This window comes from Chiloscyllium plagiosum, unplaced genomic scaffold (assembly GCF_037043375.1).
Source record: "Chiloscyllium plagiosum isolate Xiang-an unplaced genomic scaffold, Cpla_swu_hap1 HiC_scaffold_32, whole genome shotgun sequence".
NCBI lineage: Eukaryota > Metazoa > Chordata > Chondrichthyes > Orectolobiformes > Hemiscylliidae > Chiloscyllium > Chiloscyllium plagiosum.
In genome coordinates, this window is record NW_028270170.1 from 46,601,919 (window position 1) to 46,890,276 (window position 288,358).

Below are 288,358 nucleotides of genomic sequence, written 5' to 3' on the forward strand. Positions count from 1 at the left end.
ACACTGTCCGACACTCTGTATCCAGGATAGTACATTACACTGTCCTGCGCTCTGTATCCAGGATAGTACATTACACTGTCCTGCACTCTGTATCCAGGATAGTACATTACACTGTCCTGCACTCTGTATCCAGGATAGTACATTACACTGTCCTGCACTCTGTATCCAGGATAGTACATTACACTGTCCTGCACTCTGTATCCAGGATAGTACATTACACTGTCCGACACTCTGTATCTAGTGTAGCACGTTACACTGTCCAACACTCTGTATCCAGGATAGTACGTTACACTGTCCGACACTCTATATCCAGGATAGTACGTTACACTGTCCGACACACTGTATCCAGGATAGTACGTTACACTGTCCGACACACTGTATCCAGGATAGTACATTACACTGTCCTACATTCTGTATCCAGGATAGTACGTTACACTGTCCGACACTCTGTATCCAGGATAGTACGTTACACTGTCCGACACTCTGTATCTAGTGTAGCACGTTACACTGTCCGACACTCTGTATCCAGGATAGTACATTACACTGTCCTCCACTCTGTATCTAGTGTAGCACGTTACACTGTCCGACACTCTGTATCCAGGATAGTACATTACACTGTCCTACACTCTGTATCCAGGATAGTACATTACACTGTCCTACACTCTGTATCCAGGATAGTACATTACACTGTCCTACACTCTGTATCCAGGATAGTACATTACACTGTCCTACACTCTGTATCCAGGATAGTACTTTACACTGTCCTGCACTCTGTATCCAGGATAGTACATTACACTGTCCTGCACTCTGTATCCAGGATAGTACATTACACTGTCCTGCACTCTGTATCCAGGATAGTACGTTACACTGTCCGACACTCTGTATCTAGTGTAGCACATTACACTGTCCGACACTCTGTATCCAGGATAGTACGTTACACTGTCCGACACTCTGTATCCAGGATAGTACGTTACACTGTCCGACACTCTGTATCCAGGATAGTACGTTACACTGTCCGACACTCTGTATCTAATGTGCCACGTTACACTGTCCGACACTCTGTACCTAGTGTAGCACATTACACTGTCCGACACTCTGTATCTACTGTAGCACATTACACTGTCCGACACTCTGTATCCAGGATAGTACATTACACTGTCCTACATTCTGTATCCAGGATAGTACGTTACACTGTCCGACACTCTGTATCTAGTGTAGCACATTACACTGTCCGACACTCTGTATCCAGGATAGTACGTTACACTGTCCGACACTCTGTATCCAGGATAGTACGTTACACTGTCCGACACTCTGTATCTAATGTGCCACGTTACACTGTCCGACACTCTGTACCTAGTGTAGCACATTACACTGTCCGACACTCTGTATCCAGGATAGTACATTACACTGTCCTGCGCTCTGTATCCAGGATAGTACATTACACTGTCCTGCACTCTGTATCCAGGATAGTACATTACACTGTCCTGCACTCTGTATCCAGGATAGTACATTACACTGTCCTGCACTCTGTATCCAGGATAGTACATTACACTGTCCTGCACTCTGTATCCAGGATAGTACATTACACTGTCCGCCACTCTGTATCTAGTGTAGCACGTTACACTGTCCAACACTCTGTATCCAGGATAGTACGTTACACTGTCCGACACTCTATATCCAGGATAGTACGTTACACTGTCCGACACACTGTATCCAGGATAGTACGTTACACTGTCCGACACACTGTATCCAGGATAGTACATTACACTGTCCTACATTCTGTATCCAGGATAGTACGTTACACTGTCCGACACTCTGTATCCAGGATAGTACGTTACACTGTCCGACACTCTGTATCTAGTGTAGCACGTTACACTGTCCGACACTCTGTATCCAGGATAGTACATTACACTGTCCTCCACTCTGTATCTAGTGTAGCACGTTACACTGTCCGACACTCTGTATCCAGGATAGTACATTACACTGTCCTACACTCTGTATCCAGGATAGTACATTACACTGTCCTACACTCTGTATCCAGGATAGTACATTACACTGTCCGACACTCTGTATCCAGGATAGTACATTACACTGTCCGACACTCTGTATCTAATGTGCCACGTTACACTGTCCGACACTCTGTACCTAGTGTAGCACATTACACTGTCCGACACTCTGTATCCAGGATAGTACATTACACTGTCCTGCGCTCTGTATCCAGGATAGTACATTACACTGTCCTGCACTCTGTATCCAGGATAGTACATTACACTGTCCTGCACTCTGTATCCAGGATAGTACATTACACTGTCCTGCACTCTGTATCCAGGATAGTACATTACACTGTCCTGCACTCTGTATCCAGGATAGTACATTACACTGTCCTGCACTCTGTATCCAGGATAGTACATTACACTGTCCGACACTCTGTATCTAGTGTAGCACGTTACACTGTCCAACACTCTGTATCCAGGATAGTACGTTACACTGTCCGACACTCTATATCCAGGATAGTACGTTACACTGTCCGACACACTGTATCCAGGATAGTACGTTACACTGTCCGACACACTGTATCCAGGATAGTACATTACACTGTCCGACACACTGTATCCAGGATAGTACATTACACTGTCCTACATTCTGTATCCAGGATAGTACGTTACACTGTCCGACACTCTGTATCCAGGATAGTACGTTACACTGTCCGACACTCTGTATCTAGTGTAGCACGTTACACTGTCCGACACTCTGTATCCAGGATAGTACATTACACTGTCCTCCACTCTGTATCTAGTGTAGCACGTTACACTGTCCGACACTCTGTATCCAGGATAGTACATTACACTGTCCTACACTCTGTATCCAGGATAGTACATTTCACTGTCCTACACTCTGTATCCAGGATAGTACATTACACTGTCCTACACTCTGTATCCAGGATAGTACATTACACTGTCCTACACTCTGTATCCAGGATAGTACATTACACTGTCCTACACTCTGTATCCAGGATAGTACTTTACACTGTCCTGCACTCTGTATCCAGGATAGTACATTACACTGTCCTGCACTCTGTATCCAGGATAGTACATTACACTGTCCTGCACTCTGTATCCAGGATAGTACATTACACTGTCCTGCACTCTGTATCCAGGATAGTACATTACACTGTCCTGCACTCTGTATCCAGGATAGTACGTTACACTGTCCGACACTCTGTATCCAGGATAGTACGTTACACTGTCCGACACTCTGTATCTAGTGTAGCACGTTACACTGTCCGACACTCTGTATCCAGGATAGTACATTACACTGTCCTACACTCTGTATCCAGGATAGTACATTACACTGTCCTACACTCTGTATCCAGGATAGTACATTACACTGTCCTACACTCTGTATCCAGGATAGTACATTACACTGTCCTACACTCTGTATCCAGGATAGTACTTTACACTGTCCTACACTCTGTATCCAGGATAGTACTTTACACTGTCCTGCACTCTGTATCCAGGATAGTACATTACACTGTCCTGCACTCTGTATCCAGGATAGTACATTACACTGTCCTGCACTCTGTATCCAGGATAGTACATTACACTGTCCTGCACTCTGTATCCAGGATAGTACATTACACTGTCCTGCACTCTGTATCCAGGATAGTACATTACACTGTCCGACACTCTGTATCTACTGTAGCACATTACACTGTCCGACACTCTGTATCCAGGATAGCACATTACACTGTCCTGCACTCTGTATCAAGGATAGTACATTACACTGTCCTACACTCTGTATCCAGGATAGTACGTTACACTGTCCGACACTCTGTATCCAGGATAGTACGTTACACTGTCCGACACTCTGTATCTACTGTAGCACATTACACTGTCCGACACTCTGTATCCAGGATAGTACATTACACTGTCCGACACACACTATCAAGGATAGTACGTTACACTGTCCGACACTCTGTATCCAGGATAGTACGTTACACTGTCCGACACTCTGTATCTACTGTAGCACATTACACTGTCCAACACTCTGTATCCAGGATAGTACATTACACTGTCCTACATTCTGTATCCAGGATAGTACGTTACACTGTCCGACACTCTGTATCTAGTGTAGCACGTTACACTGTCCGACACTCTGTATCCAGGATAGTACATTACACTGTCCTCCACTCTGTATCTAGTGTAGCACGTTACACTGTCCGACACTCTGTATCCAGGATTGTACATTACACTGTCCTACACTCTGTATCTAGTGTGCCACGTTACACTGTCCGACACTCTGTACCTAGTGTAGCACATTACACTGTCCGACACTCTGTATCCAGGATAGTACATTACACTGTCCTGCACTCTGTATCCAGGATAGTACATTACACTGTCCTGCACTCTGTATCCAGGATAGTACATTACACTGTCCTGCACTCTGTATCCAGGATAGTACATTACACTGTCCTGCACTCTGTATCCAGGATTGTACGTTACACTGTCCAACACACACTATCAAGGATAGTACGTTACACTGTCCGACACTCTGTATCCAGGATAGTACGTTACACTGTCCGACACTCTGTATCTAGTGTAGCACGTTACACTGTCCGACACTCTGTATCCAGGATAGTACATTACACTGTCCTCCACTCTGTATCTAGTGTAGCACGTTACACTGTCCGACACTCTGTATCCAGGATAGTACATTACACTGTCCTACACTCTGTATCCAGGATAGTACATTACACTGTCCTACACTCTGTATCCAGGATAGTACATTACACTGTCCGACACTCTGTATCTAGTGTAGCACGTTACACTGTCCGACACTCTGTATCCAGGATAGTACATTACACTGTCCGACACTCTGTATCCAGGATAGTACATTACACTGTCCTACATTCTGTATCCAGGATTGTACGTTACACTGTCCGACACTCTGTATCCAGGATAGTACGTTACACTGTCCGACACATTGTATCCAGGATAGTACGTTACACTGTCCGACACATTGTATCCAGGATAGTACGTTACACTGTCCGACACTCTGTATCCAGGATAGTACGTTACACTGCCCGACACTCTGTATCCAGGATAGTACATTACACTGTCCTGCACTCTGTATCAAGGATAGTACATTACACTGTCCTGCACTCTGTATCAAGGATAGTACATTACACTGTCCGGCACTCTGTATCCAGGATAGTACATTACACTGTCCGACACTCTGTATCTAGTGTAGCACATTACACTGTCCGACACTCTGTATCTAGTGTAGCACATTACACTGTCCTACACTCTGTATCCAGGATAGTACGTTACACTGTCCGACACTCTGTATCCAGGATAGTACATTACACTGTCCTGCACTCTGTATCAAGGATAGTACATTACACTGTCCTGCACTCTGTATCAAGGATAGTACATTACACTGTCCGGCACTCTGTATCCAGGATAGTACATTACACTGTCCGACACTCTGTATCTACTGTAGCACATTACACTGTCCGACACTCTGTATCCAGGATAGTACATTACACTGTCCTGCACTCTGTATCCAGGATAGTACATTACACTGTCCTGCACTCTGTATCAAGGATAGTACATTACACTGTCCTACATTCTGTATCCAGGATTGTACGTTACACTGTCCGACACACACTATCAAGGATAGTACGTTACACTGTCCTACACTCTGTATCCAGGATAGTACATTACACTGTCCGCCACTCTGTATCTAGTGTAGCACGTTACACTGTCCGACACTCTGTATCCAGGATAGTACATTACACTGTCCTACATTCTGTATCCAGGATTGTACGTTACACTGTCCGACACTCTGTATCCAGGATAGTACGTTACACTGTCCGACACATTGTATCCAGGATAGTACGTTACACTGTCCGACACTCTGTATCCAGGATAGTACGTTACACTGTCCGACACTCTGTATCCAGGATAGTACATTACACTGTCCTGCACTCTGTATCCAGGATAGTACATTACACTGTCCTGCACTCTGTATCAAGGATAGTACATTACACTGTCCGGCACTGTATCCAGGATAGTACATTACACTGTCCGACACTCTGTATCTACTGTAGCACATTACACTGTCCGACACTCTGTATCCAGGATAGTACATTACACTGTCCTGCACTCTGTATCAAGGATAGTACATTACACTGTCCTACATTCTGTATCCAGGATTGTACGTTACACTGTCCGACACACACTATCAAGGATAGTACGTTACACTGTCCTACACTCTGTATCCAGGATAGTACATTACACTGTCCGCCACTCTGTATCTAGTGTAGCACGTTACACTGACCGACACTCTGTATCCAGGATAGTACATTACACTGTCCTCCACTCTGTATCTAGTGTAGCACGTTACACTGTCCGACACTCTGTATCCAGGATAGTACATTACACTGTCCTGCACTCTGTATCAAGGATAGTACATTACACTGTCCTACATTCTGTATCCAGGATAGTACATTACACTGTCCTCCACTCTGTATCTAGTGTAGCACGTTACACTGTCCGACACTCGGTATCCAGGATTGTACATTACACTGTCCTACGCTCTGTATGTAGTGTGCCACGTTACACTGTCCGACACTCTGTACCTAATGTAACACATTACACTGTCCGACACTCTGTATCCAGGATAGTACATTACACTGTCCTGCACTCTGTATCCAGGATAGTACATTACACTGTCCTGCACTCTGTATCCAGGATAGTACATTACACTGTCCTGCACTCTGTATCCAGGATAGTACATTACACTGTCCTGCACTCTGTATCCAGGATAGTACATTACACTGTCCTGCACTCTGTATCCAGGATAGTACATTACACTGTCCTGCACTCTGTATCCAGGATAGTACATTACACTGTCCTGCACTCTGTATCCAGGATAGTACATTACACTGTCCTGCACTCTGTATCCAGGATAGTACATTACACTGTCCTGCACTCTGTATCCAGGATAGTACATTACACTGTCCTGCACTCTGTATCCAGGATAGTACATTACACTGTCCTGCACTCTGTATCCAGGATAGTACATTACACTGTCCTGCACTCTGTATCCAGGATAGTACATTACACTGTCCGACACTCTGTATCTAGTGTCGCACATTACACTGTCCGACACTCTGTATCTAGTGTAGCACATTACACTGTCCGACACTCGGTATCCAGGATTGTACATTACACTGTCCTACGCTCTGTATGTAGTGTGCCACGTTACACTGTCCGACACTCTGTATCCGGGATAGTACATTACACTGTCCTGCACTCTGTATCCAGGATAGTACATTACACTGTCCTACATTCTGTATCCAGGATAGTACATTACACTGTCCTCCACTCTGTATCTAGTGTAGCACGTTACACTGTCCGACACTCGGTATCCAGGATTGTACATTACACTGTCCTACGCTCTGTATGTAGTGTGCCACGTTACACTGTCCGACACTCTGTACCTAATGTAACACATTACACTGTCCGACACTCTGTATCCGGGATAGTACATTACACTGTCCGACACTCTGTATCCAGGATAGTACATTACACTGTCCTACATTCTGTATCCAGGATAGTACATTACACTGTCCTCCACTCTGTATCTAGTGTAGCACGTTACACTGTCCGACACTCGGTATCCAGGATTGTACATTACACTGTCCTACGCTCTGTATGTAGTGTGCCACGTTACACTGTCCGACACTCTGTACCTAATGTAACACATTACACTGTCCGACACTCTGTATCCAGGATAGTACATTACACTGTCCGACACTCTGTATCCAGGATAGTACATTACACTGTCCTGCACTCTGTATCCAGGATAGTACATTACACTGTCCTGCACTCTGTATCCAGGATAGTACATTACACTGTCCTGCACTCTGTATCCAGGATAGTACATTACACTGTCCTGCACTCTGTATCCAGGATAGTACATTACACTGTCCTGCACTCTGTATCCAGGATAGTACATTACACTGTCCTGCACTCTGTATCCAGGATAGTACATTACACTGTCCTGCACTCTGTATCCAGGATAGTACATTACACTGTCCTGCACTCTGTATCCAGGATAGTACATTACACTGTCCTGCACTCTGTATCCAGGATAGTACATTACACTGTCCTGCACTCTGTATCCAGGATAGTACATTACACTGTCCTCCACTCTGTATCTAGTGTAGCACGTTACACTGTCCGACACTCGGTATCCAGGATTGTACATTACACTGTCCTACGCTCTGTATGTAGTGTGCCACGTTACACTGTCCGACACTCTGTACCTAATGTAACACATTACACTGTCCGACACTCTGTATCCAGGATAGTACATTACACTGTCCTGCACTCTGTATCCAGGATAGTACATTACACTGTCCTGCACTCTGTATCCAGGATAGTACATTACACTGTCCTGCACTCTGTATCCAGGATAGTACATTACACTGTCCTGCACTCTGTATCCAGGATAGTACATTACACTGTCCTGCACTCTGTATCCAGGATAGTACATTACACTGTCCTGCACTCTGTATCCAGGATAGTACATTACACTGTCCTGCACTCTGTATCCAGGATAGTACATTACACTGTCCTGCACTCTGTATCCAGGATAGTACATTACACTGTCCTGCACTCTGTATCCAGGATAGTACATTACACTGTCCTGCACTCTGTATCCAGGATAGTACGTTACACTGCCCGACACTCTGTATCCAGGATAGTACGTTACACTGCCCGACACTCTGTATCCAGGATAGTACGTTACACTGCCCGACACTCTGTATCCAGGATAGTACGTTACACTGTCCGACACTCTGTATCCAGGATAGTACGTTACACTGCCCGACACTCTGTATCCAGGATAGTACATTACACTGTCCTGCACTCTGTATCCAGGATAGTACATTACACTGTCCGACACTCTGTATCTAGTGTCGCACATTACACTGTCCGACACTCTGTATCCAGGATAGTACATTACACTGTCCGACACTCTGTATCTAGTGTAGCACATTACACTGTCCGACACTCTGTACCTAGTGTAGTACATTACACTGTCCGACACTCTGTATCCGGGATAGTACATTACACTGTCCTGCACTCTGTATCCAGGATAGTACGTTACACTGTCCGACACTCTGTATCCAGGATAGTACGTTACACTGTCCTACATTCTGTATCTAGGATTGTACGTTACACTGTCCTACATTCTGTATCCAGGATTGTACGTTACACTGTCCGACACTCTATATCCAGGATAGTACGTTACACTGTCCGACACTCTGTATCCAGGATAGTACGTTACACTGTCCGACACTCTGTATCCAGGATAGTACATTACACTGTCCTGCACTCTGTATCAAGGATAGTACATTACACTGTCCTGCACTCTGTATCAAGGATAGTACGTTACACTGTCCGACACTCTGTATCCAGGATAGTACGTTACACTGTCCGACACTATGTATCTACTGTAGCACATTACACTGTCCGACACTCTGTATCCAGGATAGTACATTACACTGTCCTCCACTCTGTATCTAGTGTAGCACGTTACACTGTCCGACACTCTGTATCCAGGATAGTACATTACACTGTCCTACACTCTGTATCCAGGATAGTACATTACACTGTCCTGCACTCTGTATCCAGGATAGTACATTACACTGTCCGACACTCTGTATCTAGTGTAGCACGTTACACTGTCCGACACTCTGTATCCAGGATAGTACATTACACTGTCCGACACTCTGTATCCAGGATAGTACATTACACTGTCCTACATTCTGTATCCAGGATTGTACGTTACACTGTCCGACACTCTGTATCCAGGATAGTACATTACACTGTCCTGCACTCTGTATCCAGGATAGTACATTACACTGTCCTGCACTCTGTATCCAGGATAGTACATTACACTGTCCTGCACTCTGTATCCAGGATAGTACATTACACTGTCCTGCACTCTGTATCCAGGATAGTACGTTACACTGTCCTGCACTCTGTATCCAGGATTGTACGTTACACTGTCCAACACACACTATCAAGGATAGTACGTTACACTGTCCGACACTCTGTATCCAGGATAGTACGTTACACTGTCCGACACTCTGTATCTAGTGTAGCACGTTACACTGTCCGACACTCTGTATCCAGGATAGTACATTACACTGTCCTCCACTCTGTATCTAGTGTAGCACGTTACACTGTCCGACACTCTGTATCCAGGATAGTACATTACACTGTCCTACACTCTGTATCCAGGATAGTACATTACACTGTCCTACACTCTGTATCCAGGATAGTACATTACACTGTCCGACACTCTGTATCTAGTGTAGCACGTTACACTGTCCGACACTCTGTATCCAGGATAGTACATTACACTGTCCGACACTCTGTATCCAGGATAGTACATTACACTGTCCTACATTCTGTATCCAGGATTGTACGTTACACTGTCCGACACTCTGTATCCAGGATAGTACGTTACACTGTCCGACACATTGTATCCAGGATAGTACGTTACACTGTCCGACACTCTGTATCCAGGATAGTACATTACACTGTCCTCCACTCTGTATCTAGTGTAGCACGTTACACTGTCCGACACTCTGTATCCAGGATAGTACATTACACTGTCCTACACTCTGTATCCAGGATAGTACATTACACTGTCCTACACTCTGTATCCAGGATAGTACATTACACTGTCCGACACTCTGTATCTAGTGTAGCACGTTACACTGTCCGACACTCTGTATCCAGGATAGTACATTACACTGTCCGACACTCTGTATCCAGGATAGTACATTACACTGTCCTACATTCTGTATCCAGGATTGTACGTTACACTGTCCGACACTCTGTATCCAGGATAGTACGTTACACTGTCCGACACATTGTATCCAGGATAGTACGTTACACTGTCCGACACATTGTATCCAGGATAGTACGTTACACTGTCCGACACTCTGTATCCAGGATAGTACGTTACACTGCCCGACACTCTGTATCCAGGATAGTACATTACACTGTCCTGCACTCTGTATCCAGGATAGTACATTACACTGTCCTACATTCTGTATCCAGGATTGTACGTTACACTGTCCGACACTCTATATCCAGGATAGTACGTTACACTGTCCGACACACTGTATCCAGGATAGTACGTTACACTGTCCGACACTCTGTATCCAGGATAGTACGTTACACTGTCCGACACTCTGTATCCAGGATAGTACATTACACTGTCCTGCACTCTGTATCAAGGATAGTACATTACACTGTCCTGCACTCTGTATCAAGGATAGTACATTACACTGTCCGGCACTCTGTATCCAGGATAGTACATTACACTGTCCGACACTCTGTATCTACTGTAGCACATTACACTGTCCGACACTCTGTATCCAGGATAGTACATTACACTGTCCTCCACTCTGTATCTAGTGTAGCACGTTACACTGTCCGACACTCTGTATCCAGGATTGTACATTACACTGTCCTACACTCTGTATCTAGTGTGCCACGTTACACTGTCCGACACTCTGTACCTAGTGTAGCACATTACACTGTCCTGCACTCTGTATCCAGGATAGTACATTACACTGTCCTGCACTCTGTATCCAGGATAGTACATTACACTGTCCTGCACTCTGTATCCAGGATAGTACATTACACTGTCCTGCACTCTGTATCCAGGATAGTACATTACACTGTCCTGCACTCTGTATCCAGGATAGTACATTACACTGTCCTGCACTCTGTATCCAGGATAGTACATTACACTGTCCTGCACTCTGTATCCAGGATAGTACATTACACTGTCCTGCACTCTGTATCCAGGATTGTACGTTACACTGTCCAACACACACTATCAAGGATAGTACGTTACACTGTCCGACACTCTGTATCCAGGATAGTACGTTACACAGTCCGACACTCTGTATCTAGTGTAGCACGTTACACTGTCCGACACTCTGTATCCAGGATAGTACATTACACTGTCCTCCACTCTGTATCTAGTGTAGCACGTTACACTGTCCGACACTCTGTATCCAGGATAGTACATTACACTGTCCTACACTCTGTATCCAGGATAGTACATTACACTGTCCTACACTCTGTATCCAGGATAGTACATTACACTGTCCGACACTCTGTATCTAGTGTAGCACGTTACACTGTCCGACACTCTGTATCCAGGATAGTACATTACACTGTCCGACACTCTGTATCCAGGATAGTACATTACACTGTCCTACATTCTGTATCCAGGATTGTACGTTACACTGTCCTACATTCTGTATCCAGGATTGTACGTTACACTGTCCGACACTCTGTATCCAGGATAGTACGTTACACTGTCCGACACTCTGTATCCAGGATAGTACGTTACACTGTCCGACACTCTGTATCCAGGATAGTACATTACACTGTCCTCCACTCTGTATCTAGTGTAGCACGTTACACTGTCCGACACTCTGTATCCAGGATAGTACATTACACTGTCCTACACTCTGTATCCAGGATAGTACATTACACTGTCCTACACTCTGTATCCAGGATAGTACATTACACTGTCCTACACTCTGTATCCAGGATAGTACATTACACTGTCCGACACTCTGTATCTAGTGTAGCACGTTACACTGTCCGACACTCTGTATCCAGGATAGTACATTACACTGTCCGACACTCTGTATCCAGGATAGTACATTACACTGTCCTACATTCTGTATCCAGGATTGTACGTTACACTGTCCGACACTCTGTATCCAGGATAGTACGTTACACTGTCCGACACATTGTATCCAGGATAGTACGTTACACTGTCCGACACATTGTATCCAGGATAGTACGTTACACTGCCCGACACTCTGTATCCAGGATAGTACGTTACACTGCCCGACACTCTGTATCCAGGATAGTACATTACACTGTCCTGCACTCTGTATCCAGGATAGTACATTACACTGTCCTACATTCTGTATCCAGGATTGTACGTTACACTGTCCGACACTCTATATCCAGGATAGTACGTTACACTGTCCGACACTCTGTATCCAGGATAGTACGTTACACTGTCCGACACTCTGTATCCAGGATAGTACATTACACTGTCCTGCACTCTGTATCAAGGATAGTACATTACACTGTCCTGCACTCTGTATCAAGGATAGTACATTACACTGTCCGGCACTCTGTATCCAGGATAGTACATTACACTGTCCGACACTCTGTATCTACTGTAGCACATTACACTGTCCGACACTCTGTATCCAGGATAGTACATTACACTGTCCTGCACTCTGTATCAAGGATAGTACATTACACTGTCCTACATTCTGTATCCAGGATTGTACGTTACACTGTCCGACACACACTATCAAGGATAGTACGTTACACTGTCCTACACTCTGTATCCAGGATAGTACATTACACTGTCCGCCACTCTGTATCTAGTGTAGCACGTTACACTGTCCGACACTCTGTATCCAGGATAGTACATTACACTGTCCTACATTCTGTATCCAGGATTGTACGTTACACTGTCCGACACTCTGTATCCAGGATAGTACGTTACACTGTCCGACACATTGTATCCAGGATAGTACGTTACACTGTCCGACACTCTGTATCCAGGATAGTACGTTACACTGTCCGACACTCTGTATCCAGGATAGTACGTTACACTGTCCGACACTCTGTATCCAGGATAGTACATTACACTGTCCTGCACTCTGTATCAAGGATAGTACATTACACTGTCCTGCACTCTGTATCAAGGATAGTACATTACACTGTCCGGCACTGTATCCAGGATAGTACATTACACTGTCCGACACTCTGTATCTACTGTAGCACATTACACTGTCCGACACTCTGTATCCAGGATAGTACATTACACTGTCCTGCACTCTGTATCAAGGATAGTACATTACACTGTCCTACATTCTGTATCCAGGATTGTACGTTACACTGTCCGACACACACTATCAAGGATAGTACGTTACACTGTCCTACACTCTGTATCCAGGATAGTACATTACACTGTCCGCCACTCTGTATCTAGTGTAGCACGTTACACTGACCGACACTCTGTATCCAGGATAGTACATTACACTGTCCTCCACTCTGTATCTAGTGTAGCACGTTACACTGTCCGACACTCTGTATCCAGGATAGTACATTACACTGTCCTGCACTCTTTATCAAGGATAGTACATTACACTGTCCTACATTCTGTATCCAGGATAGTACATTACACTGTCCTCCACTCTGTATCTAGTGTAGCACGTTACACTGTCCGACACTCGGTATCCAGGATTGTACATTACACTGTCCTACGCTCTGTATGTAGTGTGCCACGTTACACTGTCCGACACTCTGTACCTAGTGTAACACATTACACTGTCCGACACTCTGTATCCAGGATAGTACATTACACTGTCCTGCACTCTGTATCCAGGATAGTACATTACACTGTCCTGCACTCTGTATCCAGGATAGTACATTACACTGTCCTGCACTCTGTATCCAGGATAGTACATTACACTGTCCTGCACTCTGTATCCAGGATAGTACATTACACTGTCCTGCACTCTGTATCCAGGATAGTACATTACACTGTCCTGCACTCTGTATCCAGGATAGTACATTACACTGTCCTGCACTCTGTATCCAGGATAGTACATTACACTGTCCTGCACTCTGTATCCAGGATAGTACATTACACTGTCCTGCACTCTGTATCCAGGATAGTACATTACACTGTCCTGCACTCTGTATCCAGGATAGTACATTACACTGTCCGACACTCTGTATCTAGTGTCGCACATTACACTGTCCGACACTCTGTATCTAGTGTCGCACATTACACTGTCCGACACTCTGTACCTAGTGTAGCACATTACACTGTCCTGCACTCTGTATCCAGGATAGTACGTTACACTGTCCGACACTCTGTATCCAGGATAGTACGTTACACTGTCCTGCACTCTGTATCAAGGATAGTACATTACACTGTCCGGCACTCTGTATCCAGGATAGTACATTACACTGTCCGACACTCTGTATCAAGTGTAGCACATTACACTGTCCTGCACTCTGTATCCAGGATAGTACATTACACTGTCCTACATTCTGTATCCAGGATAGTACGTTACACTGTCCGACACACTGTATCCAGGATAGTACGTTACACTGTCCGACACTCTGTATCCAGGATAGTACGTTACACTGCCCGACACTCTGTATCCAGGATAGTACGTTACACTGCCCGACACTCTGTATCCAGGATAGTACGTTACACTGCCCGACACTCTGTATCCAGGATAGTACGTTACACTGTCCGACACTCTGTATCCAGGATAGTACGTTACACTGCCCGACACTCTGTATCCAGGATAGTACATTACACTGTCCTGCACTCTGTATCCAGGATAGTACATTACACTGTCCGACACTCTGTATCTAGTGTCGCACATTACACTGTCCGACACTCTGTATCCAGGATAGCACATTACACTGTCCGACACTCTGTACCTAGTGTAGTACATTACACTGTCCGACACTCTGTATCCGGGATAGTACATTACACTGTCCTGCACTCTGTATCCAGGATAGTACGTTACACTGTCCGACACTCTGTATCCAGGATAGTACGTTACACTGTCCTACATTCTGTATCCAGGATTGTACGTTACACTGTCCGACACTCTATATCCAGGATAGTACGTTACACTGTCCGACACTCTGTATCCAGGATAGTACGTTACACTGTCCGACACTCTGTATCCAGGATAGTACATTACACTGTCCTGCACTCTGTATCAAGGATAGTACATTACACTGTCCTGCACTCTGTATCAAGGATAGTACATTACACTGTCCGGCACTCTGTATCCAGGATAGTACATTACACTGTCCGACACTCTGTATCCAGGATAGTACATTACACTGTCCTGCACTCTGTATCAAGGATAGTACATTACACTGTCCTACATTCTGTATCCAGGATTGTACGTTACACTGTCCGACACACACTATCAAGGATAGTACGTTACACTGTCCTACACTCTGTATCCAGGATAGTACATTACACTGTCCGACACTCTGTATCAAGTGTAGCACGTTACACTGTCCGACACTCTGTATCCAGGATAGTACATTACACTGTCCGACACTCTGTATCAAGTGTAGCACATTACACTGTCCGACACTCTGTATCCAGGATAGTACATTACACTGTCCTACATTCTGTATCCAGGATAGTACGTTACACTGTCCGACACACTGTATCCAGGATAGTACGTTACACTGTCCGACACTCTGTATCCAGGATAGTACGTTACACTGTCCGACACTCTGTATCCAGGATAGTACGTTACACTGCCCGACACTCTGTATCCAGGATAGTACGTTACACTGTCCTACATTCTGTATCCAGGATTGTACGTTACACTGTCCTACATTCTGTATCCAGGATTGTATGTTACACTGCCCGACACTCTGTATGCAGGATAGTACATTACACTGTCCGACACTCTGTATCTAGTGTAGCACATTACACTGTCCGACACTCTGTACCTAGTGTAGTACATTACACTGTCCGACACTCTGTATCCGGGATAGTACATTACACTGTCCTGCACTCTGTATCCAGGATAGTACGTTACACTGTCCGACACTCTGTATCCAGGATAGTACGTTACACTGTCCTACATTCTGTATCCAGGATTGTACGTTACACTGTCCTACATTCTGTATCCAGGATTGTACGTTACACTGCCCGACACTCTGTATGCAGGATAGTACATTACACTGTCCGACACTCTGTATCTAGTGTAGCACGTTACACTGTCCGACACTCTGTATCCAGGATAGTACATTACACTGTCCGACACTCTGTATCAAGTGTAGCACATTACACTGTCCGACACTCTGTATCCAGGATAGTACGTTACACTGTCCGACACTCTGTATCCAGGATAGTACGTTACACTGCCCGACACTCTGTATCCAGGATAGTACGTTACACTGTCCGACACACTGTATCCAGGATAGTACTTTACACTGTCCGACACTCTGTATCCAGGATAGTACGTTACACTGTCCGACACTCTGTATCCAGGATAGTACGTTACACTGTCCGACACTCTGTATCTAGTGTAGCACGTTACACTGTCCGACACTCTGTATCCAGGATTGTACATTACACTGTCCTACACTCTGTATCCAGGATAGTACATTACACTGTCCTACACTCTGTATTCAGGATAGGTCATTACACTGTCCGACACTCTGTATCCAGGATAGTACATTACACTGTCCGACACTCTGTATCTAGTGTAGCACGTTACACTGTCCGACACTCTGTATCCAGGATAGTACATTACACTGTCCGACACTCTGTATCTAGTATAGTACATTACACTGTCCGACACTCTGTATCCAGGATAGTACATTACACTGTCCTACACTCTGTATCCAGGATAGTACGTTACACTGTCCTACACTCTGTATCTAGTGTCGCACATTACACTGTCCGACACTCTGTATCCAGGATAGTACATTACACTGTCCGACACTCTGTATCTAGTGTAGCACGTTACACTGTCTGACACTCTGTACCTAGTGTGCCACATTACACGGTCCTAAACTCTGTATCCAGGATAGTACATTACACTGTCCTACACTCTGTATCTAGTGTCGCACATTACACTGTCCGACACTCTGTATCCAGGATAGTCCATTACACTGTCTGACATTCTGTATCGAGTGTACCACATTACACTGCCCGACACTGTGTATCCAGGATCGTACATTACACTGTCCGACACTCTGTATCCAGGATCGTACATTACACTGTCCGACACTCTGTATCCAGGATAGTACGTTACACTGTCCGACACTCTGTATCCAGGATAGTACGTTACACTGTCTGACACTCTGTATCCAGGATAGTACGTTACACTGTCCGACACTCTGTATCCAGGATAGTACGTTACACTGTCCGACACTCTGTATCCAGGATAGTACGTTACACTGTCCGACACTCTGTATCCAGGATAGTACGTTACACTGTCCGACACTCTGTATCCAGGATAGTACGTTACACTGTCCGACACTCTGTATCCAGGATAGTACGTTACACTGTCCGACACTCTGTATCCAGGATAGTACGTTACACTGTCCGACACTCTGTATCCAGGATAGTACGTTACACTGTCCGGCACTCTGTATCCAGGATAGTACGTTACACTGTCCGGCACTCTGTATCCAGGATAGTACGTTACACTGTCCGACACTCTGTATCTAGTGTAGCACAATACACTGTCCGACACTCTGTATCTAGTGTAGCACAATACACTGTCCTACACTCTGTATCCAGGATAGTCCATTACACTGTCTGACATTCTGTATCGAGTGTACCACATTACACTGCCCGACACTGTGTATCCAGGATCGTACATTACACTGTCCTACACTCTGTATCCAGGATAGTACATTACACTGTCTGACACTCTGTATCTAGTGTAGCACAATACACTGTCCTACACTCTGTATCCAGGATAGTCCATTACACTGTCTGACATTCTGTATCGAGTGTACCACATTACACTGCCCGACACTGTGTATCCAGGATCGTACATTACACTGTCCTACACTCTGTATCCAGGATAGTACATTACACTGTCCGACACTCTGTATCTAGTGTAGCACAATACACTGTCCGACACTCTGTATCCAGGATAGTACATTACACTGTCCGACACTTTGTATCTAGTGTAGCACATTACACTGTCCTACACTCTGTATCCAGGATAGTACATTACACTGTCCTACACTCTGTATTTCAGTATTATTCCTGTAGGCAATTATCCAAGAAATTAGACCAACTCCCTTTTCTGTCACTGAAACTCATCCTTCTCTTTTTTAGTGTTTTCACGGGATGAGGGCATCGCTGGCTCGGCCAGCATTTATTGCCTATCCCTAATTGCCTAGAGGGCAGTTAAGAGTCGACCACATTGCTATGGGTCTGGAGTTACATGTAGACCAGACTAGGTCAGGATAGCAGATTACTTCTCTAAAAGGCATCTGTGAACGAGATAGGTCTTTCCAACAATCAACAATGGATTCATGGTCATCATTAGACTCATATGTCCACCTTTACTGAGTTCAAATTATACTGTCTTCTGTGGTGGGATTTGAACCCAGGTGCCCAGAACGTTACCTGGGTCTGTGGACTGATTGTCTAGAAATAATACCACTAGGCCATTGCCTCCCCATTGCTGTTGAGTAACATCATCTTACCCCATGCACCACCAACCCCCTTGCATTTATAATCCAGTTTTAAAGTTGTCAGACCCTATCTTTTACAAAGGGATTTGACTCCCTCTATAACCTGTTACCCTGCAATGCCAGGGTATAGAGGACAGACTGTACAGAGGACAGTAGATTTTCCTCCCTAAAGGGCATTGGTGAACCAAGTCAGTTTTTCTGATAGTCAGCAATGTCTTTGTGTTATCCTTAGACTCTTAATTCCAGATTTTTATAGCATTCAAATTATACTATTTATCTTGGTGGGATTTGAACCTGGATCCCCAGGCAATTACCTAAGTTAACGATCTAGCCATAACCCAGTCGGCCACAGCCTCCCATTTATTCCCTGCCACATGTTACATTATGGCAATCGAATCTTGTGTGAAAGAAACTGTTCCTTACAGGAACAGTACTCCTGGGGCATTGAAATCCAGATGTTTTTTAATCTATCTATTCAATGATATTGTTACACCTCTGTCCCAGGTGGGATTTGAACCTGGGCCCCCCTCAATCAAACGTTGGGACGCTACCACTGTGACACAAAGCCCAAAGTAATGCTGAACAGCTGATGAAGATACTGATTGCTGGTCATGATCCTGAATTTGGCAGGAAGCTGCTGCCTTCTCTGACCATCCACTGGTAAAACAGCGAGAGTGTATAAGATACGAGACTGTGCCCACCAAAACTCCTCCCAAAGACAGCACAAACAATGTGAGAGGTCGGGCACAAGGTTGGTGCACTGATTTTAATGAGGTCAGCTGGGGGACCTCATAGAATAGGAGTTCCCTGATTGGGGCTGTTAACCTGGCCCAATCGGGGAGCCCTGGCTGACAGAGATAAACAGGGGTGTCAGATGTTCTGATCACTCTGAGAGCTGAATCAGTGTCAAGGTCTCTCCATGTGTAAATACAGGGGGACTTGATGACGGGATAGTGGCCTCTGTGAAACCATTTCAGATGGGGTCGATTATTTTTTGCAATGTCAATTATTACCTCATTTATATTAAAAGGGAGATTACTCCTATGTTTTGCTATTATAGACTGTACTTTTTGTAACAACTTGGTATTATTGAATACATATTTTGGGAGTAGCTTATAGCTAGTTAGATCATATTCTGTGTGTTGCAGTGCTGGTGACTTACAGCATATTTACATACGCCTCAATCACACATCCTCTATACTGTTATTGCTAAAAGCCCCCTCCCTACAAAACATACCAACCCAGACCCTCGACTCTACAACCCCATTCTGATATTGCTTACCTGTGGGCTGGATTTCATCACCATCCAGGGCCTTCAGTGGCTATCTTTCCTCCAGCCAATACTGCTGTCCCTGTGGCTCTGCTCTGCAAATGAGCTGCCAACCTCTCATTAGTCCTGAGACTGGAATGATCTGCTGCTGATCTCTGATTGACTTGTAGTTTTTACGGAGAATTTCGTAAAATCCCTACAGTGTAGGAACAGGTCATTTGGCCCAACAAGTCCACACCAACCCTCCAAAGAGCAACCCACCCAGCCCCATTTCCCTATTACTCTACATTTCCCTCTGACTGATGCACCTAACCTACATATCCCTGCACATTAGGTGTCCAAACCACCTAAGCTGCACATCTTTCGATTGTGAGAGGAAACCAGAGCACCTAGAGGAAACCCACGCAGACACGGGGAGAATGTGTAAACTCCACATAGACAGTCGCCCAGGGCTGGAATCAAACCCAGGTCCCTGGCTCTGTGAGGCAACAGTGCTAAACCACTGAGTCACAGTGCTGCCCTTTAGGTTTGGTGGGTCTTCCCCAAAGTAGGTAACGCAGGTCTATCATTGGCACTCCAGCTGGTCGGTAAAAGTCCTGACATCTCCACAAGATTCCATCCTTTGACCTCCCACAACCTTGTCTACGTATTCCTCTATCCTCCTTGCATCTGTATTTTGCTGCCTGGCCTGCTGCACTTTTCCAGCACCACACTTTTCAACTCTGTATCTGACAGCCAGCCCGTTTATGTACGCTCAGCCTATTGCCTGCTTCCAGCCTTGCCCTCATAGTCACCCTGCACAAATGGTGCCCTTTGCACCACAACGTACAGAGCCCCCCCCCCTTACAGAAAATCAGAACAGGAAAAATTTGCAGCAGGATCCTAAATCAAGACCAATTTTTTGAACTTTCCCATTCAACTTACCCCAAACCCACGACCTCCATCCTGGGAAACTTCTTGCCTCTTACAGCATCTTCCCACCTCCAAGAATCATTCCATGTACAAACTCTGTCATCCCAGAAAAAGCTCCGGCTTCCAGCCTTTTCTCCTGCTTCCTTCCTTCAGGCCGCCTTCCAGCTTACTCGTAAAGTTCTTAAAAGGACCATATCCTTGATCCTAAAGGTGAAGATTATGAAAGGGCCATCCACTTACTGTGGGCTCAGATCCTCAATCACCCAATAAACAGCAGCATTCTTCGTTCTGAAAGGTTTCGGCTGGCCCTTTAACAAAGCCTTGCTTTCAATTACCACGTCCTGATGAACCTACTCTGCAAACATATCAATGCTGTCTTTCTCATTCTTTCTCCAACAGCCTTTCCTGTCTCTGATCTTTTATGTTTCTTTCTTATTCTCTCTTATTATTCTTCTTTCTTATTTTCTGTCTCACATTCTCATTCATCTCTCCAGTACCTGCAGCAAGTTTCGGTCTCGCTCTCTTGCTCCACCATACTCTCAGGTTCCTACCTCTGGTGAACGACGTAAGGTTGTCAAGCCCCATGTTCTCACACTGAGGTCTCTTTTTCAGATTATTACAGCCCAGCAGCTCCCCAAAGTCAATAAGGATAAAAAGAATTCCATCGTGGATCCCCTGGTGCGTGTGGAGGTACACGGAGTTCCTGAAGACACCAGCACCCAAAAGACCCGCCATATTGAAAATAACGGTAAGCTGTTGATGGCAGTTATGCTGTCAATGGTGTGTCTGAGTATCTCAGTACTGTTGTTACTACTGCCTGTTCCGTACTGAATTACTGCACTTGGGTATCTGATGGTGTTTTATACAGTTATACAGCACAGAAACCGACCCTTCGGTCCAACCAGTCCATGCTGACTATAATCCCTAACTAAACTAGTCTCACCTGCCTACACCTGGCCCATATCCCTCCAAACCTTCCCCCTTCATGTATCCATCCAAATGTCTTAAACGTTGTAATTGAATTCTCATTCATCATTTCCTCAGGAAGTTCATTCTAGTCTCAAACCACCTTCTGCGGAAAAAAGATTGCCTCGTATCTTTGTTAAATCTCTCTGTTCTCACCTTAGAAATTGTCTTGAAATCCCCCATCTTGGGAAAAGACAACTCCCATCAATGCTTTCTATTCCCCTCATTATCTTATAAACTTCTATCAGGTCACCTCTCAACCTCCCATGCTCCAGTGAAAAAAATCCCAGCCTATCCAGCCTTTCTTTATAACTCCATACCCGGCAATCTCTTCTGAACCCTTTCCAGCTTGATAATATCCTTCCTATAACTGGGCGACCAGAACAGGACACAGTATTCCAGAAGAGGCCTCACCAATGTCCTGTACAACCTCAACATTAAGTATTGTATTGACACAGTGGAAATAAATTGTGCACCTCAACTCAGTTAGTGATTTGGCCGTGAGCAGCCCAGTTTGATCCTTGCTGTGTTCCTCCAGCATTAAACATGGCTGAAGTGCCCACCGCTGTGTGGGAAATCCAGGGGGATACAGTCAGGATTCCCTCCTGGATTGTGATGAATAGTTAGATCCACAGGAGGGACAGTGTTGTGAGAGGGTTTTTTTTCTGTTCTGCTTTAACTTTCAGCATAAACAGGCAAGTTCCCTTGTAATTTCACTGCCCTTTTTGATTTTAAATGTGAGGGTAACTGCTGACAGGTTCACAGTGTCTCTCTGTTTTTACTGGATTGCAGGATTTAATCCGGTCTGGAATGAAGTGCTCCAATTTACCATCATTGTTCCCGAGCTCGCTCTCATCCGACTTGTTGTTGAAGATTATGACACAGCCTCCAGCAATGACTTCATTGGACAGTTTACGCTTCCATTCACCAGTATGAAAGAAGGTAAGCATTTATTTTACCCCCTCAAACTGCCCTTTGTCCCCCCACAGTGCTTTCTCCCCCTGACATTGTACCCTCCCCCTTCCCTTTGATACTGCCTCTCTCTCCTAGCATTATCCCTCTGTCCAACAATGTCCCTGTCTACCCACTGACACTGGTCCTAATGGTGCCAATACTTTGATCTCCAGGACACATATTTATTTTTGAAGAAAAGTAAAGCAGCAACCACTAAAACAGCAAAAAGGAGAGGAATAAAACTCGAGGCTTTGTCTGGCATCAAAGTGCAGCACGGTGGCTGATTCCCGCCTCGGGCGACTGTCTGTGTGAAGTTTGTGCATTCTCCCCATGTCTGCATGGGTTTCCTCCCACAATCCAAAGATGTGCAGGTCCAGTGAATTGGCCATGCTAAATTGCCCATAGTGTTAGGTGCATTAGTCAGGGGTAAAATATAGGATAGGGGAATGGGTCTGGGTGGGTTACTCGTTGGAGGGTCAGTGTGGACTTGTTGGGCTGAAGGGCCTGTTTCCACCCTGTAGAGAATCTAATCTATTCTTAAAAAAAAAGTCCTTTCTCTTATTAGCAATTTTAAAAAGACAAGAGAGCTGCATAATAAGGATAGAAAGCAGATGTTTGAACATGGATTGAGATTCCAGTAACTTTGTCAGAATTTCAGATTTTCAAAGATGAAATGAATCTTAACTTAGAGTCATGGAGATGTACAACATGGAAACAGACCCTTCGGTCCAACCCACAGTGTGTCAAGTCTCTTGTGGCTTTGGGTAATGAAGGATTAATGAGAATAAAATCATTAGATATTTCTCGTGATGACAGTAGAAATCCTGACAAAACTTTCTAAGGTTTAAAAGATCGTCTTACAATCTGTGTCAACTTCATGATACTCATGCAGCAACCAGATGATGTTACTGACCAACTTGTGGTTAGATGTTGATACAAAGGGACATCCTTTCAGTGAGGTTGAATTGACTGAAAGCTTGAGGGAACTGGTCATTGTTATTTCCACATCTATCAGGTCATTCTGAAAGGCACTTCTGGACAAGTAAGGACAAGCCAGGGAACTACAGACCGGTGAGCCTGACCTCAGTGGTGGGCAATTTGTTGGAGGGAATGCTAAATGACAGGATGTACATGTATTTGGAAAGGCAAGGACTGATTAGGGATAGTCAACATGGCTTTATGTGTGGGAAATCATGTCTCACAAATTTGATTGAGTTTTTTGAGGAAGTAACAAAGGATTGATGAGGGCAGAGCGGTAGATGTGATCTATATGGACTTCAGTAAGGCATTTGACAAGGTTCCCAATGGGAAACTAGTTAGCAAGGTTAGATCTCATGGAATACAGGGAGAACTAGCCATTTGGATACAGAACTGACTCAAAGGTAGAAGACAGAGGGTGGTGGTGGAGGGTTGTTTTTCAGACTGGAGGCCTGTGACCAGTGGAGTGCCACAAGGATCGGTGCTGGGCCCTCTACTTTTCGCCATTTACATAAATGATTTGGATGTGAGCATAAGAGGTACAATTAGTAAGTTTGCAGGTGACACCGAAATTGGAGGTGTAGCGGACAGCGAAGAGGGTTACCTCAGATTACAACAGGATCTTGATCAGATGGGCCAATGGGCTGAGAAGTGGCAGATGGAGCTTAATTTAGATAAATACAAGGTGCTCCATTTTAGGAAAGCAAATCTTAGCAGGACGTATACACTTAATGGTAAGTTCCTAGGGAGTGTTGCTGGACAAAGAGACCTTAGAGTGCAGGTTCACAGCTCCTTGAAAGTGGAGTCGCAGGTAGATAGGATAGTGAAGAAGGCGTTTGGTGTGCTTTCTTTTATTGGTCAGAGTACTGAGTACAGGAGTTGGGAGGACATGTTGCGGCTGTACAGGACATTGGTTAGACCACTGTTGGAATATTGTGTGCAATTCTGGTCTCCTTCCTATCGGAAAGATGTTGCGAAACTTGAAGGAGTTCAGAAAAGATTTACAAAGATGTTGCCAGGGTTGGAGGATTTGATTTGAGCTATAGGGAAAGGGAGAGTTGCGTCGGAGGCTGAGGGGTGACCTTATAGAGGTTTACAAAATTATGAGGGGCATGGATAGGGTAAATAGACAAAGTCTTTTCCCTGGGGTCAGGGTGTCCAGAACTAGAGGGCATAAGTTTACGGTGAGAGGGGAAAGATATATAAAAGAGACCTAAGGGGAAACTTATTCATGCAGAGGGTGGTACGTGTATGGAATGAGCTGCCAGAGGAAGTGGTGGAGGCTGGTACAATTGCAACATTTAAAAAGAATCTGGATGGGTATATGAATAGGAAGGGTTTGGAGGGATACGGGCCGCGTGCTGGCAGGTGGGACTAGATTGGGTTGGGATATCTGTTTGATGTGGACGAGTTGTACCGAAGGGTCTGTTTCTGTGCTGTACATCTCTATGACTCTAATATATTATCGATGTACATCTAGAAGATATCTAAAGATTGTAATCTACAACTTTGTTACTCCCAAACAGTCTGTGCACCCAACCACTAGTATAGCCACCGTCAGGATCAGTAAAACATCTCTGATTGTTTCATGATTGGTGGCTAGTTTTGTCCAAGAGCATGCAGCATTTTGTGACCTTTGCAAGCTATGTTCACCAAGAGGACGTTGGGTTAAGATGTGTAAGAAAATCAATTTCTCAGGGAAGCTCCAAGAAAGGGCCAATGAGGAACAGCGTCAAGATGTTTCCAAGCTTCCATCCATGCCAAATAAACCCATCGAGGAATTCCAAGTGGTGTCTGCACTGTCACAGCTTACAGACCCCAGTCAGACAGTCCATGTTTTAACGTGACACACCGAATGAATACTGTCAGGAAAGTTGCAGCTTCTACCTCCATCCATGTGGTTTACATCTGATGGAATCGACAAGGTGCCCAAGTGCCAGGATTGACACCAGTAGCAGTGCAAGTATCACTCCTTCATGCATCTTATATGAGGTATACTCAGGAAACTCGCACTGTGGCATAGTCCACACACAATAAGCTAATGGTTTTGCAATTGCCCTGACATCCCATGCCTTGGCATTATCCAGAGTAAAAGGTCAATACATCTCCTTGGGATGGACAGTTGAAATCGTTTATACTGTCAATACAGCACGACGTCCGTGCAAAGATCTGAGCATGCGATAGGCCAATGTATCATCATGATCCACAAACTAATAAATACAGGCGTTCTATTATAATGCAAATTGGTTGTAATGTGATTGATGAATAGGGGATACAGTTTCTAAAGTGTGAACTTTTAAAATATGTGTTGGCTAGAACATGATTGCATCGCCAACATTTTAAGTGCTACTTCTCTTATGCAATTTTTATATAGTTCAGCGTCACACAAGAACGTAACCATTGCATCATAGAAAAATTATCTATACATCAAATACAACACCAAAGGTTCCAGACCACCATACTGAGTGTATCCATCACCTCTACCTCTACCTCTACCTCTACCTCTACCCAAACTGGTTTGTGCATTGTTTCCATACAGAACACACCCAAACTGAAATATCAGTACCAGAAGGTTCAGCACCATACTGATTGGTGCAGCTCCAGCTCTTGTGTTTTGAAGAAAGATGTTGTCCTGTTCAGATCCAAGGTAATTGCACATCATACAAAAGGGATGGCCATACAACTTTCCTCACCTGGAAGTGCCTAATCCCAAGTTGTCAGGCTCCAAGTATTTTTCCAAACTCAATGTCAAGAATGAGTATTGGTCCATAGCGGCTCGGTAACCAACACCTTTTTGTAGGTCCTTCTCCACAGGTTCCCATTTGAATTATCTGATAGCCCCGATATATCCGGGCAAGATGTGGATTGTATCATTGAGAATCTGTTAGGTTGTCTCAGTGTCATAGGTGACATCACAGTCCTTGGAAACCTTGAACACACCCAACCCCTCCATCAGCTCATCATAGCAGCAAGCAAACGACGTATGTTTCCCAACAGTTTGAATTTAAGTTTTGGCTCATGTTGAGTTGATACTTTTTATTAATCTACTCATTAAACATTATTAGGCCTAATCGTATAAATAGAAAGGCTACAGAAGATACCCACACCACAGGACAAAGGTGATTTTATGATGGTGTCTCTGTTTCTTCAACTTTCCAATCCCAGTACATTCCTAAGACTTCGAAGATTTGCCTCTTTGAGATTTAAAGATACAGCATCCAGGTAGCGGGGAGATCACTTAGTCTCTCAAAAATGCTTTATCAGCCAGCGAATGTATCTTTTAAAGTTATGGTCCTCCAAACTGACAATGTTGGAATTGGAAGCATCCCAGAAAGGCCTCTGAGCTTGTATGTCACACAGGATGATAAGCCTTACCCTCCTGGCAGCACAGGTGTACTACTCCAACACATAAAGGGAAACTCTCACACTCCAATACAACGCTCCAGACACTCCTGTTTCAGTGAACATTTCATTGTTAATACTGACTAAAAGGTGTTGGAAACGATTTGTTGGAAACTTCTCCAGTGCACCTCCATGACTACGCATCTACCTGTGAAGATCCTGGGTTAAGATTTTAGAAATATAATTCAAACCAGGCTCACTGACTCCTTTTCCTCCTGTTCTTGACTGCCTTCCACATCCTGTTGAGATAATAATATTCAGACACTTGATATATTCTTGGAACAAAGGGAGAAAATGCTACAACAGCATAATCAATGAGTTTGCAGCCAGCTATCCCAACTCTGAACCAGGACAAAGCATCAGAATTTGAGACCTTCATATATGAATATGTTGGTTTATGGAAAGTTTCTAGTGTTTGTCCAGCACAGATCAGATAGCTTTCGGATTGTGAGAGGAAATCTGCACAGACGCTGGGAGAATGTGCAAACTCCACACAGACAGCTGCTTGAGGCTGGAATCGAACCTGGGTCCGTGTGAGGCAGCTGTGCTAACCACTGAGCCACCATGCTGCTCATAGTCTTCTCTCTCTTTTGGGCTATATCCTCACTTATCAATTACTCCTTCAACCCCCCACCCCCCCCCCCCCCCCCACCCCACCCCCACCCCCCCCCACCCCAAACCCTATCTTGTGCACATAAAGTGACATTTTCCGAGCTCGCAACAGTTCTGAGAAAGGGTCACAGGACATGACCTCTGATTAACTCTGATTTCTCTTCACAGATGCTGCCAGACCTGTGAGGTTTTCCACTAATAAATAGTAATCTAAATAAGCGTAGTCCTCAGACTATAGAAGTCTGAGATGTCATATTACTGCACACAGTTGGTTGTTAATAAACTTCCTGATAGCTGTCCAATAAGAGCCTGAGTTTGTGTGGCCTATTACATGGGCTAACATATAGAAAACCACATCATTTCATACTCTACCCTGCTTAGTCCACTACACCCTAGTGATGCCCAGCCTTGGGGGGGAAAGCACTGAGATTGTCAGAATGCTAGAACAAAACATTTTCTACAACAGTGCAGCACAAACTAGCAGGAATGCCTCCACCCCCGCTTTCTGTGTCTGTGTAGGTCTACATCAGGATCTTGGAGGCCAATTTCCCATTCTGAGAGACTCCTGCCCACAGTGGGGAGTTGGGCGATTGGTTACATCCAGCTGAGGTGCTGCTGATGCTGTGCAAAGTTACCTCTAAGATTATTAAATACAGAAAGTCAATGGGTTATGTGGATAGGGCTCAGGGGATAGCTGGGCACTGTCAGTGCTCCCCTGCAATTTGTAGCCCATTTTAACTTGTTTTTCTGTTTGTACCCACAGGTTATCGCCACATCCACCTGTTGTCCAAAGACTCTGCCTCTCTGTCACCAGCCACTCTCTTTGTCCGGATCAGGATTAAGAGTTTATAGTGTGGAGCGAGCAACCCTCTCACAGTCCGCCTGTGTGGCATGAACTCTTACTGTGACCCACTCTGCCCCTCCTTGCCCAGTGCCAACCACAGCGAGTCCAGGGGAGAACACACATGACGATTGGAGACTGGAATTAAAGTGAAATTGTTGCCTTTGTGTTAATGGGCCCTGTGTACAGAAATACTCTAGTGGTTTTTTAAAAGGTTAACATGACAGAGTTAATGTCTTAAATTAGGTGTATATTAGTAGATTAGAATAACGAGTGGTAGATTAGAATGATGGGTACTGTATTTTTATAAAATAATTTTTACATCATTGATGCAGAGCTGGAAAACTCTCTCTTGGTTCGCAACAATCATATTTTTGTCTTTATTCAGGAATTGGAAACTCAATCTTTCTACAACATCTTTTGTATAATCACTACTTGTACTGTAGCCTCCAAAGTGTCAATTATGATTCTGGTAAATTCAGCCTCTTCCCTCGTGAATCCTTTGGAACGTGTAGTGCCCTGAACTGCTTAGTGATTCCAGGTGTGGTCCAAGCAGGGCTCTGTATAACCTTCAAACCCCTTGTGTTCCCATTCTCTAGATTTAAAGGCCAGCATTCCATTAGCCTTTTTGATCAATTCTGTTCCTGTTGGTGACATTTTCCAGATCAATGCAGAAGGACCTCAAAATCGCCGTGGGCTTCCACTGTTTCTAGTCTTCTGTCATTTACAAAGTCAAATTTAGGAGTCAGCAGTGTAGCTTAAGAACATAGAACATAGAACAATACAGCACAGAACAGGCCCTTCGGCCCACGATGTTGTGGGCCGAAGGGCCTGTTTTCAAACAATGCAAGACATGGTGGATCATTTGGCATCCCCCATCAGTAGAAACAGGAGCAGGAGGAGGCCATTCAGCCCTTTGAGCCTGCTCTGCCATTCATCATGATCATGGCTGATCATCCAACTCAGTAGCCTAATCCTGCTTTCTCCCATAACCTCTGAACCCATTCGCTCCAAGTGCAGTCTCTAGCTGCCTCTTGAATACATTCAATGTTTTGGCATCAACTCCTTCCTGTGGTAATGAGTTCTACAGGCTCACCCCTCTTTGGGCAAAGAAATGCATCCTCATCTCCATCCTAAATACTCCACCCGAATCCTCAGACTGTGAGCCCTGATTCTGGACTCACCCACCATCAGGAACATCCTCAACGCATCTACCTGCACTAGTCCTGTTGGAATTTTATAAGTCTCTGAGATTCCCCCCCTCACTCGTCTGAACTCCAGTGAAAACAATGCTAACCTCATCAATCTCTCCTTGTACGTCAGTCCCACCATCCCTGGAATCAGCCTGGGAAACCTTCACTGCACTCCCTCGAGAGCAAGAGCATCCTTCCTCAGAAACGGAGACCAAAACTGCTGACAATATTCTAGATGTGGCCTCACCAAGGCCCTTATAACTGCAACAACACATCCCTGCTCCTGTACTAGAAATGTTCCAGGATTCAGTAGAATGTGAGCACAAGTTGTACAGTTCACTTGAACATAAAATGTACTTTTGATATGACAGATGTGTTTATCTATGCAGTGAAATTCTTTATTTGCTTTAGAGAGGAGCTGTTGCTTGTGTTGGGGGCTTGTGAATTAGACAGGCATAACGAAAAAATTAACTCATGACTGTTCAGGACAGGAAGTCAGTTCAGGTTGGGGGAGGAGGTGGTAGCGCAGGGTTCAGATGTGAATTTCACAGCTCCAAGATTGAGAGACTTTTTAAATTGGAAACGGAAAATGCTGTAAGTTCTCAACAGGTCAGGCAGCATGTGTGGAGAGAGAAAAGGCAGAGAGTTCCAAGTCTGGGATCTTCCAGCACAGCAGTGCTATGTTTTTTGTGAGGTTACAGAACCAAAGCTGGTAAATAGATTAAGGTAAAGATTAGTTATAGAGTTGTACAGCAGGGAAACAGATCCTTTGGTCCAATACGTCCATGCCAACCAGATATCCTAAATTAATCTAGTCCAGCATTTTGCGCACATCCCTCGAAATCTTCCTATTCATAGATGTATCCAGATGCCTTTTAAGTTGCAAAAGTGGCCAAACCAATGCCCTATACAGTTACATTACATCCTAACTCTTACTGTCCAATAAAATTATATATTCCAAACACTTTCTTCACTATCCTATCTACCTGTGACACCAATTCCAAGGAATATTGAACCTGTACTTCAAGGTCTCTTTGTTCAGCAACACTCTCCAGGACTCCACCATTAAGTGTATAAGTCGTGCCCTGATTTGCCTTTCCAAAATGCAGCACCTCGCATTTATCTAAATTAAACTCCATCTGCCACTCCTCAGCCCATTGGTCCATCTGATCAAGATCCTATTGCACTCTAAAGTAACCTTCTACACTTGTCCACTACACCTCCAATTTTGGTGTCATCTGCAAACTTACTAACCATACCTCCTATGTTCACATCTAAATCATTTATATAAATGACAAAAAGCAGTGGACCCAGCACTAATCCTGGAACACCACTGGTCACAGGCTCCAGTCTGAAAAGCAATCCTCCACCATCACCTTCTCTCCTCTACCTTCAAGCCAATTCACCATCTAAATGGCTAGCTTTCCCTGGGTTCCAAGTGATTATTGGAGGGGGCTATAGTACATCAGGAATCTTGTCAAATGCCTTACTGAAGTCCATATAGATCACATCCACCCCTATGCCCTCATCAACCTTCTTTGTTATTTCTTCACAGAACTCAAAATTAGTGAAACATGATTTCCCACACGCAAAGCCATGCTGACTATCCCGAATCAGTCCTTGCCTTTCTAAATACATGTCCCTTGGGACTGCCTCAAACAACTTGGCCACCAGTGACATCAGGCTCATTGGCCTATAGTTCCCTGGCTTTCCTTTACCCCCTTTCTTAAATAATGGACCACGTTAGCCACCTTCTGTTTTCTGGCACCTCACTGTAGTTTTGAAGTTACAAATATCTCAGTCAGGGGCCCAGGAATCATTTCCTGGGCATTTATCCACCTTTACATTTTTTAAGACATCCAGTACCATCTCCGCTGTAATGTGGACACTTTTCAAGATATCACAATTTATTTCTCTAAGTTCTCTAGTATCTATATCATTCTCCACTAAATACTGACGTGAAATACCTATTTAGTATCTCACTCATTTCCTGCAGTTCCACCCATATACTACCTTACTGATCTTAAGGAACCCATTTCTGTCCTTAGTTATTCCTTTGTTCTTAATGTATTTGTAGAATCTTTTTTCAATTCTCCTTATCCTATCTGCCAAAGCTATTTCATGTCCTGATTTTGCCCTCCTGATTTCCCTCTTGAGTGTACCATCCCATCTGTCTATATCTAATACATGCCGCCTTTTTCTTGACCTGAGTCTCAATTTCTCTTGTCACCCAGCGTTCCCTACACCCACCAGCCTTACCTTCACACCAACAGAAACATACTGTCTCTGTCCTCTCATTACCTCATTTTTGAACATCTCCCACTTCCCAACTGTCCGTTTACCTGTGAATGGCATCTTCCGATCAATCCCGTCAAAATTGGCCTTCCTCCAACTTTATCTTTTAGGTCAGGCTACCCATTTCCATCACTTTTTTAAATCTAATAGAATTATGGTTGCTGGCCCCAAAGTGCTCCGCCACTGGCACCTCAGTCACCTGCCCTGCCTTATTTCCCAAGAGAAGGTCAAGGTTTGTGCCTTTTCTAGTCGGTTCTTCCGCATACTGAATCTGAAAATATTCTTGTACACACTTAACAAATTCCTCTCCATCTAAACCCTTAACACTATGGCAGTCCATGTTTGGAAAGTTAAAATCCCTTACCAATACCATCCTGTTATTTTTACAGGTAACTGAAATCTCCTTACAAATTTGTTTCTCAATTTCCCTCTGACTATTAGGAGGTTTACAAAACAATCCCAATAAGGTGATTATCCCTTTCTTATTTCTCAGTTCCACCCAAATAACTTCCTGGACGTACTTCCAGGAAAATCCTCCCTAAGTACAGGTGTAATGTTATCCACAATCAAAAACGCCACTCCCCCTCCTCTCTTGCTCCCCTTTTTATCTTTCCTATAGCATCTGTATCCTGGAACATTAAGCTGCCACTCCTGCCCATCTCTGAGCCATGTTTCTGTAATTGCTATGATATCCCAGTTCCATGTTCCTAACCATGCCCTGAGTTCATCTGCCTTCCCTGTTAGGCCCCTTGCATTGAAATAAATGCAGTTTAATTTATCAGTTTTACCTTATTCTCTTCCTTGCTCTTGCCTGCCCTGACTATTTGACTCACTTTTCTTCCCAACGGTACCAATATCAGGTTTATCTCTTTTCTCACTGTCTTTTTGGGTCCCACTGTCCCTGCACCACCCACCCACCCCCTTCCCCCACTAGTTTAAATCCTCCTGTGTAGCAAATCTCCCAACAGTATATTAGTCCCATCCAATTCAGATGTACCCAATCCTTCTTATACCCCAGAAGAGATTCCAAATCTCCAAAAATGTGAATCCCTGTCCCTTGCACTAGCTCCTCAGCTACATATTTGTTTGTTTTATCCTCCAATTCCTACTCTCACTAGCACATGGCACCAGGAGTAATCCAGATATTACTACTCTCAAGGACCTAGTTTTTAACTTCCTTCCTAGTTTCCTATATTGTTTCCTCAGAACCTTCCTTCCTCTTCCTATGTTGTTAATATCAGTGTGAACAATGACGCCCCACTGTTTACTCTCCCCTTTGAGAATATTCTGCACCCTCTCTCAGACATCCTTGACCCTGGCATCAGGGAGGCAACACACCATTCTGATGTCTCACTGCTGACCACAGAAACATCTGTCTGTGTCCCTGAATAGAGAGTCCCCTATCAGAATCGATCACTTGGAACCTGGCATACCCCTCATTACAGTAGAACCAGTCTCATTACCAGAAACTTGGCTGTTCGTGCTATATTTCCCTCAGAGTCCATCACCCATTACATTTTCCAAACTAGCGCACCTGTTTGAGATGGGGATAGCCACAGGAGACTCCTGCATCACCTGCCTCCCTCTCCTACCTTTCCTGGAGCTAACCCATCTACCTGACTGTATCTGTGGTTTCTCTACTGTCCTAAAATTGCCACCCATCACATCCCCTAGCTCCTGTAAATTTCTCATTGCCTCTAACTACTGATCCATATGATCCAATAGGATTTGTAACCAAACACACTTCCTGCAGACACAATCATTCAAACATGGAAATTCTCCCTAATCTCCCACATCCAATAGGAAGAGCACATCACTCTACTAAAGGCCATCATTACATCTCGACAATCTACAGACTCAAAAAAATAGCACCGTCTTACTGCTCTAAAAACACTGCTCCAGGATCACTTAATACCTACATTTTATATTTATTAAAAGCTTAATCAAGAGGCAGATCAGGAAAACACATTTTTAAAAACCCTCACTCTAAGGTTTAAAAACAAACTCTGAGCTGATCAGGCTGTAAATCCTGACACTCCCAGCTGTGAGTTGTTCTGGTAATCAGATCTCTCCAAGGTTAGCTGTTTCTTTTTCTTCGTCCTTACTCCAATTTGCAGAAATGTTTAAAGTTTCAGTCAGTCTGCTGTGAAAGTTCACTGCTTGAGTTTTACTGGTGTTTTCTTTAAGTCTAGAGCCATTCTCTGACCTCCCACATGGTCTCTCCTGACACGAGGTCTCCTACTCTCTCTCTTTTCTCCCATTTTAAGTATTTTTGTTTGATTTTTATGTTTATAAGTTCCATAAACAAAGCAAAGACATTTAAAAATGGTAAATCCTGCTGCAAGAAATTGAGGAAACCAGCTCCAGCACTGAGCAAAAGAAGCAGCTCTTACAGGTACGATTCTCTCCCATCCAGGTTCAGGGAAGATTCCTGTAACCAAAGGGTAACAATGCGGTTGGAGGGCTCGGTACAATTCCTGTTCCTATGGTGCACCTGATGCGAGTCTGTGTACAACTGAAGAACACATAAAGGTGTGATGGAGAGCTGGAGATTCCTTCAGGGGACTGGGAAACCTTCCTGGCCCAGTCAGTAAGTGTGCCACTTGCTCTGTACTGAGTGAGTTAGCAGCGGTTGGTGTGGGTGTAAGACTGAGTTCACCTCTGTTGCTCAACAAGGTTGGATATTGAGGATTATTGAAGAGTTGCCAAAGTTCTCACAGGGGGGTGCCTGCCTGTAACAGTTTACCCAGTGAAGAGGCAGAGGCAAAACGAGAAGGAAAATGAGAGTGCAGATGGAGATTACAGGAATGAAGAGATATCAATGTAAAATATCACTAATTATGGACTGTGTGTTACAGTCCTGTAAACTAATGTACTTATTGAATAAATTCTGAACAAACACTCTGGATTATTAATAATGGTTGGTGTCAGTCAACAGTGTTACATTTGTGGTAACTCCACCAATGTGGTGGCACGGTGGCTCAGTGGTTAGCACTGCTGCCTCACAGCACCAGGGTCCCAGGTTCAATTCCAGCCTCGGGTGACTGTCTGTGTGGAGTTTGCATATTCTCCCCGTGTCTGCGTGGGTTTCCTCCGGGTGCTCTGGTTTCATCCCACAGTCCAAAGATGTGCAGGTTAGGTGAATTGGCCATGCTAAGTTGTCCATAGTGCTAGATGCATCAGTCAAAGGGAAATGAGTCTGGGTGGGTTACTCTTCGGAGGGTCGTTGTAGACTTGTTGGGCCGAAGGGCCTGTTTCCACACTGTAGGGAATCTAATCTAATCATACCCGAGCAGGATGATGGAGATGTGAGCTGCTCACAACCTCCGGAATAATGCTGCGCCCAACATCCTACAGGGAAACTAAAACAGAAGTTGCCAGACAAGAAGGTCAAACAGCTCTCGTGAAGAGAAATCAGAATTCACGCTCTGAGGATGGGTCACCGAACCCAAATGGTTAACTCTGATTTCATGCCACAGATGCTGTCAGACCTGCTGAGCTTTTCCGGCAACTTCTGTTTTTGTTTCTGATTTACAGTATCCGCAGTTCTTTCAGTTTTTATTCCACAGAGAAAACCAATGAATTGGAGCTTAGTGCAAGGATACCGTGTACCCTCAATATCAGATTGTGAACAATATTGCACGAATATGGCTGAAACCAACTTTTAGTTTCTGATGGTGATTTGCATGACGGGACTATGGTCATGCTTTCTTTGTAAGTGTCATTTTGTGAGAAAATGTTGCTTGTTGCATCTTGGTGAGGCCTAACTTCCCAGATCTTCAAATTCTTTACCTTTGCCTTCTGTCAGTTTTTAAAAACATTCCAAAAGCAAGAGAAAAGATGAGACTGGAGGTAACTCATTGGGTGAGGCAAGAATAAGTCTTCTTTAAATTGATATGAAAATGTAATTTAAATTTCCAGTGTGTCGTTATAGTTTTTAGATTAGATTAGATTAGATTACTTACAGTGTGGAAACAGGCCCTTCGGCCCAACAAGTCCACACCGACCCTCCGAAGCGCAATCCGCCCATACCCCTACATTTACCCCTTACCTAACACTACGGGCAATTTAGCATGGCCAATTCACCTGACCTGCACATCTTTGGACTGTGGGAGGAAACCGGAGCACCCAGAGGAAACCCACGCAGACACGGGGAGAACGTGCAAACTCCACACAGTCAGTCGCCTGAGGCGGGAATTGAACCTGGGTCTCTAGCGCTGTGAGGCAGCAGTGCTAACCACTGTGCCACCGTGCCGCCCACAAGCCTAAATCTAACACAACTTTCTGAAAGAAACATTTTGTGACACTTTGAACAATGAGGGGGTGGGATATTCCATGCCTGGAGTTTTTCCAAGGGCAGGTTGAGAATGGAATTGGATGGACAGCAAATAGCAGTTTCCTGACGGCAGATTAAAACTGTGCTGTAAAGCTTTCTCAGAATCTTCCTGAATTTCACTGGCATTCACTAGATGGTGTGAGTTCTCATGATCAGCCCAGCCAGCTGCAACACCATTCACTGGCACAATCATGTTAGATACAAACAGGAAATGCACATGTTCATAAACCTGACGATCTGGAAGGCAGGTCTGTCATCCAACTCAGATGAGCCCAAATGTCTTACATGGCTCCATCAGTTTTGAAGAGGTGACTGAGGTAGTAGACAGGCGAATGTCTATGGATGTCATTTATGTGGACTACTAGAAGCTTTTTGATAAAAACCCACATAAGAGACTGTTAGCTAACTGTTAAGGTATTGGAATTGAGCACAAATTACTAACATAACCGGGAATTTTGTTGAGTGACAGGTGACAGAAAGTGGACATAATATACTCAAGTTAGCAAAATGTGACTAGTGGTATCCCACAAGGATCTGTTCTGGTCTGGATTATTCACATCATTTATTAATGATCGGATAGTGGCATAGAAAACTTTATATCCAAATTAGCTGATGACACAAATGTAGGTGACATTGTGTAGGTGATAGCATCAAACTACAAATGGATATTGATCGACTTCAGGTGGCACGGTGGCTCAGTGGTTAGCACTGCTGCTTCACAGCACCAGGGTCCCAGGTTCGATTCCAGCCTCGGGTGACTGACTGTGTGGACTTTGCACATTCTGTCCATGTCTGTGTGAATGGACAGGCCAGGTGAATTGGCCATGCTAAATTGCCTATAGTGTTAGGTGCATCTTTCAGAGGGAAATGGGTTACTCTTCGGAGGGCTGGTTGGGTGGAAGGGCCTGATTCCACACTGTAGGGAACCTAATCTAAGGGAATGGGCAGAACTGTGGCAGATGGAGTTAAGTGTAAGCAAGGTTATCCAGTTTACAGCAAAAAAAAAGCATAGATTTGGATACATTCTAAATGGCATGATGTTAAATACAATGGATGCCCAAAGAGACTTAGGGGTTCAGGTGCATAGATCTCTAACATGGCACAAACCAGGTGCAGAAAATAATCGAGAAAGCCATGAAAATGCTGGTCTTTATATCGAGGGGACTGAAGTAGAAGTTATGCTGCAGTTATACAAAAAGCTGCTTAGATCCTACTTGGAGCACTGTGAGCAGCACTGGGCACCATACCTTAGGGAGGATACATTAACCTGGAAATACAACACTGGTGGACAAGAATGATATCTGGACTTCAGGCGTTAATTGTGAGGACTGTTTATAGAAATTAGGCCTGTCTTTTCTCTAGAATTTAGAAGATTGAGCAGTGATCTGATCAGTGTCTTCAAGATATGTACAGGAAAAGACAGAATAGGTAAAATAAACACTTCCGCTGGTTGGAAATTCTAGGACTAGGGGACCCAGTCAGAGAATTAGGGCCAGACCATTTTGGAGAGATGTTAGGAAGCACTTCCAAACCAAAAAGACAGGAGATGTTTGGAACTTTCTTTCACAAACATGCTGGATAAGTTGTTAATATTAAATCCGAGCGAGATAAAAACTTTGCTCAACAAAAGATTAAGGGATATGGCCACAGGTCAGCCACGATTTCACTTCATGGCAGAACATGCTCAAAGGGTTGAATGGCCTATTTCAATGTCCCCATCCTCTTGTGGCATTGGCAACAGCTTCTTTCTAGTTGCTGACCTCTGTAGCCTCCTCTGTCCAGGCTGCCATTGGTCAGTCACAATTGTCTCTTGTTTATTGGGCAAAACAAAAATCCTTCTGCCCTAGACACCCAGTAGGAGTACCTCAAAGGGAGTATCGCTGAAGAGTAGAGCCTCCTTCTGCCTGGTCTCCAACACCTCCAGAGGTGAGGGGGTGATGGTCAGAGGCTGACTGATGTTCACGGGTAGCAGTGAACAAAGTGCTGTTTGGGGGCCTCTCGGATATGGCGTGTAGATGGTCCCATGTGGGGGATCACTACCTCCTGCTCTCCCACCCCTATTATTTGAAATTTTACCCATGCGTGAATGTTTAAGAAGCTGAGAAAATGCATTTGTGCAACCACCCCCAATCACCCCACCCACCTCCCAACACACACAACCCCGCTCCCCCCAACACACACACACACAACCCCACCCACCCCCCAACTTTCACACACATACACTCACATGCACACACACAAATTCTCACTCAAACACACACACACACACACACATCCAGATCATGTCTTATCAACTTAATAGAATTCAGAGGTGCATTTATTTTAATGCAACAAGTGTAGTACATAAGGCAGATGAAGTTAGGGTTTGGATTAGTACCTGGGAGTATGATGTTATTGCTATTACTGAGACTTGGTTGAGGGAAGGGCATGAGTGGTAACTAAATATCCCAGAATATCGATGCTTCAGGCGGGTTAGAGAGGGAGGTAAAAGTGGTGGAGGAGTTGCATTACTGGTCAGAGAGGATATCACAGCTGTGCTGAAGGAGGGCACTACGGAGGACGCAAGCAGTGAGGCAATATAGGCAGAGCTCAGAAATAGGAAGGGTGTGGTATCAATGTTGGGCTGTTACTACAGGCCTCCCAACAGTGATAGAGGTACAAAGACGTAAAGAGATTATGGAAAGATGTAGGAGCAACAGGTTGGTGGTGATGAGAGATTTTAATTTTTCCAACATTGACTGGGATTCACTTGGTGTTAGAGGTCTAGATGGAGCAGAATTTATAAGGAGCATCCAGGAGGGGTTTCTAGAGCCAATAGTCCAATTTGGGAAAGGGCTATACTAGACCTGATGTTGGGGAATGAGCCCAGCCAAGTGATTGAAGTTTCAGTGAGGGATTGCTTTGGGAATAGTGATCACAATTCCATAAGTTTTAGAATACTCATGGACAAAGATGAGAGTGATTCTAAAGGAAGAGTGCTAAATTATAGCAAAATTCAACAGGAGCTGGGGCATGTGGATTGGGAGCAGCTATTTGAGGGTAAATCCACATTTGATATGTGGGAGGTTTTTAAAGAGAGGTTGATTAGAGTGCAGGACAGACATGTCCCTGTGAAAATGAGGGATTGAAATGGAAAGATTAGGGAACCATGGATGACAGATGAAATTGTGAGACTAGCTAAGAGGGAAAAGGAAACAGACATAGGTCTAGGTAACTGAAGACAAGACAAAGCATTGGAAGAATATCGGGAAGATAGGGCCAATCTGAAATGAGGAATTAAGAGGCCTTCATGAGGAATGGAGGCAGAGAGCCTCCAGGGTGAAGAGATAAATGGGAGGAGCTGTGTCTGGGGAGAAGGTAACAAAGAGTACAATAGGTGGATGGGGGTGGGGATGAAGGTGATAGGTCAGAGAGGCGGGTGGAACGGATGGGTGGGAAGGGAGATTGACAGGTAGGACAGGTCATGAGGATGATGCCGAGATGGAAGGTTGGAACTGGGGTAGGCTGGGGGGGAGGGGAAATGAGGAAACTGGTAAAGTCCACATTGATGCCCTGGGTTGAAGTGTTTCGAGGCAGAAGATGAAGTGTTCTTCCTCCAGGTGTCGGGTGGTGAGGGAGCAGTGGTGGAGGAGGCCCAGGACCTACATGTCCTCGGCGGAGTCTGAGGATTTGGTGATAAGGGATAGCGTTTTTACAGGAGGCAGGATGGGAGGAGATGTAATCCAGGTAGGTGTGGGAGTTGGTGGGCTTGTAGAAGATGTCCATACTTAGTCGGTCGCCAGAGATGGAGATGGAGAGGTCCAGGAAAGGGAGGGAGATGCCTGAGATAGTACAGGTGAACTTGAGGTCGAAGGTGGGGGTTGGTGCTAGTGTAGCAGCACAAGATGGACTGTTCCACATACGCAATGAAGAGACAGGCATAGCTGGGTCCCAACCGTGTGCCCATGGATACCCCTTTGGCAGGAGAGGTGGAGGATTCAAAGGAGAAATTGTTGAGGGTGAGGACTATTTCAGCCAATTGAATGAGACGGTCAGTAGAGGGGTACTGGTTGGGTCAGTGGGAGAAGAAGAAATGGAGGGCTTGGAGGCCCTGGTCGTGGCAGACGAATGTGTATAGGGACTGGATGTCTATAGTGAAGATAAGGCATGGGGGCTGGTGAAACGGAAGTCATGGAGGAGGTGAAGGGCATGGGTGTTGTCTCAAATATAGGTGGGGAGTTTCTGGACAAAGGGGGACAGGACGGTGGAAAGGTATGCAGGGATGAGTTCAGTGGGGCAAGAGCAGGCTGAGATAATGGGTCAGCCAGGGTGGTCAGGCTTGTGGATCATGGGTAAGAGGTAGAACTGGGCGGTGCAGGGTTCCTGGACTATGAGGTTGGAAGCTGTGGGTGGAAGATCCCCTGAGGTGATGAGTTTGTGGATGGTCTGGGATATGATGGTTTGGTGATGGGAAGTGAGAGTGGTCAAGGGGTCAGTAGGAGGAGGTGTCTCTGAGTTGGTGCCTGATATAGACAGGGTAGATAGCAAGAAGCTTTTTCCCAGAGTGGTCACGAGGGGACCCCAATTACCAGGGGTCACGAGTTCAAAGTGAGAGGGGAGAAGTTTAGGGGAGATATGTGTGGAAGGTTATTTACACAGAGGGTAGTGGGTGCCTGGAACGTGTTGCCAGTAGAGGTGGGCATGATAGCATTATTTAAGATGCATCGAGACAGATACATCAATAGGCAGGGAGAAGAGGAATACAGATCCTTAGAAAATAGGCGACAGGTTTAGATAGAGGATCTGGATCGGCATAGGCTTGGAGGGTCGAAGGGCCTGTTCCTGTGCTGTAATTTTCTTTGTTCACACACGCTCTCAAACTCATGTGCACTCTCCCACGCACACACACACTCACAAGCACTCTCTCACACACATTCATGCACACACTCTCACTCTCTCACACACAAATGCACACACACACGCTTTCTCTCGCACACTCATTCGCACACAAACACATACACATTCACACTCTCTCACACACCCACTTACACTCTCTCTCACACTTACACACACACTTTCTCTCTCTTTCACACACACTGGCGCATACATGCACACACACACACACTGTCTCTCAGACACACACTCATACACATATACACACACACTCACACTCTTACACTCTTGCATGCACGCACACACTCTGGTATACGCGTGCGCACACACACTTTCTCTCTCTCTCACACGCACATACACACACACACACTCTCTCACGCACACACTCCTACACATATGCATGGACAGTCTCACATACGCAGACACTCTCTCACACACACACATGCACGCACTCACACGCACACACGCACTCACACGCACTCACATGCACTCACACACTCATACACACACACTCATACACACACACTCTCATACACACACACACTCTTTCACACACTCTTATACAAACACACTTTGATACACACCATCTCTCATACACACTCTCACACACTCACTCACACCCACACACTCTTACACACGCAGGGCACTCACACTCTCTCTCACAAACATACATGCATACACTCTCATACACACTCACTTACAGACACACTCACTCACTCTCTCACACATTCTTACACTCTCTTACACACACACACCACACACTCTCACACACACATACATTCTCACACACAAACTCTCTCATATGCACTCACTTACACACTCTCTCACCTACACATTCTTACACTCTCTTACACACACACCAAACACACACACTCACTGCACACACACACTCTCCCTCTCAAACACACTCACATACACACTCTTACACTCTCTCTCTCATACACACACACACATGCTGTCACACACATACTCACACGCACACACTCTCTCACACACACACATACACTCTCATACACACACACAACTCTCACACGCTCTCACACACACTCACACAAACACATACACACTCTCATGCACACACTCGCACACACTCACTCTCACACACACTCTTACACTCTCGCACACACACGCACTCACACTCACGCACATGCACACACTCTCATACACATGCACACTTGCACACACTCTCATACACACACACATTCTCTCACACACGCATTTACACACACTTTCTCAGTCACACACACATGCTCACACACACTCACCCATACACTCTTTCATACACACTCACACGCACGCTCACTCTCTCTCACACACACATTCACTCTTTCTCACACATGCTCACGCACACACTCTCACACACACTCTCTCATACACACTCACTTACACTCACACACTCTCTCACACACACATTCACACACACTCTCTCAAACACACTCACACTCTCACATGCACACACACATGCTGCCACACACACACGCACAGACATGCTCAGACGCACTCTCTCACATACACACACTCACACACACGCGCACACACACACACATAGTCTCACACAAACACACACAGTCTCACACCCACACGCTCACAGTCTCTCTCAGTCGATCATGCAGCTACCTGCATTGTGGAAGGTGAATTAACCTTCACTAGTGATTCCTATGTTCCTATTGTCAGACTAATGATCTGTTTCTTTTCCCGCACCACTTTAAAAAATATAAATTGGAAACACACTTGCTGAACAGCAATACAGGAAAGATCAAGACCCATCTTAGAACATAATAGCTAGGAGCAGGAGTAGGCCGTCTGGCCCTGTGAGCCTGCTCCATTATTCAGTCAGATAATGGCTGATCTTCCCATGGCCTCGGCTCCACTTACCCGCCCTCTCACCATAACCCTTATTGTTCAAAACAATATCTGTCTTAGCTTTAAAAACACTCACTGAAGCAGCATCAACCACTGCATCTTCCTGCCTGAACTGTTGGCTGATGGTATTTTCTGAGAGTTTCTTTTTCAGACTTCCTGCCTCTGTGGTCACGATCCTTTTCTCTGATGGACTCCTTGCTTGAAAACGTTCTGCTGTTTTTCTTGATGTGACTTTCTCCTCCAGCCTATTGGGTTTTGTGGGAATCTCCCTCTATCTGCTACTGATGCTTTCGTATCTTGGAGCACACATCTCTGCCTGGCTGTTTCACGGGAGCAAAAATCAGAAACTGCTGGCAAAACTCTGCAGGGTCTGGCAGCATCTGTGGAGTAAAAGCAGCGTTAACGTTTCAGGTCCAGTGACCCTTGTTTGAAACTGAGGGTTGCTGTGAAGAAGGGTCATGGGCCTGAAACATTAACTCTGCTTTCTGTGCACTGAGGCTGCCAGACCTGCTGAGTTTTGCGAACAATTTATAATTTTGTTTCTCATTTCCGTAGTTCTTTATTTTCCTGTTTCACGGGTTTTTAGGAATTATCCGATCAAGGCAGGAACAGTCAGCTTAGTGTGTGTGTATGTGGAAATCAAACCAGAAATACCTCCAACAGAAGTTAATGACATGGGAAACTTGTAAACTTATCAAATAATCATTTCAGAATAGATTGAATAATGAATAAAGCTCAGTCAAAGCAACATTCAGTCACACCCTTCTGCACACATTGGACTTCTTGGACTTATGGAAAGCATTCAACAATATCTCGCATAAAAGATTAGCATTTAAAAATAAAGCACCATGGGTTTGGGGCTAGTGCCCTGACAAGGTTAGCAGAGGGGAGACAAACCCTCACAGACACGACCCCCACCACCCAGCACGTCCCCGACCCTAGTCACCCTCACAGACACGACCCCCACCACCCAGCACGTCCCTGACCCTGGTCACCCTCACAGACACGACCCCCACCACCCAGCACTTCCCTGACCCTGGTCACCCTCACAGAAACGGCCTCCGCCACCCAGCATGTCCTCGAACCTGGTTACCCTCACAGACACGACCCCACCACCCAGCACGTCCCTGACCCTGGTCACCCTCACAGACACGACCCCCACCACCAGCACTTCCCTGACCCTGGTCACCCTCATAGACACGACCCCCATCACCAGCACTTCCCTGACCCTGGTCACCCTCACAGACACGACCCCCACCACCAGCACTTCCCTGACCCTGGTCACCCTCATAGACACGACCCCCACCACCCAGCACGTCCCCGACCCTGGTCACCCTCACAGACATGGTCCCCACCACCCAGCACGTCCCCGACCCTGGTCACCCTCACAGACACGACCCCCACCACCCAGCACGTCCCAGACCCCAGTCACCCTCACAGACATGGTCCCCACCACCCAGCACGTCCCCGACCCTGGTCACCCTCACAGACACGACCCCCACCACCCAGCACGTCCCAGACCCCGGTCACCCTCACAGAAACGGCCTCCACCACCCAGCATGTCCCTGACCCTGGTCACCCTCACAGACACGACCCCCACCACCCAGCAAGTCCCAGGCCCCAGTCACCCTCACAGACACGGTCCCCACCACCCAGCACGTCCCAGACCCCAGTCACCCTCACAGACACGGTCCCCACCACCCAGCACGTCCCTGACCCTGGTCACCCTCACAGACACGACCCCTCCACCCAGCACGTCGCCGACCCTGGTCACCCTCACAGACATTGCCCCCGCCACCCAGCACGTCCCCGATCCTGGTCACCCTCACAGACACGACCCCTCCACCCAGCACGTCCCAGACCCCGGTCACCCTCACAGACATGGCCCCCACCACCCAGTACGTCCCAGACCCCGGTCACCCTCATAGACATGGCCCCCACCACCCAGCACGTCCCCGACCCTGGTCACCCTCACAGACATGGCCTCCACCACCCAGTACGTCCCAGACCCCGGTCATCCTCACAGACATGGCCCCCACCACCCAGCACATCCCCGACCCTGGTCACCCTCACAGACATGCCCCCACCACCCAGTACGTCCCCGACCCTGGTCACCCTCACAGACATGCCCCCACCACCCCGCACGTCCCCGACCCTGGTCACCCTCACAGACGTGGCCCCCACCACCCAGCACGCCCCCGACCCTGGTCACCCTCACCGCCATGGCCCTCCCCTGCAGCAGGCACTGGGACCTGTGATTACAGAGGTATGGATTCCTGAGCAATGGCTCCCTGACAACATCCGATACTCCTGCCGGAGAGTAGGCACAACGTGGGTTGACCATGTCCCTGACAGTGATCGTGTTTTACTGGGATAGATCCTGGACAGATCTCACAGCCCATTGGAAATAACTCCACTGAAGCCGGTATCCCATCACCGAGTCACCCTTTAGCTAGAAATGGAGAGTGCTTCCCCAAAGCCAGCTTCTCAGAGTCCTGATGAAGGATCTTGCCCGAGATGTTAACTCTCCTGCTCCTCTAATGCTGCCTGACCTGCCGTGCTATCTCCAGCTCCACATTTACTGACTCCGTGTGAACAGAACCACAGTTCAGGGATCTGAGTGTGCAGGTCCCCAGGTTACTGAAGGTGGCAGCACAGGAAGATGAGGTGGGAAAAACGACCTACAGTATGCTTGCCTTCATTGGAAGCAGCATTGAGTATAAGGATAGACAAGTTATGCTACAGCTTTGTAGAACTTTTGTTCAGTCTCACTTGGAATATTGCGTACAGTTCTAGTCACTGCACTAGCAGAAGGATGTGGGTGCTTTGGAGAGGGAACTGAAAAGGTTTACCAGGATATTACCTGATGTGGGGAACTTTAGTGATAAAGAAAGTTCAGATAGACTGTGTTTGTTTTCACTAGAATGCAAGCTGTTGTCGGGTGACCTTACAGAGGTTTATGAGATTGTGAATGGCATGGATGAAGTGTCAAGTATGAGGCTTTTTCCCAGGGTGGAGGGGTCAATTACTAGGGGACACAGGTTCAAGGGATGGGGAGGTTGGGGAGTGGAGTTTAAAAGAGATGTGTGAGGCATGTTTTCACACAATGGGTGATGAGTGTCTGAAACGCACTGCCAGAGGAGGTGGTGGAAGCAGACACAATAGAAGTATTGAAGAAGTTCCCGGACAAATACATGAATAGGAAGGGAATAGAGGGATATGGATCCCGTAAGGGAGGGCTGTTTTAGTATGGAAGGGCAAAATGTGTCAGCACATGCTTGGAGGGCTGAAGGGCCTGTTCCTGTCCTGCATTTTTTTTGCTCTTTGGAGGTACAAGTGAACTTGTGCAAACTGAAATGGAGGTCCAGTAAGGCTGATGTGTATATTACTGTGTTTCTTTAATGGAGTTTCTCTTTAGCCAGCAACTGAAGCCACTTCTAAAAATCTACCTTTTTGATCGGGCTCCTGTCTCCCATCTGAAAAGCTCCTTCTTTGACTGACTCTTAGCCATTATTTGTTTACACACACACACACACACACAAAATCTCTAACAATGTTTTGTAACACTACTGATTGTTAGCGAAATCCCTGTGTTAACTTGTTACAAAGGATTGTTAAGCCAATGACAATGAAACAGCTCCCACTTAGACCCACATGGATTTTATACTCACAGGGCTTTCTTTGCACTGACTAATGACAATATTGATTTTTAATTAACTATGCTGCAGTATTATACAAAATGACATGAGAACCAGCATAAACTGGTTCCTAAGCTTAGAGACATTATTTCGTCCCCCTGGGCTACCTTCCTTTCTGTGGATTTTGACAACCTTGGGAATGCTATGACAACCAAGAGCAAGATATATATACACACTATATATAATATATATATGACAGGCCTGAAGCAGCAAACTCCACTCCTATAGACCACCCACATGACTTTGTGACTCATGACCACTCCAAGGTTGCAGTGACCTGTCTTAAATTGTTCGATTACCTTCGGCTCTGCCTATGCACAAAGATGTTGATACATGCTCACTATGGTCACATGACCAGCTATTAGATCTGATTCTAATCTTTCGGCCTTCATCTCCATCCAACACATCTTGCTTCATTTTGCCTGCTTTGTACGGATGGGTCTCTGAGCAACTATTCCCCTAACACACTTCTTAGTTCTCCTGGCTCAATTCATGTTTATTAACACTGGAATAAAAATATTTTCTCCACATTTACTTTCCAACTGTACCAGACCAGGGTCTGGGTGAATCCAACAAGGGATTTGAACAAAGTGTGGGAGGGAGGGGGTTGGTGGAGGGGTCTATAAAGGTTTGAATGAGGAGATGTTTAGATTGTTAAACAGAAAGGACTAGGAAATAGAGCAAGGGCAATGGTAACCAGAGGAGGAGACAACACACAAACGTGACTGCATCAGGCCGGAGAACAATACTATTGGGAGATTATGTTGTGGGTGCATAGGACATTGGTTAGGACTTTCCACTGTTGGAATATTGTGTGCAATTCTGGTCACCCTCCTATAGGAAGGATGTTGTGAAACTTGAAAGGGTTCAGAAAAGATTTACAAGGATATTGCCAGGGTCTGAGGGTTTGAGCTATAGGGAGAGGCTGGGGCTATTTTCCCTGGAGCGTCGGAGGCTGAGGGGTGACCTTATAGAAGTTTATAAAATCATGAGGCGCGTCGATAGGGTAAATAGACAAAGTTTGTCCCTGGGATGGGACATAGGTTTAGGATGAGAGAGGAAAGATATAAAAGGGACCTAAGGGGCAACTTTTTCACACAGAGGATGATATGTGTACAGAATGAGCTGCCAGAGAGAGTAATGGAGGCTGGTACAATTACAACATTTAAAAGGCATTTGGATGGGTATATGAATAGGAAGGGTTTGGAGGGTTATAGGCCAAGTGCTGGCAGGTGGGACTAGATTAATTTACAATACCTGTTCAACATGGACAAGTTGGAAAGAAGGGTCTGCTTCCGTGCTGTACATCTCTATGACTCTATATTAAAAAAAATGAGTTAATGGCTCCGTATCTGAATGCTCACCACCGTCGTAACAAGATGCTACAGCATCGGAATAAACGAATAGGGTGTGGTGACAGAATTGGCTGGGTCCTGAATATTCAAGAGTACTTGACAGTTCTGAAGAGCAGGGAACTCTGTTCAGTGTGGGTTAGAGATGTGTTTTACTTACTTAAATTGGAAAAGGTTAGATTGTCCTTATCTGGTTCCTCTAACAACTTTACAAACATCTGGAACCACTTACTTACAAATGTTAAGGGTGTTGCCTTTTTAACGGTTCCACACTGAGGTATCCTCTGTTGTGGCGATTTTTTCTTTTGCTAATGCAGTTATCTTACTGCTGGTCTAGTCTGTTATAGTCTTGTGCTTTGTCTATGCTTATATTTATTAGGGTTGTTTGTCATTCCTTTTCTTTGCATTTTGGGGGAGGTATACGCTGTGGGGAGTGTGATCGGGGTTTTGTTGCTTGTGATTACACCTTGTTCTGCTGTCATTTTTTTTGGAGAAAGATCAATAAAAATTAAAATAAATAAATAAACAACACCAGCACCTTTGTTGACAATTCCTGCATTCGAAGAATCTTTCACGTGGGTTATAACTGATAGTGTAGGACCGTCCTGAAAACTAAAAGTGGGAATCATAATGGATGTGCCTATCAGATTTCCAGAGGCAATTCCATTATGGAGTATCCAGGCAAAAAGGGTGGTAGAAGAGTCAGTCGCTTTCTTCATACGGTATGGGCTACCCAGGGAGATTCAGTCAGACCAAGAGTCTAATTTTACCACTCGGCTTTTTTAGGAAGTCATGGACAGCTTAGGTCCACAGCACTTTAAATCCAGTGCGTACCATCCTGAACCCCAGGAAGCTTTAGAAAGTTAGCATCAGACTCTGAAGACCATGTTGAGAGCGTACCGTCAGGTTTACCCGAATGATTGGGATAAAGGTATCTCATTCATATTGTTTACCATTAGAGATGCCCCAAGTGAATCTATTTAGTTCACTCCCGTCGAGTTAATATTCAGACATGAAGTGAGAGGGCCTTTGAAATTAATTAAAGAGAACTTGACAGGACCGGAGTCAGAAATCTCACACTTGGATTATGCATTTAAGGTGAGCGAGAGATTAAATCGGGTAGGTGAGTTAGTTAAACAGCATCTGAAGAGGGCACAGCATACAATGAAGCAGGTGGCAGATGATATATTGGTATTGTCACTGGTGGTAGGAGATCCCTTCAAAGCCGGGTTTAGTGGCCTCTACCAAGTTGACAAAAAGTTGAGTCAGGTAAACTATCTGGTGAAGGTGCTGGATAAAAAAATCTGTATTCGGTATGTCATGTGAATATGTTGAAACCTTACAATGGTAGAGACTGGGAACTGGAGGAACAGGTGTTAGTTACTGCCCCGCAGAGTGGGGAATCAAATCCAGATGGTGTGGATTTTGAAGTGCTTCAACATACATTAAATGATGAGCAAGTCCTTGAGGAATGGGATAGGATAGTGAGCTATCTGTCTCAGGATCAAAGAGCAGAGTTGAAAGGTTTGTTGCAGCAGTATGAGGACGTATGCAGGAATAAGATGGGGTAGACTAATACTTTTGTGCACGAGGTGGAATTAGCAGTGCTGTCCCAATAAACAGTAGCTCTACAGACTTCATCCTCAAAGCCACACAGGTCCAGAAGGAAGTGGAAGCAAGTTGGTCGGTATTGTCGAGATTCAGAGATGTAGGATGTTACATGGAATTGTAATGGATAGATTATAGGTAGTATTGTAATTAGAGAAATTGCAATGGTGAGATTGGTGGGAATACTGTAACAAAGAGGTAGAAGACTGTGCATGCTAAATGAGTTATGTAAGTTGAGAGGCAGCATGCAATATCTAATGGTTAGATGATAGTAGACAAAACTGGAACAAATTGGAGACTATAGAGTGTGCTGTAACAGCAAGATGGAAGGCAGGACTTGTGCAAAGATAGGAAGTAATGCTGTAATTGACCACAAACAGAAAGCATACAGTGATATGACTGGGGGGCAGGATTGTGTTGGAAAAAAGCTAATGCTAACAAAATTTTGGATGTAGGTTTGCTTGTCGAGCAGAACCTCAACCTGAGCTACAAAGCTTCTCAAAACTCACTCACAAAATTATTGAAGGGTAGTCAGTCGACAGATTGAAGACAATGCACAACTCTTGAATTTGAAAAATATAAAGTGGTCTAACAACAAGAAATGAAGAAGTGTAATAGAAAGTCTGACAGCCATATTATAGAGTCATAGAGTCATAGAGAGGTACAGCATGGAAACAGACCCTTCGGTCCAACCTGTCCATGCCAATGGAACATGGGCAGTATGGGAATGGAGAGATGGAAAGTGGTTTTGATGTTGATTGAATGTATTAGGCATTAAGATAAATATTTGGCACAACATTGTGGGCTGAAGGGCCTGTACTGTGCTATACTGCTCAATGTTCTATTACTGCCTCATGACTTGCAAAGGTCATCAAAGGGGAAAGAAATCATTGAATCAAGAGCTAACTAATTCATGTGGAACAATAAGAATGTACAAGATACATAGATACATCTGTAAGATTCAAGATCACAAAAGTAGTTTCAGTTTATCATACCGCAGTGTTGTGTTTAACATCTGGACATTGTTATATGTGGGGAATGCTGGCTGTAGGTCATTCAAATACCACTTTGCGTCTCAGATCACCTCAGAGAAACACAGAACGGCAAAGAATAATCTGATGTCAGTTGGGGTTGTACAGTTTGAAAAGTGAAACAGGGTTAATTGAACTTGATCTGCTGCACATTCACCATGGTAGCACAGTGAATCAGGGCAGTTTTTAATAAACTAGCAATGCAAAATCATTTGGATTTTGTATATTTGACTAACAAGCTAGTTTACTCTGTATCATTTTCTTTATTTGAGCAGTTGATGCAAATTGATAACGTTTCTGTGGAAACCTCATTGTGAAATTCCTGTTTAAAAAACATTGAACAGATTTTGCCTGGAACATTCACGCCCAAATAATTTCTGAATATAATCCTGCGAGAAACCAGAATTCTGTTCACAGTCATTAGGTAGGATTTTTTAAACGGATGCTCGCATTGTCATCAATATCCAAGAATGACAAAATTAGCGAACTGAACTTCAACCAGACTCTGCAAAAACTGGCAGATGATATAGGCAAGAGGTTAAACAGAATGGAATATTTACAATGTGATCTGGACGATGGTATGGTGGCTCAGTGGTTAGCACTGCTGCCTCATAGCACCAGGGATCCAGGTTTGATTCCAGCCTGGGGTGACTGTCTGTGTGGAGTTTGCACATCCTCACTGTGTCTGTGTGGGTTTCCTCCGGGTGCTCCAGTTTCCTCCCATAGTCCAAAGATGTGCAGGTCAGATGAATTGGCCATGCTAAATTGCCCATAGCATTAGGTGCATTAGTCAAAGTGAAATGGGTCTGGGTGGGTTATTTTCGGAGGGTCAGTGTGGACTTGTTGGGCCAAAGGTCCTGTTTCCACACTGTAGGGAATCTAATATCTAATAATATCCTTTAAGGCCAAAGGTACCATTAGATACAAACATAGGAATGGAAGAAGACCTTGTGATCCCTTGAGTCTACATCACCAGTCAAAATCGATCATGGAGCACGGAAGATTTCTTTCCCTACAGAATATTACAGAACCAGATGGGTTTTTACTATGACAAAAATAGAAATTGCTGGAAAAGCTCAGTGAGTCTGGCAACATATGTGGAGAGAAACCAGAGTTAATGTTTCAGGTCAAGTTCTGAGGGTCAACGAAACATTAACCCTGATTTCTCTCCACAGATGCTGCAGACCTGCTGAGCTTTCCCAGAAATTTCCATTTTTGTCTCTGATTTACAGTATCCGCAGTTAGAGTCATAGATATGTACAGCATGGAAACAGACCCTTCGGTCCAACCCGTCCATGCCGACCAGATATCCCAACCCAATCTAGTCTCACCTGCCAGCACCTGGCCCATATCCCTCCAAACCCTTCCTATTCATATACCCATCCAATGCCTTTTAAATGTTGCAACTGTACCAGCCTCCACCACTTCCTCTGGCAGCTCATTCCATACACGCACCACCCTCTGCGTGAAAAGGTTGCCCCTTAGGTCTCTTTTATATCTTTCCCCTCTCACCCTAAACCTATGTCCTCTAGTTCTGGACTCCCCAACCCCATCCATGCACCTCATAATTTTGTAAACCTCTATAAGGTCACCCCTCATCCTCCGACGCTCCAGGGAAAACAGCCCCAGCCTGTTCAGCCTCTCCTTGTGGCTCAAATCCTACAACCCTGGCAACATCCTTGTAAATCTTTTCTGAACCCTGTCAAGTTTCACAACATCTTTCCGATAGGAAGGAGACCAGAATTGCATGAAATATTCCAACAGTGGCCTAACCAATGTCCTGTACAGCCGCAACATGACCTCCCAACTCCTGTACTCAATACTCTGACCAATAAAGGAAAGCATACCAAACGCCTTCTTCAATCTGCGACTCCACTTTCAAGGAGCTATGAACCTGCACTCCAAGGTCTCTTTGTTCAGCAACACCCCCTAGGATCTTACCATTAAGTGTATAAGTCCTGCTAAGATTTGCTTTCCCAAAACGCAGCACCTCACATTTATCTGAATTAAACTCCATCTGCCTCTTCTCAGCACATTGGCCCATCTGGTCCAGATCCTGTTGTATTCTGAGGTAACCTTCTTCGCTGTCCACTACACCTCCAATTTTGGTGTCATCTGCAAACTTATTAACTGTACCTCTTATACCTGCATCCAAATCATTTATGTAAATGACAAAAAGTAGAGGACCCAGCACCGATCCTTGTGGCACTCCACTGGTCACAGGCCTCCAGTCTGAAAAACAACCCTCCACCACCATCCTCTGTCTTCTACCTTTGAGCCAGTTCTGTATCCAAATGGCTAGTTCTCCCTGTATTCCATGAGATCTAACCTTGCTAACCAGTCTCCCATGGGGAACCTTGTCGAACATTTTAGTTTTTATTGGGTTTTTATTATAATTGATGATAGTTTTGTTGTCACCATCACTGAGACCAGCTCTATATTCTAGCTTTATGAATTAAATTAAAGTTCCACCAGATGCCATTACCCATGTTGCAGGAACAGTAATCTGATCCTCTGGATTACTTAATGAGTGTTCGCCGATTCTTTCTTTCAGTCTATTAACTGAGAAGTGAAAGTTGGACAATACTGTTTATGTGTACCAGGAGAGTTTGTTTTCTGCATCTTGAAGAACAAACGGAACTTTAGTGACTTGAGAGTATGGGCTGAATCAATGTATTTTTGACTGATAGCGACTTGTGTGGAGTTTTTTGAAGGGATTTTCACTGTATGGCCTAGCAAAATCTTTCTGTGTATCTCATTAAATTTAACTCATTAACTACCAACCCTGCTCTCGCATCCAATTCCAGCCCCACTTACCACACACCATTTCTCCAAATTCGCTACTCAGTGGGTATTCTGGAATTCACGGACATCCCTTGTGCCCATGCTATCTTTAGGAACCATGGTGCACCGGACAAGCACTATCCATTTGGGACTTCACTCCACAGACTCCTGACATTTGGGATATTGGTGCCCTACTTTCTGGGCGGAGACCTAGAGGGTGCTGCTGGATGAGATTTTGAACATAAGAACCAGGACCCCTTGAGCCATCTCCACCATCCAATAAGATCATGGCTGATCTTTATGTGGACTCAACTCCACTTACCTGCCCTCTCACCATAACCTTTAATTCCTTTACTGTTCAGAAACCTTCGTCTTAAAAACATTGAATGTGGTAGCCTCAACTACTTTGTTGGGCAGGAAATTCCACAGATTCACAAGACTTTAGTGAAGACGTTCCTCCTCAATTTCGTCCTAAATCTGGTCCCCCTTATTTTGAGGTAATGCCCCCTAGTTCTAGTTTCACCCACCAGTGGAAGCAACCTCCCTGCTTCTATCTTATTTATTCCCTTAATAATTTTATATGTTTCCATAAGATCCTAAATTTCAATGCGTATAATCCCAGTCTACGCAGTCTCTCCTCACAAGCCAAACTTCTACTTCTCGTGAACCACGTCTGTACCCCAATCTTGTGCCAGTACATCCTTTCACAAGTAAGGAGACCAAAACTGCACACAGTATTCCAGGTGTGGCCTCATCTGCACCCCGTACAGTTGCAACATAACCTCTGTTTTTAAACTCCATCCCTCTGGAAATGAAGGACAAAACTCCATTTGCCTTCTTAATTACTTGTTATACCTACAAACCAACCTTCTGTGATTCATGCACAAGATCACTTAAGTCCCTCTGCATAGCAGCATGCTGCAAGTTTTCACTATTTAAATAATACTCCTGTTATTCCTACCAAAGTGGATGACCTCACATTTACCAACATTATACTCCATCTGCCAGACCCTTACCCACTCACTTAATCAATTTATATCCCTCCACAGACTTCCAGTGTCCTCTGCACACCTTGCTGTCCCACTCAACTTCATGTCATTTGTGAACTTTGGCATGCTCCACTTGGTCCCTAACTCTAGATCATCGATGTAAATTGTAAACAATTGCAGTCCCACACTGATCTCTGAGGCACACCACTGGCCATTGATCATCAGCTCTCCCCTGGTTTACAAACCAAAAACAGATCATTCCCCCCTATGAAAGGCATTTTGGTGGTATTTGAATAGGGAGGGACTAAGGGTTAATGGACTAAATGCTGGCAAATGCGACTAGATTAATTTAGGCTATCTGGTCGTCATGGATGAGTTGGTCTGTTTCCGTGCTGTACAGAGTCTATGACTATGACTTTCGATAGCCAGAGACTATTTCCCAGGGCAGAAATGGCTAACACAAGGGGTCATAGTTTTAAGCTGGTTGGAGGAAAGTGTAGAGGGGATGTCAGAGGCAGGTTCTTTACACAGAGAGTTGTGAGAGCATGGAATGCGTTTCCAGCAGCAGTTGTGGAAGCAAGGTCATTGGGGACACTTAAGAGACTACTGGACATGCATATGATCACAGAAATTTGAGGGTGCATACACGAGGATCAATGGTCGGCACAACATTGTGGGCTGAAGGGCCTGTTCTGTGCTGTACTGTTCTATGTTCTAAATGTGGTCCAATCAGTGATTCTTGTGGCACTCCAATACTTATAGCCTGCCAACCCAAAATGACACTTTTATCACAATTCTATTAATTAGCCAATCTTCTATCCATGAAAATAAACCATCTCCAACATCATGGGGTTTTGCAAATGCAAAAACTTTCAGATAGCATCTTATCAAATGTCTTCTTAGAAATCCAACTACCCTATATATATAGGTTCCCTTTGATCTACTCTGATTTTTACTGTCATGACAAAGGGGTGAACCTTTTCCGTTAATTAAACCAAACACCCAGAAAAGATTGCGTAACCTGTTAAAATATGAATGTCAGAGAACTCCTAAATTCCACTATTTAAAGAAAATAATATCAATTTATTTCTTACTCTAAAAGTGAACATTAAACATAAAAAACTATTCACAAATCTAAGCCCTCCCCTTTCTCTTAACTGCTTACTCTCTGATTCCAGCTCAATAACAATATGTTCTTCCAATAAGACATTTATTAAAATTACATCAACTTAATCTCAAAATCACACAGTCTCTGTCTCCTTCTGTGTCTTCACTCTTCTAACTGCGATCTCCCTAGGTCATCTTTTTTCTTTTTACCATGAGTATGTTTCACATGAAAAGATATCTTTGATAGAGAGGATTTTCTAATTTCTTTGAGAGCAAGTTGTTTGATGGGCAGTTAACTCTTCAGCAGTTCCTCTCTCTACAGCAGTTGTTCTCTGATGAATTTTTAAAATGTCCGATTTCTTATACCTCCAAAATCAGATCGTCTCATTGGTTCCATGTTGGCAAAACTATAAATTCAAACTCGATTGGGTTTTAGTATCCTGGGGCATAATTTAAATTGATTGGTTAAATTTGAATTGTTGTCAAAACTAAAACTTAGGTTTCCATTTCACAGCCAAATGTGACATAATTTCAATGTTCCAGTGCACTCTGGGACTGCCATCCTGTCGTATGCACAGGTGTTTGTAATCCCTCAGTTCAGAACAGCATTCTCTCTGTTAAGGAGAATAAGACAGCACGATGGCTCAGTGGTTAGCACCGCTCCTCACAGCACCAGGGTCCCAGGTTCGATTCCAGCCTTGGGCAACTGTCTGTGTGGAATTTGCACATTCTGTGTCTGCATGGGTTTCCTCCGGGTGCTCCGGTTTCCTCCCACAGTCTAAAGATGTGTAGGCCAGGTGAATTGGCCATGCTAAATTGCCCATAGTGTTAGGTGCATCAGTCAGAGGGAAATGGGTCTGGATGGGTTATTCTTCGGAGGATCGGTGTGGACTGGTTGGGCTGAAGGGCCTGTTTTCACACTGTAGGGAACCTAATTTTATAAAGTACACACCTTCAACTTTATAACACATCCCCACGTAAGAAAATATGAACCATCATAATGAAAAGATGGCTTCTTTTTTTTCTAATCCTTAATCTCATTAATGTTAAGTACATAGGTCATTAATCTAAGTTATATTTCTGCACATATATAACATTGGAATCAGTCAAATCTTATCTACACTTTTTCCCTTAAATCCACAGTAACACATCTGCTATCACATTTTTACAACCCGCAACATGTATCATTTGTAAATTAAAAGTCTGTAACATAAGACTCCGATGAAATCGTTTGATATTTTTGTCTTTTAAATCTTTTCAAGAATGTAAGTGGATTGTGGTCTGAATACACGACCATCTCCAACACATTGTTCATCACATACACATTGAAATGTCGTAAGGCCAGTACCAAACTCAATAATTCTTTTTTGATGGTAGAGTATTTTCTCTGGTGGGCGTTGAGATTCTTTGAAAAGTCGCCAATTTGTACAATTCCATCAACATCTTCCTGTAGCAGTACAGCTCCAACTCCTATATCGCTAGAATCAATTGCAACTTTGAAGGGATTCAAAACATTCTGTGTATCTAAAACTGGTGCTGTGGTTAGTATGGTTTTTAAATTCTAAATTGCCTCCTGCATTGTTCTGTCCACCGAAACCTTGTGTTCTTTTTTAGTAAATCTGTTGGCAGTGCCACCACGCTGCTGAAGTTTGGAACAAACTTTTGGTGGAATCAGTTTAATCCAGGGATCCTCGATTATCCGAATGAGATGGGCAGGCACTATTTTGTTCGGATAATTGATTATTCGGTTTTTAATCAATTCAATGCCTTTCCTCTGGGGCTCGGAGTTTTCTATTAAGTCTGCTCCCTGTTCAGACTAGGCAACAGAACACCATGAGTGAATCTCTGCCTGTCCTCAAACACACCCACCCCGTGCCCTACCCCCGCCCCCAATATCATCCAATACCATCAGCCGCCCGCCCCCCAACACCATCCAATACCCCCCCACCCGCCCCCAACACAATCCAATATCCCCCACCCACCCCCCAACACCATCCGATACCTCCCCCCACCCACCCCCAACACCGTCCGATAACGCCCCCCCACCTGTCCCCCACCCCATCCAAACCCCACCTGCCCCCCAATGCCGTCCAATACTATCCCCACCCATCCGCCAACACTATCCAATATCTCTCCCCGCCCTCCAACACTATCCAATACCTCTCCCCGCCCCGAACACCATCCAATACCTTTCCCCGCCCCCAACACCATCCAATACCTCTCCCCGCCCAACCCCCCAACACTATCCAATACCTCTCCCCGCCCCCAACACCATCCAATACCTCTCCCCGCCCAACCCTCCAACACTATCCAATACCTCTCCCCGCCCCGAACACCATCCAATATCTCTCCCCGCCCTCCAACACCATCCAATACCTTTCCCCTCCCCCAACACCATCCAATACCTCTCCCCGCCCAACCCCCAACACCAAACAATGCCTCTCCCCGCCCAACCCCCAACACCAAACAATACCTCTCCCCGCCCAACCCCCAACACCATCCAATACCTCTCACCCCGCCCCAACACCATCCAATACCTCTCCCCGCCCGCCCCGAACACCATTCAATACTCCTCCCTGCCCAGCCCCCAATACCATCCAATACCTCTCCCTGCCCACCCCAACACCATCCAATACCTCTCCCCGCTCAACCCCCAACACCATCCAATACCTCTCCCTGCCCACCCGAACACCATCTAATACCTCTTCCCGCCCAACCCCCCAACACCATCCAATACCTCTCCACACCCAACCCCCCAACACCATCCAATACCTCCCCCGCCCAACCACCTAACTCCATCCAATACCTCCCCCAGCCTGTCCCCCAACACCATCCAATACCTCTCCCCGCTCAACCCCCAACACCATCCAATACCTCTCCCTGCCCACCCGAACACCATCTAATACCTCTCCCCGCCCAACCCAACACCATCCAATACCTCTCCATACCCAACCCCCCAACACCATCCAATACCTCCCCCGCCCAACCACCCAACTCCATCCAATACCTCCCCCAGCCTGTCCCCCAACACCATCCAATACCCCCGCTCCCGCCCCCAACATCATCCAATACCGCCCCCTGCCTGCTCCCAACACCCATTCAATACCACCCTGCCTGCCCCAACACCATCTAATACCACCCCCGCCTGCCCCCCAAAACCGTCTAATACCACCCTCACCCACCCCAACACCATCCAATACCACCCCCGCCCGTTCCCAACCCCAACCAATATTGCCCCCCACTCACCCCCTACCCCATCCAACTACTGCCCGCCTCCCCAACACCATCCAATACCATCCCCGCCTGTCCCCAACCCCAACCAATACCGCCCCCACCCCCTACCCCATCCAAACCCTGCCCGCCTCCCCAACACCGTCCAATACCTCCCCTCCACCCACCCTCCAACACCGTCCAATACCTCCCCCCGCCTGCCCCCAACACTGTCCAATACCTCCCCCCTTCCGCCCTCCAACACCTCCTCCCGCCCACCCTCCAACGCCGTGCAATACCTCCCCCCATCCACCCTCCAACACCGTCCAATACCTCCCCCGCCCGCCCTCCAACACCGTCCAATACCTCCCCCCGCCTGCCCTCCAACACCATCCCATACCATCCCCACCCGGCCCCCAACTTGTCCAATTCCTCCCCCCACCCGCCCTCCAACACTGTCCAAAACCTCCCCCTGCCCGCCCTCCAACACCGTCCAATACCTCCCCTCACCCGCCCTCCAATACCGTTCAATACCTTCCCCCGCTCCCCCCTCCAACACCATCCAATATCATCCCCGCCCAGCCCCCAACTCCGTCCAATACCTCCCCCCGCCCGACCCCACACAGTCCAATATCTCCCCCCGCCTGCCTCCTCAACACCATCCAATACCAATCCCTGCCTGTCCTCCAACATCATCCAATACAAATCCCCGCCCTCCCCCCAACACCATCTAGTACCTCCCCATGGCCACCACCCAACACAGTCCAATACCACCCCACGCCCGCCACCCAACACAATCCAATACCACCCCGCCCACACCCAACACCATCCAATACTTCCCCCCACCTGCCCTCAGGCCCACCCCCACCCCAATACCATCCAAAACTGCCCCCACCCATCCCCCAACATCCATTCAATACTGCCCCTGCCTGCACCCCAAAACCATCCAATACCACCCCCCGCCCATCCCCCAACACCAACCAATACCACCCCCACCTGCCCCTACCCCATTCCAACCCCCGCCCACCTCCCCAACACCATCCTCCCCCCGCTCACCCTCCAACACCATGCAATACCACCCCTCGCTTGTCCCCCGACACCAACCAATACCTCCCCCATCCGCCCCCCCAACACCACCCCCTGCCCGTCCCCCAACACCATCTATTACCACCCAAGCCCACCCCCCCAACACCGTCCAATACCTCCCCCCACCTGCGCCCCCAACACCATCTAATACCACCCCCGCCCGCCCCCCAACACCATCCAATACCACCCACGCCTGCCCCCAACACCATCCATTACCACCCCCGCGCGCCCCCGCCTGCCTCCAACACCATCCAAAAGAACCCTCACACGCCCCCAACACCATCCAATACCATCCCCCACCCACCCCCAACACAGTCCAATACCAACCCCCACCCACCCCCAACACAGTCCAATACCATCCCCACCCACCCCGCCCACACCACACACCTCACCCACCCACAACACCATCCAATACCGCCCACCACCTGCCCCCAACACAGTCCAATACCCCCCGCCTGCTCCCCGCCCACCCACAACACCATCTAATACCACCCCCTACCCACCTCAACATCATCCAATACCAATCCCCGCCCGCCCCCCAACACCATCCAATACCACCCCCCACCCACCCTCAACATAGTCCAATACCACCCCCCACCCACCCCCAACACAGTCCAATACCATCCCCGCCTACCCCGCCCACACCCCACACCTCACCCACCCACACCATCCAATACCACCTCCCACCCACCCCAACACCATCCAATACCTCCCACCACCTGCCCCCAACACAGTCCAATACCCCCCGCCTGCTCCCTGCCCACCCACAACACCATCCAATACCACCTCCCACCCACCCCCCAACACCATCCAATACCTCCCACCACCTGCCCCCAACACAGTCCAATACCCCCCGCCTGCTCCCCGCCCACCCACAACACCATCCAATACCACCCCCTACCTGCCTCAACATCGTCCAATACCAATCCCCGCCTGCCCCCCAACACCATCCAATAGCACCCCCTTCCCGCCCCTAACACCCATCCAATACCGACCCACCCCGGCCCCCAGGGCAGCTGGACTGGACACCAACAAAACGCTGCTACTGCCTTTTGAGGGGGGGGGGGTTGAGTCTCCGAATAGCACGTACACACACACAACCAACTTTTTACTGCAACGTTTTGACAGGTTCCACCTTTGCCCTGTTCAGGACAATGTTGGAGAGATTATCTGGGGAAGGGGAGGTAAGGGTACACCCCTGTGTAGAACTCCAAGGAAGGTGTGGGGAGGGACAGAGAGGGGGTGGGAGGTGAATCATTTTGAGATGGTGCCTGCACTCCCATCATTCAAAGACTGCTCTCGGCAGCACTTTTAATCACTGCGACCCAAAGATGCGATCAGTGTTGGACACACGTCTTTGATGTAATGTTTCTTTTGGGACCTCAAGATCTCCTTCGGATAATCCAATTTTCAGATAATTGGTATTCAGATAATCGAGGTTCCCATGTCGTCCAAAAATTGTGGAAATTTCATACTATGTTACAACCTATCGTTTCCAATCTATTAAAATGGTGCACTCCGTCTTGTTTCATACTGTTACTCACTCCCGCTCGTTCCAAATTGCCTTCACGTTTCCATTATAATCAACAACAATTTGTATAGCACCTTCCATGTCAAAAACCATTCGAAGCTGTGTCATTAATCAAAAGTTGACACCAGACCTGGAAGATTTTTAACTTAGGCTACAGACTCAGTCGGAAAGATAGATTTAAGGAGTGTTTTAAAGGGGGAGAAAGAGGATAACAAGCAGGTGAGAATTCCAGAATTCTGTGCCAAGATGGCTGACAGCACAATGGCCTCCAATAGCAGACTGATTAGAATTGAAAATGCTTGAGAGGTTCAGCATTGGAAGACGGCAGAGTTCGTGGGAATGATGTAGGACTAGAAGAGATTTCAAAAATAAGGAGAAGGGAAGGTCCAGGGAAAGATTTAAAATCAAGATTGAAAAATGTTAACATTAAGGCATTGCTTGAGCCAGTGTAGGTTAATAAACATTGGAGTCATGAGTGAATGGGTCTTGGTTTGACCTGGGAGGAGGGCAACAGAGTTTTGAATAATCTCAAGTGTGCAGAGGGTTTGTCAGCTTTCTGTTGATTTGAGGATGACATCCGCCAAATGTCTGCTATGGATCTTCATATGAATTAAAAAGCAAATTCGAGGCCCACAGATCGTGGGAGCAGTGGGGCAACATGTCAGAGGGCAGGGTTGGATTCTGCCTCAAAATATGATCCAGTTCAGTGGACAACTCGCCTCCATTTTGAAAGATTGGTAGCAAGCTTCTTCCAGTTAATAATGCCAACGCTGCCATGCTTCAAGAGGAGCTACAAAGAGATTTCTTTGTCTTCTTCTGGAACACAGGCCATTGGAGTTCTCAGAAAACAGGATGTGGCAGGAGAGATGCTTTTTTGGCCACTCAGACAAAGTGCCCAGTCCATCATAAGCTGCTTATTCAGGTGCTTTGCCCAATATGCCCTTCAGAAGGTGTTTGGTGCTCTTCCCATTGAATCCAGAGGATGTGGTGGAGTCATTCCTGGTGGAATTTCTCTCACACCTTCATGTTCTGCTGACGCCAGTCCATGTTCCAACTCGGTACAGGAGCACGGTGAGTGTGACTGCACTGTGCGGTCAGACTCTCATTGGCTTGCACAATTCCTGGTTGCCAAGTACTCCATCATGGCCAGCTTTCAGATGGTTCCTCAAAGCTGCCTGAGATCAGATATATTTGAATGTGGTGACATGTGTACCACTGCAGGGTATAGAATGGGATTTGGTAGATTGTCTGCAAAACTGCTGAAATTTCATTTGGAAACTCCCCACTCTCTACTGGCGCTTAAGTTATTGGACACAAATAATGTAGCAAGTACAGGCAGAATTCTGGTTTTGATGAGAATTGAAGTTGTAGGTAAACAGCGCCGGAACAAATGCAGAAGCACTAAACAAATTTCCAGGAAAGATTCCTTTTGAGCAGCGTTTGTTGTGTAAAAGGGCAAACATTAACATGACAGGAATTAGAAGACATGTTGTTAAAAATTGGCAAGACTGTCGAGATACAAGTCTCAGTCAACAATATGGATGGAGAGCTGTTAGAAACGAGGAGAGAAATACTCTCAATAATTTGTGGAGAGAATTCGGGAATTACAGTAAAAGAATGAACCCCTAAAATGCTGATAGTGAACACAATTAATGATTCAGCTGCAATTCAAGGCATTGAACTGAACTGTCCAAAATGGTACAACGGCTGGTTCAATACTAAACATGAATTGAAGGAAAATGATAGAGATATAGATCAAAGACAACGCATTGTATTGGGCTCAACAATGGTGAATGTATCAAGTCTTTCAACTGCAGACAATCGATGCATATCTACAGTGTGTGGAACAGGCTGGCTAAACCACTGTCGAGACTCTGAGTAATAAGGGGCAGGTCAAAGATAAGGCATTTGACAATTCTACCAGTTTCAGATTTGGGGATGAGAACACACTAAAATCTTTGAAACACCTGGCTTCTGATATTTTACAAGGAATAATCAATCATTTTACTGGCACCAACTTAGTGTCAATGAAGTACCCTTGTTTGTAAGCAGGCCATCTATGATGGATGAAACAGAGTATTATGTGCAGTTTGGTCTCCTAGTCCAAGGAAGGACATTCTTGCTATTGAGGGAGTCCAGCGAAGGTTCACCAGACTGATTCCCTGGATGGCAGAACTGACATTTGAAGAAAGATTGGATCAACCTGGTTTGTACTCACTGGAATTTAGGAAAATGGGGGGGGGGGGGGGATTCTCATAGAAACACACAAAATCCTGATGGGACTGGATAGGCTAAATGCGGGAAGAATGTTCCTGATATTGGGGAAGTCCCGAACTAGGGGTTACAGTCTAAGAATAAAGGGTAAGCCATTCATGACTGAGATGAGGAAGAATAACTTCACTCAGAGAGTTGTGAACCTATGGAATTCTCTCCCACAGGAAGCTGTTGAGGCCAGTTCATGAGATATATTCAAAAGGGAGTTGGGCATGATCCTTGTAGATAAAGGGATCAGGGAGAATGGGAGAGGGTGGGAATGGGATACTGAGATTGCATGATTAGCCATGATCATATTGAATGGTGGTACAGGATCGAAGGGCCGAATGGCCTACTCCTGCTCCTATTTACTTTGTTTCTAAACTGGATCTGGACAAGTTCAAAAATATTACGTTTGGAAAATCTGTGAGTTTTGGATTTTACACATTGTATTCCTGTAATTCCTTTTAACTTCTCCTGTAAATAAATTAAAGAAATGTTGTTGATATTTGAGAGTAGAAATTTAGAGAATAATTAGGGATCTTCCATCCATCCTCCAAAAGATAAAAGAAATATAAAAGATGCAGGAATACGAGATGAGGAAGATGATAAGTTCATTGAAGAGCTAAGTGATCAATGTGAAATTTGTAAGAAATTCATTGGGTGCAGTAAATCTGCCCTTAGCAAGAGATTGAGGTAGGAGCCATGGATTAAAAGATGTGAGATAAAGGTTTAAACATTTTCATCTTGTAGGTTTGGCAGTCTGAATTTAGCAGTCAGTTCTATTGCATAGTAAATATAAGAAGTTAATAGAGACCACCCTTGGATCTCAGCAAAGTTTCTCATTGCTGATGATGAAATTTTACACTTCATTGGAATCGCACACTGGAAATCAAACACTTCGATTCCTGACGTCGTCACAAAAATTAAAGATTTTTTAAAAAGTACACTAATATTTCCCAGTGTACCTGTCTTAGTTGACAGAAAGCAAGGGATAGATGCCTGTACTGAACAAAAATTATTATTTATCACAAGAAAGTAGGCTCTAGCCATAGGCAAACAGTTATGACCATAGCGTATAGCTTTATAAGGAGACTGGAGTTTAGCTTTATAAACTTCCACACACACATACACACACACAAACAAACTGGGAAAGCAGTTCACTGTTTCCTGTTCACAAGAGTTCCCGAGTTGAGTCTTATGATTATTGTATGACTTAGAACACTCCATTATCCTTCTCCAGATGCTTCCGATTGTGTGGAAGAAGTAGTGGTTGACTGCTTCCCTTATAAAAGATTTGTGTCTTATCAAAAGTCACAGCTCATAGCAACTTCCGAAGGAAAGATTTTTTTTTCCGGCTTAAAGTGGCTTTTTCTGCAGAAAACAGGGTAAGTTCTGAAGCTGATGGTAATCAGAAGGCTTCATTGTATTTTGTTCACTGCCCCACGCTGTTCAATTACCTGAGACCCAATCAAATCACTGTTGGCAGGCAGAATCCATTGTCATCAGTAACTAGTCACTTGTCCATAGACCAATCAGCTTCGTGTTATCGATCAAAACTCCAACTGTGCACAATTCCCAGTTCATCTGCAAACTCCAGTTCATTTGCAAACTACACTTCAATTACTGGTTCACAAGCAGCTGTGGAAATGATGCTTGCAATGAGTGTCAGTTTATTTGCTTTAAAATGTGGAACGATATCCCAGCCATCATTGATCCTTAAAACGGTTATTTTCTCATTTTAGTCTGCAACTAAAACTACCAAAAAACAGAAATACTCTGCCTTTCCTGAGTTCAGAGATGTATGTGTGAATATGAACATACCGATCACGAATACTGTAGCAAAAAGCCCTTTGACAATGGGTATGTGAGAGGATACAGTATCAGACAAAATGATTGATACAATTTTAGTACGTCAGCCAAACTGTAAAATAGTGTCTGTACTACAATGAGCTGCACAAGCTAAAAAGTCATTGCGAATGATTGGGGAATGTAGTCCATATCAGTCAGTTTTTGCTATAAATTCTAAAGTTCCATAGTGACAAGAGATCAGTCCCCAGCTTGGGAAAGGACAGCAATTAGTTCGACTTTTTCAAAGAATTTGAGTGCACTGCATGTGGACATCAATACTTTCAATAAAAGCTGATGTCTCAGAAAGAATTCCTGAGCTTTCAGGTGTAAGGTAAGGCCACCATAAACATAATGTAGAGGAGCTGGACAAAGTTAAAAATCACACAACACCAGGTTATAGTCCAACTGATTTATCTATTGGTTCACAACATGTAAGTCTGTTGGACAATAAGCTGGTTTTGTGTGATTTTTAGCTTAATCATAAACATAATAACTGGAGTAGGCCCCTTGAGCTTATTTTACTGTTCAATGAGATCATGGCTGATCTGTAACCCAACTTCATATAGCTATGGTTTGACCCATATTCCTTAACACATTTGCTTAACAAGCATTTATCTATCTCAAATTTAAAATATCTTGAAGTCTTTGATCAGATCACTGCATAACCTTATATGTTTGAGAGAAAAAGGCCTGATTTGTATAATCTGTCCTCATAATGTAACCCCTGAAGTCCAAGAATCATTCTTATAAATCTATGTTGTACTCCCTCCAAGACCAATCTATCCTTCCTAAGGTGTGGTGCCCAGAACTGCTCACAGTACTCCAAGTGGACAGGGCTTTGCATAATGCAGCATAACTTCTGCATCCTTGTACTCCTGCCTTTAGACTCAAAACCAGTTTTGATTTGGGAGATATGATTTGGGAGATATGATTTGTTACAAGAGAGACGGGTTTAAAGAATGGAAATACCCCAGGAAGTTAGTTGGTAAGGACAAAAGATGCTTGTACAACATGGGAATGAGACTATCATAAAATAAAGTTCTGAAGATTCTGGATTCAAAATGTTAACTCTGCTTTCTCTCCACAATTGCAGCCAGACCTGTTGAGTTCCTCCAGCAATTTCTGCCTTTGTTTGTGATGAGAATCGGACTTTGAGAATAAACTATTCAAGATTGCTTCATGGCCACAGCCACCTAATAGAGGCAGTCAAACATTCAAAGGGAATTTTCTGATAATTAATGACGTTGTTTTGAAAAGCAGCAGCTGAGGTATGATGCACTATTCAAATGGGCAAAGACAGGAGATGTACCGTCTGTGACGGATGAGAACATTATCCTGATCCCGAAGCCGTTCTGTAGAATGGAGGAGCTGTAATAACAATTTGGATTCTGGAATGCCGGGCCTTGACGTTTTGCAGTTTGTGTTTTTCAGAAATCTCTGTGGTTTCAAAGACCAGTCTAACCCCTCTCGGCCAATGCTCATTATGCCAGGACGATCATTGTCCCCTTGCCCACCTCCATTGGAAGGTTAGTTTTCATTCCTTCCAGGAATTAAAGACCTCTTGTTTTCCCAAATGCTGCATTAATAACAGGATAGTGGGGTACCAGATGAGTTTCTGTTTGTACAAGGATAGACACTGCTATAACATGGTTGGATGAGGTCTCACACTAATCAGGAAAGATTAAAGTAACTTAGTTTTAAAAAGGACTCAATTGGCAATCCATTTGGATGCCAAGTCTTCCCTTTGAGAAGGAAGTACCCTTATTGATTTCCCACAACAAATTCTTAACTAACCTTTCTGTTCTAAATTACAAGTGTGGTTCCCTGCTTTCTTGATTATACATTGCTGATAATATTCTAAAGTTACGAGAACTAATTCTACTAAACAAGTTGTAACGGACACACTATTTCTTTCTTCTGCTGCAACACTTTAACTAGATGTTTTTCTTGAAATCAGAAATCAAACATTACTGATGGTTCCTAGCATTACCAAATTCTGCCTGTTTGTTCTTTCTTGAACAAGTTTTCTCAGAAGTAATCTTGCTAGATTTTGATGTTGATGTTTCTTTCTTTTAAAAACTATCCCACATTCAAACTTGGCATCAACAAACTTGAGGCATTGTTTTTGTGGACAGCCTTGACAGTGTTATTGGGCTGACAGCTTTCATCAGGTGGTCAACTTATTTCTTCCAAAGCAATCTTTCTCATGTTTATGACACAAATTAAAACTACCTCGACTGTTTTCATTGGGTCTTGATTTAAATTAAAGTTGTAGATTTTAAATTTGCTTGTCCCCTCAGCCCTCATGTAAATTTTCAGTTGAGTGTTTCGAAATGGCAACATGTATCAAGTTACTTCATCAGTTCCAACTTCAGAAAAGGTTTGGCGGTTTTAAACGCTGTTTTTTTTCCCTTGGTACACGTGTTTACAGTACGTTCGAGGTTCTCTGGTTCTCAGACTCTGTTTCTGAACATTACAAATGGCCTGAGTGTTCAAGGCTGGGCGTTGGGAGCGTTCAGCCTTTATCCAGAATCTGATGTCTGTAGGTAGGTTCATGAATCTGCAAAACTCCTCGGCTCCTGGCTGTGTTACCAGTTTTAAATAACAAAATAAAACAAAATCCACAGTGCCTCAGGTTAGAATCCCAATGGGTTAATAATATCTAATCATTTATATAAATTTTAAAACGCGCAAAAGTTGAAAACCACATCCAGTAAGCATGTACTGGAAAACTTTTCAAAAGCTGTTAGTGGAGAGAGTTAACTCCCTTTGCAGGTCTAAGGAGAGGTTGGAGGAGGACGGGGGGGGGGGGGGAAGGGTCCCAGTCAACAGTTGGTGTCATGTGGTAATTTAATGCTCTTTGTTTTAACCTCACATTATCTGTATGTTTTGGGAACAAATTGAACTTCTCACAGCACGTGAATTTTTTTAAAAATTAAAATTGAAAAGTAAAATTGACACCATTTACAAACTCTAATCCAACCTCCTACCTGAAATCAATTTTGAATTTTTGATATTTCAGCCAAGACTTGATCTGAATATGAAGTATGCTCTCTTTGTAATAAATATGGGCTCTGTTGCAAACATCCTTCAATTTCCACTGGGGGCTCTCTGTCTGCAGAGTTGTGACCTCTAACTGTGCCGATGGGTTACGTCCATAACCTCTTCTGCCTCAGTCCTAGCTTTGCCACCAGTGACACTGTATTCCAGCTTTGTCTCGCTACATTGTAAAGGTGGAGGAGAGGTGAGCATTTTGTTTTGACAATGCTTCTGTGCCAGCTGTAATCTCCCACACTGTCCCAGGAATGCTGAACTCTGCCTGGCCTCCTCTTCAGTAGTAGTTATTACAATATGGACATAGATTACCAAATCAAATCAGCCTCCCTATACCTGTATTTGCAAAACAGTAAAATTAAAACACTCAATAACCCACAAAGTTGACCCCAATGGTTCCTAGGAGAAAGTGAGGACTGCAGTTGCTGAAGATCAGAGTCGAGAGTGTGGTGCTGGAAAAGCACAGCAAGTCAGGCAGCATCCAAGGAAAAGGAGAATTGACATTTCGGGCATAATTCCTTCATCAGGGATGAGGTTTGTGGTCCAAGGGGGTAGAGAGATAAATGGGAGGACGTGGGGCTGGGGAGAAGGTAACTGAGAGTGCGATAGGTCGATGAAGATGGGGGAGAAGATGATAGTTCGGAGAGGAGGGTGGAGCTGATAGATGGGAAAGGAAGATGGACAGGTCAAGCGGGTGGTGCCGAGTTGGAAGGTTGGGATAATGTGAGGGAGAGGAAATGAGGAAACTGGTGAGATCCACATTGATCCCATGTGGTTGCAGGATCCCAAGGTGGAAGATGAGACGTTCTTCCTCCAGGCGTTGGGTGGTTAGGGTTTGGCGATGGAGGGGCCCAGGACCTGCATGTCCTCGGCAGAGTGGGAGGGGGAATTAAAGTGTTCAGTCACAGGGCAGTGGGTTGGTTGGTGCAGGTGTCCCAGAGATGTTCTCTGAAATGATCAGCAAGTTGGCGTCCTGTCTCACTGATGTAGAGGAGACGACATTGGGAGCAATGGACACAGCAGATGACATTCTGTGGACCTTCATCTACTGAGCAGGAGCGGACACGGGACTGCTGGGTAAGTGAGGTTTTATACTTGGGTAGTTGCTTTACCCAAAACACCACTTGGGTAGTGTCTCCCACCTGTCCTCCTCCATTAACCAAGCAAATTCTATGCAACCGGATTGGTAAGTGGACTAGTTTTGATTTTGTTTTTAGTTTTCAGTAGTCTTGCTGGGAATTGAGAATAGTGGGAATGGTGGTTAGGGCAGTTGGATGTTCCTCCTGCAGAATGTGGGAGGTAAGGGTCACCACTAGTGTCCCTGCTGACTACATCTGCGGGAAGTGCACCAACTCCAGCTCCTCGAAATTTGCATTAGAGAACTGGAGCTGGAGCTGGATGAACTTTGGATCATTTGGGAGGCAGAGTTGGAGGAGTTACAGGGAGGTAGTCACACCTCAGGTACAAGAAGGAGGTAGATGGGTTACCATCAGGGGACAGAAAGGGAATGGCAGGCAGCGCAGGGATCCCCTGTGGCTGTTCCCCTCAACAGCAAGTATACCGTTTTGTGGGGGGGGGAAGGAAGTTGTTGAGTGAGGGAGCCATGGCTTTCTAAAGAAGTTGAATCTCTTGTCAAGAGGAAGAAGGCGGCTTATGTTAGGATGAGATGTGAAGGCTCAGTTTGGGCACTTGAGAGGTACAAGTTAGCCAGGAAAGACCTAAACAGGGAGCTAAGAAGAGCCAGGAGGGGACATGAGAAATCTTTGGCAGGTAGGATCAAGGAAAACCCCAAAGCTTTCTATAGGTATATCAGGAATAAGAAAAGACTGGAGTAAGATTAGGGCCAATCAAGGATAATAGTGGAAAGTTGTGCGTGGAGTCAGAGGAGATAGGGGAAGAGCTAAATGAATATTTTTCATTAGTATTCACACTAGAAAAAGACAATGTTGTCAAGGAGAATACTGAGATACAGGCCACTAGACTAGATAGGATTGAGGTTCACAAGGAGGAGGTGTTAGCAATTGTGGGAAGTGTAAAAATAGGTAAGCCCCCTGACCCAGATGGGAGTCTCTGGGAGGATTCTATGCCAGGATTCTCTGGGAGTCCAGGGAGGCGATTGCAGAGCCTTTGACTTTGATCTTTATGTCATCATTGTCTATAGGAATAGTGCCAGAAGAGAGGAGGATAGCAAATGTGGTTCCCCTGTTTAAGAAGGGGAGTAGAGACAATCCTGGTAATTATAGACCAGTGAGCCTTACTTCAGTTGTGGCTAAACTGTCGGAAAAGGTTATAAGAGATAGTATTTATAATCATCTAGAGAGGAATAAGTTGATTAGGGATAGTCACCACAGTTTTGTGAAGAGTAGGTCATGCCTCTCAAACCTTATTGAGTTCTTTGAGCAGGTGACCAAACAGGTGGATGAGGGTAAAGCGGTTGATGTGGTGTATATGGATTTCAGGAAGGTGTTTGATAAGGTTCCCCATGGTAGGCTATTGCACAAAATATGGAAGCATGGGATTGAAGGCAGTTTGGATCAGAAATTTGCGAGCTGAAAGAGGATATGTGGGTGGTTGATAGGAAATGTTCATTCTGGAGTTCAGTTACTAGTGGTGTACCGTAAGGATCTGTTTTGAATGCACTGCTGTTTGTAATTTTTATAAATGACCTGGATGAGGGTGTAGAAGAGTGGGTTAGTAAATTTGCTGATGACACAAAGGTCGGTGGAGTTGTGGATAGTGCTGAAGGATGTTGTAGGCTGCAGAGGGACATAGATAAGTTGCAGAGCTGGGCTGAGAGGTGGCAAATGGAGTTTAATGTGGAAAAGTGTGAGATGATTCACTTTGGAAGGAGCAACAGGAATAAAGAGTACTGGGCTAATAGTAAGATTCTTGGTAGTGTAATGAGTAGAGAGATCTCGGTACATAGATGTCTGAAAATTGCTACCCTGGTTGATAGGTTATTAAGAAGGCATTCGGTGTGTTAGGTTTTATTGGAAGAGGGATTGATGTTTGGAGACACGAGGTCATGCTGTAGCTGTACAAAATTCTGGTGTGGCCATACTTGAAGTATTGAGTACGGTTCTGGTCACTGCATTATAGGAAGGATGTGGAAGCTTTGGAAAGGGTTCCGACATTTACAAGATGTTGCCTGGTATGGAGGGAAGGTCTTATGTAGAAAGGTTGAGGGACTTGAGGCTGTTTTTGCTAGAGAGAAGAAGGTTGAGAGGTGACTTAATGGAGACAGAGAAGATAATCAGAGGGTTATCCTTTTTCCTTGGATGGTAATGGCTAGAATGAGGAACATAGCTTTAAATTGAGGGGTGATAGATCTGGGCAGATGTCAGAGATAGTTTCTTTACTCAGAATAGTAGGGGCATGGAACGCCCTGCCTGCAACAGTAATAGAGTCACCAACTTTAAGGGCATTTAAATGGTCATTGCATAGGCATATAGATGAGAATGGAATAGTGTAGGTTAGATAGGCTTCAGATTGGTTTCAACAGGTTAGTGCAACATCGAGGGTCGAAAGGTCTGTACTGCGCTGTAATGTTCTCTGTTCTATGCTCTATCTATTGCACTCTTAGCCACCTTCCCCTCCATCCCCCTCCCATTTATCTCTCAGCCACTCTGGCCCCCAAGCTTCTTTCCTGATGAAGGGCTTTTGCCCAAAACGTTGATTCTCCTGCTCCTCGGATGCTTCCTGATCTGCTGTGCTTTTTCAGCACCACTCTAATCTTGACATAAGTCTCTGGCTATCCACTCTATCTATGCCTCTCATTACCTTATACATCTCTATTAAGTCACCTCTCTTCCTCCTTCTCTCCAGTGTGAAATGCCCTAGCTCACGAAACCTCTCTTCATAAGACAAGCCCTCCAGTCCAGGCAGCATCCTGGTAAATCTCCTCTGCACCTTCTCTAAAGCATTTACATCCTTCCTAGAATGAGGCAACCAGAAATCGACCCAATATTCTCAGTGTGTTCTTACCAGGGTTTTATAGAGCTGCAGCAAAACCTCACCGCTCTTAAACTCAATCCCCCGTGACTGAGGATTGATACCATACACCTTCTTAATAACCTTAACAACTTGGGTGGCAACTTTGAGGGATCTATGTACATGGACCCTAAGATCCCGCTGTTCCCCCACACTGCCGAGAATCCTGTCTTTAACCCTGTATTCAGCATTCAAATTTGACCTTCCAAAATGAATCACTTTGCATTTATCCAGGTTGAACTCCATCTGCCACTTCTCAGCCCAGCTCTGCATCCTGTCAATGTCTTGTTGTAGCCTGCAACAGCCCTCGACACTACCTACAACACCACCGATCCTTGTGTCATCGGCAAACTTACTAACCCACCCTTCCACCTCTTCATCCAAGTCAATTATAAAAACTACAAAGAGCAGAGGCCCAAGAACAGATCCCTGTGGGTCACCGCTGGTCACCCGCCTCCAGGCGGAATACTTTCCAACCACTACCACTCGCTGCCTTCTTTCGGCCAGCCAATTCTGCATCCAGACAGCCACATTTCCCTGTATCCCATACCTCCTAATGTTCTGGATGAGCCTATCATAATATCTATATTTAAACCATAAAATTCTTTAATTCCAACCCTCATCAACTGACAACAGGTACAGTTACAGATAAACAGATACAGTTAAGGGGTAAATTTAAAAAAAATAGATGGGTCTGGCCAGTTCACTTCAGATACACCCACAATCTGGAACATCACAAGACACGGAATTGTATCTTGCTTGCTTTCTGAAGACAACAGTCAATGCTAATAGTCCCCAGTAAGTTCTGAGGAATAGTCACTTATTACTTATAACTGAGATTCTATTCTCTGAACTTTCAATAAGTTAATAATGAGGTGGCAACCAGGGTGCAATCAAACCTCCATCCTGAAGCTTTCACAGGTACAATCTTTCTGATTGAAACAGTGGGATTTGATTGGATTTATTATTGTCACATTCAGAGTCATAAAGATATACAACATGGACACAGACCCTTCAGTCCAACTAATCCATGCTAACCAGATATCCTAAATTAATGCAGTCCCGTTAGCCATCCCTCCAAACCCTTCCTATTCACATACCCATCCAGATGCCTTTTAAATGTTGTAATTGTACCAGCCTCCACCACTTTCTCTGGCAGCTCATTCCATACACGTACCACCCTCTGCGTGAAAAAGTTGCCCCTTAGGTCTCTTTTATATCTTTCCCCTCTCACCCTAAACCTATGCCCCCTAGTTCTGGACTCCCCGACCCCAAGGAAAATACTTTGTCTATTTATCCTATCCATGCCCTTCATGATTTTATAAACCGCTATAAGGTCATCCCTCAGCCTCCAATGCTCCAGGGAAAACAGCCCCAGCCTATTTAACTTCTCCCTATAGCTCAAATCCTCCAACCCTGGCAACATCCTTGTAAATCTTTTCTGAACCCTTTCAAGTTTCACAATATCTTTCCGATAGCAGGAAGACCAGAATTGCACGCAATATTCCAACAGTGGCCTAACCAATGTCCTGTACCGCCGCAACATGACCTCCCAACTCCTGTACTCAATATTCTGACCAGTAAAGGAAAGCATACCAAACGCCTTCTTCACTATCCTATCTACCTGCAACTCCACTTTCAAGGAACTATGAACATGCACTCCAAGGTCTCTTTGTTCAGCAACACTCCCCAGGATCTTACTGTTAAGTGTATAGGTCCTGCCCTGATTTGCCTTTCCAAAATGCAGCACCTTACATTTATCTAGATTAAACTCCATCTGCCACTTCTCAGCCCGTTGGCCCATCTGATCAAGATCCTGTTGTAATCTGAAGTAACCTTTGTCGTTGTCCGCTACACCTCCAATTCTGGTGTCATCTGCTCTGTTCACATCCAGAGCATTTATATAAATGACAAAAAGTAGAGGACCCAGCACCGATCCTTGTGGCACTCCACTGGTCACAGACCTCCAGTCTGAAAAACAACCCTCCACCACCACCCTCTGTCTTCTACCTTTGAGCCAGTTCTGTATCCAAATGGCTAGTTCTCCCTGTATTCCGTGAGATCTAACCTTGCTAATCAGTCTCCCATGGGGAACCTTGTCGAACCCCTCACTGAAGTCCATATAGATCACATCTACCGCTCTGCCCTCATCAATCGTCTTTGTTATTTCTTCAAAAAGCTCAATCAAGTTTGTGAGACATGATTTCCCACGTGGAGAAAGTGAAGATTGCAGATGCTCGAGATCAGAGTCGATGAAGAGCTTATGCTCGAAATGTCATCTCTCCTGCTCTCGGATGCTGCCTGACTGGCTGTGCTCTTCCAGCACCACACATGATTTCCCACACACAAAGCCATGTTGACTATCCCTAATCAGTCCTTGCCTTTCCAAATATATGTAAATCCTGTCCCTCAGGATTCTCTCCAACAACTTGCCCATTACTGATGTCAGGCTCACTGGTCTATAGTTCTCAGGCTTTTCCTTACTACCCTTTTTAAACAGTGGCACCACGTTAGCCAACCTCCAGTCTTCCAGCACCTCACCTGTGACTATTGATGATCCAAATATCTCAGCAAGAGGCCCAGCAATCACTTCCCTAGCTTCCTACAGAGATCTAGGGTACACCTGATCAGGTCCTGGGGATTTTTTTTTAGATTAGATTCCCTACAATGTGGAAACAGGCCCTTCAGCCCAACCAGTCCACACCAACCCTCCGAAGAGTAACCCACCCAGACTCCTGACTAATGCACCTAACACTATGGGAAATTTAGCATGGCTAATTCACTTGGCCTGTGCATCTTTTGGATTGTGAGAGGAAACCAGAGCACCCGGAGGAAACCCACGCAAATACGGAGAGAATATGCAAACTCCACACAGACAGATGCCTGAGGATGGAAGTGATCCTGGGTCCCTGGCGCTGTGCCGCCCTTGAATGCATTTTCAGACATCCAGCACCTCCTCCTCTGTAATATGGAGATTTTTCAAGATGTTACTATTTATTTCCCATTGTTCTCTTTCTTCCATGTCCTTCTCCACCATAAACACTGATGCAAAATACTCGTTTAGTATCTCCCCCATCTCCTGTGGTTCCACACAGAGGCTGCTTTGCTGATATTTGAGGGGTCCTATTCTCTCCCTAGTTACCCTTTTGTCCTTAATGCAGTTGTAGAATTCCTCCCTTAATTCTATTTGCCGAAACCTCACATGTCCCCTTTTTACCCTCCTGCTTTCCCTCTTAAGTATACTCCTCCTGTCTTTATACTCTTCCAGGGATTCACTTGATCCTTGCTGTCTATACCTGACATATGCTTCCTTCTTTTTCTTAACCAAAACTTTAATTTCTCTTGTCATCTAGCATCCCCTCACCAACCTGACTCTTTACTCCAACAGGAACACACTTTCTTTCTCTCAATTTTGAAAGCTTCCCATTTTCCAGCCATTCCTTTATCTGCAAACATCTATTTCAATCAACTTTTGAAAGTTCTCGCTTCATACTCTGAAAATTGGCCTTCCTCCAATTTAGAACTTTAACTTTTAGGACCTGTCTAGGTTTTTCCATTACTATTTTAAATCTAATAGAATTATGGTCACTGGCCCCAAAGTGCTTCCCCCACTGACACCTCAGTCACCTGCCCTGCCTTATTTCCCAAGAGTAGGGCATGTTTTGTATCTTCTCTAGTAGGTACATCCATATACTGAATCAGAAATTTTTTTTGTACACACTTAATAAATTCCCCTCCATCCAAGTCCTTAACATAATGGCATTCCCAGTGTATATTTGGAATGTTAAAATCCCCTACCATAACCACCCTATTATTCTTACAGATAACTGAGATCTCCTTACAAAATTGTTTCTCAAATTTTCGCTGACTACTGGGGTGTCTATAGTATAATCCTATGATACAGTGAAAAGTATTGTTTTGCATGCTATCCAGACAAACCATACCTTACACAAGTACATCAGAGTAATAGAATACAACAGAATGTAGAATATGTTACAGTTACAGAGAAGGTGCAGAGAAATATCAAGTCTAGTATATGAGAGATCCATTCATAAGTCTGATAACATGGTACCAGTGGTTAGCATTGCTGCCTCACAGCACTGGGACATGGGTTTGATTCCATCCTTGAGTGACTGTCTGTTTGCACATTCTCCCTGTGTCTGCATGGGTTTCCTCCGGGTGATCCGGTTTCCCCCCCACAATCCAAAGATATGCAGGTTAGGGTGGATTGGCCGTGCTAAATTCCCATTATGTTCAGAGGTGTGTAGGTTAGTTGCATTAGTCAGGGGTAAATGCAGAATAATAGGGTAGGGGAATGGGTCTGGGTGGGTTACTCTTCAGAGAGTCAGTGTGGACTTGTTGGGCCAAATGGCCTGTTTCCACTCTGTAGGGATACTATGAACAGTGGGGAAGAAGCTGTTCTTGACACTACTGTTACATGTTTTCAAACGTTTTTACTTTCTGCCCAATAGAAGAGGGTGGAAGAGTGTATAACTGGGGTGGGGGGCAGGGGTGGTCTTTGATTATGTTAGCTGCCTTCCTGCAGCAGTGGGAAGTATGGGGAGAGTCAATGGACGGAAAGCTGAGCTGTGTTCACAATTCTGTGTAATTTCTTGTGGTTCAAACTTTGGCTTCTTTTTCTGTCTTATTTTTCATTCTCTCTGTTAGACTGATGGGCACCATAATTCCTTATGAAGCCCCTGCTAACTTTTAAACATCCGCCACACGTTTGAGCAGAATGCCTCTCCAGAGTTGGAAAGTCTTATAAAGTACTTTGAATAAGAATCAACCTGCAATTAACACCCAGACTAGACCTCAAAAACAAACACCAGTTTGTCCATTCTCTCTTCTAAAAAATAAGCTGCTGCTCACCTTTAGCCCTCAGCCCCCAGTTCCCAGCTCCAAACTAAAAATGATTTTTAAAAAATACTGAGACTTCAGTAAGGGTTATAACAGTCACAAATGCCTTCTATTTGCACATTGTTATCTGACTCTTCATTTTCTTGTTGGTGGTTCCATCAAGATTCAACTTGATGGCATGGGACCTCTGCATTGAACCCTGTCAAGGTAGTGATGAACCTTTGGTGGAGTCTGGGCAGGGCTCCTGGATAATGGCTGTGAGAAGTCATCCAGCATTAATTACTGAAGGCTTCCGCGAACCACAGTACTGATCTCCCACAAGGAAATGTATTGGACCAATAGCACCATCTGGTGGTGGAGGCAGATACGATAGGGGCACTGAAGAGATTTTTAGATCAGTACATTAATATGCAAGGAATGGTGGGATATAGACCATGGGCAGACAGAAGTTTAATTTGGCATCACGTTCGGTACAACATTGTGGGCTGAAGGGCCTGTTCCTGTGTTGTACTGTTCTATGTTCGATCTCCCTGGGAAGCCTGGAGGAGTCATAATAAACCCGAATTGTTGGAATAGGGTTTTGAGTGAGCATTGTTTCAATCTGCTGAGCTTCCATGTAGCCCTCCTAATCTGTATTGCTACCTCTCATCTCTCTGCATGCTGTTTGACTGGCTCAGGACCCATATGAATGGGAAAGGGGAGGAGGCCGGAAGCAGAATTTGCTGTCCTTGTCAGGCTCTTACTTATCCTGTTTATGGTAGCAATTGGGGGTGGGGTTAGCTCAGTTGGCTGGACGGTTGGTTTGTGAAGCACAGAGATACCCACAGCACAGGTTTGATTCCCATCACTGGCTGAGGTTACTATGAAGGAATTTCCTTCCCATCCTCTCCCCTCGTCTGAGGTACGGTGACTCTCAGGCTAAACCACCTTCTGTCATCCTTCTCCAATGAGAGAACAGCCCTATGGGCTGGTGAGACTATGGTGACACAATATAACACTATGGCAATCTCTGGTGTAGTATCCCAGCTGATTGCTGTGGAAGCAGTGAACGTGGGGATCTCCCTCCTCTGCACAGGGTTCTCATGTGTCCTAGGCCTCTGGATGAAGGACCCGAGACAGCTATTGCTTTAGTATTTCCTGAATTCCTGCAAAGACCATTACAGACCTGCCTCACAGTCTGTGTTAACATGACAGGTCACTGTTGCTTTTGAGACTTGGGAAATTCAACCCTATGTGGATCCTCTCTCTCCTCTGACTGGGACTTTCACTATCAGCCAACAAACCTTTTTGCAAACACTCTGGGACTTTCAGTGGGTGACTATTTGATGTAACTAAAACATGGTGGAAGTAGGGGATTCTAAACATTTCCCATTTTTGCCCTCAGGAGAAGAACATCAGAACCCTTATCTGCCGTAATACCCAGATTTTCCCTCAAGACCTGAACCTCAGCTAGAGACAGAGGTCCGTGTGCAGTTGTGGATCCCTTGTTAACTACAGTGGGGAGGGGGTCCCTCTTCACCTCCCCCTTGCTCAGTTAACATTTGGTTCTTGTGATCACACATAGTAAAGCATTGCTTCAACAGACAACAGAGGCAGGGACTGCTTTCAACTATCTGTCCCACCAATACCTGAAAGCATCACACATACCACTCTTACACTTGTTTTCCCAGCAGCTCTGAAGGAGAGAATGCAGCAATCATTGATCATTGTTGCCTAATTTCCATCTGGAGTTGTTTAATTTTGGTCATACAAGGAATGTAATCTGCTTCAAAGGAGACAATGCTTTATGTTAAATTAATTCCCTCACAGCACCCTGAATCCTCTCATTCTCCTATCAATCATGCATTCTCTGTTTATAACTCAGTGCATTGCTCCAATATTTTCTCTATCTGTTTCTTTTTATAGCGTGTCTCTGCATGTTTCTATCTCCTGTCTTAATTGAATGTGTAAGCTGTCACTTTTGCTCTATATCTTGCTCTCTTGTGCTTTTTTATTCAGCTGCAAAGCACAAACAGGGTTGGTGTAGCCCAGTTTATTGCAGACTTCTTAAAAAACCTAATTCTTACACTATTGACTCTCATTAGAGATTCAAACAAAAATAGACTCATAATCCCATCCTAGCCTTCCATCACTCCTGAACACATCTCTTGCTCCAGCTACGACTGTTTTCACAATCTAGCCTTTATGAACTGCTGTTTAACAAATGTCACTTTCTGGTTTCACTTAAGAATTATTCCACACACATTTGACTACAATCTAGGACTGCTGCTTCCCAACTTCTTACCTGAAACTGAGGTTAACCTCGACTTCTGTGACTCCTGATTTCAGGTTCGGAATGTGGTTCATGATGAGTCACCTCATATAGACAGCTAATCATTCAAAGGAATTTACTGATAATTTATTACATTTCTTAAGAAGCAGCAGATTACGTACATGAAAATTTTCGTTTCGGAATCAGTAAGGAAGGAAATACGCAAGTGCGGCAGATGTCTCACTAAGAACCCTATGATCTGTATGCCTTTGGTTGGTATATACTGCTCACAAAATAAAATTTTTCACTGTACCAAGGTACAGTGACGACAAAAAATCAAATCAATTCAGGTGAGAATGCAGTACGGATCCCAAAGCAGTTCTGTAGAATGGGGGAGTGGGCAGTTGTTTTTAAGTAGTGGAGTCTTTGTCAGCTTCAGTGGTAACAGTCTTTATTCTTCCTTCTGGGTGATGGGAGGGAACTCTTATCTTCTCCCAAGAAGATGGTGGCTTCTGGATTGTCTCTCGCTCTTTGCTATTGTGCCCCATTGATAACACTTATTTTGGGGCCATAGTCTATGCTGATTACAACAGTAACAGTTAAATGAGGTCTCACATTACACAAAACATATTAAATGCAGAGTACTAAAGGAACTCAGTTTTAAAGGGAACCTCAATATCAAACAGTATGGATCACAAACTTTCAGACCCTTAAGGAGTTATGGAAAATAACGAGGGGTTAAGGTGCCTCTCATACTCAAACATTTCAGAGCTATGAAGTTCAGACTGGTGCAGTTAATAGATTGTCTGATGATGTATAGATCAGTTTGATGGGCAACAGTAGACTATGAGCACTAAAGGATAACCACCAGAAGTATGAAAATCAAATAGTTATCAGAAGGGACTAGTCAATGGGGAAATGCCAGGAAAGAAAAGTAGGGACGGACACTGTAAAAGCTGAATGAATTTACAGGATAATAGATTCACAATTGTACAGTACAGAAGGAGGCCATTCAACCTATCATGTCTGTACCAGCTCTTAAAAGAAGCTACCCAGCTAGTCTCATTCTCCAGCCCCATCGCTGCACCCCTCTAAATTTATGAATTTCAAATATGTATCCAACTCTGTTTGCGAACCTGCTATGGAATCTGCCTCCACCACTCTCCCAGGCAGCGCATTCCAAATCCTTACGACTCTCTGAGGAAAGAAGTTTCTCCTCATCCAACTTCAAGCTCTCTTGCTGACAGTCTTGAAATTGTGACCCCCTAAGTATTGACCTACTAACTAGTGGAAACATAACATGAGGAGCAAATGGTTAAGGCCACGAAGTACAAAAAAAACTACATTGTAAACTCAAAGAATGAGACTGGGAGTGAACATGCCCTAAGAAAGAGATCACAAAACGTTCAAAGAAATCCTATTAATAGGAGATGGACGTTAAAAGCTTGTAGATCACAAGGGCTTAGAAGGCAAGATAGAGGGTGTCACTTAACAAGAATAATAAAGAGATTCAAAATTCTTAGTGACTGTGAACCAACTAGAAGACAGCATGAGGCAGCATCTGTGGCAAGAATTTGGAGTTAATATTTCAGGTTAAGTGACCTTTCCTCAGAACTCCAAAAATTAGGAAGCTGGAGTGAATTTGGGTTGCACATGCAGGTGCCAAACAGGGGACAACGAGCCCTATCATAAAGGTAGATATGCATGGAAAAGAGCTCCCTGATGGGGAAAAAAGGATGCAAGATAATGACCTTCCAAAATTGCTTCAGTTCTGGAGAGACCACAGCAGAAATCATGAATGTAACACCTTTACTCAAGAAAGTAGGTAGACAGAAAGCTATAAGGAGGAAACTACAAGTCAGTTAGTCGAAAACCCATCTAGGGAAAATACCAGAATATATCATGGAGGAGGTCATAGCAGGGCATTTGAAAAATTGTGGCCCAACATCGTGACCGGGTTTGTAGGTGAGGGCAATGCACTCAATGTACTCTACTCAGACTTCAGAGAGACTTTTGATAAGTTCTGCATGGAAACTGATAGTGAAAGCAAGAGCCCATTAGATCCAGAAGTGTGTGCTTTTGTGACTGGAATTCTGCATATGGTGGGCTCCCACAGGGATCTGTGTTGAGACCCTTGATGCCTATGACATATTTCAACAAACTAAACTTTAATGAAGGAAGGTTAATCAGTACGATTAAGCATAGGTAAGGTGTTAAATAGTGAGGGGAGCAGGCTTAGTTTACAGGATAACATTGATAAGTTGGTGAGATAGGTTGATCAGCAGCAAATGGAATTCAATCCGGATAAGTGATGCACTAGGGCAGGACAAACAAGGCAAGAGAATATATAATGAACAGTAAGACTCAGGGAACCACCGAGGATCAGAGGGATCTTGGTGTTCATACTTAAGCCAGCAGGACAGGAAGGCAAAGTGATTAAGAAGGTACATGGGATACTTGCCTTCATTACCTGAGGTACGGAGTTTAAGAGCAGGGAGGTTACGCTGCAACTGTATAAAAACGTTGGTTAGCACACAGCTAGTTTGTAGTTCTGAAATTCACATTATAAGAGGGATGCGATAGCACTTATAGAGGGTGCAGAGGAGACTATTTTTACCAGGATGATACCTGGACTGGAGAGTTTTAGTTGTGAAGAGAGATTGGACAGACTGTGATTGTTTTCCCTACAGCAGAGGAGATTGAGAGGGGACATGATGGAGATGTATAAAATAATGGGGGGAAGAGATTGGATAGAGAGGAAGAAACACCTCCCTTAATGGTCATTGATCAGGGGCATAGTTTTGACTTAAGAGGCAGGAGGTTTCAAGGAGATGGGAGGAATTTTGTTTTAAAACCAGTGGGTGATTGGAATCTGAAACTCACTGCCTGTCACGATGGGAGAGACAGAAACCCTCATAACACTTAAGGAGTATTTAGATGTATACTTATCATGTCAAGGCATACAAGACTGCTGGGAAATGAGACCAGAATAGGTAAGTGGGCTCTTTTTGACTGGCTCAGACTCGATTGTTGAAGACTCTTTTTCCTGTTCTGTAGACATCTATAACTCTAACAGGAAGAGTCAACATGATTTAATAATTAACCAGACCCTCTTTGAGGAGTTAATAAACAAGTTAGACAAAGGCAAACCAATAAGATACGATATACTTTGATTTCTGAAAGACATTTGAGAAAATGCCTCAAAGGTTACTAGACAAAAATCATGGAACTGTTACAGCACCGAAGTCAGCATACAGCCTCTGACATTTGTAATCTTCTTTTAGTAATAATAGTCATATTCCTTTTTCAATGTCTCTATTGAACCTGTCTCCAGCACAATCCACGACACTGCATTCCAAATCCTAAACAGTCACCACGTGATTTTCCTCTTGCTGCTACTGTTTCTTTCGGCAATTACCTTAAATCTGTGCCATTAATTCCCAAGCTTCCATGAGTTGCAAGTTTTTCTTTACCTACAACAGCTCTATCAGGTCTGCCTGCAGCCATTTCCTCTTCAAAGGAGAGTCCTGATTTTTCTATCTTCCTAACTGAAATTTCTTACTCTTCTCAATCATTCTCATGAATCTTTTCTGCACCCTCTCCAATGCTTTCATACTGTTCATAAAGCGTGATATACCAGTTGAGGCTGTACAAGTTGTCTTATACACATTCAACATAACTTTCTTGTTCTTGTACTTTATACTTCTTTTCATAAAGTCTAGGTTACTATATGCTTTATTAACCACTCTCTGAACAGGTGATAGCTTCTGGGATCTCCTTAAATCCTATGCTAATGAACACCAGATCTCCTTCGTGCTGTGGATTGTCTCTTTACTTTTGAACTCTACATGTATGATTGTTGACCACTGCACAAACTATGTTGATTAAACTATACTTATAGATCTGGGGATAAAGAAGGAAACCATATTAGAGGAGGAGGTGCTGGATGTCTGAAAATGCATACATGGACAGCATGGTGGCTCAGTGGTTAGCACTGCTGCCTCACAGCACCAGGGTCGCAGGCTCAATTCCAGCCTCGGGCGACTGTCTGTGTGGAGTTTGCACATCTTCCCCATGTCTATGTTTTTTTTCCTCCGGGTATTCCGGTTTCCTCCCACATTCCAAAGATGTGCAGGCCAGGTGAATTGGCCATGCTAAATTGCCCATAGTATTAGGTGCATCAGTCAGAGGGAAATGGGACTAGGTGGGTTACTCTTCAGAAGGTCGGTGTGGACTGGTTGGGCCGAAGGCCTGTTTCCGCACTGTAAGTAATCTACAGTGGGCGGCACGGTGGCACAGTGGTTAGCACTGCTGCCTCACAGCGCCAGAGACCCGGGTTCAATTCCCGACTCAGGCGACTGACTGTGTGGAGTTTGCACATTCTCCCCGTGTCTGCGTGGGTTTCCTCCGGGTGCTCCGGTTTCCTCCCACAGTCCAAAGATGTGCAGGTTAGGTGAATTGGCCATGCTAAATTGCCTGTAGTGTTAGGTTAGGGGTAAATGTAGGGGTATGGGTGGGTTGTGCTTCGGCGGGTCGGTGTGGACTTGTTGGGCCGAAGGGCCTGTTTCCACACTGTAATGTAATCTAATCTAAAAAATACTTCAACACAGTGTTTTGAAAAAGATGTGACTAATAAGGTAGTAGATGTTAATTTTCCAAAATATACTAGATTCTGGAAATTTTGCATTTAACTAAGTATCAAACATAACCCCTTTATTAAAGGAGGCAGGCAGAAAACTATGGAGGTTAGCTTTATGGTGTCATGGGGAAAGTGTTAGATTCAATTATTAAGGTGTATTTCTCTGTTGGAAATACTCTAGAAGAGACAGCACAATTTCATCAAAGGGAAATCACGTTTAACCAATTTGTTGGAATTCTTTGAAGTAATAACATGCACTGCAGATTAGGATGTGACAAGTGGAGTCCCACAGAGCGCTTTTAACAATTTATATCAATGAAGCAAAAGCATGGTAGTCAACTTGCATATTACACAAAGATAGGTAGGAAAGTATGCTCGAAAGACAACGAGGTTGGGGACTGACAGATTGATCGAGTGTGTGGGTAAAATTCTGGCAGAGGGTGAATGATTGGGAAATTTATGAAATTGATTCTTTCTTTAAAAGTCTTGCTGCCAATGTTAAGTATTACTTAAATGAAGAATGACTATGGAATTCTGAGGTCAGTGATATGTGGGTATTCTAGTGTGTAAATCACAAAGGATTACCATGTGAATAAAACAAGCAATTGAGAATGCTAATGAAATGTTTTGCTTTATTACAAGACAAATTGAACATAAAAATAAGAATATTATGCTTCAGTTATACAGGGCATTACGGAGATCATATCTGGAATACTGCATATGGTTTTGTTCTCAACTGAGTCAGGATGAAAATGCATTGGAGTGTTTCAGAAGAGTTTTATTACTGGATTGTTATCTGGTACAATGGGTTGGCTTACCAGGAAACATTGGACAAACTGGGCTTGTTTTCATGGCATTCATAAGAGTGAAGTCATTTAATTGAGGTGCAGAAGGTCATGAACAATTTTTTTAAAAAGTGGAAAACTAGGGGTTGTTCTTTTAGAGACAAAAGGATTCTCTGTCTCTCTCTGAAGATTGCGTTACTTTGGAACTCATTGCCTCAGAAGATATGGATCTGATCATTTTTAAGGTGGAGGTAGAGATATTTGTTAGCCAAGGAAATTTAATGTTATCCAGAACAGATGAGAATGTAGAATTCAAAGCACAAATAGACCAGTCATGATCACACTGAATGAAGGAGTGGGCTCAAGAAGCCTACCTTTGTACATTTAAGAGTACAGTTGACCAAGCAACATTGGAGAAGTATCTGATGAGCTGATCTTCCTCGACAAATTCGACTCAAAAATGTTGAAGGACTGAACACATAGCAGTAAGTTTGCTGATGACACAAAAATGGGTGGGAATGTAAATTGTCAAGAGGACATGACATTCTATGAAGTCAGGGACTGTGAGTGAGCTAAAGTTTCCAATATATGGGAAAACATTAACCTGTCCATGTTGACAGGTCAGAAACAAAGTACATTACTTAACTAAACAGGACTATAGACTACATAGGGATCTGAATGTCCTGCTACATGAGTTACAAAAGATTGGTATGCAGGTGCAGCAAGTGTTTAGGACAGTGAATGGAATATTGGCATTTATTACAAGAGTAGTTGAATACAAAAGTAGGAGGGTTCCACAACTATATTGGGTCTTGAGTTAGATCACATGTGGTCACCTTAAAAAAAAAAACTGGATTAGAAGCAGATCAGAGAAGGTTCATTTCACTGATTCCTGGGAGAGGCAACAAAAAAGAAAAATGCTGGATAAACTCATCAGGTTTGTCAACATCTGTGGAGAGAAAACAAATTTAACATTTGGGTTCCAGCGACCCTTTTCAGAACTCCAGGATGAGAGGGTTACCTTATGAAGAAAGGTTGAGCAGTTAAGGCCTATTAGACTTTAAGACAACTGGGTGGAGCTCTTTGTATTAAAGTGGCCTTTAAAGGGTTGAGTGCTTAGAACATTTTTCTTGTGGATGAGTCTAGAACTAGGGAATAGCTTTATATATAAAAAAGTGTCTCTTATTTAAGAATAAGGAGAACCTTTTCTTTTGGGGTTACTAATCTGTGCAATTCTTTCTCAGAAAGTAATGGAGGCTGGGTCATTTAAAATAATCCAAGATTGAAATGTTTGATGGGGGCTACAAACTGGAATATGGAATTGAGACTAAAACAGATCAGCCATGTTGCTGTTAACTGGTGAGGCTGGCACAGTCTCTCAGCGGTTAGCACTGTGGCTTTACAGCGTCACGGATCTGGGTTCAGTTCCACCCTTGGGTGACTTGTCTGTGTGGTTTGCACATTCTGCCGGGGTTTGTGTGGATTTGTTCCAGTTTCCTCCCCCAGTCCAACGATGTGGAGGTTAGGATTGGCCATACTAAATTGCCCATAGCCATGGGAAAATGTAGGGTTACTTACAGGGAGATGGCAAAGGGGTGGGGATGGGTCTTGTGTGAATCTAACTAACTCCATTTGAGTCAATGAGTGTATGGAATGAGCTGCCAGAAGAACTGGTGGAGGCTAGTACAATTATACCATTTAGAAGGCATCTGGATGGGTATACAAATAGGAAGGGTTTACAGGAATACTGACAAATGGGTCTAGATTAATTTATAATATCTGGTTAGCATGGATGAATTGGGCCGAAGGGTCTGTTTCCATCTCGATGACTCTGAATGTGACAATAATAAATCAAATCAAATCCCACCATGTTTAAGTCAGAAAGATTGTCTGTTTCCATGCTATAGGACTCTATGACAAAAGAGAACTCAGAACAAATTAGGTACTTCCAGAAAATGACAGTGGGTTAACAGAACACAGGAAACAGATCTTCGGGTTCCTAAGCATGGAACCACAGCAGAGTCTCACTCGATCTCTGTCGCTATTGTGAAATGTTAACTTTGTACTTCTGTATGATACGTAATAAACTCCCTGATTTGGTTAAGAAGCGAGGGCTGAACAAGACCAGGTCAGAATTGGTTAAGAACACAAAGTGAGATGGGTTGGGACATACTATGTTGCATTTAGGTCATAACAAAATGTGGTTCTAACAATGAATGAAAAAGGGATCATTCCCAATTCCTACTCTTTTTCACTTTGTTGTTTAATGTGAGCGATAGAGGCAAGATTTACATTTACTCTCATCTCCAGGGGTCTTAAAAACACATGGTGAGCACCTTCAGGAGTTAACTGCTGGCCATTGAAATGTCAAGGGTATCAGTACGGGACTGGAGTCACACACAGAGCAGACCACGTCAAGACTGCTTTCCTTTCCGAAAGGACATTAATGAACTGAATGGGCTTTCACATTTTTTCTAATGCCAGTAGGGGAGGTGATGTCACCGGCAGACGGTGAAATTTGCATTCAAAAACTCTGAAATTAAAAGCTGGCCCAACGACAACCATAAGGAATGTTACTAAAGCTCATCTGGTTCACTAACGTCCTTCAGGGAAGGAAATCTGCCAATCTGACCCAGTCTGCTCCACACGGAACTGCAGATCAACAGCAACGTGGCTGTCTTTTAATGGTCCTCTGTGCAATAAAAGCGGACCTCATTCCCTAATGATTCTCTCATTCCATAAATAGTTAACAAGTCCTCTAGAACGGTTAAAAACTGAGTTCATGCAATAAAACCAGAAAATGCTAAATGCAACCACTAACTCTGTTTCTCACTTTAAAGATACTGTCAAACCTATAAAGTATTTTTAACATTGTTAGTTTTCATTCCAGAATTTACAGTATTTTCATAGAATAACTAGTGTGGAAACAGGCCATTCGGAAACAGGCCCAACAAGTCCACATGGAACCTCTGAAGAGTATCCCACCCAGACCCATTCCCCTACCCTATTACTCTACATTTCCCCGACTAATGCAACTAGCCGACACATCCTTGAATATGCAATGTAGCATGGCCAATTCACCTGCACATCTTTGGATTGTGGGAGGAAATCCATGCAGACACAGAGACAATGTGCAAATTCCACACAGATAGTGCTAACCACTGAGCCACCATACCACCCTGTTTTTCTCTTCCGTTAATGGAAATTCATCTTCTTTGGTCCCAGTTTCCACATTACTAATTAGAGTGTCATTGCTACTCCACTTAAGTTACAGTTGGAACGCTAAGCAAATATCCAATCACTACAGGATAGGTGCTACATGCAAATAGCCTTTTGTCCTTGACATCTACATTTCACTTTGGGAGGGCTGAAAGAGATGAGATACAGTTTTGTAGACACGGTGCTCATGGTACAGCTAGAAACAGAATAAAGGCACACTGCTGGCTTTAGTGAATTATGTCGAGCTTTCCTCTTTTACAGCAGGTACATGTTGAATAATAGGGCAGGTTCGGAACAATGTAAAACACAGTCCCTGAGCATCATAGAACGTTATACTCATAGTCATAAATTACAGCAAACAAAATTGAAGGCGGTTTACATTGAAAAAAAACTGCTGAAAACTAAAGTCATTTCAGGCGGTTAGCAGGATCTTAGCAGCTTAGAGCCAATGTAAACAGGGAAGCCATGCAACTGACCCTAATCCCATGTGGAAAATGCAGGTCTCAATATGGTTCACTGTCCAGGTTCTACTAACCATCGCCAAACTTTACCAACTCTCAATCAGATTTAGACTTAGAAAGATACCTGCCCATACAATAAGGGGTAGCACAGATAATCTTCAGATTGCACAGAACACATTTTAGATGCAAATTTGTTTTATGAATACAGCATTCAAATCAGTCACTTTAGAGATTTCACCACAATGCAATGACATTTAATTCTCATTAATCCATTTATAGTTATCACAGGAGGAAAAGAATGAACGGAAGTTCAGTAAAGAAAGACAGCATGTATGAGAGTGAGAGAACAACGGGAGAGTAGTTGCCATCCACATTAGAAGGACCATGAAAGGTAAGGATTACACTAACTGAAGAGAAAGCAAGAGCACCATGGAGATGGACAGACAGAGACATACACATACACACCTGTTCATTGCATTGTTGCCTGTAGGATATTGCGTTAAGCCTTGTTCCCACTGTTAACATTGATTTACATTAACTGTTATGTATTTGCAATGTCTGGTAGAAAATTTGAAATGTTAACACAAAGTGCTACCCTCACTCCTGCACATTACTCTTCACAGATTTAACTCTCAATACCCAAATAATGTGTGTAGGCTGGACTTCTTGGAAATTAAAGTTGCAGTGTGCAGCATCCTCTTTAGAAACTCTCCAAAGCACAGAGAAAATTCCTGCAATTCTAAAACCTAGAAACACCCAGCAAAGACAACGCTGTGAATTAGAAATACTGCTCGAGAGTGTTTAAAGTCTGTTCACGAAAGAGACTGCCCAAAGGCTCCACAATTAGGATATCATCCACTGAAAAGAACTCTACTCAGGTTAAAATGTAAAGCAATTGGATTCTTAGAGTTTTAATGAATGAGACATATTGTAGTTGATGCAATGTTTTTGGATGAGAGAACCGACAGTCAAATATATCCCACAGAGAGATATAAAAAAAGCCTTCAATCTTTGCATACTTGTGAGAGTGCCTTTTCCAATTAGACAGGTTCTAATCCATTTATTAAAATCATGTATAATGCATATAATCTTGATTTGACAGAGTTGGGCAGAATAGTAAATGTCTATGGGATGGTATAATCTGTAAACTCTCGCTCTGAAATCCACGAGCTCCATTCCCTCCCATTCCGTGATCTTCCATACTCAGCGCTGTCAGACCAGGGATCAGCAGACCTTGCCCGATATGGCTAATCGGTGGCTTTTCCCAGCTCCAGTGATGGCAAATTTACTGCAACACAAGCCCAACCTGCGAAGAAAGAACAGCTGGATTCACCACGAGGCCGAGGGGTAAGTGGGAGGAGTCACTACAAGGCCGAGGGGTAGGTGGAAGGATCACCACGAGGCCGAGGGGTAGGTGGGAGGAGGCACCATGAGGCCGAGGGGTAGGTGGGAGGAGTCATCATTAGACCAAATGGTGACCATGTGTCTGTCACGATGGACAACTTGGGGCTGCCATTGAGAGACAGGCCTAGCACCCTCAGGGGATGTTGGAGAGTTGCAAACACCTATGCTCTATGACCCAGGCATTGGTTCTTGGAAACAAAGGCAAGTCTGGGGCCAAAAACCTTGATCTCAGTCCTGTTGTACCAGCCCTCCCTTCATATGAGGCAGGACAGTGCCAGGAAGCATCTAGCTGCAGGAGGTGGCACAGACAGGCCCCTTTACAGTTTCCATCCTGGAGACAGAGGTATCCAGGCCCTCCACCTTACCTGCCCCTCTGATCCTTGGAAGTTCAGACCGAGAAGGTCAACTTGCCTCTGGCAAGGTGACTCTCCAAATCCCAGAGATCACCAACCCAAACCTTCAGGGCCAAAAGGCTCAACTACAGAGGAGACCCCTTCCACCCTACCTTTGGAACAGGATGGTTCAGTGCATCACAGCAGAAGGGAGAGAAGGAAAGAAATTATATTGAGGGCACATGGGGGCCACAGCTAACAATGCTGTGCAGCTAGTTTGCATTCGGCTTCCTTCATAAAACCTTGTTTTTTTTTTGCCATGCACCTGGTTTTCCAATCTATATACAGGTCCTAGATGTTTTGTTGCTGTCTGGGGTATCACTACTTGGCAGAATGGTGGTGTCTACGATGAGCATCAAATAGATGTGGGAGCAGAGGTAACAATGCATGAACACAGCATTGGCTCTCAGATACCATAGGCATTCCCCCCACTTCAACACCACCCACTGTTTAGCTGGCTATGCTCAGACAGCTTCCCAGCAGTGATGATGGGGGGTGGACCTTGTATTCCCACATTGACAATATATGTTCATGGCCATTATCGATTACCTGTGAATGGTTTTAGTTGTCACCCTCATGCCAGCTCAACTAACCTGCCCATTGAGATAGTGTGTGGGCACGGCTGTTCTCAACACTGCACGCTTTCCACGTCCTTCACAACTGAAATGACGGCCAGTGGTCTCTGCCACTGTCTTTCAGCCTCATTGTAAACCTGTTAGAGACCCCCAACATCATCTACCCTTCTGAGGTGCTCAACCCGAGAATCTCACTTCCCCAGGTCAGCATGCAAACAGGATAAACATGCCTATCCACCCCCCTTGAAATCTCCCTTCCCCTTAATTTCTGTGCATGGTGATAACAGTAGCCCACTTGCCTCAAGTGACCTGACACATCATCATGGATGCATGGTTGCTCCAGACTGGCCTGGCCTTTGGCAGATCTCCTTATGGAGGCACAGGATTCCCAAGGTCCCGATTGAAACATTATGTCAAAGAGCTGTTTCACCCCTGATTGTGTCTTTGGTTTACAGGTACAATGACCTCAGCTCAATGCTGCCGAGAACAGTCCGGGGCAGCCAGGCATCGTCTCCAAATGGCTGACCCCCCGCCCTCTCTCTCTCTCTTCCCACACACTTTCCCTGGAGTTCTACACAGGGGTGTACCCTAAACCCCCTTCCCCAGATAACCTCTCCAACATCGTCTTGTACAGGGCAAAGGTGGAACCTGTAAAAATATTGCAGTAAAAGGTTGTGTGTGTGTGTGTGTGTGTGTGTGTGTGTGTGTGTGTGTGTGTGTGTGTGTGTGTGTGTGTGTGCGCGCGCGCATGCAGGTGATTTGGAGACTTACCCCACAAAGACATTAGCAGTCTTACTGTTGGTGTACAGTCCAGCTGCCCCGGGTGGTGGGTGGGTGCTGGGGAGGTGGGGTGGACAGTGGGGTGGGGATGGACGGGGTGGCGTGGTTGGGGGCAGATGGGGTTGGGGCGGACAGGGTTTTGTTGGGGTAGTGTGGGGCAGACAGGGTTTAGGAAGCGGGGGTGGGGTCACGGTTAGGGGGGGCAGGGCTCACGTGTAGTGTGCTGCTGCCTAGTCTCCTGAATGGGGAGCAGACTTCACAGAAAACTCCGAGCCCCAGAAGAAATCAATTAACCAAATAATCAATTATCCGAACAAAATAGTGCCCACCCAACTCATTCGGATAATCGAGGTTCCTCTGTATACATCGAGCACATTGAGTTATACCCCATCTACCACCCCCTGAGAAAAGGTACAATTGAAATGTGGAGCTTATTCAAGGAACAGCTACTGCGTGTCCTTGATAAGTATGTACCTGTCAGGCAGGGAGGAAATGGTCGAGCGAGGAAACCGTGGTTCACTAAAGAAGTCGAATCTCTTGTCAAGAGAAAGAAGGAGGCTTATGTAAAGATGAGATGTGAAGGCTCAGTTAGGGCAATTGAGAGTTACAAGTTAGCCTGGAAGGACCTAAAGAGAGAGCTAAGGAGAGCCATGAGGGGACATGAGAAGTCTTTGGCAGGTAGGATCAAGGAAAACCCTAAAGCTTTCTGTAGGTATGTCAGAAATAAAAGAATGACTGCAGTAAGATTAGGGCCTGTCAAGGACAGTCGTGGGAAGTTGTGCGTGGAGTCTGAAGAGATAGGAGAGGCGCTCAATATTTTTCGTCAATATTCACACAGGAAAAAGACAACGTTGTCAAGGAGAATACGGAGATACAGGCTATTAGACGAGATGGGATCGAGGTTCACAAGGAGGTCGTGTTAGCAATTCTGGAAAGTGTGAAAATAGATAAGTCCCCTGGGCCGGATGGGCTTATCCTAGGATTCTCTGAGAGAGGAGATTGCAGAGCCTTTGACTTTGATCTTTATGTTGTCACTGTCTACAGGAACAGTGCCAGGAGACTAGAGGATAGCAAATATTGTTCCTTTGTTCAAGAAGGGGAGGAGAGACAACCCTGGTAATTATAGACCAGCGAGCCTTACTTCGGTTGTGGGTGAAGAGTTAGAAAGGATTATGAGATAGGATTTATAATCATCTAGAAAGGAATAATTTGATTAGGGATAGTCAACACAGTTTTATGAAGGGTAAGTTGTGCCTCACAAACCTTATTGAGTTTTTTGAGAAGGTGACCAAACAGGTGGATGAGGGTAAAGCTGTTGATGTGGTGTACAGGGATTTCAGTAAAATGTTTGATAAGGTTCTTCATAGTAGGCTATTGCAGAAAATATGCAGGCATGGAATTGAGGGTGATTTAGTGGTTTGGGTCAGAAATTGGCTAGCTGAAAGAAGACAGAGTGGTAGTTGATGGGAAATGTTCATCCTGGAGTTCAGTTACTAGTGGTGTACCATAAGGATCGGTTTTGGGGCCACTGCTGTTTGTCATTTTTATAAATGGCCTGGATGAGAAGGTAGAAGGATGGGTTAGTAAGTTTGCGGATGACACAAAGGTCAGTGGAGTTGTGGAAGGATGTTGCAGGTTACAGAGGGACATAGATAAGCTGCAGAGCTGGCCTGAGAGGTGGCAAATGGAGTTTAATATGGAAAAGAATGAGGTGATTCACTTTGGAAGGAGTAACAGTACTGGGCTAATGGCAAGATTCTTGGTAGTGTGGATGAGCAGACAGATCTCGGTGTCCATGTGCATAGATCCCTGAAAGTTGTCACCCAGGTTGATAGGACTGTTCAGAAGGTGTACGGTGTGTTAGCTTTTATTGGTAGAGGGATTGGGTTTTGGAGCCATGAGGTCACCTTACAGCTGTATAAAACTCTGGTGTGGCCACATTTAGAGTACTGTGTATAGCTCTGGTCACCGCATTATAGGAAGGATGTGGAAGATTTGGAAAGGGTTCAGAGGAGATTTACCAGGATGTTGCCTGGTATGGAGGGAAGGTCTCATGAGGAAAGGCTGAGGGACTTGAGGCTGCTTTCATTCCAGAGAAGAAGGTTGAGAGGTGACATACAAGATGATCAGAAGACTAGATAAGGTGGACAGTAAGAGTCTTTTTCCTCAGATGGTGATGGCTAGCATGAGGGGGCATGGCTTTAAATTGAGGGGTGATAGATATAGGACAGATATTAGGAGTAACTTCTTCACTCAAAGAGTAGTAAGGGTGTGGAATGCCTTGCCTGCAACAGTAGTGGACTCGCCAACTTTAAGAGCATTTAAACGGTCATTGGATAAATACACAGATGATACTGGAATAGTGTCAGTTAGATGGGCTTCAGATTGGTTCAACAGGTTGGCACAACATCGAGGGCCGAAGGGCCTGTACTGTGCTGTCATGTTCTATCTGATATGGATGAGTCAATGCCTAGCAATATATTCAACAGCGGCAGCAGTAATGAAGATACAGAAACCTATAGACCTGACTGAGTAAAGATTAGATTAGATTCCCTACAGTGTGGAAACAGGCCCTTCAGCCCCACAAGTCCACACAGACCCTCTGAAGAGTAACCCACCCAGACCCATTTCCCTCTGACTAATGCACCTAACACTTTGAGCAATTTAGAATGGCCAATTCACCTAACCTGCACATCTTTGGACCGTGGGAGGAAACCGGAGCACCCGGAGGAAACCCACGCAGACACGGGGAGAATATGCAAACTCCTCACACGACAGTCACCCGAGGCTGGAATTGAACCTGGGACCCTGGTGCTGTGAGGCAGCAGTGCTAAGCACTGAGCCACCGTGCCGACCAAAAGCATTGGTTATTGTAAATACTGCCCTCTCTAAACACAACTCGACACTGCAAAATTGCCCAATATAATTTCATTGTTGTGTTAGTTTGAAAGTATGCCAAATTGTTGATGTGCACTTACAATTCAAGTCTGAAGATGCAAGCTAGGCCATTTAGCATGCGTCACCATTCAATAAAATTGTGGCTATCTGATTGTGGCCTTAACTCCAGACTTCTGCCTGAGCCCCAGAACTTCAAGTCCCTATTTTAAAACTGTTTTCTCTCATTCTACATTCCCTGCAACAGTCAAAGGAAGCTTATGGTCCAACTTCAGCAGCAGATCCAGACCTGGATTCAAACAAAGCCTGTTTTGAAAAAGAGTGAACATTAAACGATGGTCTGTATACAAACAGCTTATTGTGGGTTACCTTCTCAGCAGCCATGCTGGGGCACTTCCAATTGTATAGATAATACTGCAGATTGCCATCTCCAATTCCAAATTTCAGCTTTTCTAAAAAGGTTTTGTTTTCCATCAGGTCCAGTGCATTGAAAACATCAAATCCCTTCTGTTAAGGCAAAGAAAAAATAATGGAACAGAAAATCACTCAGGACACATCTGCCTTGAAATATTCAGACAGGACAAACACTTCCATAGAAATATATTTAACAATTAATTCACAGATCAAACTGGCACAGGATGTAAAAACGTTAGAGGTGGAAAGTTTAAATATGCAGTGTCAGAAACGATCACTCCCAGAGCATATGCAGGTGCAATGCACTCTGGCCAAATTCTTGTTGGAGCATCTCCTATTATACTAGTTTAACGTTATGCCACGTGAGTAACAGTGTGTGAAAAAGGGTGGTTGCAAACAAGGGTAGGTGTATGAGAGTGTGTGTTTGTGAAAGAGTAAATGGGAGTTAGAGAGAGGGTGAGAGAGAGGATAAGATAAGTGTGTGTGTGTGTGAGAGAGGGAGGGAGGGAGAGAGGGAGGGAGGGAGGGAGGGAGGGAGGGAGGGAGGGAGGGAGGGAGGGAGGGAGGGAGGGAGGGAGGGAGGGAGGGAGGGCGGGCGGGCGGGAGGGCGGGAGGGAGGGAGGGAGGGAGGGAAGGAGGGAGGGAGGGAGGGAGGGAGGGAAGGAGGGAGGGAGGGAAGGAGGGAGGGAGAGAAGGAGGGAGGGCGGGAGGGAGGGAGGGCGGGCGGGAGGGCGGGCGGGAGGGCGGGCGGGAGGGCGGGCGGGCGGGAGGGAGGGCGGGAGGGCGGGAGGGAGGGCGGGAGGGAGGGCGGGAGGGCGGGAGGGCGGGCGGGCGGGCGGGCGGGCGGGAGGCAGGGCGGGCGGGCGGGAGGGAGGGAGCGAGGGAGGGAGCGAGGGAGGGCAGGAGGGCGGGCGAGAGGGAGGGCAGGAGGGCAGGAGGGCGGGCGAGAGGGAGGGCAGGCGGGAGGGAGGGAGGGCGGGAGGGCGGGCGTGAGGGCGGGCGTGCGGGCGGGAGGGCGGGCGGGCGGGAGGGCGGGAGGGCGAGAGGGAGGGCGGGCGGGAGCGAGGGCGGGCGGGAGCGAGGGCGGGAGGGAGCGAGGGCGGGAGGGAGCGAGGGCGGGAGGAAGCGAGGGCGGGCGGGAGGGAGCGAGGGCGGGAGGAAGCGAGGGCAGGAGGGCGGGCGAGAGGGAGGGCAGGAGGGCGGGAGGGCGAGAGGGAGGGCGAGAGGGGAGGGCGAGAGGGAGGGCGAGAGGGAGGGCGAGAGGGAGGGCGAGAGGGAGGGCGAGAGGGAGGGCGAGAGGGAGGGCGAGAGGGAGAGAGGGAGGGAGAGAGGGAGGGAGGGAGGGAGGGAGGGAGGACGGGAGGGCGGGTGGACGGGAGGGCGGGTGGACGGGAGGGCGGGTGGACGGGAGGGCGGGAGGGAGGGCGGGAGGGAGGGCGGGAGGGAGGGAGGGCGGGAGGGAGGGCGGGAGGGAGGGAGGGCGGGCGGGCGGGAGGGAGGGCGGGAGGGCGGGAGGGCGGGCGGGAGCGAGGGAGGGAGGGAGGGCGGGCGGGAGGGAGCGAGCGAGCGAGCGAGCGAGGGAGGGAGGGAGGGAGGGAGGGAGGGAGGGCGTGCAGAAGAGAGGGCGGGAGGGAGGGCGGGCGGGAGGGAGGGCGGGCGGGAGGGCCGGAGGGCGGGAGGGAGGGAGGGCGGGCGGGCGGGAGGGCGGGCGGGCGGGAGGGCGGGCGGGCGGGAGCGAGGGAGGGAGCGAGGGAGGGAGCGTGGGCGGGAGCGTGGGCGGGAGCGAGGGAGGGAGGGAGCGAGGGAGCGAGGGAGCGAGGGAGGGAGGGAGGGAGGGAGGGAGCGAGGGAGGGAGCGAGGGAGGGAGCGAGGGAGGGAGCGAGGGAGGGAGGGAGCGAGGGAGGGAGGGAGCGAGGGAGGGAGCGAGGGAGGGAGGGAGGGAGCGAGGGAGGGAGGGAGCGAGGGAGGGAGGGGAGGGAGGGTGGGCGGGAGGGAGGGAGAGAGGGAGGGAGGGAGGGAGGGAGGGCGGGCGGGAGCGAGGGAGGGAGCGAGGGAGGGAGGGAGCGAGCGAGCGAGGGCGGGTGGGAGGGAGCGAGGGCGGGAGGGTGGGCAGGAGGGCGGGCGGGCGAGAAGGCGGGCGAGAGGGCGGGCGAGAGGGCGGGCGAGAGGGCGGGCGAGAGGACGGGCGAGAGGACGGGCGAGAGGACGGGCGAGAGGACGGGCGAGAGGACGGGCGAGAGGACGGGCGAGAGGACGGGCGAGAGGGAGGGCGAGAGGGAGGGCGAGAGGGAGGGCGAGAGGGAGGGCGAGAGGGAGGGCGAGAGGGAGGGCGAGAGGGAGGGCGAGAGGGAGGGCGAGAGGGAGGGCGAGAGGGAGGGCGAGAGGGAGGGCGAGAGGGAGGGCGAGAGGGAGGGCGAGAGGGCGGGAGGGAGGGAGGGCGAGAGGGCGGGAGGGAGGGCGGGAGGGCGGGAGGGAGTGCGGGAGGGAGGGCGGGAGGGCGGGCGAGAGGGCGGGAGGGAGGGCGGGCGGGAGGGCGGGAGGGAGGGCGGGAGGGCGGGAGGGCGGGAGGGCGGGCGGGCGGGCGGGCGGGAGGGCGGGCGGGAGGGAGCGAGGGAGGGAGCGAGGGAGGGAGGGCGGGCGGGAGGGAGGGCGGGCAGAAGAGAGGGCGGGAGGGAGGGCGGGAGGGAGGGCGGGCGGGAGGGAGGGCGGGCGGGCGGGAGCGAGCGAGCGAGCGAGCGAGCGAGCGAGGGAGGGAGGGAGGGAGGGAGGGAGGGAGGGAGGGAGGGAGGGAGGGAGGGAGGGAGGGAGGGCGGGCGGGCGGGAGCGAGGGAGGGAGGGAGGGAGGGAGGGAGGGAGGGAGGGAGGGGAGGGTGGGCGGGCGGGAGTGAGGGCGGGAGGGAGCGAGGGCGGGAGGGCGGGCAGAAGGGAGGGCGGGCGGGAGTGCGGGCGGGAGGGAGGGAGGGCGGAAGGGAGGGTGGAAGGGAGGGCGGAAGGGAGGGCGGGAGGGAGGGTGGGAGGGCGGGAGGGAGGGAGGGCGGGTGGGAGGGCGGGAGGGAGGGCGGGAGGGAGGGCGGGAGGGAGGGCGGGAGGGCGGGCGGGAGGGCGGGAGCGAGGGCGGGCGGGAGCAAGGGCGCTAGCGAGGGTGGGAGCGAGGGTGGGAGCGAGGGCGGGAGCGAGGGCGGGAGGGAGCGAGGGAGGGAGGGTGGGTGAGAGAAAGAGATGGGGGGGATGTGGGGGGGGGGAAGAGAGGGGGAGAGAGAGACACAGAGACAGAGAGAGAGAGACAGAGAGAGAGAGACAATGTGTGAAATTATGTGAGTTGTGACAGTTGTTTGCAACAGCCCCTCAGAATTAGAGTGATGCTTGCTCACGGCAAGAACCTACAGTGTGGCCAAGTTGCTGTGTTACTGCTAGCACACAGTTTGGTGACCTTGAAGCTCTCTCACTCTTACTGCCTGCCACAGACAAATCGGAAGGATTTACAGGTTGATAATCAACAGGTTGTTTGAAACAAGCTGTGCATAGTTGCTCCAACTAGATACAGTCTCAGTGTTGGCACCACTGAATGACAGGGATTGAGAGCATTCATGTCAGCCCCAGGCATACACAGTAGCACGAGAAATGGACTTCTATAAAAGTAGAACACCAAACCTAACACTCAGCTCCTCTTGGCTGTTCCGATACTTCTGGGAAGACAACTCCCTCCTGGCCAAATCCCTCTGGCAATGGCATGACCAGTTACACGGTTCTGACGAAAGACTCTTGGTCTGCAATATTTATTCTGTTCCTGCACATACAGAAGCTGCCAGGCCTGTTGAGCAATTTCAGCATGCGTGTTTTAATTCAGACTACAGAGTTATGCAGTTAGGAAGAGGCTCTTTGGCTCACCCAGTCTGTGCTGACGTATCTACATTAATCCCACTTTACATTCGAGGCTACAGCCAAAGCACTGTAATGAGACTTTAAGCGCTCGACCTTTTTAGATGCTGTGAGGTTGCCTGCCTCAATTCCCCTCCCGGACCGTGCATTCCAGATTTTGATTGAAGAAGGTTTTCCTCAAATCTCCTCTAAACCTCCTGCCCACTACCTTAAAGCTATGTCCCTCATTACTAACCCTTCAGGCGACTAGCTGCTTCCTGTCCATGCCCCTTAATCAGGCCTTCCTACAGCCTTCACTGCTCTAAAGAAAACAGTCCAAGCCTGTCCCAGCCTCTCTTCACAGCTTAGATGCTCCATCCCAAACACCGTGGTGAGAAACAAAAACCTGCCGGAAAAGTTCAGCAGGTCTCGCAGCATCTGTGAAGTGAAATCAAACTTAATGTTTCGCGTAATTTTCTCAGAACTGATGGGAGCTAGGAAAATGCTGGTTTATGTGCAAATGTTAGAGTGGAGAGACAGGGTCAGGAGTAAGAGATAGAGCCCCAAGAGACAGAACAGTTGGACAGACTAAGGAATAGATAACAATCTGACCAGGAAGGTGAATAGCTTTTAACGGAGACTGTTAGTGCCTGACAATGCATTGTGTGTAATAGCAAACTATATGATCACATGGCCTGGTACATGGGGAGGGGACTGGGACATGTGAGAATTCAAGCCCTAAAGTTACGGAACTTGATATGGAGTCCTGAAGGCTAGCAGGGTTCCCAGGAGGAAACTGGAGGAGCTGTTCTTGCAGCACTGCAGCGTGCCTGAGACCGAGATATGGGTCAGGGAACAGGGTGGCCTGTTGAAGGCAGGCAACTGCAAGCTCAGGGTCAGTTTTGCTGGCAGGCCTTTGCTCCAGGAAGAAGCAGAGGGCCTGGACACCATCCTGGTCGGGGGATGGACGGGTAAATAACCCGCAAACTTGAAATTCCGAAACTGGTGAAAAGTGTCAAAGGAATCACAGATGTAAGTGGGCAGGGACTGGACGGAGGAGTAAAGACTGAGTCAAGGTAGGAAGAACTGACTTCTTCCTACCTTGGAAGATGCAGGAGCAGGCAGAAACAATGGGTCTGCCCAGCCAGCCCTGTTTCTGGATTTTTGGAAGGAGGTAGAAGCGGGCTGTGCAGGGCTGGATGGTCTATCAGCTTGGAGGGAGGTGTGGGGGAGATCACCAGATGAAATGAGATTACTGGCCATAGTTGCTATAGTGGCCTGATGTTCCATGGTGGAGTCATGGTCCAGAGGGAGATAGGAGGAGGTATCGGAGAGCTGGCGCTCAGCCTCTGCAGTGCAGAGGTCAGTTCGCCAGATCACAACAGCACCACCCTTAATGACAGGCTTAATAACAAAGTCAAGGTTGGCTCTAAGTGCATGGAGAGCAGTCAGGTGGGAGAGAGATAGGTTGGAATGGGTGAGGGGATTGAGGTGACTGATGTCACGTTGACAGTTCTCAATGAACAGGTCGAGTGCAGGAAAAAGGCCAAAAGGGAGGGGTCCAGATGGAGAGAGAATGTTGGAGCTTGGTGAAGGGGTCTGTGGGGTGGGGAGAGGATTCTTGCCCAATGAAATTGACACGGAGGTGAAGTTGACGGAAGAAGAGTTCAATGTCGAGCCGTGCTCGAAATTCATTAAGGTGGGGATGCAGAGGGTAAAGCTTTGCTGAGTACAGAACATTCAGCATTGGACAGCAGAAGGTTAGGAGGGATGACAGGAGGTGGGGTTGGGGAGGGGTTGGAGCAGAGGGAAGGGGAGGGGAGGGAAGGTTCCAGAGGGCCAGAGTTGTTGCATCTTGTGAGCTTTGATGCCTGAAAGGAAAAGGTTTCTTGTTAGAACGGCTAATGAACTGGAGGATGAAGTGGAACTGCTCAGTTCTGCGGAGCCCTGAGCACTTGTGATGCAATGCTGATGGAGAGAGCACATTCTGGTGAGTTTCCTCTGCACCCCATCCAGTGTAATTACATCCTTCTGGTAGTGCGATGACCAGAACTGCACAGTACTCCCGTTTTAAGCAGTTTCTATACAGCTCCAACATAAACTCCCTGCTCTTGTAATCTATGTCACAATTGATAAAAGCAAGTGTCATTTTTAATCACCCCACTAATCCGACCTGATACCTTCAAGGATCGTTGGACAAGCATCCCATGATCCCTCTGTTCATGTGAGATTCCTTTTGTCCTGCCATTCATCGAGCAATCCCTTGTCTTGTTACTTCTTCCAAAGTGCATCACTGCACACTTTTCAGGGTAAATTTCATCTGTCATTGATCTGCCCATTTGATCAATCCATTCATACCTTCCTGTAATCTAAGACATGCTTCCTCACGATGAACCCCACCCTCCCGTCCATTTTCATGTCATCTGCAAACTTACTTATCATGCCGTCCGTGTTCTCATCTACATTATTTATATGTATCACAAACAATAAGGGATCAGCACTGATCACGGTGATACACTACTAGACATATTGGACACTTGCCGTCATTATCTGAGGCATAGAGTTTAATAGCAGGAGGTTATGCTGGAACTCTATCAAACATTGGTTAAGCCATAGCTAAAGAGTATTGTATGCAGTTCTGGAATCTATATTATAGGAGGGATGTAATATCTCCAGGGAAGGTGCAGGGGAGATTTTACAGGATACTGCCTGGATTGGACACCTTTAGTTATGATCAGAGATTGGATAGACTGGGACAAAAAACATAAATAGCTGGAAGAACTCAGGTCTGGCAGCATCTGTGGACAGAAAGCAGTATTCATGTCTTGGATCAAATGACCCTTCTTTGGAACGGACCCTTCTTCAGAACAGAAGTCCAGTTCCAAAGAAGGATCACTGCATCTGAAACATTAACTCTATTTTCTCTCCACAGTTGCTACTGGACTGGCTGAGTTTTTTTCCAGCAATTACTGTTTTTGTTTCTGAATTCTCGCTTCTGCAGTTCTTTGTTTTTTTTCAGATACACTGGGGTGGTTTTCCTTGGAGCAGGAGAGACTGAGTGGGTAAATGATTGCGATGTTTATAATTATGAGGGGCACAACAGGATAGAAAAAAGACTGTTTCCCCTTGGATGACGGATGAAGACCAGAAGGTGTAAGTTTAAAGGGGACGTGAAGAAATTAGTTTCAACCCAGAGGGTGGTAGGAATCTAGGATTCTCTGCCTGTTCAGGAAATTGTAGGCAGAAACCCTCGGAGCATTTAAGAAGCACGTAGATGTACACTTGCGATGTCAAGGCATTCAAGGCAATGGACCAAGTGCTGGAAAATAGGATTAAAATAGTTTGGTGGGTTGTTTGAGAGTGTTGCAGGTTTGATGGGCTGAAGGGCCTTTTTCTGTACTGTAGACGTCTGGCTGGCCTCCAGAGACACAAAAACAAAATACATTCAGCAAAATGTTGAGCCCAAAGCCCCTCTTGGTTTCACTCCCAGCCTCACCTAAATCCAGAGAATGCAATGGTGTTTTCAAACTTCTTCAGCCAGAGAGTGGAGCTGGGAGCTGTATATGAAAGGCCAAGGGTTTGTGATGGGCTGCTGTTGCACAGTGTTGTTAACTATTTATCCTGATCTACCTCAGGCAGCACTGTAGAACAGGGCAGGAACTATGACTCTTTCTAACGTTGACGGTACAACTTGGTGTGGGAGAAGGATGCACCAAAACATGTGCCAAATGTAACTCTTAAGGAAGGAAGATTGGGAGTTGGGCAGGGGAAGGAGAGTGACAGTTTATATATTGTATAATAGATTGAACATGTAAGGATTTCCTGATGTACTCCTCGATAGCTGGCAAAAATTGTCCGAGACCAGGCACACTGACAGCTGAAAACTTCAGTGCATTCATATGCCAGTGATGGTATTGTCAAGTGGTTGGACAGAATCTGATACTCTGGATTGATGATACAAGCTGTTACACAGAGGCAGATACACACATGTGGAATGGTCAGCAGAACATTTAGCAACTCTCTAACATATAGAAGGCAGACAGTAGTTGCGGAGGGGTGTTTTTTTTCTGACTGGAGATCTGTGATCAGTGGTGTTCTGCAAAGATCAATGCTGGGTCATCTGTTGTTTGCAATTATAAATGATCTGGATGAAATATGGGGGTTCCGATTTGCAGACAACATGCAAATCATTGGAGTTGTGGAGAGTGAGGAAGATTGAGAAAAGGATTCAGCAGGATGTAGATCAGTTGGAAAGTTGTGCAGAGAAATGGCAGATGGCATTTAATCCAGACAAGTGGGTGGTGATGCATTTTGAGGGGTCAAATGCAAGAGGAAAGTGTACAGTAAATGGCCGACACTTAGGAGCATCGATATACAGTGAGATTTTGGGGTGCAAGTCTATAGCTACCTGAAAATGGCAATGCGAGTGGATAAGGTGGTAAAAACAACTTATGGCATGCTTGCCTTCATTTCAAAGGACATGGAAAGTTGGAAAGACACACTGCAGCTGGGCCACATTTGGAGCACTGTGAGCAGTTCTAGTTACCATACTTGACAATAGTGGAGGAAAAAGACAGTTACCCGGATGTTGCCTAGACTGAAGTATATTAGCTATAAGGAGAGATTGGACAAATGTGGATTTGTTTTGATAGGCTGAGGGGTGTCCTGATAAAGTTATATAAAAGTATGAGACACATAAAAATGGTGGATAGTCAATGTCTTTACTAGGATGGAAGTGTCAAATACAAGAGAGGGCAAAAGCTTAACATGACAGGGGAAAGTTTAAAGGAGGTGTCTGAGGCAAGTTCTGTTTTTCCCACTGACAGCAATAGGTACTTGGAGAAGTGCTGGCAGGGTAGGTGGAAGAAGCAGATACTATAACAGCGTTTAACAAGCATTAAGACAGACACATGAAGAAGCAGAAAATAGAGGGATACTGACCATGTGCGGGTAGATGGGATTAATTCAGAATGGCACCATCGTCATGGTGGGCCGAAAGGCCTGTTCCCATGCTGCTCTCTGTTCTATAAATGGAGTTTCAGGGGCCTGATCAGTCACTTAAACTCAATTCTAAAAACTATCAATGCTTTTAAGACTTGGAAAATTTGGATAATGTTCCTCTCAATTTCTGACCCATCCTAATCCAGTGTCCGACAGAAAAGAATGAAGTTGTCCATTGTCTGAAAAATGTTTTTGATATCTTTCTCTAAGTGCATTCAGTGTTTTCAGTGCACGATTGCAACTCAGGGTTATGGAAATTGACTGGCTCCAGTCTATACAATTATTAGGACACCAGATATAGCATTAAGTGATGATTTAATCTTCAACCTCCTACGTAAAATATGTTTTGTAAATTAAGAGGCAGTTTGATTAGTTTCTAATTTTATTGAATAAAAGAGATATCACTTACCGACTTTGCAAGGATGAGGGCATCATTCATGAGGTCAACGAGAGGAGTCTTGGTGTGCACATTATAAAAAGAGTAAGCAGCCTTCAGGCTCTTGTGGACAGGATGATGCATGATGGTGGAAGGGAGAGTGTAAAAACTGAAGAAGTCTGTCAATTCTCCATCAGTGCTCTGAAGAAACAAGTTGGGAGAAGTGAGTCACTTGTTTGTGAAATAAAACAGCATTTACAAATAACCTGGCAAACTTGTAGCCTTACTGTTTACTGTATGTCCTAAAGATGGAGCTGGCATTCTGTCAAACAGCTAAAATAGCACATCATGTACTTATCTAGCACCTTTACCCAAGTACAAAACAAGGGCAGGGCATGAGCTGAATGGTGCCAGGGAGACAGCATGAGAAGAGAAATAAATACTACAGGGAGGGAAGCAGGACTCCGAGGGATGTGATTAGGGACACACACACACACACACACGGTTGGGGGGGGAAGGGAGGAGAAAGGAGAGAGAGAGGGAGAGAGAGAGAGAGAGAGAAAAAGAGTAAGAGAAAGAGAGGGAGAGGGAGAGGGAGAGGCACACACACACACACGGAGAGAAATACACACACAGGCAAAGGATGACAGAAACACACACAGAGAAGCTAAGACCATAAAAGATAAAAAAAGACACAGAGATGAGGTGAAAGACAGAGAACAGATAGCTACTTGGGCTACAATTGACAGACCAGCTCAGATTCCTATCAATTTACGCAATGCATGCTTGGCAGTGGAGAAATGAATTTGCATCACATTAACCAGAAAATAAAAGCCAATGCAAATGCCATTTCACAGTCAGAAGACCACATTTTGTCATCCTGAGGTCACTGTCAACTCAAACCACAGAACTGAATCTGAGGTGTTAAGATAAGACTGCTTAACACTCAATCCAACCACTGCAAAAGTAAATGCTTTATACAATTACTGAAATTAAGTCAGCCATAGAAATGTACAGCACGGAAACAGACCCTACAGACCAACTCATTCATGCCGACCACATATCCTAAATTAATCTAGTCCCATTTGCCAGCACTTGGCCCATATCCCTTTAAACCTTCCTAATCGTATACCCATCCAGATGCCTCTTAAATGTTTAATGGTACCAGCCTCCACCACTTTACATCTGAACAGCCAACTAATCCACTGACCCAATGACAGAATTTGAGAGCCAGTCCCCAGTCTTCCTTCTTTAATTTTCTCTCCTTTTCCAATGAAGCTGTCGATTCCTGCTAGGGTTCATAAGTGGGCTGCACCGTGGCTCATCCATGGTCATTAACAGAACTTGCCAGCTATACCAGTATCGAGACTGAGGTGCTGGAAACGCACAGTTGGTCAGGCAACATCCCAGGAGCAAGAGAATCGATGTTTCGGGCATAAGCCCTTCATCAGCTCCTCATTCCCGATGAAGAGCTTATGCCCGAAACGGCGATTCTCCCACTCCTTGGACGCTCCCTGACCAGCAGTGCTTTTCCAGCAACTCACACTCGACTGATCTCCAGCATCTGCAGTCGTCACTTTCTCCTAGTTATAACCAGAGGGTGATCTAACTGGTATTATAACACTTAAACTCATGCTGGGGTAGCAAAAAGACTTGAGCAGTAACTTGTTCAGAACTAAAAGAACATTTGCTTTGTAGAGGTGTTATAATGGTTACATACAGAGGATTATAGCAAGCAATCGGTAACGAGATATCCAGAATGTATTTAAAAGTTGAGTCTACCTGTAACAACGTTGTATGGATTTCTAAAGTGAGGGAAATGGGGTACTATTATCAGGATTATACAACTTTTCTCCTGAGATCCAGCAATCTCTATTTGGACAAAAGGGTCAACACAGCCAAAACAAAGTGTTCCTCACCCGATACCCACTTACATTAAATTCCTGCAGGAGTTACCAGATAGCTACAAGGAGTGGGAAATTTATCTCTGGCCAATGTATTCATTCGAGGACAGAAGATTTAAACTGCACTTAATATTTAGTTGTTGCTACGGCAAGGTTCATCTTCATATCTATCAAGATTCAGTGAGTGAGACATACCTCAACAACATAAGTCTCTATAATATTTTCCCGAGGTAGGAACCAATGAGCAACCTCCTCTTCGTTCATTGCTGGGGTCAGATAGAACTGTGTCAGGTATTCCCTCAGCAGCCTGCACACATGCTTCACATCCTTACGCTCCATTGGTCGCAGGCCAGGTGTTTTTGTGCTCTGGAACATTAGAAAAACATCAGAATTTTCAGAAAAAAGCAAAAGACCTAAGATTTGTTTTTTATGCTCACACCATCAGTGCCATTTTATAAAGTCCTTAAATCTTTCACATTTCTGGACACGTTATTCAACTGTCCAGACCCTACCCCATATCAGTAACCAATATCACAGGTGCGTGACTCACTGGTTAAAAAACACTGTAGTCTCTCCCACCTAAGTTCTTTACTTATTCCTAAATTCCTTATTTATTTTTATCTCTTGTCCCCTAGGATTTGAACCATTCACTAAATAGTAAAAATTGCTGTGATTAATTCCTTTCAAAATATATCAAACCTCTTCTGCAAAATTAAATTCAACTATCTCAGCCTTTAGCTTAGTCTCTGGATATTACTGATCACCTTTGTTGCCCATTTCCTGTTACTGGAGCTCCAGACAAGTATTGAAAACAAATCGAGACCTTGAGCACACTGTCAGTTTTGAATTTTATTTCCTTACTTACATTTAACTTCAACTGTCATTCCAACACTCAAGAATCACAGCTCTCGACATAAAAAAAATTATCATGCATTTCATTTGATCACATTGAGGCCTTAACAGATTTCCTGCCCCAGACTTAAAAGTCATCCTCACCCATGGATATGATAAGTCACCGGACCATTTGTTCAAGAATTCCTCTTTCCACAGAAAGTGTCATATTTGCTGTTGTGCGTCCCCTACCAGCTCCACAAACCCCTTCCCCCCCCCCCCGCCCTAACCTCCCTGTACTTCTATTCCTAGGACTGTGCCTCAAATCAGGCAACAGGTGGTGCAAGGAAGCAGCAGCAGTGAAACAGTGCACTGTATAGCCAGGATTTAGTAAAGAGGCATAGGAGCCTGCTAGCTGCCTTCTATGCACTTTCATTGTCTCTGACTTGGGAACTGGACTTCGGGTGTAATGTTGTGAGACAAATGGGTGGATCCTCCAGGAACATTCCCATCAGATGAGATATTCCAGCAATACACTTTAAATTCCCAAGCTGCCTGTGTGCTTTATCAGGTGCAGTTCCACTAATGTCGCCATGGTGGTGCCATTCATCACAAAAATATGAAATTATTCTCGACAACAGCACCACCATTGAGCTGGTAAACTGCAATCCTCATCCTCACAAAATCTTTATCATAACTTCTTAAAGAAAGGATTTGCACTTAATAAGCAAATTAAGTCTCAAGCCATTCCAAAGAGCTTTTAAAAGCAAAATTATTACTTTGCAGCCACTGCCAGGAGCTAATAAGTAGGCACTGGAGACTGTTAGAGGCTCTTTCTATGCACCTTTGACGTAGGGAATTGGCTGTGGGATGCACTGCTGTCAAACAGTGAATACTAGTCAGGAAAAGTGCGGTGCTGAAAAATGTGTTGCTGGAAAAGCGCAGCAGGTCAGGCAGCATCAAAGGTGCAGGAGAATCGATGTTTCGGGCATGTCGATTCTCCTGCTCCTTTGATGCTGCCTGACCTGCTGTGCTTTTCCAGCAGCACATTTTTCAGCTGTGATCTCCAGCATCTGCAGTCCTCACTTTCTCCTAGGAAAAGTGCGGTCGCTACCTTACATACAATAGGATTGTACACAAACAACAACAAAATAGCAATCTGTTTTAGAGTTATTGGTTTAGGGATAAATGCCCGTTCAGACATGGGGAGTTCTGTGCTCTGCTTCAAATAATGCCACTGGATCATTCCCATCCACTCAACTGGATAGCCAGAACTCAGTGGAGTGTCTCATCTGAAAGACAGCACAATCACACAGCACAGGAGTGTCAGCCGGAATTCTGTGGCCGTGTCTCTGGAGCAAAACTTGAATCAATGATCATCTGGCTTAGAAGCTACAATTAAGCAAAATTCTACAACCTGATTTTTCTTGTTTCAGGTGCAGAAACCTTCCAGGGCAGGCAGCAATCCACTCTTTCAGGAAATGCTCAAAAGATAAGATTTTGACCATTTTGATAGCATGAACTTTGGATTACCCAAATCAGTGGTCAAGAGGTTCAGCACCATATCTCCATGAAGTCTCCATACAGTCCATTAAAATGTCTCTGCTTACAGCAATAATGCAAAATAAAAAAACTTAAGGAAAAGTGCAAGTGGATGGGCGTAAGGGTGTATGAATTTAGTGTTAGATCTCCATCTTAACTGTTCAACTAGCTATTTAGCCACCTAAGCACAAAAGGTTGTTTCTGCACTACAACACTATAGTATCTTATACATGCATAACACATTTACCTTTGCAAACATCCCAAGGTGTGTCACATGAGCATATTCAGATAAAATCTGACAATAATCTACAGCAGATATTAGCAGAGATAACTAAAAGCATGGATACAAAGGTATATTTTAAGAAGCAGTTTAAATGAAAGATGCAGCGTGGCCTAAAGAGAAAGTTCCAGAGCTTAGGACGTAGATGCTTAGAGGTCAATGTTGAGAAGAAGATTGCGGCAAATACCAGAGGAATGCAAAGTTATCAGAGGGTTACAGGACTGGAACAGGTTACGGAGATTGCAGAGACTGTTCATAAGCATTTAAACAAACAAAAACAGAAATTTCTGGAGAAACTCAAAATCTGAGGAGTTCCATGTCAATGATCCTTCTTCAGATCTCCACCATCTGCCATTTTTTGTTTTATTTTAACATTTTCATCAGATGGAGATCAATGAAACTATTCAGCTAGACAGCGAGTCTCTCACAACTGGCTATCGAACTAATTGCCTCCAAAGTTTTTGCCTTCATTCCTCATTGCTGGTATTGAAGACACTGCACAGTATTGTCCAACTGCAGTCCTGCACTTATTACTTCTCAGTTTGATTTCTCGATCAACAAAGGCCAAATGGGACAGAGATGATATTCATGATGAGCTTTCTCATTCTAGTTAGAATTTCCCCTGAGCAATGAGAAGAAGTTTATGAGTTACAGCCTTAGCCCTGAGGGACTGTGATCTACTGAAATGGTGGGAAAGTAGAAAGTTCAGTGCCAGCCTACAATTTATTTGGGAATGTTTCGTGACACAGTAATTTTTTTTCAAAGGTGAGCAAGGACCAGTCACGGCCTGAGGGTTCTGTCAGTGAAACATGATTAGGGTCAAATTAGAAAATATTGGAGGCAAACAATGTGATTGATTACTTGCTGCTTAGCTATTCACTAATTAGAAATGAGCAATGAAGAAAGAAATGTAAATAATGAAACATAAAAGGGTCAATGTTTAACATGATAATGAAGGCGGCCGACTCGACACACAAGACAGAAGTAATATTTAAAGACAGGTTTTACTGAGATAGTGTTTAGGCTCACCTCTGGCAGTCTATATAATTTCATTGTTCGTTGCATAGTCATGTTTCTGCTCAGATGGGAGAACTTCACCTCTACTAGTTTGCGTGGGTTGAGTGACCTGTGCCAGTACCTGCCCAACAGATCACAGAATACTCCAGTCAGTCACTGACAGAATAGAGAGCTTTGCATACTGTGACTCATGCCTTATTCTATACCCAAACTCAACATTGAATACAAAATATATTCTTGGGCCCACTCCTGAAGCAATACTCACTGCTCATAGCAAAAGTCTTTGGGATATAACAAGGTTGCAGCTCAACATTCTAACTGTGTACCACATTCCAGTCTGCACCTGGGCATTGCTACTGTCACATAAGATTATATCACAATGTACTGACAACCAGAGGGAATTCAGATAGATTAAAAACAAAGCTGATTATGGACAGGGGAAAAGTTGTAAATGCAAGTGGAAAACAGAGGAAAAAAAATCCTAGAATGAACCAGAATCATACAATAGAATAGTGTTCAGAAAGCAGAATTACAATGAAGCATTCACAACACGATTGGTGAATTGATGGTGCCAGCAGAAGTAAAATTAAAAATTCAACTGCCATTATGAGACTTGGCACAAAGTGACCGAGACTGGTGAGTAAATACAAAAAGAAAATGGAAATTCGGGTTGAACAGGTAAAAGGAAAAGGAAGTGGGGTTGTGCTAATTACAAGGATGGGATCAGTGTAGCAGTGAGGGAGTATTGCCAAAACAAAAAGAGTACAGTGTAGAATCTATTGGGATGGAGCCAAGAAACAGCAGGGGGAAATCAAACATTTCAGTGGCTTATAGGCCACCAAACACAAGGGGAATTCTAGGGGTTCAAATCCGGAAATTAGAAGTGCATGGAGTAAGGGGGTTACAATGGCCTTAGGTCAACGTACATCCAGACTGGGTAAACATAACGAGGTCAATGCTGAGAGGGAAGAATTCTCTGAATGTGTTTGAGACAGATTTTGGGAGCAATGTGTTGAGGAACTAACCAGGGTGTAGGCTGTCTCAGATCTAGTACTATGTAATGAGAAAGGATGAAGTAATAATCTTTAGGGATAGTGACTACAGTATGTCAGAATTTTCCCATTAGGTTTGAAAAAGATATAGTTCAATCTGAAATTAGAGTCATAAATCTAAACAAGGGCAATTCATGAAAGTATGAGGAGCAAATTGTCCTTGGTTGTGTAGGAAAGTATATTGAAAAGTTTGACAGTTGAAAGGAACTGACTAATATTTACAGAATTAATGGTTGGCTTTTAACAAACACACATTTCTTTAAGACTCAAATACCAAGCAGGAAAAATGTCAGAGAGTCATGCCTAAAGATAGTAACCAAAGGAGGGGCCTTATGAAGTCACCCAAACACGCTGCATGCCTGAAGATCAAGAGAATTTTAGAATTCAGCAAAGGAGGATCAAGAAAGTTTTAAAGAAAATGAGAATAGAATTGACATGTAAATACCAAGAAACATAAAAATCAGATTGTAGAAGCTTCAGAAGTATGTTAACATTTTTTTTAGCAAAGTCAATGTGGGTCCAATACAGGAAAACATTGGAGAATTTATAAAAATAAACAAGAGAAATGGCAGAGAAACTAAACAAGTACTTTGTGTCTGTCTTCATAGACGAAGAGACAGAAAGGCCCCTGAAATAACTAGATCCATTAGAACTTGGAATTGAATGAAATTAGTAATCAGTGAGGAACTGCAAGCATCAATGTTTGGGCCCCTGTCATAGCCTCTGTTAATAATCTGGACATGGGGACCAACTGGAATACTGACAAGTTTGTAGATGATAGAAAACATGGGAATGCGAATCGATGAGGACATGAAGAGGTTTCAAGGGGATTTATAAAAGCTGACTGAGTGGCAAGAGCATGGCAGATGGAATATAATGTGAATTAAGCAAGAGATTACCCACTTTGGTAGGAGGAATGAAGGAATAGAATATTTTTTAAATGGTGAGAGACTGGAAAATACTGATGCTGATACTGAAAGGGATGTAAGAGTTGCTATACACAAGTCACTGAAAGCAAGTGCAGCTAACAATTCAGAAGGGAAACAATATGTTAGTCTTTATCAAAAGAGGATTTGAATACAGGAGCAAAGAAGCCTTTGTCAATTTTAGACAGCGGTACTGAGACAGCACCTGGAATATCGTGCGCTTGCTTCATTGAGGGAGTAGAGTGGAGGTTCATCAGAGGAATTCTTGGAATGTGGGATCGTCATGAGGGAAGATTAAAGAAAATAGACTAGATCTGTATTCTCTTGAGTTTAGAACAACGAGATATGATCTCTTAGAAATTTACAAAAGTCTTAAAGGGACAGACAAAGCAGGCACAGAAAGAACGTTTCACCATGCTTTATGGTATAGAACCAGGGAACCAGTCTCGAAATAAAAGGCAAGCCATTTGGAATGAGATGAGGAGGTATTTCTTCACTCAGAGGGTGGTGTATCTTTGGAATTCTATACCCCAGAGGGTTATGGAAGCTCAGTCATTGAATAAGTTCCAACCAGAGATTGATAGATTTCTAGTTGCTAATGATATCAAGAAATATTGTAATACTGCAGGAATATAGCGTTGAGATAGATGATCTGCCATGATCAAAAGTGGGGGAATCGCTTAAAGGAGCTGAAATGACTTCTCTTGTTTCTATGTTCCCAAATATGAAGGAGCTACAGGGAGAGGGAGAGCTTTATATGTTGCCAGAAGTGACTAGAAAATTGCACACTCCCTAAGAAATGAACTTACCCTCTAAGCAGCATCACACTGAAAGGATTCACATGGCAAAGGCTCAATTTAAGGGTATTAACAGGAATAGCATAACACATGGTCTGTCACACTGCACACTATCAGTTTTATCGCCTACTGAAAGGAACCCACCATTCCTTTAACTAATATCCAGCCCAGGGTGAATAAAATGGAATTGTCTAGTCCGAGATAATGGGGTTACACTAATAAAGGAATCAACTGTGACTGTTACTGGACATCAGTACAGAGACAACAGAATAGATTCCCATGTCTTTTTGTATTCACTCATGTGACATTGGTATTGCTCGCAGGCCAGCAGTCATTGCCTGGCCCTTGTTGACCTTGAGAAGATGGTGGTGAGCTGCCTCTTGAACTGCTGCAGGTTCTGAGGGCTGTAGGTAGACCCACAATGACTTCAGGAAAGGAAATTCTAGTATTTTGATGCAATGACACTTAAGGAACTGCGATATATTTCCAAGTCAGGATGGTGAGTGGTTTGGAGGGGAACTTCCACATATCTGCTGCCCTTGTCCTTTTAGATGGATCTTTGGTGAGTTTCTGCAGTACCTTTTGTAGATGGTTCACACTGCTGCTACTGAGCGTCAGTAAAGGCGGCAATGGATGTTTGTGGATGTGGTGCCAATCAAGTGGGCTGCTTTGTCCTGGATAATGTCAAGCTTCTCGAGTGTTGCTGGAGCTGCACCCATCCAGCAAAGTACAGAATATTCTGGCATACTCCTGACTTGTGCCTTATAGGTAGTGGACAGGTTTTGGGGAGTTAGGACTCACCGCAATATTCCTAACCTCAGACCTGCTCTTATAGCAGCTGTATTTATATGGTAAGCCCAGTTAAGTTTCTGGTCAATGGTAACCACCAGGATGTCAAGGATGTCTCTGAGCAGTTGCAGAATATTCTGAAGGGGGAGGGTGAATAGCCAGAGGTCATTGCGCACATCTGTACAAATGACACAGGTAGACACAGGGATGGGGTGCTGCGAAACGGGTACAGGGAGTTAGGTAAGAAGTTAAAAAGCAGGATCCCAAGGGTAGTGTTCTCTGGATTACTCCCAGTGCCACCCACTAGTAAGGATATAAATAGAAAGATAGGTCAGATGAATGCGTGGCTGAGGAGCTGGTGTAGAGGGCAAGATTTTCAGTTTTTGGATCACTGGGATCTTTTTTCGGGTAGGGTGACTTGTTCAAGAAGGGTCGGGTTGCACTTGAACCAGACAGGGACCAATATCTTTCCAGGGAGATTTGTTAGTGTTACCCAGGAGGGTTTAAACTAGTTTGGCAAGGGTGTGGGATTCCGAATCAGAGAGGGGCCATTGAGAAGTCAGGGGAAAATACATTAGCCATTAGAGCCAGTTTACTATTCAGGGCAGCTAGGGTGACAGTAAAGGGAGGGAAAAGACTTCTGGTTTAAAGTGTATTTATTTCAATGCACAAGGCCTGACTGGTAAGGCAGATGAGGAGAAAGTGAGGACTGCAGATGCTGGAGATCAGAGTTGAGAGTGTGGTGCTGGAAAAGCACAGCAGGTTACGCAGCATCTGGGGAGCAGGAGAATCGACGTTTTGGGTTAAGCCCTTCATCAGGTAAGGCAAATGAGCTCACAGCATGGACTGGCTCTGGGGACTGGGATAATTATAGCCATAACAGACACATGGCTGAGAGAAGGGCATGGACTGGCAGGTCAACATTCCAGGATACAAAAGCTTCAGGCATGACAGAAGTACAAGTGAGTGAGGAGGGGTGAGTTGCTCTTTTGAAAAGAGAGGACATAACAACAGTGCTTAAGGGATCAAAAAAATGAGGCCATATGGTTAGAAATTAGAAACAAGGAGGGGATGGTCACTTTGTTGGGTGCGTATTATAGACCCCTAAATAGCCAGCAGGCACTTGCGGAGCAGATATGTAGAGAGATTGCAGATACCTGTAGGAATAATTGGTTGGAGATTTGTCAAATGTGTCCAAACAAGTTTCCTAAATCAATATGTCGAGGGCCTTACTAGGAAGGGTGCAACACTGGACCTCCTCTTCGAAAATGAGGTCGGACAAGTGACTTAAGTGTCAGTCGGACAGCACTTTGGATCCAGTGACCATAACTCTCTTCGTTTTAACATAGTTATGAATAAAGATAGGGCAGGTCCACAGGTTAAGTGCTAAACTGGAGCAGGACCAATTTTGGGGCCATTAGGCAGGATCTAGCAGGGGTCGATGGGTGAATCTATTTGAAGGAAAAGAAGTGACTGGCAAATGGGAGGCTTTTAGAAGTGTGATATCGAGAATCTGGGGACAGTTATATCCCTGTAAGACTGAAGGTAAAAGCAGGTTTGGGGATCCCTGGCTGATTGAGGGATATTGAGGCTCTGGTCAGGAATGGGAAGAAAGCATGCATTGGGTTTAAGCTGAAAAATGTGGTGCTGGAAAAATACAGCAGACCAGACAGCATCCGAGGAGCAGGAGAATCAATGTTTCGGGCATAAGCCCTTCTTTAGGAATTGGGTTTAAGCTGTCAGGCTCAAGTGAATCCCTGGATGACGATAAAAAGTGTAGCAGTGCACTGAAGACAGAAATCAAGAGAGCAAAAAGAGTGCATGACATAAATCTAGCAGATAAGGTCAAAGATAATCCCAAGAGCTTCTATTAAGAGCTACATTAAGAGTAAAAGAGTGGCTAAGAAGAGAATATGTCCCCCTTAAAGATCAGCATGGAGCCACAGGAGATGGGGAAGATTTTTAATGAATATTTCTCCTAGGTGTTTACTGAAGGAAGTTAAGGAAATATGAGAAATAAAGGGGGATGTTTTTGACCACATACATATTACTAGAGAGGAGGTGTTGCAGCCTTAAAGCGCAATAAGGTGGATAACTCCCCTGGGCCTGATCAATCCATCCTTGTACGTTGTGGAAGGCTAGGAAGGAAATTCCAGAGGCTCTTGCAGAGATTTTTCCTTCATTTTAGCCACTGGTGAAGTTTCAGAAGACTGGAGGGTGGCTAATGTTGTTCCATTGTCTAAGAAAGGTAACAAAACAAGCCAGGGAACTACAGGCCAGTGAGCCTGACATCAGTGGTAGGCAAGCTGTTGGAGAGGATACTGAGGGACAGAATCAACCGACATTTGGATAGTCAAGGTCTGATTAGGGATTTATGCATAGGAAGTCATGTCTGACAAATCTTTTAGAGTTTTCGAAGAGGTAACCAAGAGAATAGATGAGGGTAGGGCAGTGGATGTTGTTTATGTGGACTTCAGTAAGGTCTTTGGCAAGGTCCTGTGTGACAGGATGGTCATGGAGGTTAGATTGCATAGCACCCAGGGAGAGCTAGCTAACTGGATTCAAAATTGGCTCGATGATAGGAAGCAGAGAGTGATGCTTGAAGGTTGTTTCTCAGACTGGAGGCCTGTGACTAGTGGCATGACACAGGAGTTGGTGCTGGGACCTTTGTTATTCACATAAATGGGAGAAAGTAAAGACTGCAGTTGCTGGAGATCAGAGTCAAGAGTGTGGTGCTGGGAAACCACAGGAGGTCAGACAGCACCCGAGGAGCAGGAGAATCAACGTTTTGAGCATAAGTCCTTCATCAGGAAGCGAATGGTGCTGAACATTGCACAATCATCAGCAAACATCCCCACTTCTGACCTTATCGTGCAGGGGAGGTCATTGATGGAGCATCTGAAAATGGTTGGGCCTAGGTCACTACCCTGAGGAACTCCTGCAGAGGTGCCCTTGAGCTGAGATGACTGCCATTCAATAACCACAATCATCTTCTTGTTTACCAGGTATGGCTCCAACCCACAAAGAGTTTACTCGCTGATTCCAGCTTTGCTAGGGCTCATTGATGTTATACTTGGTCAAATGCTGCCTTGATATCAAGGACTATCAATCAATATTCCTTAGGCAGGGAGCTACACCTGGAGGCCAGAGGATTACTGAACACTGTGGTTAGCACTGCTGCCTCACTATGCCAGAGACCTGGGTTCGATTCCAGCCTCACGCAGCTGTCTTTGTGGAGTGTGCACATTCTCCCCGTATCTGCGTGGGTTTCCTCCCACAATCCAAAGATGTGCAGGCTAGATGAAATGGCCATGCTAAATTGCCCATAGTGTTCAGGTATGTGTAGGTTAGGTCATTAGTCAGGGGTAAATGTAGAGTAATATGACAGGGGAATGGGTCTGGGTGGATTATTCTTTGGAGGTCAGTGTGGATTTGTTGGGCCGAATAGCCTGTTCCACACTGTTGGGATCCTATGAAAAATCGATTAAATTTTTTTAAAAATTAAAATTTATCATTCATTAGGATGGATCTTACCTGCAAGTTCCTACAGGTTTCGGCAGTACCACCCCTGCTGTGTACACAGCCTGGTAGCTGCCTTCGAGGTTGACTCTCCTGGTGATCTCACGGATCAAGACTGGTGCCACACGTTTGGAGCGCAACTTCTTATGCACACACAGAAAATTAATCTCCACCATCTTCTTCAGACTGCCAGGAAAACAAAACAAGAACTGAAATTTTAGCAATATAAACTAAATAAACATTGAAAATTAAAGAAAAGCAGCAGGTCCTGTAGCATCAGTGTTAGAGACTTCTCCCCCTCACTGGCCCCACACTCTCACTGAGTGACAGCCCCAAGGCTCGACATATCCTCTCAGTCTGCCCGACACCCCAAACTCACTGTCTGGCATGTCCATCCCCACTGCTCGGTATGCACCTACTAGTGGTCACACCATCTGCTGGAACCAAAATTCATCACCTGGCACACACATACACCCACACCCTATCAATGCCTGATATGCAGTCCCTTTCCTCCTGCCAACTCTTTCTATTCTTTAAAATCACATTTTTCAGGTTTGGAGAAAGGTAGTAAAAGAAAATTTCAAGCGAATGAGGCTGAAGTGACCCAAAGTTTCACAGCTAAGGATGGGAAAAGAGAACAGGGTCGAAGAAGATCAAAGTTGAAACTTGGAAATATACACAGGAATTATTTTCTGATCTAGGTGAGGAGAAAGCAAAGTTAGAGAGGAACAAGTTCTGGAGGATGAGGACAAATTCCAACAAATTCTAATAAATTCCAACCAACACAGTACAACAAGTGCTTCACAGGAGGCTCCATAGCACTGAGGATGTCACTTAGAGAGGGGACAAAATATCTGCAAACCAACTTCCCAACTTGGCGAACATACCCACAACAACCGTCATGAAGACAAATGTGCTGAAACTAATGCAAAGGGAGGATATGGTGACAGTGTCATGAGACTAGTAATCTAGAACCCAGAATGACTTTCTGGAGACATGCAAATCCATGGAAGATGATGAAACAGGTGAAATACAATACTAGGTTAATGGCGACCATGCAACCACCACAGGTTGTAAGATAAAAACCACCCAGTTCACGAATGTCCTTTATGGTAGGAAATCTGTCATCCTTACTTGGTCTGGCCTACATGTGACTTCCACCCCAATGCAGTTGATTCATAACTGCCTTCTGAGCAATTAGAGATGCTTAATAAATATGTAGGAGAAAGTAAGGACTGCAGATGCTAGAGATCAGAGTCGAGAGTGTGTTGGAAAAGCACTGCAGGTCAGGCAGCACCCAAGGAGCAGGAACATTGAGGTTTCGGGCATAAGCCTCATTCCTAAAGAAGAGCTTATGCCCGAAACGTCGATTTGCCTGCTCCTCGGATGCTGCCTGACTGGCTGTGCTTTTCCAGCACCACACTCACTACTTAATAAATACGTGTCAAGCCAGTGATACCCACAACATAGGAATAAATTTTAAGGAGCTGTACAGGGCCTTGGTGAGTATGACGACTGGATTACTGTGTGCAGCTTTGATCGCCTTACCCAGGGAAATAGAAAGAATGCAGTGAAGGTTTATCAGACTGATTCCTGGAATGGCAGGCTTGTCAGATAACAACAGATTGAGTTGACTGGGCCTGTATTCAATGGGGTTTAGGAGAATAAGGGGGGAGCTCACTGAAAGGTATAAAATCCAGACAGGGCTGGGCAGCTGGATGTTCCCTCTGACTGGGACATCCTGAACAAAGTAGGCCAGGATACATGGCAGGCTGTTTTGGACTGAGGAGGAGGAGAAATTTCTTAACTCAGCTGTAAACAGTCCTATGGACAGGAGCAATTGAACTGTCTTTCCCCATTCCCATGACACTATGTGTTTTTTGTGGCTCTGAGAAAGCATATGTCTGAGTGTGTGTGTGTGTGTGTCTCTGTGTCTGTGTGTAGGGGGAGACTTATAAGGGGTTTAAACTTTTAACTGGTACAGTTATATATCAGTGGTTCATAGTTATCTTACGTAGAGCTAGAAAATAATGTATTTAGTTGTAACAAAAACTAATTCTTGTTAAGTTCAGAAACCTGGCCTGCATTTTCTGTCAACTGAGGTCTAAAAGACAAGACAGAATACAGGAAGGCGATAGAATGCTTGATGACATGGTGCAAAGATAACAAACTCTCCCTCAAAACTAAACAGCTAATCATTGACCTCAGGAAGCAAGGAGTGGGGGGAGACACAGCTCTATATTCATCAGTGGAGCTGAGGTAGAGATGGACGACAGCATCAAGTTCCTAGGAGGGATGATAACGAACAATCTGTCCTGGACCGTCCACGTTGATGTGATGGTCAAGAAGGCACAACAATGCCTCTTCTTTCTCAGGAGACTAAAGAAATTTGGCATGTCCATAAGGACCCTCACCAACTTTCAGAATGCTTTCTATGGTGATCTTTATCTGGATGCATCATGGCTTGGTATAGTAACTGGTCTGCCCAGGGCCGTAAGAAACTATGGAAAGTTGTGAACATAGCACAGTCCATCTTGCAAGCCAACCTCCCATCCACTGACTCTATCTATACATCTCATTACTGCAGAAAAGCAGCCAACAACATTAACGACCCCTCCCACCCCTGTTATACTCTCTGCTAACTGCTTCTGTCAGGCAGAAGATATGAAGGCTTAAACAAACAAGCTTAAGGACAACTTCGTCCCGTTGTTATTAGACTGCTGAATGGACCTCTCAAATTTTAAATCTAATGTTGATCTTGCTTTTCGTACATCATCTGCTCAGCCATAACTTTGTATGCCTCACGTTGCTCAATCACCCTATAATCTGCATGTCCTTGTATGTTATGATCTACTTGCTGCACGCAAAAGTTTTCATTGTACTTTAGGTACATGTGACAATAAAAAAAATCAAATCAAATTATATGCATTTATCGCTTGCTGCTATTTGGTAACGCAAGTATGTCCTGTTTTGTAGCTTCACCAGGTTGACACCTCATTTTCGTTGCTTCTGGCACGTCCTCCTGCACACTTCATTGCACCAGGGTTGATTCCCTAGCTTGATGGATTAGAATAATGGGTTTGCCAAGCCAGGAGGGTGATGATTATATTGGAGCACAATTCTGTTGCTGATGATGGTGCATGTCATCTTGTGAATACCCAGTCTTGAGTTGCTAGATCGGTTCGAAGTCTATCCCAATTTAGTGTGGTGATAGTGTCATACAATATGATAAAGACTTTTCTCAATGTGAGTGTGGGTCTTTGTCACCACAAGCATCTTACAGCAGTCAGTCTTACAAGTACTATTACAGACAAATGTATCTGCTGCAGGCAGACTGGTGAGGACAATGTCAAGCATCTTTTTCTCGCCCTCATATTATTAAGGAGGAATTTGAAGATCAAGAGGGTGGTTTTTACCAATGTAGTTTCCTTGGTCAATGCCAGTTTCATTACTTTTTGAGATTTTCTAGAGATTGATGCAACGGAGTTGCTTGCTTGGCCATTCTGAAGAGCAGTTAAGGGTCAACCACCTGAAGGGTCATCCACCTTGCTGTGGATCTCAAGTCACATGTATGAAAGACCAGGTAAGGACAGCTGTTTCCTTCCCTAAATGACATTAGTGAATCAGATAGGCTTTCTGACAATCAGCAGAGGCTTCATGATCTTCACTGGATCTTTTAGTTCAAGATTTTTACTGAATTCAAATTCCAGCATTTACCACGGTGGGATTCAAACACGGGTCCCTTGATTACCAGTATGGCAAAAATACTGAACCATTCCGTCCCTTTCAGTTATGGTTACAATGGCTTGAGCAGAAGGAGAAACCAAAAAAACTAGGGATGGTGGAAAAGGATAATGAAATGAAAATAGAATAAGACAGGAAATCAAAATGAGAAAATTAGAATTAGAATTGCAAAGAGATGACAAAACATAGGAACTTGAATAGAAGCACAAAACAATGTCACTGAAGTTGGAGACATCAGATACTGATCCAGATTCTGGCATGGAAAATGTATGCCATTATTTGAAGTACAGTGAAGAGAGTGGTGGACTCTCCCTCTCCCTCTTTATGGGCATTTAAGCGGGCATTGGATAGGTATATGGAGGATAGTGGGTTAGTATAGGTTAGGTGGGCTTGGATCGGCGCAACATCGAGGGCCAAAGGGCCTGTACTGCGCTGTATTCTTCTATGTTCTATGTTCTAAATGTTTAAGTTTGCAAGACCTTGTTAGAATTTGAGGAACATGATGTGGAAACATTCTTCATGATATTTGGGGAAATGGCGAGACAAATGAAATGAGCAAAAGAGGATTTGCATTGCTCGTGTGGAACAAGTTGACAGGTAAAGACCAGGAATTCATAGTTCACTGTCAGAGGAGGGTTTTCAGGATTATGATGCTGTTGAAAAAACTATATTGTGCCTGAGATGTATAGACAAAGGTTGCGAAATTTAAAGAAACAGTCTGGGCAAACCTACATTGAATTAGAAAGGGTCAAGCAAAGTAATTTTCACAGGTGGATTTGAGGATTAGGAGGTTGAAACCATGCATGAAACCCTTAGAAGATTCTAAAAATTCATTACCTTCAGTCATAAGAAGTTCTGCTGAGGACGAAAGCGATAATAGCTGACAATTATGAACTAATCCATAAAACTAAATCTTCTTTCCATCATCCTTATAAACTCAAAAGGGATAGAATATGGGAGAGTGAAAGGATGCAAGTAAAAGAATGAATAGCTGGGAATGTTTCCTCAGATCAGAGAATGTACTGGTGGTGGTGAAAATGGAAGCAGAGATGTTTCTGTTGTAACAAGATGGGACCTACTTGTTCAAAAACTTTGGAAGCTGTGAGGGAAACCTGTAACAATGAACCTGAAAAGGAAACTTACCATGACTCAGATTGTGGCTTTAACTAAGCAAGAGACTGAAAGTAAACACTATTGTAAGTGCAGAAGTAGTATCTGGATAGATGAGAGATATGAAGGGTTTTGTCTAAAGGGAAGACAACCCCATTCTCTACAAATGAAGCATCCAAGCCTATTACTATTGTAAGGAGTACAGGGGCTAATCAAGTTCTCTTGCTGGAAAAGGTTTTAGTTTTCACTCCAGAAAGTTCAATGAAAGCCTGTATGGCTTGTTGCCTGGATGAGTTGTAGTCAGGATAGTCATGAAGTTACCTGTGGATGGAGTAAATTTACTGCTGAGGAATGAATTGGCAGGAGTGAAAGTTACTAGTTTTGCCTGTAATCACAGAAAAACAATGGGGGCTAAAGAGACAGAACAATTGTAGGAATAGATTCTGGCTATTTTTCACCATGTGTAATGACCAGACTAATAGCTAAACAAAGTCCATCACCAGAATTCATTGTAATACCGCAAGCAGGTATTAGGATTGTTGAAACTGCATTATTCTCATTCTTAAATAGAAAGTGTTTGGCATGTCTTTGTTAGTTGAGGCTCAGGAAGAAGATGTATATGTTGAGTTAACTCAAGTTAGTACAGGAGGCAGAGATCCTCCAGAATGGCATCTCTTCTTGCTGTCACAGGTATCTCTGAAATCTCCAATGAATCTATACTAGGCCTCCACTCAATTCTCATTTAGCCCTTGGCAACATCATCCAAAAAAAGGAGTCAGTTTCCTGGGTATGCTGATAACATGTAGCTCTACCTCATCATCAAGCGCTTGACCATACACTACCTTGATATTATCTTGGATGAGCACAACTTCCTCTAACTAAACACAAGAAAGACCAAGACAAGTCACTGGCATAAACTCTATTCCCTCACCACAGTGTCAGGCTGGCACAGACTGTCTTTAGGACTCCACAAACACTTGCAAAGAAGAAGATACAATATCACAGGAAGAGATGGAGATTGAGAAAGAAGCATACTTGTCATTAGTCTAAATAATTAATTACGATTTTACGTACTGGTCATAAATCTGAATATTAGCTGGAATGGCACTGATGAAACCCACTAGTTTCTTATTGGAGACGACCCGTACACCGCAGTGCCACTGAAGTAACCAGCCAGGGGGACGCAGTGCCCTAGAGAAAACAAACAATGATATATTCAGTTCAATTCATCATGAAGGAAACTATGTACCCTGAAAGCAGATGTGCATTGATTGACAGCACACTTCTTCTGATACCTAAAACGGATAGCTTTACAGCTGTTCACTTTACTTCACTGAGCTGGTCAGTACTGCACCCAACGGAGACTCCTAGAAAGCAGCCTAGCACTGCCCACACTTTTTACAGTTATTCTTAGAATCCAACAAAAGTGAGGCTTCAAGTGCAACTGGATGTACAGAGTTCTCCTTATTGTTGGAATTAAGCTTCTGCCTTCAACAGATCAGTTGCTGTTAAACCAGTAACAAATGCACATTTATTAGCAAGTTCATTTCAACAAAGCATATTGAACCAACTAGTGACAGTGACCCTAACATGACTCCTGTTCTAGATTAGCATATATTCAAAGCGTTTGTTTATCATTCCATAATGCAGCATCTATGATATATTCAGCTATCTTGTACTGGAGAAGAATTCAAATTTTCTGCTAAATTGTTCAGATTATAGGGAAGCAACTTTGATAGAAAGGTCAATTAAATAGTATTTATAAAACAATCACAATTGTTAAATCTCTTTTGTACAAGTTTTTCAATTTCTAAACATTTCACATTTAAAAGAGTGGTAATTTTATATGAGGTATACGAAGGGGTCCTTAATTTCCAATTAATAAAGGAAAGGGAGCAAAGTATAACTGGTACAAATTGCACACTGTACTAACCCATAACCCACAGACTGTACAGTACCGCATCTCCTTCAGACATAGCAAGGATTATGGCGCTAATTGAAATCCCATCTCCCTCACATTATAGTTCAATAATTATTTCGAGAGCACGTTATTGGTTGCGCAGAGATAGCTGTATTTTACGTCTGGTCATGATGATAATAGATTTTAGAAAACGCCGTCACTTGATCCAAGAATGTTAACACATCCAGGTCAAATACAGCCTGAATTAGAGTTAAAACTAGGACAGATTTTCTTGCAGTTGAAAGTAAATTTATAAATCCAGCTATGTAACCAGTTACTCTACTTACCACAGTAAAAACTCAGGCGAATAATCAAATCTAAACATGTTGTCATCATCCTCCACGTAGTTCTCATTCAGCAGTGTATACAGTTCCTTCAACTGTGTGTTCAAACACAGACAGGTTACTTATCTTAGGGTTGTAGCAGAACATTTCACTGTACATCATGGGGGAGCACCCCCAACATTAGAATTGAAATTTGAAATAAAATTCAACACAGTTTAGTAGCATCTTCTCACATGTAGTGCCATGTTGTGTGTGAACACTCCTAAATACAATAGCACTTTATACTCTGTGTCAAGTAAGGAGATAGGAACATATACAACAAATCCTATCAGAAACAGTTGGTGAACAACCTCACAATTCAAACCCTTGAATAAAAACCATATTCATGCTATTGAAAAGTAAACTTACTTCTTATAATGACCTCTTACATTGCTTAATTATGCCAAGCAGAGTTGAGTGTAAGGAATTAAGTTGGACATGCCAAATTGTGTGTCAGCACAGCGCAGTTGGAATCCTTTTGGAACAGATCCTGGTGCACTAAATCCCGCTCCCTACATGGTACAGGACAGCTTCGGGAGAAAACCTTATGATCAGCTGGGCTATCAGCCTTAGTAGAACATCCTAGCTTGACACAGTGCATCCCCTATCAGTGTTTTATAGTCAAATAAATCAAGTTGCATGTACACAAAATGTTTTACTGAGACACTACTTGTAACTTTAACTCACATGTTGCTGACATCGCAAAAAGCTTTTTAGTAAAAAAAACTTTGTTGAACACACGCTGAAACAGTGTCTGTTTCAAACCAACGCTCCATGAAAGCCATGCAACGTATTCGCAGTAAATTCTTGATCCTCTTACAAGCAGACAGCCAGTGGGGTATTAATTCATACGTAATCCACTTGTTTTCAATACTGCACATGTCAAAATTACTTAAGAGTAAAATACTGCAGATACTAGAAATCTGAAACAAAAACAGAAAACCCTGGCAACACTCAGCAGGTCAGGGAATAGTAAGGTGTAAATTGCTGCTTGACCTGTTGAACATTTCCTGCACTTCTTGTTTTTGGATCAGGTTCTACAGATGATTATGTGATTGTTAATATCGCTTACACTCTCTACCACCCTTTTCCATCTGGCAGAAGATATAAAAGTTTGAATAAATATACGAGCAGATTCAAGAACAGCTTCTTCCCTGCTATTATCAGACTTTTGAAAGGACTTCTCAAATATTAATTCTGATCTCTCTCTTTCTGCACCTTCTCTGCAGCTGTAACACTGTATTCTGCACTCTGTTATGCTACCCTGCTACATGTTGTATGTACAATCTGCCTGTATAGCATTCAAAACAACATTTTTCATTGAATCTCAGTACTTGTGACAACAATAAAATCAATTTAGGATTTGTGACCAGATTTTTTCATATTTACAAATCAGCAGCTTTGTTTGAGACTCTGAGTTCCCAGGCCAGCTGGAAGGAAGCCTATTGCACCTAAGAGCTTTATCAGGGATCAGAACTCCCATCCAGAATAATCAAGGAATTCCCCAGAAGACACGACATAGACTATTCACAGCTATGAACTCAAGCCCAACCAATATCCTGTAGCACACGAGTACACCATCCACTGGATTACCTTGCCCCATACCACCCTTTCTACCATCAAATCTTCCCTTTGCCTAGATAAATTATGTAAATCTGATGAGTGGAACCCATTCCGCATCATGCACCTAGTATTAGCATCAAAAACATCCAGGTCAGCTACAACATTGTTGCAGACTATAATCTCCCTTCTCTATCCAAGCACTACAACTCAATGTCAATCATACAACAATGCCCTCTTCCAATAGTGACATGTTATTCCTAGTTCTTACACCAATATTCCATGGTCTGAGCGGGATTGGGAAGTTGGAACTGCATTTAGTGCAGTTTTATACTGTGGAACTGTGGCCCTCAGGACCAGATCACACTATGCAAACTCTACATAATTCTTAAAACTAGTAGTTAGTGGGGGATAAAATCTGTCCCATCTGTCTGGGATGGATTGGATCCCAGTTCCAGAGGGGAAGAGATTGTTTAACCAGAGTGCAGCATGCCTTTCCTCTTGGTACTTAGAAGATAACTAGCCCATTCAATCTGGATATTTTGGCCATCAAGAACAAACTTTCTGGAGCAAACATTAAGCACTCATTCAAAAATGACTTACCACTTCAGCATTCCCAAGATCCAGGGCATCCCATAGAAATCCCTGCGGTAGGCTGTAGGGTTCTTGACGAATATTATCCTTGTCTGGCTCAATTGGGCCATGGACTGTCACTACTTCACCTGCAAAACAAGAAGAGAGTTCACTTCATCCTCCAAGAAGAATCTAAACTGCAAGACAGTGTGAACACAATCTCTCTTTTGGACACAGGCTCCGTTACTATTCCAGTTATTGGATAGAGCCACCTGCACAAGTTACAGACAGATCAGCATGTTACCCTACATTAGTCATAGAGAATATAACAAGCCCACTGGTTGATGTTACATAAGACAATAAAATGTGGGACCAGAAGTAGGCCATTCTAATCTGCTCTGCCATTTAATGATATCATGGTGATCTGATGCACCTCAACTCCACTTTCTTGCTGTTTCATCATAACCCTTACTGATTAAAATCTGCATATTTCATCCTTGAATATATTGAACAACTTAGCTTCAACAGTCATCTGTGTAAAAAAAAAACTCTACAGATTGGTTATTGGTAAGTTTGGGGAAAAGTCATTGGATCTAGACCGGATGACCAAAACAAAGGATGGGGTAGGCAGGTAGGATCACTATCAAATGGAATGTTCTAGGAAAATAAGCAAGATAAACAGACTGCGGCAGTCACTTTGATGGGCAAAAGGTTTGCAAGAAAGGTGAACTCCATTCGTGAATACTTTCTCTCATATAACATGAATCCACAAGATGCTGCAGTGAAGTTTAAGATGGAGAAGGTGTGACTGTAATGAAGACCTTGTTCAGGGAATGAATCAGGGAATGGAGATAACTTCACCCAGCCTATAATCCTCTGACAACTTTGCATTCCTTTTCCAAAACTAACATTGCTGCTGAAGATTGCTGTTCAATTACAGCCAGAGTCTTAAATATTTTCAATAAAGCAGCATTTTTATACTTCTTGTGGGGAAAAGAACTGTAGACTTCCCCATCACCCGTGCTCCCTAATGATATTTCTGACTGTTTCAGACATTGCCAACTCTGGAGAGACCAACAAGCTTATAGAATAATAGGATTTTGTAGTACAGAATGAGACTATATGGCCAATTGTACCTGCACCAGCTCTTGAAAGAGCTACTCAGCTAGCTTCTTCTGCCAATTTTAACAAGTAAAGAATAGGTGAGGAGATAATGCTACAGGCGCGCTCTTATGGATGCAAGATCCTCGGTATTGCAAAAAAAATTCATAACAGTATAGCCATCTAACAGAGACAATAAGGATTTATTGGAGGTAATCGATTTGAAATGAGCACAGTTTTTGATGGTGACTGGTCACATAATAGGTCAGGTGAGCAACAGCTATATCAAAAAGGTAGGTTTTAAGGAATATCTTAAAGGAAAAGCAAGAGGTGTGATGAGGCAGAGATATTTAGACAGACAATGCCAGAGTTTAGGATTTTGGCAGCTGAAGACAAAGGGGAATGATAATTGGGAATGGGCAATAAGGCAGAAACTGGAGCAGTGATGTCAGAGGTTGTAAAACTGCAGGAGGTTATGGAAATAAGGATGGAGACACTTCAAATCAAAAAGATAAAAATTTTTAAATTCAAGGCATTACTACAATGGGAGCAAATGTAGATCAGTGAGCATAAGGATGTTGGGTAAATGGGATATGATTTAGATTAGATTAGATTACTTACAGTGTGGAAACAGGCCCTTCGGCCCAACAAGTCCACACTGACCCGCCGAAGCGTAACCCACCCATACCCCTACATTTACCCCTTTACCGAACACTACGGGCAATTTAGCATGGCCAATTCACCTGACTTGCACATCTTTGGAGTGTGGGAGGAAACCGGAGCACCCGGAGGAAACCCACGCAGACACGGGGAGAATGTGCAAACTCCACACAGTCAGTCGCCTGAGGCGGGAATTGAACCCGGGTCTCTGGCGCTGCGAGGCAGCAGTGCTAACCACTGTGCCACCGTGCCGCCCACAAATTCTGAGAGTTAAGAGGACAGCATAACTTTGAATGAATTGAGGTTTACGCAGGGTGATATATAGGAGCGATACATTGGAGGAAGTAAAAGGGGGGGTTAAATTTCTATCAACAGAAGAGTTTCACCAACACTAAAATGGGTTTCAGCATTGTCAGCAATATTCCTTCAGGGGATACAGAAATATTCTGGCCATGTTGCATTCTACCTGTTCAGGCATAATACTTCCTCTAAAAAGCTTTCTGTATTACAGATACCTACCAAGTTTTGGCACTGGCTGGGTGTCCCAGAACTGGTAACTCCTTTTGGTAGCTTCCTCCATGCTCTTTGCTGGACCCTGGGCAACAGAAAAAAGCTCAATGGCCTTCTGGATCTCCTGCAACTTCTCGGCAGGCAAAGAATTAACCTGAAAGGTATAGAGCATAAAAAGGAAGAAGTGAATATCTGAATCTTCTCACTATTCTACAAAACATTCTTTTCAAACTATACCACTTCAGATTTAGTCCTTCCATGCCCGCCATCACCAGAATTCAAACTACTTTCCAGATGTTAGCAATTTGCTTGGCATATATGGATACTTTGGAGAGGATTCAGAGGAGGTTTACCAGGATGCTGCCTGGACTGGAGGGCTTATCTTATGAAGAGAGGTTGACTGAGCTCAGACTTTTTTCATTGGAGAAAAGGAGGAGGAGAGGGGTCCTAATTGAGGTATACAAGATAATGAGAGACATAGATAGAGTTGATAGCCAGAGACTATTTCCCAGGGCAGAAATGACTAACACGAGGGGTCATAGTTTTAAGCTGGTTGGAGGAAAGTATAGAGGGGATGTCAGAGGCGGGTTCTTTACACAGAGAGTTGTGAGAGCATGGAGTGCGTTGCCAGCAGCAGTTGTGGAAGCAAGGTCATTGGGGACACTTAAGAGACTGCTGGACATGCATATGGTCACAGAAATTTGAGGGTGCATACTTGAGGATCAGTGGTCAGCACAACATTGTGAGCTGAAGGGCCTGTTCTGTGCTGTACTGTTCTATATCTGTGAAGGATCTGTCCAGCAGTTCTCAGCTCAGTACTACAACTTGTCAGACGTTTAGTTTTGTAGCTAGGTGTTTAAACAGCTAAAAAATGCAATACACACTGGTCAGAAACTGGATAAAAATTCAAATCTGTGATAATATTACCCTCATTCCCAAGGTTTGCTGATCTGCTTTCCACATCACAAAAATTTTCAAGACTGTCACAAACTACAGAACTGGAGGAACTGAGGTCGAGTTTAAAAACGTGGGCTTGGGTGGACACAAATTGAATGCAACTAGTTTATGCAGCATAGGAAACACATGGCATGAGCTGCCTACAGGATAGTTAATGCAGACAGATTTTAAATGAAAAGTGGGTAATATTTGAAAAAAAAACAGGAGATTTGGGTTTTAGAGTTGGTTAGATGGTTGTCTGGTTCAGTACCAACTTGTTATATACCATCCTGCAATAAGCCGGAACTGAACGAGTTAGTGGTAGTACCAGTCAGGACGATGTTAAAAGACATTTATAAAATTCAATGGAATGTCAAATCCTTGTTTATGGGTGAGAGAGCAGTAGTATGTGTAACAAAATCAAGTTGAAGAACATTCCTGTGAACATTTTAGCCATTATTTCTTCCCAAAGTGGCACTGGCAGAAGAACCTACTTGTAAGATGGAATATGCAGAAGACTCCAGAGAGCTAGCTATCATATACGAACCTTGGCAGCTGGTGGCATTTAGGTTCAACTAATAAACCTGAAAGTGAAAGCTCAATAATGGTACAAACTATTATCACTGCCATAAAAACCATCAGCTTCATTAATGTCCTTTAGAGAAGGAAATCCACCGTCCTCGCTCTGTGTGGCCAACATGTGATTCCAGACCCATAGAAACATGGTTAACTCCAAACTGTCCTTCAACTGAATGGCTTGCTAGGGCAATTTTGGATGGACAACAAACACTGACCTTATCAGGTGATGCTTACTTGCCATGAAAGAATAAACAAAAAGAAACTCTCTACATGTGACATTCCAACAAAAAATGTATATTACAATGGTCCTGGTCAACAGATTCCTACACCATGGGTCTCTCAGAGCTAATGAATGTGTAACAGTAAACAGTGAATTTTATAATGGTTTCTGAACATTGACCAATCAACAGCCAACGTACTTGCTGTGCATTATGGTGATACCGCCATGAGATCATCACTCTGTGCCCACACTGACCAAAATGGTTTGTCTACACACATGAGCTGATACGTTTACTAGGTGCTATTGGTATACTGGCAGCTTGCCCCCAAGATGTGGGCCCTAATATACAAGCGATTTATAAGAAATTTCACGAGAATACCTAGAAATCGCTGATAATGAGAAGCTCTCAAACATATTCCTCCCAGTCTCACCCATCGAGTGCTGAAGAGGTTTCTAGACAAAGGAAGTACGCTCAACTTTAACAGTTGATAAGAGACAATCAATAACCTTTTCAAAATGCAAGGCTGGCATTCTGTTACTAGCAGCTCCTGCCCAGATGTCAGATGCAAGTTAATAACTGACAAAAATATGGAAAACCACAGCTTCCGAAAGGTCAAAGATACAATTGTTAACACTTCTATCAATGATTCAGACTTGCATTTCAAACTTTCTAGTATGACTATAATGATAACACTGAAAATATCCTGATAAGAGTTCAGTTCTAAAATAACTAAAGCCTTATCTTTTTCAAAATGTAATACAAGGTTATAGTTAAACTGTATGGGGAAAAGGAATAAAACTCTCAGACAGTTACTCAAAAGCTTTTGTGCAAACAGATTAGAATGCACATCACGACAAAATTCCCTCCCACACGCTTCAACTGCAATTCTTCAAGGTAAGGGCATCATCCTTCTCCCCAAGGCCCCGCCACATGTGCTGAGTGCAATGTGCCTGCTTTACCCCGCTTAACAATGAGGTGGGAGACTTCAGGGTTTGCTCCAGTGGAACTGTCTTGGGTATAGTGCGAAAGATATCAGGGAATGTACCATGATGGAAATCTAAATTAAAACTCAACGTCCTGTATGCCAGGTGCTCCATGCATCAACTAAGTATTTATAATTTAAAACAAGAGCTAAAGTTACTTTAAAAAATAGTCAATCATCTGTTACTTTGCATGTGCAAACCAAGTTTAATTTTCAGGTGAAGTCAAGGGTGGTGAAATAATTAGAAAAACAAGCGCAAGTGTTATTTAGTCCCTGCATTAGAAAGGTAAGTTGTCCTTATTTATATTTCACCTTGTAACTTGACATCCCACCCAGCTAAATAAGACACAGTGTAAGAAGTGGAAAAGTCGAGTTGGTTGGAGTGCAGGAATTTCCTTCCAGGAAGAATAATGAATGGGAGACAGTGGAAGCACTGCAGTGTCATTTACAAAAGCAAAGTACTGTGGCTCCTGGAAATCTGAAATAAGAATAGGAAATGCCGTAAATGTTCAGAGTCTGGCAGAATCTGTGGATTAGGAAAAAGGGTTAACATTTTAGGCGTATTTAGTTCTGACTAAAATTCATTGACCTGAAACATAAAGCTCTTTCTCTGCTAAATATTTCAAGCATGTTTTGACCTCTGCAATGCCAGTGCTGGTGGGAGGGTGTGTCACAGATTTCGTGGGACAGTATCCATTGTAAATATGGAGAGAAGAGTTTAGGCTGGAAAATTGATAGGTATGACAACACGAAGGAGATTTTGGAGCAGCAAGTGAGAGCAGACAAAGATATTTCTAATCATTAAATTGTAAAGACAGAAAAAGGACTGCTCAAAATACATACTGTACACATGATGTGACATTTCATGCTGTCCTAAATGAATACATCAGCATGGTATATGCTTTCCTTATTCAAAGAGTCATTGTACTTAATAGAGTATTGCCTTGTTTCAGTAGGTGGCACACTTGCTTCTGAGATAGTAGGACATGTGTTCAAGCCCGACACCAGGATCGGAGCACACAATACGGGCTCTAAGACACAAAGAAATTACAGAATACAATAGATAGGGTAAATCAGAGGGACAGTTTTATAATGTAAACCACTGGAACTTGAAAAATAAGCACGTACTCAATAGAGTGCAGTTAAGTGCATAATGTCAGTTAGTGAAAATGATCACATCTAAGTCTTCACGGGGTTTTGTCTCTCCCCATCTGTGAAACCACTTGTAATTCAAGGATCACCTTGCATTTTCCATTCTTTTTACTCCAAGGTCTTATCAACAGGTTTCTGTATTTAATGCTCTGGAGATCTCTTCTTAAACCACTGCTCCCCACCTCTCTCTAAGGAGTATCCTTAAAACGTACAGTTGACCAATCTTTTAATCAAGTCGAAATGTCATTTTTTGTTCCACAAATCTTTTTAAAAAATTTATGCTTTGTAAAGCACTTCTACATTATAAGCTCTAGTTAAATGCAAGTTGTTGTTCATTGTAAGGAGACAAATGACAAGAAGGACAAAGGATCGGAGTAGAATTGTAAAGGGCACTGTTTTTAATGAAACTGCAACTTGGTTTATAGAATTGTGGAATTAAAAAGCATCAGAGCTTGTTGGGTCCCAGGGTGTTTGTTCATAACAAAAGAACACAAGATGTAGGAAGAGGGCATTTGGCGGTTGATTCTCCAGCAATAGGATCATGCCAAATCTTTGACTACAATTCCACTTTCCTGCTCTTTCCCATAGTGCTGAAAAGTGTCCCCGTTCAAGTATTTGTTGAAAGTTACTAGCCCCTCTACATCACTACTGTCAAGTGATGCATTCTAGACAATTGTCCATCGCTGTTTTTGAGTCTGTCACTTGTTTATATTGCCAATTATCATTAATCTGGATCCTTCATTTACTGACCTTCTGCCAGTCTAATTATTCATTCAAACAAATCCCTTCACGATTTTGAACATCTCTATTAAATCTTTCATTAACTTCCTCTCCTTGGAGAACCTCGCTTTGTTAGTCTCTCCAAATGACTGAAGTCCCCCAGCACCTGGTACCACGACAGAAGTTGACAGTGAGAATCTTTTTCCACGTATGGAGTCAGCTATTACAAGGGGGCATAGCTTTAAATTAAGGGGGGGGTGTGGTGAAAATTATGTCCCAATACATGTGTGAATCATAATGTAACACATGTATTGGGCCAAGCAGTGGAATGTGGTGAAACGGTTAAAAATTATGTCCCAATACATGTGTGAATCTAACCGGAATGGAGGTGTTGCTTAGTCCCGTGTGAATCTTATTACACACCTCCCCGTGTGAATCTTCTTATCTGTATGTAACCAAAATGGAATGTGTTTTTTAGCCTTGCTCTGCTGTTCACATGAATGTTTATATCTGGAAAAGAGTATATCAGCTGGAAAAGTCTCCAGTTCGGTGAGTCTGCTCCGGGGTTACGTTTAACCGCCGAGCGTGGGTTGTTGGCAACCGCTCTACGAGAACTGACGGCTCCCAGTTCAGGTAACATGTAGAGTGAGTATAAGCCAGACCCGTTGGTTGTGGTGACGCTGCGGGGAATAAAATGCCCATATTCTAGCAGACTCGCCTCTTGGTCGTTTGTTCTGTGTCAGACTACTCTCCTACGAACCTGACCTTGAGAATTTTTTTTAAAACAGGGGGTAGGTATAGGACAGATGTTAGGGGTAGGTTCTTTACTCAGCGAGTCGTGAGTTCATGGAATGCCCTGCCAGTAGCAGTGGTGGACTCTCCCTCATTATGGGCATTTAAGCGGTCATTGGATAGGCATATGGAGGATAGTGGGCTAGTGTAGGTTAGGTGGGCTTGGATCGACGCAACATCGAGGGCTGAAAGGCCTGTACTGCGCTGTATTGTTCTATGTTCTATGAAACTAGGATTTCAGATTAGTGAAAGGTGATCTTGAGTCCTACCGCCCCCTCGACCATGACCTCACCCCCCATCACCAAACCATCATCTCCCAGACTATACACAACTTCATTACTTTGGGGGATCTCTCACCCACAGCTTCCAACCTCATAGTCCAGGAACCCCGCACCACCCGATTCTACCTCCTACCCAAGATCCACAAGCCTGATTATCCCGGCTGATCCTTCGTTTCAGCCTGCTCCTGCCCCAAATTCATCTCCACTTACCTTGATACTGTCCTATCCCCCCAGTCCAGGAACTCCCCACATATATTCAGGACACCACCCACGCCCTCCACTTCCTCCAAGACTTCTGTTTCCTCGTCCTCAATGCCTCATCTTCACCATGGACATCCGATCCCTCTACACCTCCATCCGCCATGACCAGGGTTCCAAGTCCCCCGTTTCTTCCTCTCCTAACATCCCCACCAGTACCCTTCCACTGACACTCTTATTCGTTTGGCTGAACTGGTCTTCACACTCAACAATTTCTCCTTCAAATCCTCCCATTTCCTCCAGATAAAAGGGGTAGCCATGGGCACCCGCATGGGCCCCAGCTATGCCTGTCTCTTTGTCGTCTACGCAGAACAGTCCATCTTCCAGAGTTACACCGGCATCACTCCCCATCTCTTCCTCCGCTACATTAATGACTGCATCGGCACCACCTCGAGCTCTGAGGAGGTTGAACGGTTCACCAACATATTCCACCTGACCTTATGTTCACCTGGACCATCTCTGACACCTCCCTCCTCTTCCTGGACCTCTCCATCTCCATCAACGATGACCGACTCAACACTGACATTTTTTTACAAACCTGACTCCCACAGCTACCTGGATTACACATCCTCCCACCCTACCTCCTGCAAAAATACTATCCCATATTCCTAATTCCTCCGCCTCTGCCACATTTGCTCCCAGGAGGACCAGTTCCACCACAGAACACACCAGATGGCTTTCTTTTTTAAAGACTGCAATTTCTCCTCCCACGTGGTTGAAGATACCCTCCAATGCATCTTATCCGCGTCCCACACCTCTGCCCTTAAACCTTACCCCTCCAAACTCAACAAGAACAGAAACCCCCGGTCCCCAGCTTCCACTGCACTAACCTCCGCATAAACCACATCATCTGCCGACATTTCCGCCACCTACAAATGGACTCCACTATCAGGGATTATATTTCCCTCTCCACCCTTATCTGCTTTCCATAAAGACCATTCCCTCCGTGACTGCCTGGTCAGGTCCATGCCCCCATCAGCCCACCTACCCCTCCTGGCATCTTCCCCTGCCTCCGCAGGAATTGCAAAGCCTGCGTCCACACATCTCCACCCCCGCCCCCCCAACCTCCGTCCAAGGCCCCAAAGGACCTTTCCACATCCAAAGTTTTACCTGCACCTCCACGTATCTCATTCACTGTATCCGTTGCTCCCGATACGGCCTCCTGTACATTGGGGAGACCGTACGCCTCCTTGCACAGCGCTTCAGGGAACATCTGCAGGACACCCGCACCAATCAACCCCACCGCCCCATGGCCGAACATTTCAACACCCCTCCCATTCCGCCGAGGATATGCAGGTCCTGGGCCTCCTCCATCGCCACTGCCTTACTACCCGATGCCTGGAGGAAGAATGCCTCATCTTCCGCCTTTGGACCCTTCTACCCCAGGGCATCAATGTGGACTTCACCAGTTTTTTCATTTCCCCTCCCCAACCTTACCCCAGTTCCAACCTTCCAGCTCAGCACCGTCCTCATGACCTGACCCACCTGTCAATCTTCCTTTCCACCGACCTGCTCCGAGGAGATAGTGAGGACTGCAGATGCTGGAGATTAGAGCTGAAAATGTGTTGCTGGAAAAGCGCAGCAGGTCAGGCAGCATCCAAGGAGCAGAAGAATCGACGTTTCGGGCATGAGCCCTTCCTGAAAAAGGGCTCACGCCTGAAACGTCGATTCTCCTGCTCCTTGGATGCTGCCTGACCTGCTGCGCTTTTCCAGCAACACATTTTCAGCACCTATCCGCTCCACCTTCCTCTCTGACCTATCAACTTCACCATCACCTCCATTTAACTATTGCGCTCTCAGCTACCTTCTCTTCAGCCGTACCCCCCTCCCATTTATCTCTCCACACCCGAGGCTCCCAGCCACATTCCTGATGAAGGGCCTTTGCCCGAAACGTTGATTTCCCTGCTCCTCGGGTGCTGCCTGACCTGCTGTGCTTTTCCAGCACTACTCTAATCTTGACTCTAATCTCCAGCATCTGCAATACCCACTCCTGCCGGGCTGAAAACATAACTGAGGTAAATAAAATGAGCAGATAATGCTGTAGAACAACAATGCAGTAGAATAATGATGCAACCACCATGCCTTCAGCTGCCGGGATCCTAAATTCTGAACATTTAAAATAAACTAATCAAGCTCCAAGAGGATAAAACCCTAATCCAAATGGATTCATCTACATATTTTGAAAGAATTAAGGAACCATGTATCATTATGTATATTTAATAATGATTTTAAAATGTGCACTGAGGAATAATGAATAGTTAATTTAGTTCCTGTATTTAAGAAAGGAGACAGAACACGTCAAGGAAATTTTAGACCAGTCAGGTTAACATTAACAATAAGAAAAATAATGGAATCCGTACTCTGCAGAGAAGAGAGAGGATACTTAGAAATGAGAAACATTATATTGTATTATCAGCATGGATTTCAAAAGGCAAAAACTTGTTCAATTAACTTAATTGAATCTTTGAGGAAGTAACGGAAAGAGTAGTTAATGGTAACACAGTATATATGATTTATCTGGATTTGCAAAAGCCCTTCATCAGATGCCTCGTAATAGACTAATGAATAGGATCAGGGAATTTAAAGTAGGGGCAAGTGGCAAATTGAATTGCTAACTGGCTTTAAGACAAAAATTAGAGAGAGTAGGAGAAAAGGATACTGGTTAAACATGGCAGAATCTGGGAATTGATGTTTCACAAGGATTCATGTTGGGACCACCGCTGTTCATGATTTAGGTTAAAGATTTCAACTTTGGAATCAAAACCACAATTTTTAAATTTGTATGCAATCCCAGTCAATGCTGAGGCGATTGACGTTCAATATAGATACATGTGAGGTGGAATAGGGAGGACATTTATTATTCGAAACGTGAAAGACATGGACTCAGAGTACAAATACATTAATTAGTGAAAGTTGTGCTACAAGTTGGTAAACCAGTAAAAAAGCAAACCAAGCTCTCGGCCTTATTTCTACAGTTATATTACTGTAAATTCGGGATGCTGAGCTAAATTTGCTTTGAAACTTGGTTAGAGCATATTTAAGAGGACTGTGTGTAGTTCTGGTAATAGTATTATAAAAAGGGTATAGAGGCACTGGACAGGGTATAGAGTAGATTTCCGAAAGTGAGGCCAGAAATGTGTGGGTATACACATCAACAAAGAATTGGAAGGCAGGGTGTTTTTGCTTCTTGAGAAAAATATATGAAGTCATGATTTAATAGAGGCCTTCAAGATTCTGAAATGTTTTAATAGACTTAAACAGAGAGACTACTTCTCTTGTAGGTAGAGCATAACCAGAGGACATCAATGAGAAATCCAATAGGGAACACAGAAGAAACTTCATCACCCAAAGCATGGTGAGAATGTGGAACTCGCTGCCAGAGGTTGTGGTTGAAGAAATTGTTAGAAGTGCATTGAAGGGGAAGATAACAAGCAGCTGAGGGGCAGGGAATAGAGGGTAATGCTGATAACGAGTTAGGAGAAGAATGGGAAGAAGCTTGTGTGATTCATAAATATCAGTTTGGACTCAGTGGGCTGAATGACCTGTTGCTATGCTGCATCTTTTATGTCTATGATATGCCTGCCCAATACGTCTGTTGCAATTCTCCTCATTGTTTCACATTTCTGAGTTTATTGTAATGTCTCCACATTCTGCTCCACTCCTCACAGTTTTATTTATTTGCCTACTTAGCTTAATTATTAATGTGTAGTTAATAACATACCCTGTATACCAAATGGAATTGAGTGATTTGAAGGGATCAGCTGGAATTCTATTCAGATTGTCAGGACTTGAAACAGCTGGGATTACTTGTATATTTACTGGAATTGCAACAAACCATGAGAAGTATTTTGTAAATATTTGAAAATTCACCTCTTTTATTCTTCCCACTTCCCAACTGTACATAGCACCACACTCCTAAATAAAACTTCAGCCTGTTTCTGTATGGCAAGTTCTTAGGAAGGGCAATACTGATGTTACTGAACTTCATTTAAATGACCACCTCCAGAGCTATGCTCCTAGTAATGGATCTGATTTGATCATAAACGTTGTGTGTTCAAAACTCAAATGCTTAAGTTCAGGGAAGCGGAAAATGTGGATGTTGGAGATCTAAAATAAAAACTGAAAATGCAATGACCACAAATGCTACCAAACTGCTGAATGTTTCCAGTATTTTCTGTTTAATAGGACTAATAGAAAGGACAATGAAATGCTACAACACTGTAATTTGTGCATATCAGAATTCCTGTATTATTCCAAAACTTTTAACTTTGGAAGAGAATTAGAAGTAATTCCTACTTCTTTAAATGGTTAATGTATCCTGTAATTGCCCTAGATCAGAATTGGTCCACAATGATTTATCAAGTTTTCTTTTTCTTCTATAAGGAGTAACTTATCATTTTAAAAAATGCCTTTTAGAAAATGCATTTTCTTCTCAGGTTTTGTTGAGTGATTCAAAACTTTTCCTTACAAGTTACATCCTCAGGTTAATTGTAACAATTGGTGTCAGCCAGATAAGATGTTGACGCCCACACACTCCCACATGCATCCTCACAGACTTAACCACTTTTTTTACTTACACACACACACTCTCACAGACTTCACACACATATATACACACACTCTCACACTCATAACCCGCCACCCCAGACAGACACACACAAACCCACATGCACACATACACATATACATTTGTGGGGTGAATTTGTACTTGCAGAGTTACAATGTACTTTGCTCAAAAACTGCATGAATCCATGTAAGACTCTGTTAACTCACTTTTTAGATTAGAATCAGTCTAAACATTATGGCACAGACAGAGAACACAGGGGGGCTAACACTTTCAACATCTTATCTGGCTGACACCAATTGTTACAGTTAACCTGAGAATGTAACTTTTAAAGAAAAGTTTTGTGGTTTACATATGAAAGAAGTGAAACTAGCGTGGTCATTCCAATAGATGAGAGACTCAACAAAAAATCAAGGTATTTTTCAATGTAAAATTTCAGTTACATCACACTGTAAACTTTTGCTATAAATTCTGTGTCTTACAATTGTGTCCTCCACAACCACCTGTTGAAGAAGGGACGTTCCAAAAGGTAGAGCTTCGTATTAAACCTGATGGACTATAACCTGGGGTTGTGTGATTTTTAACTATATACATTTTTGTGTGTGCTATTTTAACTTGCCCTCTAAGTTTCTGTACAAAGAATAACTGTATGTCAAATTTCACACTATACTGCAACCTCTGCCGGTTTAAGATCACCTCATAAGGTAACCATGGAAATGATTAAATTCAGCTAAAAGATCCTGACATCGGACTGGATTTTTAAGCCATATTGTTGAAGCTAAAACTGTCAATGTTTGCTGTCATTACCCCTTTGAATCTGGCAACAACATTTGGAGTCAGCACAAAACATGATAACATAAATGATTTGGATGCGAATATAGGAGGCATTGACAATAAGTTTGCAGATGACATCAAAATGGGAGATGTAGTGGACAGTGAAGAAGGTTATCTCGGAATATAAAGAGGCCATCATCAAATGGGCCAATGAAGACGTAATTTAATTTAGATAAATGTAAGGTGCTGCATTTTGGCAAGGCCAACCAGGTCAGGACCTATACAGTTAATGGTAGGGCCCTGTGGAGTGTTGCTGAACAAAAGAGACTTAGAGGTGCACGTCCATAGTTCATTGAAAGTGGAGTCGCAGGTAGACAGGGTGAAGGAGGAGGAGCTGGGCATGCTTGCTTTCATTGGTCATAACACTGAATATAGGAGTTGGGATGTCATGTTCTGGCTGTACAGGACACTGGTGAGGCCACTTTTAGAATACTGCATATAATTCTGGTCACCCTTTTAAAGGAACAATGTTGTCAAACTTGAAAGGGTGCAGGCAAGATCTACAAGAATGTTGCCAGGACTGGAGGGTTTGAGTTATTGGGAGAGACTAAATAGGCTGGGGTCTTTATATTTCCCCTGGAGCATCAGCGGCTGAGGGGTGACTGTATAGAAACTTATAAAATCATGAGGGGCACGGATAGGGCAAGTAGCCAAGGTCTTCTTTCTAGAGTTCAAAATAAGACAGCAAATGTTTCAGCTGAGGGGAAAGATTAAAAAAAGGGCCCGAGGGGTCATTGTTTCACACAGAGGATGGTATATGTATGGAACGAGTTGACAAAGTAGATGGTAGAGGCAGAAACAATTACAACATTTAAAAAGCTGGATGGGCATATAGACAAGAAGGGTTTAGAGGGATATTGGCCATATGCTGGCAGATGGAACGAGGTTAGATTGGGATGTCTGGTCAGCGGGGATGAGTTGGAACAAAGGGTCTGTCTCTGTGGTGTATGACTCTATGACATGCTCAACCTTTACATTCACCACCTCCCCACAACTCCACCTTCCTATGCAATTCAGAAGATGTAACATTTGCTCTTTCATCTCTTCACTGTCCAGTGTCCCAAAACACCTTCCAGGTGAAGCAATATTTTGTCTTACACTTCTTCCAATCTAGTCCATTGTATTCATTACTCAATGCAGTCTCTTTTACAGTGAAGAGAAGAAATATGGATTGAGTGACCGCTTTGTGAAACACCTCCGTGTAGGCTGTAAGAATGACCCGAACTACCAGTCACTTGCTGTTTCAACGAACCAATGTGGTTCCATACTAGCATTTTCTGGGCATGTTCAACAAAGCTCAATGCAAGCCGAAGGAGTAATATTTCATTTTCTGCTGAGGTATCTCAGAAGCTTGAGGACTTAAGTTTAGTTTAACAACTTCAGAGAATGATACATTGGATGGCTCTCTTATTACAGAGAGACTACAGATGGTGATTTAACCTGAGGGCCACCACCTTGAGACAAGGGGAGAGCTTCAGAAGAGGAGTCCTTCATGGTAACCTCAGTAAAAATCGAAAGAACTGCAGATGCTGTCAATTGCAAACAAAAACAAGAACAGGGGTTGCTGGGAGTGCTCGGGGGGTGTGGCAGTGCCTGTGAAGTGAGGTCAGAGTTAATGTTTTGGGTCCAATGGCCACTCCTCAAAACTGTTAACTCCTTGGGGCACTGGCATGGATGCTGCCAGACTTCCTGAGCTTTCCCAGCAATTTTTGTTTTTGTTTATGGTAACCTCAGCAGTGCGGGTTTGAATCCACGCTGCTGGCATCAAACTACTTTGCAAACAACTGTCCAGCCAACTGAGCTAAACTGACCCTCAGTGGTAGTGCATACATGTCTGGACCAGAAAATCTGGGTTCAAGTCCCAAACCCTGGGGTGTATCACACATAGCAGGTTGATTAAAGTAATTGGCGGCACGGTGGCACAGTGGTTAGCACTGCTGCCTCACAGTGCTAGAGACCCGGGTTCTACTCCCGCCTCAGGCGACTGACTGTGTGGAGTTTGCACGTTCTTCCCGTGTCTGCGTGGGTTTCCTCCGGGTGCTCCGGTTTCCTCCCACAGTCCAAAGATGTGCAGGTCAGATGAATTGACCATGCTAAATTGCCCGTAGTGTTAGGTAAGGGGTAAATTAGATTAGATTACTTACAGTGTGGAAACAGGCCCTTCGGCCCAACAAGTCCACACCGACCCGCCGAAGCGCAACCCACCCATACCCCTATATTTACCCCTTATGACCTAACACTAAGGGCAATTTAGCATGGCCAATTCACCTAACCTGCACATCTTTGGACTGTGGGAGGAAACCGGAGCACCCGGAGGAAACCCACGCAGACACGGAGAGAACATGCAAACTCCACACAGTCGGTCGCCTGAGTCGGGAATTGAACCCGGGTCTCTGGCGCTGTGAGGCAGCAGTGCTAACCACTCTGCCACCGTGCCGCCCACCAAATGTAGGGGTATGGGTGGGTTGCGCTTCGGCGGGTCGATGTAGACTTGTTGGGCCGAAAGGCCTGTTTCCACACTGTAATATAATCTAAAAAAAAATCTAAATCTAATTATACTGTACCCCTTTCATGGCCATCTGAACTGTGATCTCTTTATGTGGAATTAATAGTTAAGATGGGAATTATGTTCAGTTGATTGGACCGAATGATCTGTTTCCGTGCTGTATTGACTCAATGACCTCTGTCCGCCACTTTGATTATATCCCACTGCTCCCACTCCAGCTATGTTTTGTTTGCGCCTTGTTGGCTTTGTCTCAGCAGAGCTGGTGCATTTCTCCACTTCACATTCACACTTCCTTCACTTAACTATACCTCCTATACTACCTTTGTGTTTTCGTCTGCGTACACTCACCTTCTGTTCCACTTGACCCCTCTCCCCTCTCCTCTCCCCTTCCCCCCACCCCCACCCCTGTTAATGGTACAAAAACCATTATTTTCCAGCTCCTTTCAGTTCAAGAGGAATCGTGGCGTCTAAACTTTAATTTTGTTTCTCTCTCCTTAGGTGCTGCCAAACTTGCTGAGTTTCTCTAGCATTTTTTCTACGTTTCTAAAATTAACAAGGTCTTGCTAAAACTATACAGATCGCAACTGGAATACTGTGAACAGTTGGGTCCCCTTACAGCACAAGACATTGAAGGCAGTCCAGGGAATGTTCATTAGGTTGGTTCCAGGTATGGAGAGGTTTTCTTAGGAGGAGAGGTCGAGTAGTTTGGGCCTGTATTCTTCTGGAGTTTAGAAGAATGTCAGAAGACTTTATGAATCATGTATGATTCTGAGGAGACTTGACAGTAGATACTGAGAGGCTCTTATCCCTGGTTGCAGAGTCTAGAACCAGAAAGCATATCTCAAAGTAAGGAGTTGTCCACTTAAGAGAGAGATGAGGAAACATTTTTTTCTCTCAGATGGCAGTAAGACTGGGCCATGAGGTAAACTCAAAACAAATTCAGACAGTTTTTTTTAATTAGTCACAGAATCAAGGATTCCGGAAAAAAGGCAGGAGAACGGAGTGGAGGAGTATCAAATCAGCCACAATCTCACTGAATGGCAGAGCAGACTTGATTGGTTGAATAGATGACTTGTGCTTCCATGTTTTATGGCGCCAAAAGCCCTTCATCATAGCTGTGATTAAACTCAATAACATACTGAATAACATACTTGCTTTTATCTGCTCAGCTGCATTTAACCTGCCATCCCATGTATCTAATACATAGTCAGCTGCATGAAAGAATCTTACTTGTATAGAAAAAGATCAAATCACAAGAAATGTGCAGATGTCTTTCAAAATTGTTAAGGTTACACTTTATTACATGGAGATAAATGGCTGTCTGCAGCATCAAGATTGCTGGATGGTACAGAACATCTGAACCATACCTTAGATGGATCGTCCGAGTCTAGCTTCCCTCCACCCTTCTCCTTCTTCCGTTTTGGTTTCTTTTTCTTCTTCTTTGCTCCCAATTCATCCCCTGGACTCTTACTGTTTTAAAAGAAAACCAATTTGAAAATTTTGACCTGAGAAAAATGGAATAACTGGAAAGTGAAAGTTTTAGTGAAAGAATCCTCCAGCCTGACTGGTTAGACACACAGCACAACTGGGAACAGAAAAATATTTTCAAACTTTCAGTCAGGATTCCTGATAACATCGGTGCATGAGTACCAAATAGTGACAAACATAATTAACAAAGTATTGTTAGAATTTTTGGCAATATTTTCTGATTTTCCAATATAAAACTCAAGAGCATTTATACTGAAAGAAAAAAATTACGTAATGTGATACAATTTTACCAAATCATATGACGATGACATTACAGGAAGTTCATGAAGAAGTCACATTGGTCATAGAGTTATAGAGATGTCCAGCGTTGAAGCAGAGGTTTCGATCCAACTTCTCCATCCCTTCCAGATATCCAAAAATAATCTTGTCCCATTTGCCAGCACTTGGCCCATGTCCTTCTAAACCCTTCCTATTCATATATCCATATAAATGTCTTTTAAATGTCGCAATTTTACCAGCCTCCACTACTTCCACTAGCAGTTCATTCCATGTTGTGGTTCTGTTCAGGAAAGCCACACACACAGACCAAGTCCTAAACTATGAAAGTAACCACCCCAACACACACAAACGAAGCTGCATCAGGACATTATTCAAAAGGGCCACAACACACTGCAGTACACCAGGACTGCAAAAAGAAGAAGAGGAACACCTTTACAAGGTATTCGCCAAAAACGGATACCCGCGCAACTTCATCAGCAGATGCCTAAGAGAAAGACCACGGAACGAGGACATACCACAACCAAAAGGACTAGCCACACTACCATACATCAGGAGCATCTCGGAACTGACTGCCAGACTACTGCGACCCCTAGGACTCATAACGGCACACAAACCAACAGCCACGCTCAGACAACAACTCACCAGAACGAAGGACCCGATACCCAACATGAGCAAGACGAATGTAGTGTACAAAATACCATGCAAGGACTGCACTAAACACTATACAGGACAAACAGGAAGACAGCTAACGATCCGCATACATGAACATCAACTAGCCACGAAACGACACGACCAGCTATCCTTAGTAGCCACACATGCAGACAACAAGCAACATGAATTCGACTGGGACAACACTACTATCATAGGGCAAGCCAGACAGAGAACAGCCAGGGAATTCCTAGAGGCATGGCATTCATCCACAAACTCCATCAACAAACACATCGACCTGGACCCAATATACCAACCACTACAGCGGACAGCTGAAACTGACAACCGGAAGCGGCAGGGACAGACCACTATAAACACCGGAGGAAACATCAAAGAAGCGCTTCGCAGGAGGCTCCCAAGCACTGATGATGTCGCCTAGCCAGGGGACGAAACGTTTGCAACAAAAACTTCCAGCTCGGCGAACAGAACCACAACAACGAGCACCCGAGCTACAAATCTTCGCACAGTTCATTCCATGTACACACCACCCTCTACTAGAAAACGTTGCCCCTTAAGTCTCTTTTAAATCTTTCCCCTCTCACCCTAATCTATGCCCTCTAATTCTGGACTCCTCCAGGCCAGGGAAAAGACATTGTCTATTTACCCTATCCATGCCCCTCATGATTTTATAAACCTCTATAAGGTCACCCCTCAGCCTCTGACACTCCAGGAAAAACAGCTCCAGCCAATTCAGCCTCTCTTTTACAGCGCAAACTCTCCAACTCTGGCAAAGTCCTTGTAAATCTTTTCTGAACCCTTTCAAGTTCCACAACATCCTTCCTATAGCAGGGAGACCAGAATTGTAGACAATATCGCGAAAGTGGCTGAACCAATGTGCTGTTCAGCCACAACATGATCTCCCAACCCCTATACTCAATGCATTGACCAATGAAGGAAAGCATACCAAAAGCCTTCTTCACTATCCTATCTACCTACTACTCCACGTTCAAGGAACTATCAACCTGCACGCCAAGGTCTTTTTGTTCAGCTTCACTCCCCAGGACCTTACCATTAAAGGTGTATAACTCCTGCTTTGATTTGTCTTTCCAAACTTTCACATTTATCCAAATTAAACTCCATCTGCCACTCCTCAGCCCACTGGCCCATCTGACCAAGATACTGTTGCACTCTGAGGTAGCCCTCTTGGATGTCCACCACATCTCCAATTTAGTTGTCATCTGCAAACTTACTAACTACCCCTCCTATGTTCACATCCAATTCATTTATATCAATGAATAAAAGCAATGGACGCAGCACTGATCCTTGTGGCACACCAGTGGTCACAGGTATCCAGTCAAAAAGGCAACTTTCCACCAGCACCCTTTGTCCTCTACCTTTGAGCAAGTCCAAATGGCTAATTCTCCCTGTATTCCACGTGATCTAACCTTGCTAACCAGTCTACCATGAGATACCTAGTTGAACGCCTTAGTGAAGTCCATATAGATCATGTCCATCGTTCTGCCCCTATTAATCCCCTTTGTTACTTCTTCAAAAAACTCAATCAAGTTAGTGAGACATAATTTGCCACACAGAAAGCTATGCTAACTATCCCTAAACAGTCCTTGTCTTTGCAAATACATGTAAATCCTGTCCCTCAGGATTCCCTCCAACAACTTGCCCATCACCGATGTCAAGCTCATCGGTCTATCGTTCCCTAGCTTGTCCTTACCACCTTTCTTAAACAGTGGCACTATGTTAGCCAACTTCAAAACTGAAAGACAACCAACTCACAGAAGAAATCCAGCAAACCATCATACAGATAGTTGCACCAACATTAAGCAGGAAAAAGGAAGAAAACACTCAATATACAAGAAAGGAAAGCACTAGACAGACTAAAAAAAGATAAAAACATTGTTATCCTACCTGCAGACAAAGAACGTTTGACAGGCATTTGAAATCAAAAAGACGACATTGAGAAAGCAAATGCACTACTTGCAGATACCAACACTTACCAACAAGTGGCGACAGACTCGACCCCACAACCAGAGAACCAAATCACAGCCCTACTCAAAACACTTCAGAAATCTGGAGAAATAAATAAGACCGCCTTCCAAAAAAAATGAAACCAGACGGACCCAACACACCACGCTTCTATGGATTACCCAAAATTCACAAACCAGGAGCCCCCCTCAGACCCATAGTCTCACTAATCTGGAACACCAACTTACAGACTGGCCAAGGAGCTACACCAAAGACTAAAACACTTAGTAGAAGACTCATGCCACTCTACCCAAGAATTCCTGAGGATCAAAGACACCAAGATAGAAGAGGATGAAATAATAGTCTCCTGTGATGTAACAGCCTTGCTCACATCCATCAACATCAACCTGGCCAAGGAAGCATTGATTATACTGTCAGAAGAACCAAAGACACATGCACCAAACACCACCAACCTCATCAGCAAGGACAATATCGTCAAGTTAGTGGACCTACGCCTTACCACTCACTTCACCTTCAACAACAAAACCTACACCCATGGGATTGCCGATATCAGGGTTCTTAGCAGAGGCACTAATGCAGAGACTCGAACAAACAGCTCTGCTGACCATCCAACCCAAACTTTGGGTCAGCTACATGGATGACACCTTTGTCATCAGTAAATGAAATGAAGCGTTCAAGACCATCAATAATATCCTTACTGGCATAAAATTCACTAAAGAGGAGGAAAATCAACAACAAACTGCCATTCCTAGATGTCACAGTAGAGCGAACAGCCAATGGGGAACTTCAAACCAGCGTCTACAGGAAAACAACACATACGGACCAAATATTGAACTACAGAAGCAATCATCCCAACACCCGCAAATGAAGCTGCATCAGAACGTTATTTCAATGATCCATCACACACTGCAGCACAGAGGAAAATCACCTATATAGGGGATTCAAGAAGAATGGGTACCCAATGAACACAGTCCAACGCTTTCTCAGCAACAAACCCAAACAAGCAGACAGAACATGTCCAGAAACCCTCGCCACTCTCCCCTACATCAAAGACAGCTCGGAAATGACTGCCAGACTACTCAGACCCCTTGGCATCATGGTAGCCCACAAACCCACCAACACACTAAAACAGCAGCTAATGAACTTGAAAGGCCCTATACAGACAACAAGCAAAACTAATGTTATCTACAAAATACCGTGCAAGGACTGTAACAAACACTACATTGGACAAACAAGCCACCAGGATACATAAACAACAACTAGCCACAATAAGACATGACCCACTCTCATTAGTACTTTTATATACGGATGAGGAAAGACACCACTTTAACTGGGACAAAGACCATCCTAGGACAAGCCAGAGACAGGCACAAGAATTTCTAGAAGCATGGCATTCTAACTGGAACTCTATCAACAAACACATTGACTTGGAGAAGGTGAGGATTGCAGATGCTGGAGATCAGACTCCGATGAAGGGCTTATGCCCGAAATACTGATGTTCCTGCTCCTCAGATGCTGCCTGACCTGCTGTGCTTTTCTAGCACCACACTCTTGACTTCAATAAAGGGTAAGCAGTAACCTGTCAATGGATTTAAATGATTTGGGTTCATCAGTCCATTTTCTTTATTTGTCTCACTCCACAGTCCACCCATGAAAAACTGACCATCTGCCTTGGGTGAATTATTACCCAAGCACAGTACGTGCTAGTTCACACATAAACTGCACTACTAGAAGCTTCAGAATAGTTTTACTCATAAATGACACCATATGTGTTGGACAAACTCTGGAGTTAAGATCCTGAAGCTGGACTGGAACAGAACATTGTGTGTTCTTCATTGCAGCAGCTGGTAACTGCAAAGCAAAAGTGACCCGCACCACCCTGGGAAATCTGTGCCAAGTAAGCTGATCTCAGATGGTATGGAACTGGACACACAATCAGCCTCCGTGTCCCCCATTTCCGAACTCCAGATTATTGCCTTGCAATCTTTTAGCAGGGATCAGGCAAAATGAGACGGAGATGCTGTCATCCCATCACCACTGTTGATAGTTAAAACACAATACCTCAGCTCAAGCATGAATAGACAATTAGGATGCCAAGAAACAGCGCCATTAGGAAATGAGGCTTATTTTGACATAAATGAAACTTAATTCAGCATAAATAAAGTGAGAATCTACAAATATAAACATTCTTGTCAGACCATGTTTCCAGTTTAAAGTGCTAGTTTCTTAAGACAGAGTTTAAAAGCAGTGGTTAAAAATGCTGAGACAGTAAGATGGGGGAAAAATAGAAGTTTTAATATTGTTTTCTCAAAGTGTAACTGTCAATTTACAGTGGGAAGCAGAGTGGTCCAGGAACAGAATGCTTACTGAACTGAGTGCTAAACTGGCAATGAAATTTAAGTGCAAATATGGTCCAGTGAGTGAAGAAGGTGCTGCTTTTTTTAAAAAAAACCTTCAACTGATCAGTGCCCACTTCTTTATGCCCCAAGCCTTACTTTCCTTTACTAAATTGGCAATTGGTTAAGTGACCAAATAAAAGGTGTTGGGAGGCCTGATAAGGTTGTTGTGTACCACCACTGCAACATTAGGCAGCTTGTGGAATGCACTGCAGAACTATATCAGCCAGGAGTGTCCGCGGTGTGAGCAAGTTCAGCTCCTGGTCGCTGAGGTGTAGACCAAACAACAAACATTGCAGGGCCACAGATAGGAGAGTCACTTGCTCACTTCACTCCAGAAGGCAATCACACTCCTTGGGTTAATTAGAACTTTAGACTTGGAAATTGGTCAGAGACAGGAGGGTCTGACCGCAAGTCAGGCAGATATGGGCTTGTAGTAAAGCAAGACCCTCACAGCACATGATTTGGACCCACAGGCATGCTACCTGCATGGAAGAGCTCAAGGGCTGCCAGATAAATGAGAAAACCAACCATAGTACAGGATACCATTCAAATGGGGAAAGGGAAAAGAAATACGGAAATTACTAGACCCTTTGATGTTGTGCCAACCTTTTATCCTACTCTAAGATCAAACCAACCTACATACCCTTCATTTTGCTATCACCCTTGTGCATATCCGAGAATCGCGTAAATGCCCTTAATGTATCTGACTCTAATACCACTGCCGGCAGTGCATTCCATGCACCCACCACTCTGTGTGTAAAGAACCAACCTCTCACATTTCCCTTAAACCTTCCTCCAATCACCTTAAAATTATGCCCTCTTGGAATAGCCATTTTTGCCCTGGGAAAAAGTCTCTGACTGTTCGCTCTATGCCTCTCATCATCTTGTACACCTCAAACAAGTCGCTTCTCACCCTTCTTTGCTCCAATAAGAAAAGCTTGAATGGCCTCAACCTCTCTTCATAAGACATGCCCTCTAGTCCAGACAGCACCCTGGTAAATCTCATCTGCACCCTCTCTAAACTCCCACATCCTTCCTATAATGAGGCAACCAGAACTGAACATAATATTCCTAGTGTGGTCTAACCGGGGCTCTGTGGAGCTACAGCATTACCTCGCAGCTCTTAAACTCAATCCCCCTGCTAATGAAAGCTAACACACCATACGCCTATCAATTCAGTTTAGTCAGGGAATAGATCCTGTTCTCAGCAGCCCTGAACAGAAGTTTCAAAAGTTGGGTTGTCTGCCTGGGACCAGGTGTAAGGATATTTTCTCAGGGTGCATCGTGTGAGGATCTATTGCTTCAGTCCATGTGTGAACCTTGACATATCTAGCACTGGGAAGAACAGAAGTAATGTTTTGCTGAGAATATTGACCAGTTAGGGACCAAATTTAAATTCAGAACTGGAAAAGATAACCATTGCTAGGTTCTAACTCGAGTCATGCATCAATCAGCTTACACAATTAAACATATAGTCGAAAGAATGGGGGGAGAGAAGGCAAGGTTTTAGCTCATGGGTCGCTGACACCAGTATTCAGAGACTGATGGAGTAAGCTGTTCCACTGAGACAAGCTCCACTTAACCTGAATCAGTGTTCTTGCAGATCATAGGATGGAAGTTGTGAGTCTGACTTAAACTAACAGAGAGGCAAAAGAAGAAAGGAGATTTAGAAATCCAAAAGGTTGAGACAAATGAACACTGTAGATATTTGGGCAGCACAGATGCAGAGTGGTTAGCACTGCTGCCTCACAGGCCAGGGTCCTGGGTTTGATTCCACCATGGGGTGACTGTCTGTGTGGAGTGTGCACATTCTCCCCATGTCTGCAGTGGTTTCCTCCAGGTGCTTCCCCAGGTCCAAAAATGTGCAGGTTAGATAGATTGCCCATACAGTCCAGGGAATGTACAGGCTAGCTGGATTAACTATTGGACACGCAGGGTTATAGAGTTGGGGGGGGGGGTCTGGGTGGGATACACTTTGGAGGGTTGGGGTGCACTCCAAGAGTCTATGTGGCCTGCTTTCACACTGTTGAGATTCTATGATTTGAGTAAAGACAAGCAGAATAGATTGCAAGGCACTAATTGAAGGACAGGAAGTTCAGTTGCTGTCTATCTTATCACTCACCACTTCTCTAAACACTAAATATATTTACCTATTCATTCATCTACCATTTATGGAATCATTTCCAGATATTTGCAAAGTTCATATAACAAGGATTAATTAATTTACAGAGCAATTGTAATACAAGATTCATGAAGCAGTGATATTGTAGTAAAACACCGATGTTCGGTGCTGGTGCCAGACTGTGGTAAAACAGCTCATCCTCAGTCAACTGTACAATAGCAGTGGATATTACAAAATAACCCTATAGCAGTTACTGCGGTAAACTATCGTGAAATGTATTGAACAGCCTCTGCAGCTACTTAACCTGTTTCTTCTTTGAAATTACTGAACAGAAAACACAAACTGAGTCAAATGTCTAGGTATCAAATTAAGAGATGCTAATTTGCCCCAACACTACTTACGTATTATCAGTTAGGAGGTAAAGCACATTAACATTCCGTGGAGTGAGGGATCACTAATTCACCAGCATTTGTACAGAAAAAAAAATATGGTCCATCACATGGTAGGGACAGCACAATAGCAGAAGAAAGCTAGAACACATTCTGCCCATTAGAACTGCCTGGACAGCCTACCAACAGACAGTACCACATAATATCAGTATTGTGTTCAATTTGCAGACAAATCCAGAACATGGACATATCCTGCAATGTTCATTCAGGAAACACAGTTTAAACTGCTGAAATGCTCTGAGTTTACTGAAAGTCTATTGAAATACAAAGTGGACAGTTTTATTCAATGTGAAACAACAGAAATTACACCTCAGAAATACTGTTAATCCTAGCTCTGGGTTCCAGAATCAAGTCCCACTCCAGGATTTAAACACAACAGTCAAATCAGCTGGAGATGCCACATTTTGTGATCTTTGGGACTCCATCTGCCTACACAGATGGACATAAAAGACTTCCCAGCACTATCGTGAGGAAGAACTGCAGAATTATCTCCCGTGTCCTGCCCAAAACTTATCCTCAATCAACATCACCGAAACTGCATGATTGTACTTTTTTGTAGCTTGCCAAGTGTAACTAAATTGCCCATAGTGTTAGGTGCATTAGTCAGAGGGAAGTGGGTCTGGGTGGGTTACTCTCCAGATGGTTGGTGTGGATTGGTTGGGCCAAAGGGCTTCTTTCCACACTGTAAGGAATCTAATCTAATCTAAATTGGAGCATGGACTGGTTGGGTCGATTGGCCTGTAAGTAGACCAGAATTCCTGATGAAGGACTTTTGCCCGAAATATCGATTTTCCTGCTTCTCGGATACTGACTGACCTGCAGTGCATTTCCAGGACTATTCTAATCTTGACTGAAGTCTAAACAACTTTACTTAAGGAAGGGTGAGCTTCAGGCAGAAAAGACAAAAAAAAACTGGAACTGGGGTTGTCTATTGAGGAAAGCTTGGAGAAGCTAGGCTTGCAATAGCGGTTAGAAAAGGAAAAGTTCATAAGTTATAGGAGCAGAGTTAGGACAATTCGGCCCATCCTGACTGCTCCACCATTCGATCATGACTGATATACTCCTCACCCCCATATTCCTGCCTTCTCTTCATATCCCTTCATCCCATTACCAATCAAAAATCTGTTTAACTCCTCCTTAAATTTACTCCCTGTCGCAGCATCCACAGTACCTTACTGGAGCGAATTCCACAGATTTACAACCCTTTGGGAGAAGGAGTATTTCCACAACTGTTTTAAATTTGCTACTCCTTATCCTAAGACTTTGACCACTCATTTTAGAATGCCCCACAAGAGGAAACATCCATTCCATGTCTATTTTATCCATACCTTTTATCATCTTAAAAAACTCAATTTGAACACGCTTCATTCTTCTAAATTCCAGAAAGCCTTGGCCTAAACTGTTCAATCTCTTCATCCGACAAACCCCTCATGTCTGGGCTCAATCTAATGAACCTCCTCTGAACTGCCTCTAATACCATTACATCTTTGTTCAAATAAGGGGACCAAAACTGCACAATATTCCAGGTGCAGTCTCACCAATATTTTGTATAATTGCAACAATACTTCCTTACCTTTATATTCTGTTCTTTAGCTACAAAAGCCAACATTCCACTCACTTTCTTTATATCTGCTGTACCTGCATGCTCGTTTTCTGTGACCCATAAACGAGTACACCTTCATCCCTCTGCACTGGAGCACCCCGAAGTCTCTCCCCATTAAGACAACAGGTCACCTTCCCAATTTCTCGGCTCAAATGCAAGATGTCACACTTAGCCACATTAAACTCCATCTACCACATTTTGGCCCACTCTTCTAACCTACCTATATTCATTTGTAAAGTTCTTATTTCCTCATTGCAATTTTCGCTCTTCCTGTTTTTGGCTCATTCACAAATTTGACTATAGAACCATGGGGTCTCAGTGGTTAGCATTGCTGCTTCACAGCGCCAGGGACCTGGGTTCAATCCCAGCCTCAGGCGACTGTGTGTGGAGTTTGCACATTCTCCCGGTGTTTGCGTGGGTTTCCTCCAGGTGAACCAGTTTCTTCCCACAGTACAAAAATGTACAAGCTAAGTGAATTGGCCATGCTAAATTGCCCATAGTGTTCAGGGATGTGTTGGTTAGAGTCATTAGTTAAGGGTAAATGTAGAGTAGTAGGGGAATGGGTCCGGATGGGTTACTCTTCAGAGGGTCGGTGTGGACCTGTTGGGCCTAATGGCCAGTTTCCACACTTGTAGGGATTCTATGATTCCTATCCATGTTGTAGATTGAAAATAGCTAGGATCCAAGGACCAAACTCTGTGGCACTCCACTAATTACATCTTGCCATTCAGAAAAAAAATTTTATCCCAGCTCGGTCTTCTGTCCACCTGCCAGTCATCCGTCCATGCTAATAAATTATCCCTAATCCCATATAATCGAACCTTGTTAACCTTTTGTGCAGCACCTTATCAAATGCCTTCCAGAAATCCAGATAAATTACAATTACAATATCCCCATTAACCACCTTGCCTGTTACATCTTCAATGAACTCTAGCAAATTAGTCAAACATAATTTGACCTTCATAAAACCATACTGATTCTGATGGATAGCGTTTTGACTTTCCAAATGTCCTGATATTGCTTTCTTGATAATTGATTCTAACACTGTCCCAACAACAGATGTTAAACTACTGGTCTGTAATTTCCCACATTTTGCCTCCCTCCCTTTTTGAATAAGGGTGTTATATTAGCCATTCTCCAATCCACTGGAACCTTTCCCGTCCCAGGGAAATTTAGAAAGTTGACGTAAGTGAGGCAAAACATCCTAAGGGGTCTTGACAGGGTAGATGTTGAGAGGATGTTTTTTTCTTATGGAAGAATCTTAAACATCCTGTAGAAAAAAAATTAGGGGGTGCTCATTCAAAACAGATATGAAGCAATATTTTTGTTTCAGACAGGAGTGAGTTTTTGGAACTCCTCTAGAAAACGTGGTGGAAGCAAAGTTCTTGAATATTTTTAAGTCAGAGGCAGATATTTCTCATAATAATGGTGCTGAAATGTAATTGGGTTAGGTGGGAGTGTAGATTTGAGGTTACAATCAGATCAGCCACGATCATACTGAAAGATGTAGCCAGCTCGAGAAGCTCAGTATCCTACTCAAGTTCCTAATTCATGCGTCCATATGGGCTGAAGCATAAAACCTATACAGCGAGTTTTGAGATTTGTAACTCAGGTTGAGGTTCTGGATGTAGGTTTGCTCGCTGAGCTGCGAGGTTCATTTTCATACATTTCATCACCATACTAGATAACATTTTCTAGTGAGCCTTCGGACAAAACCTCCGTATAAAGGAAAACAACACATACAGACCAAATATTGAACTACAGAAGCAATCATCCCAACATGCACAAACAAACCTGCACCAGAACATTATTTCAATGAGCCACCACACACTGCAGCACAGAAGAACTACATAGAGCAGAGGAAAATCACCTTATCAGAGTATTCAAAAAGAATGGGTACCCAATGAACACAGTCCACTGATTTCTAAGCAACAAGCCCAAACAAGCAGACAAAACATGTCCAGAAACCCTAGCCACTCTCCCCTACATCAAAGACATCTCGGAAATGACTGCCAGACTACTCAGACCCCTTGGCATCATGGTAGCCCACAAACCCACCAACACACTAAAACAGCAGCTAATGAACTTGAAAGGCCCTATACAGTCAACAATCAAAACTAATGACGTCTACAACATACCGTGCAAGAACTGTAACAAACACTACATTGGATAAACAGGCAGAAAACTAGCCACCAGGATAAATGAACATCAACTAGCCACAAAACAACATGAGTCTCTCTCATTAATATCCTTACATACAAATAAGGAAGGATACCACTTTGACTGGGACAACACATCCATCCTTGGACAAGCCAAACAGAGACATGCACGAGAATGCCTAGAAGCATGGCATTCCAACCGGAACTCTATCAACAAACACACTGACTTGGACCCCATTTACCACCCCCTGAGAAAAAGAACAGGAAATGAGATCACCACAGGTAATGACATCACCAACCCAAGGAAACCCAAACATATAAATATAAAGCAGGAAATACCACCAGTGCTTCATCCTGAGGCTCACTGAAGATATTACGTAGTATGGTGACAAAACGTCAGAAAATGATCCTTCCAGCTCAGCGAGCAAACCTACATCCAGAACCTAAACAGCCACATAAATTGGCAGGTTTTCAAACTATTGATTGGGACTCAAAGTGGGTTCCCATTCAGTACATCACTAAAAGCAGCCACTCACAAAGCAAAACATAACTGGAAAATCCAGTTACCAACAGAGGTCAGTAATCTGGGCTTTGAGGGATGGATTGCCAAAGTTTAAATGCATTAATCACTTAAAAATAACTGAATGAATACTGCCAAAGTGAACCAACAGCACTTCACTGATGTGTCCGCCTGGCATACGTGTTCAGCTCTTCAGAGGAGAACTACAACTGACAACCATCTGACTCAGAGATAGTAACTGCTGAGTCAAAGAAAAGTTAAATAGTTGAAGTTAAAAGGAACCTCTAATGGAACGATGATGCAACGGAATTCACAGTACTATTGCTGTAAAACATTGAGGCAGCGTACTGGCGGTGGTGCAGTTCTGCCATCGTACAACTCTGGGTTGCAGTTCTGGTGGGGACAAATCAGTGGCTGTATAATATTGTGTTATATACTGGCGGAGACAGGCCTGTCACTACATAATATTAAGGTGAAGAACTCGTATGGATAAGTTCGTCACTAACAGTGATGCTCTTAAGTAAGCCTGTTGGTAATTTCTCAGCGTCGTGTGATCACATCCTTTCTAATAGGCTGCAGTATTTTCCTTTTATTGATGTTAGGTTAAACAGTCTGTCATTCCTAGTTTTCTCCCTTCTTTCAATTACCCAGCAAAATGACAAAGGAGGTTTATTACTCAGAAAAATTGGGGAATAAACAAATGGAACACACATAAATGACAAATAGAATTAGGATAGGGTTTGATAAAATAGCATATGACAAGCTTGTCTGTAAAGTCAAAGTATGTGGAAAAAATGGGCAGAAAACTCTTTACGGCACAACAGGGATAAGGCAGTTCATTAGAACTTACAAAGTTGTTCTTACAGAGAGATGGCACAGACAAAACTGGCTAAACCATATTCTTTCTTGCTGTGCGTATTCCTCAATGCTGGACTGAGATGAGTGTTGGTGTAGCCAATAAGAGTGTATTTTCCAGGGTCACATAGCTGTGTTACTCAGACATCTTTCCAATAAAGGAACTCCAACATTCCCAGCCACAAACATCATGTACAGCCAATCAGGGAAGGCAGTGTGTCTATCAACTAGCAAAATTGAAAAACACAACTTACCCTTGATTACATGCTAAAAACATTTCTTCTTTTACCCTACAACTATCCACGAAGCAAGTTGTGGGGCTAGGTGACTAAAAAGTTTTCCAATGCTTTCAATCTTATGACAATAATTTCTTACAATATCTCAATATTCTAGAGGTTTCAGAGAACATCTCTGGGACACGCACTAAACAACCCCACTGCCCCTTGGCCGAACACTTTGACACCCCCTCCCACTCACCAAGAACATGCAAGTCCTGGGCCTCCTCCACCACCACATTCTAACCACCCGATCCCTGGAGGAAGAACATCTCATTTTCCGCCTTGGGACTCTCCAACCACACGGAATCAACGTTGATTCCACCAGTTTCCTCAGCTTCTCCCCCCCCCCTCCACCTTATCCCCAGTCCAATCCTCTAACTCGGCAACGCCCTCTTAAAATGTCCTACCTGTCCATTTTCTTTCCCATCTATCTGCTCCACCCACCGCTCCGACCTATCGCCATCACCTCCCACCTTCATCTACCTATCGCAGTCCCAGCTATCTTACCCCCAGCCCAACCCTCCTCCCATTTATCTCTCAGCCCCCTTGCCCACCACCGTGCCCCACCCCCAACATTCCTGATGAAGAGCTTATGCTCAAAACCTCAACTCTCCTGCTCCTCAGATGCTGCCTGAGCGGCTGTGCTTTTCCAACACCACACTTTTTGACTCTGATCTTTGGCATCTGCAGTCCTCCCTTTCTCCTACTGATTAGATTAGATTAGACTAGATTCCCTACAGTATGGAAACAGGCCCTTCGGCCCAACAGGTCCACACCGACCCTCCGGAGAGTATCCCACCCCGACCCATTCTCCTACCCTATATTCACTCCTAACACCAAGGGCAATTTAGCATGGCCAATTCACCTAACCTGCACATCTTTGGATTGTGGGAGGAATCAGGAGCACTCGGAGGAAACCCACGCAGAGAAGAATGTGCAAACTCCACACAGACAGTCACCCGTGGCCAGAATCGAACCTGGGTTCCTGGTGCTGTGATGCAGCAGTGCTAGTCACTGAGCCACCGTGCCACCCCACCATTAACTTACTCACTGTACTCTGAGTAAGTTAATGGAAACCAAGTGGACACCTTTCCCATCACACTGCTAACTGAGAGCCTTAAGTGGGCATTCACGAGCCACTCAAGTACCTTTGTTAGTGTTCACCCAGTTGCAGTCAGTGACTTTGCATTCCACAAACCAGAGAATCACTCCCTGTTTGAATTGCTTTCATGCTTGCAGTGGTAGGAGAGGGTTTTGTTCAAAGGCAATTAGTGCTTCAACTAGGGACCTGGTATGAGGAAGAAAGGGAACCGCTGACAGCCACACTCATGCCCTCGCTATCAACCACCCCTGACTCCCTATATGTCACCTATCTACGGCCTGGGTCCATAAGATGTAGGAGCAGATTTAGGCCATTCAGCCCAGAGTCTGCTCCACAATTCGATCATGGTTTTACAACTCCATTCTCCTCCCTTCTCTCTGTAACCCCTGATCCCCTTACCAATCAAGAAGCCATCTCTGTCACAGAGATGTACAACACTGAAACAGACCCTTCGGTCCAACTCGTCCATGCTGACCAGATAGCCCAACCCAATCTAGCCCCACCTGCCAGCACCCGGCCCATATCCTCCCAAGCCCTTCCTAATAATATACCGTCCAGATGCCTGTTAATGTTGTAAGTGTACTTGCCTCTACCACTTCCTCTGGCAGCTCATTCCATACACGTACTACCCTCTACATGAAAAGGTTGCCCCTTAGGTCTTTTTCTATATTTGGCCCCTCTCACCCTAAACCTATGCCCTCAAGTTCTGGACTCCCCCACCCCAGGGAAGAAACTGGCTATTTATCCTATCCATGCCCCTCATGATTTTGACACTCAACAATTTGGCCTCCACAGCCCTCTGTGGCAATGAGTTCCACAGATTAACCACCTCCTGGATGAAGCAATTCCTCCTCATCTCAATTCTAAAGGCTGTTGACTCTGAGGCTGTGACCTCAAGTCTTAGTATCTCTTACTCGTGCAAACTTCTTCTTCGTGTTCACTCTATCAAGTTTCAACGAGATTTTCTCTTATTCTTCTAATCTCAGAGTACAGACCCAGATCACTCCTCATATGACAAGCCCTTCATTACCAGGATCATTCTTGTAAACCTCCTATGGACTGCACATTCATGCTTGGTTACGGGGCCCAAACTGGCGCTCAATATTCCAAAAGCGCTCTAACCAGAGGTTTACACAGCCTCGGCAATACATTTCTGCTTCTGCATTCTAGCCCTTTTGAAATGAATGGTTAATGTTGTGTTTGCCTTCCTGACAGTCAACTGTACTTGCATGCTAACCTTAAGAGAATCCTGAAGTCGGACTCCCAAGCCCCTTTATGCTTCAGATTTCAAAAGCCTGTGTCTGTATAGAAAATAATCTATGTCCCTAACCTTCCTACCAAAGTGCACAACCTAACACTTTCCCACACTGAATCCTAGTTGCCACTGCTCTACCTACTCTCCTAGCGTGTCCAAGTCCTTCTGTCACCTCCCCGCTTCCTGTATCTGCAAACTTAATGCCCTCAATTCCTTTGTCCAGATTTCTAACATATACCATGAATATCTGTGTCCCAACACTGACTCCTGCAGAACTCCATTCATCACTGGCTGCCATCCTGAAAAAGACCCCTTTATCCCTATTCTCAGCCTTCTGCCAGTCAGCCAATCCTCAATCCATGCCAATATCTTTGTCCTAACACCATGGGCTCTTACCTTAGCAGCCTCCTGCGCAGCACCTTTGTCACTGGCTGTCGAGAAATCCAAATAGATCACGTCCACTGGCGCTCTTTGTCTAACTTGCCTGTTACCCTCTCAAATAATTCTAATTCACTTAACAGACATGGCCTCACCTTCATGAAGCTGTGCTGACTTAACCCTATTTTAGCATGTACTTCCAAGTACTCTGCAATCCTATCTTTACTAATGGTGTCTACAATCTTACTAACGACTGAGGTCAGGCTAACCAACCTATAGTTTCCTGTCTTCTGTCTCCCTCATTTCTCAAATAGAAGTGGTACATTAGCCATTTGCCAGTTGTCTGGGACACTCCCTGACTCCAGCGATTCCTGAAAGATCACCATCAATGCCTCTTCAATCTCCTTCAGACTTCTGGGATGTAGTCCATCCATTGCAGATTATTTATCCACCTTCAGATTTTTCAGTTTCCCTAGCACCTTCGTCTTAGTGATGGCCACTACACTGAGTTCTGGTCCCTGAGCTATAGGGAGAGATTGAATAGGCTAGGGCTGTTTGCCCTGAAGCGTTGGAGGCTGAGGGGTGATTTTATAGAGGTTTATAGCATCATGAGGGGCATGGGTAGGATAAATAGACAAAGTCTTTTCTCTGGGGTGGGGGAGTCCAGAAGTAGAGGGTTTAGGGTAAGAGGGGAAGATTTAAAAGGGACTTTTTCACGCAGAGTGTGGTATGAGCATGGAATGAGCTGCCAGAGGAAGTGTTGGAGGCTGGTACAATTGCAACATTTAAAAGGCATCTGGATGGGTATATGAATAGGAAGGGTTTGGAGGAATATGGGCCAGGTGTTGGCAGATGGGACGAGATTGGGTTGGGATATCTGGTCGGCATGGATGCATTGGACCGAAGGGTCTGTTTCCATGCTGTATACCTCTATGACTATGACTATTTCATGAAAACTACATTACTGTATAGACAGGCTGGTCAGATGAGCTGAACAGCAGCAAATGAAACTTCATTTTGGAAAGTATAGGTGATGCATTTTGGAAAGATTAACAAGACAAGGGAATAAACATTGATTGGTAAGAAGCTAGTTACGGGGGATCACTGCTGTGCATGTCCATAGATCCTTGAAGGCAGTGAGCTAGTGTGGGTAAGGTGGCTTATGGAATGTTTGCCTTCATAAATCACCATTGAACACACATCAGTTCACAGAGGTACACAGTGCATTTATGGTTGCCACACAATGGGAAGGACGTGATTGCACTAGGGAGGGTGCAGAAAAGATTCACCAAGATGCTGCCTGTCCTGGAATGAATCAGTTACAAAGAGAAGCTGGAGAAGGTCAGGTTGTTTTCCTTGAGCAGTGGGATCTAATTGAGGTGTACAAGGTGGATGATGAGCATAGATCATGTAGATATGGAGAACATTTACACTTAGTATGGTCGTCAACAAGGTGTCAGGCAGAGATTCAAGTTAACACTAGGAAGTACAGTGGATTCTAGTAAACATGATGTGGAGATGCCGGTGTTGGACTGGGGTGTACAAAGTTAAAAATCACACAACTCCAGGTTATAGTCCAACAGGTTTAATTGGAAGCACACTAGCTTTCGGAGCATCGCTCTTCATCAGGTGGTTGTCTAGTAAAGATTCACTCACGGGTTTGGGGGTAGATCCAGAAATCACTGTCTAAATGGGTTGTAAAAGCAGGAACTATCAAGTAGTATTTAGCTAAATACTTGAAATGCCATAGGTTACAGAGCTATAGGCATGTTAGAAAATAGCTTCAGAACTGATGTATGTTTGATGACTGGCTTGGACATGAAGGACATTTTTTGACATTATAAAAACTATGACTCTATGGGATTAATTTCTTTTCTTGTTCATCAGGTATCAAGGATTGTACAACATTGACAAAACAAACAGTATCTATGTGCCAGTGTCAAACAGTGATACAGTGTGGTAGTCACCAGAGTAGTAAACCCAGGATGACATGAACATATTGTACACACCGGAACTTCAACCCATTGTTATACAGTGACAGCCCTCTCTAAATGTTTATAAAGTAGTGAAGGGCACAGGCAGGTCTGCCAATATATTCCAGTGCTATACAGTGACAAGTCTATATCTAGTAATACTGAATCCCACTGACTAGAATATACTCCACATAATTTTATATTTAGAGTTTTTGTGCTTAGATCTCTACAAAAGGGCCTTCAGTCCGTTGCTTCTGTGCTGGTCAAAGATAAACACTCAACAAATCCAATCCGTTTTCTTGCACTTGGCCCACAGCTTTGTATACCTTGACATCGCAAGTGCACATCTACATACTTCTTGAACGTTATAAAGGTTTCTGCCTCTACCAGCCTTACAGGCAGTGAGTTTTAGATTCTCACTATCCTTTGGGTGAAAGAGTTTTTCCTCACATCTCCTCTAAACCTCTTGTCTCTCACTGTAAATCTATGGTCCCTGGTCACTGATCTCTCCAATAAGGTTTATTCCTGTCTTACCCTATTTATGCTCCACATAATTGCATACACCTTAATCATATTCCTTCTCAATCTTCTCTGCTCTAAGGAAAATAACCCCAGCTTATCCATCTCCCTTCATAACAATCTCTCTAGTACAAACAACATTCTGGTAAATCCCCTTGCACCCTCTCCAGTGTTAAAACATCCCTCCAGAACTGCTCACAATACTCTTGCTGTGCCCTAACCAATATTTTATATAGTTCCACCATAACTTTCCTGGTCTTAAACTCTAAGCCTCGGCTAATGAAGGAAACAAATTTAAAATAAAGGAATAAATGAAAACATTTCATAATGTCAAAGTTCTGGAATTTTACTGTTAGATGCTCTTCAGAACTAAGCCACACTCAAGCCCAACCATTTACACTTCACTGAAATGTTAATTAAAACATTGTTATGTGCTACTTAAAATCAGGTAAAGAAATTACACAATTCAGTACATGAGCTAAGTTGATATTCCAGTCCAGTTGTGACAGTTTACTGTTTCTATATAAAGCAATATTGATTGCACTTCAAAAGTAATTTATTTAGTTCATATTTACAGAAGCTGAGGCTGTTATCAGATGCTACATTAATCTGTTATTTCCTAAATAATAAAGAAATCATTTTAAACCCAAGGTGTCTAGAAATGCAGGAAATGGGCCTGTTCCATATTGCCAGCAAATCCTGAGATCATTCCAAGTAAAAGGAGACTCACAAGGAGCTGCTGCATTCTGTGATCATCTGGATTAACTACAGTATCACATAATTCCAGCAATACAGAAAGAGGTCATTTTGCCCATCAAGTCAGGATCGAATCTTCCAAAGATCCTGCTCCTCAGATGCTGCCTAAACTGCTGTACTTTTCCAGTACCACTCTAATCCAGAATCTGGTTTCCAGCATCTGCAGTCCTTGTTTTTACCAAAGATCCTCCCACCCAGACGCACACCTCCATCCTATCCGCGTAAATCCACATTTTACCATGACCAATCCACCAAACCTGCACATCTTAAACTGTGAGAGGAAACTGTGAAAGCACCTGGAGGAAACCCATGCAAACTCCACACAGTCACCCAAGGTTAAAATCAAACTCAGGTCCCTGGCGCTACGAGGCGGCAGTGCTAACCACTGAGACATCCCTAACCCATTAGACCTTCAGTAGAAAGTAGACCACATAGTAGCCTTTGATCGTTATACCAAGAGTGGTAAACACATGAATACATGGAAGTGTAGCCATGATGGAGGAGAGCAAGATGACCCTCCCACTCAACATGAGAGCTACAAACTAGACTCAGTAATAAGGAAGGCTGAATATTGCTTTCATAACCACTAGATAATCTGTTTTTAAGTGTTTATCACCTTGCGGGAGCTTCCTGTGAACAAATAGGCTGCAGAGTTTCCTAAACTAGAAGAGATGATTATTTTTGAAAAACAAAAACTGCTTTGCAATATCTATAAAGGGATGTACCCTACATCTCAAACCAAGCTGCTCCAGTAGTTCTTACACTGGTGACCATCTCAATGTGAAAAATTGCCGAGGAACATCCTGTCCACAAAAAGCAGGACAAATTCAACCGAACCAGTTACCATCCCATTATTCTACACTCGATCAGTAGCAAACTGTTGGAAGGGATTGTTGACAGTGCAATCAAATTACACTTCTTCAACAATAACTTGTTCACTCCAGTTTGGATTCCACCAGATCCATTCAGCTCCTGATCTCATTACAGCCACAGTCCAAACGTAGACAAACGAGCTGACTTGAGACAGAGAGATGAGGGGAGGGTGACTGCCATGGTATCAATGCGATATTTGACTAAGTGAGGCCTCAAGGCACCATAGCAAAACTGAACTCAATAGGTATCAACAGGGAAAAGTTTCACAGGTGGCAACATTCCTAACACAAAGGAAGATTGAAGTGGTTGTTGGAGGTCAATGACCTCAATCACAGGAACTCGACACACAAGCTCTCAAGGTAGTGTCATAGACCCAACCATCTTCAGCTATTTCAATGATTTTCTATCATAAAGTCAAAGGTCTTTTAGTATCTATTAGATTCTATTGAAGTAAAATGGGGAATTCGGTTTGAAGAGTTAATTAAAAGAGCTCTTGTAGCTACTACCATAGGAGCAGCACGGTGGCTCAGTGGTTAGCACTGCTGCTTCACATTGCCAGGGACCTGGGTTCGATTCCAGCCTCGGGTGACTGTCTGTGTGGAGTCTGAACATTCTCCCTGTGACTGCTAGGGATTCCTCCCACAGTCCAAAGATGTGCAAATTAGGTGAATTGGCCATGCTAAATTGACTGTAGTGCTAGGTGCATTAGTCAGGGTTAAATAGAGGAATGGGTCTGGGTGGGTTACTCTTTGGAGGTTGGTGTGGACTTACTGGGCTGAAAGGCCTGATCCATACTGTAGGGAATCTAATATAATCTGAAAACATCCAATCTTGTCTGATATCTGAAACTAAGCAAACTCAAGCATAGTTAATACTTAGATGTGATTTTTGGTCTCTGGACTACCCAACAATGCCAATACATCAAGCCTCCTAGATAGCACACCCTGGTGATGTATTTCTTCTACAGGGTTCCTAACCTCAATTATGACATGCAGCTCCCGTTCATAAGGTCTTCAGGTCTCCCTCAGGATGCTGCCTGTCTTTTATCAGAGCCTGATCAATATCTGGAACATAATGAACTTGGAGAAAGTGAGGACTGCAGATGCTGGAGATCACAGTCGAAGAGTGTGGCACTGGACAAGCAAAGCAGGTCAGGCAGCATCCAATCGATATTTCAGGTATAAGCCCTTTATCAGGAATCTCCAGATCTTCCCACTTCACAACAGCTGCAGCTTAGGGATCCACATCTCCACTATTGTGGATTTGAGTGGGAGGGGATGCGCCATGGCTGAGAGGGTGACCAGAGTTGGCAAATGTTCTGGGTGGTAAAGGCCTGGGCTTAATGCTGCTGCAGGAATTGGCAAACAGGGCGGCAGAGGACATCCAGTAACCACAAACATTTTTTTGGATTAGATACAACTCAACCAGCACTGAATTTTCCCTCCATTTCCTTTGACTTCACTCTCCCCAAGCCTTTTTGCTGACACAATTGGTCTCTCATATTTTCTACTCATGAACTTCTTTAACATTTTGGAGATTAAAGCTGCTCTTCCAACAAGGGGAAGGGAGAAACTCATGAGTTTGCTGAAATTCCTTCCCAAAGGCTTTTCTTTGGATACCACAGCCCAGGTGCTGGTAGCTTTCAGCACCTTAATCAAGAACAGGCATGAGTGGTTACAGGCTACTCTATGGATACATCACAGATGTCTGTATAAACCAATTTAGTGGCAACATGGCTCAATATTGAGAATTTGAACAGATTAAAACTCCTCCGTTTTGCCTTGCTTCAGATAAGCTAACAGCGCACAGGCCAAGGAGTAAACATGGAACTATCAATCTTATATCAGTCACTAGATGGTCTCCATCCAATGAGGCCAACCACTGCAAGGAATTAAAGAAACATTGCTGATGAGTTATTGAAAGCTGGTCATTTCAGCAGAAGCTGATGTATTCTGGGAGAACATGGAAAATTCAATCCAATGCGCCCTCACAAGAGGAGATGCATTCAGTGTTCTCATTACATATAATCAATTGTTTGAAGTACATTCAGTGGGAACTGAGGAAGAAATGGATTACGAGTATTTATGATGGCCAAAAATAGGTTTATGTGCATTCTGCTGAATAATATCAGATCAGAAAGTTTCCAAAGTTTAAGAAAATACTTTGAGTCTTTATCCTTGTTTTTCAAAATCAACTAAATTCTGTATCTCAATGCACAACTTGCTAGAGGTTTGTTGCTACTCATGTTGAAATGTCCAATCTGTTCAGAAACACATGTTCCACGCCCTTAGACTGTGAACAGAAAAAGGGCATGCCGTGCTTGAGCCTTATATCATTTCAAAAACTCTCAAACTAACAACCTGTACTCTGTCAGATCAAGGACACTTGAGAGACTGTCCATTCAGAAGCAACTGCAAGCCACAATAGAACCTGCACTTTGACTATCTCTTTGCAGAGATGGTTCATGCTCTTGACAAAAGACTAGCAAAAGTGTTATAATTCAAGATGGCACATCAGGCTAGTGGACACTATTAAAAAAAACACCCACTTGCAACTTTACAATATCTTTAACAACACCTTTCAAGGAACTTTATAAAAGCATTATCAGACATATTTGACAGAGGGCAGTTGACCAAAATCTCAACCATGGTAGTAATTTTTCAAACCTTTATGCCCAAAGACTGAGAGAGGAACTTTCAGCACTCAGGACAGAATTAGAAGTGCACAGAGATCTTGGAAAGTTGCATGACTGGAGTGGTAAAGCAATGAAGAGGTTCAAAATGGAGAGATAAAACCATAAAGCGATGCGGAAACAAAAATTAGAAACTTTAAAAAATCAAAACAATGCTGAACCACGAGCCAGTACAGGTCATCAAGTGATGGGTGAACAGATAGGTTGTGGTCTGTATAGCCACACAGCTCTCGAATCAGCCACTGGGATAACCCTGCACAGATCTGCCAAACCAGGAAGCAAAGACTGACAGCAAATAGAACTAACACAGAGAAAGTGGGCTTCTTCACCAACCTTAGCGAAGATGGTAAACAATGTGGGAACAGAACATTAGAATGAACAGTTGACTACAAGTACAGACTTAAGAAATTATGAAGTCTCTTCCCTGGATGGGGGCTTCCAGAGTTAGAGGGCATAGTTTAGGGTGAAAGGCGAAAGATGTAAAAGAAGCTATGGGGCAATTATTTCACGTATGGAATGAGCTGTCAGAGGAAGTGATGGTGGGCTGGGACAATGACGAGATTAAAAGGCGCCTGGATGGGTATACGAATAGGAAGGGTTTAGTGGAATATAAGTCAAGTGCTGACAAATGGGACTGGGTTAATTTAAGATATCTGGTTGGAATGAAGGATCTGCTTCTGTGTTGTATATCTCTATGACTCTATGTTACCTTTTGAATTGGGGATTGACACAATTTTAACACAAGCCTCAAGAAACATGAGCACATAACCCCAATTGACACATTAATGTGACGAGGGATTGAGCACTGCTTTTACACAGACACAGATGGTCTGACTACCTCTGCGGTAAAATGGGAGGTAGAGTAAAAGGACTCACCGTGCTACTCAAAAAGAGGGGAGCTCTGCTTAGTGTCATAACCAATCTTGATAACTGAACCCAATATCACAAAAACAGACTTAATAGCGATTGCTGGTTGTGGGATGTGCATCACTGTATAGCTATGTGATTACAAGGATTTGAAAAGTGCTCAGTGGCCTGCATCTCACTGTGAGACACCCAGAGATGTGCAAGGAGCTGCATAAATCCTAATCCTGGATCTGAGCAGCCCAGGGGGTATGGGGAAGAGGCCGGTTTTAATGCCCTGAGGGCCTCCACTGAGTTGCGAGGTGGGTGTGATCCTACCCCGAGAGGGAAAGGGACCTTGTGCTCCCACTAGCAGCTCAGGCGGATGGCGGAAGCTCGCTACGCTGATGGACATGGACACCGTCCAATCAGGAAGCACCGTACCGGCGCATCCCACCCACTATCACTGTCACTGAGCAGGACTGTCCAATGGGCGCGGCGGAGGTGGGCGGGGTTTAGGTGCGGGGCGGGTGGGGGAGGGTGAGGTGTGAAGGCAGCGCCGTCTCCCCGGGGCCGGGCCCTGAGCCTTGGGCCCTGTCACAGAGGCAGCAGCCACCCTCACATACCCTTTAGTGTGCGCGTGCTCCTCTTCATTCTCACAGTCGCTGCCGCAGCCGTCCAGCTCCTCCGCATCTTTTGTTGCTGTCTCATGATCGTCTGCCATGATTCGGGGATCGACCGCGATCGGGCGACTCACGAAGCGACGCTGCCACTGATTGGCCCGGCGTCCCTCCCGCCCCCTTCCTCCGGCGGTGCCTTTCCCATAGGTCCACGCTACGCATGCGTCGGCGCCGTGTGGCGGGGACTGCGGGAGGTTGGGAAATGCGGCATGCTGGGAATTGTAGTCCTCCGACCGCGGGTGGCACCGCTGGGGCAAGCAGATATGTCATCATAGAAACTACAAATACCAGCATGCAACGCGAGCCGCTTGGAACAGAAGTATTTTTAACCTTTTAAATTCGGAAATAGTTGTACAAATGTCCAAGAGAGGAATGATAAGCTGTTCTGAAGTGCAATTCACTCCTTTCTAGTAACAAATATATGTATATCCACATACACTCCCAAACTGCACGGTCTCAACTCAGTAACCTGGATTCTGGGGCGGGCTGAGTAAAGTTCAGACTGATTGGTCGTTTGTTGGACACCCGGCCAATTAGCGAGCGGCTTCTTTCTGTGTGCCCCGCCCCCCCGCTTCTCGTCTTGTGGGCCCGAGGCGCCGGGAGTCGGTTTAAAGTGAGTCGGTCGGTCGGTCGGGATGGGTTTGTCTGGATGGTAGTGCGAGCCGGGGTTGGTGACAGAGGAGGCGGATTGAGGCCTGCCCTGTCAGCTCGGTTTCTGGCCCGGTGTCCCCCCCCCCCCCCCCCGGGCTCCTCTCTGCTCCCTCACCCTCCCCGTGTCACCTGAGGACCCACCCCCCTCTCACGGCTCCTCCACTACCCCCCGGCTGCCTTCGGTCTGACACTTCCAGCTCCGATGGCACGTTGTTAAGGTCCTGCCTTTAAACTCGGTCCAAGGCCCAGTTGCAGTCTGTGCCCATCGTGGAACGGTTACAGCACAGAGGCTATTCGGCCGGTTGTATTCCTACCATACAAGGTAGGCAAGCAGGAGGCTGCAAGAACGCAGCAAGCCAGGCCCTATTAGGAGGTGGAGGAGTCAACGTTTCGGGTGTAACCTCCTGCTTGTCTACTTTGAATTCCCGCATCTGCAGGTTTTTTGTCTCTAAGTTGCAAGTACAAAACAAGATGACTTTTAATGTAATGGAAAGTCCCACCTGGGATTCTCTGCATTCGAGGCTGTGCTTAAAATTTATCCGATGTAGAGACTGTCTCCATTATTCATGCTAACAATTTCACTACACTACACAATCTTGTAGCCTTACTCTTCCCTACAATCCTGTCGCTGCAAACTGCCCCTCAAACAACGATTTTGTTTTATTTATCCTGCTGATTGAATGAGCTCTCATATGCCCCATATTTGGCCCTTAAATCCTGGGTGGGAATTGAGCCTGAAGTTTTTGGCTGAGGCAGGGGCCAGAACCTTCTGCACTGCAAAACCACCTTGTATAAGATTGGAACAAATCTCCTTGGCCTTTCAAATACAAGGAGGATGAGATACTGAATTAAGGTTTTGGGCAAGAGATGCAGGGTGAGTGTGAGGAAGAACTTGAACTATATGTTGGAGTGACTTGGAACTTGCTTCTCGTGGCTGGTGAAAGTGGAAACAATCAATACTTGGAACAGAGGTTGAAGGACAGGGAGAATTAATTGAAGTGAGCAAAGCTATGAGGGGACTGGATAGGAAGAACTCCCTTATCAGAAGGGTCAATTACCTGTGCTCTAGATTTAAAGTGTTTGCCAGAAAGCTTGGAGAGCATGTGGTGGTAGGATGGAGAATCAACCAGAGAATGGTAGGCATTTGATACTTACTGCCTGAAAGGATAGAGTCATAGAACTTTGCAGCGTGGAAATAAAGCCATGAGTTCATTATGCTTGTATGGTCATCAAGCACTTGACTAATCACACTATCCAGTACTTGGCCCATTACCTTGTGTACTATGGCATTTCAAGCAGTCCTGCAGCCCTTTGACCCGTGAAGTGCTATTCCAATCCTATTTCCCAGTACTTGGCCTATAGTCTTGTTTGCTTTGGTATTGTGAGTGTAAACCTAAATACTAAAACGTTAGAGAATTGGCTTGTGGGTAGGAAGCTGTGACTGGCATAAAGAGGTTTTGTTTTTTACAGATTGGTGACCAGTGGGGTTCCACAGGGATCAGTCGTGGGACTACAACTGTTTTGGCAATAAATGTCTTGAAAGAAGGGAGTGAATGTATTGTATGAAACGGTTGTTTTACGTGCAAGGGCGAAACAGTGTGGGACTGTGTGTATGGCAGTTTAGGAAATGAAAGGTGATCTCTGGAAATAGGCTTGATACAGGAAGAATGTTCCTGATGTTGGCGAGGTCTAGACCTAGGGGTTACGGTCTATGAATAAGGGATAAATCATTCAGCACTGAGATGAGGAAGAATGTATTCACCTAGAGAGTTGTGAACCTGTGGAATTCTCCACCACAGAAAGCTATTGGGGACAGTTCATTAAATATATTCAAGAGGGAGTTGGATGTGGCCCTTGTGTCTAAAGGGGTCAAAGGGTATGGTGAGGAAAGCTGACATGGGATACTGAAAATACATGAGCAGCCATGATCATATTAAACAGTAGTGCAGACTGGAAGGGCTGAATGACCTACTCTTACACCTACTTTTTATGTTTTATCTCATTGAAACATGTATGATTCTTAAGGGGTTTGACAGGGTGAATACTGATAGGATGTTTCCCCTCATGGGAGAGTCTGGGACAAGAAGACATAAGCTCAGAATAAAGGACGCTAATTTAGGACTAAGAATTTCTTCTGAGGGTTGAGATTCTGGAGCAATATGAGGTGGAGCTAATGTGAGAATCTAAGGCTGAGATAGGTGAATTCTTACTCAGTAGGGAAATCAAGGATATGGAATAGTGGACTCTTTATCACTCATCATGCTTTTGAATGAAGAAACAGGCTGGCGGGGCCAAACAACTTACTCCTGTACCTATTTCTCATGCTCTTATTTGCCTTCTCCACTGCCTGCTGCACCTGCAGGCTTACTTTCAATGACTGGTGTGCAAGCACACCCAGGTCTCATTGCATTTTCACCTTTCCCAATCTATTGTCATCTGAATGGATAATTTCACCATTATGCATTTTGTAATTCATCTGCAATGTATTCATCCATCCCTCAACTTGTCCAAATCACACTAAGGCATCTCTGCATCCTTCCCTTGGTTCACCCTCCCACCTGGTTTTGTGTCATCTCAAATTTAGAGATGTTACATTTAGTTCCCTGGTCTACATCATTAATATATATTGTGAATAGCACTGATTCCTGTGGTGCCCAACTGGTCTCTGTTAAAAAGACCCGTTTATTTCTCCTCCTCGTTTCCTGTCTGCCAACCAGTTCTCTGTCCATGTCAATACACTACCCCCCCAATCCCATGCACTTAAATTTTACATGCTAATCTCAAATGTGGGACATTATTGAAAGCCTTCTGAAATTCCAGGTAAACAACATCCATTGGGTCCCCCTTCTCAACTGTACAAGTTACATCTTTGAAAGGTTCTAGTACATTTGCCAGATAAGATTACCCTTTTGTAAATCCATGCTGTCTTTGTCTGGTCCTTGATCCCAAGTACTCTGCCATTAAATATTTTGTAATGGAGTCTAGCATTTTCCCCATCACCAATATCAGACTAACTGGTCTATAATTCACTGTTTCTCTCTCTTTCCTTTTTTAAATACTGGGTTATGTTAGCTATCCTTGAATCCATAGCAACTGTTCCAGAGTTTATAGAATCTTGAAAGATGACCACCAATGCTTCCAGTGTTTCTAGGGCTACTTCCTTAAATACTCTGGAATTATGGATTATCAGAACTTGGGGATTTATTGACTTTGAGCTCATAAATTTCCCTGATACCATTTTCCTACTTGTATTGATTTCCTTTAGTTCCTTCCTCTCACTAGACTGTGTGTTCCATAACATTTTGTCCTCCTTCGTAAAAGCAGAATTAAGCAAAGTATTTTTAATTGGTCTATTTGTCTTCACTTACTCTTTTTCTTCAAATACCTAAGATGCTTTTAGAATCACTTTTCATTATTTCTCTCATACCCTATTTCCCCCTTATTAATCAAACCCTTTGTCCTCCTTTTTCTGAAATCTGAACTGGTGAAAATCCTCATGTTTGCTTCTTTGTTTGTCCGACTTGGATGTCGTTTCTTTGGATCTAATACAGCCACTACGTTCCCATGGTTGAACCACCTTTCCCTTCTCTACTCTAAATGATACAGCCACAATCTGTCTAGTCTCTCTTAACAGCTGGAGTGCTCCAGCCCAGCAACATACTGATGAATTTCTTCTGCACTGTCTCTAATGCAGTCATGCCTTTGCAATAATGCGGTGAGCGGAGGTGTAGCTATGGCTTAACTGACAGTTTATTCAGCACCATCATGGCTTACATACTATTAATATCTTGAATAACAAAGATAAGTATCCAATATGCCACCTTAATCATTTTTTCGACCTTCAAGGTTCTGTGGACCTAGGTACCAAGGTTTCTCTGATCTCCTGTATTTCGCAGGATTCTACCATTCAACATCCCTTGCCTTGCTAGTCCTTCCAAAATGCATCACCTCACACGTTTTTGGATGAAATTCTAATTACCCTGTTCCTCCTGTCTGACCAGCCCTAAAGTCTTAGGCTTTCTTCCTTGATATTTACCATGCCACCAATCTTTCTATATTCTGCAACCTTACCGATTATATCTCTCATAACGAGTCTCATTTTAAAAGGTGGTTTGGGGTGCATCTGAAGTTCTGTAACCTTCCTGGATGTGGAACAATGCTGGGAAATGGCATTGGCTCATTTTAATGTAGTCACAGTGGGCAATGTGGCTTCCTGTGTTGTGAAAAGAAGAAGAATGTGCAGGGATTTGAGGAGAGTGAGTGGCAGTACATGAATTCCTCCTTAGGAGTGCCTGCATGGGCATGATGGGTTGAATAGCCTTCTGTTCTGTAACAGTCAACAGGAAATTGGCACTAGATGGAAATAAACCAGAAGGGTTACAGTAATGAAGCAGGAGAATGGGTCTGGATTACGCTGTGTGGAGTTGCCATGGACTTGATTGGCCAAATGGCCTTCTTCCATGCTCTGCTTCATCCGGTTTCCTCCCACAATCCAAAGATGTGCAAGTTAGGTGAATGGCCATGCTAAATTGCCTGTAGTGTTATGTGGAGTAGTCAGGGTAAATGTAGGGGAATGGGTCTGGGTGGGTTGCTCTTCGGAGGGTCGGTGTGGACTTGTTGGGCTGAAGGGCCTGTTTCCACACTGTAGGAAATCTAATCTAATCTAAAAAAAAGTAAGACTGTTTAATTGACAGTATAGTATTGATTACTATTGATCTTTGAATGCATGGAAATCCGGTGAAATGAGAAAAAATGCTTTTAAGATGTTTCCTGTGCAGCAGTACATGAGTTTGTTGCCATTGGAGCAGTGTTTTTGAAGTTGACTGCTTCATATTTACATTGCAGGCTGCTCTGCCCTACTTATTGTTCAAGTTCAGTACATTCAGCATGCCCAGCTGTTCTCTAGATGTATTCCTGTTCTCCCTGCAGACCTTTCCAACTAAAACTGAACTCATAGCTGCTTCAGCGGCATGGGCCAACATAAACAACCTTTTGCCTTTATAAGATGCAAAGTAAATCAGTGTAAAAAGGATGATGTCTCTCATCACCAGAGGCAAGTAGACCATCTTGTTTATATTGCATAGCAAACCCAGAGACAGGTCTGTAATGTAAATCGTTGCAGGGAAGGGTGTGGCCCTGCAGAACTCCCTATATTTTAACAATGCAACTACAGCATTCTCCAAATCCGTAAAGTCAAGGTCGGATATAAATGATTTCAATATCTCCCCCCACCTTCCAATTCCCATCACCCCATAGACTCTTTTGTCTTGTGATCCTTTCATTGTACCAGATGAAAGAATCAGCTGAGCTTCTTTTTATTGATGCTGCAACTAACTTTTCCAGTTGATTGATGGCGCTGTGCTGTGCCTAGCCTGATAATCTTGTCTGCGGCATTTTCTCACTCCTTGTGGACTATGGCCTTCTGCTTTATGAAAGTCTCTTGGAAGCACTAATCTTGGCTGTTTCTTCAGGCACTATGAGGGCAATGTACATCTGAAGGTGATTAATCACTTAACTGTTCAGGGATTGGATAAACCCAGTAAACTGTTCAATTTATACATCTTTAAACTTCCCTTTTTGCTACTTTCTCTGCTACAGTAAAGTCCTGCTGTTTGTGGAAATATATTCCCAGAAAACTCTGCAGATGAATTTTATAATAGAAGTCAATTGGATAAGTTCCAACCACCAGTTCCAAAATGTTGGTAAATACAATGATTGTTTCAGTGAATAAACTAAATAAATGAATTACTTTAACAACTCCAAAAAATAAAGTTTAGCTATCGGTTCAATGCAAGCTGCTAATGAACACCAGGCTGATGATAGTCTCACTTTGAATTGAAATATTAAGAGATTTCTTCAGTTTATTTAAATCGATTTAGTTAATGTTAGACATCTCTTTATAGATAAAGCCAGGTGAAATCTCCTAGTGTGTAGCGATGAGACCCATAACAATTGTGAGCATTGGCATCACATTGGGTAATTATAGTGTTCAAAATCCTTCTTGCAGGCATAAGAATTCGCAAATGATGAAGATGTAATCAGCAAATCTTTGTATTTTTAATTTTTATTTATATGTGAAAACAAATATTAATTATCAATGGTAAAAGAAGCGCATTTCTATTGCATTGATCATGTCCTCTGTATTTCATAAAGAGCCAATGAAATATAATTTGCAGTGTGGAAGAAATATTTTAATATAGATAGCTCAGCCAACTTATTTGTGTCTAGCAAGTTCTCACCAACAGCAATATGATAATGACCATATAATTTGTTCATGTTATTGGTTGAGAGATAAATATTGTTCTGGTATCAGAATGAATAGCCCCCTGCTCTTCAACTAGCAAGTACAGTTGGACTGCAGTTTTTAAAAATGGTACCTGTGGAAATGATATTCACTCAGTATTGCAGAGAAATATCTGCTGGTGGTATTGGGTATAATTCATTCTTTCTCTTTCTGTCTCTCCCTCTCTCTCTGTCTCTTATCTGCCAACCCACCAACACAGACCCTTATTTGCCCCCATGCTTCCATTCTGGCAAGTCTGAGGCCATTTGTGACTTTCCGTTACTCCATCTCCATGTGACACTCAGGGCAACCTTATCATTGAGATTGTTGATGGATGTTCAACTTCTTTTCTTCCCGTCTAAATATATTGTTGCCCAAGTATTTTGGATATATTTTGCATTATTTCCAGCTCTTAAGTTAGAGCTGAGATAAAATCTATCCTTTGCTCTCTGCAAAGCTTGTTACCATATCACTGGAGCTCTAGCTATGGCTGTTAAACACGTGCCTACAATAAATCAAATGACAGTTGGATCGGAGTACATGACTAGAAGTTGCTGCTTTCTCCCACTCATGCTTTCGGTTTTTCTCTTGTAAAGATGCTGATCTGCTGATCTACCCTTTTTATTAGGTTTTGTTGAGGTGTTTAACCATGGGAAGTGCCTCTGTCGATTCCAGTGCTCCTCTAATGTGTATGCACAAAAATCATCTTTGTCCACCAATTAATAGAAACACATTGACGATTGTCACTAGTGTCAAAGTCCACAGGTAGCTGGAGGACTACTGGAGTCCATGGAATTTTACTGTTCAAAATTGCTGGAAAAACTCAGACCTCTCTTCCTCCTCAACAGGAATATGAATGTCTAGCAGAGAACAGGACGAAAACTGTTTGAGAGGTAGTGGAATAAAGTAGAATAGAGGCAAAGCTTATGTCATGATGGGATTCTGTCTAATGTGTGTTCACTGCAGTCATGATTTATTTAGCAATTCATTAGGATTAGATTCCCATGTATGATCCTGATGGTATTAGACATACCAGATAAAATTTAGCATATTATTTATTGAATGGAAATTTACTTTCTTCATGCATTGACCAAAAACGGTGTTATCCCAATGGAAAATGTTCTCTTTACTCCTTGCCCCTTCGCTCTTCCTGAAGACAAAGTATTACCTCATTATTGGAATCATATTTACCTCTGGCACACTAGGCATATGATCTGCATTCGTGTGTGACTGAGAGTCTGTTTGATTCATGGAAGAGTGCACCCCTATACTCAACTGATGTTCTCAGAGTTGCACTGGAAGTTATTAATGATCTGGACCAAAACCAATACCTCAGTGCTCCTAATTTCAGCTATTTATGGGGTTCCACCACCATGTGCACTGAGGGAGTGCATAGACGCAAGAAATTTCATTAAAATCCTACTATGTTACACAATGGCTACAATGACATTTTTCAGTCTGGAAGAGCAGATATATGTGCTTCCCTACTCTGCACAGAATAGTAACTCAATCTTTCTACTCCCATATTAGAAAGAAAATGTTCCTGGTTGGCCTGACTGGTGGGATTGCTTCAGGGAAAAGCACAGTTGCTGCTGTGTTCCGTGAACTTGGATGCCCAGTCGTGGATGCTGATCAGATAGCAAGACAGAGTAAGTTTTAAATATCACAGAAACAAGCTTTTTATGATATGAGACTACTGTGAAGTGTAAAGATTGTTGTTTCTCTTCCTTGAAGTTTCCCTCCCTATTGAAGTATCAAGGTCCCTTTGAGATACTTGGTACACAAGTAGACTGGAAAAATTATGCATCCTCAGGAGGAGTTATTACTTTAACATATCTTCAGGCTTAGCTATGGAATTGACTTCCATTACAGTGATAGTTAAAGAGCGGTTCTTGTATGGCTGTAGTACATATTAACATGTAAAAGGCCAGCACAGAATCTGTTGTGTAAGTTATTAACAATATGCCTGCTGGAAAGAAACAGTTAAAATTCACACAACACCAGGTTATAGTCCAACCGGCGTCTCCAAATCATGGAAGGAAACAGAGCAGCGCAGAACATTTGGCTAATTTTGTGCAAACAAATATGGAGATAATTTTTTTTAAATGAATTGTCATTCCTTTCCAGTTTGATTGGAATCTGTACATGGATGGCCACGTAATGCATGTCAGATAATGTGGCATGGTGGCACAGTGGTTAGCACTGCTGCCTCACAGCGTCAGAGGCCCGGGTTCAATTCCCGCCTCAGGCGACTCTCTGTGTGGAGTTTGCACATTCTCCCCGTGTCTGCGTGGGTTTCCTCCGGGTGCTCCGGTTTCCTCCCACAATCCAAAAATGTGTAGGTTAGGTGAATTGACCATGCTAAATTGCCTGTAGCCTTAGGTGAAGGGGTAAATGTAGGAGAATGGGTCTGGGTGGATTGCGGGTTGGTGTGAACTTGTTGGGCGGAAGGGCCTGTTTCCACACTGTAAGTAATCTAATCTAATCTAAAGATTACCCCACTTTGTACCTGCCTTAGGAGTGTTTGATGCAATAACACGAAAAGAACTTTATCAAACTTATGTTGTATATGTTCTGGGAGTAATCGATTCAATTTTCTGTGGGAACTTTACTCTATGCCTAACACATTGTGTATCTGCTCCACAAGTGTTTGATGGGACAGTGTGGAAGGATAGTTGCAAAATATTGTGAACTATGCAGTATCTGCATCCTAGATATGGTCAAAGAAACCTTAGTCCCCCTCTATCCCATGCAGTAACTGGGCATTGAAGAGGGACCTTTTCTTTTAAAACAGATTGTACCTGCCTTAGGAATGTTTAATGAAACCATTCTTAGAGAAATTTAGAAAACGTGTTGAAAGAATAATTTCAAAGCTGGTAAAAATAATTTGTACTGAGGAAACTGACAACAAAATGAAAAATGACATTAAGATTGCAGAATGGCCATATTTTTGACAAATTAATTTCAGTATAGGTAATTGTATGATATTGCTTTTTGTTAGGAAGAACAAAGAGACCACCTAATACTTGGAAAAAGAGTTTTAAATGTTGTTGATGAGCAAAGAGGTCAAGATGTTCATTTGCAAGCACGAAAAGTAGTAAGGAAATTAAATAAGACAAACAAAGCACTGGGTTTGTTTCTTTATTTCAGAAACTATCCTTTATTCATAAAAATAATTTGTTAGTATGTACAAGAGCTTGTAACCATATCTGAACATTTTTGCAGAGGAGAAAAAAACAAATAAAATAATGGAACTTTGACATTTCATAGAGATTGTCTACAGTTGCACAAAAACAAAGACATTTCCTAAATATGCAGGGAACTATTTATCTGAATGTAGGTTTGCTCGCTGAGCTGGAAGCTTCATTCTCAAACGTTTTCATCACCATACGAGGTAATATCTTCAGTATCCTCTGGACGAAGCACTGCTGATGTTTCCTGCTTTCTGTTTATATGTTTGGGTTTCCTTGGGTTGGTGATGTCATTTCTTGTGGTGACGCCATGTCCTATGATGGTCATTTCCGGTTTTTTTCAGGGGCTGGTAAATGGGAACCAAGTCAATGTGTTTGTTGATAGAGTTCCGGTTAGAATGCCTTGCTTCTAGGAGTTTTGTGTGTGTGTGTCTTTGTTTGGCTTGTCCCCAGATAGATGTGTTGTCCCAGTCTATAAATAGAAAGCAGGAAACACCGGCAGTGCTTCGTCCGGAGGTTCACTGACAATGTTACCTAATATGGTGACAAATCGTCTGAAAACGAACCTTCCAGCTCAGCGAGCAAACCTACATCCAGAACCTCAATCTGAGCTACAAATCTTCTCAAAACTCTGGAACTGTTAATGTTAAGTTTCATGCATTGAGAACGTCTGACCAGTAAACAGTTCATTACTTGGTGTCATTCTTCACTGTGGAAGACATAAAATCCCAAAAATGTAAGAGAGTAAGTGTGCAGAGCTGAGTATGGTGGCCATCACCAAGGAGAGTCAATGGATGTTATCTACCTGGACCTCGAAGGCCTATGACAAGGTGCCGCACAGGAGAATATTGAGTGAGATAAGGGCCCATGGTGTCAGAGGCAAGATGTGGGCATGGATAGAAGCTTGGCTAAATGGCAGAGAGTGGGGATAAAAGGATCCATCTCAGGATGCCAGTTGGTGACAAGTGGTGTTCTTCAAGGCTTAGGTTTGGGATCACAACTTTTTACTTTATGCATTAGCAATCAAGATGAAGGAACTCAGGGCACTCTGGCTAAGTTTGCAGATGATACAAAGATAGGTAGAGGGAGACGTAGCATTGAGGAGGTGGAGAGGCTGTAGAAGGTTTTGGACAGGTTAGGAGGGTGGGCAAAGAAGTGGCAGATGGAGTACAACTTGGGAAAGTGTGAGGTCATGCACTTTGGTCGGAAGAATAGGAGCATGGACTATCTTCTAAATTCAGAAGTCTGAATTGCAAAGAGACTTGGGAATTCTAGTCCAGGATACTCTGAAGATAGACTTGCAGATTGAGTCAATAGTTAGGAAGACAAATGCATTTATTTTGAGAGGGCTTGAATATAAAAGCAAGTGTGTACTTCTGAGGCTCTATATGACTCTGGTCAGATCACACGGGCAATTTTGGGCCCCATATCTTGGGAAGAATGTACTGGCCCTGCAGTGTGTTTGGAGGAGGTTCACAAGAATGGTCCCAGGAATGAAAAGCTTAACATATGAGGAATGTTTGAGGACTCAGGGTTTATACTTGGAGTTTAGAAGGATTGAAACATACAGAATACTGAATGGCCTGGAATGAGTAGATGTTAGGAAGGTGTTTTCATTGCTAGGAGAGGAGGACCCGAGGGAGATAGGGAGAAACCTCTTTAGCCAAAGAATGGCGAATCTATGGAATTAATTGCCACAGAAGACTGTGGAGGCCAGGTCATTGAGTATATTTAAGACAGCGATAGATAGGTTCCTGAGTATCAAGGCGTTAAGGGGAGAAGGTGGGAGAATAGATTTGAGAAACTTATCAGCCATTTTTGAATGGCGGAGCAGACTTGATTGGCTGAATGGCCTAATTTCTGCTCGTATGTCTTATGGTCTTGTTATACTATGGCCGAAAGACATTGGGCAGATCTTTTACACTGTGTATTGGCAGCAACTGTCCCAAGCTTTAGTGCGTCCCTCAACACGTAGTCCTGGACCTTGGAATGTGCCAGTCTGCAACACTTGGTCAAGAAGGAAGCAAGAGATGAATCCATGTGGGAACTTAATAGAATCATTGCTGAAGTCCAGGTAGACCACATCAAAAGCTTTTCTTGCACCATCCTTTTCGATTGTACATCAAAAGCATTGCCCACCCCGGTCACCTCTTTGAAAATTTAATCAAGTTGGCCAGTCATAATCTGCTGTTAACAAAGCCATGCTGACTGTTCTTGATGAATCCCTGCCTCTTCAAATGCAGATTAATTCTGTCCCTCCGAATTGCTTCCGATAGTTTCCCCATCTCTGAGGTTAGACTGACTGAGCTGGTTTATCCCCTGTTCCCTTGAAACATGGGATCACATTGGTCATCCTTCAGTCCTCAGGCTTCTCTCCTGTGGCCAGAGAGGAATTGAACATTATTGCAAGCACTAGTGTTTGCTCCCTTGTCTCACTCAATAATCTAAGATACACTTCATCTGGCCCTGGAAATTTATTTACTTTTAAGCCTGCCAGACCACTCAGAACCTCCTCACTGTCTATACTAATTTCTTTAATTATATCACAGACCTTCTCCCTGATTTCCATGCCCATATCATCCCCTAATGAAGACCAACACAAAGTATTCATTTAGAACCCTCCCTACATCCTCTGGCTCCATGTGTAAATTGCTACAGCAGTCCTTAATGGGCTGCACTTTTTCTCCCATTATCCTTTTACCCTTAATGTACCTTAAAACTTATAATTTTCCTTTATTTTATCTGCCAATATCCTTTTGTGCCCCATTTAATCTGTCTTAATCTCCCTTTTAAGTTGCCTTTTGCACATTTTGAGCCCTTGGTATCTGCCATGAGCCTCCCCGTTTCTCCTAATTCAAATGGTCTATATTTCTTGATATCCAGGATTCACCAGATACGTTAGTCCCACTCTGTTTCTTTATTAGAACATATTGGCCCTCTATTCTCCATATTGCTTTCTTGAATGCATCCCACTGTTTTGAGACAGATTTACCTGAAAGTATCTGCTCCTAGTTCACTCTTGCCAAAACATTTCTCATCTGATTAAAATGAGCCTTTCTCCAGTTAAGAATTTATTCTTGTCTTTTTCTATAACATCGTGAATCTAATGGAGGTATGACCACTGTCTGCAAAATACATGTCCCAACCCCCCACTACTCATTTAAGTAAAAATAGTAAATATAATTATGTCAAATTAATGGGTTGAATATCAGATTTATTAAATATAATCAGTCCAGCTCATACCTTGCTGACCCTGATCGCTGTTGTTCAGACTGCAGAGTAATGCTCATGTGCAGTTTGCTGCTTGTATTCATAGAAATGGAACTAATGAAACTCATGTTCTAGTTGCTCCCATGATGTTCACAGTATTTTTCAGTTTACTGTGAGGTTTTCTTGACTTATGATCTCATTCAGTGCATTTGTCCCAATTTCCCAATGGACTTCTGCGATGTTTTTGTCTTCCCTAAGTTACCTTGCACACTTACTGATTTCCCCAGTGCCTTGACACTGCTCTGAACAGTTAAGTTTAAACTCAGCATACATAGGTAGTGTAAGGCTGTGAAAGTTTGCAAATGCCCTTTTACTGACCTTTCAAATCTGCTGTCATTATGACCACCCCCGCCCTGACCCACAAAACCCTCATCATGCCTCTGTACCTGTTAACTTGCAATTCCATCTTCAGCCTCTCTTTCATCTCCAAAATCCTTGAAGATATTGTCCGCTCAAGAAGTCAATTACTACTTTTGTTTGCTTCTCTGGAGATTTCAATGAGGGCTTCTTGTTGATTTTGTAGGTTATCATTTTGTTTTCAGGGGCTCCTTTTTCATTCTTATTAAATCCTTTAAAAGATGGTGAAGCCATGTAGTTACATTCCCCACATATTTAACATAGGGAGTATTTGGACTCTGACGGAAAAAAAATTAGAAAATAACAAAAAGCAAATTAGCGGAATTCAGCAATATCCTCAATAATCATCACCTCCCCACTCCACCCTCCCCCCACTTTTATCTACAACTCTCCCTATCCACACCCCCAGTCCTGAAAAAGGGTTATACCTGAAACGGGGAGAAAGTGAGGACTGCAGATGCTAGAGATCAGAGCTGAAAAATGTGTTGCTGGAAAAGCGCAGCAGGTCAGGCATCATCAAAGGAGCAGGAGAATCGACATTTCGGGCATAAGTCCTTCTTCAGGAATTATACCTGAAACGTCAGACTTTACCTCCTGATGCTGCCTGTCTTGCTGTTCTTTTACAACCTCCTGCTTGTCTACTTTGGATTCCAGCATCTGTAGGTATTTTTTGTCTCTAGAGTCTATTATCTTTCATTAAAGTGAATTGGACTTTTTGCAACCTTTTTGATCCCAAGTTCAGTCTCATATCCCATTTGCTGCTCCAACATGAAGGCAACCCAGTTCCACCTTCATAAAATTTCCATTCCAGGACTGCCTCAGAAATCCTCTGCTGTAGAAACCATCATCCGTTCCTTTGTTATCTCAGAATTGCTGCCCTGACCCACCTCAGACTTTGTACCCTCCATAAACCTAAGCTAATTCGCAGCAAGTCCTGTTCCCTCATTGTCTCTCTGCTGACTGACCTACATTGACTCCCACTAAAACAGTATGTAAAATTTAAAAATTGGTTTTGTTTCAAATCCTTCAGTTTCTTGTCACTTCTGGTTTCTGTAATCTCCACCAGCCTCTACTTCGACAGTTTTGGTCTCTTGCACATCCCAAATTTTAATCGTCCCACTGTTGACAGTGGTGTCTTCATCTGCATTCTAATTGATTCTTATTTGGCTGGGTATCAACCTTGTTTGATTACACTCCTACAATACAGCATGATTTTACTACCTTTTAGGTATACTATAAATGTGTGAAAAGGCAGTACGCCAATTGAGTTTTCACTGTTAAATGAGTACAGATGATGGTAGAATTTGATGGTGATCTCTTTGTTTATGAAAATGTTGTAAAACTCTTGGTCATTGTTTAATGATCAGTTTTCTGCTCACAGCAATGACTGGAGTTTTTTTCTGAACCTGACGGTGTAACTGATCCATGGAATGCTCTGTAGTAATTGGAAATTGCTTCTTTTGGGATAAGATGTGGATCATAAATCTTTCAATTTGAATGGAAAGTTTCATCAAAGAAACAGGCTGTTGACCCAAACACTTTATGCTGCACCCATGTCTTTTCTTACTTAGCTTCATCTTACTTTTCTCACTTATTCAATGTATCCTTTCTCCCTGTTAGGATCCTCTAAAAGGTCAATAACTTGAAAAGAAAGGAATCCCCAAATGACTAAAATGAAATCTGTTATCAAAATTTCACTTTTCTAAAACCTTCATTGTAACAGACAAACCGAAAATCCATGTCAGCTTAAATATGAATTAACAGACAAATGATACTTCGATAGAAATCATGAATTTCACTTTAATAAAGGTAGCTCACAGAAGTGTATCAGCATCTCTCCTAGCACAGGTGTAGTGTCAAAGTGCTGTTTCTGATACTTAGGTTCTGTCACACTTCCCACTCCCTGATTGGGTCTATGAGTAGCTTTCACTGACAATTTGTTCCATTTGATGTCCCCAGAACAATTAACACTGATAAGGCAGGCTTGTACAAACTTTCTGTCCGTTAGGCCATAACAGTCTTATAACATGGCTTTCTAGAGTTTCTTCGCAAATGACCAACCATCGCAGTTCATGGTCTAGTCACTTTTGGTACAAACATACATCATAGAGTCCCAGCGTGGAATCAGGCCATTTGGCCCACGGAGTCCACATGGACTCTCCAAAGAACATCCCACTTAGACCCATACCCCTGAACCCTATCCTTGTGACCCTGAATCTTCTATGGCCAATCCACCTAACCTGCACATCTTTGGACTGTGGGAGGAAGCCAGAGCAACTCCATGCAGACACTGGGAGAACGTGCAAACTCCACAGAGATGGTTGCCCGATGGCAAAATTGAATCCGGGTCTTTGGCAATATGAGGCAGCAGTGCCAACTGTGCCACTGTTCTGCCTGTCAGTCAGCCCAGCTGTTTTGCATATCTGAGCTATTCATGTTTTTAGGTTTCATTTGTTTTTAGCTATCTCACACATTGCATCATCAAAAGCTCCCAGAGTTGTTTTCTTCTTTGAGGGATTTGCTTCATCTCCTGAGCACCAGGTGTCTGTGTTCTGCACAACATACACTGAAAGTAAGGCCTGCCCCCATTTCAGCTTCTACTTGGGTTTATATTTTAGTTATCCTGCTTTTCACTTCCTAAGAACAGCTACTCATCGGGTCACTTTTCAAGGATAACCTCCTGGCTAGGAAATCCAATGAGACCTTTCCTAGAGCTCAAGACGTTTAGTTTCACTACAGGTTAAAGTGATGTCTCACAAATGCAAACTTGTTTTGCGAACAGCAGAGTTTACAGAAGCATTTGCAGCAGTCCTCAGTTGGACATGCTGACTGGATGATCCATCCAGGTCTCCTCCAATGGTGTCAGTATCACCGCCTTCACCCAATTTGATTTGCTGCATGTGATACCAAGATACTGGTTTAGAGGCACTGGAGACTGCAAGAGCTATGAACCCTGACAATATTCCAGCAATAGTAATGAAGAATTGTGTTCTAGAACTTGCTGCTCCCCGAGCCAAGCTCTTACAGTGCAGTTACAACACTGGCATCTATGCAACAATGTGGAAGATTTCCCAGGGATACCCTGTATGCAAAAAGCAGGACAATTCTAACCCAGCCAGTTACCAACCCATCAGTCTACTCTCAATCATCAGTAATGAAAGCTTTTGAAGCAGTCCATGTTGCACTTGAACAAGATCTGGACAATATCTAGGTTTGGTCTTCCAAGTGACAAGTACATTCACACCACAGAACCAATGACCTAGTGGTATTATCATTGGACTGTTAATCCAAAGACCCAGGTAACATTCTGGGAACGTGGGTTCAAATGGTGGAATTTGAATTCAATAAAGAATCTGGAATCAAGAGTCTGTGATGACCAGGAATTCATTGTCAATTGTTGGAAAAGCCTATCTGGTTCACTAACATCCTTTTTAGGGAAGGATACTACCATCCTTACCTGGTCTGGCCAACGTGTGACTCCAAATCCACAGCAATGTGGTTCTTTCTTAACTACCCTCTGGAGCAATAAATGCAGCCTCGACAGTGATCCCCTCTTCTTGTAAATAAATAAAAAAACACTAAAATGCCAGGCAATGACCATCGCCAATAAGGGACAATCTAACCACCGCCCCTTGACATTCAGTGGTGTTACAGAATTAACGTTTTGGAATTTTGCTGATGATTGCACAATATTTGGCATAATTCACAACTTTTAATCTGCTGAAGCAGTCCATGTCCAATGCGACAAGATCTGGATGACACACTGACAAGTGGCATGTAATGAATACGTGAGATAAGTTCCAGGTAATGACTGTCTCTAACAGGAGAGAATCAAACCATCATCTCTTGACCATCTAACAGGCTTCAGTCAAGAGTGTGTTTAAAATATAATTCACTCTCCTGGATAAGTGAAAGAAGCTTGATACTATCCAAGATAAAGACCCCCCCCACTTACCCACCCATCTTTTCCACAAATCTTCACTCTCACCAATGCACCGTAACAATAGTGTTTATCTCTGCAAGGTGCACTGTAACCATTCAACCAAATTCTGCACACACCACCGTCCAAACCAACAGTCCCAACTATTAAGAAGGACAAGGGAGTACCACAATGTTCCTCTCGAAGCCATTACCATCCTGACTTGGAAATACATTGCTGTTCCTTCAGTGTCTCTATGTCAAAATTCTAGAACTCCCTCTCTAACATTATTGTGGGTGTACTTACGGCAAATGGGCTATAGCTCATGAAGACTGATCACTACCCACCTCCTTGAGGTCAATTAGACAGGGAAAGAAATATTAGCTCAGCTAATACATTCCTCATCTGAATGAATGAATGAATGAGAACAAAGCTGCATGGCCTTTTTGTGTAATTGTTTGTACATTTTACAGTTACAGTGACTGTCTTTGTTTATTTTGCATAGTTGTTGAGCTGGACTCTCCAGCATATTGGGCAATAGTTCGCTCGTTTGGTGAGGAGATCCTGCTGGAGGACAGACAAATCAACAGGGAGAAACTGGGCAATATCATCTTCTCCGATGTGGAGAAACGGCAGCTGTTGAATTCCATTACTCACCCAGCAATTCACAAAGCTATGCTCAAACAGATCTTTAAACACTTCATACAAGGTAAGGCATGAGTTGCACTTTGCTTTTCCTTGGTCACTTTTCCAGAATCTAAGGATCCTTGAGGGAATGCTACCAGTACATCCTCTATCTTTGTAGGTATTTCTTTTAGTATCCTAGGACTTGTCAATCTTTAGTCCCATTAATTTCCCTAGCATTTTTACTCTTGTGATAATTATTGTATCTATTTCTTCTCCTCTTTTTGTCCTTTGGTTAACCTCTTCTACTGTGAAGACTGATATAGAGTATTAATTCAACTCCTCTGCCATTTCCTCGTTCCCCATTAGTATTTCCCAGCCTTGTTCTCTCAGAGACCTATGATCAATTTGGCCTCTCTCTTCCTTTTTATATACTTAAAGAAACATTTGTGTCTGTCTTGACATCACCCTTCCCATTCAGCCAGCCAGCCACCCTTTCAGTCTCTCTCATGCACAATTCCCACTCATTCATTTTCTACCCCTCACTCATTCACCCACCCACTAACTCACCCACTCATCCCCTCGCTCACTTGTGCACCTCTCCCACTTTCACTTCCTTACTCACCCATTCAGTCACCCATCTGCTATTCCTCTTTTTTGACATTCATTCACCCACCTCTCCTAGGGACTCAATCATTTAGTCATCACTCACAAACTTTGCTCCAGTCCCATTGCAACGGCCCAGTGCAAAGATTTTTGACCTGCTGGATTCATTGTGGTTATCCTCACAAATGCTGCCTAACCCGCTGGTAATTTCCAACCTTGGTTTCATTTCTGATTTCCCCCATCTATTTTATTTTGCTTTTGTGTTCTCTAGATCGATTCCTGCAATGAAATTGGTTTCTCTGTGTCCAGAGATTCTGGAGGTTTGGAAAATGGAAGGTGATCTCATTGAAGCTTAGTGATTCTGAGGGAGATTGACATAGAGTTGTTGACAGGATGTTTCCTTTAACTGGAGAGTCTAAAACTATGGGATACAGGCTTGGGGAAAAGAGGCCAAACATTTGGACTGAAATGAGGAAATTCTTCACTGTGAATGTTGTTATTCATTTAGAATATAGAACAGTACAGCACAGAATAGGCCCTTCAGCCCATGATGTTGTGCCGACCATTAATCCTCATGTAACGTAAACCTAATGTACGAACCCTCAAATTTCTGTGACCATATGCATGTCCAGCAGTCTCTTAAATATCCCCAATGACCTCGCTTCCACAACTGCTGCTGGCAATACATTCCATGCTCTCTCAACTCTCTGCGTAAAGAACCCGCCTCTGACGTCCTCTCTATACTTTCCGCCAAACATTTTAAAACCATGACCCCTCGTGTTAACAATTTCTGCCTTGGAAAAAAGTATCTGGCTATCAACTCTATATATGCCTCTCATTATGTTGTATACCTCAATTAGGTCCCCTCTCCTCCTTCTTTTCTCCAATGAAAAAGTCCGAGCTCAGTCAACCTCTCTTCATAACATTCCAGGCAGCATCCTGGTACACCTCCTCTGAACCCTCTCCAAAGCATCCACATCTTTCCTATAATAGGGCGACCAGAACTGGACGCAGTATTCCAAGTGCGGTCTAACCAAAGGTTTATAGAGCTGCAACAAGATCTCACGACTCTTAAACTCAATCCCCCTGTTAATGAAAGCCAAAACACCATATGCTTTCTTAACAACCCTGACCACCTGGGTGGCCATTTTAAGGGATCTATGTACCTGCACACCAAGATCCCTCTGTTCCTCCACACTGCCAAGAATCCTGTCTTTAATCCTATACTCAACTTTCAAGTTCCACCTTCCAAAATGCATCACTTCGCATTTATCCAGGTTGAACTCCATCTGCCACCTCAATCTCCTCATCCAAGTCATTAATAAAAATTACAAAGAGTAGAGGCCCAAGAACAGAGCCCTGTGGACCACCACTCACCACTGACTTCCAGGCAGAATACATTCCTTCCACTACCACTTGCTGTCTTCTGTCGACCAGCCAATTCTGTATCCAGACAGCTAAATTTCCCTGTATCCCATTCCTCCTGACCTTCTGAATGAGCCTACCATGGGGAACCTTATCAAATGCCTTGCTGAAGTCCATATACACCACATCCACCACTCGACCCTCATCATTGTGGGATGTAGGCATCATTAGCTGGCCAAAATCTATTGCCTACCCTTAGTTGCCCTTGGGAATGTGGTGGGGAGCTGCCTTTTTGAACTGCTGCAGTCCACCTGCTGTGGGTTGATCCACAATGCCACAAGGGAGCGAATTCCCAGGAGTTTGACCCAGCAACAATGAAGGAACAGTGATATTTTTCCAAGTCATGATGATGAGTAACTTGAAGGGGAACTTGAAAGTGTTTCCATACATCTGCTGTCCTTGTCCTTCTAGATGGAAGTAGTTGGGGGTTTGGAAGGTGTTGTCCCAGGATCTTTTGGTGAATTTCTGCAGTGCATCTTGTAAATAGTACACTCTGCTGCTACGGAGTGTCAATGGTGGAGGGAGTGGATGCTTGTGTCTGTATTGCCAATCAAATGGGCTGCTTTGTCCAGGATGGTATTAAGTTTCTTGAGTATTGTTGGGGCTGCACCCATCCAGACAAATGGGGAATACTCAGTCACTATCCTGACTTTTACCATGTAGATGGTGGACAGGCTTTTGGGAGTCAGGAGGTGAGTTACTTCCAGCAGTATTCCGAGCCTCAGACCTGCTGTTGTAGCCACTTCTTTTATGTGATGAGTTCAGTTAAGTTTCTGATCAATGAATAACTCTCAGGATGTTGATAGTGGGGCATTTAGTGATGAATGTCAGGAGTGATGGTTAGATTGTTTCTTATTGATAATGGTCATAGCCTGGCATTTTTGTGGCATGAATGTTAATTGCCATTTGTCAGTCCAAGCCTGGATATTGTTCAGATCTTCTTACATTTGAACATGGACTGCATCAGTATCTGAGGAGTTGCAAATTCTAAACATTGTGTAATCATCAGCGGACAACCCCATTTCTTACCTTATGATGGAGGGAAGGTCATTGATAAAGCAGCCTTGAACCCTACCTTGAGGAACACCTGCAGAGATGTCTTGGAACTGCGATGACTGACCTGCAACAACCACAACCATCTTCCAATGTGTCAGGTATGACTCTGACCACTGGAGAGTTTGCCCCCCCCCCCCCCCCCTCACGATATCCATTGATTCCAGCTTTGCTAGGGCTCCTTGAAACCACACTTGGTTGAATGCAACCTAGATGTCAAGGGCTGTCACTCTCACCTCCCCTCTGAATTCAGCTTTTTTGTCTATGTTTGAACCAAGGCTGGAATGACGCTGAGTGGCCCTGGCGAAACCCACACTGGGCATCACTGCACACGTTATTGCTGAGCAGGTGCTGCTTGATTAGCACTGTTGATGACACCCTCCATCACTTTACTGATGATCAAGAGTAGGCTGATGGGGCAATAATTGGCCCGGTTGGATTTGCCCTGCTTTTTATGGACAGGACGTACTTGGAGAAAGTGAGGATTGCAGATGCTGGAGATCAGAGTTGAGAGTGTGGTGCTAAAAAAGCACAGCAGATCAGGCAGCATCCGAGGAGCAGGAGAATTGATGTTTCGGACATAAGCCCTTCATGTTGATGCCCAAAACGGCAGTGTTCCGCAACTATCCTCATTTTGTCCAGAAACAACAGGTTAATAAGAGGACACTTTGCCTGGGAGGCCTTAACGTCCAACCACATCGAAGTCGAGTCCTCACAGGCCCAATCACATTCAAAAAATAGAAGGGAGCTCAATTGAAGTGTTCTGATATCCGGGAGGTCCACTCCTCCCAACCCCTCGGGCATTTGCAATTTTGTAAGCTTGATAAGGGGCCACTTATGGTGTCAGATAGGAAAGAACTAAACCAACCATTCAATTTCCGAAACGTTTGTCTAGGAAAAAGCAATGGAAGCATCCGCAGAGGGTATAATAAGCGAGGAAGAATATTCATTGTAATAAGAACAACTCGACCTAGCCATGATATTGGAAACGGCTCCCCATCTTTGAAGGTTTTGTTTAATGTTGTCAAACAAATGAACAAAATTAGCCTTGAATAACTGATCAAAATGAGGGGTAACAGAAAGGCCCATATAAAGAGAGCCTCCCTTTGCCCACTTAAAGGGGGACCCACCTTCAACATCCGGTATTCCTCTAAGACCCCCCCCCCCCCCCCCCCCCCCCGGCCCCAATAGGCATAGCCTCAGATTTTGAAAAATTTGTCTTGTAACACTGTATCAAATAGGGCACCGAAACTGCCGGGTTCGAAAGAGAAATGAGAACATCATCCGCATATCATGTGACCTAATGCACCTTCGAGCCCACCTTTGGGGCAGCTATGTAAGGGTCCCAACGAATGGCCTCTGCCAGTGGCTCAATCACCAATGTGATGAGCAAACTTTAGAGGGAACAGGCTTGCCCACTGCCCCTACCAATGTTAAAATGATCAGACCGTATACCATTAGTGAGAACCACAGCCAGAGGATCACTGTAAAGGATCCTTACCCATCTAGTAAACACTTCACCCAGGCGAAACCGCTCCATGGTTTAAAACAGATACGACCATTCCACCTGGTCAAATGCCTTCTCCACATCCATGGAAATCAGCAACCCTTGATCCGATTGCTGCTGGCACACTTGAATCACGTTAAGCAGTCTCCTAACATTTTTAGAAGATCAAAAGCCCTGGCTGATTCTCCTTAACAATAGAGGGCAGCATCCTTTCCAACCTCAATGCCAGAGTCTTTGATAAAATTTTAAAAATCAGAGTTTAAAAATGAGATGGGTCTTTAAGAAGCACAGTCTTCCAAGGTCTCCCCTTTCTTGAGGATAAGAGAGGTATCCGCCTGTCTTAAGGATGGAGGGAGGCAGTCCCAACTATGAATAGTTATACATGTTTAGCATCGGTCCTGATAGTATCTTTACAAATTCTTTATAAAACTCACTGGGAAGACCATCAGGACCAGGTGGCTTACCACTTTGAAGTTGCCTCACTGCCTCCTGTATCTCTTGGGCAGTTAACCTAGCACTAAGGAGAGATGCCTGTTTAGCAGACGCACCAGGAAGATCCAGATTCCTAAAAAAAACTCCATCTTACCTCATCTATCCTCACAGCATTCAGACTGGTAAAGTTCAGAGTAAAACCTCCGAAACACCTTAGTGATCTTTTTAGCATAGTAAGTAAGAGTCCCATTCCCATCCCGAATAGAAGCAATAGACTGGGAGGCATTTTTCTTCCTGACCAAATATGCCAAATATTTACCTGGCCTATCACCATGCTCAAACAGCCTCTGCTTCACAAGGGAAAGTTGCTAATCCTTGTATGGCATTTATGAGAATTGGAAAACAATGTAAAATCTCTGCCCATAGGGTGTAAACGTCTCCAAACGTCTACCAACCAGTTCCACACACAAACCACCCAACTGCTTAGATTGTGAAGAAAGGTCCACGGGGCCTTTGGGCATTTTCTCCAGCACAGGATCCAAAACGGATTTAAAGTCTCTTTCCCCCCATCACCAGCTCTCTTCTCCCCCCCCCCCCCCCCACACACACACACACACACACACACACACACACACAATTATATGCCAGGATGCCAAGGCCATCAGCTTAGTGCATCATTCAGAAATGTAACAAGGTGGGCCGGAGGACAGTAGACACTCAAAATATCATATTCCTCGCTATGCATAAGGGCTTTAAGAATAACAAACTGACCATGCTCATTTTTAATACAATCCATTAAATTAAATGGGAGACCTCTCTAGATGAGTATTGCCACTCCCCTGCTCAAATACTAAAAGCTGAGAAAAACACCCAATCAAACCCGCCCTGCTGTAACTTCAAGTGTTCCTTGTCATTGAGATGAGTCTCCAGCAACAGGGCAACATCCACTCTCTACTTTGGAAGGCTCAACGACACCTTTTCTCTTTTAACTTGCCGAATGAATTCCTCTGATATTCCAGGTGCATCCTTTAAGAATGCTGCTAACCATGATCCTCTCCAATCACCTTTGACTTGCTGAGAGGAAGAATTAATCTTGCAACACATTGAGCATACTCGAAAGGAGACTTATAGACTCTATTTACCAAAAAAAACTAACTACAAAACACACAAAGCACTTAATGGGGGATTCTACCTCCTGCCCACAGAGGGCGCTTATATTTCCCACACACCCCTCCATCCCCTCTTTCAGCTTGAGTCAGATGGGTTTTTTTGACTATTGACAGTGATTTCATAGTGATTAGTGGATTCTTAATTCCAGTTTTTTTTATTATTGATTTAAATTCCACACTCTGTCGTGGTGGGATTCAAACCTGAGCCCCCAGAACATTATCTGACTTTCTGGATTAATAATCTAGTGATATTGCCACTAAGCCATCGCCTATCCGATTTACCAGCAGAGGGAGGACAGTACGTGATAATCAGAAGTCTCCTTGCCCGTGTTTAACCTGAAGCTATGAGGCTTCCTGGGATCCGGATTGGTCCCATAGAGTTGTGACTACCAAGTTGTTAAACATTTTCAATCACAGAGTCCCTACAGTACAGAAGGATGCCATTCAGCCCATCAAGTCTGTACTAACCCTATGAAGAGCATCCCATCCAGACCCAGCCCTCCCACCCTTTTCTCATAACCCAATAGCATTTCTCATGGTTAATCCATTTAGCCTGCAGAACCTTGGTGACTATGGGCCATTTAGCATGGCCAATCCACCTAACCTGCTTACCTTTGGACTGTGGGAAGAAACTGGATCATTTGGCAAAAACCCAAACAGAACGAGAACAATGTACAAATCTCTCCCAGACAGTCACCTAAGGCTGGAATTGAACCTAGTTCCCTGGCATTGTGAGGCAGCAGTGCTGATCACTGAGCCACCGTGCCACCGAAACCTCTGTTCCTAGGTGGTCTCGAGTCATCAAATTTTCAGATAACAGCTGAACATGCTGACGACTAATGCTACAGAGACAGATAAAGGAATTTGGGATGTTTGGGCTTGCAGGAAACCATTGGCAATGTGGATCAGACAGGAAGAAAAGTCTGTACAGATGTGTCATATTTAGGTTAGCAAGATGTAATAAATGAACTGCCATAGGGATCAGTGCTGTGACCTCAACTATTTACAATTGATGCCAGTGACTGGGTTGAAGGAACTAAATATATGGTAGCTAAATTTGCTGAAGGCATCATGATGCGTAGGAGATTAAGTTGTGAGTCTGCTAAGTGTGTAAATACATTGAGAATAGCTGAAAGTTTGGGCACATGAAATATAATGTCAGAAGATGTGAACTTGCATACTTTGTCAAGAAGAATAAAAATGTAGCATATTATTTAAATTGTAGAACTCTGAGGTACTGAGGGATCTATATGTTTGGTACATTAATTTCTCAGCATTAGTATGCAGGTACAGCAAGTGATTAAGAAGGCAAAATGCCCCTTGCAAGGGGAATGGAGTGTAAAAGTACGGATGTTTTACGACAGTTTGACATGATATTGGTGAAACCAAGTCTGAACAATGTGCACAGTTTTTGTCTCCTTATTTAAGAAAGGGCACAATTGCAACAGAAGTTTTTCAGAAGTTCATTCGACTGACTCCTGGAGTGAGGGGATTATTTAAGAGGAAAGTTTGGACGAGCTTAGTTTTTAACCATTGGAGTTTAGAAGAATGAAAGCTGGCCTTATTGAAACACAGAAGATGCTGGAGATATTTTAAATCTGAAAGGATGTTTTCCGTGTGGAGATCTAGAATAGGGGAGAGTTTAAAAGGAAAAAGGTCTCCTATTGAAGAAAGAGATGAGAATTTTTTTCCGAGAGTCTGTGGAACTCTCGTTCCTCAGAGAATGGTGAAGGATAGATCATAGGATATTTTTAATACAGAGGTAGATGGATACTTGATTAAGAAGCGAGTCAAAGGGTATTGCACATGTTCTTGAATGCAAAGTTGAGGCCGCAGTCTTGATTCTAACTCGTGAAAGTGGCAAAAAGGCCACAATGCTGCTGAGTCTCCTCATCAATCTACCATTCTGTTTGGATTTTCTGTCTTAAATTGTAATCTGTTGATAGACAATGGTGTCTGAGACCGCACAGGCTAAAAACTGATTCATTTTGCCTGGCATAGTACAGGAGTGAGCATACGAAATAGTAGTGTGACCTTTTTTTTATCTGCAGGATACCGGTATGTTATCCTTGATGTTCCACTCTTGTTTGAGACAAACAAGTTGCTCAGGTTTATGAAGCATACTGTTGTTGTTTATTGGTAAGTTTATGTAAATCTGCTTAAACCTACTAGTATTGTCATTGATCATACTCAGTAGTCTATATGCCAAAGAATTATGAACACTCTATACTTTGTCTCTGACATTTCCCCTAGTTGCAATTGATATTTAAAATGGTGTCCAATACATTGACTATTTTAAAAGCAAACTATTGGGGGTCATAATTTTGGGGTCAGTATGAAGGTTCTATGAGGCATTGTAGCGTGAACACTATTCTCCATGCCCAGGGAGTGCGTGTCAGCTGGTCTTTAATGCATGAAAAATACTGCACAAAGCACTTTACAGGATGGGCCATTGAAAATTGGGGATGATACAAAACAAGTGGGAATAGGAAACCTGTCTAAGTCTTAATTTTTCCCTTTTCTTCACTAAATGCTTCAACTGTTAGTTTTTGCACAGATCACACAACACAGACCAGGAAGGAGACTTGGTTTTTCCTGCTTGATAAAGCTTAGTACCACACCACTCAAATTACTTGTTGATTGACTCAGATAACATAATCAAAAGTGATGAGTAATTTGTAGAATAATACAGTGCAAAACGTGGCAACTTAACCTGTTGTATCTGTGCTTTATAATTGTATCTCTTTGTAAAGCAGTATTGCCACTTCCTCCTGTTCTTTTCCATAGTCTTGCAATTCTTTTCAAGTATAGAACCCAAGTATTTATCCACTTGATGTTTGAAAGTTATTACTGAAAGTGCTTTCAGGCTATGCCTATAGTGGCATAGTGTGGGAATTGTAGCTTAACCTTCCATATCATAGCATCTTGTTCCTTGTAAAGCAAAATAAAATCCAATTGCCTAGCCCTTTTGGTGATGTCTTGTGTCAGTATGGTTATGCTTATGACATTTGGCTGACTGCTTTGTTTATTGTGTCGCAGTGACCCTCAGAGCCAGCTGACCCGGTTGATGAAACGAAATCATTTGACGCAGGCGGAGGCAGAGCGCCGCATTGGTGCGCAAATGCCATTGGAGCAGAAGCGGAAGCTGGCAAACCACGTGATTGATAACTCTGGTGACAGTGCCAGTACTTACCGGCAGGTTTGCAAACTGCACTCTCAGCTTGAAGACTCGCTGGACTTCTTAGCGGTCCGCTTACTAGCTTTAGTCACTCTGACAGGAATCGGAGGCCTCCTCTGCATATTTATGAAAAGGTGCATTTTTTAATATGAAGATTTGCTCCAGACCGAGCTAAGGTCAGGGCAGATGCTTCGTTTTCCTGTGAGAAGATCCTTTGTAAGACTGGAGAATGAAACACTGGTTGGAAGTGCTGCTTACTGAATGATCTTCAGTTATACCTCTCTTTCCCTTTCTCCTCATGATAATTGTCATTACCATTATCTATCTCCAACACTGCAGAGACCAACACTGACAAGACCATTGCCTAAATTATGGATAGTCAGAATCCTGCTTCAAATTTTGGTGCTTCAGAAAAAGCAATCAAGTAATGGATTTTTTAGGGTATAGACTTTCTTGCAGTATTGCTGTTCACTGCAACTTTTACGGATATCAAAGGCAAGTGACTGGCTGTTGTTTACTTTGTTTAATCTGAGTGAGCACTTGAGGGATGTTTCTGAAATCTGATCTTCAGTAAGTTGCACTCTGTGATCCGTTGAGAATGGGCACCATTGCTGCTTCTTTAACTGTAATAACTGAGATGAATCTGAGGCAAGACAATGTTATCGCAGCAAGTGAAAACTGGAACTTTCAACGTATTGCCAGTTTATTATAAAAGAAGTGCAACTTGCTCGGGGCATATATAATGCATATGGTGGCACGGTGTGGGAATTGTCACTTAACCACAATTGCTGTGCTTTCTTTCTAGTTCACTATTGTCATATACATTTGCCAGTCAAGCAAGGTAGGTGTTCTCAGATCGTGATGATTCATTTTAAGTGCTGGGCTTTATTTTATCCATTGGGTTTCAATCTAGTAATGTCCACTCAAAATGTGCAATTTTACTTTATGAGAAATCAGAAAAATGAATATGTTTTCTAAATTCTCTGTCACTATACATTGGATCAGCAGTATGCTAATTCCTCCAAATAGTGTGGAATAAGCAACAACAATCACATACTAAATGAACAATGTTGTAATATATGGAAGAATTCTCTTTTGATGTTTCATTTTTAAAAATGATGTGGAAAGCCCTGACATGCATCTTTCTGTTGAGTTAATGTTATGCAAATATAGTGGGTGCTGTTGACCTTTGGCAATAACATCAAGGCCCAAGCCCTGATTTACTCTATCCATTAACGTTGATGCAAATCAGGCTAAGTGAAAAACAGGCTGCCAGCCTGCCATTGTCAAGTTTACCCTATTGCCAGTTTCACATCTAAAGTTTCTTGGAGGATTTCTATTCATTGTATCAGTCTACTGACTATCTGTAATGGTGTTTTTGTTCAGACTGGATAATAGGCTGGATAAAATCTACAGGTCTCCAATCAGATAAAGATTTATACATACATCTGGATCTTTTCAGCAAGTTACTTCCCTTCTGCTGCCACTGTCTCCAGGGTTTTCCTTCCCCCTGAACTAGTGCTCAGAAGTGGCTTCCCAGGTACTATCACTCTCCAATTACATGCCCAAGTAATCATTCTTAATCTGAGTTGTGATTGCCACCTAGTCAAATGTAGGCAATTTCACATCAGACTGCCATGTTGTTATTGGCTAACATCGGAATGGGGTCCAAAGTAACGGTTATTCGAACACTGCCCACCCCCACCAGCACCCCAAGCACCAGGGAAGTTGGTGTCTGTGGTAACATCATTGCCTGCTAGCTGAAATTGACTATCTCTACTTGCACTAACTCAGGTATTTTTGAGTAGGAACATTTTTTGCTTCCCTGAAATAACACGGCTGTATGACTTCTCATTCATAAGACGGCCCATTTGCAGTCAAAGTCAAAAGACCTGAATTGTCAAAATGTGCTCAAGTGGAATATCCCCAGAGATAACGAGTGTCCTTGCCATTTCAAGCACCATTCTTGGTTTCAGGACAAATGACAGACAGAGATTAAAATCAAACATTAGGGCTTTACTGCTTCAGTTTCTGTCAATCTACTTTAAGCCCCACAATATCCTAAGTGTATAGAGACATCGACCTGTTTCCCACATGTGCATTCGCTGTAATTGCCATCATAGGAAATTTTTAATTGAGTTTCTTTCCCTAAATTTGTCTTTGTAAAATGTCTGACATGTATAAATAAACCAGCATTGTCCTGAGTTTGAATCAATTTGAAAGGAATGGAATTTGAGGCTGAAAGATTTGTTGAAATTATTTTGCATTTTGCTGATGTCATTCGTTTTAAACTAATATTTAAGAAACTGCCTCCTGCAGTATCTGACATTGTGGATAACATTTTGAACTGTTGTGAGCTGATGACATTTGGCACTTTCTTTCCCTTGAGAGTAACAACAGGGCAAGGTCAGCTGTGTAATCAGATCAAAGTGCTGTAGGCAGGCCACATTATCAATGCCATGCTGAAAGAACAGCCAATGGGACGAGCTTCAATGCTAAGAAGTTGTGTTGACCATTTCTCCTCAGTACTAAGTCCCAGTTTTGCTGAACTCCCGGTGGCTAGCTTTCATTCAATGACCTCCTTCTGCAGCTTAGCTGGGCCAGACACTGAATACTGCAAACACCGAGAGTTTCACATATATCATGACAAATCACAGCTCAGGCTAAACAGTTATCATTTGTCTTCTGCTGAAGGAGTCTCAAAACTCCTTACAGCCAGTGAACTGTTTTCATTTATTGCATTACAGGGAAAGGTGTTTTCTAATTTGCGTACAGCAAGTAAAGGAAAAATGTTCTGTTTCTGTAGCTGTTAATATAAAGAGTAGCAAGAACAAGTGGAGAGCTCCCTTATCATTTTGTGGGTGTTTCACATTAGAATTATAGAATCCCTACAGTGTGGAAGCAGGCCATTCAGCCCATCAAGTCCGCACTGACCCTCCCAAGAACATTTCCCCTTACCCTAGCCCTGTAACCCTATATTTCCCATGGCCAATCCACTTAGTCTACACACCACTAGACACTGGGCAGTTTAGCATGGCCAAACCACCTAACCTGCAGGTCTTTGGAATGTGGGAGAAAACTGGGGTACCTAGAGGAAACCCACACTGCCCCATTCACAAGAGCAAGCAGGCATGTCACCATCTCGATTCCCAACTGATGTCTGAGCACTATCATGACCATAGACTGACTCTTTATTCATGCATTGGGCCCACGCTGAAACAGGGTACTTGTACATCTGGAGCTTGACTAGGCCATGGATACAGCAGATTCTTCAGGTCAATATTTATTCATCAATCAATGGCCTCACTAATTTAGACTATCAGTTCATTATCTCATTCAAATATGCAGATCCTGTTGCCATGTTACTGAGAATTTATTTAATTGGTTGTGAAAGCAACTATGGAAAGGTAAGTACTTTGGTACTTTCTCCATTTACTTTTAGTCACCATGATGCACAACATACCTAACCGAGAAATTTAATAAATTGCATCTCGCCTTGGAATCAGTGAAGCTGATGTTTGGGTCTGTGCTGTTCCATGTGTTCTTTTTTGTAATATTTCAGTGCACATGCTTCACTATTTTAGATATGATTCAGCAAGATATGAGTAGCAGAAATGTTTACATCGGATTTTTGAAAGAGCTTACCCAATTAGCCATACTCTTCAGCTCTTTCCTTCGTTTCCCCGGAAGTTTATCCATGTCAAGTATAAAATCCCATTCATTTCCGAAATTACAGCAGAATCTACTTGTGTCACCCTTTCAAGAAACCCATTAAAACAAATACAGTAAGTTGTTGGAGGGGATTCTGAGGTACAGGATTTACATGTGTTTGGAAGGCCAAAATAGATGGCATAGGTTTAAGGTGAAAGGGATTTAAAAGGCAACATTTTCACACAGAAGGTGTTGCATATGTGGAGTGAACTGCCAGACGAAGTGACAGAGGTGAGTACAATTAAAACATTTAAAAGGCACCTGGAAGGGGATATGAATAGGATGGGTTCAGAGAGACATGGGTCAAATGCTGGCAAATGGGACAAGGTCGGATTGGAGTATCTGGTTTTCTTGACCCAAAGGGCCTGTTTCCATGCTGTATGACTTTATGAATAAGGAACAAGAGTTGGCCACTCAGTTATTCAAAAAATCATTGTGAACCTGCATATCTCCAATAATCTTTTACTCCCTTGATAATCAAGGCTCTATCTACATCTGCCTTAAAAAATGTTTAAAAATAAATAAGAGCTACATGGAGGTAGTTACTCCTAGAAATGAAGATAGTTGGGTGACTGTTAGAAGGGCAAGAAGCAGTCAGTGCAGCGATTCCCTGTAGCCGATTCTCCCCCCCAAACAAATATGCTGTTTTGGATACTGTTGGGGAAGTACAATTAACCAGGGGTAAGCCATGGGGTACAGGTCTCTGGCACAAAGTCTGTCCCTGTTGCTAAGAAGGGAAGGGGGTAGAGGAGTGGAGCATTAGTCATTGGGGACTCCATTGGTAGGGGGACGGATAGGAAATTCTGTAGGAGCGAGAGAGACTCGCGGTTGATGTATTTCCTCCCAGATGCTAGGGTCTGTGATGCCTCGGATTGTGGTTTTGGGTTCCTTAAGGCGGAGGGGGAGCAGCCCCAGATCATGATCTACATAGTCATCAACGACATAGGAATAGGGTTGGGCATGTAAGGCAAAAATTCAGGAAGCTAGGGTGGAAACTTAGAGCTACAACAAACAGAGTTGTTGTCTCTGGTTTGTTACCTGTGCTACGTGCTAGGGAGAGAGAGGAATTGAACACAGGGATGGTGCAGCAGGGAGAGTTTCAGATACCTGGATAATTAGGGCTCATTCTGGGGTAGGTGGGGCATCTACAAATGGGATGGTCTACACCTGAACCAGAGGGGTACCAATATCCCTGGGGGGGAAATTTGCTAATGCTCTTCAGGAGGATTTAAACTAATTCAGCAGGGGGATGGGAACCTGAATTGTAGCTCCAGTGTACAGGAGGTTGAGAGTAGTGAGGTCATGAATAAGGTTTCAAGGTCGCAGGAGTGTTCCTCCAGGCAGGAAGGTGGTTTGAAGTGTGTCTACTTTAACACTAGGAGCATCTGGAATAAGTTGGGTGAACTTGCAGCATGGGTTGGTACCTGGAAGTTTGATGTCGCCATTTCGGAGACATGGATAGAGCAGGGACTGGAGGTTTAGATGTTTCAGTAAGAACAGAGAAGATGGTGAAAGAGGGGGAGATGTGACATTGTTAGTCAAGGATACAATTACAGTAGCAGAAAGGACGTTCGATGAGGACTCGTTTATTGAGGAAATATGGGCTGAGGTTAGAAACAGGGAGAGGTCACCCTGGGAGTTTTCTATAGGCCTCTGAAAAGTCCCAGAGATGTAGAGGAAAGGATAGCAAACACGATTCTTGACAGGAGTGAGAGTAACAGGGTAGTTGTTAAGGGGGACTTTAACTTTCCAAATATTGACTCAAAACGCTATAGTTTGTGTACTTTAGATGGGTCAGTTTTTGTCCAATGTGTGCAAGATGGTTTCCAGACAGTATGTAGACAAGCCAACAAAAGATGAGGCTACATTAGATTTGGTACTGCGTAATAAACCCAGCCAGATGTTAGATTTCGAGGTAGGTGAGCATTTTGGTGATGGTGACTACAATTCAGTTATGCTTACTTTAACAATGGAAAGGGATAGGTAAACACCGCAGGGTAAGAGTTATAGCTGGGGCAGAAAGGCAATTATGATACAATTAGGCAAGATTTAGGATGCATAGGATGGGGATGGAAACTGCAGGGGATGGGCACAATTGAAATGTGGAGCTTATCAAGGAACAGTTACTATGTATCCTTGATAAGTATGTACCTGTCAGGCAAAGAGCCGTGGTTTATTAAAGAAGTTGAATCTTTTGTCAAGAGCAAGAAGGAGGCTTATGTAAAGGTGAGATGTGAAGGCTCAGTTAGGGCAATTGAGAGTTACAAGTTAGTCAGAAAGGACCTAAAGAGAGAGCTAAGAAGAACCAGGAGGGAACAGGTAGAGCAAGGAAAACCCTAAAACTTTCTACAGGTATATCGGAAATAAAATAATGACTAGAGTAAGATTAGCTCAAGGACAATAGTGGGAAGTTGTGCATGGACTTCGAAGAAATAAGAGAGGTGCTAAATGAATATTTTGCATCAGTATTCACACAGGAAAAAGACCATGCTGTTGAGGAGATTACTGAGGTAGAGGCTATTAGACTAGGCGGGATTGAGGTTCATAAGGGGGAGGTGTTAGCAATTCTGGAAAGTGTGAAAATAGATAAGTCCCCTGGGCTGGGTGGGATTTATCCTAGGATTCTCTGGGAATCTAGGGAGGAGATTGCAGAGCCTTTGGCTTTGATCTTTATGTTGTCATTGTCTACAAGAATAGTGCCAGAAGACTGAAGGATAGCAAATGTCCCCTTGTTCAAGAAGGGAAGTAGAGGCAACCCTGGTATTTAGAGACCAGTGAGCCTTACTTTGGTTGTGGGTAAAGTGCTGGAAAGGATTACAAGAGGTAGAATTTATAATCATTGAGAAAGGAATAGTTGGATTAGGGATAGTCAACATAGTTTTGTGAAGGGTAGTTTGTGCCTTACAAACCTTATTGAGTTCTTGGAGAAGGTGACCAAACAGCTGGATAAAGCGGTTGATGTGGTATGTATGGATTTCAGTAAGGCGCTTGATAAGGTTCCCCACAGTAAGCTATTGTAGAAAATACGGAGGCATGGAATTGAGGGTGATTTAGTGGTTTGGATCAGAAACTGGCTAGCTGAAAGAAGACAGGGTGGTGGTTGATGGGAAATGTTCATCCTGGAGTTCAGTTACTTGAAGTGTACCACAAAGATCTGTTTTGGGGCCACTGCTTTTTGTCATTTTTATAAAAGACCTGGATGAGGGTGTAGAAGGATAGGTTAGTAAGTTTGCAGATGACAATAAGGTCAGTGGAGTTGTGGATAGTGCGGAAGGATGTTGCAGGTTACAGAGGGACATAGATAAGCTGCAGAGATGGGCTGAGAGGTGGCAAATGGAGTTTAATGCGGAAAAGAGGTGATTCACTTTGGAAGGAGTAACAGGAATACATAGTACTGGGCTAATGGTAGTGTGGATGAGCAGAGAGATCTCCATGTCCATGTGCATAGATCCCTGAAAGTTGCCCCCCAGGTTAACAGGGTTGTAAAGAAGGCATACGGTGTGTTGGCTTTTTTGGTAGACAGATTGAGTTTTGGAGGTCATCTTGTAGCTGTACAAAATCTGATGCAGCTGCACTTGCAGTAGTGCATACAGTTCTGGTAGCCGCATTATAGGAAGGATGTGGAAGGTTTGGAAAGGGTTCAGAGGAGATTTAGCAGGATGTTGCCTGAAAGGGAGGGAAGGTCTTACGAGAAAAGGCTGAGGGACTTGAGGCTGTATTTGTTAGTGAGAAAAAGGTTAAAAAGTGACTTCATAGAGACATACAGGATGATCAGAGACAGTGTGATCAGTGGACTGTGGGAGCCTTTTTCCTTGGATGGTGATGGTTAGCATGAGGGGACATAGCTTTAAATTGAGGGGTGATAGATATAGGACAGATGTCAGAGGTAGTGTCTTTGTTCAGAGAGTAGTAGGGGCATGGAATGCCCTGTCTGCAACAGTAGTAGACTCGCTAACTTTAATGGCATTTAAATGTCACTGGGCAAACGTATGGATAAAAATGGAATAGTGTTGGTTAGATGGGCTTCAGACTGGTTTCACAGGTTGGCGCAAAATTGAGGGCCGAAGGACCTGTACTGTGCTGTTATGTGTTCTATATTCTGCCTTAAAAATATTTTAAGATTCTGCATCCAGTGTCTTTTCGGAAGGGGATTGCAAAGTCTCTCAATCCGCCAGAAGGAAAAAAAGGTCCTTATCTCGGTTTTAAATTTGGCAACTCTTTATTTTTAAACTATGTCTCTTGGTTCTAGATTCTCCCATAAGATCCTTTCAACATCTATCTGGTTAAGTCCCCTCAGGATTTTATATGTTTTAATTAAGTCACCTCTAAGTCTTCTATACTAGAGAGAACGAAGACCTAGCCTTCCTAGTCTGTCTTTACGAGGCAATCTGCTTATTCCAGGTATTAGCTCGTAAACCATCTCTGAACTGCTTCCACTACATTATATCCTTACCACAAATAGTGACCAGTATTGCAGATGCGGTTTCACCAATACCATAAGTGAAACATAACCTCCCTATTCTTCAAATCTCCTTGCAATAAAACGTAACATTCTATTAGCACAGTGGTTAGCACTGCTATCTCACAGCGCCAGAGATCCGGGTTCACTTCCCGCCTCAGGCAACTGACTGTGTGGAGTTTGCACATTCTCCCTGTGTCTGCATGGATTTTCTCCGGGTGCTCCAGTTTCCTCCCACAGTCCAAAAATGTGCAGGTTAGGTGAATTGGCGATGCTAAATTGCCCGTAGTGTAGGGGAATGGGTCTGGGTGGGTGCGCTTTGGCGGGTCAGCGTGGACTCGTTGGGCCGAAGGGCCTGTTTCCACACTATAAGTAATCTAATCTAATCTAGCTTCCTGATGAGTTGCTGTACTTGTATATTAACCTTCTGAGATTCATGCACGAGGATCCCCAGATATCTCTGCATCTCAGAGCTCTGCAACATCTCACCATTTAGACTGTTGAACTTTTAAGTTTATTTCTTTATTTTTCTACGTTATTCTAAGAAGGACTGTAATGTTTAACTTTTAACTTTGTTTCTTTATTTTCTACATTGCACTAAGATTTTGTACCTCGGTACCTAAATGATGCTGGAATGGCGAGCACTTTTCACTGTACTCATGTACTTCTGTACTTGGATACATGTGACAATAAAATCTTATTCAAATTCTAATATGCTTTCCTTTATTCTTTCTACCAAAATGAAAAATTTAACACTTTCCCACGTACTTCATTTGACACCTCTTTGCCCACTCACTTAAACTTTCTGCATCCCATTATAGGCTCCACATGTACACTTCACAACTCAGCACCTTAGCCATCTTTCTGTCATCAGTAATTATCATACCTTCAATTACTTCATCTAAGTCATGTATATAAGTTGTAAAGAATTGAGGCCCCAGCACTGATCCTTGTGGCACACCCCTCATGACATCTTGCCATTCCTTAACTTTCTCATCAGAGAGCCTGTACCCTGAACAGAAGGTTTACAATCTGATGATCTGGTCTCAGATCCTAACAATAGTTATATCAATGTTGTACATTTATTTTTCAAGACTTTATAATTTCAAAAGATATTGGACCTGAATTTGGCCACTCGGCCCATCAAGTCTGCTCTGCCATTCAGTCATGGCTGATAGGTTCCTCACTCCCATTTTCCCCATAGCCCTCCATCCCATTACCAATTAAAAATCTGTCTAACTCCTCCTTAAACTTACTCATGGTATCAGCATCCAGGGCACTTTGGGGTAGTGAATTCCACAGATTCACAACCCTTTGAGTTTCTCCTCAACTCTATTTTAAATTTGCTGTCCCTTATCATAAGGCTACAAGCTCTTGTTCTAGAATGCCCCACAAGAGGAAGCATCTGCTCCACATCTTTTTATCCACACCTTTTATCATCTTGAACACCTCAATTTGATCCCCCCCAACCCCCATTCTTCTAAATTCCAGAGAGTGTAGGCCTAAACTGTTCCATCTCTCTTCATATGACAAAGCCCTCATCTCTGGGATCAATCTAGTGAACCTCCTCTGAACTGCCTCCAATACCCCTTCATCTTCCCTCAAATAAGGGCACCAAAACTGTGCGTAATACTTCAGGTGCGGTCTCAACAATACTTTGTATAGTTGCAACAATACTTCCTTACCTTTGTATTCTATTCCTTTAGCTGGAAAAGCCAACATTCCATTCACTTTCTTTATTATCTGCTATACCTGCATGCTAGTTTTCTGAGACTCATGACTGAGTACACCTAGATGCCCCTGCACTGGAGCACCCTGATGTCTTTCCCCATCATCGGTTGCCTTCCAATTTTTTCAACCCAAATGCATGACCTCATACCTAGCCACTTTAAACTGCAACTGCCACATTTTGGCCCACTCTCCTAACTTATCCATATCCATTTGTCAGGTTCTTATTTTCTCATCGAAATTTACCATCCTGCCTATTTTTGTCATTTGCAAATCTGGCTACTGAACCTTCTATCCCTGTATCCAAGTCTTTAATGTAGATTATAAATAGCTGGGGTCCAAGCACTGAACCCAGTGGCAGCCCACTAGTTACATCCAGCCATCCAGAAAAAAACCCTTTTGTCCTGACGCGATCTTCTCTCCTTCAGCCACTCATCTGTCCATGCTAATAAATTACCCCTAATCCCATATGATCCAACCTTATGAATTAACCTGTTGTGTGACTCCTTATCAAATCCTTTCCATAAATTCAAATATATAATATCTACAGCATCCCCATTATCTACTTTGCATGTTACATCTTCAAAAAACTCTAGCAAATTTGTCAAACATGATTTGACCTTAAAAAAACCATGCTGACTCTGATGGATAGTGTTTTGTCTTTTCAAATCTCTTGATATTGCTTTCTTGATAATTGATTCTAACCTTTCCCAACAACAGATGGTGGACTAACTGGTCTGTAATTTCCCACATCTTATCTCCCTCCCTTTTTGAATAAGGGTGTTATATTAGCCATTTTCCAATCTACCAGAACTTTTTCTATGTCCAGGAAATTTGGAATATTGTAACCAAATGGATCTACTATCCCCACTGCTATTTCCTTTAATAACCTAGGATGTAGGCCATCAGGCCTGGGGGACTTGTCTGTCCTCAATCCTAATAGTTTGCTCAGTACTTTTTCCCTATTGAAGTTGATTATTCTAAGTTCTACCCTTTATATTGCCTCTGACTTGCCTGTTCTAATAGGAACAGTACTATTGTCCTCCACCATGAAAACTGAGGCAAAGTATTGATTTAGCATCTCTACCATTTGAGTGTAACCCACTATTAACACTCTGCTTTCATCTTCCAAGGGACCAACATTCACATTAGTGACTCTCTTCCCTTTTATATATGTATAGAATCTTTTGCTATCCTTCTTGATATTTTGTGTTAGTTTCTTTAGTTTTTTTTAGTACCCCTTTGTGTTTGAAAATTTTCCAATCTTCCAGCCAGCCACTGGCCTTTGCAATATGGCGTACCTTAGCTTTTGACTTTACGTTGTCCTTGACCTCCTTGTTTAGCCATGGATTTTTTTTTTAACTCTTCCCTCCCCCCCCCCTTTACCATCATATCCGTAGAAACACACTTTAGTCAAGAAACGGCCTGCCATTGTTTGTAATCTGTGAGTGAACTCTTCTAATATTAGTACAAGTCTCTGGATGTTAGAAAGGAGGGTGTTGAGAATTGACAGTGCTGGCTGTGCAGTTGTCATTTCTGATACCAAGGTTTTTGACTTTCTAGTGATTTGGTACAACTGAGTGGCTTGCTGGATCATTTCAGGGGCAATTAAAAGTCGACCAAATTGATGTGGGTTTGGAGGTGCATGTGGAGCAAACTAGGGTAAGGGTAGTAGGTTTCTTCCCTAAGTTCCACCAGTTTCTATAGTGTGAGTGTTACTTGTGTCCTGTGATGTTTCCACTATGCCATGACCATTCCTCTATCGGTACTGGCTATTTAATCTCACCTGGAAAGTCTCACATTCTACCTGGGTCTGCTTATTTTGATTTAGGAAGGAGAGACCAGCCAAAGTTGGTGACCCTGATCAGCGCATTTCTTGGAACTATGAAGATTATGACAGTGGTTGAATTTCCTATTGTGAGGCTTTGCTTAGGCATGAAGTGTGTCATTTTAGTAAAGTGATTAGATTAGATTAAATTAGATTAATTACAGTGTGGAAACAGGTCCTTCGGCCCAACAAGTCCATACCGACTCTCCTAAGAGCAACCCACCCAGACCCATTCCCCTACATTTACCCCTTCACCTAACACTACGGGTAATTTAGCATGGCCAATTCACTTAACCTGCACATTTTTGAACTGTGGGAGGAAATCGGAGCACCCGGAGGAAACCCACGCAGACACGGGGAGAATGTGCAAACTCCACGCAGACAGTTGCCTGAGGCAGGAATTGAACCCGGGTCTCTGACGCTGTGAGGCAACAGTGCTAACCACTGTGCCGCCCACCGTACCTCAGTCACTGAGACTGCTTCATTTTTTTAAAAAACCTGGTTGTAATGTAATGTTTTGCACTATAGTCCATGGAACTGTACCTTGACAGTGGAGAGAGAGAAACTTTGCACTTGCATAATAACTGTGGTGTGCAAGCATACCCACTCCTTGCTAAAACTGATATGGAGCCGTAGGCTGTACAGAGCGGAAACAGACCCTTCAGTCTAACTTGTCCGTGCCGACCAGATATCCTGAATAAACCTATTCCTATTTGCCAGTATTTGGCCCCAATCCCTCTAAACGCTTCTATTCATTTACTTATCCAGATGCCTTTTAAATGTTGTCCAGGTATCAGTCGAGTAAAACCTCTCTGAACTGCTTCCAACACAATCTGTAAGGTACCTCAGTTACTAAGACTTTGCTTCATTTTTTAAAAAAAAAACCTGATTGTAATGTAATTGTATGCTAGCCAAGTTCTGCTGGCTGAACCTATGTTACTTTGGAGAGTCTTAATCCAGTTCCTGACAGTGCTAAGTGGCAATCTCAGTTTCAGCAAGACTGTTTTGCAGATTCACAGAATTGTTACAGTCAGAAGGAGGCTATCGAATTAACTTTATTGTCACACGTACTCAAGTGAGTACAGTAAAAAGTTTACAAGTCGCCACTTGTTGCCCTAGGTACAGAATCTTGGTAACAAAGCAGAAAAATAACGAAAACAAATTTTAAGTTAAACATTACTAAAAAGTAGAAAAACAAAGAAACACAGTTGACAGTTCAACACCACAGTCTGTCTATGCTGGCTTTGCATTCCTCACAAGGGCCCCACCTGCCCCAGCAGCTTTGCCCTGCCTTCTCCCACTCTCAGCATCCATATCTGCAGCTGACCAGCTCTGAATATTTTGATTTAGTGCTGAATTCTTGCCTTTTCCATATAAGCTTTTATGTTGTTTAGCCATCCTTGGAACAGCCAGCATAGGTTGTCTCAAATAAAAGTATTGCAGATGCTGGGGAACTGAATTAAAAACAGAAAATGCTGATGAAACAGTTTCACAGCAACTGTGGAAATAGAACCAGAATTAATATTTCAAGTACAATGAAATTATTTCTCTCTCCACACGTCAGACCTGTTGAGTTTCTCGAGCACTGTTTTATTTGGGTCTGTCCACTCAACTCGTGTGAGCTCCTTGACATAGCCATTAGTAGGATGGTTATAATCCAGTTGGTCGTAATTCAATGAGGTTGAACCAGCCTTAAAGATCATCTCTGAGATTAAAGGTAAATGTCTATGACATAACCATGCACAAACCTTTAGTTGTGTCAAATTTGAAAATATAGTTAACTGTTTTTGCTATGAACAACAAATAACAATGTTTTCATGAGTCAAAGGAAAAGCAAATTTGTTAACTGTTTTAGATTAGATTAGATTACTTTAGATTTTTTTTAGATTAGATTTAGATTACTTTACAGTGTGGAAACAGCCCCTCAGCCCAACAAGTCCACACCGACCCGCCGAAGCGCAAACCTCCCATACCCCTACATTTACTCCTTCACCTAACACTACGGGGAATTTAGCATGGCCAATTCACCTGACCTGCACATCTTTGGACTGTGGGAGGAAACCGGAGCACCCGGAGGAAACCCATGCAGACATGGGGAGAATGTGCAAACTCCACACAGTCAGTCGCCTGAGGCGGGAATTGAACCCGGGTCTCTGGTGCTGTGAGGCAGCAGTGCTAACCACTGTTGAACCTCAGGAAACAAAAAAAATCAATTCAAAGATCCAACCTTTGTGCTATAATGTGAGTCCACACTCCTGAAAACAGAATGTAAAACTGAAACTGAATGTAAAATTGGAAAGAAGATACTGATGAGACATAGAAGGAGAAGTTGTCCATTTAGCTCATCAAGTTTGCTGGTTTAATTCATGGCTGATCTGAAAATCCTCAACTCAACTCTCTCCCCCCCCCCCCCCCCCCCCCCCCTCCCGTACCTCCTGATTCCCTTACTGGTTAAAAACCTATCTCAGCCTTGAATATAGTTAATGGTAATGAATCCTAAATATTCATAATCCTCTCCTCAGCTTTGTTTTGTAACTCCTTATTCTGAGGTTATGTCCTCTATCCCTTGAGTCTCCCACCTTTCCGCATCTATCTTGTCACTTCCTCTAAGAATCTTGTATGTTTCAAGAAGGTCACCTCTCATTCTTCCATTTTCAACCAAGTAAAGGCCCAATCTACTCAACCTCTCCTCATAAGACAGTGCCTCTATACCTGGTATCAGCATTGTGAACCTCCTCTGGACCAGCTGCACGACCAGTATATCTTTCCTTGGATCAAAGGCCCAAAGTGTTCACAGTATTCCAGCTATGGCCTGAGTAGTGCCTTGGATAGTTTTAGCAAAAGTTTTACTTTCCGTTCCCTTTGAAATAAATGCTAGCATTCTGTTTGCCTTTCCTATTACCTGCTGAACTTGCATACTAACTTTTTGTGATTCATGGATGAAGACACCAAATCCCTCTATTCTGTAGCTTTCTGCAATCTTTCTCAATTTAAATAATATTCAAAATCTATTCTTCAAACTTGGATAATTTTACATTTTGTGACATTGTATTCTGTCTGCCAAGATTTTTGTCCAGTCTCTTCAGCTGTCCCTATCTCTCTGCAGTCTCTTCTGTTATTGTCATCAGTTGTCTTCCCAACTACCTTTGTGTCAGCACAAACATGGTCATAGGACATTCACTTTTTCCTCATCCAAGTCCTGAATCTATATTGTAAATAATTACTGATAAGCACTGATCCTCGTGGCACACAATTAGTTACAGGTTGCCATCTGAAAGTACCCCCTTTTTGGTCAATTTTCTGTCATCTATTAATTAGCCAATCCTTTATACATGCTAATGCACTACTTCAAATATCTTCTAAAGTGGCCTAATGGGTGGTACCTTCATTCGAGGGCTCACTGAAGATGTTATCTAGTGTGGTGGCGAAGCATCTGAATACGAACCTTCCAGCTCAGTGAGCAAACCTACATCCAGAACCTCAACCTGAGCTACAAATCTTCTCAAAACTCACTAAGTGGTACCTTATCAAACACATTTGAAAATCCAAATATATTGCATCCACTGAATTTCCTTTAGCTATCTCACTTGTTATCTCCTCAAAGTATTCCTGTAAATTTGTCAAGCATGATTTCCCTTCTTGAAGTAATACTGACTGCTTGATTACATTATGCATTTCTAAATGCTCTGCTATTATATCCTTTATAATAGACTCTAACATTTTCCCAATAACAGACGTTAACCTAACTGGCCTATATTTGTCTTTTTCTTTGTCCGTTTCACTTTTAAAATAAAGATGTTATATTGGCATTTTCAAATCCTCTGGGACTTTTTCCGGAATTTAAGGATTCCTGGATAATAACTACCAGTGCATCCACTACCTTTGCAGTATCCTAGGATGCATCTCATCAGATCCAGGCAGCTTTTCAGTCTTTGGACCCATTAATTTTCTTAACACTTTTTCTGTAGGGTGACAGTTATTACATTTATTTACTGTCTTTTTGATCCTTGCTTGTTTAATTTTTGGGATGTATTCAGTGTCTTCTACTGTGAAGACTGATGCACATATTTATTCAGCTCCTCTGCCATCTCTAGTTCCTATTACTATTTATCCAGTTTCGGTCTCTCAGGGGCCTATGTTCACATTTTATATTTCTGTCTTCCTTTTTATGTTTTTAAAGAAACTTTCTGTCCGTCTTGAAATTACTTGTCAGTTTATCAACACTTTATTTGGTTGTTGACTGCTTTCTGTTGGTTTTTAAGACTTTCCCAGTCCTCCAGCTTATCACTAATCTTTGCCATATTAAATGTTTTCTTCTTTCAGTCTAATATTATCCTTAATTTCCCCGGTTAACCATGGTTGGTTTATCCCCTTCCTCGAATCCTCCTTCCTCACTGGGATATACCTTTGCTATAAGTCATTAACTATATTCTTTAATATCTGGAATAATGCTCAACTGTTTTTGCTACTAAACTCCTTTCCCAGTCCATTCCAGCCAGATCTGCCTTCATTCCTATGTAATTAGCCTTATTTGAGCTTAATATAGTTGTTTCTGACCCAATTTCCTCCCTCTCAAACTGAATGCTAAATTCTACCAACTTATGGTCACTGTTTCTGAGGAGATTCCTGGTTGGAATTACAACATATTATCATAGGAACTGATCCGGTATACTCTCTGAATTCTTCCCCGTGTTTTCCTTTGCCAATCTAAGTAACCCAATCTTAATGAAGATTAAATTCACCCCTAGTCAATGTCCTGCCTTTATTATCTCCTGATGTATTCTCTGTCCCACTGTATAGCGACTATTAGGGGGCCTGTAGACCATTATTACCAATGTTTCCTTTCCCTTTTTATTTCTTACCTGATTCAATTTCTTGCTTATTGTACTTGTTCAATTGTGTTACAGCAATGTTACCCCACTACACATCCCATTCCTGCCTGTCCTTTTGGAAATGTCATTGTAACCCTTCTCTGTAATAGTTATAATATCATACCTATTAACCTGTAATTGGGTGTTTATTTCATTAATTTTGTTCTGAATACTATGTGCATTCAATTAAAGAACCACTAATGGTGATTTTTTTCAACCATTATTTCCGCTTTTGACCCTATGTACTGCTGTTTTTCTGTTTATGTCCTGTGTCCCTTCCTGTCCCAGTCAGGGTATGGTTCTCCAGATAACTGCCTGTAATTCTGCCCATTTTTCCTGCATTTCCCCTCCTTTGTCTTTTAAGGATTGGGTTTTAATCTGAGACCAATATTTGTTTCTAATTTCTTGAATGCATCGTTTGTCACAAATTATGAAAATTCTCAGCTCCTTCATGATTTTCCCTGGGCTGGGAACCGGTACCCATTTCTTCCTTGGAGAAGGAAAATGGAGACAGTGACTTCTCTTCAATTTTCTGCCAAAATGCATTTAGAACTTCCCATGAATACTGGTCCCAATTTGTATTTCCAAGAGGTTATTTTGGCTGGGTCTGTCTCTGACTGTTTCCAGTTGGTATTATTACTGGATAAGTCAGGTGGTCTCACTGAGACACAAACACGCAATATTACGGATATTTGGTAAGAAAAACAAATTAAGATCTTTTTAAAATCTACTTATATCAGAAATTCAGTTTTAAACACACCATGAAAGTATAATCCCAAAACATTGCTTTGCAAGTTTCAAGAAAAATCCCTTGTACAATCTTCACACCAGAATTAATTTCACTTATCATCTCAATAGGTTTAAAGTAACTAACTCTTCAACTGGAACCTCTGACAGCTATCATATACCTGAGTTTAAACAAACTCAGCTTCCAGTCCTAATCCCAACACTTTCAGGCTGGGATTATCACTATCTTGTAAAGTAATCCAGTTTACTATATTCTCCCCTTCTCAGGAGCACTGCTGTATACATGCACCTCCATGCAAAACCTCACCACTCAAAGTAAAACTGAAGTCTCTCTGTTCTGGGATTTTCCTGAAGCTTAAAAAGAACTTCTAACAAAAACCTGGAGGCACAGTTGTCTATCCTATTAGGTCAGAAAATCCTAAAATAACAAAAACCCAATACGCTGCCAAAGTAGACCTCACAAACTGTTTTAAAAGAAATCACCATGGCTACAGAAATACTTCTTAGTTAATTACTAACTTCAGAGACAAAAAAAGCTTGTATGTTAACTAGCTCCAAATTCAAAACCTAAAATTAACGTAAACAAAGTTTAAAAAATTTATAACTCAGAGTTTATATCGAAACAGTAATTGTGCTAATGCCCTGAAGCCATGCAAGGGTTTTATTGGTGTCTGGATTGTCCCTCATTGGCAATAGACCCTTCTTGCCAAGAATGATTCAGTTAGTTTCTCACTTCTGTAATGGAAGGTGACCTTGAGTTTTTAAGCAGCTTGCCTTGACACCATTCAATTTGTTTCCATTCCAGTAAGGTCAAAGTTTTAATGGGATCTCTTCATGCAATAGAGATTGGAACTATGTGAAGGAGGACTGAGATACCTATGAGCATATGAATTAGGAACAGACATAGATATTCAACGGCTCAACCTACTCTACCATTCAAGAGGATCATGTTTTTTTGTGTTTTTAATTCCACATTTCCATTTACTTTGATTTATTTGCCTAACAGGAATCAATTAACCTTTGCCCTAAAAATTTCTATAGCCCTTGCCCCCACCCCCCCCCCCCCCCACCCCCCACTACCACCTTAAGCAAAGCTTCCAGAGGTATATGACTGTGCGAGGAATATTGCAATGAGGAGAAGAAAGTTGAAAGCACTGAATGCTGAGATATACCATACTTGTCATGATTGTTCTGATTAAAATACGCATTGAATCAACAACCAGAACAGATGTTAGGGTGTATAGCATCTGGGTGGCAGTGAGGGAGGGAGTCAACCAATGTACCTGTTTCCAGCCACTACCTGATGACCATGTGCTTAAAAGCAAAGTATTTGAGTGGGCCGAGAACAAGAGCAGATGGAACAGTACTGATGCTCATCGATCTTCTTTAACTAATCCTTGTGGATGGGCCTATGTCGTGCATTTTCTAAGGTTTTTCAATTTTAAGGTGTTATTGCCATTGACCCCAAACTTGCCCACAATTGCTCTATGTATAGTGCAAATTCACGGGTTTTAAGAGTGAAGTGGCCATTGTTTTGTGAGGGGATCTTCCAGCAGAGTGATAGTGTTCCTTCCTCTGAACCAGGCAGTCTCAGTTCAAGGCACACCTGTGCCAGAGATGTGTTAAGACGTGAGAGAAAGTGGAGACTGCAGATGCTGGACAGTCGGAGTCTCTTTGAAGAGGAGCCAACATTTTGAAACACAAAGGAATTCCAATATTCACAGCACAGCAGGTACATGCTGAATACACATCAAATTGAGAAGGAGAATTGACGTTTCGGGCATAAGCCCTTCTTCAAACTTTTCCAGCAACACATTTTTAAGCTCTGATCCCCAGCATCTGCAGTCCTCACTTTCTCCTACACATCAAATTGCACTGGTTCAGTGCTTTCACTCTCAACTCTGGTTTAGAAAGTCACTCCAGAGGCATAAGCACATAGTATTGTGCTGGAATGTGCTGAGGGACTGCTGCACTGCCAGAGGCGCTGTCTTTCTCAGGGGAATTGAAATCAGCATTAGACACGCCTGCTATCAGTTCCATTCCTGTATTCCTCAAACAGCAACCTAAGCAGGTGAACTGATCATTACCTCTTTGCTGTTTGTGGAGTTTACTGTGCACAAATCGGCTACAGTATTCCCGACATTACAACTGTGACTATATTTTGAAAATTGACTGTAATGCACATTGAGATGTTGTGAAAATCTTTCTTTCACTTGATAATCTTTTGCCTGAAGGCCTGCTCCCAATATCATCAGCAAGGTCAGCGATAAGCACAGCAGGCAACAAGAAAATCCAAAACTTTAAAACAAAGTGCAGAACTTTTTGTGGCAAGTTGACATGAAATGGTTGAGCAGGGTGAAGGACTGGACTGCTAGTAATTTGTAAAAGGACTGTTCTTTGTTTCCCCTCAGCATTGACCCAAGCTCTGCACTAAAATGAACACTTGGTTACTTTCTGTTCTGAAGGCACAGGGTGCCTCATTCAGTGAGTTGGTAAGTTGAGTGTATCTGTCACTGTGTACAAGCCTCAGAGAACTGCCATTCATCTCACATTGGTCTGATTCAATCTGAATGGGATCAAGGCTACATTTTAAATATTTACAAGAAAGAACCGAGGGCCATTGTGTGAGTGAAGTCAGTTGGATTCTGCAACATTTCTTTGTACACTATAGGCTTGAGGGACTTGTTCTGCACCCAAGAGTAAAGACAATAATGACTCCATGAGGAGCAAATTGTGACATTCAAACAGGAAAAGGATATTCATGAACCATAAGCAGATTTATGGCTTTTCTTCCTTATGGAGACACTGTATTGCACAGAGGTTTAGTTCACCAAATATGTTACTGAGTGGCTGAGTGAATTGGACAGAGCAGCAACCACAAATTTTGACAGTATCCTGGCAATAGTGCTGATGACTCACATGATTGCTCCCATATCCAGACTATTGCTTTGCAGTCATGACACTGACACCTATCCGAAAATGCGGGTGATTGTCAGTAATGTGCCATCCACAAAAAAAACAACAAATCTAACCCAGCTGGATACCACCATATCAAGCAGAATGAAGAACTGAATCACGAGTCATTCAGTTAAGAACTTATACTCACCAATAGGCTGTTCCCTGACACTAAGCTCTGGTCATGCATTCAGTTCCAGATCTTCTCATAGCCTTGTTCTGACTGATAATCACAGAGTACCCACCATGTCTGTGACAAATCTCTGAAAGAGCAAGTGCAACTCCCTGTAAATCATTATGATCTTCTCTTTGAGGTAATAGTGCAATTCCCTCCAGAATACCTCACACCTCTTCCACACTCTCAGTCAGCATATTCCAGGTCCTTAAACAATGTCTAAAGAAATAGTTTCATCATGTTGCCATTGCTTCTTCTGTTGCCTGCCTTAAACCTATGTTGTGGTTTTTGCTCCTTCAGCATCCCCCTATCTGCGCTGTCCAAACCCTACATAATTTTGAACACCTCAATGAAATTTTCCCTCAATCGTCTTCAGGATAAGAATCCCAATTTCAATCATCAAGCTGCATGTCTGAAGTTGTTAATTCCTGGAGCTGTTTTTATGAATCTTTTCTGATTTTCTATTGTAGGCAGTGGAATATCCCTTCTGAATAAGATGTGGAGATGCTGGTGTTGGACTGAGGTGGACAAAGTTAAAAATCACACCACACCTGGTTATAGTAACAGGTTTATTTGGAAATACTAGCTTTCAGAGGAGCAGCGTTCCAAACGTTTGTACCTTCAAATAGACCTTTCAAATAAATAACAGGATTTCAGAGCAACTAAAGCTGAAATTGGCCAGCTGAACAGCATGCTGGGAAGGGAAACAAGATAGTAAGCCAGGAAGCTTGCAGAATTCACTGCCAAATTATATCAGAACAGACAGCTATGCAGGGCATTTACCCTGATTGATTATATTGAACAGCTGTTGTTGAGACAACTTTGCAAGGTTCAGAGTTTCGGTTGAACTGTTTCTGAGACAGCCCAGCACCTAGGGTCAGCTCATTCAATAGGGAAGTTACAATATCCAATTCCTTTTGTAACACCCATCATGGGACAGATACTCATTCACATGGAGTAACTGTATGTAAGTTACTATATCAACATAGTAAACACTTGTAAGGCACTAGGGGATGACGTGGAGAACTGGACTGGAAGGGGCGACTTGAATCAGAGAGACTGACACTCTGCAGACAATGTCAGCCCTAGAAGCAGGAACTTAGGGAGTGAGAAAGACGTCTCAACCTCAGGCCGATCACTGGAACTGGGGTAATATAAACTTCTGTAACTAGGGTAATATAAACTTCTGTACTGGAACTGGGGTAATATAAAATTTAATGTTGTAACTAGGATAATATAAACTTCTGTACTGTAACTGGGGTAATATAAACTTCTGTACTGTAATGGGGATAATATAAACTTCTGTACTGTAAATGGGGTAATATAAACTTCAGTACTGTAACTGGGATAATATAAACTTCTGTAATGTAACTAGGGTAATATAAACTTCTGTGCTGGAACTGGGGTAATATAAAATTCAGTGTTGTAACTAGGATAATATAAACTTCTGTACTGTAACTGGGGTAATATAAACTTCTGTACCGTAACTGGGGTAACATAAACTTCTGAACTGTAACGAGGGTAATATAAACTTCTGAACTGTAACTGGGGTAATATAAACTTCTGTACTGTAACTAGGGTAATGTAAACTTCTGTACTGGAACTGGGGTAATATAAACTTCTGTACTGTAACTAGGGTAATATAAACTTCTGTAATGTAACTAGGGTAATGTAAACTTCTGTACTGGAACTGGGGTAATATAAACTTCTGTGCTGGAACTGGGATAATATAAACTTCTGTAATGTAACTAGGGTAATATAAACTTCTGTGCTGTAACTGGGATAATATAAACTTCTGTGCTGTAACTGGGATAATATAAACTTCTGTAATGTAACTAGGGTAATGTAAACTTCTGTACTGGAACTGGGGTACTATAAACTTTTGTGCTGGAACTGGGATAATATAAACTTCTGTACTGGAACTGGGGTAATATAACGGGAACGAGGGTAGGTCCAATCAAGGACAGTAGTGGGAGACTGTGTATTGAGTCGGAAGAGATAGGAAAGGTCTTGAAGGAGTACTTTTCTTCAGTATTTACGAATGAGAGGGACCATATTGTTGAAGAGGAGAGTGTGAAACGGACTTGTAAGCTAGAGGAGATACATGATAGGAAGGAAGATGTGTTGGACATTTTGAACAACTTGAGGATAGACAAGACCCCCGGGCCTGATGGGATATATCCGAGGATTATGTGGGAAGCAAGAAAGGAAATTGCAGTACCGTTGGCAATGATCTTTTCATCTTCATTGTCAACGGGGGTGGTACCAGCGGACTGGAGAGTGGTGAATGTTGTGCCCCTGTTCAAAAAAGGGAATAGGGATAACCCCGGGAATTACAGGCCAGTTAGTCTTACTTCGGTGGTAGGCAAAGTAATGGAAAGGGTACTGAGGGATAGGATTTATGAGTATCTGGAAAGGCACTGCTTGATTAGGGACAGCCAGCACGGATTTGTGAAGAGTAGGTCTTGCCTTACAAGTCTGATTGAATTCTTTGAGGAGGTGACCAAGCATGTGGATGAGGGTAGAGTAGTGGATGTAGTATACATGGATTTTAGTAAGGCCTTTGATAAGGTTCCCCATGGTAGGCTTATGCGGAAAGTCAGGAGGCATGGGATAGTGGAAAATTTGTCCAATTGGATAGAAAACTGGCTAACCGGTCGAAGGCAGAGAGTGGTGGTAGATGGTAAATATTCAGCCTGGAGCCCAGTTACAAGTGGAGTTCCGCAGGGATCAGTTCTGGGTCCTCTGCTGTTCGTAATTTTTATTAATGACTTGGATGAGGGAGTCGAAGGGTGGGTCAGTAAATTTGCAGATGATACGAAGATTGGTGGAGTTGTGGATAGTGAGGAGGGCTCTTGTCGGCTGCAAAGGGACTTGGATATGATGCAGAGCTGGGCTGAGGAGTGGCAGATGGAGTTCAACCCTGCCAAGTGTGAGGTTGTCCATTTTGGAAAGACAAATAAGAATGCGGAATACAGGGTTAACGGTAGGGGTCTTAGTGAGGTGGAGGAACAGAGGGATCCTGGGGTCTATGTCCATAGGTCTTTGAAAGTTGCCACTCAGGTGGATAGAGCTTGTAAGAAGGCCGATGGTGTATTAGCGTTCATTAGCAGAGGGATTGAATTCAAGAATCGTGAAGTGATGTTGCAACTGTACAGGACTTTGGTTAGGCCACATTTGGAGTACTGTGTGCAGTTCTGGTCGCCTCACTTTAGGAAAGATGTGGAAGCTTTGGAGAGGGTGCAGAGAAGATTTACCAGGATGTTGCCTGGAATGGAGAACAGGTCGTACGAGGATAGGTTGAGAGTGCTAGGCCTTTTCTCATTGGAACGGCGAAGGATGAGGGGTGACTTGATAGAGGTTTATAAGATGATCAGAGGAATAGATAGAGTAGACAGTCAGAAACTTTTTCCCCGGGTACAACAGAGTGTTACAAGGGGACATAAATTTAAGGTGAAGGGTGGAAGGTATAGGGGAGATGTCAGGGGTGGGTTCTTTACCCAGAGAGTGGTGGGGGCATGGAATGCGCTGCCTGTGGGAGTGGTAGAGTCAGAATCTTTGGTGACCTTTAAGCGGCAATTGGATAGGTACATGGATGGGTGCTTAAGCTAGGACAAATGTTCGGCACAACATCGTGGGCCGAAGGGCCTGTTCTGTGCTGTATTGTTCTATGTTCTATAAACATCTGTGCTGTAACTGGGATAAAATAAACTTCAGTAATGTAACTAGGGTAATATAAACTTCTGCACTGGAACTGGGGATAATATAAACTTCTGTACTGTAGCTGGGGTAATATAATCTTCTGGGGATAATGTAAACTTCTGTACTTTAACTGGATTAACATACACTTCTGTACTGGAACTGGGGTAATATTAACTTCTGTACTGGAACTGGGGATAATGTAAACTTCTGTACTGTCACTGGGACAATATAAACTTCTGTACTGTAACTTGGGTAACATAAACTTCTGTACTGGAATTGGGATAATATAACTTCTGTACTGGAACTGGGGTAACATAAACTTATGTACTGTAACTGGGACAATATAAACTTCTGTACTAGAACTGGGACAATATAAACTTCTGTACTGTAACTGTGGGTAACATAAACTTCTGTACTGGAACTGGGATAATATAAACTTCTGTACTGTAACTGGGGTAATATAAACCTCTGTACTGGAACTGGGACTATATAAACTTCTGTACTGGAACTGGGGTAATATAAACTTCTGTACTGCAACTGGGGTAATATAAACTTCTGTACTGGAACTGGGACTATATAAACTTCTGTACTGGAACTGGGGTAATATAAACTTCTGTACTGTAACGGGGATAATATAACCTTCTGTACTGGAACTGGGGTAATATAAACTTCTGTACTGGAACTGGGGTAATATAAACTTCTGTACTGGAACGGGGATAATATAAACTTCTGTACTGGAACTGGGACAATATAAACTACTGTACTGTAACTGTGGGTAACATAAACTTCTGTACTGGAACTGGGATAATATAAACTTCTGTACTGTAACTGGGGTAATATAAACTTCTGTACTGTAAATGGGATAATATAAACTTCTGTACTGGAACTGAGATAATGTAAACTTCTGTACTGGAACTGGGACTATATAAACTTCTGTACGGTAACTGGGGTAATATAAACTTCTGTACTGGAACTGGGATAATGTAAACTTCTGTACTGGAACTGGGACTATATAAACTTCTGTACTGTAACTGGCGTAATATAAACTTCTGTACTGTAAATGGGATAATATAAACTTCTGTACTGGAACTGGGACAATATAAACTTCTGTACTGTAGCTGGGGTAATATAATCTTCTGTACTGTAAATGGGATAATATAAACTGTACTGGAACTGGGGTAATATAAACTTCTGTACTGGAACTGGGAGAATGTAAACTTCTGAACTGTAGCTGGGGTTATATAAACTTCTGTACTGGAATTGGGGTAATATAAACTTCTGTACTGTAACTGGGGGGTAATATAAACTTCTGTACTGTAGCTGGGCTAATATAAGCTTCTCTACGAGAACTGGGGTAATATAAACTTCTGTACTGTAACTGGGGGGTAATATAAACTTCTGTACTGTAGCTGGGCTAATATAAGCTTCTCTACTAGAACTGGGGTAATATAAACTTCTGTACTGTAACTGGGGTAATATAAACTTCTGTAGTGGAACTGGGGTAATATAAACTTCTGTACTGTAACTGTGGGTAACATAAACTTCTGTACTGTAACTGGGACAATATAAACTTCTGTACTGTCACTGCAGTAATAGAAACTTCTGTACTGGAACTGGGATAATATAAACCTCTGTACTGGAACTGGGACAATATAAACGTCTGTACTGGAACTGGGGTAACATAAACTTCTGTACGGGAACTGGGACAATATAAAATTCTGTACTTGAATGGGGATAATACAAACTTCTGTACTGTAACTGGGACAATATAAACTTCTGTACTGTAGCTGGGGTAATATAAACTTCTGTGCTCTAACTGGGGATAATGTAAACTTCTCTACTGTAGCTGGGGTAATATAAACTTCAGTACTGTAGACGGTATAATATAAACTTCTGTACTGTAATGGGTATAGTATAAACTTCTGTACTGGAACTGGGGTAATATAAACTTCTGTACTGGAACTGGGACAATATAAACTTCTGTACTGTCACTGCGGTAATACAAATTTCTGTACTGCAACTGGGATAATATAAACCTCTGTACTGTAACTGGGATAATATAAACCTCTGTACTGGAACTGGGACAATATAAACTTCTGTACTGGAACTGGGGTAACATAAACTTCTGTACGGGAACAGGGACAATATAAACTTCTGTACTGGAACTGTGGGTAACATAAACTTCTCTACTGGAACTGGGACAATATAAAATTCTGTACTGCAGCTGGGGTAATATAAACTTCTGTACTGTAACTGGGATAATCTAACTTCTGTACTGTAACTGGGTAACATAAACTTCTGTACTGGAACTGGGGTAATATAAACTTCTGTACTGAAACTGTGGGTAACATAAACATCTGTACTGGAACTGGGACAATATAAACTTCCGTACTGTCACTGGGGTAATATGAACTTCTGTACTGTAACTGGCGATAAAGTAAACTTCTGTACTGGAACTGGGGTAACATAAACTTCTGTACTGTAGCTGGGATAATATAAACTTCTGTACTGGAACTGGGGTAATGTAAACTTCTGTACTGTAACTGGGATAATATAAACTTCTGTACTGTGGCTGGGGTAATATAAACTTCTGTACTGTAACTGGGGGAAACGTAAACTTCTCAACTGTAGCTGGGGTAATATAAACTTCTGTACTGTTGCTGGTATAATATAAACGTCTGTACTGTAATGGGTATAATATAAACTTCTGTACTGGAACTGGGGTAATATAAACTTCTGTACTGTAATGGGGATAATATAAACTTCTGTACTGGAATGGAGATAATATAAACTTCTGTACTGTAACTGTGGGTAACATAAACATCTGTACTAGAACTGGGACAATATAAACTTCTGTACTGGAACTGGGGTAATATAAACTTCTGTACTTGAACTGGGGTAATGTAAACTTCTGTACTGTAACTTGGGTAACATAAACTTCTGTACTGGAATTGGGATAATATAACTTCTGTACTGGATCTGGGACAATAGAAACTTCTGTACTGTAGCTGGGGTAACATACATTTCTGTACTGGAACTGGGGTTAATGTAAACGTCTGTACTGGAACTGGGGTAATATAAACGTCTGTACTGGAACTGGGGTAATATAAATTTCTGTACTGGAATGGGGAAAATATCAACTTCTGTACTGTAACTGAGACAATATAAACTTCTGTACTGGAACTGGGGTAATATAAACCTCTGTACTGGACCTGGGATAATGTAAACTTCTGTACTGTAACTGAGATAATATAAACTTCTGTACTGGAACTGGGGTAATATCAACTTCTGAACTGGAACTGGGGATAATATAAACTTCTGTACTGGAACTGGGGTAATATAAACTTTTGTACTGGAAATGGGATAATATAAACTTCTGTACTGGAACTGGGACAAGAAAACTTCTGTACTGTAGCTGGGGTAATATAAACTTCTGTACTGGAACTGGGGTAATATAAACTTCTGTACTGGAACTGGGGTAATATAAACTTCTGTACTGTAGCTGGGATAATATAAACTTCTATACTGGACCTGGGGTAATATAAACTTCTGTACTGTAACGGGGATAATATAAACTTCTGTACCGCAACTGGGGTAACATAAACTTTTGTACTGTAAATGGGATAATATAAACTTCTGTACTGGAACTGGGATAATATAAACTTCTGTACTGTAACGGGGATAATATAAACTTCTGTACTGTAAATGGGATAATATAAACTTCTGTACTGGAACTGGGACAATATAAACTTCTGTACTGGAACTGGGACAATATAAACTTCTGTACTGGAACTGGGACAATATAAACTTCTGTACAGGAACTGAAGTAATATAAACTTCAGTACTGGAACTGGGGTAATATAAACTTCTGTACTGGACCTGGGGTAATATAAACTTCTGTACTGTAACGGGGATAATATAAACTTCTGTACTGTAAATGGGATAATATAAACTTCTGTACTGGAACTGGGACAATATAAACTTCTGTACAGGAACTGGGGATAATATAAACTTCTGTACTGTAAATGGGATAATATAAGCTTCTGTACTGTAACTGGGGTAATATAAACTTCTGTACTGTAACTGAGGTAATATAAACTTCTGTAGTGGAACTGGGGTAATATAAACTTCTGTACTGGAATGTGGATAATATAAACTTCTGCACTGTAACTGTGGGTAACATAAACATCTGTACTGGAACTGGGACAATATAGACTTCTGTACTGGAACTGGGACAATATAAACTTCTGTACTGTCACTGCAGTAATATAAACTTCTGTACTGGAACTGGGACAATATAAACTTCTGTTCTGGAACTGGGGTAACATAAACTTTTGTACTGGAACTGGGACAATATAAACTTCTGTACTGTAACTGGGATAATATAAACTTCTGTACTGTAACTGTGGGTAACATAAACATCTGTACTGGAACTGGGACAATATAGACTTCTGTACTGGAACTGGGACAATATAAACTTCTGTACTGTAACTGGGATAATATAAACTTCTGTTCTGGAACTGGCGTAATATTACCTTCTGTACTGGAACTGGGACAATATCAACTTCTGTACTGTAGCTGGGATAATATAAACGTGTGTACTGGAACTGGGGCAATATAAACTTCTGTACTGGAACTGGGGTAACATAAACGTCTGTGCTGGAACTGGGTCTATATAAATTTGTGTACTTGAATGGAGATTATGTAAACTTCTGTATTGGAACTGGGGTAATCTAAACTTCTGTACTGTAACTGGGGATAATGTAAATTTCTGTACTGGAACTGGGGTAATATAAACTTCTATACTGGAATGGGGACAATATATACTTCTGTACTGGAACTGGGGTATTATAAACTTCTGTACGGTAACTGGGGATAATATAAACTTCTGTACTGGAACTGGGGTAATATAAACTTCTGTACTGTAGCTGGGGTAATATAAACTTCTGTACTGGAATTTGGACAATATAAACTTCTGTACTGTAGCTGGGGTAATACAAACCTGTGTACAGGAACTGGGGTAATATAAACTACTGTACTGAAACTGGGAGTAATATAAACTTTTGTAATGGAACTGGGATAATATAAACTTCTGTACTGGAACTGGGATTATATAAACTTCTGTGCTGGAACTGGGACAGTATAAATTTCTGTACTGTAGCTGGTGTAATATAAACTGTACTGTAACTGGGATAATATAAACTTCTGTATTGTAATGGGGATAATATAAACTTCTGTACTGTAACTGGGGATAATGTAAACTTCTGTACTTGAACTGGGGTAATATAAACTTCTGTACTGTAATGGGGATAATATAAACTTCTGTACTGTAACTGTGTGTAACATAAACATCTGTACTGGAACTGGGACAATATAGACTTCTGTACTGTCACTGGGGGAATATAAACTTCTGTACTGGAACAATATAAACTTCTGTACTGTAACTGGGATAATATAAACGTGTGTACTGGAACTGGGGCAATATAAACTTCTGTACTGGAACTGGGGTAACATAAACGTCTGTGCTGGAACTGGGTCTATATAAACTTGTGTACTTGAATGGGAATTATGTAAACGTCTGTACTGGAACTGGGGTATTATAAACTTCTGTACTGGAACTGGGACAATATAAATTTCTGTACTGTAGCTGGTGTAATATAAACTGTACTGTAACTGGGATAATATAAACTTCTGTATTGCAATGGGGATAATATAAACTTCTGTACTGTAACTGGGGATAATATAAACTTCTGTACTGTAACTGGGGATAATGTAAACTTCTGTACTGGAACTGGGATAATATAAACGTGTGTACTGGAACTGGGTCTATATAAACTTGTGTACTTGAATGGGAATTATGTAAACGTCTGTACTGGAACTGGGGTATTATAAACTTCTGTATTGTAACTGGGGATAATATAAACTTCTCTACTGGAACTGGGACAATATAAACTTCTGTACTTGATTGGGAATAATATAAACTTCTGTACTGTACCTGGGGATAATGTAAACTTCTGAACTGGAACGGGGGTAATATATACGTCTGTACTGGAACTGGGGTAACATAAACTTCTGTACTGGAACTGGGGTAATATAAACTTCTGTACTGGAATGGGGATAATATAAACTTCTGTACTGTAACTGGGGTAATATAAACTTCTGTACTGTAACTGGGGATAATATAAACTTCTGTACTGTAACTGGGGATAATGTAAACTTCTGTACTGGAACTGGGGTAATATAAACTTCTGTACTGTAATGGGGATAATATAAACCTCTGTACTGCAACTGGGATAATATAAACTTCTGTACTGTAACTGGGGATAATGTAAACTTCTGTACTGGAACTGGGGTAATGTAAACTTCTGTACTGTAGCTGGGGAAATATAAACCTCTGTACTGGAACTGGGGTAATATAAACTTCTGTACTGTAATGGGGATAATATAAACTTCTGTACTGCAACTGGGATAATATAAACTTCTGTACTGTAACTGGGGTAATATAAACTTCTGTCCTGGAACTGGGGTAATATCAACTTCTGCATTGTAGCTGGGGTAATAAAAACTTCTGTACTGGAACTGGTGAATTATAAACGTCTGTACTGGACCTGGGATAATAAACTTCTGTACTGGAACTGTGACAATAGAAACTTCTGTACTGCAGCTGGGATAATATAAACGTCTGTACTGGAACTGGGGAAATTTAAACTTCTGTACTGGAACTGGGATAATATAAACTTCTGTACTGGAGCTGGAATAATATAAACTTCTGTACTGTAGCTGGGGTAATATAAACATCTGTACTGTAGCTGGGGTAATATAAGCTTCTGTACTGGAACTGGGGTAATATAAACTTCTGTACTGGAACTGTGGGTAACATAAACATCTGTACTGGAACTGGGACAATATAAACTTCTGTACTGTCACTGGGATAACAAACTTCTGTACTGTCACTGGGATAATATAAACTTCTATACTGGAACTGGGACAATATAAACTTCTGTACTGTAACTGGGACAATATAAACTTCTGTACTGTAGCTGGGGTAATATAAACGTCTGTACTGGAACTGGGACCATATAAACTTCTGTACTGTAACTGGGATAATATAAACCTCTGTACTGTAAATGGGACAATATAAACTTCTGTACTGTAGCTGGGGTAATATAATCTTCTGTACTGTAGCTGGGGTAATATAACCTTCTGTACTGTAGCTGGGATAATATAAACTTCTGTACTGTAACTGGGGTAATGTAAACTTCTGTACTGTAACTGGGATAATATAAACTTCTGTACTGGAACTGGGACAATATAAACTTCTGTACTGTAGCTGGGGTAATATAAACTTCTGTACTGTAACTGGGGTTAATGTAAACTTCTCTATTGTAGCTGGGGTAATATAACTTCTGTCCTGTAGCTGGTATAATATAAACTTCTGTACTGTAATGGGTATAATATAAACTTCTGTACTGGAACTGGAGTAATATAAACTTCTGTAGTGGAACTGGGGTAATATAAACTTCTGTACTGGAATGGAGATAATATAAACTTCTGTACTGGAACTGGGGTAATATAAACTTCTGTACTGTAACTGGGGATAAATGTAAACTTCTGTACTGGAACTGGGGTAATATAAACTTCTGTACTGTAACTGGGGATAATGTAAACTTCTGTACTGTAACTGGGATAATATAAACTTCTGTACTGTAACTGCGACTATATAAACTTCAGTACTGGACATGGGACAATATAAACTTCTGTACTGTAACTGGGACTATATAAACTTATGTACTGGACCTGGGACTATTTAACCTTTGTACTGGACCTGGGACAATATAAACTTCTCTACTGGAACTGGGACAATATAAACTTCTGTACTGTAGCTGGGGTAATATAAACTTCTGTACTGTAACTAGGGTAATATTAACTTCTGTACTGTCGCTGGGGTAATATAAACTTCTGCACTGTAACGAGGATAATATAAACATCTGTACTGTAGCTGGGGTAATATAAACTTCTGCACTGTAACTGGGGTAATATAAACTTCTGTCCTGAAACTGGGGGTAATATAAACTTCTGTACTGGAACTGGGATAATATAAACTTCTGTAATGTAACTGGGGCAATATAAATTTCTGTACTGGAATCGGGATAATATAAACTTCTGTAATGTAGCTGGGGTAATATAAACTTCTGTACTGGAACTGGGGTAATATAAACCTCTGTACTGGAACTGGGACAATATAAATTTCTGTACTGGAACTGGGGTAATATAAACTTCTGTATTGTAATGGGGATAATATAAACTTCTGTACTGTAACTGGGGATAATATAAACTTCTGTACTTCAACTGGGACAATGTAAACTTCTGTACTGTAGCTGGGGTAATATAAACTTCTGTACTGGAACTGGGGTAGTATAAACTTCTGTATCGTAATGGGGATAATATAAATTTCTGTATCGTAATGGGGATAATATAAACTTCTGTACTGCAACTGGGATAATATAAACTTCTGTACTGTAACTGGGGTAATATAAACTTCTGTCCTGGAACTGGGGTAGTATCAACTTCTGTATTGTAGCTGGGGTAATAAAAACTTCTGTACTGGAACTGGGGAATTATAAACTTCTGTTCTGGACCTGGGATAATATAAATTGCTGTACTGGAACTGGGGTAATGTAAACTTCTGTACTGGAACTGGGACAATATAAACTTCTGTACTGGAACGGGGATAATATAAACTTCTGCACTGGAACGGGGATAATATAAACTTCTGCACTGGAACTGGGGTAACATAAACGTCTGTGCTGGAACGGGGGTAATATAAACTTCTGTACTGGAACTGGGACAATATAAACTTCTGTACTGTAACTGGGGTAATATAAACTTCGATACTGTAACTGGGGATAATATAAGCTTCTGTACTGTAATGGGGATAATATAAACTTCTGTACTGGAACTGGCGTAATATATACTTCTGTACTGGAACTGGGCCCGTATAAACTTCTGTAATATAAGTGGACGGCACAGTGGCACAGTGGTTAGCACTGCTGCCTCACAGCGCCTGAGACCCGGGTTCAATTCCCGCCTCAGGCGACTGACTGTGTGGAGTTTGCACGTTCTCCCCGTGTCTGCGTGGGTTTCCTCCGGGTGCTCCGGTTTCCTCCCACAGTCCAAAGATGTGCAGGTCAGGTGAATTGGCCATGTTAAATTGCCAGTAGTGTTAGGTAAGGGGTAAATGTAGGGGTATGGGTGGGTTGCGCTTCGGCGGGTCGGTGTGGACTTGTTGGGCCGAAGGGCCTGTTTCCACACTGTAAAGTAATCTAATCTAATCTAATCTAATCAAAAAAAAACTTCTGTACTGGAACTGGGGAATTATAAACTTCTGTTCTGGACCTGGGATAATATAAATTTCTGTACTGGAACTGGGGTAATATAAACTTCTGCACTGGAACTGGGACAATATAAACTTCTGTACTGTAACTGGGTTAAAGAAACTTCGATACTGTAACTGGGGATAATATAAGCTTCTGTACTGTAATGGGGATAATATAAACTTCTGTACTGGAACTGGCGTAATATAAACTTCTGTTCTGGAACTGGGACAGTATAAACTTCTGTAATATAACTGAGGTAATATAAACTTCTGTACTGGATCTGGGGTAATATAAACTTCTGTACTGTAGCTGGGGTAATATAAACTTCTGTACTGGAACTGGGGTAATACAAACTTCTGTGCTGTAGCTGGGGTAATATAAACTTCTGTACTGGAACTGGGGTAATATAAACATCTGTACTGTAACGGGGACAATATAAACTTCTGTACTGGAACTGGGATAAAATAAACTTCTGTACTGTAGCTGGGATAATATAAACTTCTGTACTGGAGCTGGGATAATATAAACTTCTGGACTGTAGCTGGGGTAATATAAACATCTGTACTGTAACGGGGACAATATAAACTTCTGTACTGGAACTGGGATAATATAAACTTCTGTACTGTAGCTGGGATAATATAAACTTCTGTACTGGAGCTGGGATAATATAAACTTCTGGACTGTAGCTGGGGTAATATAAACATCTGTACTGTAACTGGGACAATATAAACTTCTGTACTGTCACTGGGATAACATAAACTTCTGTACTGTCACTGGGGTAATATAAACTTCTATACTGGAACTGGGACAATGTAAACTTCTGTCCTGTAACTGGGACGATATAAACTTCTGTACTGTAGCTGGGGTAATATAAACGTCTGTACTGGAACTGGGACAGTATAAACTTCTGTAATATAACTGAGGTAATATAAACTTCTGTACTGTAACTGGGGTAATATAAACTTCGATACTGTAACTGGGGATAATATAAGCTTCTGTACTGTAATGGGGATAATATAAACTTCTGTACTGGAACTGGGGTAATATAAACTTCTGTACTGGAACTGGGACAGTATAAACTTCTGTAATATAACTGAGGTAATATAAACTTCTGTACTGTATCTGGGGTAATATAAACTTCTGTACTGTACCTGGGGTAATATAAACTTCTGTACTGGAACTGGGGTAATACAAACTTCTGTGCTGTAGCTGGGGTAATATAAACTTCTGTACTGGAACTAGGGTAATATAAACTTCTGTACTGTAACGGGGACAATATAAACTTCTGTACTAGAACGGCGGATAATATAAACTTCTGTACTGTAGCTGGGATAATATTAACTTCTGTACTGGAGCTGGGATAATATAAAGTTCTGGACTGTAGCCGGGGTAATATAAACATCTGTACTGTAACTGGGGGTAATATAAACTTCTGTACTGTAACTGGGGTAATATAAACTTCTGTACTGTAACTGGGGATAATGTAAATTTCTGTACTGTAATGGGGATAATATAAACTTCTGTACTGTAGCTGGGATAATATAAACTTCTGTACTGTAACTGGGGTAATATAAACTTCTGTCCTGGAACTGGGGTAGTATCAACTTCTGTATTGTAGCTGGGGTAATAAAAACTTCGGTACTGGAACTGGGGAATTATAAACTTCTGTTCTGGACCTGGGATAATATAAATTTCTGTACTGGAACTGGGGTAATGTAAACTTCTGTACTGGAACGGGGATAATATAAACTTCTGCACTGGAACTGGGGTAACATAAACTTCTGTGCTGGAACGGGGGTAATATAAACTTCTGTACTGGAACTGGGACAATATAAACTTCTGTACTGTAACTGGGGTAATATAAACTTCGACACTGTAACTGGGGATAATATAAGCTTCTGTACTGTAATGGGGATAATATAAACTTCTGTACTAGAACTGGCGTAATATAAACTTCTGTACTGGAACTGGCACAGTATAAACTTCTGTAATATAACTGAGGTAATATAAACTTCTGTACTGGATCTGGGGTAATATAAACTTCTGTACTGTAGCTGGGGTAATATAAACATCTGTACTGTAACGGGGACAATATAAACTTCTGTACTGGAACTGGGATAATATAAACTTCTGTACTGGAACTGGGGTAATACAAACTTCTGTGCTGTAGCTGGGGTAATATAAACTTCTGTACTGGAACTGGGGTAATATAAACATCTGTACTGTAACGGGGACAATATAAACTTCTGTACTGGAACTGGGATAATATAAACTTCTGTACTGGAGCTGGGATAATATAAACTTCTGTACTGGAGCTGGGATAATATAAACTTTTGGACTGTAGCTGGGGTAATATAAACATCTGTACTGTAACTGGGGGTAATATAAACTTCTGTACTGTAACTGGGGTAATATAAACTTCTGTAGTGGAACTGGGTTAATATAAACTTCTGTACTGGAATGGGGATAATATAAACTGTACTGTAACTGTGGGTAACATAAACATCTGTACTGGAACTGGGACAATATAAACTTCTGTACTGTCACTGGGATAACATAAACTTCTGTACTGTCACTGGGGTAATATAAACTTCTATACTGGAACTGGGACAATATAAACTTCTGTACTGTAACTGGGACAATATAAACCTCTGTACTGTAACTGGGACAATATAAACTTCTGTACTGTAGCTGGGGTAATATAAACTTCTGTACTGTAGCTGGGGTAATATAAACTTCTGTACTGTAACTGGGACAATATAAACCTCTGTACTGTAGCTGGGGTAATATAAACTTCTGTACTGGAACTGGGACAATATAAACTTCTGTTCTGGAACTGGGACAATATAAACTTCTGTACTGTAACTGGGATAATATAAACCTCTGTACTGTAACTGGGGTAATATAAACTTCTGTACTGTCGCTGGGGTAATATAAACTTCTGTACTGTAGCTGGGATAATATAAACTTCTGTACTGTAACTGGGGTAATATAAACTTCTGTACTGGAATGGGGACAATATAAGCTTCTGAACTGGAACTGGGGTAATGTAAACTTCTGTGCTGTGCCCTTCCTGAAGAATGGCTAATGCCCGAAACGTCGATTCTCCTGTTCCCGAGATGCTGCCTGACCTGCTGCGCTTTTCCAGCAACACATTTCCTTATCTAATATGAACTTCTGTAGTGGAACTGGGGTAATATAAACATCTGTACTGGAATGGGGATAATATAACTCCTGTCCTGGAACTGGGGTAATTTCAACTTCTGTATTGTAGCTGGGGTAATATAAACTTCTGTACTGGAACTGGGACAATATAAACTTCAGTACTGGAACTGGGACAATATAAACTTCTGTACTTGCTTGGGGATAATATAAACTTCTGTACTGTACCCGGGGATAATGTAAACTTATGAACTGGAACGGGGGTAATATATACGTCTGTACTGGAACTGGGGTAATATAAACTTCTGTACTGGAACTGGGGTAATATAAACTTCTGCACTGGAAGTGGGGTAAAATAAACTTCTGTACTGGAATGGGGATAATATAAACTTCTGTACTGTAACTGGGGTAATATAAACTTCTGTACTGTAACGGGGATAATATAAACTTCTGTACTGTAGCTGGGGTAATATAAACTTCTGTACTGGAATTTGGACAATATAAACTTCTGTACTGGAATTTGGACAATATAAACTTCTGTACTGTGGCTGGGGTAATACAAACTTGTGTACTGGAACTGGGGTAATGTAAACTTCTGTACTGGAACTGGGATTATATAAACTTCTGTGCTGGAACTGGGACAATATAAATTTCTGTACTGTAGCTGGTGTAATATAAACTGTACTTTAACTGGGATAATATAAACTTCTGTATTGTAATGGGGATAATATAAACTTCTGTACTGGAACTGGGGATAATATAAACTTCTGTACTGGAACTGGGACAATATAAACTTCTGTACTGTGGCTGGGGTAATATAAACCTCTGAACTGGAACTGGGGTAATATCAACTTCTGTATTGTAGCTGGGGTAATATAAACCTCTGTACTGGAACTGGGGTAATATAAACTTCTGTACTGGAACTGGGGTAATATAAACTTCTGTACTGGAATGGGGATAATATAAACTGTACTGTAACTGTGGGTAACATAAACATCTGTACTGGAACTGGGACAATATAAACTTCTGTACTGGAGCTGGGATAATATAAACTTCTGTACTGGAGCTGGGATAATATAAACTTTTGGACTGTAGCTGGGGTAATATAAACATCTGTACTGTAACTGGGGGTAATATAAACTTCTGTACTGTAACTGGGGTAATATAAACTTCTGTAGTGGAACTGGGTTAATATAAACTTCTGTACTGGAATGGGGATAATATAAACTGTACTGTAACTGTGGGTAACATAAACATCTGTACTGGAACTGGGACAATATAAACTTCTGTACTGTCACTGGGATAACATAAACTTCTGTACTGTCACTGGGGTAATATAAACTTCTATACTGGAACTGGGACAATATAAACTTCTGTACTGTAACTGGGACAATATAAACTTCTGTACTGTAGCTGGGGTAATATAAACTTCTGTACTGTAGCTGGGGTAATATAAACTTCTGTACTGGAATGGGGATAATATAAGCTTCTGAACTGGAACTGGGGTAATATAAACTTCTGTGCTGTGCCCTTCCTGAAGAATGGCTAATGCCCGAAACGTCGATTCTCCTGTTCCCGAGATGCTGCCTGACCTGCTGCGCTTTTCCAGCAACACATTTCCTTATCTAATATGAACTTCTGTAGTGGAACTGGGGTAATATAAACATCTGTACTGGAATGGGGATAATATAACTCCTGTCCTGGAACTGGGGTAATTTCAACTTCTGTATTGTAGCTGGGGTAATATAAACTTCTGTACTGGAACTGGGACAATATAAACTTCAGTACTGGAACTGGGACAATATAAACTTCTGTACTTGCTTGGGGATAATATAAACTTCTGTACTGTACCCGGGGATAATGTAAACTTATGAACTGGAACGGGGGTAATATATACGTCTGTACTGGAACTGGGGTAATATCAACTTCTGTATTGTAGCTGGGGTAATATAAACCTCTGTACTGGAACTGGGACAATATAAACTTCTGTACTGTAGATGGGGTAATATAAACTGTACTGTAACTGGGATAATATAAACTTCTGTATTGTAATGGGGATAATATAAACTTCTGTACTGGAACTGGGACAATATACATTTCTGTACTGTAGCTGGGGTAATATAAACTTCTGTACTGTAACTGGGGTAATACAAAGTGTACTGGAACTGGGGAAATATCAACCGTGGGCGGCACGGTGGCACAGCGGTTAGCACTGCTGCCTCACAGCGCCTGAGACCCGGGTTCAATTCCCGCCTCAGGCGACTGACTGTGTGGAGTTTGCACGTTCTCCCCGTGTCTGCGTGGGTTTCCTCCGGGTGCTCCGGTTTCCTCCCACAGTCCAAAAGATGTGCAGGGTCAGGTGAATTGGCCATGCTAAATTGCCCGTAGTGTTAGGTAAGGGGTAAATGTAGGGGTATGGGTGGGTTTCGCTTCGGCGGGTCGGTGTGGACTTGTTGGGCCGAAGGGCCTGTTTCCACACTGTAATCTAATCTAATCTAATCTAATCTAATCTAATCAACTTCTGTTTTGGAACTGGGACAATATAAATTTCTCTACTGTAGCTGGGGTAATATAAACTTCTGTACTGTAACTGGGGATAATGTAAACTTCTGTACTGGAACTGGGACAATATAAACTTCTGTACTGTCACTGGGGTAATATAAACTTCTGTACTGGAACTGGGACAATATAAACTTCTGTACTGTAACTGGGATAATATAAACTTCTGCACTGGAACTGGGGTAACATAAACTTCTGTGCTGGAGCTGGGATAATATAAACTTCTGTACTGGAGCTGGGATAATATAAACTTCTGGACTGTAGCTGGGGTAATATAAACATCTGTACTGTAACTGGGGGTAATATAAACTTCTGTACTGTAACTGGGGTAATATAAACTTCTGTAGTGGAACTGGGTTAATATAAACTTCTGTACTGGAATGGGGGTAATATAAACTGTACTGTAACTGTGGGTAACATAAACATCTGTACTGGAACTGGGACAATATAAACTTCTGTACTGTCACTGGGATAACATAAACTTCTGTACTGTCACTGGGGTAATATAAACTTCTATACTGGAACTGGGACAATATAAACTTCTGTACTGTAACTGGGACAATATAAACTTCTGTACTGTAGCTGGGGTAATATAAACTTCTGTACTGTAGCTGGGGTAATATAAACTTCTGTACTGGAATGGGGATAATATAAGCTTCTGAACTGGAACTGGGGTAATGTAAACTTCTGTGCTGTGCCCTTCCTGAAGAATGGCTAATGCCCGAAACGTCGATTCTCCTGTTCCCGAGATGCTGCCTGACCTGCTGCGCTTTTCCAGCAACACATTTCCTTATCTAATATGAACTTCTGTAGTGGAACTGGGGTAATATAAACATCTGTACTGGAATGGGGATGATATAACTCCTGTCCTGGAACTGGGGTAATTTCAACTTCTGTATTGTAGCTGGGGTAATATAAACTTCTGTACTGGAACTGGGACAATATAAACTTCAGTACTGGAACTGGGACAATATAAACTTCTGTACTTGCTTGGGGATAATATAAACTTCTGTACTGTACCCGGGGATAATGTAAACTTATGAACTGGAACGGGGGTAATATATACGTCTGTACTGGAACTGGGGTAATATAAACTTCTGTACTGGAACTGGGGTAATATAAACTTCTGCACTGGAAGTGGGGTAAAATAAACTTCTGTACTGGAATGGGGATAATATAAACTTCTGTACTGTAACTGGGGTAATATAAACTTCTGTACTGTAACGGGGATAATATAAACTTCTGTACTGTAGCTGGGGTAATATAAACTTCTGTACTGGAATTTGGACAATATAAACTTCTGTACTGGAATTTGGACAATATAAACTTCTGTACTGTGGCTGGGGTAATACAAACTTGTGTACTGGAACTGGGGTAATATAAACTTCTGTACTGGAACTGGGATTATATAAACTTCTGTGCTGGAACTGGGACAATATAAATTTCTGTACTGTAGCTGGTGTAATATAAACTGTACTGTAACTGGGATAATATAAACTTCTGTATTGTAATGGGGATAATATAAACTTCTGTACTGGAACTGGGGATAATATAAACTTCTGTACTGGAACTGGGACAATATAAACTTCTGTACTGTAGCTGGGGTAATATAAACCTCTGAACTGGAACTGGGGTAATATCAACTTCTGTATTGTAGCTGGGGTAATATAAACCTCTGTACTGGAACTGGGGTAATATAAACTTCTGTACTGGAACTGGCGTAATATAAACTTCTGTACTGGAACTGGGGTAATATAAACTTCTGTACTGGAATGGGGATAATATAAACTGTACTGTAACTGTGGGTAACATAAACATCTGTACTGGAACTGGGACAATATAAACTTCTGTACTGTCACTGGGATAACATAAACTTCTGTACTGTCACTGGGGTAATATAAACTTCTATACTGGAACTGGGACAATATAAACTTCTGTACTGTAACTGGGACAATATAAACCTCTGTACTGTAGCTGGGGTAATATAAACTTCTGTACTGGAACTGGGACAATATAAACTTCTGTTCTGGAACTGGGACAATATAAACTTCTGTACTGTAACTGGGATAATATAAACCTCTGTACTGTAACTGGGGTAATATAAACTTCTGTACTGTCGCTGGGGTAATATAAACTTCTGTACTGTAGCTGGGATAATATAAACTTCTGTACTGTAACTGGGGTAATATAAACTTCTGTACTGGAATGGGGACAATATAAGCTTCTGAACTGGAACTGGGGTAATGTAAACTTCTGTGCTGTGCCCTTCCTGAAGAATGGCTAATGCCCGAAACGTCGATTCTCCTGTTCCCGAGATGCTGCCTGACCTGCTGCGCTTTTCCAGCAACACATTTCCTTATCTAATATGAACTTCTGTAGTGGAACTGGGGTAATATAAACTTCTGTACTGGAATGGGGATAATATAACTCCTGTCCTGGAACTGGGGTAATTTCAACTTCTGTATTGTAGCTGGGGTAATATAAACTTCTGTACTGGAACTGGGACAATATAAACTTCAGTACTGGAACTGGGACAATATAAACTTCTGTACTTGCTTGGGGATAATATAAACTTCTGTACTGTTCCCCGGGATAATGTTAACTTATGAACTGGAACGGGGGTAATATATACGTCTGTACTGGAACTGGGGTAATATAAACTTCTGTACTGGAACTGGGGTAATATAAACTTCTGCACTGGAAGTGGGGTAAAATAAACTTCTGTACTGGAATGGGGATAATATAAACTTCTGTACTGTAACTGGGGTAATATAAACTTCTGTACTGTAACGGGGATAATATAAACTTCTGTACTGTAGCTGGGGTAATATAAACTTCTGTACTGGAATTTGGACAATATAAACTTCTGTACTGGAATTTGGACAATATAAACTTCTGTACTGTAGCTGGAGTAATACAAACTTGTGTACTGGAACTGGGGTAATATAAACTTCTGTACTGGAACTGGGATTATATAAACTTCTGTGCTGGAACTGGGACAATATAAATTTCTGTACTGTAGCTGGTGTAATATAAACTGTACTGTAACTGGGATAATATAAACTTCTGTATTGTAATGGGGATAATATAAACTTCTGTACTGGAACTGGGGATAATATAAACTTCTGTACTGGAACTGGGACAATATAAACTTCTGTATTGTAGCTGGGGTAATATAAACCTCTGTACTGGAACTGGGGTAATATAAACTTCTGTACTGGAACTGGGGTAATATCAACTTCTGTCCTGTAGCTGGGGTAATATAAACCTCTGTACTGGAACTGGGGTAATATAAACTTCTGTACTGGAACTGGGGTAATATCAACTTCTGTATTGTAGCTGGGGTAATATAAACCTCTGTACTGGAACTGGGGTAATATAAACTTCTGTACTGTAGCTGGGGTAATATAAACCTCTGTACTGGAACTGGGGTAATATAAACTTCTGCACTGTAACTGGGGATAATATAAACTTCTGTACTGGAACTGGGACAATATAAACTTCTGTACTGTAGATAGGGTAATATAAACTGTACTGTAACTGGGATAATATAAACTTCTGTATTGTAATGGGGATAATATAAACTTCGGTACTGGAACTGGGACAATATACATTTCTGTACTGTAGCTGGGGTAATATAAACTTCTGTACTGTAACTGGGGTAATACAAAGTGTACTGGAACTGGGGAAATATCAACCGTGGGCGGCACGGTGGCACAGCGGTTAGCACTGCTGCCTCACAGCGCCTGAGACCCGGGTTCAATTCCCGCCTCAGGCGACTGACTGTGTGGAGTTTGCACGTTCTCCCCGTGTCTGCGTGGGTTTCCTCCGGGTGCTCCGGTTTCCTCCCACAGTCCAAAAGATGTGCAGGGTCAGGTGAATTGGCCATGCTAAATTGCCCGTAGTGTTAGGTAAGGGGTAAATGTAGGGGTATGGGTGGGTTTCGCTTCGGCGGGTCGGTGTGGACTTGTTGGGCCGAAGGGCCTGTTTCCACACTGTAATCTAATCTAATCTAATCTAATCTAATCTAATCTAATCAACTTCTGTTTTGGAACTGGGACAATATAAATTTCTCTACTGTAGCTGGGGTAATATAAACTTCTGTACTGTAACTGGGGATAATGTAAACTTCTGTACTGGAACTGGGACAATATAAACTTCTGTACTGTAACTGGGAATAATGTAAACTTCTGTACTGGAACTGGGACAATATAAACTTCTGTACTGTCACTGGGGTAATATAAACTTCTGTACTGGAACTGGGACAATATAAACTTCTGTACTGTAACTGGGATAATATAAACTTCTGCACTGGAACTGGGGTAACATAAACTTCTGTGCTGGAGCTGGGATAATATAAACTTCTGTACTGGAGCTGGGATAATATAAACTTCTGGACTGTAGCTGGGGTAATATAAACATCTGTACTGTAACTGGGGGTAATATAAACTTCTGTACTGTAACTGGGGTAATATAAACTTCTGTAGTGGAACTGGGTTAATATAAACTTCTGTACTGGAATGGGGATAATATAAACTGTACTGTAACTGTGGGTAACATAAACATCTGTACTGTAACTGGGACAATATAAACTTCTGTACTGTCACTGGGATAACATAAACTTCTGTACTGTCACTGGGGTAATATAAACTTCTATACTGGAACTGGGACAATATAAACTTCTGTACTGTAACTGGGACAATATAAACTTCTGTACTGTAGCTGGGGTAATATAAACTTCTGTACTGGAACTGGGACAATATAAACTTCTGTTCTGGAACTGGGACAATATAAACTTCTGTACTGTAACTGGGATAATATAAACCTCTGTACTGTAACTGGGACAATATAAACTTCTGTACTGTCGCTGGGGTAATATAAACTTCTGTACTGTAGCTGGGATAATATAAACTTCTGTACTGTAACTGGGGTAATATAAACTTCTGTACTGGAATGGGGACAATATAAGCTTCTGAACTGGAACTGGGGTAATGTAAACTTCTGTGCTGTGCCCTTCCTGAAGAATGGCTAATGCCCGAAACGTCGATTCTCCTGTTCCCGAGATGCTGCCTGACCTGCTGCGATTTTCCAGCAACACATTTCCTTATCTAATATGAACTTCTGTAGTGGAACTGGGGTAATATAAACTTCTGTACTGGAATGGGGATAATATAACTCCTGTCCTGGAACTGGGGTAATTTCAACTTCTGTATTGTAGCTGGGGTAATATAAACTTCTGTACTGGAACTGGGACAATATAAACTTCTGTACTTGCTTGGGGATAATATAAACTTCTGTACTGTACCCGGGGATAATGTAAACTTATGAACTGGAACGGGGGTAATATATACGTCTGTACTGGAACTGGGGTAATATAAACTTCTGTACTGGAATTTGGACAATATAAACTTCTGTACTGGAATTTGGACAATATAAACTTCTGTACTGTAGCTGGGGTAATACAAACTTGTGTACTGGAACTGGGGTAATATAAACTTCTGTACTGGAACTGGGATTATATAAACTTCTGTGCTGGAACTGGGACAATATAAATTTCTGTACTGTAGCTGGTGTAATATAAACTGTACTGTAACTGGGATAATATAAACTTCTGTATTGTAATGGGGATAATATAAACTTCTGTACTGGAACTGGGGATAATATAAACTTCTATACTGGAACTGGGACAATATAAACTTCTGTACTGGAACTGGGGTAATATAAACTTCTGTACTGGAACTGGGGTAATATCAACTTCTGTATTGTAGCTGGGGTAATATAAACCTCTGTACTGGAACTGGGGTAATATAAACTTCTGTACTGGAACTGGGGTAATATCAACTTCTGTATTGTAGCTGGGGTAATATAAACCTCTGTACTGGAACTGGGGTAATATAAACTTCTGTACTGGAACTGGGGTAATATCAACTTCTGTATTGTAGCTGGGGTAATATAAACCTCTGTACTGGAACTGGGGTAATATAAACTTCTGTACTGTAGCTGGGGTAATATAAACCTCTGTACTGGAACTGGGGTAATATAAACTTCTGCACTGTAACTGGGGATAATATAAACTTCTGTACTGGAACTGGGACAATATAAACTTCTGTACTGTAGATGGGGTAATATAAACTGTACTGTAACTGGGATAATATAAACTTCTGTATTGTAATGGGGATAATATAAACTTCTGTACTGGAACTGGGACAATATACATTTCTGTACTGTAGCTGGGGTAATATAAACTTCTGTACTGTAACTGGGGTAATACAAAGTGTACTGGAACTGGGGAAATATCAACCGTGGGCGGCACGGTGGCACAGCGGTTAGCACTGCTGCCTCACAGCGCCTGAGACCCGGGTTCAATTCCCGCCTCAGGCGACTGACTGTGTGGAGTTTGCACGTTCTCCCCGTGTCTGCGTGGGTTTCCTCCGGGTGCTCCGGTTTCCTCCCACAGTCCAAAAGATGTGCAGGGTCAGGTGAATTGGCCATGCTAAATTGCCCGTAGTGTTAGGTAAGGGGTAAATGTAGGGGTATGGGTGGGTTTCGCTTCGGCGGGTCGGTGTGGACTTGTTGGGCCGAAGGGCCTGTTTCCACACTGTAATCTAATCTAATCTAATCTAATCTAATCTAATCTAATCTAATCTAATCAACTTCTGTTTTGGAACTGGGACAATATAAATTTCTCTACTGTAGCTGGGGTAATATAAACTTCTGTACTGTAACTGGGGATAATGTAAACTTCTGTACTGGAACTGGGACAATATAAACTTCTGTACTGTAACTGGGAATAATGTAAACTTCTGTACTGGAACTGGGACAATATAAACTTCTGTACTGTCACTGGGGTAATATAAACTTCTGTACTGGAACTGGGACAAGATAAACTTCTGTACTGTAACTGGGATAATATAAACCTGTGCACTGGAACTGGGGCAATATCAACTTCTGTTCTGGAACTGGGGTAATATAAACTTCTGTGTTGGAACTGGGGTAATATAAATTTCTGTACTGGAATCGGGATAATATAAACTTCTGTAATGTAGCTGGGGTAATATAAACTTCTGTAATGTAGCTGGGGTAATATAAACTTCTGTAATGTAGCTGGGGTAATATAAACTTCTGTAATGTAACTGGGATAATATAAACTTCTGTACTGGAACTGGGATTATATAAACGTCTGTACTGGAACTGGGGTAATATCAACTTCTGTATTGTAGCTGGGGTAATAAAAACTTCTGTACTGGAACTGGGGAATTATAAACTTCTGTACTGGACCTGGGATAATATAAATTTCTGTACTGGAACTGGGGTAATGTAAACTTCTGTACTGGAACGGGGATAATATAAACTTCTGCACTGGAACTGGGGTAACATAAACTTCTGTGCTGGAACGGGGGTAATATAAACTTCTGTACTGGAACTGGGACAATATAAACTTCTGCACTGTAACTGGAGTAATATCAACTTCGATACTGTAACTGGGGATAATATAAGCTTCTGTACTGTAATGGGGATAATATAAACTTCTGTACTGGAACTGGGGTAATATAAAAATCTGTACTGTAACGGGGACAATATAAACTTCTGTACTGGAACTGGGATAATATAAATTTCTGTACTGGAGCTGGGATAATATAAACTTCTGGACTGTAGCTGGGGTAATATAAACATCTGTACTGTAACTGGGGATAATATAAACTTCTGTACTGGAGCTGGGATAATATAAACTTTAGGACTGTAGCTAGGGTAATATAAGCATCTGTACTGGAACTGGGACAATATAAACTTCAGTATTGTAACTGGGACAATATAAACTTCTGTACTGTAGCTGGGGTAATACAAACCTCTGTACTGTAACTGGGACAATATAAACTTCCGTACTGTAGCTGGGGTAATATAAACTTCTGTACTGTAGTTGGGATAATATAAACTTCTGTACTGTAACTGGGGTAATATAAACTTCTGTAGTGTAGCTGGGGTAATATAAACTTCTGTAGTGGAACTGGGGTAATATAAACTTCTGTACTGGAATGGGGGTAATATAACTTCTGTCCTGGAACTGGGACAATATAAACTTCTGTACTTGCTTGGGGATAATATAAACTTCTGTACTGTACCCGGGGATAATGTAAACTTCTGAACTGGAACGGGGGTAATATATATGTCTGTACTGGAACTGGGGTAATATAAACTTCTGTACTGGAAGTGGGGTAACATAAACTTCTGTAGTGGAAGTGGGGTAAAATAAACTTCTGTACTGGAATGGGGATAATATAAACTTCTGTACTGTAACTGGGGTAATATAAACTTCTGTACTGTAACGGGGATAATATAAACTTCTGTACTGTAGCTGGGGTAATATAAACTTCTGTACTGGAATTTGGACAATATAAACTTCTGTACTGGAATTTGGACAATATAAACTTCTGTACTGTAGCTGGGGTAATACAAACTTGTGTACTGGAACTGGGGTAATATAAACTTCTGTACTGGAACTGGGGGTAATATAAACCTCTGTAATGTAACTGGGATAATATAAACTTCTGTACTGGAACTGGGATTATATAAACTTCTGTGCTGGCACTGGGACAATATAAATTTCTGTACTGTAGCTGGTGTAATATAAACTGTACTGTAACTGGGATAATATAAACTTCTGTATTGTAATGGGGATAATATAAACTTCTGTACTGGAACTGGGACAATATAAACTTCTGTACTGTAGCTGGGGTAATATAAACCTCTGAACTGGAACTGGGGTAATATCAACTTCTGTATTGTAGCTGGGGTAATATAAACCTCTGTACTGGAACTGGGGTAATATAAACTTCTGTACTGGAACTGGGGTAATATCAACTTCTGTATTGTAGCTGGGGTAATATAAACCTCTGTACTGGAACTGGGGTAATATAAACTTCTGTACTGGAACTGGGGTAATATCAACTTCTGTATTGTAGCTGGGGTAATATAAACCTCTGTTCTGGAACTGGGGTAATATAAACTTCTGTACTGTAGCTGGGGTAATATAAACCTCTGTACTGGAACTGGGGTAATATAAACTTCTGTACTGGAGCTGGGGTAATATAAACATCTGTACTGTAACTTTAATAGCTTTAAATTAAGGGGGGGTAGATATAGGACTGAAGTTAGGGGTAGGTTCTTCACTCAGCGAGTCGTAAGTTCATGGAATGCCCTGCCAGTAGCAGTGGTGGACTCTCCCTCTTTATGGGCATTTAAGCGGGCATTGGATAGGTATATGGAGGATAGTGGGTTAGTATAGGTTAGGTGGGCTTGGATCGGCGCAACATCGAGGGCCAAAGGGCCTGTACTGCGCTGTATTCTTCTATGTTCTATGTTCTATGTAACAGGGATAATATAAACTTCTGGACTGGAACTGGGGTAATATAAACTTCTGTACTGTAGCTGTGGTAATATAAACTTCTGTACTGGAACTGGGATAATATAAACTTCTGTACTCTAGCTGGGGTAATATAAACATCTGTACTGGAACTGGGGTAATATAAACTTCTGTACTGGAACTGGGGAAATATAAACTTCTGTACTGCAACTGGGGTAATATAAACTTCTGTACTGGAACTGGGGTAATATAAACTTCTGTATTGTAGCTGGGGCAATAAAAACCTCTGTACTGGAACTGAGGAATTATAAACTTCTGTACTGGACCTGGGATAATATAAACTTCTGTACTGGAACTGGGGTAATGTAAACTTCTGTACTGGAACTGGGACAATATAAACTTCTGTACTGGAACTGGGGATAACATAAGCTTCTGTACTGGATCTGGGATAATATAAACTTCTGTACTGTAACTGGGGTAATATAAAGTTCTGAACTGGAATCGGGAGAATATAAACTTCTGTAATGTAGCTGGGGTAATATAAGTTTCTGTACAGGAACTGGGGTAATATAAACTTCTGTACTGTAGCTGGGGCAATACAAACTTCTGTACTAGAACTGGGGTTATATACACTTCTGTACTGCAGCTGGGGTAATATAAACGTCTGTACTGGAACTGGGGTAATATAAACTTTTGAATTGTAACGGGGATAGTATAAACCTGTGTACTGTAGCTGGGGTAATATAAACAACTGTAATGTAGCTGGGGTAATATAAACCTGTGTACTGTAGCTGGGGTAATATAAACATCTGTAATGTAGCTGGGGTAATACAAACTTCTGTACTGGAATGGGGACGATATAAACTTCTGTAATGTAGCTGGGGTAACATAATCTTCTGTACTGTAACTGGGGATAATATAAACTTCTGTACTGGAACTGGGATAATATAAACTTCTGTACTGTAACTGGGGGTAATATAAACTTCTGTACTAGAACTGGGATAATATAAACTTCTGTACTGGAACTGGGGTAATATCAACTTCTGTATTGTAGCTCGGGTAATATAAACTTCTGTACTGGAACTGGGACAATATAAACTTCTGTACTGTAGCTGGGGTAATATAAACTTCTGTACTGTAACTGGGATAATATAAACTTCTGTACTATAACTGGGGTAATATAAACTTCTGTCCTGTAGCTGGGGTAATATCAACTTCTGTCGTGGAACTAGGGTAATATAAACTTCTGTACTGGAATGGGGATAATATAACTTCTGTCCTGGAACTGGGACAATATCTGTACTGTAGCTGGGGTAATATAAACTTCTGTACTGTATTTGGGAAACTATAAACTTCTGTCCTGTCACTGTGACTATATAAACTTCTGTACTGGACCTGGGACAATATAAACTTCTGTTCTGTTACTGGGGTAATATAAATTTCTGTACTGGAATCGGGATAGTATAAACTTCTGTAATGTAACTGGGATAATATAAACTTCTGTACTGGAACTGGGATTATATAAACTTCTGTACTGGAACTGGGACAATATAAATTTCTGTACTGTAACTGGGATAATATAAACTGTACTGGAACTGGGGTTATATAAACTTCTGTATTGTAATGGGGATAATATAAACTTCTGTACTGTAACTGGGGATAATATAATCTTCTGTACTGGAACTGGGACAATGTAAACTTCTGTACTGTAGCTGGGGTAATATAAACTTCCGTACTCGAACTGGGGTAATATAAACTTCTGTACTGTAATGGGGATAATATAAACTTCTGTACTGGAACTGGGATAATATCAACTTCTGTATTATAGCTGGGGTAATAAAAACTTCTGTACTGGAACTGGGGAATTGTAAACTTCTGTTCTGGACCTGGGATAATATAAATTTCTGTACTAGAACTGGGACAATATAGACTTCTGTACTGGAACGGGGATAATATAAACTTCTGCACTGGAACTGGGGTAACATAAATTTCTGTGCTGGAACTGGGGTAATATAAACTTCTGTACTGGAACTGGGACAATATAAACCTCTGTACTATAACTGGGGTAATATAAACTTCGATAGTGTAACTGGGGATAACATAAGCTTCTGTACATTAATGGGGATAATATAAACTTCTGTACTGGAACTGGCGTAATATAAACTTCTGTACTGGAACTGGGACAGTTTAAACTTCTGTACTGCAACTGGGGTAATATAAACATCTGTACTGGGACTGGGGTAATATAAACTTCTGTACTGTAACAGGGATAATATAAACTTCTGTACTGGAACTGGGATAATATAAACTTCTGTACTGTAGCTGGGATAATGTAAACTTCTGTACTGGAACTGGGGTAATATAAACTTCTGTCCTGTAGCTGGGGTAATATAAACTTCTGTACTGGAACTGGGGTAATATAAACTTCTGTACTGCAACTGGGATAATATAAACTTCTGTACTGCAACTGGGATTATATAAACTTCTGTACTGTAACTGGGGTAATATAAACTTCTGTATTGTAGCTGGGGTAATAAAAACCTCTGTACTGGAACTGAGGAATTATAAACTTCTGTACTGGACCTGGGATAATATAAACTTCTGTACTGGAACTGGGGTAATGTAAACTTCTGTACTGGAACTGGGACAATATAAACTTCTGTACTGGAACTGGGGATAACATAAGCTTCTGTACTGGATCTGGGATAATATAAACTTCTGTACTGTAACTGGGAGAATATAAACTTCTGTTCTGGAATCGGGATAATATAAACTTCTGTAATGTAGCTGGGGTAATATAAATTTCTGTACAGGAACTGGGGTAATATAAACTTCTGTACTGGAACTGGGACAATATAAACCTCTGTACTGTAACTGGGGTAATATAAACTTCTGTACTGGAACTGGGGTAATATAAACTTCTGTACTGCAACTGGGATAATATAAACTTCTGTACTGGAACTGGGGTAATATAAACTTCAGTATTGTAGCTGGGGTAATAAAAACCTCTGTAATGGAACTGAGGAATTAAAAACTTCTGTACTGGACCTGGGATAATATAAACTTCTGTACTGGAACTGGGACAATATAAACTTCTGTACTGGAACTGGGGATAACATAAGCTTCTGTACTGGATCTGGGATAATATAAACTTCTGTACTGTAACTGGGATAATAGAAACTTCTGGACTGGAATCGGGATAATATAAACTTCTGTAATGTAGCTGGGGTAACATAAATTTCTGTACTGGAACTGGGGTAATATAAACTTCTGTACTGTAGCTGGGGTAATACAAACTTCTGTACAAGAACTGGGGTAATATAAACTTCTGTACTGTAGCTGGGGTAATATAAACGTCTGTACTGGAACTGGGGTAATATAAACTTTTGAATTGTAACGGGGATAGTATAAACCTGTGTACTGTAGCTGGGGTAATATAAACCTGTGTACTGTCGCTGGGGTCATATAAACATCTGTAATGTTGCTGGGTTAATACAAACTTCTGTACTGGAATGGGGACGATATAAACTTCTGTACTGTAGCTGGGGGTAATGTAAACTTCTCTACTGTAGCTGGGGTAATATAACTTCTGTACTGTAGCTGGTATAATATAAGCTTTTGTACTGTAATGGGTATAATATAAACTTCTGTACTGGAACTGGGGTAATATAAACTTCTGTAGTGTAACGGGGTAATATAAACTTCTGTACTGTAACTGGAGTAATATAAACTTCTGTAGTGGAACTGGGGTAATATAAACTTCTGTACTGGAATGGAGATAATATAAACTTCTGTACTGTAACTGTGGGTTACATAAACATCTGTACTGGAACTGGGACAACAAACTTCTGTACTGTAACTGGGTTAATATAAACCTGTGTACTGGAACTGGGGTAATATAAACTTCTGTACTGGAACTGGGGTAATATAAACTTCAGTATTGTAGCTGGGGTAATAAAAACCTCTGTAATGGAACTGAGGAATTAAAAACTTCTGTACTGGACCTGGGATAATATAAACTTCTGTACTGGAACTGGGACAATATAAACTTCTGTACTGGAACTGGGGATAACATAAGCTTCTGTACTGGATCTGGGATAATATAAACTTCTGTACTGTAACTGGGATAATAGAAACTTCTGGACTGGAATCGGGATAATATAAACTTCTGTAATGTAGCTGGGGTAACATAAATTTCTGTACTGGAACTGGCGTAATATAAACTTCTGTACTGGAACTGGGACAGTTTAAACTTCTGTACTGCAACTGGGGTAATATAAACATCTGTACTGGGACTGGGGTAATATAAACTTCTGTACTGGAACTGGGATAATATAAACTTCTGTACTGGAACTGGGATAATATAAACTTCTGTACTGTAGCTGGGATAATGTAAACTTCTGTACTGGAACTGGGGTAATATAAACTTCTGTCCTGTAGCTGGGGTAATATAAACTTCTGTACTGGAACTGGGGTAATATAAACTTCTGTACTGCAACTGGGATAATATAAACTTCTGTACTGCAACTGGGATTATATAAACTTCTGTACTGTAACTGGGGTAATATAAACTTCTGTATTGTAGCTGGGGTAATAAAAACCTCTGTACTGGAACTGAGGAATTATAAACTTCTGTACTGGACCTGGGATAATATAAACTTCTGTACTGGAACTGGGGTAATGTAAACTTCTGTACTGGAACTGGGACAATATAAACTTCTGTACTGGAACTGGGGATAACATAAGCTTCTGTACTGGATCTGGGATAATATAAACTTCTGTAATGTAACTGGGAGAATATAAACTTCTGTTCTGGAATCGGGATAATATAAACTTCTGTAATGTAGCTGGGGTAATATAAATTTCTGTACAGGAACTGGGGTAATATAAACTTCTGTACTGGAACTGGGACAATATAAACCTCTGTACTGTAACTGGGGTAATATAAACTTCTGTACTGGAACTGGGGTAATATAAACTTCTGTACTGCAACTGGGATAATATAAACTTCTGTACTGGAACTGGGGTAATATAAACTTCAGTATTGTAGCTGGGGTAATAAAAACCTCTGTAATGGAACTGAGGAATTAAAAACTTCTGTACTGGACCTGGGATAATATAAACTTCTGTACTGGAACTGGGACAATATAAACTTCTGTACTGGAACTGGGGATAACATAAGCTTCTGTACTGGATCTGGGATAATATAAACTTCTGTACTGTAACTGGGATAATAGAAACTTCTGGACTGGAATCGGGATAATATAAACTTCTGTAATGTAGCTGGGGTAACATAAATTTCTGTACTGGAACTGGGGTAATATAAACTTCTGTACTGTAGCTGGGGTAATACAAACTTCTGTACGAGAACTGGGGTAATATAAACTTCTGTACTGTAGCTGGGGTAATATAAACGTCTGTACTGGAACTGGGGTAATATAAACTTTTGAATTGTAACGGGGATAGTATAAACCTGTGTACTGTAGCTGGGGTAATATAAACATCTGTAATGTTGCTGGGTTAATACAAACTTCTGTACTGGAATGGGGACGATATAAACTTCTGTACTGTAGCTGGGGGTAATGTAAAATTCTGTACTGTAGCTGGGATAATATAAACTTCTGTACTGGAACTGGGGTAATATAAACTTCTGTACTGTAACTGGGGGTAATGTAAACTTCTCTACTGTAGCTGGGGTAATATAACTTCTGTCCTGTAGCTGGTATAATATAAGCTTTTGTACTGTAATGGGTATAATATAAACTTCTGTACTGGAACTGGGGTAATATAAACTTCTGTAGTGTAACGGGGTAATATAAACTTCTGTACTGTAACTGGAGTAATATAAACTTCTGTAGTGGAACTGGGGTAATATAAACTTCTGTACTGGAATGGAGATAATATAAACTTCTGTACTGTAACTGTGGGTTACATAAACATCTGTACTGGAACTGGGACAACAAACTTCTGTACTGTAACTGGGTTAATATAAACCTGTGTACTGGAACTGGGGTAATATAAACTTCTGTACTGGAACTGGGGCAATATAAACTTCTGTACTGGAATGGGGATAATCTAACTTCTGCACTGTAACTGGGTAACATAAACTTCTGTCATGTAGCTGGTGTAATATAAACGTCTGTACTGTAACTGTGGGTAACATAAACATCTGTACTGGAACTGGGACAATATAAACTTCTGTACTGTCACTGGGGTAATATAAACTTCTGTACGGAACTGGGACAATATAAACTTCTGTACTGTAACTGGGATAATATAAACCTGTGTACTGGAACTGGGGCAATATCAACTTCTGTACTGTCACTGGGGTAACATAAACTTCAGTGCTGGAACTGGGACTATATAAACTTCTGTACTGGAACTGGGGTAATGTCAACTTCTGTACTGCAACTGGGGTAATATAAACTTCTGTACTGTAACTGTGGTAGTATAAATTGTACTGGAACTGGGGTAATATAAACTTCTGTACTGGAACTGGGACAATATAAATTTCTCTACTGCAGCTGGGGTAATATAAACTTCTGTACTGTAACTGGGGATAATGTAAATTTCTGTACTGGAACTGGGGTAATATAAACTTCTGTACTGTAGCTGGGGTAATATAAACTTCTGTACTGGAACTGGGGTAATTTAAACTTCTGTACTGTAACTGGGATAATATAAACTGTACTGGAACTGGGGTAATATAAACTTCTGTATTGTAATGGGGATAATATAAACTTCTGTACTGCAACTGGGATAATATAAACTTACGTACTGTAGCTGGGGTAATGTAAACTTCTGTACTGGAACTGGGGTAATATAAACTTCTTTACTGTAATGGGGATAATATAAACTTCTGTACTGCAACTGGGATAATATAAACTTCTGTACTGTAACTGGGGTAATATCAACTTCTGTATTGTAGCTGGGGTAATAAAAACTTCTGTACTGGAACTGGGGAATTATAAACTTCTGTTCTGGACCTGGGAGAATATAAATTTCTGTACTGGAACTGGGGTCATATAAACTTCTGTGGTGGAACTGGGGTAATATAAACTTCTGTGGTGGAACTGGGGTAATATAAACTTCTGTACTGGAATGGGGATAATATAACTTCTATCCTGGAACTGGGGTAATATCAACTTCTGTATTGTAGCTGGGGTAATATAAACTTCTGTACTGGAACTGGGACAGTATAAACTTCTGGACTGCAGCTGGGGTAATATAAACTTCTGTACTGGAACTGGGGTAATATAAACTTCTCTACTGTAACTGGGGGTAATGTAAACTTCTCTACTGTATCTGGGGTAATATAACTTCTGTACTGTAGCTGGTATAATATAAGCTTTTGTACTGTAATGGGTATAATATCAACTTCTGTACTGGAACTGGGGTAATATAAACTTCTGTACTGGAACTTGGACAATATAAATTTCTCTACTGCAGCTGGGGTAATATAAACTTCTGTACTGTAACTGGGGATAATGTCAACTTCTGTATTGGAACTGGGGTAATATAAACTTCTGTACTGTAACTGGGGATAATGTAAATTTCTGTACTGGAACTGGGGTAATATCAACTTCTGTACTGGAACTGGGACAGTATAAGCTTCTGTACTGCAGCTGGGGTAATATAAACTTCTGTACTGTAACTGGGGGTAATGTAAACTTCTGTACTGCAGCTGGAGTAATATAAACTTCTGCACTGGAACTGGTATAATATAAACTTCTGTACTGTAACTGGGGTAATATAAACTTCTGTACTGGAACTGGGGTAATATAAACATCTGTACTGTAACAGGGATAATATAAACTTCTGTCCTGGAACTGGGACAATATAAACTTCTGGACTGTAACTGGGATAATATAAACCTGTGTACTGGAACTGGGGCAATACCAACTTCTGTACTGGAACTGGGGTAACATAAACTTCTGTGCTGGAACTGGGACTATATAAACGTCTTTACTGGAACTGGGGTAATGTAAACTTCTGTATTGGAACTGGGGTAATATAAACTTCTGTACTGTAATTGGGGTAATATAAATTTCTGTACTGGAATCGGGATAATATAAACTTCTGTAATGTAGCTGGGGTAATATAAACTTCTGTACTGGAACTGGGGTAATATAAACTTCTGTAATGTAACTGGGATAATATAAACGTCTGACCTGGAACTGGGATTATATAAACTTCTGTACTGGAACTGGGACAATATACATTTCTGTACTGTAGCTGGGGTAATATAAAGTGTACTGGAACTGGGGTAATATAAACTTCTGTACTGGAACTGGGGCAATATAAACTTCTGTACTGGAATGGGGATAATCTAACTTCTGCACTGTAACTGGGTAACATTAACGTCTGTACTGTAGCTGGGGTAATATAAACTTCTGTACTGTAACTGTGGGTAACATCAACATCTGTCCTGGAACTGGGACAATATAAACTTCTGTACTGTCACTGGGGTAATATAAACTTCTGTACTGGAACTGGGGCAATATAAACTTCTGTACTGGAATGGGGATAATCTAACTTCTGCACTGTAACTGGGTAACATTAACGTCTGTACTGTAGCTGGGGTAATATAAACTTCTGTACTGTAACTGTGGGTAACATCAACATCTGTCCTGGAACTGGGACAATATAAACTTCTGTACTGTCACTGGGGTAATATAAACTTCTGTACTGGAACTGGGGCAATATAAACTTCTGTACTGGAATGGGGATAATCTAACTTCTGCACTGTAACTGGGTAACATTAACTTCTGTACTGTAGCTGGGGTAATATAAACTTCTGTACTGTAACTGTGGGTAACATCAACATCTGGACTGGAACTGGGACAATATAAACTTCTGTACTGTCACTGGGGTAATATAAACTTCTGTACTGGAACTGGGGCAATATAAACTTCTGTACTGGAATGGGGATAATCTAACTTCTGCACTGTAACTGGGTAACATTAACGTCTGTACTGTAGCTGGGGTAATATAAACTTCTGTACTGTAACTGTGGGTAACATCAACATCTGTCCTGGAACTGGGACAATATAAACTTCTGTACTGTCACTGGGGTAATATAAACTTCTGTACTGGAACTGGGGCAATATAAACTTCTGTACTGGAATGGGGATAATCTAACTTCTGCACTGTAACTGGGTAACATTAACTTCTGTACTGTAGCTGGGGTAATATAAACTTCTGTACTGTAACTGTGGGTAACATCAACATCTGGACTGGAACTGGGACAATATAAACTTCTGTACTGTCACTGGGGTAATATAAAGTGTACTGGAACTGGGGTAATATAAACTTCTGTATTGGAACTGGGGCAATATAAACCTGTGTACTGGAACTGGGGCAATATCAACTTCAGTACTGGAACTGGGGTAACATAAACTTCTGTGCTGGAACTGGGACTATATAAACTTCTGTACTGGAACTGGGGTAATATAAATTTCTGTACTGGAACTGGGGTAACATAAACGTCTGTACTGGAACGGGGATAATATAAACTTATGTACTGTAATGGGGATAATATAAACTTCTGTACTGGAACTGGGATAATATAAACTTCAGTACTGTATTTGGGGATAATGTAAACTTCTGTATTGGAACTGGCGTAATATAAACGTCTGTACTGTAACGGGATAATGTAAACTTCTGTACTGGAACTGGGGTAATATAAACTTTTGTACTGTAATGGGGATAATATAAACTTCTCTACTGGAATTGGGACAATACAAACTTCTGTACTGTTACTGGGGTAATATAAACTTGTGTACTGGAACTGGGACAACATAAAATTCTGTCCTGGAAAGGTGATAATATAAACTTCTGTACTGTTACTGGGGTAATATAAACTTCAGTACTGGAACTGGGACAATATAAAATTCTGTACTGGAAAGGTGATAATATAAACTTCTGTACTGGAACTGGGGTAATATAATCTTCTGTACTGGAACTGGGGTAATATAAACTTCTGTACTGAAACTGGGGGTAATATAAACTGCTGTACTGGAACTGGGATAATATAAACTTCTGTACTAGAACTGGGGTAGTATAAACTTATGTACTGTAAATGGGATAATATAAACTTCTGTACTAGAAAAGGGGTAGTATAAACATCTGTACTGGAACGGGGATAACATAAACTTCTGTACTGGAACTGGGGTAACATAAATTTCTGTACTGGAACTGGGGTAATATAAACTTCTGTACTGGAACAGGGATAATATAAACTTCTGTACTGTAATGGGGATAATATAAACTTCTGTACTGTAACTGGGGTAATTTTAACCTCTGTACTGGAACTGGGGTAGTATAAACTTCTGTACTGGCATTGGGGATAATATAAGCTTCTGTACTGATCTGGGTTAATATAAACTTCTGTACTGTAATGGGGATAATATAAACTTCTGTACTGGGAACTGGGGATAATATAAGCTTCTGTACTGGAACTGGGATAATATAAACATCTGTACTGTAACTGGGGTAATGTAAACTTCTGTACTGGAACTGGGGTAGTGTAAACTTATGTACTGGAATGGGGATAATATAAGCTTCTGTCCTGGAACTGAGATAATATAAACATCTGTACTGTAACTGGGGTAATATAAACTTCTGTACTGGAACTGGGGTAATATAAACTTCTGTAATGTAGCTGGGGTAACATAAACTTCTGTATTTGAACTGGGACAGTGTAAACTTCTGTACTGTAGCTGGGGTAATATAAACTTCTGTATTGTGCCGGGGATAATATAAACTTCTGTACTGTGCCGGGGATAATATAAACTTCTGTACTGTAACGGGGATAATGTAAACTTCTGTACTGTCACTGGGTTAATATAAACTTCTGTATTGGAACGGGGATAATGTAAACTTATGTACTGTAACTGGGACAATATAAACTTCTGTACTGGAACTGTGGATAATATAAGCTCCTTTACAGGAACTGGGATAATATAAAGTTCTGTACTGTAATGGGGATAATATAAACTTCTGTAATGTAGCTGGGGTAATATAAGCTTCTGTACTGTAATTGGATAATATAAACCTCTGTACTGGAACTGGGGTAGTATGAACCTCTGTACTGGAACTGGGGTAGTATAAACTTCTGTAATGTAACTGGGGTAATATAAACTTCTGTACTGTAACTGGGGTAATATAAACTTCTGTACTGTAACTGGGGTAATATAAACCTCTGTACTGGAACTGGGGTAGTATAAACTTCTGTAATGTAACTGGGGTAATATAAACTTCTGTACTGTAACTGGGGTAATATAAACCTCTGTAGTGTAGCTGGGGTAATATAAACTTCTGTACTGGAACTGGGGTAATATAAACTTCTGTACTGGAATCGGGATAATATAAACTTCTGTAGTGTAGCTGGGGTAATATAAGCTTCTGTACTGTAGCTGGGGTAATATAAACTTCTGTACTGTAACGGGGATAATATAAACTTCTGTACTGTAACGGGGATAATATAAACTTCTGTAATGTAGCTGGGGTAATTTTTAACTTCTGCACTGGAATGGGGACAATATAAACTTCTGTAATGTATCTGGGGTAACATAAACTTCTGTACTGTAACTGGGGTAATATAAACTTCTGTACTGGAACTGGGGAAATATAAACTTCTGTACTGTAACGGTGATAATATAAACTTCTGTAATGTAGCTGGGGTAATTTTTAACTTCTGCACTGGAATGGGGACAATATAAACTTCTGTAATGTATCTGGGGTAACATAAACTTCTGTACTGTAACTGGGGTAATATAAACTTCTGTACTGGAATCGGGATAATATAAACTTCTGTACTGTAGCTGGGCTAAAATAAACTTCTGTACTGGAACTGGGGAAATATAAACTTCTGTACTGTAACGGTGATAATATAAACTTCTATACTGTACCTCGGGTAATATAAACTTCTGTACTGTCACTGGGTTAATATAAACTTCTGTACTGGAACGGGGATAATATAAACTTCTGTCCCGAGACTGGGGTAATATAATCTTCTGTACTGGAATTGGGGATAATATAAGCTTCTGTACTGGATCTGGGTTAATATAAACTTCTGTACTGTAATGGGGATAATATAAACTTCTGTACTGGGAACTGGGGTAATATAAACTTCTGTATTGTACCGGGGATAATATAAACTTCTGTACTGTAACGGGGATAATATAAACTTCTGTACTGTAGCTGGGTAATATAAACTTCTGTACTGTAACTGGGATAATGTAAACTTCTGTACTGGAACGGGGATAATATAAACTTCTATACTGTACCTCGGGTAATATAAACTTCTGTACTGTCACTGGGTTAATATAAACTTCTGTACTAGAACAGGGGTAATATAAACTTCTGTACTGTAACTGGGACAATATAAACTTCTGTAATGTAGCTGGGGTAACATAAACTTCTGTACTGGAATTGGGGTAATGTAAACTTCTGTACTGAAACTGGGGGTAATATAAACTGCTGTACTGGAACTGGGATAATATAAACTTCTGTACTGGAACTGGGGTAATATAAACTTCTGTACTGTAGCTTGGGTAATATAAACTTCTGTACTGGAACTGGGGAAACATAAACTTCTGTACTGTAACGGTGATAATATAAACTTCTGTACTGTAGCTGGGGTAATATAAACTTCTGTAATGTAGCTGGGGTAATTTTTAACTTCTGTACTGGAATGGGGACAATATAAACTTCTGTAATGTAGCTGGGGTAACATAAACTTCTGTACTGGAACTGGGGTAATATAAACTTCTGTACTGAAACTGGGGATAATATAAAATTCTGTACTGTAACGGGGATAATATAAACTTCTGTATTGTAGCTGGGGTAAAATAAACTTCTGTACTGTAACTGGGATAATGTAAACTTCTGTACTGGAACGGGGATAATATAATCTTCTATACTGTACCTCGGGTAATATAAACTTCTGTACTGTCACTGGGTTAATATAAACTTCTGTACCGAGACTGGGGTAATATAATCTTCTGTACTGGAATTGGGGATAATATAAACTTCTGTACTGGAACGGGGATAATATAATCTTCTATACTGTACCTCGGGTAATATAAACTTCTGTACTGTCACTGGGTTAATATAAACTTCTGTACTGGAACGGGGATAATATAAACTTCTGTCCCGAGACTGGGGTAATATAATCTTCTGTACTGGAATTGGGGATAATATAAGCTTCTGTACTGGATCTGGGTTAATATAAACTTCTGTACTGTAATGGGGATAATATAAACTTCTGTACTGGGAACTGGGGTAATATAAACTTCTGTATTGTACCGGGGATAATATAAACTTCTGTACTGTAACGGGGATAATATAAACTTCTGTACTGTAGCTGGGTAATATAAACTTCTGTACTGTAACTGGGATAATGTAATCTTCTGTACTGGAACGGGGATAATATAAACTTCTATACTGTACCTCGGGTAATATAAACTTCTGTACTGTCACTGGGTTAATATAAACTTCTGTACTAGAACAGGGGTAATATAAACTTCTGTACTGTAACTGGGACAATATAAACTTCTGTAATGTAGCTGGGGTAACATAAACTTCTGTACTGGAACTGGGGTAATGTAAACTTCTGTACTGAAACTGGGGGTAATATAAACTGCTGTACTGGAACTGGGATAATATAAACTTCTGTACTGGAACTGGGGTAATATAAACTTCTGTACTGTAGCTTGGGTAATATAAACTTCTGTACTGGAACTGGGGAAACATAAACTTCTGTACTGTAACGGTGATAATATAAACTTCTGTACTGTAGCTGGGGTAATATAAACTTCTGTAATGTAGCTGGGGTAATTTTTAACTTCTGTACTGGAATGGGGACAATATAAACTTCTGTAATGTAGCTGGGGTAACATAAACTTCTGTACTGGAACTGGGGTAATATAAACTTCTGTACTGAAACTGGGGATAATATAAAATTCTGTACTGTAACGGGGATAATATAAACTTCTGTATTGTAGCTGGGGTAAAATAAACTTCTGTACTGTAACTGGGATAATGTAAACTTCTGTACTGGAACGGGGATAATATAATCTTCTATACTGTACCTCGGGTAATATAAACTTCTGTACTGTCACTGGGTTAATATAAACTTCTGTACTGGAACAGGGATAATATAAACTTCTGTACCGAGACTGGGGTAATATAATCTTCTGTACTGGAATTGGGGATAATATAAACTTCTGTACTGGAACAGGGATAATATAAACTTTTGTACTGGAACAGGGATAATATAAACTTCTGTACCAGACTGGGGTAATATAATCTTCTGTACTGGCATTGGGGATAATATAAGCTTCTGTACTGGATCTGGGTTAATATAAACTTCTGTACTGTAACTGTGGGTAACATCAACATCTGTCCTGGAACTGGGACAATATAAACTTCTGTACTGTCACTGGGGTAATATAAACATCTGTACTGGAACTGGGGTAATATAAACTTCTGTACTGTAATGGGGATAATATAAACTGGGGATTATAAACTTCTGTAATGTAGCTGGGGTAACATAAACTTCTGTACTGGAACTGTGGTAATATGAACTTCTCTACTGGAACTGGGGTAATATAAATTTCTGTATTGTACCGGGGATAATATAAACTTCTGTACTGTAATGGGGATAATATAAACCTCTGTACTGGAACTGGGGTAATATAAACATCTGTACTGTAATGGGGATAATATAAACTTCTGTACTGTAATGGGGATAATATAAACCTCTGTACTGGAACTGGGGTAATATAAACTTTTGTACTGGAACTGGGGTAATATAAACTTCTGTACGGTAGCTGGGGTAATATAATTTCTGTACAACATCCTCCAACCATGACAACATCCATGTGAACCTTTTCTGAACCCTTTTAAGTTTCAAAACATTTTTCCGATAGGAAAGAGCCAGAATCGCCCGCAAAATTCCAACAGTGGCCTAACCAATGTCCTGTACAGTCACAACATGACCTCTTAACACCTGTACTCAACACTCTGACCAATGAAGGAAAGCATACCAAACACTTGCTACACTATCCTATCTACCTGCGACTCCACTTTCAAGGAGCTATGAACCTGCCCTCCAAGGTCTCTTTGTCCAGCAACACTCCTTAGGACCTTACCATTAAGTGTATAAGTCCTGCTAAGATTTGCTTTCCCAAAATGCAGCACCTCATATTTATCTAAATTAAACTCCATCTGCCATTTCTCAGCCCGTTGGCCCATCTTAAGGATAAATAACTGGGAGAAGCTGGGAAAGAGGTGTGGCAAACTTTAGGGTCAAGACAGGAAATAAAATCCTTCTCCCGGTAGTGTCAGAAGGGTCAAACAAACCTTTTCCTTGACACACCTCAGATTTCAAGGGACTGGAACAGGAAGATAGTGGAAGCCAGACTCTAAACATAGTCAATTCCTATATCCTTGATAAAGTAGGATTAGAACCAGACATTGGGTTACTGACCCAGAGTAAAAGAAGCTGGATATAGAGTGAGGGAGTAATAGAGGGAGAGAGGGTGACATTAGGGTTGGAAGTGTGGTGCTGGAAAAGCACAGCTGGTCAGGCAGCATCCAAGGAGCAGGACAGTTGATGTTTTGGGGTAGAAGCCGTTCATCATTCCAGTGCCACATGTTTTGATTCTGACTCTCCAGCATCTGCAGTCCTCACTTTCTCTCAGGGTGACATTAGGATCAGGGACCCAGGACAGCAGAATAGCAAACCATATTCCTCTGTCGGTTTCACCTAGTAAGAGTGGTTTATAGAGTGAGACCACCAGAGTACAATGCCTTCCTTAGTATTAAACTGGTCGTGTATCTGTAACAAAATAATGGCACCAAAAGAACATGAGATATGATTTATGTTCATCCACAAGCACTCTGCGAAATGGTGGGGTCTGTGGAAGATCAGTTCATAGAATCCCTACAGTGTGGAAACAGGCCATTCAGCCCAACAGGTCCACACCGACCCTCTGAAGAGCATCCCACCCAGACCCATCCCCTACCCTCTCCCTGCACTTCCCATGGCTAACCCACCTAACCTGCACATCATTGGACTTTGGGAGGAAACCGGAGCATCCAGCAGAAACCCACACAGACACGGGGCAAACATTCAAAATCCACACAGGAGGAATCAAACCTGGGTCCCTGGCGCTGTGACACAGCGCTTCTAACCACTGAGCCACCGTGTTTAGAAAGTTCTGTACTTTCCCTAGAGGGTCCAGGAGCCAGGTTAAGTTGTGGGGACAGTACACACTAAGAGTAGAGTAAAGGATAGAGTGAGAAAGGGAATTTCTCACAGTAACTGAAATTGAAATCGTGCGGTGGGCTTTCAGAATCCTGTGGGAGGTGAAAACCTTGACTGACAGTAACATTGGAGAATTGACAAAAGGAGGTAAAGGACAAATAGATAACAAAGAACAATACAGCACAACAGGCCCTTCGGCCCTCCAAGCCTGCTTTGACACATTTGCCCATCACATTTTCCCCTTCATATGGTACACAGCGAGGAGGATATGTGACCCAGTTGGAGGATCAGCATTGGGTCATCAGAACGAAAGGGTAGAAGTATGAAGACAGCATGCTCCAGCAGCAAACCACCCAGTTGTGAGACCAGTGTGAAGATCTACAGTGGGATATGGGTAGTACACCACACGTCTACCATAACCTAACAAGGAAATGCAGTGGACCACATTAAATGCTAAAGGGAGATTGAACAGTTAAAACCACAGCTAACAGCAGAGTGTGACATAGTTGGTGCTTTTTCAAACAAAAGCAGTGAGAATGAGACCCATCGGGGTACTCTGAGGCAGTCTGGCAATCCGGGTGACAGATGGGTAACAGAGATGGGTGTGAGCCACTGGACACAGACCCAACTCCAGCATATGAATCCAACCTCCCCTCTGCACCCCCTAAAAAATGCATTGTCCCTGATACCTAGCCAATGAACCTCACAGTTACCGTCAAGTCCAGGGCTGAGGGAAATGTTGAACATTCCCTATGATACAGTCAGCTCTTTAATAGAAAGCAGTTGAGGAATGTGACAAAAGCACCTTTTTAATCTGCGTGATCCAGTAGAAGAATTTTTCCACCAAATGTATCAGGTCTGCCCAGAATGGGTTGTATGATCATGAGAAAAAGGAACTTGTCTTGCCCTTTCAGGGACTCAAACACAGGTACAGGGACTTTAGAGGAGCTGAAAACAGCCATTAAGGTAGGGTACGTTCAGAGTGATCCAGCTGAGAATCCTCATAAAGCAGGACAGAGGAAGGGAGAACATCCCGTGGCTTTTTCAGTCTGTTGGTTTGCTGTTTCCAATTCCCTGGGGGGCAGGTCTTGAATGGGAGAACCTACAGGAAAGAATGTTCATTTGGCCCAGAATCCAGATTTCCCACAGCCCACCACAGGCTCAGGCAACATGCGACCATTTCAATCCCAATGATAATGATCAGATAGAAGCACGGATCTTATGTCGGATGTCCAGGACCTGGGAAATGCAAATGCAGGAGATTTAAAGAGAAAAACAACCCCACTGATGGCCCCCGTGGCCTGGAGGCAAGAAGGGCACGGCAGAGAATAAGGAAATGAATACGTCTTCTTCTCAAAGTCTGCCCCAAGCAGCTCATGGCTATGCAAACCAAGTGACAGCCGAGGTGATAATTTGTGCTTTATATGTGGACAGGGAGGGTACTTGGAGTCCAAAACTAGAGGGCTTTAGGAGAGAGGGGAAAGATTTATGAAGGACCTGAGGGACAACGTTTCACACAAAGGCTGGTGGGTAAATAGCATGAACTGCCAGAGGAACTGGTGGAGGTGGGTACAATTGCAACATTTAAAAGAGATTTGGACAGGTCCATGGATAGGAAAGGTTTAGAAGGCTGTCGGACAAATGCAGACAAATGGGTTTGAAGGATCACAGGAGATACAGTGAGTCAACTGATTGTCCCTCACTCGATTGGAAGCCACTGGGTTACAATGTTATTGGACAGGGAGGGGCTCCCACACCACTATTACTCACAGCAGTTTATAAGATAGGTCCTGTCAAACCTGCAATATCATAAGGTTGAATGGATTTCCCAGTCATTCCAAACAAGGGGTGGAGACAAAGTCAATTGAAACTGAAATTGGAAATTGTTCCCCATCAGGTTATTTTAATGCACTTGGACAGGAGGGGAGAGCATCTCTTTGGGACAGATTATATGCAGATGGCAGGACTGGCTTGGGATTGAGTCAGGGACTGCATTTGGGCTTTTAAGGCTGTCACATATCTGGAGACAGTCATCCAAAATAGGAAACTATATCGGCAGGGTCCGCTGTAATAAACCCTTCCGGGTCAGACCAGAGGGCATGCTGATCAATCAGGAGACTAAAAGGTCATTCAGCAGAATGAGACTATGTTTGCCCAACATAAACACGACTGTGAGATGGTGGGAGATGCTGAAACAATATCCATTGAAGCAGAATGCGCAGTAGTCTCGCAGTTCACTCTGGAAGCTGAGACGTGATCTGGGTTTGTCCGTCTTGTTCTCCAGAGATTGTACATTTGCTAGGAGTGAGCTAGGAACCATGTAGTTTCAGTCTTACTAGCAGGCCGGCACGCTTACCCTGCTTCCTCACAGGTTTCTTACATCTGAGTGGTCCGGTGGTCTGGTGGAGTGGATTGTGACTGCTTCCAGTTAAGTGATCCTTCCTAGGATCTTGTGGAGCAGGTAGGTTGCAGTTTAGTGTATTTTTGCAGAGGGTCTGCTGAGGACCCAGTGAAGCAGGTAATTTACTGTGTTTTTTCCCCCCAGGTACAGCTACGTTTTTGCAGAAGTGTTTGGGCTGCTCTCCAGGTACGTTCTGATAGATTCCGTGTCAGGCAGGTGACTTATGGAGTTGGGAGTGTTTTGTGTCGGTTTTCCTTCCTGGGGCAGGTCTCTTGGGTCCCTGCATTTTCCGGCTAGGCTAACTCCAGCTGGCCTGGCCTTCTTCCGGGGTGGTCGGATGGGTCGTGGGTCGTGGGTACCACATGGTGTGCTGCCTTCATCCCGTAAGCTGGCTTTGAGGATCCGAGGAGCTTCAAGCGTGTGACTTTAGATAAAACAAAGTTATTAGTAACTTTTAAAAGCACACTGTTAAGTTTAAAGAGTGTAGAACAATGTAGGAAATAGGAAACTTAGATCTGCACACAGGAGCTCGCAAGGAGTCAACCATATCTGGCACCATCTTGCATCTATCCACTATCATGGATATTTCCCACTGCTATACTAGCTGCTGTGTACATCCCGCTCCAAGCAATGGTTGAGGAAGCTTTGGATGTGCTGTACTCCGCTACTAACACCCTGGAAATGGAACACCCTGAGGTCCTGTTTATTGTACCTGGTGGCTTCAATCAAGTCAATCTAAGGAAGGTGTTGCCCAAGTACCACCAGAACATTACCTGCCCTACCAGGGGCCCAAACATTTTAGACCACTGCTACACCACTGCTACCGCCCCATCCCCCACCCTTATTTCAGGAACTCTGACCACAATGCCTTATTTCTTCTCCTGGCTTACAGGCAAAAGCTCAAACAAGAGACCCCCCTCGCTGATACAGGTCCAGTGCTGGTCGGAAGAGGCAGAGGATCAACTCCAGTGCTGTCTGGAATTGGCTGATTGGGCCGTGTTCAAACAGGCCGCAGGTACCTTGGACGGGTACGCCACCACCGTCACAGACTCTATCAGCAAGTGTGCAGAGGACTGCATACCGAGGAAGTCAATCCGGGTGTTTCCCAACAGGAAACCCTGGATGAATCAGGACATATAGAACCCGCTAAAAAACAGGCATGAGGCTTTCAGATCAGGAGAGCCACTCAAATATAAGGAATCCAAGTGTGACCTTCGCAGAGCCATTAAGACAGCCAAGGACCAATACTGATCCAAACTAGAGACCCAGACAGACATCCGGTGTCGATGGCAAGGACTGAATGACACCACAGGTTCTAAAAAGAGACAGTGCGAGATAGCAGACAATGACATATCCCTCCCAGATCGTCTCAATGCCTTCTATGCTCACTTTGAGCAGAATTTCGGCGGAGAGGTAACACCTATTTCGACAAGTCCAACTTTTATAGGTGCACCATCGAGAGCATTCTGTCTGGATGTATCACTACCTGGTACGGCAACTGTACCATTCAAGATCGGAGACGGTTACAGAGAGTGGTGAACTCGGCCCGGACAATCACAAAGGCCAACCTCCCATCAATAGAATCCATCTACCAGACCCGCTGTCAAGGAAAGACCGCTATCATTCTTAAAGATCCATCCCACCCTGGCAATGTTTTTCTACAACCTCTACCATCGGGGAGACGGTACACATGGACCAGCTGGTTTTGTAACAGTATCTACCCTACTGTTGTTAGAATACTGAATGGACTCACAAACTCTTAACATTCGCCTGTACCTGTGTTTCTGTTTTGCCGCTGTTTACCTATTATTTATTTATCTATGTTACTTAACTCTGTGATCTGCCTGTATTGCTTGCAAGACAAAGCTTTTCACTGTGCATTGGTACACGTGACAATAAATTCAACTCAATTCAATTCAATATCCATATCCGAAAAGAGCAGAAACTGAGATAGCCAAAGTTATTGGGAGCCTCTTACAGCAGGGACTGTTGTAACCGATGACCTCCATGAACAACAGCCCTCCCTGACCTGTTAGGAAATGGTTAGTTCCTGTCACTGAATTAGGTCCCCCTACCACCTCTGTCCCCCGACGCTTCACTGCCCCCACATGGCAAATAGCCCAAACACTATGTTCAAGCTGATGCCAAGCATTAATTACTTCACAATCCAAGACATCAGTAATGGGTTTTGGTCTATCATGCTGAACACAAAGTGTCAGTATTAATTCGCATTCACGTTTCTGGGCACCCAATATACTTGAATCTGCCTCCCTCAACGTTTCCATAAGTCACCTTCAAACTTTGATGAAAGGTTAGCTAAGGGCTCGGAGCGTTTATCCCGTCTGGACTGCTTGGTCCAGTACATAGAACATAGAACATAGAACAATACAGCACAGAACAGGCCCTTCGGCCCACGATGTTGTGCCGAACATTTGTCCTAGCTTAAGCACCCATCCATGTACCTATCCAATTGCCGCTTAAAGGTCACCAAAGATTCTGACTCTACCACTCCCACAGGCAGCGCATTCCATGCCCCCACCACTCTCTGGGTAAAGAACCCACCCCTGACATCTCCCCTATACCTTCCACCCTTCACCTTAAATTTATGTCCCCTTGTAACACTCTCTTGTACCCGGGGAAAAAGTTTCTGACTGTCTACTCTATCTAGTCCTCTGATCATCTTATAAACCTCTATCAAGTCACCCCTCATCCTTCGCCGTTCCAATGAGAAAAGGCCTAGCACTCTCAACCTATCCTCGTACGACCTATTCTCCATTCCAGGCAACATCCTGGTAAATCTTCTCTGCATACGGATGATTGATTTTTGCTGTGGAACATAAACATTCCAGAAGATTTTGTTAATGGTCTCTGAGTTAAGGTCAACCCCAAAAAACCCAAATATTTAAACAGGAAGTGCACTCTCCAGAGGATAGGTTTCTCCTGGGAAAATTAGAAATATGAGAACCTTATCCAAAACATGCCCCTGCCAACTGATCACAAAGGCCTAAGGTCATTTTGGGGAATTTAGGCTACTGTAGAAGCCATATTGATAACATTGCAACCTTAGTTGGTCCTCTATACCAGCTCTCCAAAAAGGATGTAGTGTGGCACTGGCTTGATGAGGACATGACTGTGTTCCCCCACCTTGAGACAGTGTTAATATCAATCACTGCCTTACTGAGTGTTGACCTATCCATACCCACCCTGCAGGTGGCAGCATCACACCTATCACTATCTAACGTCCAATTGCAGGAGAGACACCAGCGGCCAGCCAGGTGGTTATCCTCTCCCTTGTTTTGGACACTCGAACATTTCACACACACACACACACTGGGTTTGATTCTATTGAGCCTTCCCACTGAACACACACCTGTACAATTCCTCCTTGATGGATGCATAAAGGACAGCCATCATCACAATCGGATTGCCCTCTGGACTCCCCTCTTGCAGGGTTGGGGATTCCCAGCTGTTTGTCTCCAAAGCAAACCATGGTTAGCTGCTAACTTGTGACATGACAGCCTGCTGCATGACTCTTTAATTTCAGGTCAGGAACCCTAAGGTGAGTGATTCCAGGTTGATCAGGAAATTCCAAAGATTTTTGCCTCTATATTCTGATATAATAGAGAGCCTATGGTATACAGGGTTTGGTTTTCAAATGCAAGGGAGTCAAGGGAGACAAATATAGAGGCACAGGGCATGGATTGGACAGCCACAGCCTTTGTAGTAGAACAACCAGAGGTTTTCAGGATCAGAGCAGTGACCTGTCTGCCTGCACCAGCCTGACGGAATTCCTTTTTCTTCCCATCTGGGAAGCAGGGGGAATGACATTCAGAAGATGGTGCACTCCTCCCCTCTGCTCCATTGTTGCTCAGCAGATTCAAAACAGCCGGAAGTGGTGAATACATTCCAGAGAAAGTTAAAGCCCCCTCTAAGACCACACTACCTGGAAGTAAAAGGTAGTTGATCTGGTTAGAGAAGTATTGCATACTGGGATGATATGGCACAAAGGGACAGGATCGACAGAAAAGATAACTAAGGTTGAACCTGCTAAACTCATGTAAGATTTGGGACATCACACAGTGGGGATCCCAAGTTACAGGGAATAATTACAGGGTTCTTACCCCCCCCCACTACCCCCCAGCCCCCTGACCCCGCCAGGGTGGTCAAAGTGAAAGGACAAGATTTAGGTCGAACAGAAGGTGATCCTAAAAGAGGGAAAATATGTGTTGGCTATGGAATACAGGAGTGACCTGTAGGTATTTCATGCTTTACATGGCCACCCGGAGGGTAAGACAAACTCAGGAAATGTTCAGGACCTGCGTGTGTGGTAGACAGGCTGGGAATAGGGTGAGGAGCACTATGTCACAAACTGTTAACTCTGTGCCCAAAACAACCTTTAGCCACAACATGGTAAGGCAGAGTTAGGTTACACACCTCTAGGAGAGAGGCCCTGGACTAACTTTAAGATATACTATATTGGACCCCTTCCCCATGCTGAAGGAGGAGTCAAGTGCATCCTAGGTCATGGTAGATGCCTTTCCTAAATGGATAGACAAAGTTAAAAATCACACAAGACCAGGTTATCGTCCAACAGGTTTATTTAGAAGCACTAGCTTTCGGAGCTCCTTCATCAGGTAGCTGTGGAGCAGGATCATAGGGCACAGAATTTATAGCAAAAGATTACAGTGTCATGCAACTGCATTGATATATTGAACAAATCTAGATTGCTGTTAAGTCTTTCATCTTTTGGAATGGGTTGCAGGTTTTAGTTCATTAATATGTAAATCCCAGAACTTCTTTCAATTCACATTCTCGAGATAACTTAAGGTTTTCTAAAAAGCAATGACATCTCAGTTCAGACAACACATTAAAGGTGTGAGGTTAGAGTCTGTCTGTATTCCAGTCTTGAGTCATTCCCAGTACAATTTAACATCACCAAGACAATGGCGGAGATCTTGCTCAAATGAATATTCACCCGATGGGGACTGTCCTGCTCCCTAGACACAGCGAGGGGAAAGTCTGATGGCGCAGCCTGTGGTGGCCCTACTGGCGTATGGCAGAAATTGCTTCCTGGCCACAGTCCAGCGGGATAGCGAAATGTATGAATTGGAAGCTCAGAGACCATAAGAAAATGAGTGCAGCGATGTAGCTGTACATGGCCAATAGCCATAATGATGATAGGCAACACTGTGACCCAAACAATAGCTTTCACTCCCCACCTGCAATGACTGAGTGGGAAATGAAAGACCCTGAGATTGAGGTGCTAACCAGAAACAAAGATATTCAACAATTTCTAGAGAGGGCCCAGAAGTGTGGCAGCATGTAGATTGGAGAAGGCAAGATAAACTCTTCAGGCTCTGTGGAATAAATATATGAACACCGTGGATTATAGCGTGGGGGACGCTTAGAATGTTCCAACCTGGAACCTTCCTGCCCCCATGGTATATTGGACCCTACCCCAGCATTGGAAAATTGAGTCCTTCAGTCTACAAATTACAGCTGGAAATAGGCAAGCAGAGAGAGTATCATATAAACCAGCTCAAACTGTCCAAGGGGTAACTGACACACTGTCCATACCCAGCCCATGTACAGACTGATGCCCTCTAGCAGAAGACTCAGGTTGAGAAGAATCAAACCAGCAGACACCCACCACAAACCACCCCCCCCCCCCCCCCTCCCCCAACACACACACACACACCCCTCAAGAGTTTTCCCCTTGGAGAAGAAAATATGGGGGAGCTCTGACTTCAGACTAGTCCACTTCACTGGCAGTCTCCCTGTCCTTCAGAAGAATGCAGGAGCACAGTGAGGTCAAGGCAATGAGTTGCATTTTAAAATAAGACAGGTGGTAGTATTTGAATTTTACAATTTAATGGGATTTTAAGCTTTAAGTTTCCTTAAAATGACAAGGAGACTCAGAGATTAAGCCATGATATAAAAAATGTGCTTGATCTTTTTCAGGTAGCCTACCTCGAGGAACTTTACAAGTGAGAGGATCGGATTGTGTTTATGATGTGGAGATGCTGGTGTTGGACTGGGGTGCACAAAGATAAAAATCACCCAACACCAGGTTATAGTCCAATGGGTTTATTTGGAAGATGTGTGATTTTTAACTAGGATTGTGTTTGACATGTTCTGCAACATTTGTATGTGTTGTTGGTAGTTGCTGTATTGCCGGGTTTAATGGGAAGCCCAGGTACCTGGGCTGTCTGGGGTTTGATCAACTTGAAGCGGCCATTTGAGTGAATGGGATTCCAAGGGTTCACCCGGCAAAAGTGGTCACTTTCTGTTGTGGTGACCAACTCATCGTGTACTTGGAACCCAATGGGAGTCCCACCCTTTGTCTTCTCAATGTAGGAATCACACAGGATTGGTGGGGAGTTTCTACAAATGGCTGCTGAGCCCACAACCCGAGAAGGGCTTCGAAACGGAACATCAGTGTCCAGGGAAGCCAAATCCGGGACAGTTTTTGGAATGGGATTAAAGAATGGACTAAAACCAGCAATGAGGACCCCCTTCCCAGCTTGACCTGACATCACCCCTGGTCCGTGGAACGGGCTCATATGAAAACCCACAGGCTAGATCCTACTCGACAATATCCATCACAAATTGCTGCCTATGATTATGGATATAGTTAAAAATCACAACAACACCAGGTTATAGTCCAACAGGTTTATTTGGAAATACTAGCTTTCGGAGCACTGCTCCTTCATCAGGTAGCTGTAGAACAGGATCATAAGACACTGAATTTTACTAAAACAGGTCTAATCGAACAGCCAAGCATTCACAGAGGGGAGGTGACTCACGGTGATGTGAGTGACGAATTCAAGGATACACTTGAGGATTACTTAAAAAACATGACAGGAATAAAACTCCTGGTGGACAGATTGGTTCAGGTCCGATTACAATTGGCTAGTGTCCATAAACCTTTACTGGAACAGTATGACCCAGTAAAGAATTGAAGGGTGAGATCGCTGAAATTAAAGTCATCACTTGGCAGGAGGACTTCTGGGACTGGGGCTCGAATGTCTCGATCCACCTGTGGATCCATCTCCGTCCACACACAGTCATAAAGTCAGACAGCATGGATACAGATCCTTCAATCCAACTCACCCTTTCCAGCCAGGTTTCCTAAACTAAACTAGTCCCATTTACCAATCATTTGGTCCATATCTCTCTAAATCTTTCTTATTTATGCATCTGTCCAAAGGCCTGCTATATTGTAATTGTACATGTCTCTACTGCTTCCTCTGGCGTTTATTCTACCTATGCACCACACTCTGTGTGAAAATGTTTCCCCTCATGTCATCTTTACCCTCTCATCTTAAACCTATTCCCTCTAGTTTTGGACTCCCCTATCCTGGGGAAAAGACCTATTGCTCTAATCTATGCCTGTCATGATTTTATAAACATCAATAAGATCACCTTCCTACGTTCCAGGGAAAAATGTCCCAGCCTATCCAGCCCCTGCTTATCACTCAAACCCTCCAGTCCCGGCAAACACCTTGTAAACCTTCTCTGTAACCTTTCCGGTTTAATACCATCCTTCCTATAGCAGGGGGATCAGAATTGTCCACAGTACCCCAAAAGTTGCCTCTCCAATGTCCTGTACAGCTTCAACATAGTGTCCCAACTCTTATACTCAATTCACTGACCAAAGAAAGCAAGCATACCAAATGCCTTTTTACACCAGTAATTCAGGTATACCTCATTATACTATACTATCAGTCGGGTGGTTGGTGGATAAAGGAGCTGCCCAGACTAATGGGCATCACTACGATGCAAAATAAACAAGCCCATATAGTGTGGTATGATGAAGGAACTCCAAGAGATGTGAGCTATTGCAACTGGCAACTTGCATTGTGGGTATAATGCAGACCGTTCATTTGCACTTTTTGATGTAACTTTATTTTAATTTTTTTTGATAACTTTTTTATGCAATGGCTTTCATTTGATAACTTTATTTAAATCACGGGTGTGTAAGAAGTTAGTTAAACATTTATATCAGAGGGCCTCCTATCCCATGCCAGCAGCTAACTAAATTTGAACCAAATTTGTAAAGAATTCATTGGTTCAAAAGGAGAAAAATGTAAATAGTGTAATTGTCCTTTTTATATAATTAACAGTTCTTTGGGACACTGAAAGCAAAATTGGCCATCTGAACAGCATGCTGGGAAGGGAACCGGGATAGTAAGCCAGGAAGTTTGCAGAATTCACGGTCAAATTGGTTCAGGCCAGACAGATATGCAGGGCACTTACCTTGATTGATAATATTGGATGTGAGTTGATGAGAGAATGCTGTGAGGTTTCAGGTGGAATAATTAATCGGAGTTTTGGTAGAACTGTTTCTGAGACAGTTGGCTTGCTCTCTGTCAGTCGATGCTGCCTGACCCATTGGGATTTCCAGCGTTTTGAGTTTTCAGTGTTTCTGAGACAGCCCAGCTCCAAGGGTCAGCTCACTCAATAGGGAAATTACAACATCCAATTCTGCTTTTTATAACATCCTTCCTGGGACTGAAACTCATTCACATGAAGTAACTGAACTCTGTTGCTGTATCAGACTGCTGTAACTACATAGGAGAGATCTGCACGTTGGCTACTATGCTGACATAGTAAATTATAATAAGCCACTGTGTTTGGGAATGACTCCGAGAATTGTATTTAAAGGTGCCACTCAAATCCGAAGGCCTGAAACACCAGAGACAACACCGGCCCAAGGAACAGGACCCTTGGGAGTGAGAAGTTCAATGTCACCCTCAGTTCAGCCCCTGTAACCGGGGTAGTATAAAGTTCTACACCATCTTAAATTTTAAACCAGGGTGACAGTACAGAAATTTAAGGACTGTATTACTTGGGGAATAGAGGGAAAGATAGGTTTCATGGAATTGCATGTATATATCTAGTGCTTCAATGATAGTTAACCACTTCCCATGGTAATCTACAACTCATTATCGGTGAATAAGCAAGTTAATCAGACATACACAAAATCTATGCTTACACTACAATGTCTTCCGAAAGTATGATGCCCAGAACTGGAAGTGATATTCCAACTGAGAGTAAAGTAGTGCCTTGTGCAATTTCAGTGTAACCTCCTTACTCTTCTAGTCGATGCTCCTATTAATAAAGCCAATGATTCTGTATACTTTAACTGTACTCTCAACTGTACTCTCAACTGTACTCTTGTGGGCGGCATGGTGGCACAGTGGTTAGCACTGCTGCCTCACAGCGCCGGAGACCCGGGTTCAATTCCCGCCTCAGGCGACTGACTGTGTGGAGTTTGCACGTTCTCCCTGTGTCTGCGTGGGTTTCCTCCGGGTGCTCTGGTTTCCTCCCACAGTACAAAAATGTGCAGGTCAGGTGAATTGGCCATGCTAAATTGCCCGTAGTGTTAGGTAAGGGGCAAATGTATGGGTGGGTTGCGCTTCGGCGGGTCGGTGTGGACCTGTTTCCCCAATGTAAAGTAATCTAATCTAAAATTTGCAGAGCGGAATTGAATCCACGTAATCTAATCTATGTCTGCACCCCCATTAGAATTGTGCTCTTCCCTACCAAAATATATGCTTCATACTTTCTCTGTATTAGCTTTCGTCTGCCACTTTTCCAAGCATTCCATCAACTTGTTGATGCTCTTTTGAAGTCGTACACCATCATTACATTTCATAATACCATAGGCAGCTCCTACAGTATGAGAGTAGACGGAGATAACTCAAATAAAAACAAGTGTGGAGAGTGGATATGGACAGAGAAAGTCTAATATGACTTCACTGGACTTGAAATATTAACTCCGTCTGTCTCCACAGATGCTATTAGACCTGCTGAGTGTCTTCAGCATTTTCTGTTTTTATTTTCAGATCCCATTGAAGAGGCCTTTTCCCCAGTTAATTACACTTTCTCTGGCATGTTTATTACGGGTGTTTTTCTGCAACCAACCTTTATGATATCACGATCACTGTATTGAAATGTTCTGATCCATAAGAGGATATCAATTTCCATGGACACATTGGCCCGCAGGCTCTGTTTGAGTGCTGTACATCTCTATGACTCTATATGTGACCATAAGATGTAGGAGCAGAATTAGGCCATTTGGCCCATTGTGTCTGCTCCAACACTTGATCATGGCTGATGTGTAACTCAATCTCATTCTCTTGCCTTCTACCCATAACTCTCAATCCCTTTACTAATTAAGAACCTATCTCTCTGTCTTAAAGACACTCAATGACTTGGCTTTCCCTGCCTTGATCCACTTGGCCCACTCACTATGGCACTAAGGAGCACAAGAAAAACTGAAAAACAAAAACATTTAATGGTTGGAGTCATTCTTCAGAAAGATGACAAAATAAAATCAAAATGCTATGGAGATTGGTAGTCTAGATAATAATGCTGGAAATATTGACTAGATAGGGCAGAATTTGAAGAGAGAGAAAATAGAATTCTGTTTTGAATTCTGAAGAAGGATCATTGGACCTGAAATGTTACCTCTGCTTTCTCTCCACAGATGATGCCACACCTGCGAGTTTTTTTCGAGCAATTTTGATTTTGTTTATGATTCAGGTTGGTGATTTTTCATCAGAACTGGAGTGAGGAATTTATTCATTAATAAGTAAATAGAATGCAATAGCCAATGTGGATTTGGGGCTTGCCTCCTTTTCCAGCACTGCGATTGGAAATCAATGGCAAATCAACATTGACAAAAACTGCCAAGGAACCATCTCAGGGTCAACTCATGCAAATAGTAAGTCAAGGTGCCTTCACACAGATCACTCATGGAATCGAATGAAATGGAAGCAAATAGAGTCATTGAAGAAACAGGGAGGAAGGAACAAAATGAAGAATCTGTAAAGGGGATGGAGGGCAGGATTGATCATGTGTTAAAAGAGATGGTGGTACAAGGCAAAATGAAATGATCTTGAAACAAAAGATGGGTTCAGGGGAGGTATAATTGTAAAAGTAGAACCAGCATCTCGTGAGAAAATAGAAGTGGAAGTTATGATCTGACATTGGCTATCTTAATAATGAGTCTAAAAGGATCTACCGTCCTAATCAAAAGGTGAAATGTTCCTATAATTGAAGTAAACCTCATAGAAACAGGAAACATATGAATTTCCAAAGTAAGGATGGAAAGACTCACACAAGAAGATTTTACATTTTAAGACTTCTACTGCAACAAACAAACTCAAATCACCTGAGACTAAATATTACTCAACAAACAATGAATTCACCGTTTCAAGTAAGGTAATTCCCCTTTGACAAATTTAAATGATCAAAATATTTTATATTCCATTTACACTTAACCCTGTCACATTTGGGTGAGTTTATCAGAATGCCTTTCACTATGTTTTCTGAGGATCATAAACCGAATATCACCTATAAAGTCCACATTCTTTGGCTCCTAAATATCATATCTGTTCCATCTTCTTTTTGAACAGCAAAATTATGTCTAACTAAATTGAGTGAGTTTTTTTGAAGAAGTGACAAAGAAGATTGATGAAGGTAGAGTGGTGGATGTTATATGAACGTCAGCAAGGTATACGATAAGGATCCAGATGGTAGACTGGTTAGTAAGTCTGTGTGGTATCCAGGGAGAGCTAGCCATCTATATACAAATTAGTTTGAAGGTAGGTGACAGAGGGTGGTGGTGGAGGGTTGCTGTGACCAGTGGTGTGCGGCAGGGATCGGTGTTGAGTCCACTGCTTTTTGTCATTTATATAAACTATTTGAGTTTGAATATTGGAGGAATGATTAGTAAGTTTGCAGATGACACCAAAATTGAACATGTAGTGGACAGTGAAGACAGTTACTTCAGAGCACAATGAGATCTTGATCAGATGGGCTAATGGGCTGAGGAGTGGCAGATGGAGTTTAATTTTGATAAATGTGACATGCTGCATTTTGGAAAAGCATATCAGGGCAGGGCTTATACACTTAATGGTAAGTTCCTGGGGAATGTTGCTGAACAAAGAGACATTGACGTGGAGTCACAGGTAGACAAGGTAGTGACATTGGTTTGGCCACTTTTGGAATATTGCGTGCAATTCTGGTCTCCCTGCTATAGGAAAGATGTTGTGAAATTTGAAAAGGTGCAGAAAAGATTTACAAAAACATTCCTGGATTGAAAGATTTGATCTGTAGGGAGAGGCTGAATAGGCTGGGGCTGTTTTCCCTGGAGCGTCGGAGGCTGAGGGGATAACCTTATAGAGGTTTATAAAATCATGAAGGGCATGTATAGGGTAAATAGACAAGGTCTTTTCCCTGGGTTGAGGGAGTCCAGAAGTAGACGGCATAGGTTTAGGGTGAGAGGGGAAACATTTAAAAGGGACCTAAGCAGTAACTTTTTCATGCAGTAGATGGTATGTGTAAGGAATGAGCTGCCATATGAAGTGATGGAGGCTGGTACAATTACAACATTTAAAAGGCATCCAGGTGGGTATATGAATAGGAAGGGTTTAGAGTGATATGGGCTAAATGCTGGCAAATGGAACCAGGTTAATTTAAGGTATCTGATCAGCATGGACAGGTTGGACAGAAGGGTCTGTTCCGTGCTGTACATCTCTATGAGTCTATGACCCTATAACAGAAATCAGATTTTCACAAGCACCTTGTTCTCTCAGCGATATCTTCTCTGTCCCATAAATAACTCAGCAGCATGCTTTTATGATTTTAAAACAAATAAAGTTATTTATTCCCACACACACGTCACAAATTCAAAACATAACAATTCACACATTTATTCCCACACATAATCTCAAAGGGTGATTGTAGGTAAAAGTAGTGGACTATTAGAAATTATGGTTAATTCAGCCTTTGGTTTATGATCTCTGATGCCACATCAGAGATCTCTGATGGTTTTGGGGATTTACCGGTAAAGAAGGGTCTTATAAACTGAAGGGTTATCAGTGTGCTGTGAGCTTACCTCTTGAATTTCTAGAAGGTTGGTTCTCAGGTAAACATCAACTGGAACAGTTTGGGGAATCCTTCCCTCTGATCGATCTCACATTTTTCAAGGAATCACTGTTATAAAGTCATAGAGTCCTACAGCACGGAGACAGGCCCTTTGGCCCAAACTGGTCCATGCCGACCAAAATGTCCATCCACACTGACCCTATTTCCCTGCACTTGGCCCATATCCTTCTAAGTTAAGAGTGTGGTGCTGGAAAAGCACAGCAGGTCAGGCAGCATCCAAGGAGCAGGAGAACTGAAGTTTCAGACAAGAGCCCTTCATCATTCCTGAACATTAGTAACTATTTTGAACAACAGTGCATATCCTGATCTGAATGTGTAAGATTGGGGTGCCAATGAGTGGGCTGCTTTGCCCTGGCTGGTGTTGTTGTTCTTGAATATTGTTTGAACTGTACTCATGCTGAGGCAAATGGAGAGTATGCCGTTACAATCCCATTACATTCCTTGTTGCTTGTAAACTTGCAGAAGAAGAGTTGAAACTTTATTGCTGGAACAGCACAGCAGGTCAGGCAGCATCCAGGGAACAGGAGATTCGACGTTTCGGGCACAGGCCCTTCTTCAGGACTGTTCCAGCAATAAAGTTTCAACTTTGATCTCCAGCATCTGCAGACCTCACTTTCTCCTCGAAGATTTCAACCTACTGCGAATCCTCTTACAAGGATGCCTTCCTTGAAGAAGCTCTCTGCCTTTCCTGAAGAAGGGCCTGTGCCCGAAACATCGAATCTCCTGTTCCTTGGATGCTGCCTGACCTGCTGTGCTGTTCCAGCAATAAAGTTTCTACTTTGATCTCCAGCATCTGCAGACCTCACTTTCTCCTTGCAGAAGAAGAGTAACCTGCCTCAGAATTCCTAGCTTCCTGTGGCCACTATATTGATGTGCCTGGTCCAATTCAGTTTCCAAGTCAATAGAAAACATCAGAAACAAGAGACAACATAACCATCTTCCCCTGACATCAGCAGGATCAGCATCACTGAATTCCCTGATCACAATAACCTGGGGAATACATTGTGATTGGACATAAAAGGCCAAAGAGGGGCGAGTTGGTAGGGGTTTTAGAGAAAGATTGGGTGATACAGATGGTAGACAGACTTTTCAACACTTAGTATTCCAACTCTCTTTTAAGTTCTTTGGCCATATATTTATGAGTGCGTATAACAATGAACACAAAAACCGAGTTTCTGCGGAGCGCTAATTTTCAGAGAGAAGTGTTTCTGAAATCACATCAGATGTGGAAGCAATACTACGGAAATTGTACAAATGCTTGAATGGCCTGAATGCTTCCAGGGTGCTATATTTTCTCTGTGAAATCTATTTAGTTGAACCCAACCTATTTTTAACAAAAAGCAGAACTTACAAAATGTTTTATTGAACAAAGTACAAAGAACATTACAGCACAGGAACAAGCTCATCGGCCCTCCAAGCCTTTGCCGATCCAGATCCTCTATCTAAACCTGTTGCCTATTTTCTAAGGATCTGTATCCCTCTGCTCCCTGCCCATTCATGCATCTGTCTCGATACATCTTAAATTACACTATCATGCCCACCTCTACCACCTCCGCTGGCAATGCGTTCCAGGCCCCCAGCACCCTCTACATAAAGAACTTTCCACGCATATCTCCCCTCAACTTTTCCCCTCCCACCTTAAACTCACAACCACTAGTAATTGAGTCCCTCACTCTGGTGAGAAGCTTCTTGCTATCCACCCTGTCTACACCTCTCATGATTTTGTGGACCTCAATCAGGTCACCCTTCAATTTTTGTTTTTCTAATGAAAGTAATCCTAATTTACTCAACCCGTCTTCATAGCCTGCACCCTCCATACCAGGCAACATCCTGGTGAACCTCCTCTGCACGCTCTCCAAAGCATCCACATCCTTTTGGTAATGTGGTGACCAGAACTGTACACAGTATTCCAAATGTGGCTGAACCAAAGTCCAATACAACTGTAACATGACCTGCCAACTCTTATACTCAATACCCCGTCCGATGAAGGAAAGCATGCTGTATGCCTTCTTGACCACTCTACTGACCTGCGTTGCCACCTTCAGGGAACAATGGACCTGGACACCCAGATCTCTCTGGACGTCAATTTTCCCCAGGTCTTTTCCATTTACTGTATAGTTCATTCTTGAATTGGATCTTCCAAAAGATGTCATAAAATAACTCTTCCCAATATCTTCATGATGATTTTCCATGGAGAGGTATTGTGGTGTTTGATAAATATGTAATTTCACAGAGAAGAGAGGGCATGTCTGAACTATTTTTTTGATTCCTCCCTTCTGTCAGTAACAGAAATGATTATTCATTTGCTTTTCTTTCTATTTCTTTCCCCTTTGAATTTGACCATGGTTGACAGCATCATAAATCATGGTCTCTAAGAATTAACGAGGTCACTTTTTTAAATTTTGAATTCAAGCCGTACGTAAATGTTATTTCAATCCTCTGGAAAAGGTAATGCTTGAACTTGGACCTTCTGACTCTGAGGTAAGGACACTACCACTGCGCCACAAGAACCCAGAACCTAATTTTTTAAAATCAAACTGTTCGAATATGTGCACTTCAGGAGCAGGTGAGAGTTGAACCCGAGTTTCCTGGCATAGACGTGAGGCACTACCACTGCTACACAAGATCTTCAAACATGAGCCAGATCATGTACTGGAATTAATAGAGATTGGTTGATACTCATTTGATCTTAGATTTAATCGTCTTGTTTTCAGAGATCTCTTGTAGTCTTGTAATAATGTCCCTACCTTTGAGCTAGGAGGTGGTTTAAGCACCACCTTCTGAAGAGGTGTGTAATAATATCGCTAACTGGATTGATTAAAAATACCACAAAGCAAATCCAGGGATGAGTGTGCAGAACTGCCTGTCCCAGACTGAGACTAGCCTATGTATGGAATCCTCTTATGGTACGGTGGTAGTGTCTCTATCCTTGGATCAGGAGGCCTGGGTCCACCTTCCCCCTTCTCCAGAGATATGTAATAATATCTCTGAACAGGTTGATTAGAAAATTATATCCAAGAAAAGGCTGGGTTTCTCCAGTAAGGGGAATAGGATGAAAAGGGAAACAGCAGACTGGAATTTGTATTGCACTGTGAAATGCAAATAAATAGTTGTTGAAGATAATTTAATTCCTTATTCTGGCTTTGTTACATGGATGACTAGAAATTTAGCAGTGGCGTATTGCCTCGCACCCACCTCTCCACACTTCAAAACCTTCTATTTGTAAAGTGTTTTTTACAAATGATGCTAAACATCTCCTTAAGATTCATAACAAAAGGAATGATTTTTTTCAAACAATCCAAGGGAGAATTTCCACCATATAAATACACAGAGGTATACAGTGAGGAAAGAAAAGAGTTACAATTATGAATAGCATTTTTAAAAAGGCATTAACTCATGTGACTCAGAGCTTTGTAAGTGAATATGCAGTGAATGTTTGTGCAGTTGACTGCTCTGACAGAATACTTGCTGGGTAGGTGCTTGGATGCAGTTGAAGGTGCAGCAATATGATTCTCGTCCAGACCCGTGGTTCGGCTTTGAGCCAAGCGTGGAGCTGTTTGTGGTTTACTGTATTGATGTAGAAAGCAGATCGGACAGAGAAGGTTTTAATGCTCTGTACCTAAAGCTATTCAACAGCCAGCAGACTCGGTCACATGACTGGGATTTTTGGATGTCCAGAGCAGTTAATGAGTTGTCAAAATCATTGTGTATTATGGGAGATAACTGTGGGACTTTTGGCACCATCTCAGGCAAACTGAGTTTCATTAGCTCTCTGACCTCCAGCCTTGTCCAGCCTTGTCAGCTGTTCTTTTGTATTGGTTTAAATGTCGTGTACATATAATGCAAGAGTGTGACTTCAAGGAAGTGAGGAGCTCTTGTCCACTGGAAGTTTCTGGAAAATATGTTCTATGGTCTGTAGCTGTCATCTTAAATCTAGCAAAAGCTCATTTAAAAAAGAGTATATTTAAAGTCAGACTCTTGAAGCTTCTATATATAAATATACTATTTAGATATCAAACCCAGTCTGAAATAACTTTAAATTAACAATCCTATTTAGAAAGTAATAGTCACATGCAGTTTAGTTATGCCATCACAGAAAGATGGTCTTATCTCTAAACAAGTGATAAAACAAGTATGAAGCGTTATTAATTAAATGACCTGCTTAGGCACTCAGACTACGCGAAAGTGAGGACTGCAGATGCTGGAGATCAGAGTCAAGATTAGAGTGGTGCTGTAAAAACACAGCAGGTCAGGCAGCCCACTCTAGCACCACTCTCATCTTGACAAATGCTGGCTTTGATATGTGGGGTCCAGCACTACAATAAAATACTTTAAAGTAGAACATGTTTTAAGGGTCTAGAAAACATTTATAAAATGAGGTTCTATTCAAGGATATGCTGAAGAGAATGTACTCACTGAATGTAATGTAGATAATTGTTAATTGTCAGATTATGTACACTTTGTGAAAAGTGGAAGTCAGGAAAGGTTGAACTTATTAGTTTGAAACAAATCCTTGAGAGACCAATAACCTGTAAAATTAATGGAAAGGTGCAAATCATCAACTCTCAAATTGTGTCACAAAATTAAATGAATGTATAAGTAAATTATTTGTTGACCTTGAAGAGAGGAATGTTATAATGCTTTGTACAGATTGTATAGGCTCTTGATTTAATTTATTTTGAAATTTAAGTTGCGCGCATTAACTGCAAATGATGAAGAAAAGAATTTTTATTGGTGTATTAATTGTATGCAGGTTGTGAGAATTAACTGGGGGATCACTTGCACCCTCAATGCAAACATAATTTAAATTCACTCATTTGTCCCTTTGCCCGTGACAACAGTGTGTGTTGGTCCTGGACAGTATCTACAAATCAAGCACATTACTTCACTATTACTTCACTATTACTTCACTATTAACCTCTTTGTTCCTGCTCCATGGTTGCAGGCTCCTGCTTAGACCACGATGCGCATCCTATTTTGGAATGAAGTAATCTTGTTTCTTAATAGTACCCATGTGAGTTCACTCATACCTTCTCAAACAAATGCAAGTCAGAGTATATTTGTGTTTTATAAGTTTAAGGTGACTAGAAAAGTGATGATGTGATTTTGAATAACGTTCTTTGGAAGGCCCTTGCATCCCAATGAAGATCCAACTTGAACATTAGTTTTACTGGAGGTGTTCATTCATCATTTTCAATTAATCTTTGTATTAGTTTGTTCACTTCCCTCAGTAAGAAACACTGATGCAAGGACCAAGACTTCATTTTTCAACTTTCGCTGGCAGATGCAAGTGTATCAGGCCCCAAGGAGTCACAGAGCAATATTTCTGCCTCAGATCTCTGCTGCCCTGCCAAATCTTTATCAAACTGCTTTGAAACCTGGCACAGCAGTTTGGATACATCTGCAAATAAATCCACAGTAGAGAGGTCAAGCTAAACAGAAGCAGCAAAATTACCTCCCCATTCCTCAGTGTAATCATTCCATTTTGCAATGCAGCTTCTGCCAATAGGAATTGATCCAGGCTGCCAGCTCGCAGCTGCTAAATATTTACAGTCTGTGCTCGGAATCTGATATAGTCCACACTGACAGGACCAGTAAAGCTAGTGAATAACAATACAGACAGGCTCATTTAGCAAGACAAGGCCTAATTCACACTGAAGTTTGAGATGTGCCACTTGCTTATACTTTACATAGCAATTAATGAAAGTTCAGTGAATAGAACAGGCAGCTGTGTGCTAGTTGCAGGGCAGTAATACTGACAATTTCCTAAATGTTTAATCAGAGCCTTGAACTGCCAGAAGTGTTACTCTTTATAATCTAAACCTTCATGTAACTGAAGAACGAAGCTATTTATTTAAATGAAGTCCAGTATGGTCTGCTCCTTGCAATAAAGTTTGTGATGGTTGAGTTGAGAAATCAAGATGGAGGTCCTCAAAGCACAGTTTCTTCAAGCACTCACAAGTTAGGGGGTTAGATTAGGGGGTTAGATAGGGTCGACAGTATGAACCTTTTCCCGCGTATTGAGTCGGGTATTACAAGGGGGCATAGCTTTAAATTAAGGGGGGGTAGATATAGGACTGATGTTCGGGGTAGGTTCTTCACTTAGCGAGTCGTTAGTTCATGGAATGCCCTGCCAGTAACAGTGGTGGACTCTCCCTCTTTATGGGCATTTAAGAGGGCATTGGATAGGTATATGGAGGATAGTGGGTTAGTGTAGTTTAGGTGGGCTTGGATCGGCGCAACATCGAGGGCCCAAGGGCCTGTACTGCGCTGTATTCTTCTATGTTCTATGTTCTAAGTATACGTGAAGACCTGGGAGGTAAACGGAAAGGTGACACATGCAACTAGGGACAGGGAATAAAATACTGGCACAGGCTGCGATGCCCAAATCCCACAGGTGAGGAAATGTTGGGCCAGATTTTCCAGGGACTGGCGATCTCACACTGTCTCTGGATTAGTGGTGCTGGAAGAACACAGCAGTTCAGACAGCATCTGAGGAGCAGTAAAATCGACGTTTCGAGCAAAAGCCCTTCATCAGGATTCCTGATGAAGGGCTTTTGCCCGAAACGTCGATCTTACTGCTCCTCGGATGCTGCCTGAACTGTTGTGTTCTTCCAGCACCACTAATCCAGAATCTGGTTTCCAGCATCTGCAGTCATTGTTTTTACCAAAGATCTCACACAGTCTGCCACATCAGACCTTTAGCTCTGCTTTTCTGATGGGAGATTCTGCTCAGGCCTTCCTCAGAGCCACACTTACATTCTGACAGTTCTTGCTGGAGCACAGCGTAGTCAGAGAATGGTAAACCAGGCCCCCTTTTGACACCTGCTATATTCGAAAACTGATTGCTCCTAATAGCTATTTTTATGTATTTAGCTATATTTAGGTATGTTAGCACTTACATGAAGTGCATTTGGGGGTGTGAGCACAGGTAGTTGTACTACCACTGTGCCTTATCTGACAAAACCATAAGCCAAAGTTTCTAGTCAAGATGGTAGTGGAGTAGGGCACTCCAAAGGGACTTCCTCCAATCCATTTCTATATACCAATTTACTTCTCCTTTCTTCCACTTCCGTCTCTCTTGGTGTTCTCTACTGAGGTAGAGTAGGCTGAGGGGGGGAGGGGAGTGGGAATGGTCAGTGGGCTGGAGGATGGAGCGGAGTGGGGATGGTCAGTGGGCTGGAGGATGGAGCGGAGTGGGGATGGTCAGTGGGCTGGAGGATGGAGTGGAGTGGGGTCAGTCAGTGGCTGGAGGATGGAGTGGTGTGGGGATGGTCAGTGGGCTGGAGGATGAAGCAGGAAGGGGACGATCAGTGGCTGAGGGATGAAGCAGGAAGGGGATGGTCAGTGGGCTGGAGGATGGAGTGGAGTGGGGATGGTCAGTGGGCTGGAGGATGGAGTGGAGTGGGGATTGAGGATGGAGCAGGATGGGGACGGTCAGTGGCTGGAGGATGGAGCAGGATGGGGATGGTCAGTGGGCTGGAGGATGGAGCGTGATGGGGACGGTCAGTGGGCGGGAGGTTGGAGTGGTGTGAGGACGGTCAGTGGGCTGGAGGATGGAGCGGTGTGGGGATGGTCAGTGGGCTGGAGGATGGAGTGGAGTGGGGATGGAGGATGGAGTGGGATGAGGACGGTCAGTGGCTGGAGGATGAAACAGGATGGGGAGGGTCAGTTGCTGGAAGATGGAGTGGAGTGGGGATGGTCAGTGAGCTGGAGGATGGAGCAGAGTGGGGACGGTCAGTGGCTGGAGGATGAAGCAGGAAGGGGATGGTCACTGGCTGGAGGATGGAGCGGGGTGGGGTCAGTCGGTGGCTGGAGGATGGAGTGGGTGGGGACGGTCAGTGGCTGGAGGATGGAGCGGAGTAGGGACAGTCAGTGGCTGGAGGATGGAGTGGAATGGGGATGGTCAGTGGGCTGGAGGATGGAGTAGAGTAGGGATGGTCAGTGGGCTGGAGGATGGTGTGGATTGGGGATGGTCAGTGGCTGGAGGATGGAGTAGAGTGGGGATAGTCAGGGGCTGGAGGATGGAGTGGAGGTGGTCAGTGGGCTTGAGGTTGGAGTGGGATGGGGACAATCAGTGGCTGGAGGATGGAGCATGGTGTGGATGGTCAGTGGCAGGAGGATGGAGCGTGATTGGGATGGTCAGTGGCTGGTGGATGGAGCATAGTGGGGATGGTCAGTGGGCTGGAGGATGGTGCGTGATGGGGACGGTCAGTGGCTGGAGGATGGAGGGGAGTGGACACAGTCAGTGGGCTGGAGGATGGAGCGGGGTGGGGATGGTCAGTGGCTGGAGGATGGAGTGGGGTGGGGACAGTCAGTGGCTGGAGGATGGAGCGGGATGGGGATGGTCAGTGGCTGGAGGATGAAGCAGGAAGGGGATGGTCAGTGGCTAGAGAATGGAGCGGAGTGGAGACGGTCAATGGCTGGAGGATGGAGCGGAGTGGAGACGGTCAGTGGCTGGAGAATGGAGCGGAGTGGAGATGGTCAATGGCTGGAGGATGGAGCGGAGTGGAGACGGTCAGTGGCTGGAGAATGGAGCGGAGTGGGGATGGTCAGTGGGCTGGAGGTTGGAGTGGTGTGGGGACGGTCAGTGGGCTGGAGGATGGAGCAGTGTGTGGATGGTCAGTGGGCTGGAGGATGAAGCAGGAAGGGGACGATCAGTGGATGAAAGATGGAGTGGAGTGGGGATGGTCAGTGGACTGGAGGATGGAGTGGAGTGGAGATGGAGGATGGAGCGGAATGAGGATGGTCAGTGGCTGGAGGATGAAAAAGGATGAGGATGGTCAGTGGCTGGAGGATGAAAAAGGATGGGGACAGTCAGTGGCTGGAGGATGGAGGGGAGTGTGGATGGTCAGTGGGCTGGAAGATGGAACTGAGTGGGGATAGTCAGTGGGCTGGAGGATGGAACAGAGTGGGGATGGTCAGTGGCTGGAGGATGGAGCGGGATGGGGATGGTCAGTGGCTGGAGGATGGAGCAGAGAGGGGATGGTCAGGGGGTTGGAGGATGAAGCAGGAAGGGGACGGTCACTGGCTGGAGGATGGAGCAGGGTGGGCTCAGTCGGTGGCCGGAGGATGGAGTGTGTGGGGACGGTCAGTGGCTGGAGGATGGAGCGGAGTAGGGACAGTCAGTGGCTGGAGGATGGAGTGGAATGGGGATGGTCAGTGGGCTGGAGATTGGTGTGGATTGGGGATGGTCTGTGGCTTGAGATGGAGTGGAGTGGCTATGGCCAGTGGCTGGAGGATGGAACAGATGGGGACGGTCAGTGGACTAGAGGATGGTGTGGATTGGGGATGGTCAGTGGCTGGAGAATGGAGCGGAGTGGGGATGGTCAGTGGGCTGGAGGATGGTGTGGATTGGGGATGGTCAGTTACTGGAGAATGGAGTGGAGTGGCGATGGCGAGTGGCTGGAGGATGGAGCGGGATGGGGATGGTCAGTGGCTGGAGGATGAAGCAGGAAGGGGATGGTCAGTGGCTGGTGGATGGAGTGGAGTGGGGATGGTCAGTGGGCTGGAGGATGGAGTGGAATGCGGATGGTCAGCGGGTTGGAGGTTGTTGTGGATTGGGGATGATCAGTGGCTGGAGGATGGTGTGGATTGGGGATGGTCAGTGGCTGGAGAATGGAGTGGGGTGGCAATGGCTAGTGGCTGGAGGATGGAGCAGGATGGGGATGGTCAGGGGCTGGAGGATGCAGCAGGAAGGGGATGGTCAGTGGCTGGAGGATGGAGCAGAGTGGGGATGGTCAGTGGGCTGGAGGATGAAGCAGAAAGAGGACGGTCAGTGGCTGGAGGATGGAGCCGTGTGGGGACAGTCAGTGGCTGGAGGATGGAGTGGGTGGGGACAATCAGTGGCTGGATGATATGTGGATTGGGGATGGCCAGTGGCTGGAGAATGGTGTGGATTTGGGATGGTCAGTGGTTGGAGAATGGAGCGGAGTGGGAAGGTCAGTGGGCTGGAGGATGGAGTGGAGTGGGGATAGTCTATGGCTAGAGGATGGAGCTGAGTGGGTGTGGTCAGTGGCTGGAGGATGGAGGGGAGTGGGGATGGTCAGTGGCTGGAGGATGGAGGGAGTGGGTTCGGTCAGTGGCTGCAGGATTGTGTGGAGTGGGTTTGGTCAGTGGCTGGAGGATGGAGTGGGGTTCGGATGGTCAGTGGCTGGAGGACGGAGGGGTGTGGGGATGGTCAGTGGCTGGAAGATGGAGTGGGTTGGGATAGTCTATGGCTGGAGGATGGGGATGAGTGGGTTCAGTCAGTGGCTGGAGAATGGAGGGGAGTGGGTTCGGTCAGTGGCTGGAGGATGGAGTGGAATGGGTTCGGTCAGTGGCAGGAGGATGGTGTGGATTGGGGATGGTCAGTGGCTGGAGAATGTAGCGGAGTGGGGACCATCAGTGGCTGGAGGATGGAGTGGAATGGGGATGGTCAGTGGGCTGGAGGATGGAGTGGAATGGGGATGGTCAGTGGGCTGGAGGATGGTGTGGATTGGGGACGTTCAGTGGCTAGTGGATGGTGTGGATTGGGGATGGTCAGTGGCTGTAGAATGGAGCGGAGTGGGGACGATCAGGGGCAGGAGGATGGAGCGGAGTGGGGACAGTCAGTGGGCTGGAGGATGGAGCAGATGGGGACGGTCAGTGGGCTGGAGGATGGTGTGGATTGGGGACGGTCAGTGGCTAGAGGATGGTGTGGATTGGGGATGGTCAGTGGCTGTAGAATGGAGCAGAGTGGAGACGGTCAGGGGCAGGAGGATGGAGTGGAATGGTGATGGTCAGTGGGCTGGAGGATGGTGTGGATTGGGGATGGTCAGTGGCTGGAGAATGGAGCAGAGTGGGGATGGTCAGTGGGCTGGAGGATGGAGGGGAGTGGGGATGGTCAGGGACTGGAGGATGAAGCAGGAAAGGGATGGTCAGTGGCTGGAGGATGGAGCGGAGTGGGGATGGTCAGTTGGCTGAAGGATGGAGTGGGTGGGGATGGTCAGTGGCTGGAGGATGGAGCGGGATGGGGACAGTCAGTGGGCTGGAGGATATGTGGATTGGGGATGGTCAGTGGCTGGAAGATGGTGTGGATTAGGGATAGTCAGTGGCTGGAGATTGAGGCGGAGTGTGGATGGTCAGTGGGCTGGAGGATGGATTGGTGTGGGGATGGTCAGTGGGCTGGAGCATGGAGTGGGGTGGCGATGGTCAGTGGCTGGAGGATGGAGTGGTGTGGGGATGATCAGGGGC

The 288,358-nt window shown here is 43.2% G+C and overlaps 3 protein-coding genes, 1 long non-coding RNA gene and 1 pseudogene across 8 annotated transcripts in view; 4 read left to right on the top strand and 1 right to left on the bottom strand.

Annotated features, from left to right (window-relative positions):
- The window catches only part of LOC122558121 (1-phosphatidylinositol 4,5-bisphosphate phosphodiesterase delta-3-like), a 116,868-nt gene extending 86,769 nt beyond the window's left edge, over positions 1 to 30,099 (top strand). Inside the window, exons 14-16 of the mRNA XM_087977975.1 lie at positions 22,159 to 22,294; positions 23,305 to 23,454; positions 29,222 to 30,099. Of these exons, the coding sequence (XP_087834101.1) occupies positions 22,159 to 22,294; positions 23,305 to 23,454; positions 29,222 to 29,310 (375 nt within the window). The 3' untranslated portion in view covers positions 29,311 to 30,099. The remainder of the gene's footprint in view (positions 1 to 22,158; positions 22,295 to 23,304; positions 23,455 to 29,221) is intronic.
- A 60,405-nt stretch (positions 30,100 to 90,504) lies between these two features.
- LOC122557981 (glycylpeptide N-tetradecanoyltransferase 1) lies at positions 90,505 to 169,660 on the bottom strand. Of its 4 annotated transcripts, none has more exons than XM_087977976.1 (12): positions 169,538 to 169,660; positions 144,703 to 144,805; positions 129,520 to 129,664; positions 127,270 to 127,388; positions 125,071 to 125,162; positions 123,898 to 124,014; positions 117,985 to 118,155; positions 110,899 to 111,007; positions 107,412 to 107,582; positions 105,346 to 105,513; positions 96,033 to 96,170; positions 90,505 to 90,923 (listed from the first exon to the last, which is right to left on the bottom strand). In XM_087977976.1, exons 3-12 carry the CDS (start codon positions 129,578 to 129,580, stop codon positions 90,903 to 90,905), a joined length of 1,167 nt encoding a protein of 388 aa, XP_087834102.1. In that variant the 5' UTR covers positions 129,581 to 129,664; positions 144,703 to 144,805; positions 169,538 to 169,660; the 3' UTR covers positions 90,505 to 90,902. The 4 variants fall into 4 exon arrangements, with proteins under 4 accessions (XP_087834102.1, XP_043562219.1, XP_087834104.1 ...); XM_043706284.2 differs by lacking the exon at positions 169,538 to 169,660 and adding an exon at positions 169,154 to 169,309; XM_087977978.1 differs by lacking the exons at positions 144,703 to 144,805; positions 169,538 to 169,660 and adding an exon at positions 169,154 to 169,172.
- On the top strand, positions 150,160 to 162,834 carry LOC148141818 (uncharacterized; annotated as a pseudogene).
- Positions 169,661 to 169,731: 71 nt separating the features above from the next.
- On the top strand, positions 169,732 to 201,217 carry dcakd (dephospho-CoA kinase domain containing). 2 transcript variants are annotated; one of them, XM_043706285.2, is made up of 5 exons: positions 169,732 to 169,820; positions 177,672 to 177,790; positions 187,384 to 187,587; positions 195,746 to 195,833; positions 196,734 to 201,217. In XM_043706285.2, exons 2-5 carry the CDS (start codon positions 177,679 to 177,681, stop codon positions 197,017 to 197,019), a joined length of 690 nt encoding a protein of 229 aa, XP_043562220.1. In that variant the 5' UTR covers positions 169,732 to 169,820; positions 177,672 to 177,678; the 3' UTR covers positions 197,020 to 201,217. The 2 variants fall into 2 exon arrangements, with proteins under 2 accessions (XP_043562220.1, XP_043562221.1); XM_043706286.2 differs by lacking the exon at positions 169,732 to 169,820 and adding an exon at positions 170,025 to 170,180.
- Positions 201,218 to 264,060: 62,843 nt separating this feature from the next.
- On the top strand, positions 264,061 to 266,098 carry LOC148141819 (uncharacterized). Its single transcript, XR_015752454.1, has 3 exons — positions 264,061 to 264,244; positions 264,329 to 264,370; positions 265,077 to 266,098. It is a non-coding gene; the product is annotated as an uncharacterized LOC148141819 (long non-coding RNA).
- The last annotated feature ends 22,260 nt before the right edge of the window (positions 266,099 to 288,358 follow it).

Excerpts from the sequence above, each read along its gene's own strand:
- dcakd (XM_043706285.2), top strand. The coding sequence starts at position 177,679 with ATGTTCCTGGTTGGCCTGACTGGTGGGATTGCTTCAGGGAAAAGCACA. Across the intron at positions 177,791-187,383 it reads TGATCAGATAGCAAGACAGA|TTGTTGAGCTGGACTCTCCA; the intron begins GTAAGTTTTAAA and ends TATTTTGCATAG. Across the intron at positions 187,588-195,745 it reads CTTTAAACACTTCATACAAG|GATACCGGTATGTTATCCTT; the intron begins GTAAGGCATGAG and ends TTTTATCTGCAG.
- LOC122557981 (XM_043706284.2), bottom strand. The coding sequence starts at position 169,251 with ATGGCAGACGATCATGAGACAGCAACAAAAGATGCGGAGGAGCTGGAC. Across the intron at positions 125,163-127,269 it reads ATCTTGGGAATGCTGAAGTG|TTGAAGGAACTGTATACACT; the intron begins GTAAGTCATTTT and ends TTGAACACACAG. Across the intron at positions 90,924-96,032 it reads CCAGCATGGCTGCTGAGAAG|GTTGGGCTTGTGTTGCAGTA; the intron begins GTAACCCACAAT and ends CTTTCTTCGCAG.